This window comes from Dama dama, chromosome 15 (assembly GCF_033118175.1).
Source record: "Dama dama isolate Ldn47 chromosome 15, ASM3311817v1, whole genome shotgun sequence".
Lineage (NCBI taxonomy): Eukaryota > Metazoa > Chordata > Mammalia > Artiodactyla > Cervidae > Dama > Dama dama.
Genome location: NC_083695.1, coordinates 95321195 through 95609552, shown reverse-complemented (window position 1 = coordinate 95609552; position 288358 = coordinate 95321195). Strand labels below are relative to the sequence as shown.

The following is a 288358-nucleotide window of genomic DNA, read 5'->3' as shown; positions in this document are numbered from 1 at the left end:
TGTGTCTTTTCTCTAAGCCCCGTTCCCTCACGTCCACTGTGCAGAGGGTGCACTCAGGCAGAGGCCACACGGACAGGGGAGGGCAGAGCCCAGCTCAGGCTCAGATACCTGGGTCCCAGAGCCTGCTCCCCTCCGCCCGGGCCAGCCCCGAGCAGTGAGCCCAGGGCTGTCTGCAAGGCGCCCAGCTCTGCAGGAGTGCCCACTGCTCAGCGGCCCCTCCCGCCTCCCCCATCTGACTGCCAGTCACCCGGGCTCCCAGCTGCAGGGCCCCTGCCTTCCTGCCACCCTTTCTCTCTCCAGCCTGGGGTGCTGCCCCCACTCCCTCTGTAGACCACCCGCGGGCGAAGCCCTCGGGTCTGCAGAGGGGAATGGCCCGCTGCTCGGGACTGCCTGCTCTCAGATGCCCAGAGCGGCTGCACCGAGGCCCGCCTCCTCCGGCGGGGCCCATGGCGGCCGGCCTGGGAGAAAGGTAAGAAGGAAAGTGACGCCAAGTGTCACACAGTGTTTTAAGTGAGACAGAAGCATGGGACCTTGGCGAGTCGTTTGATGGAGAAACGTGCTCCCTTCTCCACGAGGACCTGCCCACGCAGTCCCGGCATCAGCTGTGGCCACTGACTCAGGCCGCTGTCCTCTTCCTCACGAGGTGTCAGCCGTCAAGGTCAGAGTCTCTGTGTCATGGCCAACACGCCGCCCTCTGTGAAAATGAGGGTGCCAGTCGCTCAGTCGTGTCTGACTCTGTGACCCCACGGACTGGAGCCCACCAGGCTCCCCTGTCCATGGGATTCTCCAGGTGAGAATCCTGGAGTGAGCAGCCATCTCCTTCTCCAGAGGATCTTCCTGACCCAGGGATGGAAGCCAGGTGTCCCGTAGTGCAGGCAGATTCTTCCCCGTCTGAGCCTCCAGGGAAGCCCCTGGTGGCGTCTGTGAGGTGCAGTCAACCAGTTCCTGTTCTACCTGCAGGGGGCGCTTCAGGCTGGGGCTTCGTGAGGGTCTGAGGCCAGCTATGGACGCCAGGTCTGATTTCACACACACACGCACACACACGCACACACACACACACACACACACACACACACACACACACGGAAACAGTCGAGATGTTCACAAAACACTGCCAGCTCAATTGAGCCCCCTGTGGGTGCCATCTGCCCCAACTTGAGAGTCAAAGTCATAAACCACAAGGGTCCTTCTCCCGGCAGCTCCGCTGAGCTCGCTGGACAGAGTTAACGTTTCTCATGGAAAATCGCAAACATTCCAGTCCGACTTTTCAGCGTGTGAGGGAGGACCGGTGCCCGTTTGGCGATATTTCTGCTCAGGAGAAGAGTAATCTCCCAGCCTACCCAGGTGCCGGGGCAGGGGCACAGCCCGGGAGAGGAAACAAATTGGGGGCGATTTGCTGGGCAGAACCCCATGTACGGTGTCTGGACGTCTTCCACCAACGCTCCATCTGAGCCCACACCCTGGGGTATATTGTCTGCCATGGTCTTGGTGTTAAAATTGCAAAATAAAATTCAAGGTTGTCTTTGCCATCTCCAGATTCATGAAAACACCAAAGAATTAAAGTGAGGGTCAGAAGGGGAATGATCTCCTCCCCAGAGAGAGAAGGTGGCATCATGGGCGCGGTTCTGCTGATGCTCAGACCCTCTGGTCAGAAGCTGAGGCCGTTGAGTTCCGCCCGCTCCGGGAGCCCAAAAAATCCCCCAGTCCACAGGGTCTGGCGAGGGTAGAGTGCTCCCTGCAGACTGAGCCGGGTCCCCTGGCTGCAGGCATCTCCACTGCCAGATACTCTGTTCATCGAACTCTGCATGCCAGGCTGTCTGGAAGCAAGTCCAGCCCACACTCTGGTTCAGAGACATAAGCCAACAGGGTGGGGAAGAGATATGCCCCCTCCTTGGGGAGGGATCCACATAGATTACTAAGAATTCTTCCCGAATGCTTCCATTTTTATCTCTTCTCTCCTGTTTATTTATCCAGTCTTTTTATATGATCACAGACTCACGCATGTTCACTTCATTCTTTGGATTTTGATCCAATACATCTGTGTGCAATTCCTCCTTTCTTCCCAGACCTGGCTTCTAGGGGCTCTCTCTCGGTTGTCTGCTGTGTCCCCTTGACTTAACCTCTTCAGAGTGTGTGTGCGTGTGCATGCGTGCATACACGTGTGTGCATATGTGTGCACACACGTGTGTGCATGTGCGCGTGTGTGCATGTGCGCATGTGTGCACACGCATGTGTATGTATGCGTGTGAGCATGTGCGTGTGCGTGTGTGCATGTGAGAGCATGTGTGTGCATATGTGTGCATGTGCATACGTGTGTATGTACATGTGTGCATGTGTGTGCGTGTGTGCGCACGTGTGTGGTGGAAGAAGTCACCATATCCTTACTTCCTGACCCTGCAGGCCCTCCAGCACATCTTGTATGCTTCCCTCAGTGCCAGGAGCAGCGGCTTCTCTGAGAGTCTGGTCCCTTTATTGGAGAATTGTGTTAGAAACCGAGATCTGAGAGCTGCGTGCTCCTGCCGAAAGCACAGAGCATCTTTCCAATGGGTTAGAGTAAGGGCAGTCCCATCGCCAAAAATGTGTTTTAAATTAAAATACCCCGTAACTGTTTTCAGAGCCTGAAGTACAAGGATCCCTGCCTCGGCGATGGCAGAGGCAGGAATACAGGTTATGGCGGCAGAAGGTTTCACGGTCCCAAAGGTGCCTTTAGCTGCAGGGTCATCGTTCCCAACACTGAGTTCTGCATCGCCTCTGGGGGTGTGAGGAGAGCACGCTGCTGACCAGGGCGCACGGTGCCCGTCTGGGGGCAGCCTCTCCAGCCTCGACCCGAGATCCTCACCGCCCCACCCCGCCCCCACCCCGGCCACTTACCCGGGAGCACGTCCACCACCAGCTCTGGGCTGGGCGGGCACAGCGTGGGGACAGCCTGGTGAAGGGACGCAGCCCTGGCCTCTGGAGGCATAGCCCAGCGCGCAGGCACACACAGGTGCCATCCCCGCACGCGCTGAGGCTTCAGCGTGCAAGTGCTCACCGCGGAGGCTGCGGGGCAGCGCGGGGGCTCAGCGGGCCGGGAAGGCCTCTCTGAGGGAGGAGAGGACCGTGGGAAGGAGGGTTTCCTGGAGGAGAGATGCAGACAGAGTGGCGCGTGCAAAGAGGGGACGGGGAGGGAGGCTGGTGGGTTGGAGCCCAAGAGCCAGCTGGAGCTGGTGTGAGAGGATGCTGGGGGTCAGGGGAGGGCTGCCCGTGTAGCTGTGCTGAGTCACTTCAGTCCTGTCAGACTCTGTGTGACCCACGGGGCCCCTCTGTCCATGGGATTCTCTAGACAAGAAGACTGCAGTGGGTTGCCATGCCCTCTTCCAGGGCATCTTCCCCAACCAGGCATCGAACCCGCATCTCTTATGTCTCCTGCATTGTCAGGCGGGTTCTTTACTACTGAACCACCAGGAAGTATAAAACCATGGCCACATCTCTCCATCTAGATTTTTAAATAAATAACTTGCACTTAAAGTCAGGTCATCAACAGAAATTTTGAAGTCAACCATAGTTTTAAAAGGACTTTTGTTTTGCCTTCATATGCAATGATCTTGGTTCTCAGAGTTTAATCAAAATGTAGAGGAATTCAGTTATTTAAAAACCTCTGCATTTTGGGCTGCTCAGGGGATAGAAAATCTCATTTAAAATATCTAGCCTTAATAATATAAAATAAGACCATGCCAGTAATTACAAAAATCATATTTAGCAACTGGTTTAGTATATTTAATTTTTTTGTGAAGAAACATTTTCTCCATTTATTGCACTTTGGGGAAATGCTTGTCAGAGGCTAACAAAAAGACATTTCACTTCAAGACTGTTGCTGCCCTGATTCTGCAGATTGCGTTTCACTCAAAGAAAATAGTCTGTGAATCAGAGGGTCCCCTTTTTGGAAACTGGGGTCTGCTTGCTATCTGAGTGTTGGGAGACAGTTTTCAAGACAGGGCAATGAGGAAAGCTTGCTGAGTAGAGCATCACACACACACACACTTACACACACAGATACACACATAGCAGGCACATACATGTACATAAACACACACACACATAGCAGACACACACACACACACACACGGCGGGTACACACACTTACACACAGAGATACATACATAGCAGGCACATACATGTACATAAACACACATATACACACATAGCAGGCACACACACATAAACACACACACATACACACATGCATACACATACACACACACAGCGGGTACACACACACACAGATACACACATATCAGGCACATACATGTACCACACATATACACACCTAGCAGGTACACACACACATAAACACACACATACACTCATACACACATATACAAACATACACACACACACACACACATGGTCTCTAACTCTTCGCCAATATGAGAGTAATATTTAAAGTGGTACAGAAAAAATACATTTATATACGCTCATTTCTTTCAAACTTAAAAGGCTTAAGAGATTTGGATTCTGAACTTCGTAGAGTGGAGACAACCCGAGCCCAAGACCCAGAAATCCAGCCGGAGCCCCTGCTGTTCCTCCAGCCCACATGTGCGTGTGCCCCGCTCCGCGCCCCCCACCCCCACGCTGACTCGGGAGGCGCTGACCGGGTGGAGTCCGTCTTTAAGGCCGCTGGATCAAGGCCATCCCAGAGGCACACACAGGCCGGCAGGGCCCCGGCCCTTCACTGAGGACAGAGGACGCAGCGAGGGGGATTTCCCTGGGGGAGAGGGGTTCTTGGCCGCGTCAGCCCAACAGCACCGTCCGGGAAGACGGGAAAACCTGGTGCTCGGTCACATCTGGGCCGGCGGCTCAGAATCTCTGGGAAGGGACTCGGGCAGCGGCGTTTCGGGGCTCCCGACACGACCCTGCTAGTGGAGCCGAGGCTGGAGCTGAGCTGCCGGGGGAGGGGGTCGGGTGGACAGCGGCGGGTGGCGGCGCGCTGAGAGGGAGACGCAGGGAGCAGGGAGGGGGCGGGGCGGGGGCCCTGGAGGCCGCGGGGCCTCCCAGGAGGGCGGGGCCAGGAGCCCGCAGCCTCCCTGTGGGCGAGGGCTGCAGGAGTCCCGGGGGCCCCAGGCCCACTGCTCCTGGGCTCGGGCAGCGACCTGCCCTCGGGAGAAGCCCTCTCCCTGGAGCCCCTGCACGTGGTGGCGTCAGTCGCGGCCGCTGTCCCGAGCCCCGCGTCCAGACCTCGGGGCCCCTCACTGGCCCACGCAGCCCAGCTCCCTGGCATCCCCCTTGGGCCGGGACAAGCTCAGCTCCCGGACGGCCCTGGCAGGCCCTGCTGCACACGGATGCTTGCGCCTCTGAGGTCTCTCGGCAGTCTTACTGTGCTGAGGAGCCTGAGATAAGGGTTCCGCCACGCTTGGTGAAAACTCGGGTGGGTCAGCCACCTGGGTCAGCTGACGCAGAGCCAGAGGATGAAAGTCCTGGAGCAGAGAGAGAGCGTGCTGAAAACAGCGGGCACGCAGTGCCTGCTCCGTGGGGGGCAAGGCCCTTGCAGAGGGGCATCGGTGCTGCCCCCCGAGATCCCCTCGACCGTCATCCCAGCCCCTCTGGGAGGCGCCACGATTGTCGAGGGGCTGAAGTGAAAAGGTGTCTGGTGCGGGGACTAGAGGGGCTAGACGACTGCAAAGACACCCACAAACGTCCAGGCAGAGGGACGGGGCGTCTTTGGTTCCCAGCCGTGGGCCGAAATGCGCGGGGTTAGGAGGACCTGCCGAGGGTGTGGGGACCTGGGGACCCCGCTCCCGCGCTGCATCAGTAAAGTTCACTCTTCCACCCCGACAACCACGTGCACTTTCCCCAGGAGGGCCTGACAGCAAGTCCAGGGGCAAGGATAGATGCTGCGTGCTGCTGAAGTTTTGGAAACTGTGTGTTAAAAAATAAATCTGTAGTTTTCTTTGTGGCAAAACGTTCTACAGCTAATAGGCATTTTAGATTCCTAAGAGGGAAATCCTATAAAGAACCTCCTGGATTTAGATGTCTACCATCCACAAACCTCTGTTTTTTATTTTTTTTTCCTTCAAGTCATCTCTTGGGATCAGTTTGTAGAAAACACATTTTGGAAAACACAGCTACATACCAATTTTAGCTCCAATGCAAAAAAAAAAAAAAAAAAAGTAGGCAATATTACTTTCAAAGAATGGGAATTTATAAAGATGAATTAAATAGAAATGTTAGGACTGAAAAAGTATTAACTGAAATGAAGGATTTGTTGGGTGGGCGTAACGGCGATTTCAAAGTGCAGAAGAATGCATTTGGAAACCAGAAGCCAGGTCAACAGGGCATACTTAAACTGAAGCACAGTGACAAAGATTCAGAGAAAATATAGCAAAATTCAACACGCTGTAAAGCTCTCAGGTATCTACAACTGGAGCCCCAGGATGAGAAGATAGCAGACATAGGAAGAGACAAAATGCAGTGAGTGATGGATAAGACTTTTCTGAGACAGGAAAAGGGATCCTGGAGACTGAGGTGGCTGGAATTCACAGGGCAGAGCCCTCCTGGGAGAGCATTTCTTTCTGGATAGAGAGCTCCAGAATGTGCTCTGGGGTCCCCTTGAGTCTTTGCCTGACCATTAAACTCGGGGTGTACAAAGTCTGGTCTCTGAGGGCCCATGTGGAACAGATCCTAAGCTCACAAGGCATCTCGCCTCCAACTATAGGACCCAAAAGGCTACACTGAACACTCACTGGTCTCATTAGAGACCAAGAAGAGCTATCCATCAGAAGTAACTACAGTAACTATAGCATAAAGTCAAACAAATTACAGAAGAACTGATGCATCGCTCACTCTTTCCTCATTGCCTACACAAACCATAGCTTGAAACAGAACAGACCAAAGGGTAAAAGGCAAAGGTATAAAATTCATAGAAGAATAGAGGAGAAAGCCTTGAATTAGACAAAGATTTCTTATTCATACTTAATCATAAGTGAAAGGAATTCATCAGTTGGTTTTGGGAAAAAAAAACAACAACAAAACTTCTACCCTTTGTCTAATACTATGAAAACAAGAAAAAGGAAGCCACAGATTAGAAGAGAATGCTTACCATACACGTACTTGGGGGAAAAGCTTGTTTTCAGCACATAGCAAGGGGCATCAGGAGATGAGGGCAGGGACTGACATCCCAGCTGGCTCAGGCTGCGGTAACAACGGCACAGTGGGGCGGCTTAGACAACACACACCTGTTCCCCGCGGGCTGGAGTCTGAAGGACAGGTCGGGTGCCAGCGGGTCTGGTTTCGGGAGAAGGGCATCTTCCTGGTTTACAGGTGGCACGGCCCCCTCCACGCTGGCCTCACAGGTGCAGAGAGAACTCCTGTCCTTCTGCCACTTATGAGGGCCCCATTCTGTCCCTGAGGCTCCCCTCCACACACTGTCACCCTGGGATTTAGACTTCCACATGCTAAGGGGAGGTGGGGGGACAAATACTCAGTCCATAGCAACCTAACTAAAAACAGGCAGATGCAGGTATTTCCAAGCAGAAGGTGTTTGGAGGACGAATCAACCCAGAGAAGACATAACATCAGAAATGAGAGTCACCAGAAATGAGAAATTAAAACACAGCAAGCACTTTCCATGAAATTTTTGCTGCGAATCTAAAACTGCTCTTTAGAAGTCCACCCAAAACAAAACCCACAGTGAACTACCATTATCCACTACTGAAAAAGCTAAAACATGTTATTAATGATGACACTCAGTAAAGTAAACCTGGAAGAACAAGAAATCCATCCTTGGGAGTTTGGGAGCATAAGTCCCGACAGCCTGGTTGGAAAACACTTTAGCAATTTCTGTATGAAGTTAAACACACATTCACCATATTACCCAGCAATTCCTCTCCTGTGCATCTACTTAAGAGAAGAGAAAATCTGAGCTCAGGTAAGGTGTGTTCACTAATGTCCACGTCAGCTTCGCTCCAAATAGTGTAAAACCAGAAATGGCCTCAAGGTTCCCAATAGAACACAACAGTTAAACATTTTTTTGTAATATTCATAACACAATGGAGTGATACTCAGCAATAGAAATGAATAAAGTATCAGTTCACATGACAACATGAATGAATAGCAAAAATATGCTTCTCAACCAAAAGAAGCCAGAAACAAAACAGCACATACTGCATAATTGCTCTTATTTGAATATGAAATTCTAGAACAGTGAAACCAAGCTATAGAGAGAGATGAGTCAGTCAGCAGTTGCCTCAACATAGGGGTGTGAAACTTGACCAGAGGAAGTGTCATGGTCTTTTAAAGGTGATGAAAATGTGTATTTGTCAAAACTCATCCAACTATTCACTTAGAAAAAGTATATTTTATAACATGTAAATTATACTTCGATAAACTTAAGATACAGCATTGTACCACTATACACGCAATAAAATTGCTAAAATTGAAACAGTAGATAATATTGAGTGAGGAAACCTCGAGTTGCTCTAGCAACTGGAACTCTTATATGCTGCTAGGAGGAAGGGAAATCGTAACCACTGTTTTAGAAATTTGTGTGGTAGTTCTACGACACTGGAAACCCCATATAACTGAGCGATTCCCTCCCCAGGAAAGGATCCGACAGAAATTCGTACACGGGTTCAACAAAGGGCATGGGCTGTAATATTCATGATGGTATTACTGGCTTCAGCACCAAACGGAAAGCAGTCCAGATGCCCATCCACAGTGATGAGCATCACAACAGGGCACCACGCGGCACTTAACACAGAGGGACTGGGCCACATGGGTGGCGTGAGCAAGCACCAGAAACCCTCCTTACGGCTGCAAGATAAACACACACACAGTGTGAGTCCAGGGGTTCAGAGCCTCACACTTGGCGGGCGGGCTCTGCTGTCGCGGTCAGTACTGGGTTCTCCTGGGGGAGGCGAGTGTGGGACAGGAAGTGGACTCTGGGCTGCAGGGTAGCAGCAGGGGCTTCTGTAAGTGTGGCAATGACTGTCCCCTGATCTGGCTGAGGTTAAACAAACTGTCCGTTTTGTGAACGCTCCTCACTCCATACTTTTATGATGTGTGAATTGTTCTGAATGCTTAATATATTTAATGACATTTATGTAGAATGTCACCAAAAATCCTATGAAAATATATAAATGTACCAATAGAATAATGGTCAGACTATTTTACTGGAATTCAAGAAATGCATATGGGACTGAAAACAGATCAGCCTCGCTGAATGGGGAGAGAGCGCTGTGGGTCATAGGATCCTGGGGATGTGACGGGAACTGCAGAAACGCCTGCGATCCTGATGGGCCCTTGATGGATCTGATCATCGGCGCTTTTTTTTTTTTGGTAGAACAATCTGGCATGCTTGTTTGCATGTGTGCTCTTGTATATGAAAAAAAAAGTCATGATTGATACTGAAAGCTTTGTAAGTATTTCCAAGACCCTGTGTGGGGAGAGACACCTTTTATTGTTTTATCCAGTGCATATTAGGTATTAGCAGCTGTTTTATCTATTCATTTATAATAAACTAAATAAGTTTAGCAAAGGGAATGGACATGTCACCCCCCAAAATCAGCAGCTCACCGTTCGGTCACTTAGAGAAAGCGGTAGAAACTCAGGGCCTGAACATACTAAGGATCAGTCTCTGCAGACGTGGGCTGGGAGGGCAGCAGACAGTGAGCGGAAGGCTGGGGGAGGGGCCGCCTCGCCTGCTCACTGGGCCGGCAGTGGCTCAACATTTCCATCTGTTACATTACTTGATAGAATGTGCTCTGTAAGCTTATTCTATGCCTCACAAAGTGATGGGCTTTTCAAGTTTTTTTTCAGAAAGTTTATTTGCAAATAGCCCATGAAGAAAACAGATGATCTGGCACGCCACTTGTCCCTTTTTGCTACAGAATACCATTTATTCCAAATTAGTGATGTTGAATACTCTTAAAGAGAAGGAAGCACAGCCCTGTCAACAGCGAGAGAGACATGGGCTTGGAAACCCAAACGCCTGACAAGATTGTGCTGCGAAGGGAGGGCCCCGGGGGCGGGGGCACGCTCACAGCCAGCAGGCCGCATGGCAGGGAAGGGGGCTGCGGCCAGCACCCTGGACAGAGCTCTCTGCCTCCGCCTCAGGCTTCTGTTCGCGGCAATTAAACGCCTGAGAGAGGAGACAGGGCGTCTGTCTTTAATCCTGTGACAACTCTTTTTATTGACGTATAGTTGGTTTAAAATGTTGTATTAACTTCTGCTGTGCAACTGAGTGATTTAATTATCTATATATGTTTGTATACATACATATATACATACATGTATATTTTTAAAATAATATTCCTTTTCATTACAGTTTATCCCAGGATATTGAATACAGTTCCCTGTGCTATAAAGCAGGACCTTGTTCTTTATCTGCTGTGTGCAGAGGAGTTTGTATATTTGCTAACCCCGCACTCCCAGTCCTTCCCCCCCGCCTCTCCCCCTTGGAGGACACAAGATCAGTCTCTGTGTCTGTGAGTCTCTTTCTGTTCTATGGAACGGTGCTTGTGCATCACATTTCAGATTCCACGTGTAAGTGACATCATACGGTGTTTGTCCTTTTCTTACTTATTTCACTTAGCATGATAATGTCTAGGTCCATCCATGTTGGTGCAAATGGCTTTATTTTGTTCTTTTTTATGTCTGAGTAACAGTCCATTGTATATATGTACCCCATTTTTTTTATCCATTCATCTGTCCATGGACGTAGTGGTTGCTTCCGTTTCTTAGCTACTGTGAGCACTGTTGCTATGAATATAGGGGTACTTGTATGTTCTTGAATTATAGTTTTGCCTATGGCAATGTTTTAAATGAAGAGATTGGAGCTCACTCAATTAAGTCACTCAGTTATGTGAAGCAGCTTAGTTCAGACATCACTAACTCTAACTTCAAATGCTCAAGCTCCGTGTTTCTGCCTCTGCTAAACTGCTAAGTTGCTTCAGTCATGTCTGGCTCTCTGTGACCCCTTAGAGAGTAGCCTGCCAAGTTCCTCTGCCCATGGGGTTTTCCAGGCAAAAATACTCGAGTGGGTTGCCATTTCCTTCTCCAGGGATCTTCCCAATCCAGGGATCGAACCCGGGTCTCTTAAATCTCCTGCATTGGCAGGCGGTTCCTTACCACTAGTGCCAACTGGGAAGTTCCTGGGGAGTTTCTGCCTCTACTTCACGCTGTTTTTTTTTTTTTTTTTTTAAAGACTTTCCATTTTTATTTGTCAAATGTTACAATTACCTGGCAAAGCAGAAGACCCAATTTTCTTACTTAATTAAATGTTTGGCTTTTGTTAAGGTTGCTAAGTGTTTGATGGTAGCCTAGTTACACTGCAACTTCCCTATTTCACACTAAAGAGAAGGCTCTAGAACCTTCTCATCGCAGATGTCAGGAGGGGTGCTCTTCACTTAGCACCCCCCCAAACACACACACACACACACACACACACACACGGCCATCCCAGCTGAGTGACGGAAGCCCTCGATGTCCAGTTCTAAGTTATGCAACACAGCACGACACACAGCTGATTGCCTGGGAGGGGGAGAAATCCCGTAGTTAATGAGGCAGCTCACTTTGGAAAAATGATCATTCCAATCATGAAGGAGTAAAACGTGAAAGACGTTTAGAACTCTTGTGTAGAACTAACTTTCACACAGCACTCGCTTTGCGAACCACACACAGGAAATTATCCGGAGCAGGAGCGATAATTTAACTTACACGTCAGAAACGCAGCCAAGAAAACACAGAACAGCTTGAGAATGTGCTGCTGCCACGTAGCAGGACTCAGAGATTCATTCCAACTCTGGAAAGAAAATATTTCCCCTCCCCGTCCTGCAGGGCCCAGAAGGAAAGCCTCGGGATGCCCGTGGGCTGTGGGGGAGCGACAGTCAGCACGGGGTCCCTGACTTGCCCTCGGAAGGTGCAGGGGGCGGCGGTGCTGGGCTGTGGAGCGCCCTGGCGGCTGTGGTCCAGAGAGGGAGGGACCCCAGGAGGGCCACAGCTGCGTCCAGGGGGCAAGTGTCATCTGCCGCCTGGGCTCCAAAGCTGCGGGAACACTCTGCTTCCTCCACCAACAGAGCCAGCGAGGCAGCCCCGCTGCTCAGAAAGCAGAGTCTGGCTCACAGACTGTGCACCTGGAAAAGTCATTTCTCAGGAGCAGGGCCATGCCTGGATCACCTTCAGGTCCCTGGCACCTAATAGGTGCTGACTGATGTCTCTCAGCTAAACACAGCTAATGATGCTGCTCACAGCAACAGGACAAGAGCGTCCACCATGCATGCATGCACGTTAGAGGGATGCTCGGTTATTCTGAGAAGCATCAGGGGTGTTGACTGCTCCTGTCTGGAGTGTTCAGACAGACACCACTAGAAAGGTGCATCTGACCTGGATCTTGAAGGAGGAATCAGACAGTGCATGACAGAGAAAGGGTGCTGGCTGGCCACAGAGAGGGGCTCCCTGCGGGGACTCAGTACAGGGCAGGTGGTGGGGGAGGGCCAGGGAGGGCCCCAGAGGGGCATCCGGACAGGGGGTGGGCGCACGGGCGACGTCGAAGGTGCTGGGGAGGCATCAGACCCTGCTGAGCTGTGACGTGACTTCACACGTGAGGTGCTGTCTGGATAGAAATGACTCTAGTTTAGAGGTCATGCAGAAGGGGATGTGCAGAGAGAGGCCCACAACAGGGAGCCCTGGGAGAATCTGATTGCTGTCTCTAGCTTGGACTTAGAGGCAGCCAGATGGAAGCGGTGGGTGAGACACTGATGGATGGTTCAGGATCCAGGGGTGAATTAGATGGACGAGAGGTGGGTGGCTTGGGCCACGTGTGCAGACGTGATGGTGTTGAAATGTCTGAGGGGGCATTTGGGAGGCTCTGGGGTCATGATCAAAGTAGGAATTCAGGAGGAAACACGTTTAGGGGTCTGGAAAGAAGATAATGGCTCTGGGCATGGTCTGCAGGTGTCGGCTATGCAGCGGGGGCCCAGCAGAGCCTGGGGGGCTGAGAGGGTTGGGAGGTCAGAGCTGTTTTGGGGATGATGTAAGCGAGGTCACTCGGGAAAAGATACATCATGGAGAAAGGTGGATGGATTTGAGAACCATCCACTGGGAAAGGTCAGGCTGGGAGAGACCATGTAGCCTGTCCTGAGGTTTGAGAAGATTCTGGAAACTTGGGACCCCAGGAGAGGAGAGGATCCAGGGAGAGGGAACTTGGTGAGGCAGACAGAGAGGCAAAGTGAGCAGGTAGAGAAAAGCCATCAGCTGTCCTCACGCTGGGGACAGAGTTTGCCAGGACCCCACCAGACAAGGCAGATGCCTGAGATGCAAAATGTAGAATGTTCCTTCATGTCTTCCTGTCTGGAATCAGAGATTAGAGGCTCAAAACATTTTGAAAGAGTGAATACAAGAATGAACCTCACTTTCCTGTAAGACCGAGAAGCCGAAGAATCTGTCAAAGGGCTTAAAATGAAGCCCAGTACAAATCAGTACCCATTTGAATGATATTTTGTTGTTTCATTTGTCAAAAAAGTAATCTAGAACAAATAGCACCATTAAAACTCCCAAGACCACTACCCCAGAGCTTTAACCATTTGAGAATCAGAAAAGCCAGGGACTCCCTACACGATGGCACCCCAGCCAGTGAACATCACGGGTCCAGTTGATCTTGAGTCTGGGGCTCTGGAACCCCATCATTCCTTGGGCCCTGAATGTAGTGATCATGTTTCTCGATGGATGGCACCCCCTCTTCAGCTACAACTGTTTAGGGCTCCACAGACAGGATAGCCGCCCTCCCCTGGAAAGTAGGAACTCAACAGTAACCATGGCTTTGAGTCCAAAGCTGATTTACCTGATGGACGGCTTGGCCGCAAAGGGTCTCTGTTCAGAACAGAGGCGGTGCTCAGGGGTGGAGCTCGCCCTCCTTCACGTGTGGGAGCTTGGAGGTGGGACTGTGAGGAGTGGCGATCCCGAAATCTCTCTCTTCACAGGTAATTGTCTTTTGGCAACAGAGCCTCCTCCAAGCACCCTCTTCCTCACCCACAGGATTGTCTTTGAATCTGAACCAGATTTCCATGAACCACTTCTTGTCTATTACTGAACAGATAAAAATTGAGGTGGAAGAAGCCAGAATACTTCCTACATAAAATTGGCATGTTTTTTTCCTTTCAAATGTTGATGAGCCTCAATGTCAGCAAGAGATACCTCCCATCAGCCTCCAGAGCTGAGCACTGGTCAAGTCTCCCTGGGCACAGTGGGACCGTTTAGGCTGGTCCTGTTCTAATCATGGACTAGGGGTCCTTGACGTGGCAAGCCAGAGCTCCTCGGAAGTGCTGAGTCATCAGCCTCACAAACAGCCGTGTCTCCCCACCACAAACTCGTCACCCACTCGTAGGTCCTGGGCTCTGTATGGTGGTTTTGTGCCTCTGTGTTTCCTGCTATGATAGACATTCCTGCTCTTCACCAATGCCCAGTCCTCCTCCATAACAAATGCTAGGCGCATCTTTCCAGTTCAGGTCAGTCGTGTCTGACTCTTTACGACCCCATGGACTGCAGCACTCCAGGTTTCCCTGTCCATCACCATCTCCCGGAGTTTTCTCAAACTCATGTCCATCGAGTTGGTGATGCCATCCAACCATCTCATCCTCTGTCGTCTGCTTCTCCTCCTGACTTTAATCTTTCCCAGCCTCAGGGTCTTTTCCAATGAGTCAATTCTTTGCATCAGGTGGTCAAAGCATTGGGGTTTCAGCTTTAGCATCAGTCTTCCCAATGGACATTCAGGACTGATCTCCTCCCAGGACTGCTCAAATTAGGTGGGAGCAGAATTGTTACGCATCACCCCCAGGCGTTCACCTTCACCGTGAGACATGCTAACAGAGTGTTCAGCATGCAGCTTCTGGGTCTGGCCTTTATCTCTGATTGCTGAGTCTCAGCTTGAAGGAAAGTTGCCCTGGACAGTTCCCAGAACTACATCAGACTTTGCATGGGCAAGAAATCCAACTTTGCTTGCAAACGCCTGAGGTGTGGGCGATATTCATTACTGCAGCATAACCTCACCCACGCTGACAAATACACCTGCCTTGAACACTTAGCGCTTCCTCTTCTGAGTACCACCCAGCATCTGTGCTTCTGTGAAGTGCTCATTTCCTCCACCCCCACCTTGCTGATCTTCCCCCGAGCCTCCGGCCTCCTGCTGTCACTGTGGGTCCGAAGCCACATTCACTGTTGCACTCTCACGGGGCACTTGGTCACACTCTATCACAACTGCCTGTTTGCACGTCTGCCCCTCGCTCTCTGGCACAGGCTCCTGAAGGACAGGCGTTGTGTCTGTCTTATTTATTGTTTTAGCCCCAGTGTGTGTTTAGGAATGTTTGCTAAACAAATGAATAAATGAAGGCTTCACGAAGACAAGAAAAATTGTGTGATGCAGACACCTGCTCTCTCATTTGTTGTTTATGTGAATCAGGAGTATTTTTATGCTGGGTTTGTTTTAAATGGGACACACATATTTTACTGGTGCAGGAACTTAGTTTTAATTAAGCAGACACTTCTGCCAAAGTTGCTTTTGGTTGAATCCTTCAGTGTCTCCCATTGTTCATGCACAGTTCTGCCTGTTACTTTCTTCCCAGCAGTGTGGGAGACTGGAAGGTGGCTTGACTTTCATGAACAGATCTCAGATTTTGATTCAAAATGTAGTTAGCTCAGATGTGAGTGGGCACCTTCCTAAGTGGCTCCTGAGGGTGCTGGTGAAGGTTCTCTTTCCAGGGTGTTGGATGGGCTGGGGGCTGGAGCTACAGTGGAGAGCGGTGTCTCTCTCCAGATGAAAGGATGAGAGACTGCGGTGCGGGGTCTTGTCTGGTTCTAGTAACTGCTCTCTCATCCACACATTCACCCATTTACTCACTTCTTAACTCACTGGGGACAGCATTCGCGGTCCACGGTGAACAAGGCCCAGCTCTTGTCATCAAGGTGCCTGGGAGCTCTCTCTCTGGTCCTCCATATGCTCAGAGCATCGACACACAGCCTTTCCCCCCAGAACACGTGCACACACTCATGCATATACATGCACACGCATACACACGTGTGCAGGCACACATGTACACATAGGCACACGGGCACACCTATAAGGAACACATGCGTGCATGCATATAAGGGCACACTTGCACACAGCTACCTGCAGGCATGAACACACATGCACGCACAAGCACGCACACACACACACGTGCACCCCTCTGCAGACTCAGCCCGGTGGGTGTGGACCCACGTTGGGGTCCCCGCGGCCGCCCTGCTCAGGGCAGCTCATCCTGCGAGCTCCCCACCAGCGCCTCCCTAGCAGCCTCGTGTGCCATGGGGGAGTCTTCAGCCAGACAGCAGCCCTGCCATCACTGTGACGTTGACACTCCCTCTAAGCACCGATACTGCAATCATGACTTAGCCGAAGGGACATTATCTGCTTGTGGAATTTTTGCCAAGTGCTTTTTCTTCTCAACCTCAACAGAAAATCCAGTCGGGCTGCAGACCATGTGAGGCGATAATCAACTGCCTTCAAGAGGGAAAGCCGCGAAGACGTGGCGACTCGTGCGGAGAGCAGACAGGGACAGCTGCCCCGGCCAGCCTCCGGCGGGCCGCCCTCTGCTCCCAGGGGTCTCTCTGGTTCAGAGAGGGCTAACAACTGAGGGGTACCTGGTCACACTCCTGCAGTCAGGGAGGGTGCCTCTCATCTCATTCTTTTGAAATTTTCCAGTGGGAACTGACTCTATTAGGAGTCCAGTTGGAATTAGGACTCCAGTGGGAAATGGCTCTATTAGGAGACTTCAAATCACAATTTTTGGAAAGGAAAATGCAAAACGATGAGAGAACCCTCAAATGTGGAGCCCCCTTGTGGTACCTATGAGGGTGTGCTGCGTGTTTTGCTCTCTTCCCGCAGGGGACCACGGTCTTCCCTGGTCAAATCCTCACTTTGGGCAGGAAGGCGTGACGCTGGTGCAGGGGGTGACAGGCTGGGTGGTGGAGAGGCACTATTCATTCCTGCAGCCTCAAGCAACTGATGACCAGGCAAGGGACCCACACTAACCGGGGCGTGGGCACGGCTGCCGCGATCTCCTCTGGGCCTTCTTTGTTCTGACCCTTCGCCGACATCCACAGCGTTTGAACATTTTTATGCTGTTGAAACAAAGTGATTGCCTGGGAGGCAAAGCTTGTGATCCAGAGGACAGAATCTGAGCTCCAAGTGCAAGGGGGGGAAACATTCTACCAACCTTTCCCTCTGGGGGCAAACAAGACATCCCTCAGACCCGAGCATGCAGAGCCAGAAGTCAGCAGGCTATTCCTTGTTAATGTGGAAGATGAACACAATTATGCTGAGTAGACACATTTATTGATTTTTAGAGCTTCTGCAGAGAAGGCAGCTTTCCCATTCTTTTCTCTGTTGTTATACCATGGTTTCCTGCAAGCACATTTCTGATCCCATCCCCTTGTCTCTCTCTGCAATAACTAATAATTTTGTCTGATTCTTTAGAATATACCTTCGCATTTCTTCACCTGAACTTTCATTTGTAACTACAGGGCCTGCCTGAGCAGAGCTGGAAATTAAAGATCAGAGACTATCTTTGCAAAATGACAGAGCCATGATGTGAATGCTTGACTGATTCTCAAGTGCCTGACAAACAATTAGTAAAGAGGAGAGGTTCTGCTTACTCAATATTTCTTGGCAAAGTAAAATACATTCCATCTCCTGAACCTGTGACAGTCATTTGGAAACCCAAATGTGGAACAACATGACTGGCCTCAAGAGGTGTTAGGATGCCACGTTAAACTGTGATTATAATGAGCTGCACGCACAACTCAGGGTAACTCCGGGGCATTCCCTGATCAAGATGTGAGCATAGCGGTTTGTCTAAAATTCTGTGTGTGTGACAGCATCTTGAGAGGGCTGTCATCCGTGCTAATCACCATTTGCTCTGGGTCTGGCACCAGGCCGACAGCGAGGGCAGGGCCAGGATAACTGAGGTCCACATGGGGCTTAGTGAGGGCTGTATACCTCACTCGGAGCGTCAAGCTGAAAGAGAGTTGATAACAAGTCAGGGTGCAGACAACAGTCTATAAACACAGAGATGCAAGCACGTAAGAGCAGTGTTTTTGCCAGTGGGAAAATGCCAGATGTCAGCCATGCGTTTGATTGAACTTTATGTTTTCAGAAATTATCCCCACTGCAGGAACATAAAACCTGTGTCATGTTAATCCACTCTGAGTTTAAATTTTTTAATGGTGCCCAGTCCATTCAGCCATGCAGGGTTTGCGAGGTTAGTTTTCAGCCTTTAGGATCTGGTTGACCAGTGTCCCTGGAACCTGTGTGCCCTGGGATGGCTCTTCTGGGCTGACCTTTGTCAAATTCCTGCTCGCCAAAATCTCAGTGTTTGGAAAACAGTTCAACAACAGTTCAGAGAGGGACTGTCTAATGCTGGGGCTCAATGACACAGCACATTTTCCATTTTAAAAAGTATAAACCCACTTTTATTACATTTTTGCTTTCTTTTTTATTGAAATAGAATGGATTTACAATGTGGTGTCAATTTCTGTTGTACAGCAAAGTGATTCAGTTTTATATCTCTCTGTGTGTGTGTGTGTGTGTGTGTATACATTCTTTTAAACATTCTTTTCCATTATGATTTATCACAGGATATTAATCACAGCTCCTCATGCCTCACAGTAGGACCTTGTTATTTATCCATTCCATATATAGCACTTTGCCTCTGCTAACCCCAAACTCCCAGTTTTGAGCTAGTCATTTTGAGGTTAAGAATACTGAAAAGCAGAGTGAAGAAATGTCTGGCCCATGGTCCCAGAGCAAACCTGAACAGTCTGAATGGAATGGAGAAGGGATTTCTGGTGATGTGCCTTGTGTGGGAGCTTGAGTTCAGGGGGGAAGCCCATCTATGAAGCCAAGTGTCTCTTTCTGGCCTGTGGCCCCACATTTCACTACTACAGAGAGATCAGGGCAGGGTGGGGAGAGGCGCAGTTAGGGCATTTTCTGGCTGTCATCCTCAATTCTATGCTGAAACACTTCCAAGGGAAGAGTTCTCGCCCTGACGCTGAGCTATAAGCTGCCATGGACTGAGATAAGCCTGTTTGGAAGGAGGACAGTTATCCCCCTACATGGCAAAGGGGAGAAGAGAAACTATTGGCTCAGGCTGGAAAAAAAGCCTCAATAAATGGGAAGCTTGCCGTGTTTGGCATTGCTTCAAAGCACTTTCAGATTCTATTTTAATAAGGTGACATTGAAAATAACCGCAAATTTCTTTTTAAACTCAGAAAGTCAAAAATCTCTTCAGATATTCTCTACCATAAAAATGTGCCCAAATGTTAGGTGAAGAGGTTCTAAACAATAATCTAGATGGCTCTCTAGTTGCCCTGTGACTTTCGGCCTCAAATCGGCGCAGTGACCATGATTATCTTCGGCCAAGCACGGAGGAAGAGCAGACGAGTGAGGCTCTGGCGCTGCAGGTCCCTTGGACTTCTGTCAGCAAGGGACGAGATGGCAGAGGAGGCTGCTGCCCAAAGTTCAGACAGGATGCAAAAGTGGGCTGCAGCAAAAAGAAAACCCACGCGGCGGCGGGTGGACCTGAGCCAGGCCTCCTTCATTAACAAGGGTGCTAGGCAAGCAGCTGCTGGTGCCGGCGCTGTCCGAGGTGCTGACAGTACAACCTGGAAGGAAAGGCAATATAAACCCTTGTCTTCCAGGAGGGTCCCGAATGGATGCAACCAGAAGACTGGCCCAGGTCTCAGACCCATTCACCAACCTATACAACTCTTGCGAAATCATAAATACATAACGTGTTAAGACAAAAGTAATCCAACAACAACAAAGTGTTTCCTCCTAGAACTTGCAGCTGACATCTCCATGCATAAAAGCAGACAAGAACAGAAAATACACAAAGGCTGTGATACAGTCAATGGTAAGTGCTATGGGGAAGACCAAGCAGATGTGGAGGAGAGAGACAAGGGCGTACGTGTGCAGGGCCAGGGCGTGGCTCCAGGTGAGTGGGTGCTTGGCAACACAGAGGACCAGCGAGGAGGCCATGCGGAAGGGGGCGTGGAGAGGGATGGGGAGGGACGGGGGAGCATGGGAGGCCCCTGACCAAGCGGTGCTGTGACCTGGCTGTGGCCAATGGGAAGACCCGCTAGTGAGAGTGAAGGAAGCAGCAGAAGGAAGCTGGGGGTGCAGGAAGGAGGTCAGAGCTGCAGGGGGAGCCAGTGAGCTGGACCCAGCCGTCCTTGCAGGGGACACAGAGACTGTGAGTGAAAGTCGCTCAGTCCTGTCTGACTCTGCGACCGCATGGACTATACAGTCCATGGAATTCTCCAGGCCGGAATACTGGAGTGAGCAGCCTTTCCCTTCTCCAGGGGATCTTCCAAACCCAGGGATGGAACCCAGGTCTCCCGCATTGCAGGCGGATTCTTTACCAGCTCAGCCACCAGGGAGGCCCCGCAGGAGAGAGCGCGCTACGGAAGTGGACAGCGGCTGGAGGGCAGGAGCGGAGCCCAGTGCCCCTGGGGCTGCAGCCTGCATTTCGAAGGGCGGGGAGAACGAGACAGTGGGTGTAGGGTGGTTCCTGGTCGGCGGTCAGGCCACGTGAGGGCTGGGTCCTGGATCCGAAGCAAGAGCATCCCGCCGGGCGTGGTGTCCCCTCAGCCACACTCAGGAACAGGGGCAGCAAGCGGTGGACCTGGGTTGGGGTGAATCCAGGGGGCAGTTTGGCCCAAAAGAGGGCAGATGTGGGAGGGCTCATGCGGAGGAGTGACTAGAGGTGATGCGGGAGACGGCAGCTTGGAGGGTGCGGGGAGGATGTGGATGGAGGGGAAGAGACGCTGCAGTACTCGTGTGGGCGGGGAGGGGGTGTCGGAAGGGTGGGCTGGAAGGAGCCAGTGGTGGCCTCAGTGATGACAAGGCCAAACGTGCGAGGGTGGAAGGGGCGGCCACAGTGGGACAGGAGAGGGGTTCTGGGGGCAGGAAGCCCGGGAAGTCCACGCGCTGGGCGGCTCACTTAGGTGGAAGCTGAAGTGACCACAGACTCAGACGGGGTCACGGGAGAGAGCAGCAGTGAGCCATGAGTGACCTTTGTCAAGTGCTGAAGGTGGGTGTGGGGCTGCCAGACTAGACCTTGGCACGGCTGCTCTGGAGGGTGGACACGCTGACCGCCGGTCCTCGGAGCTCAGGCACCTTTGGGCTCCCGTGGATAAGGGAAGGGCTGGTGCTCCCCAGCCCAGGGTGAACCCGGAAGCCTTGGCCGGTGGGCCGTGGATGCTGCGTGGACCAACTCCAGGGGCTGCATCAGAAGCAGTCGCTGTGCAGGGACCACCTTCCGCACGCCCACCACCTGCGGCCTCGCTGACCCCCAGCAGAGGTGGGAGCGTGGTGGGCAGAAGCCCCAGCTATGGGGTGATGTGGGGGGGGGGAGGAGAGGGTCCCACCATCAGATACCATTACACTGCTGGGGGTAGAATCCACAGCAGATCAATGCGCCTTACGTGTCCTCACCTGCCTGGCAGGTCGGCTGGCACTGTTGATTATGGGTTTAAGTAAAGAAACCGATGCTAAGAGAATCTGCATTACCCCCAGGGCGCCAGCTCAGCGGGGCTGGGACACAGACCTGGGTCTTCTCTGCTGCCTCTCGGGTTATTTCCGTGACACTAGTGGGAAACATCCTGAGAAGTGGCCGTGAGTCCCGGACTGGGCCTGGCCGACCTGGGTGAAGGCAGGCGGGTCAGGAGGAGACAGTGGCCCACCCCGGTCCCGGGACCTGCTCTGGTCATGCTCTGGGGGTAAGCCCTCTGGGGGTAAGTCGCACCTGCCACCTGGCTCCGCCCTCCGCCTATTGTGAGGGCCGCGCTCTGTGGGCCCCAGGGTCCCTCTCTCTGGCCCATCCCCTTCCTCTGCCAGTGTCTCCTCTCTGGCTGCAGGGCCACCCCAGAGGGAATGACTTCTGCTGTCTGCCTAACGGGGGTCTGGCGGATGCCCTCTGTCTGGCTCTGAGAATAGCTGGCGGTCTCTGGGCTGAGCCTGGGGCTCCGGATGCACGGCCCTGGGCGGTCCCTCCTGCTCCACGTGCCTCTGGATGGGTCCCATCGCTGCAGGGAGACCTCCAGCCTGTTTCTAACTCTGGAAAGAAGAGAACTCAGCTCTCACGGTGGGCCCTAAACCCTCAAGGAGGGTGACTGTCTGTCAGGAGTGCCCCTGGCCAGGCGTTCCTTCGCTGACTCTAAGTAAGCAGATCATCTTCCATAGCATGTGTGGGCCTCATCCAGTCAGGTGCAGGCCTTAGAACAAAGGCTGAGGCTTTGCTGAGAAGGAATCTGCATCAAGCCTGCAGCACCAGCTCCTGCCTGAGTCTCCAGTGCATAAGAGATTTAGGACTCGCTGGTCCCCCGGCACCTTAATTCCCTAAACAATCCATCTATAGCACCTCTTTCTATAACATATCATCCTTAACTACATCCCCTATATCTATATTTCTCTCTGTGCCTATACCTATATCACTCTCTGCATCTACACACACAGAGACACACACACACGCACACACACACAGACATGCACACACACACAGACACACAGACACACACACACAGACACAAACACAGACACACACAGACACACACACACAGACACACATGCACACACAGAGACACACACACACAGACACACACAGACATACACACACAGACACGCACGCACACACACACAGAGACACACACACAGAGACACACACACACACAGACACACACGCACGCACACAGACACACACACAGATACACACAGACACACACACTCACATACACACAGACACATGCACGCACACACAGACACACACACTCACAGACACACACACTCACACAGACACAGACACAGACAGACACAGACAGACAGACACACACACAGATACACACAGACACACACACAGACACACACAGACAGACACACACACATACACTGACAGACACACACACACACACAGACACACACACATACACACACACAGACACACGCACACACACAGACACACACTCACAGACACACACACTCACACACACACAGACACAGACAGACACAGACACACACGCACACAAACACACACACAGACATACACACAAACACACACACTCACACACACACACAGACACACACACACACTCGGTTCTGGTGGTTTCTCAGAACCCCTGCCAGATACAATTAGTCATAACAAGACATATAAACGCACATGCACTTGCTCTTACTTTCCCCTGGCAAATATCAGAGGAACCTTAACCTTTCCCCTCAGACACCTGCCCAGATGTCAGACAAAATGGATCTAATCGGGGCCGTGGGCGAAGGGAACTTGAGACATCTGTCACCTGCTTCAGAAAGGACCACATCACCCTGAGTTGCTTCCCCATGTGGGAGAATTTTCTGTGAAATTAACAACTCTGAAAGTGAAATTATAAATAGATTTTTTGAATGTTCTTGAGTCCAAGTCACTCACCAGTTAATTTATTCCCCAGAAGCTGACATGTCATATCAGAAATTGAAGACTCAGTATCTGATGCACTGATACACCCCACGTCTGACAAATGAGCCAAGAAAGAAAGGAAAGATGAAGCAACAATGGCGATCATGTAATTCTTATGTTATTTGTCACAGGAGCTTATTTGGTTTGCTCTCTCAAATTCAGGAGCAGATCAACACCAAGGATAGTGATCCAGTTTAAAATTAAGGTGATAGTCAGAAGTGAAGATGAGCCAGGGACGGCTGTCTTGAGCCCCAGATCAGCCAAGGTGCTTATTTCAGGGCCCGCGGGTGAGGTCAGGGATGGAGCCTTAGGAGAGGTAGGACTGAGCGTCTTCAGGGTCAGGCTGGCGCCGGGGACAAGGCGGCCGTGACTGAGTGGGCCCTGTCTGTGCCCCTGGGCTGGAGGAAGCCACCCCGGTGATGCCGGCTCCTGACAGTCGCCTGCCCGTGAGGGGCGCCCTCTCCTCTGAGGTGTACCCTGCTGATTCCCCCAGGGGGGCTCCTCTGACCCACCCTGCTCTGAGGCACCCTCTAACCTCCCCTTCACAGCGTCCTCCTGAGCCTTGCACCACACTCCCCGTGGACTCCGGCTCCTCACGGCCAGCAGCCTGCAGGGTCCAATGCCCGATGGACCGCCAGGCTCCAGGAGCAGCCTTGTCCTCGGGGAGGTCTCCCCTGATGGGACAGGAAATTGGTCTCGAACTAGACCATCCCCATCTGATGCCAAGCTTCCTGTCTGTTCAGCAAGGTTATTTCTTCAGAAAGCTGGTTTCCACGAGGCTGGATTCACCCTCCTGCTGTGTGAAGAGTGACATTTAGGGATGGATTTTGAGGTCCTTGGTGAACTAAACTCACAGGGCACCAAGGTGAGCCACATGCAAGCCCAGAACTGCCATCCTGACTTCACGCAGTTTCCTTGGCAAGTTTGGAGACTGTAGGGTGTAGGGTAAAAATCACAGACTCTGAGCCTGGTTTTCAACCCCATTTCTGTTTCTTCCTAGCTGTGTGACCTTATACAGCTTACCTGACCTCTCTGGGCCTCAGGCTCCTGGCAGATCTGCTGTGAGGATAGACGGAGTCATGTCTGCAAAGACGTCAGAACACTGTCTGGCACCGTGAGCACCATGTCTGCTATCATTTGAGATCCCACGGCCTCACTTCCAATCAGCCTTGTTCTTCAGAGGGCTCTCCGAAGTATCTGGAAACTACGGTGAAGATGGGCCTGTAGCTCAGGTCTTGGGGGAGTGCGGAGCCACGTCTCGGGCTGCGGAGGGAGGGACCAGCCCTCCTGAAAAGGCCACGGGGCTGCATATGGGGTCCGCTTTCAATCACATGTCTCCATCCCAGGAAAGGACCCACATTGATGAAAACAGAAAGAAGTTCCGGTATTTCAGGTGCTTTCCTCCTCAGATGATGAGGACAGGGCGGGAGAGGAGGGGAGGGTGTGGAGACGATCCACACACCCTGAGCTCTCAGCCGCAGCGTCTGTCTCCGGTACGCGCGGGGCCCACCGCCGATAACTCAGTGCTGAGCGGTAAGGAGCCCTCGGCGGTTCTTATCAGGGCCAGAGAGAAAGAAAGGAGGATTTGGGTGAGGGAGGGCCTCGAAAGGCAGGGCTGAGTCAGGCAGGTCCCTGGCCTGCTGGGACAGAGACAGGGCTGGTGGCAAGTCAGTGGCTCCTCCCAGGGCCATCGGCCTCACCAGAACCGACATTGGTCCTGGCGGGGGCTGCTACTCGTCCAGGGCCTGGAGGCTTCCTCCTGCCCCCGCCCCGTGGAGGCGGGAGGCAGAGGGGCAGCCCTGCCCGCCCCCTCCATGACTCCCAGGGTTCCCCGCCCCCACCTGCTCCTGGGCGATGCGGGGGACCCTAGAGGCAGCCCTTCCAGGCTCCTGGTCCTGCCCCGGTGTCTCCTCCACTCCTGGGAGCAGCAGTCTCTTCTGAGACTACAGGATTTCATCAAGGGATTATTTCCTCCCAACAAGGACAACCGCAGTTTGGCTGTTCAGGATTTATGGACAATAAAAAAGCCTGCCCCATAAAGAAACACTCCTGGCAGCCACATGACGTGTCCAGCAGTGGAATGCAGAGCAGAAGGAACGTCTCCGGGAGGGCGTTCTGTTATCCCTCTACCTTTTAACCTCTGGGTGTATTGTTTGCGTTGATGGTGAGGAATGCAAATGTACCATGATTCAGCGGGTCTCAGGAGCTGGAGGACAGTCAGAGGGCTCTGCAGAGGAATGGGCTTGACAAAACAATAGCCCAGAGTCCTCGGATAAATATCACAGCAAACAGCTAACCTCCGGAGTGCAATTGATCCCTGGGTAATAAAGACTGAGCACAAAGGTTTCCCTCAAAGGTGACCTGCATAACTCATCCTTAAAGTTTGACTGAATTCCCCTCTGCAAACCACCACCAGATGAGGAGCCCGGCCCGATGCCCCTGTATTTGCACGTGTCTGACCCAAGGTGAGAGGATGCTGAGAGTTAAAGCAAGTCAAACCTCTCCTGGCCACTATAGGCTGAGTCCCAATGGCTCTGTTGTCCTAAGTGCATTCTTCCTTCCCCTCCAGTTTGGTAGGAGGGGAGTGGGATGTTTTGAAAAGGAAATAAGAACCCAGAGCACTTCCGCTCAGGTGGTAACACGCATGGCAGCTGCCCAGGGAGCTCGGGTAGCCTGGGACAGGAACCAGGAACCTACAGTCGAATGAACGACCAGGTCGGTGAATCAGACGTGAAAACGCTGCCTTGGAGGAGGCAGGTGGCAGGGGAGCCTCCTTTGTCTGCTCTTCCAGGAGCCTAAGCTCTGCCTCCTAGAGAGGACCGAAGCCAAGGGGCCTGGCGTTCAAGCACTGGAAGGACCAGAGGGGCAGCTGAAAGCCGAAGATGATTTGATGAGGGCAGCTCCTCCAGGCTGACCAGAAACTTGTGTCCATCAAGTTGGTGATGCCATCCAACCACCTCATCCTCTGTCGTCCCCTTCTCCTGCCCTCAATCTTTCCCAGCATCAGGGTCTTTTCCAATGAGTTGGTTCTTCACATCAGGTGGCCAAAGAATTGGAGTTTCAGCTTCAACATCAGACCTTCCAATGAATATTTAGGACTGACCTCCTTTAGGATGGACTGGTTGGATCTCCCTGCAGTCCAAGGGACTCTCAAGAATCTTCTCCAATGCCGCAGTTCAGAAGCATCAGTTCTTCAGCACTCAGCTTTCTTTGTGGTCCGGCTCTCACGTCCATACATGACTACTGGGAAAATGGGGTTGCTGGTAATAATTCCTTAGAGCGAGTGCAGCTGTGGCCAGCGGGTGGGGAGTCTGGTGTTCTGCCACCAGCAGAGCCCGTGTGGGGAAGAACGCCAGGGTGACGGCGCCACCCCAAGCAGCGGCCTCGTGGATGAGGTCCAGCTGCAGCTGGACGGGGCAGCTCGGACACCACTCTAGGTCCCTCCAGAGGCCTTGCTTGCTCTCGGAGGAGGAGCTGTATCCAGGGCGGGCGGCAGTCGGGTGATGCGGTCTGGGTGGGTCAGAGGCCTAGGCTGTGTCCAGCTGCTGCTTGCTTTTCTCGGAACCACTTGACGACTTGGCACGAGGGGCCTGACAGTGCACGGGAGCTCTGTCTGGGAAGTTTACGCTGCCTTCTCATCCCTTGGACAGAGCTGGCCTCAGAGGACATCTGAACATCGTTTTCCTGAGACCTGGAGGGTCTCTGCCAGGGTCCCTGGTAGAATGGCTCCACCCAGGTGGTCAGAGCAGCCAGCCAGGACCGACGTGCCTCCTCCTGACTGTCCCATCACCCGAGGGTGCTGCTGAGGGCTCTCTGTTGATGACCATGCCCTGGCCAGAGGCACTCAGTCCCAAGTCTGTGTAAGAGGGCTGCTCAGGTGGGGAGTTGCAGGTGAGCCTCTGTGGAGGTGCACGCAGCAGAGGCCTCCTAAGCCATCCATCACCTGCTCCTCTTTGCTTCAGCAGCTTGGGGTCGTGGGCATCGTGGGGCTCCCAGTCTGCAGGGGGCTGATCTCTTGAAGACCCCTGGGCTTGCTTTCCTGCTGAGAAATACTGGAGGCTTGTGGACAAGAGCTGCAGGAAGACAGGGTTTGCTACAAATTTTGTCTACCTTGATGCAAAGCATGTGATCACATGAGAAAGCCAGCCAGCCCATCAGGCTAACACCTGCACTAGTAATTCCTCCGAGTTATTACTGCACCTGTGCTTTTCAGATTCTTCAATGAAAGCACTTTCATTTTTAGACCCTTGTGCATTCTGACCAGCTAAAGTGATCAGAAAATTTTCTATCATGTAGTATCTGCTTTATACGTGGTAACTGATTTTAAGTAAAAGAAAAGAAAGTTATTTTTTTTTCCAGTTGCATCATGAACATCTGCCTGCTTGGTTGTCTTCACTGTGTGTGACTCCTGAATGGAGAACGAGTCAGCTGGAATCTGGGCTGCAGGCCTTGGAAAAGGAAGAAGGAAGAAGGTGAAAAGGGGGGGAAAGGGGGGAAAAGGAGGGGAAGGAAACAAAAGGGAAAAAGGAAGGAAGAGGAAGGAAGGAGGGAGAGAGAGGGGGAGGGGGGAGGGAGGTGGGGGAGGGAGGGAAAAGCAGAGGAAGGCAGGAGAGGGAGGAGGAGGAGGGAGGGAAGAGAAGAGGCAGAGAGACGTGCGGAGGTTGCTGTCTGCGGTCACGTCCACCATCGGTGGGTTCTTCAAAGCCGCCTGGTAGATCTCCACGCTCTAAGACTCTAACCCCTGTGACGCTGGCCCAGTGGAGTTTAATGAAGGTCTGTTGTTGAACAAACAAGTTGGATTGTTCAGCAAGTACTTAACAGGTTTTTCTCCACTTAGCTCTGTGCCAGCTGCTGGCTGTGATGTGAACACAACTGCCTTGTCTGATTGACCTGGTACCCGAGTCGTCCACCCCAGGATCCCTTCAATACAAGAAGACCCCTTCAGAATTGCCTGGTTTAAGTAGAACAAGCACTCATGGTGAGGCTGATGCTCAGACACATGTGTCTTTCCTTTGAGTGGGTATTTTTCTTTTTTTTTTTTCATTTATTTTTATTAGTTGGAGGCTAATTACTTTACAACATTGTAGTGATTTTTGCCGTACATTGACATGAATCAGCCATGGATTTACATGTGTTCCCCATCCCGATCCTCCCTCCTGCCTCCCTCTCCATCCCATCCCTCTGGGTCTTCCCAGTGCACCAGCCCCGAGCACTTGTCTCATGCATCCAACCTGGGCTGGTGATCTGTTTCACCCTTGATAGTATACTTGTTTCAATGCTGTTCTCTCAGAACATCCCACCCTCGCCTTCTCCCACAGAGTCTAAAAGTCTGTTCTGTACATCTGTGTCTCGTTTTCTGTTTTGCATATAGGGTTATCGTTACCATCTTTTTAAATCCCATATATATGCGTTAGTATACTGTATTGGTCTTTATCTTTCTGGCTTACTTCACTCTGTATAATGGGCTCCAGTTTCATCCATCTCATTAGAACTGATTCAAATGAATTCTTTTTAACGGCTGAGTAATATTCCATGGTGTGTATATGTACCACAGCTTCCTTATCCATTCGTCTGCTGATGGGCATCTAGGTTGCTTCCATGTCCTGGCTATTATAAACAGTGCTGCGATGAACATTGGGGTGCATGTGTCTCTTTCAGCTCTGGTTTCCTTGGTGTGTATGCCCAGAAGTGGGATTGCTGGGTCATATGGCAGTTCTATTTCCAGTTTTTTCAACTGCCTTGTCTGATTGACCTGGTACCCGAGTCGTCCACCCCAGGATCCCTTCAATACAAGAAGACCCCAGCTTTGCAGGCAGAGCCTCTGTCATCCCAGACCAAAGCCTGGTGGGGCCCCGGTGATGTTCTGATGTTCCTTCAGAATTGCCTGGTTTAAGTAGAACGAGCACTCATGGTGAGGCTGATGCTCAGACACATGTGTCTTCCCTCTGAGCGGGTATTTTTCCTTGGATCCTCTCTGGTCCCCATGCTATTGAGCAACAGTAACATAGAGGAAACACAAAGACAATCCCAAATCCAGGAAACATGTTAATTCCCTGCGACTTGAAGATGCTGTGATTTTGAAAGTTAGCAAACGTGATTGATGTTCTATTTGCTTTCTGCCAAATATATCTGTATATGTATGTGTCTGTACACACACACACACACACAGTATCTGTCATTCACAATGATCCTGAAAAGAAGGACTTATCTGCCAGCTTGGACATGGAGCGAAAGAGCCACAGACCTTCCTTCAGAACTTAAGACCACAAAGCCAGTATTCCAGGAGCCAGAGTGCAAGGTGAGCAGCTGTTGGATCCGGAAGGAACTTTTCTTCACCATGACAGGAGCTGTGTTGCTGGGTACATTGGGGTTTTCAAAGGATGGACCCCTGAGCCCTTATCCCCAGAGCCCTGCTGGGGGAGAGGGGCCCTCACCAGGCAAGTGAGGGTCCATCTTTGCCATCTCACTGGTGGTCCTACTTTTCAGGCTCATTGTGAGAGGCAGAGATTATGTGTGTGTGTGTGTGTGTGTGTGTGTGTGCGTGTACAGACACACACATACAGATATATTTGGCAGAGAGAAATAGAATAGCAATCACCTGTTAGGTGGCTTTCAAAATTGCAGTATCCTCAAGTGAAGCCAAGGGGAAGGGTCCTTCCTCTGATTCCTGTCCTGCGGCAGAGGGTCAGTCTCAGGCCCAGCAGCGGGCACCCCAGGCTTGACTTCGCTGTCTGAGAAGCCCCGGCCTGTTCCACAGCTCCATCTCGCGGCCCCCATCCCCACTCTCCCCGGGGGTCTCCTGCTTGCACGACCCCTCAGGGCTGATGACTGAAGTGTGGTGACAGCCGGGGCCAAAGGCCCACCGGGCCGGCTGTGGAGGGAAAGCACAGATACTCTGGTCCACAGACGCCATCAGAGTCCCAGGGCCCTGTGTAAAGTGGGCCCTTCCCTCAGCTCGACCCTGAGGTCGCGAGACCAAGCCCGCCCTGCGATGGGGAGGCTGCGGTCAGGATGGAGCCCACCACCTGTTGGCCAGAAGTGGGTCCCGCTGTGACGGATCTCTGTCGTCCGCCCCTGGTGGCGCTTCCCCGGCTGACACCAGACCCCAGACCCAGAGCGGATGTGCGTGGTAACAGACTGTCAGCCAGCATGCTGCCAGCAGAGCCTAGAGAGCTGTGTTTCCCAGCCTTCCTTCCCCTCTGCCTTTTCTACATTCCCGCTGCTTCTGGAGGTGCCGGAGGGTGAGGTGTGGATGGAAAGCAGGTCCCTCGGAGGTCTTTGACACCATCATAGACCCACTGTGCCCCCCAAATTCCAGCCACAGTGTCCGATCAGTCGGCCTACCCATCATTCAGGGGTTAAATATGCATTTATTGCTTTCCACTGCTGAGTGTGGGGGATCTTTGGTACGCAGGAGGCCTGTGGCAGGAGATAACTGGTACACCTGCACTTCTGCACTGGCAGCTGAGATCCACGCCCTGGGTGCCTCTCCCAGGGGAGCCGGTGTTGGCCTAGGCCAGAGGAGCCGGGCTGGGAGACGCCTGCCTAGGGGGGCACCTGAGGCCTCTCCCCGCCTCGGACAGATCTCAGAGAGCACTGCTTGTTCCAGAAGGAGGCAGGGGCTGCCTGCATAGCCGTCTGTTCCAGGTTTCCTGGCGATGACTCGAGAACTGCTCTTTCCCTTTTTGTGGTTTGAAGGATCACACCAAGTACTTTATGGGGAAAGAACAGCCAAAGGCGGGACGTGCCTCCTCTCATGAAACGAGAGTGGGAGCAAACTGTACTAGCAGGGAAAGAATGAATCACAGTCATGAACACAGCGAAGGCAGAGCCTGGTTTTTCTTTCTGAAGTGGAGTGTCTAATCTCACCATAAATGCAGCCGCATGATTTGACAAGCTTTTCCAGCATGGTGATATAATAATCAATACTAAAAAGATAAAATGATGCATTTGGACAGTGATGAACCAAAGCAGGACAGGATTGGTGGAATTAAATTAAACAAAAATCTGAAGCAGAAGCAGACACTAACTTCCCATTATTCGAGCTATAGAAAAATTCATTTCTGTAAACATTTTTAAAAAAGATTTCATCCTGTTTTTTCAGGATCTCTATTACTCTTGAAAATGAGACAAGTCAGCAATTTAAAACAGCTTTCTTTTAACTATTCGGTGCCAACGGAAAACATAAAACTGACTCTATTTTAATGAGGCAGATTTACATAAACGATTGACCTTGTGTGAAATCTCCCGTTAGGTGGAGCATGCGCTCCCCACGTCATCCAGTGTTCACTCTTCCTTTCATTCAGTTGACAGGCAAGAGGATTTCTCAGAATTAAGAAAAATATCACAGTAATCTTGCTTTTTCATAATCGACATAAAGGGATGGAGAGAAAGTGCAAATGAACATTTCTCATGGACACGGAGGCACAAGACTGGAATCCCATAGAGACAGCACCCCAGGGCATTCGGCTCCTTCAGGAGATGCGTCAGGGGAAGAGAGGGGAGCCCCACTGAACTTGAGATGAAGTTTCAGGGTGTCTGAATTCTCAGGGAGAACCTGGGCCCTGCTTCCTTGCAAGCATACTCTTAGGCAGGCCTGTGAACGGAGCTCCGTGGGCCCCAGGCTGCAGCGCCTGCCCCAGACACGGCGTCTGCAGGGCCAGGACGGCCGGAGGGATGGTGAGAGTCTCACTGTGGACGCTTCTCCGCCCCCGAGCCCACCCGACTGCACTTGGCTGAGGCTGCTGATGGAGCCCTGAGGTCTTCTGGCTGAACCTGACAACAGCCAGGGTCAGCTGTCCAGTGCCCCTTGGATCTGAGATTCTTTGGGTCCCGATTTTTGCCTCCATCCTTGCCTAAGGCCAGCCTTCCCGTTTTGTCTCAAATCTGCTGTGGGAGAACAGTGGCCAGTGTCCTCAGCATCTCTCCAGATGAAGAGCCAGGTATTCCTGCCCCTGCCCTGGACCTGTGAGCACTGAGTCGGGAGCTGCGGTCCCACCAGGCAAGAGGCTCAGACTCACACATTCATTTCTTCATTCCTTCATCCAGGCAGCATCTCCTGAGGACCTGCTGTGTGCAGGCAGATGAGATAGGACTTCTGTCCTCAGGCATAAGAGAGCGTATGCAGCTGTGTAATCAAGACACGCAACGAGCTGTGGGAGGTGTGAGCATGGGGTGAGAAACGCCACGGAGGTGATAGAATGCCTCACAGGTGAGGATGCCTGACTTAGGCCTTGAAAAAAACAGTGTGGCAGCTTTCTCAGGCCGAGTTCACATGAGGAGAAGACATTCGTCCTATGGAAAAATGACCAAGGGCCAATAATTCACAGCAGGAGATATACATATGGACACTAGTGAATAAACATCTTTTAAAAAATGCTTCAGCAGGAATCCAATATATGCAAATTAAAACTACAAAAAGAGATGTCATGTTGCCAGCCAGAGTCTAAGCATTTCGAAATGATAACATTCCACGAGAGCCTGAGATGAACTGACCACATGCCTACACCACGAGTTCGCAACACGTATCATAAATTTTAACAGAGTGTGTACCCTTGGCATCTATAATCTGAAGATAATGACTTATGCACACGGGCAGTCGTGCGGTATGGTACACATCGGAAAAATTGGGAAGCCCTAAATATTCAACCACAGGAATATGGAAGACTCATAACATGGATTATTAGGAGGCTGTTTAAAATCATGTTTGTAAGAAATGTTTAGTGACATGGAAAAATAATGATGGCATAAATAAAACTCACGTTACAAAATTACATAATGAATGTTATCATAGCCCCGTGAAGTATGTATATCAGGTGTATGCTTTCAGATGCAAGTAACAGTATGTGACTTAGAGTGTCTTACACAGCAAGCTTATTATCATCCACAGTAAGACATGTGGACGTAGATGGCCCCAGGATTAGTGAGCTGCACTTTTCAGCCCTTGCCACTCCCATCTTTCCAACCTGTCAATCTTACTGTCTTGGTCCCATCCTCAGGTTGGTCCCTCCTGCCGCCCACAAGATGACTGCAAGTGACACAAACTCACAAACTCACAGAGCTGTATCAAGGGAGGCCGAAACGGCAGTCATCGCTTTCTCTCCATTCCTCTCTCTCTCTCTCAATATTTTACATATCTGTAAAATATGAAATGCTTATTTTCTTTTTTTAACTCTGCTCTTTTAACCAAGTCCCCATAAGACCAGCCCTTACAACCTTACATTTTATTGACCGTGGTTCAAAGTGTCCATGCTGAAACTTATTTCTGGCAATGGGAATGGACAAAACAAATCTAACATTCCCTTTCTGATGTGGAGAGGAGTCGTGTTTCCTGAGCATATTACCACCTAATATCTGAACAGGGTCAAGGCTTTGCCAGCAAAGACCGGGGGCAGAGGAGTAATGGTGATTGTATAGACAGCCAGCAACTTCCCACAATACACTTGGAGTAAAATGAGTAATAATAACCCCAATTTAACAGCAATTATCTCTAGGTTATTGTGGGATTAGAGTTGAATTTCATTTTCTTCTTTATGTGTCTGAATGCTTACAAATTCTTTCCATCAGCATGTATTTATTTTAAAGACAGAGAACAAGTAAAAGATAATTTTAAAAGAAGTATTTGTTTGAAGAAGTTTGAGTGCAATGTGAGATTTGGGTTGATTGTAACGAGTAATAGCTGGAACACATATATTCACTGAAAATGGGTATTTCAGCAGCTGTGAGTAGATAAGGTGTATATCTGTTACATATCATAAATACTTAAGACAAAACTTACCTTGTCTTACTCCTTAAGAATGTCCATAGAATGGCAGAATGAGAAGAGATGGTGAGGGCTGTGGATGTCAAGACTAGTTGCTTAAAAACACGAGCACAGAGAACCAGGATTTAGAGAAATTTTTTTTTGAAAAAAGGCAAGATTATATAAGTAAAACTTATATAACAAGTGGAGGTCTAAGATTTTTAAAGTTGAATATATATAACGATTAGGAATACTATTAGATAATTGTAAATATAAATGCATTTAAATGAAACTAGAATGTGGTAAAGAAAAGCATAAATTAATATGATCGCTATTCTACTTCCATCCATGACAGATTAGCTTATACGGCCTCACCTTCACTCCATTAACTAGAAAACTTGACAAAATATATAAAATAAGGTTTTGGAGCCTGTCACTAGCCGGCAGCCTGAGACTGCAGCCCCTGAGAGACGGTGAGCAGAGCAGTGAGCCCTGTGCCCCCCTCCCCTTCTCCCTGGACTCATTTCCAGACTATGACGCAGACTGGAAACCCACGTGGTGCGTGAAGACCTTGCTCAGCTGAGGACGCAGATCAGACTTGAGCAGGGCTGTCGTGGCCGGGGTTCATGGAGCCGTTCACCACACAGGAAGGAGCTGTACGGAGGAGCTCCGGAAATTTCCATGGGATCCCAACCGCATATTTGACTGAATATCAAGCTCTACAGACAGTGCAGAGCTCTGCAAAGTTAGAGGAAGGGAAATTGCCGCATGGCTGTGAGATGAACGATTCCCACAGCTCACACACAGTGGGGCGGTATTTGACTGGCCAGTCAAAGGAGGGTGGCCTTATTTAGCACCAGATCATTTATCAGAGACACAGGCAAAAACAACAGTATATGGTGGAGTTCATTACATGTAATGGAGTAAAATGAATGAAGACAACAGAAAGGGTAAAAGTGAAGATCGAAAAATACCCATCTAGGTTTCTTACTTAAACGTGACATTACAGATTAGTGAAGACTGGCTGTCATATTTAATTATGCATATTTGCTACAGCTCCTACTGAAAAACAATCAAGGAGGTTTTGCCAGTGGGAGAGAAAAAATAAACCCCAAAATTTCTCAGTCAATCCTAAAGAATGGTGAAAAAAAAGCAAAATGGAAAAACACTAAAGAGAAACAGATAGAACAAATAGAAAATAAATAGCAAAATGGTTGCCTTAAACCTAACTATATAAATAAGGACAGTAAATGTAAATGGTCTAAATTAAAATGAGAAGGCAGAGATCATGAGACCAGAAATAGATGCAACACAATTATATGATGTCTTCATGTAATGTACTTTAAATGTAAAAAGGAAGCAACATTAAAAAATAGAAAGATGATAAATTCTGCTACATTAATATTATAGATACTGAGTCATTAAGTAGTTTCATAAGTCACAAAGTGGCAATGTAGTTACTAGACAAAATTTTCAGAAAGAGGGTATATTGTAGGAGAAAAATAACAAATTTTACAATGTTAAATGGATTAATTCATCAAGAATACTTACTAGTTCTAAATGTGCATGCACCCAATAGTAAAACCCCAAAGAATAAACACTAAGAATTTAGTGGAGAAATAAATAAATCAATAGTTATTTTTACATACCTCTTAGCTCCTCTCTAAGTTATCTGAAAACAAGCAGGCATAAAATCAGTAAGGACATAGAAGTCTTGAACAATTCTTTCAGTCAAATAAATCTTGTATTAATTGAACACTTCACCCAAAATTTCTTTTCAAGTATACATGAAATATCAAGATTAAATATGGGGTCAAAACAAATCAAAATGCATTTGAAAGGATTGAAATCACACAAGTTGTCTTCTCTGAGTAAACTAGAATTAAATTAGAAATAAATAATCTGGGAAATATCTAAGTATTTGATAAATTGAAAATGTTCAATATAAAAAACATGACTTAAAATTTGTGGGTTGTTGGTAGAGCTGATATGGAGATTTAAATGCTTATATCAGAGAAGAATTTTTTTAATTAATAAAAAACTACATTAAGAAGCTGAGAAAAATAAGGATATTAATAACCTAAAGTATGTAGAAGAAAGGGTATAATAAAAGAAAAATCAATGGAATTTTTAAAATGGACAGAAAAGACAAAAATAAGTAGAAAGTGATAGAATATGAATAAAATTGATGACTCTACTTAGATTTATTTTTTAAAACCAGAAGAAATACAAGCTATTGATATCAGGAGTGAAAGCAGTGATTTCACCTTAGATCCTATAGCTATTAATAGGATAATAAGGGGTTAGTAGGAACAACTGTATTTCAATAAACATGAAAATATAAATGAAATGGCAAATTCCTTTAAAAGCAATATTGTACCAAGAATGATACAAAATAAATATCTTTTACCTAGTAATGTAATTGAATTTATGTTTGAAATCTACTCACAGAGAGAACTGCAAACCAGATGGCATTAATGGTGAATTTTCTCATGTTTAGGAAAGAGGTAATGCCAATATTATATCAGCTCCCTCAGAAAATAAAGCAGGGGGACACTTCCCAAGTCATTTATGAAAAAAATTACAAGAAAAGGAAGCTACAAACCAATATTCCTCATGAATATAGATGTAAAAATCCTTAGCCAAATATTAGCAATTCAAATTAAGCAACATATAAAAGAATAATATATTATTATCAAGTGGCGATTATTCTCAGAATGCAAGAGAGATTTTACATTAAAAATCAATCAATTTAATTCACCATATTATAGGAATAATAAAAACGACCTCAATATATGTGAAAAATGCATTTGACAGAACTCAGCATTCATCCCAGGGGAACGAGAAATAAATTCACAACAAACCGTGAATAGAAGGGAATTTCCTCACCTGCTCGAGGGCTTCTCAAATAAACTGTTGACCTTGTGTACTCTGGCCTTGCTACATTCATTTATAAGTTCTCTGATTTGGTTTCCTTTTGAAATTATTTTGGCTCTTCTGTTTATTTTTAATTGTCATGTGACCATACCATCTAATTCTGAGATCCCGTGTGTGTATGTGCGTGTTCAGTGACTCAGTCGTGTCCAACTCTTTGCGACCCCATGGGCTGCAGCCCACCAGGCTCCTCTCTCCATGGGGTTTCCCAGGCAAGGATACTGGAGTGAGTTGCCATTTCCTTCTCCAGGGGCCCCTTCTGATCCAGGGATGGAACCGGCATCTTCAGCGTCTCCTGCCTTGCAGGTGGATTCTTTGCTGTTGAGTCATCGTGTGCTAGGTCTTAATCATCAATGGTGCGGTTTGCATGAGGATGGGTCAATGTGGCAACTGAACAGAGTATAAGGTCAAGGTGACTCAGTGGATAGGAGACCTTTCAGAAACTGCTTCCAGGGTAGGCAGGTCCTCTGGGAATCCGCTACTCCATGCGGGTAGGAAGAACACTGAAGAACCATCGACACCAATTCTTTTCAGGGCTTTGTAAATGAACCATAGCTTGCAACAGTCTAAGGAGCATTTATTCAAGAAAAATGGCTGAATCTTAGACCCATATCCTGAACATAAATAACTCATACAACTCAATAAGAAGAAGATAAACACTCCAATAAAAAAAAATGGGAGGAAGATTTGGATACTTCAACAACAAAGCATTGTTATACATATTGAACTATACACTTTAAATGAGTGCACTTTATTCTATGTAAGTTAAATCTCAGTGGAATTGATTTCAAATTTTATATTAAAAGCTCAGCAAAGCCAGTGCCCTGGGACAACCCAGAGGGATAAGGTGGGGGATTCAGAATGTGGGGGACACATGTCCTATGGCCCCCATACCTGTGGTCGATTCATGTTGATGTATGGCAAAAACCATCACAATATCGTAAAGTAATTATCCACCAATTAAAACAGATAAATTAACTTTTAAAAGCTCAGCAAAATATTTCAGAGGACGTTTGACAAAGCAATATATATAAATGATCAATAGGCACCTGAGAAGACGCTCAACATCGTTAGTAAAGACCAAAGGCAAAGTGAATCTCCAGTGGGAGAGGACTGCACACACAGTTGGCGTGGATAAAATTTAAACACAATAATTTTAGGAGAAAACAAGTGAAAGAAAAGTGAAAGTCGCTCAGTCGTGTCCGACTCTTTGTGACCTCATGGACTGTACAGTCCGTGGAACTTTCCAGGCCAGAATACTGGAGTTGGTAGCCTTTCCCTTCTCCAGGGGATCTTCCTGACCCAGGAATTGAACCGTGGTCTCTTGCATTGTAGGCGGATTCTTTACCAACTCAGCTATGAGGGAAGCCCCCAAGAGAAAACAAGAAGCAACTAAAGCTTCCTATATTTCTGGGGAGATGGAATATGGTAGAACCGCTTTGGAAAAATTTGGCAGTTCATTATAATTAAACATACACTTTCACATAACCCAGAAATTCCACTCATATATTACTGAAGAGGAATGAACACACACCATACAATGACTATACCCAAAGGTTTAGAGCAATTTTACTCATTAAACTCCAAACCAGAAACAGCCAAAATCCATCTACAGGTGAGTTGAGAATGGAATCTGGGTACATATTTTTTTAAAAAGTACCAATCCTCACCCCCCTCCAAAAAAAAAAAAAACTGTGCATGAATCCTAAAAGATTGCGCTACGCAAAAAATTGAAGTGTAGTTAATTTACAATGTTGTGATAGTTTCAGGTGTAGAGCAAGATGATTCTGTTGAATATATATATATTTATTTCATATTATTTTCCATATCCCTGTGCTATACAGAAAGTCCTTCTCATCTATCTATTTTATATACAGTAGTGTGCGTCAACTCAGTAGACATGAATTTAAGCAAACTCGGGAGACAGTAGAGGACAGGGGGACCTGGCATGCTGCAGCCCGTGGGGTTACAGAGTCAAACATGACTTAGCGATGAACAGCAGCAACGATTAATCCCAAACTCCTAATTTATCGGTCTTCCACCCTCCTTACAATTTGCAACCATAAGTTTGTTTTCTATATCTGTGCCTGCTTCTGTCTCATAAATATGTTCATTTGTGTCATATTTTAGATTCCATATATAAGTGATATCATACGGTATTTGTCTTTATCTGACTTACTTCAATTAGTATGATCATCTCTGGGTCCATCCATGTGGTTGCAAATGGCATTAATTCATCTTACTTATCTTGAGATAGCCAACCAACCAAAGCCCCGGGTGTTGGAGCTTCTACTGTCCCCCTGCCCCCAGCACAAAGCAAGGAGTTCCCCCTGTCAGCCCGTGTGCAAGACCAGCAAGGTGGTCTTCTCCATGGCAGTTTCATCTGGTGCACGAGACAAAGATATGGCCCCAGTGGCGGTGTGTTTCTCACTCTGGATGTGACTGCCTGCAATGCGCCAGGCCCAGAGACCAAGGACATTGCTCAAGGTCACAGAGCAGATGCCTCAGGATGCAGACCTTGGCAATCAACCATGAAATGTAAAGTGTGATATCTCCCAAAGGGACATTCTCATGTCTCCTGTCGTCCGTCCTATGTGTGTGATTGTCCACATGAGTCTGCTCTGCAGCCGTGAACACAGCTGACTGTAGGCTTGTGTTTTTGCAAAGTGTAAATTCCCATACAATGTTCTCCAAGGCTAAGATTATCAGTTGTTATCTAAAACCGCTCTTCAATTCCTGCAGAGTAAGCTGGGAAAGATTGAGGGCAGGAGGAGAAGCAGACGACAGAGGATGAGATGGTTGGATGGCATCACCGACTCAATGGACATGGGTTTGGGTGGACTCTGGGAGTTGGTGATGGACAGGGAGGCCTGGCCTGCTGTGGTTCATGGGGTCGCAAAGAGCCAGACATGATTGAGCGACTGAACTGAACTGAACTGAACTGAACTGAGCTGAACAGGTTTTTAGCTGAGAAGCCCTCCCCTCAAGTCTAAACATTGACTTTCCCAGAATCCCTTTGCGGCAGACAGCTACGGCAAAGTAACTGAATACTAAGCACCGACTCTCAGTGGATCCGCAGTGTGCATGTGTTGACTGGTCTCCTGCCCTTTCTCACGCTGCTTGTCTTCTAGCTGGAGCTCTCTCCGGAGTCGTCTGGGCCAAAGCAGGAGGACTCGTTCCCAGCCTGGCCCTGACAGCTGCACACCGCACTTCTACGTGTACGAAGGCCAGCCCCCAACACCAGCGCTTAAACAAAACAGATGGGCAATCGGACAGACGTTTGTTTTTCTACTAGTTTGCTGAACCGTTGGTAGAAAAGTACATGCGATTTTATTTCTTAGGATTATCTTAACCATGAAATAGTTCTATCAGGTGCATTTACAGAGAAAATCACCTATTTCTTTTCTTCTGTGGCCCCACCTGTGTATAAATGGACGGGGCCAGAGAGGGAAAGAAAGGAGACCCTACGGCATTGCACGCTGTCACGCAGGGCAGGGCAAGGAGCCCCTGTTGCCCAGAGTTCACTGAACACCGCGCGTCCGTGCGGCCCCGGGGACCATAAAGGCCCAGCCTCTGTGCTCCTGGAAGTGGGGTTCAAAGGCCTCTGCCCAGAGGGAAAGCTTATCCTGGCTTTGCATCGTCCTTACAACGCTCTAAGGTAAATGTTGGGATGTCTGTTCTGCTTCCCAGAGAAGATGGGGTTGCAGGCGCTTACTAACTTGGTTGGTGTCACTCCGAAAGCCTCTAAACTAAGATTTTAACCCTGAGAGTCAGACTGCAAAGCACAGGCTGTCCAGAAAGCCCGAGGGCTCCAGGACTCCCCAGCTCACTGAGGCTGGAGGAGAGACCAGCAGAGCAGAGAGAGCTGTGGGGTTGCAAAAAGGAAGGGAGGCTGACACAGAAGAAAAACAGATGAACCTACCACATTGAAACAATCATTTATGCATCAAAGGACAGACTCAATAGGGCAGAAGGGCAGCCAGAGAATGGGAGAAAACACTTGCAAATCAGGTGCTGTTAAAGGGGTTAGTATCCAGAATACATAAGGAGCTCCTACCATTCAACAACAGAAAACAAACAACCTAGTTAAAAAAATGAACAGAGGACTTGAATGAACATTTCTCCAAAGAAGATAACACAAACGGCCAGAAAGCACATGAAAAGATGTTAAACATCAGTAATCATTAGGGCAACACAAACTACAATGAGATATCATTTCCCATGCTCTAGGCTAGCTACTGTGAAAAAGTGAAACAAAATAGAAGATAGGAAATGTTGGTGCAGATGTGAAGAAACTGGAATCCTTGTGCACTGTTGGGAATGTAAAACTGTGCAGCCACAGTGGAAAACAATGATGATTCCTCAAAAAAATTAAATTTTTAAATTTAATTAAAAATTAAAATAATTCCACTTCTGGGTGTATCGTCCAAAGAATTGAAAAGCAGGGTCTCATATATCTATGTTCATAGAAACATTATTCACAATTAGCCCAAAGTGGAAGCAATTCAAGTTTGACCATGCATGATGGACAAATAAAGTGTAGTCTTTACATACATAGAACATCATTTAGTGTTAAAAACAGCAGAGATTCTGAAACATACTGCAGTATGGACTGACCTTGAAGGCGTTACAGTAAGAGGAGTAAGCTGGCCACAAAAGGACACACGCTGTAGGATTCTTCTATGAGAGCCCCAGAGAACTCCGATTCAGAGACAGGAAGTAGATGGTGGTTTCCTGGGGTTGGGGGATGGGAAACGGGATTTGTCCTTTAAGAGGCAGAGAGTTTCAGTTCTGCAGACTGAAAAGAGTTCTAGACGGAGTGTTGGTGACGATTGCATAACAATGTGAGTGCACTAAATGCCACCAAAATTCACACTTAAATATTTGAGATGATAAGGGGCTATGTTTTGTGTATTTTGCCATAGTTTTTAAATATTAAAATGAAAGATCAAAAGAACATAAGTGGAAGTAAATGTATGCAGCGGACTGGGCATCTTCCCCTATGGAAAGCTGAAGGAAGGAAAGAGAAGAAGCTGGTTCAGACACGGAAGCATGAATGAGGGCCGCAGGGTGTTGCTTTGGAAGCACTGAAGCTGGTGTGCATTTTGCCAAAGCGGAGACGGTCACTGGGTGGACGGAAGTAACTGTGAAACGATGTGGAAAGTAGGTACACTTAACATTTTTCAGCGTCTGCCTCCCACCTCCCGCCCCCCTAGAATATTCTAAATAACTTCTAACGATCCGCTTACCAAATGTCCTCTGAGCCTGAGGTTTCGCACGGCAACCCCTTCTTGGCAATTTGAGAGAAATGATGAAATAGTGTGTGGGCTGATGGTAATTAATGCCTCAGAAAAAGTCTGTCCTTGGCATGAAATATGATTCCCTCCCCACAAGCGGAGGGAGTGTGGGCTTGGCTCCTTGCGGGCGATGAAGCTGGGTGGTGGGTCTCTGATCCTTCCAGCCTTCCCACCTGACACCCAGAGCAACCCTTTTGGTTTTGAAATTGCCTGTCTGGATCCTTGATATTATTGCTGCAACAAAGTCAGCTTATGTATGCCAGGAAGGGTTTTGTGCGTAGACTGACAGATAAGAAGAGGAACAGTGCTGTTTTATTTGCTCGTTGAAGGTATTTATTCATTCTTTTGAAGAGATTTTGCATTTTCTTGTTTGTTTATTTATATGTAACAATGTTTGGAGGTGGCAAGGATGTGCACTTAACAAGTTGATTGCATCCCTACTCATGTATTCCATAGACTGTGCGGGCAGCATAAAATCATCTCATTCATTCATTCTCATGTCCACCCATTAATCCATAAGGCGTTGGTGGAACTGCTTGCTGTACATGCAGCTCTGCACTGGTCTCGGGGCTGGAAGTCCTTCCCATCTGGGAGGGATGGTCAACATCACAACGTTCCATGACTACTTTGCTAATGCTACGTGAGTATGGAGAAGACAGGGACTAGTCCTGCCTCGATGTGCTAGGCCCCCACAGACGGGATTTCGAGGTGGACTCGCAGAGAGGGGAGTGTCCACACGGAGGGGATAGCACATCCCAGGAGCGGAGAGCCTGGCCAGGTGGACTGGGTGGGACTTGCCCTTTGGGATTCTGTGGGGCTGCCCAGGCTTCACCCCATTTCTCCTCCCCTTCTCTTCTGAGTTTTGGGCCAGATCGCCCTCCTTGGTCAAGACTTGTCCTCTGCTTGCCTGTCATGTAGGTTCCTGGCTTCACTGATGCAGCAGTGCATGCTTCTGGGGAGAAAGTCGGGTCCCAGGGAAGAAGTCTTTGGAAGAGGAGCAGAAGGAGAAACTCTGGCCCCAGAAATCTCAGTGAAGCGCATCAGTCAGTCAGTCAGTTCAGTCACTCAGTTGTGTCCAACTCTTTGTGACCCCATGGACCGCAGCACGCCAGGCCTCCTTGTCCATCACCAACTCCCACAGCTTACTCAAACTCATGTCCATTGAGTCGGTGATGCCATCCAATCGTCTCTGTCATTCCCTTCTCCTCCTGCCCTCAATATTTCCCAGCGTCAGGGGCTTTTCCAGTGATTCATTTCTTCGAATGAGGTGGCCAAAGCACTGGAGCTTCAGCTTCAGCATCAGTCCTTCCAATGAACACCCAGGACTGATCTCCTTCAGGATGGACTGGTTGGACCTCCTTGCAGTCCAAGGGACTCTCAGGAGTCTTCTCCAACACCACAGTTCAAAAACATCAATTCTTTGGGGCTCGGGTTTCTTTATGGTGCAACTCTCACACCCAAACATGACTACTGGAAAAACCACAGCTTTGACTAGGCTGGCTTCAAACCCATTCTTCCTCTCTGACTCCCGAGGCAGGTTTGTCCCCTTGTGACCACACCACGTGCTCTGCACTGAGACCCCCACAGAACGGCGCCATCCTTCTTAGGAGGCTCCGTCCTGCTGCTCCCTGGGCCCAGTCCTCCAGGGAGAATCTGCGGGACACCCCATGCCCATCAGGAGGACTTGGCCATGAAGCAAGCGTCCTTTCACAGCAAGAGGCTGCTCTGGCCATCTTCAGGGCGATGGACAGCCCTCTGGGTGGAGCAGGTGGATGGCTGCACGCACGCTCCCTGGGTGAGGCCCCAGCTCCTCACCCATGCCCCCAGCTTCTGCCAAGCACAAAGCGGAGGGCCTGCTTTTGCATCTTTTATTCATGGGCCCTTCATGAAGTAGGCTCCCTGGGGGACGTCCACAACAGCATGAGTGATGTTATTTAAAACCATCTTGCCACTGGATAGTAAAAGTGGAATTATTCTTATAGTGCAACTCATCAATCTCTAAGCATGACTTTGCAATGCTTGTTCCTAAGGAAGGTCAAGTTCGAATGAAATAACAGCAGTGGCATCCTCGGTGGACTGTTGAAGCCTCACGCTCTTCCTTAAGGTATCTGAACGAGGACGTCTCCTTTCTGGATGCCATTCAAGGGAGGGCCCTTCCTCTGCAGCAGGAAGGCGGCCGGATGGTCCCTGAGACTGAAGATGTTCTGTGAATGAACAGGATGGAAGAGGACAAGGCTGGAGCCTCCTTCAGAGCAGGGCGCTGAGTCAGTCGGGGGAGGGTCTTCACCACGGTGAACGGAGAACCACAGCCCGGGTCGTCCTGGTTAAAATGAGCTGGAAAAGGTAGCCTGATGTCCCTGGGATGGCACTGACTTAGGTCAGGATGCCAGGTCATGCCCACCTTGTCATCAGAGTCAGCAACAGGAAGGTGGAGGGTCCTGTTTGCTGACCTTCACTTGCTGGGCACAGAGAGGTGGGGCTTCCGTCAGGGAGGCAGGAGCCAGATTTTAAGGGACGGTTTTTAAGATTTTAAGCCAAGTGGTCCCTGTTGCTCCAGTTACACATGTGTTGACACGTAGGAGTGTGTGATAACTCCTGGACCCGTTCTGAGTCTCCCCAGGATGGCTCTGCTATAGTCATCTTGATGGTGAGTCTATGGACACGGCTTCAAGGTTCTCCTTTTTTTTTTTTTTTTTGCTATTTTCTTATTCTGTGACTTTGGATCTTGGTGTTGGGTGGAGGGATGTTTCCTCTTAAGGGATATTTGTCAATGTCTGGGGACACTTTTTGATGACTGTGACTTGGAGGGTTGCTACTGATACCCACTGGGGAGAAGCTGGAGAGAATCCTAACCATCCTACAATGGCCAGGACAGCAACTCAGGAGAGAACAGTGTATTTCAGGACTTTTTTTTCAGTGCAGTTAACAGCTTCATTGAGATACATAAGATATCAGCCATTTGGAGTGTACATTTCAGGGCTTTTTACTATGTTCACAGATATGTGCAACTATCACTTCATCAATTTTAGAACATTTTCATCACCTTAGAGAAGACCCCCAGCTACCTAGCTACCCCTCCCGATCCTTACATCTCCTCCAGCCTTGACCAGCTGCCAGTCTACTTTCTGTCCCGATAGACTTCACTGTTTTGGACGTTTCATGAAGCTGAATCATGTCATGCGTGACCCCTCGTGACCGGCTCCCTTCACTTAGCATTCTGTCCTCACGGTCCAGCCATGAGGTAGCAGGAGTCACTGCTCCCTTCCCCTTTATGGCTGAGGTTCCATTGTACCGATATGCCACGTTTTGTTTATTCATTCTTCAACTGATGGACATTCAACTTGTTTCTGCTTGCCTAGCTAATTTTTGACAAAGGTACAAAAGTGACTCACGGAAGGCAAGATATCCTTTTCCATAAATGGTGCAGGAGCAGTTGAAATAATACAAGCAAAACAAATAAACATAAACCTTGATTGAAATCTCAAAGTTTATTCAAGCATTAATCCAAAGTGAATCATGGACTTAACACAAAATAATAACTATGAAACTTTAAAAAAGAAAAAAAAAGCACATGAGGGCTAGGCACGGAATGCCAAACTTGACACAAAAAATATGACACAGAAGAGGGAAAAAAATAATAAAAGTGGACTTAACAAAATTGGAATATTTTGCTCTATGAAAGATCTTATTTAGAGGATGAAAAGACAAGGTAAACACTGAAAGAAAATGCTTGCTAATTTCAACTGTCCAACAAAAGATTGTTACATAAACCATATAGAGAATACGCATAACACACTCTTTAAAAATCCCATTAGAAAATGCGCGAAGATATGAGGAGACGTTTGATGAAAGAGGACATACTACAGCAAGCCAGCGAGTGAAAGAAATTCAACAGCATTATCATCTCAGAACATGAAAATTAAAACCACAAATTACACATCAATCAGATGGGCAATTCTGTTTTTAAAGTACTGGCACCAAATGCTGGTGGGGGTGAAGAGAAATCTGATTTCTCCCACAGGAATATAAAAAACGGTATAGGCACTATGGAAAACAACTTGATAGTTTCTTAAAAAGTTAAACTATTATATCACCCAGAAATTGAATTTCTGGATATTTATCTCAGGGAAATGCAAACATGTTTACACAAAAACATGTGCATGGATGTTTACAGATGCTTTATGCATAATAGGCAATCCAGATGGCCTTTCAAGGATAAACGGTTAAAGAAATTGTGATGTACCCATACCATGAGATACTTATTGTTTGGCTGCTAAATCATGTCCAACTCTTTGCAACCCCATGGACTGCAGCACACCAGGCTTCCCTGTCCTTCACTGTCTCCCAGAGTTTGCTCAAGTGTCCAGTGAGTCAGTGATGCCATCCAACCGTCTTTTCCTCTGTCATCCCCTTTCCCTCCTGCCCTCAATCTTTCCCAGCATCAGAATATTTTCCAATGAATCAACTCTTTGCATCAGGTGGCCAAATTATTGGAGCTTCAGCTGCAGCATCAGTCCTTCCAATGGCTATTAAGGGTTGATGTCCCTTAGGATTGACTGGTTTGACCTCCTTGCTGTCCAAGGGACTCTCAACATCTTCTCCAGCACTATAGTTTGGAAGCATCAATTCTTTAGTGCTCAGCTTTCTTTATGGTACAACTCTCACATCTGTACATGACTACTGGAAAAACCATAGCTTTGACTAGACAGACCTTTGACTACTGGAAAAACCATAGCTTTAATAGACAGACCTCTGACTACTGGAAAAACCATAGCTTTGACTAGACAGACCTTTGTCAGCAAAATGGTGTCTCTGCTTTTTAGTAAGCTATCTGGGTTTGTCATAGCTTTTTTTCCCAAGGGGCAAGTGTCTTTCAAGTTTGTGGCTGCAGACACTGTTCACAGTGATTTTGGAGCCCAAGAAAATGGAAACTGCTACTGTTTCCACTTTTTTCCCATCTATTCGCCATGATGGGACCAGATGCCATGATCTTAGTTTTTTGAATGCTGAGTTTTAAGCTAGCTTTTCACTCTCCTCTTTTACCTTCATCAAGAGGCTCTTTAGCTCCTCTTAGCTTTCTGCCATTGATGTGGTATCATCTATGTATCTGAGGATGTTGATATTTCTCCCAGCAATCTTGATTCCAGCTTGTGCTTCATCCAGCCCTGCATTTGGCATGGTGAACTCTGCATAGAGGTTAAATAAGCAGGCTGACAATATACAGCTTTGATGTACTCCTTTCCCAATTTTGAACCAGTCCACTGTTCCATGTTTAGTTTTAACTGTTGCTTCTTGACCTGCATACAGGTTTCTCAGGTGGTAGGTAAGGTGGTCTGATATTTCTACCTCTTTCAGAATTTTCAGTTTGTTGTGATGCACACAGTCAAAGGCTTTAGTGTAGTCAATGAAGCAGAAGTAGATGTTTTTCTCCAATTCTCTGGCTTTTTCTATGATCCAGTGGATGTTGGTAATTTGATCTCTCATTCCTCTGCCTTTTTTAAATCCACCAAATACTACTTAACTGTAAAGAGGAATGAATTCCCGACACACACATCAACCTGGGCAAACCTCAAGAGAATCACACAGACAAAGAACAACCGCAAAGGCCATAGGCCACATGATTCCACTCACATAACATTCCTAAAATCATAGAAACGGAGAGTAGATTAGTGTTTGCCAGGAGTTGAAGAGGAGTGGAGTAGCTCTGAAGTGGACGTGGCTGGAAGCAGGTGACATCAGGGGTCCTTGGGATGGTGGACACGTCTCTTGTCTTGACTGTCTCTCTATCAATATCCTGGTTGTGATGAGGTTCTATCATTTTTTAAAATGATACCTTCGGAAGGATCTGGATGAAAGTACACAGAATCTCTCTGTATTATTTCTTACAATTATGTGTAAACTGACAATTATCTCAAATTAAAAGCTTAATCTTTAAAAGCATGAAACAAGTGGGTCTACCAAATATAACTTATCCTCCATAAGAGTCATTTGCTTCCATTTTTAGGAGAGAAATTTATATGGAAACACAGAGATCCTAAGTGTAAATTCTGATGAGTTTTGATGTATGTTCACACCCAGGTAACCCCACCAGCTCAAGATACAGGACACCTCCATCATCCCAGAAGACTCCTCAGGGCCTGCCCAAGTCAATCTCTATCTCCATAGCAACCTGCATCCTAATTTCTGTCACTCTACATAATTTCCCCTGTTCTTGGGATTTGTAAAAAATGGACTTAAAAGTTTGTATTCTCTTATGTCTGATTTCTTTTACTCCCATGTAACTTATTTTCTGGTATTAATCTTAGAGGTATCAAAAATACACTATCTTACCGCTGAGTTACCACTCAGCAATCCATCATCTGAAAACGCTGCCATTTGTTTTCCCATTTTTCCTGTTGATGGACATTTGAGGTGTTTCCAATTTGGGACTGTGTTATGACAAAATCTGCTAAGACAGTTTGGGCGAGCCTATTACAGACGAATGTTTCCACATAGTTCAGGTACATAGTTCAAAATAAGATTGTTGGTCACCTGGTAAATAAACTCCCAACGTGGGAATGGCTGGTAGAATTCTCCTCCATAAAGCACGAATTCTGGTTACTCCACATCTTCATGGTACTTGGTATGGTCATTCGGTCAGTTCTGTTTGTTTCTGTGTTCATTTTAGCCATCCTGGAGAGGGGTGACATGGTATCTCCCTTGGGTGTTAATCCACACTGTCTCTGATGATTAACGATATTCAGCAAATTTTCATGGCCTTAATATTTAACTTGCATCAGTCATTTGAATACCTGATTCTGTGAAATGACTAGTCTGGTCTATTAGACTTACTCTTTTGTTGTTAATGTGTATGTATAATGGATATCCTCTCTGTTCTGGATATTTTATAAAATATGTGTATTATTTATTGTTTTCCTACTTGTTTGTGGATTGTGCTTTCCTTTTTCTGATGGTGTCTTTTGAAGAGCAAAAGTTTTAAAATTTGATGGAAGCTAACCTACCCATTGTTTCTTTTCTATTTCATGCTTCCTATATTCTCTTATATGCAACTATGAGGTTGGGAATAACGTGTTTCTTTCTAAAAAGCCTAATGTTTTTGGATTTTATTTTTAGTTCTATGATACATCTTGCATCAAGTTTTATGTAATATAAGGTAGGGTTCAAATACTTGTTTTGTGGTATTGTGTTTTATATTTTTATCCAGTCGCTTCAATACCATTTGTTGAAAAGAATGTTGAAAAGTTCTCCCTATTCAAGAGTTTGTCAAGCCTTGGCTATTCTTGCCTTTTACACTTATATATGTATCTTAGAATTAGCATATCAAATATATATAAAGTGTATATTATATATATATATAAAACATATCCTCACTTTTGATTATTTTATTTGCATTAAAATTGTACATCATTTTGGGAAGAATTGAGTCTTCCTATCCATATATATGGTCTACCCACTTTTAAAGTTTTTTTTAAATAAATATCTCAAGAAAGTTATACAATTTTAGCCATAAAGAAATTATACATTTTTTGTTGGATTACTCTTGGGAACCTCATCATTTTTGTTTCTATTTTAAATATTACATATTTCTAAATTATATGTTCCACTTGCATGCATTATGAAAATGCAAATAACTTTTATATATTGATTTTTCACAACTTGCCAAACTCTATTTTTATTCTTTTAGTATTTGCTCTAGAAAGTCTAACATGCATATTTAACTTAACAAAGTTAAAATTTAATAAGTATCTCTTCTTCATCCCAGATTTACATGCTATTTTTGTGCAGCGCGTTAGTCCTAATTGAATTTTCACCTCCACCAAGTACCTGCAGGGCTGCGGGTCTGCATCCTGCCCGCACCTGCACCACCTCTCTGCTCCCTCTTCCTGCGGCCGTCCTTGACCTTCCTCCTGGCATCACGCATCTTCTTTCTCCAGACCTCATCATGACTTCCTGTAGTGAGTCTGTGGAGTAAGCACTCTCAGTTTGTATCAATTTTCACAAGTTTTGATTTTGCGCTTGTTTTCGTATTCCCTAGATGTTGGGTACTGTGTTCCATATTTATCGAAAAAGGTGAATTTTGTTATCACCTTTTAAATTTTTTCCATACACTTGCTGACTTCTATATTTGTCAAGCTGTTCTATTGGTTACTAAAAGAGGTGTGTTAAAATTTCTCAGTGGGTTTACTAATTTTGTCTACTTAAAAAAAATTCTCCTGATAAATATTTTTTGTATTTTGAGGTTATGTTATTAGGTACATATACATTCCCAGATGGCTCAGTGGTAAAGAAACTGCCTGCAATGCTGGAAACCTGGGTTTGATTCCTGGGTCGGGAAGATCCCCTGGAGAAGGGAATGGCTACCCACCCCAGTATTCTTGCCTGGAGAATTCTGTGGACAGAGAAGCCTGGCATGCTATAGTCCACGGGGTCCCAAAGAGTCAGACATAAGTGAGCGACTAGCCCTTTATCTTCCTATATCATTATATGCCACTTCCCTTTAATCCCTGATAGTGTTTCTCGTCTTAAAGCATACCTTGATATCAGCGTACCAAAATCAGCTCTCTTTTGGCTCCTGTTTATACACAGGGCTGTCCCTAGTGTTGGTGAGACCCTGGGCAAAAATTTTATGTGGGGTACTGCCTATAAAAATAATTTAAATTAAAAATATATTAGAGACACATGGTCCTCTTGAGGTATCGTGATTTATCCATCAAGATTCAGAATGGACAGAGAGGCAGGTTTATTCTCCAATCTGCATACATGAAGATGCTTGGTCACTGGGACACACCGTCTCTTTCTGCTCGGGTCCAGGAGTCTTACCTTTGTTACTTATTGCCAAGTGCACCATCCCTGGCCAATCCCTCACCTCGCAACAGGAGGGAAAGGTGGCGATGCTGCCGTGCCCTGCAGTGCATGGCCCTGGGGACCTGTGTGTCTGGGCCAGCCCGGGCCTCTTGATTCCGGGTTTACCCATGTGCACGCTGCCCTCCGCACCATCACTCCGGAAACTGCTCCATCCGTCCTGGTGCCCGAACACTGGCTTCCACGAGCCGCTCAGAGCTTGTCCCCAGACTTCCGCGATGGTGACCACACACGCCAGTCTCCTTCCGAGCACACGGGGGACGTGCTGGGGTCTGCCGCAAGTCCAGAAACTGGGGACTTCTCACTTCTGTACATTCTGCAAAGGATTTGGCAATCAGCTCTGAACATCGTCTCTCCTTTTTTCTTTTCTTCTTTCTTCACCCCCTGAAACTTCCTGGACGCACATTGGCCATTTGGCTTCCCTCTAGCTGCTTCCTCCCACTCTTACCTTGGCCGGTGACTCCCCCTGTGGTGTTTCTGGGTGACGCTTCCTCTCTCTCATTCATTTATCTCCTCAGCTCTGTCTAATCTGCTTTTCAGTCCACAAATTGTGTTTTAAACCTCAAACACTATGTTTTTCATTCTCTAAAAGGTTTATTAAATCAACTTACAAATTCACCTACTTTCCTTTTATAATCTCTTATTTTTTAGAGGCAATGTACTAAAGTACATTGCTTTAAAATATTTTTTAAAGTGTACACTAAAATATTTAAATGTCAACCACACCTATTTCATATTCCATGTCCTGAAATTCTAACACTCTCCTTCCTTTGGGGTGGGATGCTTCTATTTTAGTCTTTTTTCTGCAAACCTCCATCCCTCTCTCCTCCTGTGGGTCTTGCTTGGCAATGTCCCTTTCATCTTCTTCTATGTCATGTCTCTAGGCATTTACTATGTCTTCTTCAAGTGGGTTTGTATTCCTGACTGCCTGCGACCACCTCCCATCAGGGACTGCTTTGAATATGTTTTTCCCACGTGGGACAGTTTGTGGTTATACAAGACCCAAAGATGCATTCCCCACCAGCCAGCTGGAGTCCGTTGCTTGACCAGCAAGTTTCTGACCATCTCCTTTGCAGGAGAGTCCCCCTGGCTCCCAGCTCCGCCTGGAAGTCTCAGGCAGTCTGTTCCCCACAGCGGCTGCACAGGAAAGCAGGCGCACTTGGCTCCATGGACGGCAAGTGTCCAGTTTAATCACGTTTCCATTGAGGATTCCCTTGTCATTTTCAGCTTCTACGAATCCCTCTACCTTTTCTTTACTCCCAAATCAGCCCTGTTTTATTTTTTTAAGCTGTAATCATGTGCTGCTGCTGCTGCTAAGTCGCTTCAGTCGTGTCCGACTCTGTGCGACCCCACAGACGGCAGCCCACCAGGCTCCCCCATCCCTGGGATTCTCCAGGCAAGAACACTGGAGTGGGTTGCCATGTCCTTCTCCAATGCATGAAAATGAAAAGTGAAAGTGAAGTTGCTCAGTCGTGCCAGACTCTTCGAGACCCCATAGACTGCAGCCTACCAGGCTCCTCGGTCCATGGGTTTTTCCAGGCAAGAGTCCTGGGGTGGGGTGCCATCGCTTTCTCCGAATCGTGTGCTAGTGCTAAGTCGCTTCAGTCGTGTCCATCTCTTTGTGACCCTATGGACTGTGAACCGCCAGGCTCCTCTGTCCATGGGATTCTCCAGGCAAGAGTACTGGAGTGGGTTGCCATGCCCTCCTCCAGGGGATCTTCCTGACCCAGGGATTGAACCTGCATCTCTTATGTCTCCTGTACTGACAGGTGGGTTCTTTACCACTGGGCCCACCTGGGAAGGCCTGTACTTTTGTCTAAATGTTTCACCCTAGAAACTGTGTTGAAAGCACAAGTCACTTGACCAGTGTGCGGAAGAGTGCTGGTCTGTTACGTTCCCGCTTCCATGGACATGATGCACGCTGTTTAGAGCCGAGAGACTCTTTGGGCAGAGGGCAGGGGGTGTCCTCATGGCTATGGGCCCCCTGGAGTGCTCTGGGGCCTCCCCACCCCCAGGGAGTCTCCGTCACCAGAATCAGGAGGACGGGGGGCGGGGGGCGGTGGGCGGTCCTTGGACAGGCCCTGAGGGCCAGGGACTCAGGGGTGCCTTCCAGCACCAGGTGGAGAAGTGGGACCGGAGCCAGCGCGGTGAGGAAGACTGTGTGGGAGGAGAAACAGGGATAGGGCGGGGAGGCGGAGGGGCTTCGACGGGCAGAGAGGCAGCTGGCATCCTGGGGAGCAGGCCGCCCGGGCTCAGACCTGCTCCTAGTCTCAGAGCCTGGCGCTGAGCTGACCTGTCCCCCCAGTCAGGCTAGTACCCTCGATGGTCAGAGGAGCCCCACACCCAGGCAGCACACGACTATTGCACCCAGAGAAGGCGATCAGGCCCCGTGTGGCCCCACACCCCGGCGGGACACAACTGCACTATTACACCCAGAGAAGGTGATGTTGCTGCAGGGCTGAGGGCACTTCTGCCCGAGGGCTGGCGGACAGGACTTGTTCCCGAAGCTGGGTCTGTGTCGCGTCGCTGGCGCTGGGCGGAGGCACAGCGCTGGCCCAGGGAGATGCCCGCCCAGCCCCTCCCAGCCCTGCCCAAGCAGCCAGGCCTCCACTTCAGGTGAACATTGACTTTCACAGACTCAGATGGTCACTCCGGCCGGACAGAGAGAGAGCGGGAGCAGGGAGGGACCGTGGGAGAAGGGGCACCATGCTCAGAACCACACAGCGGGGCTGGCCCCGTGGGGCTGAGCAGGGCGGGCGCAGGGTGGGTCTGGGTCCCGCAGGACGGGGCTTTTCGGGGTGGCCGCCCTGTGGGCACCCTCTCTCCTCCCAAACCTGTCTGTCTCCCTGTAATTCGTCTGGGTCTTGCTGATAGGACAGAGCCCTGGGGTGTCCAGGGACCAGGAAGCCGGCCCTGAGTGCCGGGGGCAGTGGCGGCAGTGTCCGCAGTGGGGACACGGCTCCCGGGCTGCTGCAGCCCCGCCACTGTCCGAGTGTGGTGGGGTCTCCTCACACGGAGCCGAGGAGGCAGCAGCATCCAGATGGAGCCGGGCTCACAGCCTGCACTTGCTTCTGGAACGCATAAGCCTGTGCCCGCTGGGGCGGACGGTGCTCTCCCCGGAAGCAGAGCTTCGGGGAGGAGGTGTTTGCCCCGGCCCTCCCTCAGGATTATTTTGTCTTATCTTATAAACCTTTGCCTTTTTCTCTGTGCCAAGCAAGGTGCCGCTTCTGAGGCATCTGAGGCTGCAGAGGGGTGGCCACGGCTGGCCGGCCTGGCACCTGACCCAAGGGCCCCAGAGAGCAGGTGGGACTTCCAGAGTTCTTCAGGGGCCCAGAGTGGGGTGAGGTCTTGAGGCAGTTTCGCTGGTTGGGAGCGCAGAAAGGCTGCCATCCAATCAAGCAAGTCATGGCAGGAAGGTCCCTCGACAGTGCAAACTCCACGGGCTCTGGCACATTTTGATTTGGGAATGGAATTCAGAAACTTTTGCACACAAATGCAGGAAACACATGTGCCTCCCTAAGTCACAGGTTGAAAGCCAACCCCCAGGCAGAGGCGGGGCCTCTGGGAGATGAGCGGATGATACTCGCGGAAATGGAGATCTTGGAGGGGTCAGTGTCCTTGTCGGAGCCCCAGGGAACTTGCTTTCCTTCTGCCTTCAGCTGAGAGCACACAGCGAGAAGACGGCTGTCCGCCGGCCGGGAAGCCCTTCCCCACCAGATGTGGGATCTACCCATGTCTCCATCTTGGCTTCACCAGCTTCCTGAACTTTGGCAAGCAAAGGCTTGTTGTGCAAGCTGCAAACCTCTGACAGTCTGTCGCCACAGCTGATGGACTGTGACGTCTTTTCTCTCCTTGAGCTGCTGTGTTCCAGGCAGTGGGGACACAGGCCTGACCAGGGGCTGAAGTCAGGGACACGCTGTGGGACAGAGAAACGCGGTCAACATGGGACGTGTGTGCCTCATCCACCTTCATCAGCCTCGGTGACATCCCCCTCAGTGGGTTCTGCTGGCAACGTCCCCAGAGGGTCTCCCCCACTTTGCCTTCATCAGGTTCGTCCTAAGATGATGTGTCCTACCTCTGGTTGCCACCGGGGGATACTGAGCCTAGGAAGGTGGGTAGACTCGTCCAGAATCACATGGCCACTCAGGATACATGGGCGCAGGCTGAGCTCAGAGACCCCACACTGTGTGAAAACGCTGACTTGATTCAAGCCCCTCTTACCTGTGGACAACTGAGGTCCAAGGACGTCAGGGAGCTGGCCAGAAGTGCCAGGTGGTGGGGGAGACGGGATCCTTACGAGCTGGGCATGGGGCCCCTGCCCCCAGCACTTACAGACATCCCACGGAGTGGCTGAGTGCAGGGTGCAGGCTGCCACTTTGCCGAGCCAGCCCGCCCTGCCTGGTCTGCTCACCCCAGGAGGCTCACAGAGCAGGCTGCTGAGCAGCGTAGTGGCCCAGCTGTCCTTCCGCCAGTGTCCCCGCAGAAGCTTCACTCCCGGGACACCCTGGTTTCATGGAGGCACCTCCACCTCACTACTTAGCTCCTTAAATAGTCAAAACTCCTGCCCTGTCTGATTCTGAACAGAGAAAAATGTCAGAAGTTGGACGCCCCAGAGACTGGTCCCGACCAAGTCTATTTCACTCGATTTATTAATGAGTTGGAAGAGTCAGAGAAAAGGTTAAGTGGCAGAATTTGCTGAATTCACAGAATTATTTAAGTTAACAGTTCAGGGGAGAAAAAACACAGACCATCTTCTGTGAACTTTTTTCCCCCCTTACCCTGAGAATATTTATCAAGGTGAGAATTACAGCGAGCATTTCAAGAGTCTCCTCCTTTTTCTTGTTGGGATACAGCTCACTCTTGAGGTCAGAGAATTGGGGTTTGAAGGATGATGACCACTGTGTTCAGACTGTCACCTCTCCGGAAGACGCGCTACTTGGTAAAATCAAAGACTTTTTGGAGAATAGCTGTCTGGCCACACCCTGCCAACGGGAAGGCACGTATGAGGTCAAGGGTGCGTCATCCCGGCCTAGCCCTAGTCTGTGAAGAACCCCACATCCACCCCTCTCAGCACTCTGAGTCCTGGCACTCGGCTCCCACCACAGGCTGCGTTGGGGCGTGCTTGGCTGGCTGGCGGCAGGCCCGGCGAGCCTGCGTGGGAGGCCTGGCACCCGGGCACTGGGGTCACTGCTCACAGACGGGGAGGGGCATCGTGATGCTCAGCATCCTGGCCAGCTCTGCTGCTGGGAACGCCATGGACAGTCCTCCGCCCAGGAATCTTGCTCTTCTGGAGCCTCTAGGGAAACAGCCCTGGCTGTGTGCTGGACGCAGGCCATACTGTAGACTCAGCGCTTGTTTGACCCTGGTTGGAACTGCAAAGCAAAGCCTCACACAGAAGCGGTCGATGAGCCGGTGGAGGGAGGTGAATGCTTTCCAGACGCTAATTGCTGGAGCCTCTCACCTTCCCTGGTCCAGGCCAGTCCAGCGGGGTTTCCCCAACCTCCCGTCACCTGGTGCTCTGGATAATGGCCCCAAACAGTAAGACTGTATTACAAACACTCTTGATAATCTATATTCTTCCCCAGTTCCCACTAAGCTGCTTCTCCTCCTGAACTACTCCCAATTATTGGGGCTGCTGTAACACGTCTGCCACTCCCGGCCCCTCTTATGAGCCAGCGTGTGGCCCGGCCACTGTGTCATTGAGCTGAAGGATGGCCAGGGCTCTCCCCATGGGGGCACGGGTGATGGGAATTCCCTCCTTAAGAGAACCGGGGCGAGCGCTCAGTGTCGGACAGGTTGGAGCGGGATTAACACAGTGCCTTCGTCTGGTGCGGGGTCGGCAAGTTCTGACGGAACAAAATGAAACTATACCCGAGCACAAACGTCTGTGTCCAAATAGGTAGTCTGGGCGTTTTCTGACTGGCGAAAGGCCCACTTAGCATGTGTCATGATTGTTGTCTGGCTTCCTAGTTGTCAGGCCTGTGGAAAAAATGCGAACAATTTCATGTCTCCAGACCCTGCAAATCACACCAGGCGATGTGAGTGCCAAGAAGAGGCCGACGCATCGTGTGGCCTCTGAGACGGCACGGTGCCGACTGCTGTCGGTCCTTCCTGGTCTAAGTGTCCGTAAGTCCTGTTCTGATAGGATGAAAGCCCCGCCCCCAGCGAGGGTCGGCAGACGGCCCCGAACGTGAAGGGGCACAGGAAGGGGCCGGGGCAGCAGGACCCCCACCACTACGGGGAGCCTGCAAGCGCCCAGCTTCTTCCCCGGCCTCTGGCCGCCCTCCCTTCTCGGGTGCACCCGGGTCTAAGGAGAAGGAAGGCCGCGCTGGGGCCGGGCCTCAGGGAGGATGCTGGGACTGGCTGGGGCGGGGCCTCGGGGAGGATGCTGGGGCTGGCTGGGGTGAGGCCTCGGGGAGGATGCTGGGACTGGCTGGGGAGGGGCCTCAGGGAGGATGCTGGGACTGGCTGGGGCGGGGCCTCAGGGAGGATGCTGGGACTGGCTGGGGCGGGGCCTCAGGGAGGATGCTGGGGCCGCGCTGGGGCGGGGCCTCAGGGAGGATGCTGGGACTGGCTGGGGAGGGGCCTCGGGGAGGATGCTGGGACTGGCTGGGGCGGGGCCTCGGGGAGGATGCTGGGCCGCACTGGGGCGGGGCCTCAGGGAGGATGCTGGGACTGGCTGGGGCAAGGCCTCAGGGAGGATGCTGGGACTGGCTGGGGTGGGGCCTCAGGGAGGATGCTGGGACTGGCTGGGGCGGGGCCTCAGGGAGGATGCTGGGGCCGCGCTGGGGCGGGGCCTCAGGGAGGATGCTGGGACTGGCTGGGGAGGGGCCTCGGGGAGGATGCTGGGCCGCGCTGGGGCGGGGCCTCAGGGAGGATGCTGGGACTGGCTGGGGTGGGGCCTCGGGGAGGATGCTGGGCCGCACTGGGGCGGGGCCTCAGGGAGGATGCTGGGACTGGCTGGGGCAAGGCCTCAGGGAGGATGCTGGGACTGGCTGGGGTGGGGCCTCAGGGAGGATGCTGGGACTGGCTGGGGCAAGGCCTCAGGGAGGATGCTGGGACTGGCTGGGGTGGGGCCTCAGGGAGGATGCTGGGACTGGCTGGGGCAAGGCCTCAGGGAGGATGCTGGGACTGGCTGGGGTGGGGCCTCGGGGAGGATGCTGGGCCGCGCTGGGGCGGGGCCTCAGGGAGGATGCTGGGACTGGCTGGGGTGGGGCCTCGGGGAGGATGCTGGGCCGCACTGGGGCGGGGCCTCAGGGAGGATGCTGGGCCGCGCTGGGGCGGGGCCTCAGGGAGGATGCTGGGACTGGCTGGGGAGGGGCCTCGGGGAGGATGCTGGGACTGGCTGGGGCGGGGCCTCAGGGAGGATGCTGGGACTGGCTGGGGCGGGGCCTCGGGGAGGATGCTGGGGCCGCGCTGGGGCGGGGCCTCGGGGAGGATGCTGGGCCGCGCTGGGGCGGGGCCTCAGGGAGGATGCTGGGACTGGCTGGGGAGGGGCCTCGGGGAGGATGCTGGGCCGCGCTGGGGCGGGGCCTCGGGGAGGATGCTGGGACTGGCTGGGGCGGGGCCTCGGGGAGGATGCTGGGACTGGCTGGGGCGGGGCCTCGGGGAGGATGCTGGGCCCGCCCCTTGCCCTCTCTGGGCCGGGCACCCAGGATGAACAGGGCCCCTGTGTCGTCGTGGCTGCCGGTTTGGTGCTGCCATGTGGTCGCCACCCCATGGACTTTAAGCTTCACGGGGGCCATCTCTCTCCCTCACGGTCATTCTCTAGAGCCCGGGGCTCAGGCTGCTGCAGCCTGGATCCCTGGAAATCACCTCTCTGGGTGGACACCTCCCAGGGCCTGGCTGGCCCCTAGCCCCTCCCTGGCTGGGCGCCCTCAGGCAGGACACGACCTGCAGAGCCCTGGCCACGTGACTGTCGGCTGGACGGAACATGGTCAGATCGCTGACTTGTCTTTGCACCTGCTGGGGACTCAGCAGTGACCTGGGCTGGACTTCCCTCCAACATGAGGAATCCTTTGGTCTAGTCGCTGGAGGCCGGGAACTTCTTACTAGGGATGGTGGAGAGAGGAGAGGACAGTGCTTGGTTCCTGCTGTCCAGGCCCCACTGTGCTGACCAGGGATCAGTGTGGACCTTGAGAATGGCTCTGCAGAGGGTAGCGGCTGAGGGTATGGGAGGGCAGTGGGGGGCGGGGGGAGGTCTGCCTTGTCCTGGGCATCCTAGGACTAAAACCTCAAATATCCACTGGGGAGGTGTCTGGTTTCAAGGGCTCCACGGTGCCCCACACAGCGTCTATGCACCCCAGCATTTGGGATTGATTGGATAGGTGGGAAGTCAGGTGGGTAGATGGGCAGTTCTTTATAACTACAAAATGGACAGGCTGCTGAGTGGGGTGCACTGCTCACCCACCCCTGTCGGGACAGACTCCCCTCTCCTCCTGCTCGTCTTTGCTGGCTGTCTGCCCTGCTGTGGATAACGGGGTTCCTCTGGGGATTTTCAACAATGTGGGGAACCCCTCATGCTGTGATGCTGAGTGAAAAATAAGGCTTAAAATTATTTGTTATAAAATGCAATTTAACATAAAATGTAATAAGATACACTGTGTATAATAGACATGATCATGATAGAGATGAGTAGAAAAAAATATATACTGTGGAGGGAGGTCAACAAAGGTTCATATTCCTTTTTCCTCCTGTGGGCTTGATTCATGACGCTTTGCTATATTTTCCAGATAGTCTTCAGTACCACATTTATAATAAAAAGCAGTGATAAAAACCCTTCAACAAACGAGCATTCTGGTGCCCATCCAGGTGGCTCTATGCTCCCAGCTGCTTTCAGTCTCCCTGTGTCTCCCAGAGATCACCACCTCCATCGCTGGCCCCCTGCAGGCCTCTCCTCTCCAGCTCTGTGCTCACCTGGGGTGACCCCATCCACACATCCCGTCTCAGAGGCCGAAGACAGCCGCCCCCTCCACCCTTCTTCTAACTCAAGTTCTGTGTCTCCAGCCAAGGCTTTGTTCCTGACCCCGGCTGGAGCTTGCAAGCACGACAGATCCTGGGTGTGTCTTTCCAGGTGTCCCTCAGAGCCTCCCAAGCCGTCCTGCCTAGAGCGACCTCTCCTCTTGGATGCTCATCCCTGGGAAAGGATGCTCAAGTCAGACTCCCGAGTTGAGCAGAATGTAGGAAAAGCACTCTTCCACCAGCCCCTTCTCACCCGCGCTGAGCCAGGTATCAAACTGCCAGTCGTCCTGGAGATGCCAGCCTCTGAGATGGTGGCTCACGTTTGTGGCTTCCATCCTGGGCCTCATCACATCACAGCTGGTGAGTCTTCAGCAAGGAAGGGCCCGGCAGAATTAGCGTTTGTTTTGGAAAGATGTTCTGGCAGTGTGAGCAGGTGGGCGGGGCAGGGCGCTGCCAAGGTAACAACTCAGTCCTCCACCCCCCCTCCACCCCATCCCCCTGAGGATTATTTTTAACTCTGCAGGCCTGAAGAAAGTACCTTCATATTTCTGTTTCTCTCTCTTTTGTGAGGAGTGGGGGGCGGTCTATTATATTTTACTTAGAGAAAGTTTTTTAAAAACTTGAAGATAAATCATTCTACAAGCTGCAAAATCTTACTCCACTGATTTCTCCCTAACACTCAACATTTTTTTTTTTCCTGCAAGGTAATAAGCAATTCAGAACTTATTAGCATATGAGGCTGATTCACACGTCTCTCCTGGTGTGGATCTCCTTCCCTCAGTCTGTCACAGATTAGCTGGAAATTTCTGCTGGTTCTGCCTGAATAATACAGGCAGACTGAAGGTTGCTTTTATTGGTTAGGAGAACTTGAGACTAGACTCTGTGTAAAACCCTTTACGAGGACAGTTTCTCAGTGACTTTTACAGAGAGAAATAGGGCCTGAGCTGATGGGGTGCTGGCCCAGGGCTGACCCCCTGGGTCACTGACGGGTACGTGCATCTGCCCACTGGTTGCGCAGGCCTACCTGCATCCACCTGAGCGTCAGGGCTTCCCTGGTGCCTCAATGGTAAAGAAGCCGCCTGAGATGCAGGAGAGCCAGGTTCAGTCCCTGGATTGGGAAGATCCCCTGGAGATGGGAACAGCTATCCATTCCAGCATTCTGGCCTGGAGAATCCCATGGACAAAGGAGGCTGGTGGGTTACAGTCCATGGGGTTGCAAAGAGTCAGACACGACTGAGCAACTAGCGCTTGCACTTTCTCACTTTTCCCTGGCACGGAGCCCTCGCTCACAGACGGGGGCTGGTTTCCAGTCCTGATGGAGAACAGGGCTCTTGTAGAGTCCTCTTAAATACCCCTTGGAATGAGAGCATCTAGGAGCGGGGCTTCTCCTATCCATGAGGGTGTCTGGTTGTTCCTGGGTTGAGTGGGGTGTGTGGGGAAAACCTTGAGATGAATGTGATTGAAACAGGAGCCAGAAGTAGGGGGTAAGCCCATCTCCTGGCTCCCCTGTCATATCAATTAATTATTGAATTCGTGGAAATCGCTCTGCACCCGTGTTGTCCTCTGCTGTGTCCCCAGAACCCAGCACACAGCATGGAGGGAAAGGGGCTTGAGCGCTGTGATAAATGAATATAGTCAAGCCCATGGCAGGAAGCAGCAGAGGAGTCTGGGCTACTTTGAGGATCTTTGAGTGAACATAGTTGTGATTTCCCAGCTCTTGTTCAGAGCCGAGCAGCTGCCCAAGGCATCCTGTGCCCAGGGCACCAAAAAGCCAGGGGGGGAATAAATATCACCAGTTGACAAAAGCTGACTTTAGCAGAACCACTCCAAGGACAGGGCTGCATGGGAATGAGTGGCACTCCCCCCAGATCTGAAGCACCCCCAGATCACGGCTAACGCCTGCTTCCCGGAAGCGTGGAGTCTGTGCACATGGTTTTCCCTTTTTCTGGGAGCAGCACACAATCTGGGCACTGCCAGCCTCCAAACTGTGGAGAAGGGGTGAATATCTCCTGTTCAAACAGGACCCTTCAAGGGGTCCACATTGGCCTGCCCCAAATTGTTGGCCCCAATCCCTTAGCCTGGCTGTGGGCACCAAGATCAAGACACCTACCAGGGGCGTGCATGAATTAAAGGCTGACACTGAAGAGTAACAGGCTCCGAATCTGCAGAGCTTTCTGATGGTAGCTGAGAAAAAACAAAATCTTGCCAGCCCCTTTTCATCAAAGAAAGAGATAAACTTGATAATTGAAAAATGGTTCGCGTGGAGGAAAACATGGAGATGCCAGCTATGTAAATTAGCATATGCCCTGATGGAAAAGAAATCCTGCCGGGCCAGGAGGAAATTAAGCAAATTAGGAGAATGAGGAAACCACCCTGGAAGCAGATGGAAAGCACTCTGCACGGTCAGCTTATCTCAGGAGGGAGGTCTGGGCACCCGCCTGGAGGGGAGGACTGCTGGTGTTTGGAGAGTCTCAGGTGTGTCCGTGGGTGTACCTGGGTGGGTGCATGCGCTCCTGCTCAGGTCAGGGTAGACTCTTCATGCCAGCTCTGAAAAGCACATTTCATAAAACCTTCCTTCTTCAGGCGTCAGGAAGGCCCTTCACCAAATGCTCCTGAGAAGCACTGGGCTTGCGCTGTGGCTGAGCCGAGGTTTCTCCGGCGCCCTAAGGAGTTCGTTAGCACATGGAAGTCTCCATCCAGCTATCTGCGCGAGCTGCCCGGAGCTGGGCTGGGTCTCGGCCGGCATCTCAGGGAGAGACGGCGCGGGACCCGGGTCTGCAGCAGGACCGAGGTCAGCAGGGGCGCGCGCCGCCTGGCGGCGACTGCGTATGCCAGCGCCAAGCCAGGCTCCACAGTGCAGGCCGAGCGAGGGTCCCCGCAGGAGGGGTGGTGGTCCTTGGCCCCAGGCAGCGCAGGGCAGCACTGCGGAGGCCGCGTGCGGTGGGGAAAGGAGCCGCACAATTCTGGACCCAGTACAGCCCAGGGTCCGCTCACAACGGGCAGTCCCAGCCACCACCGGACGTCCTGTGCAAAGGCCCGGAGGCGACCTGCCCGGAGAGCAGCACCTGGGTGCTGAGGCGCGGCGTAGGGGCCGCTGGGCGGAGGGCCCGCTGGGGGCCTGGGAAAGGGTTTGGCAGATTCTCCAGAGTGAGAGGGTCATCTACCCGTCCCCGGTGGCAATTGGTGCCCGCTTGGCGTCGGAGGCTGCAGCCAGCGTCCCCTCGGGGCCCTCCGCGGTTGACCCGGATAAAGCCAGGCAGAGAGCGGTCCGCGCCAGCGCCCCCAGCCCCGCCCGGCGGCGGGACGTGCCAGGCTCCAGCGCCTCCACCTTGGCCTCCGCTCGCTGCTGCTGCTGCTGGACCCCGGCTCCGGGCCGGGCCGTGCGCGCCTTCCCCGGCGTGCGCTCCGTCCGCGAGAGCCGGAGGCCTCCTGTGACCACATCTGAGCCCGGGGCGCGATCCGCGGGATCCCGGCCAGGCGCGCCCTCAGCGCCCCGCGCCCCCGCCCGCTCCCTATCCCCCTCCCCCGCCGCCGGCCGCGGGGGCCCAGGGGCGCGCGCCGGCCGGAGCCCGGGATCTGGGGACACTGAGAGCCCGGCCCGGGGCCTGGGGGGCGGCGGCGGTGCTGGGCGGCCGCGCTCGGAGAGGAGGGCGGCGGGCGGGAGGAGGGGCTCCCCGCGCGGGGCAGGGGCGGAGCGAGCGGCCGCGCCGCGGAACCAAGTGAGTTGGCTCCGGAGCCCGCGCCGCCGCCGGCCCGCACCTCGGGCGCCCGCCGCCCCCGCCGCCGCCGCCCGCGCGGGGATGTAGGATGCTGGTGGGCGCCAGGCTCCAGCGGCGGCGGCGGCAGCTGCAGCACCAGCCCCGCCGGCGGCAGCCTCTCCTCTGGCCGATGAATGCAGACCCGCCGCCGCCGCCGCCGCCCTGGGTTTGGATGGTGCCCGGCTCGGCCGGGCTGTTCCGGCTGGGCGCGGGGGTCGCGGCCCCGCCCGTGCTGCTCGCCTCGGCGCAGCCCCCCGCCGGCCCGCTGCTCCCGGGGCTGCCCGCCTGGCAAGCTCCCGGCGAGACCCTGCTGCCGCTGCCGCCGCTGCCCTCTGCGCCAGACCACGCCGCCGCCGCCGCCGCGCACCGCTACCCCGTGCTCCACGGGCAGGTAACGCGTCCCCGGCCCCTGCCCCGGGCTCGGGGTGGCCGGCGTTCCCTTGCTCCTGGCGCCGCCCTGGCCCCGACTCCGGCGGCCCCGGCCCCGTGGCGCGCGCTCCCCCCTCCCGCGGTGGTCCTCGGGCCCCCAGCCCATCAGGGCGCAGCCTGGCAGCCATGCATGGGCAACAAAGTTCACGCTCCGACGTCCCGTTCCGCCTCTGGCAGCTTTTGCAAGTCTTTCTTCCCGGTCTCTCGCTGGGCAGTTTGGAGACCCGCGCCCCAAAACCAGAGTCGGGACTGCCCGCCCCAACTTTGGCCCCGGCCGGGGTCGCTGTCCAGAGCGCGGTGCTGAAGTCGGCGCCTCGAAAGCCCAGCGCTGCTGCTGCGGACTGTGGCCGACTTAGCGGATAGAAGTTAATACTTTTACAGCCTCTGCCAGGCTTGAAAAGCAAGCTGGGAATCAATAGCTATTTCTGATTCTGATCTAGTGGTTTTTGTTTTTTTTTTTTTTTTCATTTGAAAATAGACTCAGGACAATGTTTAAGAAAATTCAAACCAGTGGAAGCCTGCAGGAAAACCCTGGCTTTAATACTGAGAAATGCTACTGGGTGATCTCCACTCCCACCCTGGGTCTTCCCGAGTCCACTAGATTAGCTAGTGTGATATTGCACTTTAGAGGAGTTTGGCGTTGCACACCTGGAATTAAAAAGAGAAAGTGACTGTACCTTTGATTAATGGTGCAACGGAGTAGTGCAAGCTGGTTTTGGCAAGACCCATTGTGTGCCATCTAACTATGCAGATGGATTTAAATCAGGGAATAGCATGTATTTTATTCCAATGATTCCAGTCATCAATAGCATATTCAAATGAGTGGATGACAGAATACACATCATTAATTTAATTCCAATATTATATTGTAAGCCTTTCTAAAAGATGTGGTTAACTCTTCTTAAATTGGTCTTTGGATATAATGATACATCACATATGTGGTACTGGATATGGTGTTTTGATGTGTGATGCAGTTCATGTTCATATTGTATTTTTTAATTATTTTTTTTAGTAATTATTGGTAGTTTTTCCTTTTCTTTCTCTTTCTTTCCCTTTTTTTTTTTTTTTTTGCTATTTTGAAGGGGTTGTCATATCCAAGTGCTACCACTAGAGGTATATAATGTCAAGGAACTACAATTTTTTTTTTCCCGTATGGAAAACTGCATTTTTTTTTTCTTGTGTAAATTTAAAACACAAAACCTCTCCCAAACAATATTAATCTTTAAAATATTTTGTGCTGCATATTTTCTGTTAAATAACAGTATTTATCCTAGAAGAACATTTTCACATAACAGGAAATTCAAAAATGCTTTTATGATTTTAAAACAAATACATATTGAAGCATTCCATATCATTGAACAATGAACCTATTCTCCACTGATAAAGATTCAGTTAATTTAATTAGAGAGACTGTCTCCTAAACTGTCTGCCCCCTTTCAACGTTTGCTGTCTTATTCTCTGCACTGGGATTTTTAGTTATGTGATAATCTCACTTACATTTTCTTTGCTTTGGAATCTATTTGCATTTGTGGACCTTGGAAAACTTTGAATCTTAACCTCTTATTTTGAAAATATTTCTAGTCCCTATTTTTAAGGTGATGAGTATAATTAATATGAGATGTTGTATGGAAAAGGATATAATAAAATATAGCTCTCTGCTTGCTTATGAAAAGAATTCAAGAATTATAAAAGGAATACCCAGCGTTTCACCTTTCCACTGTGGTTTCTCTTGTTCTCAGGACAGAAATTCGTTTCTTACCATGTTCTCGTGATTTTGTGCTTCAGAAGTTCTTGCCTAATGTTAAAGAATGCAGCGTTGTTAATGCATTGTGATGATTCTGATACAGAAACTTTTATAAATTTTTAGAATTTTTGAATATTTGTGGGGTTTAGGGACTGGAAAGAGGAAATTTTTCTCATAGCCAAACACATGCATTTTAAAGTTCCCTTTTAAAGCAGCTACCCCAGCATCTTTTGGTATGAAGTAGAGTTGATTGATACAGGCTAATGAGCATGCCCTTCTCTTTCCTTGGGTTCCAGTGGCTGTTTGGTGGTCATTCCCCATCGATTGGACTGTCCCCCACTTCCTCTGTGGAACTGGTGCCCATTTTCCCACATGTCTGCACATCCGCTCTTGCACTTCCTGTTGGGAAAAGCTGGATAGACAAAAGGATCCCTAATTGTAAGGTAAAAATGCAAGTAGTTTGATTGGACAGATGGGCTACTCATTACTAAGTTGTTGGGTATTCCCATAACAGAAATCATGGTGTATTTCTGGTTTCTTATTGCAGTGGATCCACCATTAGGTCTAGAGAGGAACCTTTTCAGAGTAAGACTGGCCTGTTCAAAAGCACCAGTAGATGGTGATGGTGGGGGATTTTGTTTTAGCGTAAAATATTTGGATTTCATAGAAAAATAGAAAAGTTCTACTTCTGAATCAGAATCTACCTTCTGAATTTTTCAGTTTTTAAATTCTACCCATTGATCAGAATCTAGCAGTAAACGTCATATAACTCAAAAATACATTTTAAAAGCATTTTCTTGCCACTATTCCTTTGAGTAGTCATCTTTCTAATGGTTTGTCTTGACTTTTGAATTAAAATATACTGGCCACACTTTGTTTACTTGAAAACCAAGGGAAAGTGGTACAGTGACCTGTTCCCCACATGCTGCTTACTTCAGTGGGGAGACTCTCTCATCTGCTAACTGGCTGCTGGAATGAATAGCCAAGTGAATAGCTGGAGACCAGGCCTCGAAGGTGATTGATATCAGAACCCCAAGCATCTAGAGTGCTTTTCCCACCCATAGAATCTTCAGGATTCAGTATTAGACAGGATAAGTATTGTACAGTCTTCAGCTTTTATTTTGTGTGCGGTCTTACATGTTATGCTTGCTTTCTCTTTGGACAGATCTTTGTAAATAATTCCTTTGCTCTGGACTCAACGTGGGTGTATCCTGAGGAATCAAGGTTGTTTCATGGGCACCAAAAGCCTCAGCTATGGACAAACCAAGTGGCCGTGTCTCTGTCCAGACCAGCCCCTGCCTCCAGGCCTCTGCCCACAGTGGTGTTAGCGCCTCAGCCCCCACCAGGTTGGTGCCCAGATGTCAGTGACAACGTGTGATTGGTTTTCTGCTTGCTTGCTCGGTTTAGCTACAGACTAGTTCTAGGTATGAAAACTATCTTTGTCATTTTAATGACATAATTCTTCCAGTAAAATATAATCCCTTTTCTGTGGTCAGGATTCCTCTTCATAAAGAAATTGAGTTTGGGTTTGCTTATTCACTGTGCTTTTGGAGAATGGAATCTGTTTTAAGGTGAAGTGATGGTTGAAACAATTTGTACAGAATCACGTTTTTGGTGCTCTGTTTTTAGAATGGGACCAAATCCTTTGCTGATAGCTCTTAGGAGGGGCTCCAATTGATCAGGCAACTCTTTTTAAAAGTGTTTCTTAGGTAGGAAAAGGTTCACGGCTCTGTGGTCCACAGGATACAGACACATGTAAGATTTGGGTGGGGGGGCAGTAGGGGGTTGATACTGGCGAAGGTCTATGAAAGTGTGCTGCTTGGGAGATGGATTCGGTTCTATCTTTGGAGTCTAGTGACCTGAGAGAACATTTGTCCTGGAACAGACTCCCATGAAATAATCTCCGGTTGAAAGATGATATAATAAACCTATATAGTAACAAGAGAATAAAATCATCTTATGAATTTTTAAGTTGATTTTAAAAATCACCTTAACATATGATCATATTACAAAAGCAAATGTTACCCATGCCACAATTATCTTGCAACACCTTCCATTATAGGATATTTTATGACTTCAGAATTTCATTATCTTCCTTGTAATTTCCTACCTACCAAGACTGTCGCAGTGTGTAGCTCTAAAATTTAGTAATAAAGACATGTACCTGTGGATAGTTCATTGCTGGTTTGGGAGACATATTTGTTTTCCTCCCTCTTTATCTGCCTTATGAGTCTAATTTGCTCTGGGTGCTATTTATCAATAAGTCAGAAAGAACACCCAACTCCAGTAGGTCCCCTACATATGAGCAAGTTCAGTTCCGAGAGTGCATTCATAAGTCCAATTTGTTCATAAGTCCAACAAATTTAGCCTAGGTACCCAGCTAACACAATGGGCTATATAGTACTGTGCTGTAATAGGTTTATAGTATATTCACACAAATCATACATTAAAAAAACAAACAGCAAAAGTAAAGAACACATCTTTAATCTTACAGTACAGTACATCGAAAAGTACAGCAGTTCCAGTTGCCTCACCGCTGCTTTTATTGTTGCTTCTGGGCCTCCTGGGCTTGAAAGAAAGACATTGTCCTACTGCCCTGTACGCAGCGCTATGCAGTGAAGTCCACAAAAGCCCGGCCACGTGGAGAGGGTGCGTGAGTGTGACGTGTGCGCCAGACACAGGGAAGCGTGCGTGTGACGTGTGCGCCAGACACAGGAAAGCGTGCGTGTGACGTGTGCGCCAGACACAGGAAAGCGTGCGTGTGACGTGTGCGCCAGACACAGGAAAGCGTGCGTGTGACGTGTGCGCCAGACACAGGAGCTGACTCATCTGATTGGACACATGCACGCTCACATTCACATCTTTGAAAGTTCGCAGCTGAAGGGTCCTGGGTAGGGGCCTTACTGCATTTGTGTGTTTTCACAGGCTGAAGCTGTGATTCTTGACTGAAACGTGCCTCTGTCCTTGTCATCATCTGTCACTGAGTTACTAATGTCTGAGCAAGCATCATACGTGCATACATTTATTTTACACTGAGGTGGTCACATGGCCTTTCTAAGTGAATGATGACAAGAGAGGATCAGAGAGCATGTAACATACAAGTGTCCCAGGGCTTTAGATGGCCCTTTGGGGCATGGAAGTAGAATATGTTACTTTCCTAGCGCATGGTCAATGCTGTCACCAAAGGCATCAGCACGTATAGTTTAAAAAATAGTGAAATTAGCTCATTGTTCGAACAAAAGCCTTGAGTGACCTTTCCTCCTGTCGCTTCACTCCTGAATATCATACTGACATTTGCATTCTACCTGATTTTCTTAGAAAACCCATCCTGTGGGAATGCTAAATATCTACTTAGTTGAAGAAGCTTCTGGCAAATTATCATAGCTTTTCTATCATGGGTATTTTTACTTTTGCCATTTTGTGGCACATATTTCATACTTGAAGCAAAGCCGTGTAAATTTTACCTTCTGACATTCTGTGATGTGTGCTCAGTCATACAATCACGTCCGGCTCTTTGTCACCCCATGGACTTATGGTGACATGGAGTCATGTCACCCCATGTAGCCCAGCAGGCTCCTGAGCCCATGGAATTTCCCAGGCAGTAATACTGGAGTGGGTTGCCATTTCCTCCTCCAAGGGATCTTCCTGACCCAGGGATCAAACCTGCCTCTCCTGCATTGGCAGGCAGCTTCTTTACCACTAGCACTACCTGGAAGCCCTTGACTTTTTTGACTAAGCTATATTAAAGGTTGAAATAAAATAATCATTTCTTACTAACATGGTCGATTGTAGAGTAACTGTCCACCTCATCTTCCACTTGTCAGGTCCCTTCCTTGGATTCTTGGACTGTTTCTTGGAATTATGAACCATAAGACTGTAATATGGCTTACATATCTTTTGGGGAATCTGTCATCAGAGCTATTTTACTAAGTCAAAGCTTTTATTTTGAGATGGAAGTTTCTGAACTGATACAAGGAAGTTTTGATTTTTTGATACGTTTCATAATTCTTAGAAATTAGTAATCTGGAAAGTATGTGTTAAATGACCCTAAGTTCAAAGAATGTATTTCTGTCCATGGGATTCTCTAGGCAAAAATACTAGAGTGGGTTGCCATGCCCTTCTCCAGGGGCTCTTCCTGACCCAGGGATCAAACTTAGGTCCCCTGTACTGCAGGCAGATTCTTTACCATTTGAGTTACCCAGGAAGCCACAAAGAATACATTTAGGGGGTTGTTTCTATGTTACGGACTGCTTGACTGAGAACTTAGAGAGGGGAACAAGTAAAGTTGGAAGGTAGTTAAAAGATACATTGTTTCAATTTTGCTGTAATTTGTGAGAAAATTTCAGATAGACTCATTAAAACATTTTACATGTAAATTTTCAGATATGTTATTGAAAGTTACTGTTTTAAATTTTATACTTGATATAAATTGATAAATTTAAGTATTATTTTGTTCTATGTTAGATAAATTTATACATTTATAAATATCAGTTCAGTTCAGTCACTCAATCATGTCCAACTCTTTGCAACCCCATGGACTGCAGCATGCCAGGCCTCCCTGTCCATCACCAATTCCCAGAGTTTGCTCAAACTCATGTCCATCCAGTCAGTGATGACATCCAAGCATCTCATCCTCTGTTGTCCCCTTCTCCTCCCTCCTTCAATCTTTCCCAGCATCAGGGTTGTTTCCAATGAGTCAGTTCTTCACATCAGGTGGCCAAAGGATTGGAGTTTCAGCTTCAGCATCAGTCCTTCCAATGAATATTCAGGACTGATTTCCTTTAGGATGGACTCGTTGGATCTCCTTGCAGCCCAAGGGGCTTTCAAGAGTCTTCTCAACACCACAGTTCAAAAGCATGAATATTTTGGTGCACAGCTTTCTTTATAGTCCAACTCTCACATCCATACATGACTACTGGAAAAACCATAGCTTTGACTAGATGGACCTTTGTTGGCAAAGTAATGTCTCTGCTTTTTAATATGCCATCTAGGTTGGTCATAACTTTTTTTCCAAGGAGAAAGCGTCTTTTAATTTCATGACTGCAGTCACCATCTGCAGTGATTTTGTAGACCAAGAAAAGTCTCTCATTGTTTACACTGTTTCCCATCTGTTTGTGATGAAGTGATGGGACTGGATGCCATGATCTTAGTTTTCTGACTGTTGGGTTTTAACACAATTTTTTTCACTCTCCTCTTTCACTTTCATCAAGAGGCTCTTTAGTTCTTCTTCACTTTCTGCCATAAGGATGGTGTCATCTGCATATCTGAGGTGATTGATATTTCTCCTGGCAATCTTGATTCCAGCTTGTGCTTCATCCATCACAGTGTTTCACGTGATGTACTCTGCATATAAGCAGGGTGACAATATACAGCCTTGACATGCTCCTTTCCCAATTTGGAACCAGTCTGTTGTTCCATGTCTGGTTCTAACTATTGCTTCTTGACCTGCATACAGATTTCTCAGGAGGCAGGTATATCATATTATATATAGTATATTAATATGTAATTAATGTATGGATATATTATATAAGTGATACCTTAAGTTGATCTGTCTTATAAGTTATGTTCAGAGTAAATGGCCTTCAGATCATAGATATATTTTATTAATGCCCCTTAAATTCATCAAAGAAGTGCTATGAGAGCTCCAGGGAGAATCAGGAGAGAGAGTCAGAACTGCCTGTTTTAAACGGGGCTGGCAGGCCCAGTGCATTTCCCTCTCCTGGATAGATGGCACCTCTGTGTACTGATCAGTATGTACCGTGAGCTCAAATGCTATGGCACTCGGCAGTGGCTTTGTCTGAATGAGCACGTGGTTTGTTGGAGCGAGTTGGAGGCTGGGTTGGGCAGGGATGCTGTGACCTCTGAGAGCCCTGTTGATGCCACGTTCCGCTGGCCTATGGTTGGCCAAGGAGGAACCGCAGCACCACAGGGTCTTTATTAGCGCAAGTTGAATGAATTGGGGGTAAACCCTCTAAAACTGAATACGTGTTTTGAAGGAGTTCGTTTTTAGGTGTATGCTAGACTGATGTGTTGAGAATGAAGGTGGTGATTTGCTGTTAGACGCAGACCTGAAGAGAGCCTGTTGGCCCCTGAGAAGCATAGCGTGGAGGTCAGTCGTGTTCCCGTCTGCGCTCATCGGAGGCGCCTCCTCTCCCGTCGGCGATGTGGACGTGGACGCTGCAGGGCGCCCTCACAGCTCAGGGTCTCCCAGGGCCTGTGCGGTCGGTAGATGGCCACTCAGCACTGTGGTCCTGCGGGCTGTCTGCAGACGTGAGCGGAGGGTCTCAGGAGATGAGCAGGGAAGGCCTCTGCGGGAGGGGCGGGACATCGATGTGCCTGAAACACAACGAAGACCAGAGCGCTTGACCCAGAGCGCTTGACTGGGGCGGGAGAGGCAGCATCAGAGTGGGGCAGGCAGAGTCACGCAAACCCCAGGAAATGTTTCACCAGGTGACAAGCCTCGGGAGGGGAGCGGTGGCGTGGGGGCAGTCGCCCCAGCTCGGGGCCTCTTCTTTTAAGAGGAGTCCTAGTATTGGGCGGGACCTGCTGAGTCCTGGGCCCTCTCCAGGGTGTCGGGATTTTGCATCCTTCCTTGGCTCTGGAGCCGCGGGTTCTCCAGGCAAGTGTGAATCCATCTTCAGGAAGCAGGGCAAAGAGAAGGCAGCACGTCCTTACTGAAACATAAATGCCAGCGTACAAACGCACACAGCGCTCCAACTGTACCGGAAGCTAAAGGCTCCACTGAATGACTTAGTGGCTTTTTAAGGGATTATCGCTCATCACGGTGTGAACGGATGGCATTGAGAAGCGCTCTAGGCCTCAGAGGTCGATGCAGGGGGGACGAGGTTGCCCGGGGCTGGCACAGGCATGCCCTCCTCTTTGACAGTCTCTGTGCTTGTGGGGGCGGCCTCATCCCTTTGTCTCCATCTCCCTTCTCCCATGCAGCACTGGGACCCTCTTTATCCCAGGGAGGAATGGACTTGCATCGCTTCTGAGGGTGTGAGGTTTATCACAGCGGGAGATGGGAGCAGGACCAGCATGGAAATGATCCTTTCCGAGGAGTCTCTGCTCTTCACGTCTAAAAATAAGGACTTCAGAGTCTTTTGAGCCATTCAGAAATACACCAACTCAGACTCAGCGTATCAAGCCGGAGAATGATAGACTCAGCTCCTGTGCAGTAAAGACACAGGACGCGATAGTTTGCTGGAGACTGGAGTTTGTCTGCAAGTTGTCTGTACCGCATTGCCCTTCGGCTTGAGATCAAAGAGCCTGATTCTACCAATATCTTGCTGGGGAAAAAAATACTGACTGTGACTTTCAAAGAAGACTGGAGAGAGGGAGAGAAAATGGGAGATGTGGTGGAGCCCCGGAAACTACTCCGCTTCATGAAAGATGCATTTACTCAAAACATACAGAAGGAAGACAGATCTGGGAAAAGGCTGCTGCACTGGAACTTGTAAGCATTTTGTATAAATCAGTGCTTGGTTTAGCTTAATAAGAAGAAAAGAATGGTACAGCAAAGCAATAAAAGAAAAATCAGCAGGGAGCTGGCAGAGGCATGAAGTCGCATGGAAAGATGGTTTGGATTCAGGTGACAGAAGATGATATGAAAGGATTCTTCAGCACGCTTAGCTATGACAGTAAACAGAGGTGGGATCATGACAAGGTGATGTGTGAGACAGAAAGCAAACGGCACATCAATATTGATTTGAACTCCTTAAAAAATGAATATAATGCAGCAGATGTATTAATGTGGCAGAACCGTGTACCTGGCTCACAGTGTCTTGTTGAAGTCTGTGAATGGGGAGCCCCTCCATCTAGGAACACAGACGCAGACACGGCTTCAGATCAGTGTCGAGTATGCGGTGGGATCTCCTGGTGGGGAAAACCTTAGAGACTTAGGAGGGGGAAACGTTAGTGATCAAAGAAGTAAATGCCCAACAGGAAGTCATCTATACGCGTAAGCGAGAAGAGGCATCCTCGAACCACCGACGGATCGCTTTCTCTTCTAATGTTCTCGCTCAAGCTCTACGTCTCACGTTAATGTTGCTGTCATTCCACATTTACATTTTGTCTTTCTCATCAGTGTTTTCCTTATCTTTTTAATTTATTTTTTAATTGGAGGAAAGTTGCTTTTAAAATATTGTGTTTTCTGCCATACAGCCATTCGAATCAGTCGCAATTGTTTTAAGTTTAAGCCTGTTGTTTAAAGGTACAGTTTCTACTTTTGCTTTTTAAAGGTGGATACTTATATTATTCTTCAGCATACTTATATTTGACTTCCTATTTTGGTATTTTTTCTGTCATGTTATTATTCCTGTTTCTCACGGTCTTTTGTTATTCCTTTATTTTAGTCTGCTTTTATTATTTTGCTGTGCCTTGTATGTTTTGTTTGATTTTGTTTATTTGTGTTTTATATGGTGATTTGGAATCTGTTCCTACTGATTCTATTTTCTCAAGCAATTAACAGTAAGATTGAGGAAAAAAAACAGATTTAACTCTGTTTCCTCTAATTTTCAAATCATGACAACACTATCCCTTTAGAATTTTTTATAGAGTATGAAAAATTTGGGAAAACTTTATATCATAAAAATTTATTGTTTTCTCTTCGGTTTCCTCAACTGACAAATTAATCTAAAGCAGCAGCTAAAAATGGGGTGATGACAGGTTCCAGAATATCTGTAATTGTCAACAATTTTTTTCAATCATTTAGAATATATGTAAATATTTGTTAATTTAGTTAAGAAGTGAGTGGAAAATTCTGAGAAGTTTTTTCTCCCCAAACTAAAGCTGAGAAAAATAACTACAATCTGAATACATAACCTCAAATTATGTTAGTAAAATTGGGAAGAGGAGAAGTGAGAAATGTGAGGATGCAAAGTATTTCAAAATCCCTCAAATAGAATAAAAGAAGCTGAAACACTAGGAAACTCTCTGCATTGGAAGCTGATAACAAGGTTACCCAAGACTGACCCAGGCCAAGGAGTCCGGCCCCATAGCCAACCTTACAAATATCAGTAAAAGCAGCAGCCATCTACCACTGGTGCAGGGCGGGCTTGGAGAGTGGCCTTTTACCGTGGTATAGGAGAATGGGGATCGCTGAAAGTCGAGGAGGCACAAATATTAAGACTTAGACACCCCGGAACTTTCTAAGAAAAAGACATTGGTAAAGGGCCTGTGGGCATGGAAGGCAATTGTGGCCAAAAAGTTCAAACCAGGTCAACACCCGATGACCCTGACCCACCTCGTTCACTAACACCTCGGCAGAAGGAAAGGCATGCTCATTTCCAGGAGTAAATCCTATTCACTTCATTCTCTGCTGTTCTTTTCATGACATCTGCATGCTAATTCACTCAGTCATGTCCAATTCTTCATGACCCCATGGACTATGGCCCGCCAGGCTTCACTGTCCATGGGATTCTCCAGGCAAGAATACTGGAGTGGGTTCCCATGCCCTCCTCCAGGGGATCTTTCCAATCCAGGGATCAAACCCGCGTCTCTCCTGCATTGCTGGTAGATTCTTTACCACTAGCGCCACCTGTGAAAATATGTGACGTCTGGCTTTGAACAAAAAACTTATAAGACACACAACGCAGAAAATGAAAATAATGGTCAACAGACAAGATAATCAGTACAACCAGATCCTAAGACGACATATTTTAAAACTATCAGTCAGGAAGTTTGAAATAACTATGATTCATCTATTTATGAGTCTAATGGAAAAGGATGGCAACATGGATGAAAAATAGAGAATCTCATCATAGTAATGGAAAATATATAAAAAAAAAAACAAAATTAAAATACTTGACAAAATAAAACATGGTATCATAAATGAAGAATTATTTTGGTGGAGTCATGAGCAGAGAATAGCAAGAAGAGATGAGAAGGCTTCTTAAGTGGACAATGCAAGGAAATAGAAAAAAAAAAAAACCCACAATAGAATGGGAAACACCAGAGATCTCTTCAAGAAAATTGGAGGTACTAAGGGAACATTTCATGCAAAGATGGGCACAATAAAGGACAGAAATGGTATGGACCTAACAGAAGCAGAAGAGATTAAGACGAGCAGGCAAAAACACACAGAAGAAGTGTATAGACAGTCTTAAGGACCTGGGGAAACATTGTGCCCACTTTGTGTCTTAATATTTGTGGCCCCTCAACTTTCAGTGATGGTCACTGACCTAGAGCCAGACATCCTGAAGTGTGAAGTCAAGTGGGCCTTAGGAAACATTACTACAATTCTAGCTCAGCTATTTCAAATCCTAAATGTTGATGCTGTCAAAGTGCTGCACTCAATATGCCAACAAACTTGGAAAACTCAGCAGGGGCCACAAGACTGGAAAAGATCAGTTTTCATTCCAATCCCAAAGAAAGGCAATGCCAAAGAATGTTCAAATTACCATACAATTGCATTCATTTCACATGCTAGCAAAATTATGCTCACAATCCTGCAAGTAAGACTTTAACAGTTTGTGAAGCAAGAACTTCCAGATGTTCAAGCTGGATTTAGAAGAGGCGGAGAAACCAGAGATCAAATTGCCAACATCCATTGGATCATAGAAAAAGCAAGGGAATTTCAGAAAATAATATCTATTTCTGCTTCATTGACTATGCTACAGCCTTTGACTGTTTGGATCACAGCAAACAGTGGAAAATTCTTAAAGAGATGGGAATACCAGACCACATTATCTGCCTCCTGAGAAACATGTATGCAGGTCAAGAAGCAACAGTAAGAACTGGACACGGAACAATGGACTGGTTCAAAATTGGGAAAGGAATATGTCAAGGTTGCATATTGTCACCCTGCTTATTTAACTTAAATGCAGAGTACATCATGCGAAATGTTGGGCTGGATAACTCACAAACTGGAATCAAGGTTACTGGGAGAAATATCAACAACCTCAGATATGCAGATGACACCACCCTTATGGCAGAAAGCAAAGAGGAACTAAAGAGCCTCTTGATGAAGGTAAAAGAAGAGTGTGAAACGTTGGCTTAAAACTCAACATTCAAAAAACTATTCAAGTTATGGCGTCTGGTCCCACCAATTCAGGGCAAATACATGGGGAAAACGTGGAAACAGTGACAGATCATTTTCTTGGTCTCCAAAATCACTGAGGATGGTGACTGCAGCCACAATATTAAAGAGCACTTGCTGCTTGGAAGAAAAGCTAAGACAAACCTAGACAGCATATTAAAAAGCAGAGACATTACTTTGCCAACAGAGGTCCATCTAGTCAAAGCTATGGTTTTTCCAGTAATCACATACAGACGTGAGAGTTGGACCATAAAGAAGGTTGAGTGCCCAGAAATTGATATTTTTGAACTGTGGTTCGGGAGAAGACTCTTGAGAATCTCTTTGGCAACAAGGAGATCAAACCAGTCCATCCTAAAAGAAATCAGTCCTGAATATTCATTGGAAGGACAGATGCTGAAGTTGAAACTCTAATACTTTGGCCACCTGATGTGAAGAATTGACTCATCAGAAAAGACCCTGATGCTGGGAAAGATTGAAGGCAGGAGGAGAAGGGGACAGCAGAAGATGAGATGGTTGGATGGCATCACTGACTAGACGGACATGAGTTTGAGCAAGCTCCGGGAGTTGGTGATACGGGGGTCCTGGCATGCGGCAGTCCACGGGGTCACAGAGAATCAGACATGACTGAGCGACTGAATTAAGAAGAGGAAAAGACCATACTCCAAAAGCTGTAAGATGCTGATGAAAGAAACTGAAGATGACACAAGCAGGTGGAAAGGTATGCCGTGCTCTTGGTTGGAAGAATCAATATTGTTCAGATGACCATCCTACCCGTGGAAATCTACAGATTCAGTGCAATCTCTGCCAAATCACCAGTGGCATTTTTCACAGAGCTAAAACAAGAAATTTTAAAATTTGTACAGAAACGCAGAAGACTCCACATAGCCAAAACAATCTTGAGAAAGAACAGAGCCTCCTTAGGCAGCTTTATTCCGAGGTATGTTATTCTTTTTGTTGCACTGGTAAGTGGGATTGTTTCCTTGATTTCTCTTTCTGATTTAATATTTAAATGTAAGGTTGGACACTCTAAAATCCTTAGTTTAAAACATAGACAGAACTCTTGAACACAAATCACAGCAACATCTTTTCTGATACCCTTCCTAGAGTAATGAAAATAAAAACAAATCTAAACAAATGGAATCTAATTAAACTTAAGAACTTTTGCACAGCAAAGGAAACCATAAATTAAGCAAAAAGACAACCCTCAGAATGGGAGCAAATATTTGCAAACAAAACAGCTGACATGGGATTAGTCTCCAAAATATACCAATAGGTCATGCACTTCAATATAAAAAATAAGCCAATCAAAACCTGGCAGAAGATCTAAATAAACATTTTTCTAAAGAAGACCTACAGATGGCTAAAAAGCACATGAAAAGATGCTAAACATCACTAATTTTTAGAGAAATGCAAATCAAAACTACATTGAGGTATCACCTCACACTGGTCAAAATCTATAAACAAGGCATGTGGAGAAGAGGGAACCTTCCTACACTGTTGGGTGGGAAGGTAAAGGTCCAGCTTCTATGGAGAACAGAAGGGAGGGTCCTTAAAGAACTAAAAAGAGAACTACCTCTGACCCAACAATCCCACTCCTGGACATAAATCCAGAGCAAACCATAATTCAAACAGAAACATGCACCCCAATGTTCATTGCAGTATTATTTACAGTAGCCAGGACATGGAAGAAACCTAAATGTCCATCAACAGAGGAATGCAAAGAAAAGATACAGTGCATAAATACAGTGAACTATCACTCAGCCATTAAAAGAAACAAAATAATACCATTTGCAGCAACATGGGTAGACCTAGAGACTGTTTCACTGAGTGAAGTATGCCGGCACAGAGAGACAGATATCATACGATGTTGCTTACATGCAGAGTCTAAGAAAAGGGTACAGATTAACTTCTTTACAAAGCAGATGTGGAGTCAGAGACATGGAATGCAAACTTATGGTTACCAGGGGATAAATGGGGCGGGGGGAGATAAATTGGGAGACTGGGATCAACATACGCACACTCCTAAAGATAAAATAAATAGTGAGGACCTGTTGCTTAGTTCAGGGGCTTCCCAGCTGGCGCTAGAGGTCAAGAACCCACTTGCCAATGCAGGAGACATAAGAGACGTGGGTTCAATCCCTGGGTTGAAAGATCCCTTGGAGGATGGCATGGCAACCCACTTCAGTATTCTCGCCTGGACAATCCCATGGACAGAGGAGCCTGGTAGGCTACAGTCCACGGGGTCACAAAGAGTCACGGCTGAAGCAACTTAGCACACACACTCGCATGTACGCGTAGCACAGGGAACTCTGTTCAACACTTTATAACGACCTATTTGGGAAAAGAATCTGAAAGAGCGGATATTGTTGCTGTTTAGTCGCTAAATTGTGTCCGACTCTTTTGTGACCCCATGGATTGTAGTCCTCCAGGCTCCTCTGTCCGTGGGATTTCCCAGGCAAGAATTCTGGATGTGAAACTCAGTCATGTCCGACTCTTTGTGACCCCATGGACTATACAAACTGTGGAATTCTCCAGGCCAGAATTCTGGAATGAGTTGTATTTCCCTTCTCCATGGAATCTTCCCAACCCAGGGATTGAGCCCATGTCTCCTGCTTAGCAGGCAGATTCTTTACCACTGAGCAACCTGGGAAGCCCAGAATAGATCCGTGTGTGTCTATAACTGATTCACTTTACTGTATGTGCATACTGAGTCACTTCAGTCGTGTCCAACACTCTGTGACCCTATGGACTGCAGCCCGCCAGGCTCCTCTATTCATGGGATTCTCCAGGCAAGAATACTGGAGTGAGTTGCCATGTCCTCCTCCAGGGGATCTTCCTGAATGCACCTGAAACTAACACAGCATTGTAAATCAGCTGTACTCCAAGAAAGTTTTTTTTAACTAATATAATTTCACTCAGTGATTCTCCTACGGCAAGTTAAATAAAGAACAAATATGTAGTCACAGTGATTCAGCACCTCATAATTTATAACAACAAAAGGAAAAAAAAACCACAACTGTCCATGACTAAATAACTGGTTAAGTCAATTACCATGTATCAATAAAAGTGGGCATTCTTCAACTATTAGTAGAAGTGCTTTAGAAGACTAATCAGACAAAAGAAGTTTTCGTTTTGTTTTAGTAATTTTTAGAAGTGGATTGCAACCTCTATGAGCCAGATGATGCCGGTTTGAGAGTGCTGCTCACACATACTCATTCACACACACACTGATAAAAGATGGAAGGAAGCATCAGAAAATGTAATGGTTATTTCTGGATGTTGGGATGAGGGGCCACTTTATTTCCAGTGATGTAGTTTCTTTCATTTCCCATTTGCAGTGAGCATGTATTACTTATGTAATACAGAATGCCATAAAATGCATGAAAAAGCTCCTTTCTTCTTTGTGCTGTTGAAAACGAGAATATTGCATGCTGCTTGAGCCTCCCATTGGCTGCATCACTCTGATGGAACCATAATGGAGTCACATCCATCTGTTCCACAAAGAAAGAGCCCCATATCAACACAAAGCTTGATTGGTTTTTAACCACTCATTATTTCTGGGGACCCTGATGCTGGAAAAGAGTGACGGGAAAAGGAGAAAGGGCCGACAGAGGATGAGATGGTTGGATGGCATCACCGACTCAACAGACACGAGTTTGAGCAAACTCCGGAAGATGGTGGAGGACAGGGAAGCCAGGTGGGCTGCAGTCCACGGGGTTGCCAAGAGCCGGACACAGCTGAGCGACTGAGCAGCAACAACGAGTCTGGGAAGGAGGAGTTCTCCACCTTGTAGCTGCAGGATCAGACGTCTGGAAGAACCTCAGGAAGAGGTCTTTCGTTTCTTCCTTGGAGCTGCCCCGAGGAGCCTCAGGGTCCAGCGCAGGCGAGCACTGACCGTCCGTGACCACTGGTGTCCACACAGAGCAGCCATCCTGGACCGTCTGGTCTGCCTTCACCCAAGACTGTGCGTCCGGATGGAGGTGATGGGGTGGGCGTGGAGGGGTAAACGGAAACAGCCTGGCCGCGCCTAGTCGAGAATCAGCGCGACTTACTAGGAGATCAAACCGTGGCATCACCGCTGTCTCTCTGCCTCAGCTCTCAAACTGGGGGCCCGAGCCCAGTGATTTCTGGAGGAAAGGGGATAAGCAGATCATCTTTCAGGCTCCCAATTTTACTTAGAAAGTTGGGGGAGACACACTGCTTTCCTATCATGGACATCAGATATTTCGGTAGAAGATAAAAAGGCATTTGACTCTTAGAGGGAAGAGGATACGCTCACGGACACCTCAGGCCTGCACTGCCCAGCTTGGGATCTGTCCTCCAGCCAGCTAATGTAGTCACACCTTCCTCTGGCTGCTGAGAAATTGATGGGAGAGAATGCAAAAGTATGGTAGATTATGCCATCTGGGAGAAATCAGAAGAACACTTGCATGTGAGAATCATTAATCCAAAGCCATCTTCTAATGAGTCCTTTTGTTGTTTTATTTAGTCACTCAGTCGTGTCTGACTCTTTGCAACCCCATGGATTGCAGCCCGCCAGGCTCCTCTGTCCATGGGATTCTCCAGGCAATAATACTCAAGTGGGTTGCCATGGCCTTCTCCACTGTTCTTGCCTGGAAGCACTCCCCAGCGGTGTGGCTTTCGGAGGTTTATTGAGTCTCTCTGTGCCTCAGCCTTCTCACCTGTAAAGTGCAGTTATTTCAAGAGTTCGCTGCATTATCGTTGGGATGTTAGTGATCCACACAAATGGCTGACGTCCTCAGCGCATCTCTGATGCCAGCTCCATCCTCAGTGCTCTGCAGAGACGTGCCCTGCATGATGCGTCTCCAGAGGGGATGGAGGCAGGTGCCTTCTTGGCAGTAATCAAGCGTGGTCACTTTATCTTTTCTAGACTTTACTTCAAGGCCCCACTGGTATGAAAATTGGCTGTGCCCCCAGATCAAGTGGTAAATTATTCAGACATCAACTGAAATTGAGAGATGGCCAAGATAATGAAAAAACTAAATGAGATTTGTGCTTATCAATGTGACTCATATCATTTTAAAGAACTAGGAATTTATGTCCTGGTGATCATTTTTTCCCTTGAATTTATGGGTGACATTTCATAAAGTCAGTTTGTTGAAACACGAGAGTGTAAGTAACAGATATGATACTGAATCATGGTATCAGTGCTGAGATGCCATTAACAAATAACGAAGGGAGGGCCAGGTTGTATGTTAACTGTGTGTTTCTAAATGAAGCATGATTATTACCTTACTTTCCTGTCACTGGAAGCTGCTAGATGCCAGTACCCATTCTAAAGCAGTCTTCTCCATTGGAAATGCAGTAAGAATCACAGATGGGAACTAAAAATTTCTGATACTCATATTTTTAAAAGTATCATTTCAGTTCAGTTTGGTCACTCAGTCATGTCCACTGACTCTTTGTGACTCCATGGATTGCAGCACGCCAGGCTTCTCTATCTATCACCAACTTCTGGGGCCTACTCAAACTCATGTCCATAGAGTCAGTGATGCCTTCCAACCATCTCATCCTCTGTTGTCCCCTTCCCCTCCCACCTTCAATCTTTCCCAGCATCAGGGTCATTTCCAATGAATCAGTTCTTTGCATCAGGTGGCCGAAGTATTGGAGTTTCAGCATCAGTCCTTCCAAAGAATATTCAGGACTGATTTCCTTTAGGATTGACTGGTTGGATCTCCTTGCAGTCCAAGGGACTCTCAAGAGTCTTCTCCAACAACACAGTTCAAAAGCAGCAGTTCTTCAGTGCTCACTTTTCTTTAAAAAGTATAACAAGATGTAAAATTCACTCAGTTCAGTTCAGTCGCTCAGTTGTATCCAACTCTTTGCGACGCCATGGACTACAGCATGCCAGGCCTCCCTGTCCATCACCAACTCCCACAGCTTGCTCACACTCGTGTCCATAGAGTCAGTGATGCCATCCAACCATCTGATCCTCTGTCATCCCCTTTTCCTCCTGCCTTCAATCTTCCCCAGCATCAGGGTCTTTTCCAAGAAGTCAGTTCTTTGCATCCGGTGGCCAAAGTATTGGAGTTTCAGCTTCAGCATCAGTCCTTCCAATGAATATTCAGGACTGATTTCCTTTAGGAATGACTGGTTGGATCTCCTTGCAGTCCAAGGGACTCTCAAGAGTCTTCTCCAACACCACAGTTCAAAACCATCAATTGTTTGACACTCAGCTTTCTTTATAGTCCAACTCTCACATCCATACATGGCTATTGGAAAACCATAGCTTTGACTAGATGGACCTTTGTTGGCAAAGTAATGTCTCTGCTTTTTAATATGCTGTCTAGGTTTGTCATAGCTTTTCTTCCAAGGAGCAAGTGTCCTTTAATATTGTGGCTGCAGTCACCACCCTCAGTTATTTTGTAGCCCAAGAAAATGGAATCTGTTGCTGTTTTCACTTTTTCCCCATGTATTTGCGATGAAGTGGTGGGGCCAGATGCCATGACTTTAGTTTTTTGAATGTTGAGTTTTAGCCAATGTTTTCACTCTCTTCTTTCACCTTCATCAAGAGGCTCTTTAGTTCCTCTTTGCTTTCTGCCATAAGGGTGGTGTCATCTGCATATCTGAGGTTGTTGATACTTCTCCCAGCAATCTTGGTTCCAGCTTGTGAGTCATCAAGCCCTGCATTTCACATGATGTACTCTGCATTTAAGTTAAATAAGCAGGGTGACAATATGCAAACTTGACGTACTCCTTTCCCAGTTTTGAACCAGTCTGTTGTTCCATGTCCACTTCTAACTGTTGCTTCTTGGCCTGCATACATATTTCTCAAGAGGCAGGTCAGGTGGTCTGGTATTCCCATCTCTTTCAGAATTTTGTTGTGATCCACACAGTCAAAGCCTTTGGCATAGTCAATAAAGCACAAATAGATGTTTTTCTAGAACTCTCTTGTTTTTTTGATGACCTGATGGATGTTGGCAATTTGATCTCTGGTTCCTCTGCCTTTTCCAAATCCAGCTTGAACATCTGGAAGTTCACGGTTCACATACTGTTGAAGCTTTGCTTGGAGAATTTTGAGCATTACTTTACTAGCATGTGAGATGAGTGCAATTGTGTGCTAATTTAAGCATTCTTTGGCATTGCCTTTCTTTGGGAAAACTGATCTTTTCCAGTTCTCTGGTCACTGCTGAGTTTTCCAAATTTGCAGGCATATTGAGTGCAGCACTTTCACAGCATCATCTTTCAGGATTTGAAATAGCTCAGCTGGAATTCCATCACCTCCACTACCTTTGTTTGTAGTGATGCTTCCTAAGGCCCACTTGACTTCAGATTCCAGGATGTCTGGCTCTAGGTGAGTGATCACACCATCGTGGTTATCTGGGTCGTGAAGATCTTTTTTGTATAGTTCTTCTGTGTATTGTTGCCACCTCTTCTTCATATCTTCTGCTTCTGTTAGGTCCATAACATTTCTGTCCTTTATTGAGCCCATCTTTGCATGATATGTATCCTTGATATCTCTAATTTTCTTTAAGAGATCTCTCATCTTTCCCATCCTACTGCTTTCCTTTATTTCTTTGCATGGGTCACTGAGGAAGGCTTTCTTATCTCTTCTTGCTGTTCTTTGAAACTGCATTTAAGTGGGTATAGCTTTCCTTTTCTCCTTTGACTTTCATTTCTCTTCACAGCTATTTGTAAGGCCTCCTCAAACAACCATTTTGCCTTTTTGCATTCCTTTTTCTTGGGGATGGTCTTGATCCCTGCCTCCTGTACAATGTCACGAACCTCCTTCCATAGTTCATCAGGCTCTCTGTCTATCAGATCTAATCCCTTGAATCTACTGCTCACTTATACTGTATAATTGTAAGAGATTTGATTTAGGTCATACCTGAATGGTCTAGTGGTTTTCCCTACTTTCTTCAATTTAAGTCTGAATTTGGCAATAAGGAGTTCATGACTTGAGCCACAGTCAGCTCTTGGTCTTGTTTTTGCTGACTGTATGGAGCTTTTCCATCTTATGCTGCAAAGAATATAATCAGTCTGATTTCAGTGTTGGCCATTTGGTGATGTCAATGTGTAGAGTCTTCTCTTGTGTTGTTGGAAGAGGGTGTTTTCTATGACCAATGCGTTCTCTTGGCAAAACTCTATTAGCCTTTGCCCTGCTTCATTCCGTACTCCAAGGCCAAATTTGCCTGTTATTCCAGGTGTTTCTTGACTTCCTACTTTTGCATTCCTGTCCCCTATAATGAAAATGACATCTTTTTTGGGTGTTAGTTCTAAAAGGTCTTGTAGGTCTTCATAGAACCATGAGTTTCAGCTTATTCAGCATTACTGGTTGGGGCATAGACTTGGATTACTGTGATACTGAACGGTTTTCCTTGGAAACAAACAGATCATTCTCTCTTTTTTGAAATTACATCCAAGTACTGCATTTTAGACTCTCTTGTTGACTATGATGGCTACTCCATTTCTTCTAAGGGATTCCTGCTCACAGTAGTAGATACAATGGTCATCCGAGTTAAATTCACCCATTCCAGTCTATTTTAGTTCGCTGATTCCTAATATGTTGATGTTCACTCTTGCCATCTCCTGTTTGACCACTTCCAATTTGCCTTGATTCGTGGACCTAAGATTCCCATTTCCTATGCAATATTACTCTTTATAGCATCAGACTTTACTTCCATCACCAGTCACATCCACAACTGGATGTTGTTTTTGCTTTGGCTCATTCTCTTCATTCTTTCTGGAGTTATTTCTCCACTGATCTCCAGTAGCATATGTAAAATGTAAAATTGATTTTAGCAATTTATTTTATCTATCCCAGTATATTTAGAACACTATCATTTCAACATGTAATCGATGATCAGTATAAAAGTATTAATGAGATGGTCACATTAATTTGTTTCTTATTGTCTTTGACATCGAGTGCGTCTTTTACATTCAGCCCATCTCAAATGCTCAGTTTCTGTGTAATTGGAGTCCCCGAGTGGGACAGGGCAGCGTGGGAAGGTTTATTTACTTATTTATTATTTGTTTGTGACAATCTTGAAGATCTCTTTGTGAGTATATTTTAGCATGACCGCTTAATAAGGTGTCAAGGTATTATTTCAAAGAAATTTAATTAATGCTCATGAATCTGTGACCTTATAAAAATAGTCAAAGCATCCATTTTTCCGATAACTAAAATATTTAAAAGGTGGGAACATATGGTGTTTATATGCAAAAGTGGCCTATTTTTAATACATTCCATTTTCCCCAGCTTAAGAATGCTTCATATTTGTTAGGTGTAAAAAAATTGGAAACTATCAAAATATAGACGGAAGAAAAAAGTCATCCTCAGCTCCAGTTCATATATGCTTGCGGACATTGCTAATGTATTGATGTGTTGCCATACTTGATACACTATTGTAACATGGTTTTGTGTTCTCCTGTGACAATCTTTTAATACAGATTTCTTCATCATAGTATAAACTAGCAACTGTCATCTTTAATGAATATTTAAAAATCTGAATGATGAGTCAGAGTTTACTTAACGTAAATACGCCAAAGGAAACTCTTTTCAAGTTTTCACTGTCCATGAATACTCCATAGGCAATTGAGCATCATTTCTTCATCATAATTTCTGAGACTTCGTATAGATGTCTTAATCTAAGTCATCAAAGTTTCTCACTTGCTTTAAAGGATGCAAGACTGCCTTGCAGAACTGCAGACGTGTTGATCAGGAAAAGGATCTGTTTCTCCCTTTCCATCCCCGAGTGCATTAATTTTGCTTTTAAAATTCTCTCTCACCTTCATGGCCTTGAACTTTGGGTGCAACACCTAATGGAGGAGTGGTCGCAGGCACTCTCGCTTCCCATCCCCGCGGACGCTCCTAACCCCTCCCCTCTAACGCTGACAGGGATGGTGGCGTCTGCTAGCTGTCCATCAAAGGGCTTAGAAAAGCACGTTCCATTCGCAGTTTGCTAGTGGGGATGGTTTGTTAGCATGATTTAGAGGTGCCTGGGAAGACTGGTCAGCTCACTGGCCCAGAACCACTTATCTCTAGAGCTGTATGATAAGAAATGCCTGTTAGAAGACACGTTGTTTTCTCAGATTACATACGCTTGCGGTCTGAAAGCCAAGAAAAGAACTAGACCTTACCTGTTTCCTGAGAAATCTGTGTGCAGGTCAAGAGGCAACAGTTGGAATCAGACATGGAACAATGGACTGGTTCAAAATTGGGGAAGGAGTACGTCAAGGCTGTATATTGTCAACCTGCTTGTTTAACTTATATGCAGAGTACATCATGAGAAACGCTGGGCTGGATGAATCACAAGTTGGAATCAAGATTGCCGGGAAAGATAGCCACAACCTAAGATAAGCAGATGATACCACTCTAATTACAGAAAGCAAAGAGAAACTAAAGAGCCTCTCAATGAGGGTGAAAGAGGAGAGTGAAAAAGCTGGCTTAAAGCTCAACATTCAAAAAACTAAGGTCATGGCACCTTGTCCCATCACTTCATATCAAATAGATGGGGAGAAAGTAGAAACAGTAACTGATTTTATTTTGGGGGGGGGGGGTGGCTCCAAAATCACTGTGGACAGTGACGGCAGCCATGAAATTAAAAGATATCTGCTCCTTGGGAGGAAAGCTGTGACAAACAAAGATAGCATATTAGAAAGCAGAGACATCACTTTGCCAACAAAAGTCCATCTAGTCAAAGCTAAGATTTTTCCGATAGTCATGTATGGATGTGAGAGTTGGATCATAAAGACAGCTGAGCATGGAGGAAGTGATGCTTTTGAACTGTGCTGCTGGAGAGAACTCTTGAGAGTCCCTTGGACTGCAAGGAGATCAAACTAGTCCATCCCAAAGGAAATCAACCCTGAATATTCATTGGAAGGACTGATGTTGCAGCTGAAGCTCCAATACTTTGGCCACCTAAGCAAAGAGCCATCTCATTGGAAAGGATTCCCTGATGCTGGGAACGATTGAGTGCAGGAGGATGAGAGGTGACAGAGGATGAGATGGTTGTTTGGCGTCACCAATTCAATGGACATGAGTTTGCACAAACTCCAAGAAACAGTGAAGGACAGGGAAACTTGGCTTGCTGCCATCCATGGGACGCAAACAGACATGACTTAGCGACTGAACAACAACATCTTCAAAAAAACTGCATCAGGAATCTCAAAATATTGTGTGGGTCTCTAAAACTCCCTGTAGTTTGTGGCCACATTTTTTACAATTATATTTGTTGAATCCATGTAAATGTGCTTCCAGTTAGAATTCTGAGAAACTTAAAAGCTTAAGGTCTGAATACCTAGTTATTAGGTGCAGTTTAGGAGATGTAGATTTGGGTAAAATCTTTCTAAGTGGCTTTGAAAAGGATGGTTTTTCATTCTTTTTTCTTGGCAACATTTACCTTTCAGTATTGAAGGTGGTAAGCAGGGGCAGACCAGGTGTTTTGGACTGTGAAATTTATACAAACTTAGTCTGCACTTTAAGGAAAAGAATACAAAGTCACCGGTAGGAATTAGGGCTGGAGCCTTGGGAGAGTTTGTTGAACGAAGGCCCTGGAGCTCTAGCCTCATCAGCCCAGGCAGCCCTGCCATCAGGAAGAAGAGAAATATGAGTGCTTTCCTGAGAATCAAATCTTGAATTTTTCCTTGTGATAATAACCTGCTGGTCTTGAGTTTTACTTGCAGCTTCCTTGTTCCTCTGGCATCAACACAAACGCCTTTTATAGAGATAATATATTATTCACTCTTTTAAGGAAAATAAGTATTCATTTCAGGCCGCATTATCCTCAGTAGAGGGGATTTTTTTTTTTTAATTGGAAATGAACGTTGACTCTCTCCTGATCTAATTGGTCTATTTGCATTCATTCCCCATGATAGACAAACCTGCTCGTAGATTTCCCGTGCTGTGTGGGCAACTTGGGGGAATGCATCAGGGACGTTGCTGCAAGACCTCGCCCATGATGGACACTCAGAAAGGTCCCCTGATTCCGGAAAAGGAAGGCTGGATGCACCGTGGGAAGCGGAGATGGGGTTCTACCATTTATCTCAGAAGGAGGAAGGCAGGTGACTGTAGGCAGAGTGTCGCCCTTGAGATCCCGAGACAGAGGCACGTGGATATTGACGGATGAGAGAGAAGGCGTCCTCGGAGGAGCACTCCACCCTGTAGCTGCCGTGTTGTGTTGGACGCCGAAGGTCAGGACGTGGATGTCGAGACAGGAGGGGAGGGGCAGGGCCACAGCATCCGTGTGGATTCCATGGATGACGGACTGTCTTTTATGGACGGGAGCCCTGACCAGGCTGCCTCTGGCGGCAGAGCATCCGGTGACAAGTCCCAGCACTGCTGTCCTGGGCTGGTCACAGGTGCCTCCGCAAGGCTACGCAGGTGGACGTGTGGTTGTGTCCACACAACGAGAACGGGTGTGTGTGTGTGTGGGTGTGCCCGTTCACCTTGCCGCGGGCATGGTGTTATGCGTAGCTTAGAGTTTAAGGCTGCAAGCTGCCTTTGTTCCACCCGGGGACCAAGGGAGGCTGTCTTATCTGGGGATTCCCAGTGGAAACTCCTGATAGAAGGAGGAGCTGCCCCCTAAGAGACCAGCTTCCCCAGGTGATGAACGGTGGAGGAGTGATTGGAAGTGGGTTTGCACGCCTTTGCTTTGAGGGTCATGGCTACTGAGACCCGCAGCCCTGAATGTAGCCATGTTTGATGGCTTCAGACCAGGTAAGGCCGGCTTCCCTCACGCAGTCGGGTGGGTCTGTTGAAGCCTGACCATCCTTGGGGACACAGGATGAACTGCCTTCCTCTTGGGTCCATCCTGACTTTCCGTATGCTTTGTTTGGAGTTTTCGTGGATTCCAGGCTCATGCAGCCGTGGTCTTCTCTTTGCATCGGGCACAGTCTCACCAAGTGTCCCTTCTCCCAGGGACCCTTCACTTCGCTCTTGGCGCTGATGGTACAGGTCTTCTCTGGCCTTTCCTGGGGCTGCTGTAGCCCATGAGCAGTCTGGGCGAGGCGACAGGCCTCCAGGAACTCCCTGGCAGGAATGACGGTTCCGGGTGAATATCCTGCACCAAGCATCCTATGCTCCTGCCCCCTGCCCCCCGCCTCCTTCCTTTCTTCCCTCCCTTCTCCCTCTGCCCCTTTGTAAAGCCAGCACCTGTGCAGATGCCTTAAAATTGTGAGGAAGCTGATGATCTCTTACTTGAGCATGAACTATATGCAGACACCTTATCAGGGCCTTGCCGTGGATGGGCCTGAGCCCCCCGAACCCTCACGGCCTCTGTGACTCAGGAACAGCATCTTCACCGCCCTGGGGGTCAGTTGTTTCCCGGGGAGGCTGGGCTGGTTTCCAGGAGGCAGTGTTGAACCAGATCATGTGGGCTTCTGGGCTCCCTGGACTGGTCTGCCTGTGAGAGAAGAACTGCTCCCCACTGTTCCTGCTTCAGCCCCCCAACCCCGATGGACACCTTGATTCTGCAGACTCACGTTTTCATCTCACCAGGGTATCGGTTCTACAAGCACAGGCAGGAGTGCCCCCTATTGGCTGAACCGTGGATTCCGCGCAGCTCATTTCAGCAGCAGCTGCATATGACGAGAATATGTCTGTGACAGTTCCTGTCTCAGAGGCTCCCGTCCTCAAACACCGTGCATCTTCACTGGGGGTATGGATGGAGCCCTGGTCCGGAGGCTGTCTCCTGGGAGTGCTGGGGTTCTGAGCAGTGGTGCGATCAGTGTGGATACAACCCATGAAAGCCCCGTCCAGCGAGGGTCCATGAGACCCGCCGACCAGCCCTGTGATGGCCGCGCATTATCCCCCGGGGACTCAGGAGAGTGCCCACTGCTGGCCAGCGCCGAAGGGAAAGGTGTGTTGGTGTCTCCGTTACAAGGCAGTCAATCATCCTAATTTTATAACGGAGAGACACACGAGCCAGCAGGAAAACCCCTGAAAACCATCAGCTTGTTGATGGTGTCGCTATCGAAATGCGTCTCTGTAGAGAGAAACGGGGCTGGGCATCATTCCTGGGCTTCACAGCTGCTGTGGGAGGTGACAAGACCCATGAGCGGTGCCTGCAAGTCCTGCATGCTGAACATAATGAAGCGGCTAGAAGCAGCTGCCTGGTGATGGGCAGGTCGTGTCGGTAAACGTCTCACCGAAGCCCTCCCCACGCCTGTTGTTGTGCAGACACGCAGCCTGCGTCCTTTTCAAGGTCACCAAAAGCTCGGGCTGCCTGGGAGGAATGGGATCCACCTGCTGTGACTTTCACAGGGAAACGCCTTTGTTTCCAGGCAAAAGATGTGTTTTTGCCACTGCCACTGTGTTCCGTAGAAAATGACAGTCTTTTCAGGGACAGCTGCGTGCACCCTGGGAGCTCCATGGGGCAGGCGTGGCCTGCTCCCCGCAGCTGACCCCTGTAGGAATGAACTTGGGTTGGAGAATCTGCTTGGACCCACTGAGATCACTCAACCGCTTCTGGAATGAATCCTTCAGGAGATGAAGGCTGCCTGCGATCCTCTGGGTTGATGTGCATTTATTCAGTGCCCGCTGTATCCACCATACCTGGACATGTGCTGCGAACACCGTCCTGCCCTCAAGGAGGTTGTTAATGTGCATGGTCTCGAGTGTTTCCACGGAAAGTGACGCTGGTGGGGGGGCGTTGTTCTGCTCAGCCTGCCCTGCGGTCCAGCTCGGCCGGGGGCGTGGACATGTCACAGTCCCTCCCCTCGCCGCACACCCCACGCCTTCCCCGAGGGGGCTGGGAGTCGGAGGGGTGGAGGGGGAGGCTGGGCTGTCGGGCCCCTTAGGTGTTACTGTCCAGTGGTGCATTGTTTGCTAATGAAGACGGTTGTTGCCGCTTCTCCCCACCTTTTCTTCATTGCCTCTGTTCATTATGTCAGGATGTTTAGATCACCCAGTATTAGCAGCAATTTGTTCTTTGGGGTCCTGTAATTAATCTCGGACTTTAGTAGTGAATATTCAAACTTGCACACCAAGTTACATGAAATCACAAAAACAGCAATAAATTAGGATGTCTACGCCGATGCACAGAGGTAGACCTTGCCCCCATTAGCATGAGCTGCCTCATATGTGCTCGCCTGTACCGCCTGTGGTGGGGACGGGGGGCTGGTCACCCCGCTCCCACCCCAGGCTGTGACGCGGCTCCAAGGGTGACTCTGCCCAGATGCGTGGGCTTGTGCCCAGGCGGGCAGGTGCTGGTTCACCAACCAGCTGGGCCCAGGGCACCACCGGAGCGTGTGTCCTCAGTGTCCCCGACAGAGACACATGTCAAAGCCACACCTGCTCCTGTCCGTGTGGGAGGGGACTCAGCTGGGAGGGCCCCCAAGGCTGGGAGGGGAAGGGGCTGGACTACTCCTGGCTGGGACTCGGTGCCAGGGTCAGCGCGGGGAGCACCTGTCATCCCCCGGTCAGGGATGAGGAGCTGGAGGGGTCCTCAGTCTCCCCGGGGCAGGGCATCTCTGACACCGCTGCGGGGTCTTCAGGGCCTGTGCCCACAGCCTGCATGTATCAGGGGCCAGTGGGGCATCCCCGTGCTGGGGCGCGAGTGCAAATGTGCACAGACGTGCAGACGATGGTGGAGTCAGACGCGTCAGGCGGCGGCAGGGCCTCCTTGGGAAGGGCTGGTTCCTGAAGTTTTAAGTGAGACGAGCTGATTGCAATCTGCCTTTGCAAAGCAGGTCTGCACCAGACATGCCCGCCAAGAGTGGGTTCTGTGCTAGAGCGAGGAGATTTGATGGGAAAGTCATCTTCTGAGTGTCTGAAATGAGGGGAGGCAGAGAGGCAAACAGCTGAGAAGGGTTTAGCAGAAGTGAACACGTGCACTTGGGAGCCAGGCTTGTGCTACAGAATTAAGTCAGATGGACCCCTAACCCAGCAGAGACCCTCTGCTCCAGGGAAAAATGTTCTTTTCCCTTTTGGGTTCATGTAGCCAAATAACAAAACTGAAACTGAAATCTCTGCAGCGCCCAGCTTCCCAGGTAGTGTTAGCGGTAAAGAACCTGCCTGCCAATACAGAGGACATAAGAGACATGGGTTCAATCCCTGGGTCAGGAAGACCCCCTTGAGAGGGAAACAGCAACCCACTCCAGCATTCTTGCCTAGAGAATCCCATGGACAGAGGAGCCTGGTGGGCCACAGTCCATGGGGTCACAGAGTTGGACACGGCTGAGCGACTGAGCACACACTTGCGTAGTGTTAGCTTTATTCAGTGGCAAAGAATGGAGAAGCAGGGACTTGGTTCATAGATGGATTTCTCACCCACATGGTGAGGGATTTTATTTTAAGGTAAAGACGGGGACGGGGTGTGAGGCTAATGATGGGGAGGGGATGCAGTGGTCTCCTGGGAAAGGCCGGGGTTCCCAGGGAGCGGGGAACCGTCCCTTCTCATCTGTTTTTCGCTCTGTGATTTCCAGTCAAGGCCACTGGCACCTGTCACTGAGTTGTTAATGTAGTAACGTCTGCGGAGAATGAGCTCAGGTTCATTCCCACCTTGGTTCCACCTGGTTTTTTATTTTCTCTCCGAAAGAGAAGCTTCCTTTCTTGGTCTCTAGACTGGACCTAAAGGTTCACCTTGGTTCCTACTGGGGGGCAGGAGGGGAGGGTCCTGACGGAGGATCCAGGGTCAGCTATGGCAGCACTGGTGCGCCCGCACGAGCAGACATCACCCTGCTCTGTGGGACCAGAGGCTGGACTCCGCACTGAGCGTCCTTTTAGGAACCGAATGATCCTTTAGAATATGGAGACGTAGGTCCTTCCAGACATGCCGGTTCCCAGTCCTCCCTTTCCAGGACCCCGAGGCTGGTGCACTGGCAGCCCAGCAGGGCAATGAGGGGACGAGACTCAGAGGTTTGTCACTCCTGTGTGACCCGCCCAGACAGCATGCTGCTGTCCTCGACTCCAGACAGTAGGAAAGGGGAGATTTGAATGGAGAGTTTCCCTTCTCCTGGTGCGTTCCTCACAGCTAGGAGCCCTCTGACCGCTGACTGTTGCCTGGGGGCAAATCCTGACATTGTTTTCTTCTTTCTTGGAAAGATGGAGAAGAGAGCTTTCTGAGAACCTCCCCGTCTTGTGGCCCCTCCCATCGTGGCTGGGCTGGACCTGGGCACTGCAGGTCTCTGGGACCCCTGGGGAGGCAGACACACACATCAGCGGTTGTGTCAAAAGGGGCACAGAAGTGGGTGCTTGGGTCGAGGGCAGTGTCAGAGCCCCGCTCCGCGGCAGGAGGTGGTGTGTGTGAGACCCTGTTCCTTGTGGGTCTGCATGTAACCGGGGGCTGCAGGCAGCCGGGAAGAGCTACCGGGGGAAGGGGTGATGCTCGCCCATGGTGGTGGGCGGTCGGCAGTCCCAACAAGGGGAGCAGAGTCCCCTCTGCACTCAGGTCACGAGGACGCCTGGGCCACAGTCTGGAGGAGGGAGCAGGGTGATGTCAGTGGCCGGACTGCAGGGTCACCCTCTCACCACCCACGTGGGATTCCAGCAGACTCCGTCATCACAGGGGTGCTGGCCGGGTGCCGAGCGGCAGAGAAGACAAATGCGGGCGTCCTGGGCCGCTCACACCCAGCCAGAGCTGGTCCGGAGACAGGCACTTTGGGGGCAGCATGAGAGCATCCTGGGAGATTGGTAACCAGCCAGCCCAGCTCCTGGATTTGCTTCTTTAGCACGTGGAAAACTTGACCAAATCCAGGAATCGGACGTCTCCTTCAGAAAACCTCCAGAATGGCAAACACCAAGAAAGGCAAACAAGATCAAACACATGGGCAGGAGCCGGGCGCTGGCCTGTCCCGTAGACGCCAAGACCCATCGCTGCTCTTCCTGAAAGCAGCCGGGTAAATGCTGACGGACTTCCTTGTTCCCCGCAGCTAGAGGTCAGGGCGCAGGGACACACGCCCTCGGTGGACAGGGCAGGAAGGAGGAGCCTGAGTTCTGACTCTGTCCCCTTGTCCTTCCCTCTGCTCGCGTGTCAAAGCCACAGTGTCACCGAAGACCCCAGACCCGCCTTCCGTGTGTGAACACAGGCGAAGCCCTGCATGTGGACAGCCGTGTGAAGTCGCCTCCTGACCACACACTTGTGTTTGCGGAAATAATTACCAGTTGGCACATACCTCGCCTGGAGGATTCCACCGCAGCTGAATCACATGCTAAACAAAGAAAGAAACTGATGACTGTCTGTTCTTCGGGGACGTGGCCGAGCGGAGAGCAGGGCATCTCCTGTGTATCAGGCGAGCGTCCTCTTCATCAGAAGACCCGCCCCATCCTGCTGTTTCTGCCGCACCCTCTGCAGCCCGAGATGAGGGTCTTCCTCTCCACGGTGTCTTCAGCATCTGATGCTCCAGGCAAGGCCTTCACCCTGCTCTTCTGGACAGATATGGGAGTGAGATCTCTAGCGTCTTACATACCCTGCAGCCCGCTGGTGGTCAAAATTCCGGGGACCCTCCAGTGCCAGGGCAAGACCTCCACAGCAGGGACATGGCGGGGGTCTTCTCCAGCACTGCCACTCCCCTCTCCCCCCACCGAACACGGCCACTGACGGAGACCCCGGGGCTGAGAGTCCAAGGCAGGCCTGAGAGGAAGAGAAAACCCAGGAGACCGGAACAGACTGGGCCACCCAGCCCGCATGGACACCCCTGAATGTGCCAGGCGCCTGACGGGCAGCTCAGCCAGGATGGTTCTAGAGCCCCTGCGTGTCCCACCATCCCGGACCACCGGCCTTTCTCTTGATTTTTTTTTCTCTGTTCATCCTGGGAAAAGCAGAGTCTAGCTGCCGCTGGGCTCTGGGTTTGGAGGCCGGTGAGGGGAGAGGCCAGTGGTCAGTGCGCCCGTGAGCACAGAGCCTGCGCCCCGTCTCCCGCGAGGCCCCTTTAGCGTGTCGGTGGCCCGAGGCCCCTGTGTGGACCGCAGGGTGGGCTCTGGTGGCTCAAAGGAGACCCCCCTCCAGACGCTGCAGCCCACCCAGGGGGAGGGAGGGGCGCGTGTTCAGCCAGAGGGGCCCCAGCGCCCGCCCTGCCCGGGGCAGACACGCCTGGCCTGAGGGTCAGTGCGGACTTTGTCCGGGGTCCCTGTGAGTCCCCTGAATCTCGGTGAGTCCCACACTCTGGTTGCAAACAAGGGCCGTGGAGGTTCTCCTTCATGTGGCTCCCTGGGGTTACTTGGAGCAGAAAGCAAGCAGTGCTTCTTTGCACGTTTGGCCATCGGAGGAGGAGCTAGGGGGTGGCGGCCGTGATGGAAGCGGCAGAACGAGCTCGTGAACCCTACCCGTGAACCCGCGGCTGCCAGCCGCCTCCAAGGGAAGCACACGGTTAATTACTGTTTTGCTTAAAACATTGATTTTTGTAAGTATTCCTTACGGGAGAGCATTTCTGGCTTATCTCTTAGCTGGCTTAGCAGTTTTTTTTTTTTCTTATTTTTTTGGCTGGACCTCTTATCTCAGTTTATTTACTCAACTAAAGGATTCTCTGCAGTCCTTTGGGGAAAGCAAGTTATGATAATAACTTATCAGTCGACGCAATTTATTGAGTGCCTGCTCGTCTTCCAAGGCTCGGCCCAGAGGTCTCTCCCGGGGAGCAGCTGGCTTCCCAGGGCCCGTCCGCCCCGCGCCTCCCGGCTGGTGTCCACGGACTGTGTGTCCCTGCGGGCGATTATCTTTTGCATCAGTGCCTCCCGTGGCCTCATCTTTCCTGCCCCAGGCTGCGTGCAGTCTGACAGGTGGAGACGCTCCATAAACACCCGACCTGGGGGCCCGGGGGATGGAGAGGGGAGGGACGCTGCCAGTGGCTCCCGCCCGCACTGGCCTCCAGGCGGGGGTCGCTGGGGGCGCCTGAGCCGCCCCCTCCCATCGCGTGCTGCCTCTCCCACCTGCCCGCCGGGGTTGGGCTCACCTGTGCTCCGGGCCTTGGAGGTCGGGAACCACACCCAGTACCTGGCTCTAGCGTCGACAGACGATGCGCCTGAGCAAGGCTGCAGCTGGTGGGAGCCTGGCGGTGACAAGACCCCTGCTTTCCATCTCATCTCGTCCACCAATTATGACAGTATTTTGTCAACATCGATTATTAACTTTCTACTTCCACGATATTACGCAGTCGATTTTGGGATCTAACTAGTGAGTAGTGCATTTTTATATGTACCCGAATGGATGCAAAGCAGGTTAAAAGCTATCTTTCTGAGGTTTTTTTTTTCAAGAAGCAGGTAAGGTTTGCTTTTCTCTTTTTCTCCTTTGGTTGAATCATAATCTTTGACAGCAAATCACGCGAAGATAAAACTCTACCCACATACCCATCTGTAAAATGCTCTTGCCTTGGCAACTGTTTACATCACTGTTAGTTACTTTCTCATCCTTTGCTTCAAGACCGTCTTTGTTTTGAACAAAATATAAAGTTATTCAACAGATTTGAGAGGAGCCTACCACCAAGGTCTCTGACCGAGGCCTCGAGAATCGCAGTTCTTTGAAGCCCTGTGTCACAGCAGCAGGCCTGATGCTGAGCAGGGCCAAGGAGTTAAATTCCAGCGACAGCCCCGGTGGTAAAATAACAGACAGGAGTCCCGGAGGAGGGAAGTTGAATTTACAAAGAAATATTTGTGTGAAGCCTCAGTGTGTGGGCTTTTACAGAATTACCTTATTAAACGGACCCTGCACACCCCAAAATGCTCACCCCGCTTTGGCCCTGCATATAGGCGCTAGATGCAGACATTAACTTTTTTACGCAGTTGTATAAGTCATGCTTATTTATACTGTGTGCTTAGTCATTCAGTCACGTCTGACTCTGTGCGACCCTTTGGACTAGCCCACTGGGCTCCTCTGTCCATAGGTTTTTTCAGGTAAGAATACTGGAGTCAGTTGCCATTTCCTTCTGCAGAGGATCTCTGACCCAGGGATCGAACTAGTGTCTCCTGTGTCTCCAGCATTGTCGGTGGAATCTTTACCCACTGAGCTATTGACCACGCAACACCTGCAGTGATGGTGGCTGGTTAAGTAAACAGGCAAATGTGTGTGCTGGGTCCTTTGCTGGGAATACTAAGCTCTGGTTAATAACTGGCCTTGGGAAGCCCCTTTAATGACAGGGGACGTGTTTATTCTAATGCCTCGTGGAAGAGCAGTATGTGCAGTGTCCTGGCGGTCCAGACCTTGCCTCTGGAAACTTCTGGTTGGCTGCGTGGCAGAAGGTCCACAGTGTTCAGCTGGGGGGACTGACCGATGGTTTTAGACACTTATTTTCTCCATTGTATACCTTTTTATGATGTGTTTTTATTAAGTAAGACAATCTATATTGAATAGTGGGTTTTCCCTGACTTTAAATCTGTGTGTGAAAATGAGACCCCACTACGCCCCTGCTGAAACGTCTGAAATCCAGAGCACTGACGCCAAGTGCAGGCGAGGGTGTGGGGCAACATGAACTCTTCTTCCCAGCTGGTGGGGATGCAAAAGGGCGCAGCCGCTTTGCAAGACAGTCTGGCAGTTTCTTATAAAGCAAAGGGTAATCTGACTGTGTGACCCAGCAGTCACACTCCTTGGTATTTACCCAAATGAGTTGAGAACTCACGTCCAAACAAAAACAGGCACACAAATGTTTGCAACAATTTTATTCATAATTGTAAATACTTGAAAACAACCAGGAAAGCATTCAGTAGGTGAATGGGTGAACTGTGGTACATCCATACAATGGAATATTACTCAGTAATGAAAAGAAATGAGCTATCTAGCCATGAAAGGACACAGGGGACTTTAAATACAAACAGACACACTTGGGAGATTTAGCAGGTTTGGTTCCAGACCACTGCAATAAAGTAAATATGGTAATAAAGCAATTTTTTGGCTTCCAAGTGCATATAAACATTATCCTTGCATTATCCTACCTTCTATTAAGTGTGCAATAGTATTATGTGTAAAACAGCATACATTCCTTAATTAAAAAATACTTTATTGCTAATAAATGCTAACCATCATCTGAGCCTCCAGCAGGTTGTGATCTTTTTATTGGAGGATCTTACATGATGCTGACGGCCATTGACTGATCAGGGTGATGTTGCTAAAGCTTGGGGTGGCTGCAGCAATTTATTAAAATAATACAGCAATGAATTTGCCACATAAGTTTATTTCTTCTCAAGAATGATTTCTGTTTTCCCTGCAGTGTCATTTGATAGCATTTTATGCAGAGCAGACCTTTCAAAACTTGAGTCAGTCCTCTCAAACCTTGTCACTGCTTTCTCAACTAAGTTTATGTAATAGTCAACCTACTTTGTTATCATTTCAGTAGTCTTTATAGCACCTTCACCGGGTGTAGGTTCCATCTCAAAGAACTGCTTTCTTTGCTCATCCTTAAGAGGCAACTCCTTGCTTATCTGTTAAAATTTTAGCATGAACTTGCAGCAGTTAATTCTTCCCCACTGCCCTCAAAGTCATCCATGAAGCTTGGAACCAGCTTTACCCAAACTCCTGTGAAGGCTGGTGTTTTGATCTCTTTCCATGAATCTCAGATGTTCTTAATGACGTTTTGAATGGTGAATCTTTTCCAGAAGGCTTTCAATTGACTTTGCCCAGATCCACCAGAGAAATCATCATCTATGGCAGCTATAGCCTTATGAGGGGCTTTCCAGGTGGCTCAGTGGTAAATGATTGACCTCTCAATGTAGAAGACAGGTTCAGTCCCTGGGTCGGCAAGATCTTCTGGAGGAAGAAATGGCACCCACTCGAGTATTCTTGCCCGGGAAATCCCAGTGTAGCGGAGCCTGGGGGCTACAGTCCATGGGGTCGCAAAGAATCAGACACAACTGAGCATGCAGCAGCAGCTTTATGAAATGTAACTCCTAAATAATAAGACTTAAAAGTCGAAGTGACTCCTGTATCAATGGGCTGTAGAACAGATGCTGCGTTGGCAGGCATGAAAACATTAATGTCTTGTCTGTCTCCTGGGTGACCAGGTACATTGTCAATGAGCAGTAATATTTTGAAATAAATCCACTTTTATTTTTCTGAGAGGTAGGTCTCAGCAGTGGGCTTCAAATGTTCAGCAAACCTGTTTAAAGAGATGTGCTATTGTTTTATCTTGTTTATAGAGCACAGGAGGGTAGATTTAGCATAATGCTTAAGGGCCCTAGGATTTTTGGAAACGTGAATGCATTGGCTTTAATTTAAAGTCACCAACTGCATTAGCCCCTAATAAGAAAGTCAGCCTGCCCTTTGACGTTTTGAAGCATTGACTTCTCCTCTCTAGCTATGAAAGTCCTAGATGGCATTTTCTTCCAACAGAAGGCTGTTTTGTCTACATTGAAAATACATTATTTAGTGTAGTCACCTTCATGAGTTATCTTAGCTAGCTCTTCCGAGTAACTTGCTGCAGCTTCTGCAGCAGCACTTTTAATTGTGTTCAAGAACGTTTCCTCTGCCTTCACACCTTGACTAATGGTGCAAGAGGCCTTGCGTTCAGCCCATCTCAGCTTCTGACATGTCTTCCTCACTGTGTTCAGTCATTTCTAGCTTGTGGAGATGAACAGGCAGAGCACACAGGGTTTTTAGTTCTGCATTTGACAAAACTCATAGATGGTACAACACAAATGGTGAACCGAAATGTAAACTATGGACTTTTGGGTCATAATAATGTATCAGTGTTTGTTCATGAATGTAGCACCCAATCCAAGTGGGTGATAAGAGGAAGTATGTGGGAATTCTTTGTACTTTCTGCTCGAGTTGCCTGTAACTATAAACCTGGTCTATAAAAAATTAAATGTAAAAATCTGTGAATGCCATCATAGTGCATTTGGAAAATACGGAAAGACAGAAATGAAGAGAAACTCAGGAATCTGGCACCGAGTGTGCCCTTTGGTATTTAAAGTGTGAGACGTGCAGCTCTGGGCCTGAGACCAAGAACACACTTGGCATCTAATCAGCCAAATGAAGACTGGCTGACCTGGTGACTGTAGAGACATGGGAACGACCGTGTAAGAGGCTTTGTCACCGCGCCTCGTCCTGGGAGCCGCAGCAGTGCCTTCTCTCTGAGGCAGGCTTGTCCTCTGGCGGCTGTGACCCTGTGACGGCAGACAGCTCTGTGCAGAGGTGACGTTTGAGGGGGTTGAGAGCTCATCACACTTATTTCCGGGACAGTGGCCCAGGGCATGGCCTTCCAAGAAGGGGGTCCCCACACTCTTCTTTTCTTGGTGCTCCGATGCACTGTCTGCAGTGGACGCTGGGCACCCCTGCTGACCTCCCTGTCCCCCTCTGCAGGTGGCTCTCACAGCAGCCTTAAGCCCGTGGGCAGTGGCCCCACCGTGGCCATCGCAGCCGCCACCGCAGCCGTGGTCTCCGTGGACCCCGAGGGGCTCGGGGGCCCGCCCCCCTCCAGGACGCAGCCCTGCCACTTCCTGACCCTGGCGCCCATCAGGATCCCCTTGCGGACCGCACCCTTCCCCGGTGAGTACCCAGCCCGTCTCTCAGAGCCGTGGGCTGGCGCGAGCCCACAGCATGGCAGCCCAGGCGGGGGCCTGCTGGCCTCCAGGTCCACGGCTTCCTGGGTTCAGGTGCGGGGAGCGCTGGGGAGGGATTCCCGGGTGTGCTCACCTGCAGACCACACTCGTGGACCTCCGTCCCACTGCCCGAGGCCGTGAGGGTCAGGGGGCCAACCTGGGCATTTTCTGCCGTGAAACAAAGTGCAAAGTTTCTATTTGAAGAAACGAGGCACGTCTTTCCTTACTCTTCACAGGGAGTGATGCACATAGAGAAATATCTAATTGTCTGAGGCAGAGCTTGGAAGAAAGCATAGGCAATGTGCTGGAAAAGAATTATGCATCTGAGTTAATGAAACAAAAAGTGCACAGCGCAGACTCGCCCGGGGCTCTCACTGGGCCGTCCCTCCTGGGCGGGCCCAGGCCTGTTTTGAGCACATGGGGTGGGTCCCCCCATCACGGCAGGACCTGTGCAGAGGCCCACCAAAGCCCGCGGCTGAGCGGCAAGGGGGCCACCAAGGCACTGAGTTCCTCCATGTAGTCAGCGTGCTGTTCTGAGTCCTCGGGGCAGAGGCGGGGCTGGCGGACACTCTGGTGTTGTGAGCTGAGGTGCGGGACGAGGGTTTCAGGAAGGACTGGGAAGGCCTGGTCCTGGACTGGTTGTCCTCAGCTTGCACACATGTGCCTGCTCACTGTCACCAGCAGGCCTGTCCCCGGCCGTCCTGGCGAGTGCATGTTTGGGTCTGTCCTTAAATGTCACAAAAGCAGGGTTGATTTGGAATGACATTTAGTAAGTGCTGGAGTCTTGTGAGCTAGTGCTATTTATTAGAGTTCTAGTTTTTCACATGATACAGTAAGACTTGGATAGAAATTCTGTGGGGTTATTAGTTCTATACCAGAGTCAGTCCTAGAATTGCATGCTAGTATCGGGTCATTGTTTGTCTGATCGCTGTCGTGTCCAGCTCTTGGCGACCTCATGGACTGCAGCCCACCAGGCTTTTCTCTCTGTGGGATTTCCTAGGCAAGAGTACTGGGGTGGGTTGCTATTTCCTTCTCCAGGGTTACATCATCGATGGCTCTGTTATCAGTGACAGAGACACCACTGGATGGTGGTACACACACACATACACACACATAAATGCACCTTTGAGGTAGAAATGGAGATAACCCGGTCTCATTACTGTCCAGACTGGGGGGTGTCACTGGTTTTCTGGTCTTGTTTCTAGTGTGAGCGTTCTGGTCTTCTCAACACTGGGCCTGGGCGTGCGTGTTTCGGTGTTAACTTGGTAGATTAGTTGGTCAATAGAAAGTTGTATTCTCAAGAACAGACTCTTATTTCTATTTCAGCGTGTCAGTGAACATGCACTTAGGGTGTGACGGGGGAAATAAATAAAACACATGGATACTCTCTTGTGTGGAACATAATTTACAGCTGTGTCAAGATTTTGGTTAAAATCCATCAGTCCACTGGCATTTATTAAGGATGACTTACTATTTTCTGAGCAAATTAATCTTAGAAAGAACCCAGAACCAAACCCCGTGTACCCCAGGGTTGGCTTCACTCTTCACGTCTCATATGATTTATAAAGCAACATAATCATCAGGCGTCTTTCCGTGTTGATATTGTATAAGGCTCTACAATCAAATTTGCCATCATGTGCGTCCAGTTAGACAAAGGCAGCATCCATGGATCTATCTTGTGGAAGACTGCCAAAGCGGCTGTCAGAGGGGGAAGGGGCCGCACTCAACAGGTGGCTGCTGAAATAGCCTCTGTGGTGAAGATCTATCGGTCCCTCTCTCCTGGAAGCCCTGATCATCGCAGGGCTGGAACCGGGGCTTGTCTGGGCCGATGACCGCAGCCTGATGGGCGTCCTCTGGGCTACTTGGCCAGTCCCAGGCATCAGTGGTGCACGCGGTTCTGGCAGGGCTGCCCCTGGAAGTGGTTCTTGGGGAGGCAGGGCCACCTGCCCTCCTAGTCCGGTTGCCCCGGCTCGCCCCTCTTGACATCAGTAGAAGGCATTTGAGAGGCACTGCCTGTGCCCACTTCAGTATTCTTGCCTTGAGAACCTCATGATCAGTATGAAAAGGCAAAATGATAGGATAATAAAAGAGGAACTCCCCAGGTCAGTAGGTGCCCAATATGCTACTGGAGATCAGTGGAGAAATAACTCCAGAAAGAATGAAGGTGTGGAGCCAAAGCAAAAACAATACCCAGTTGTGGATGTGGCTGGTGATAGAAGCAAGGTCAGATGCTGTAAAGAGCAATATTGCATAGGAACCTGGAATGTTAGGTCCACGAATCAAGGCAAAATGGAAGTGGTCAAACAGGAGATGGCAAGAGTTAAGGTCAACATTCTAGGAATTAGCAAATTAAAATGGACAGGAATGGGTGAATTTAGCTCAGATGACCATTACATCTACTACTGTGGGCAGGAATCCCTCAGAAGAAATGGAGTAGCCATCATAGTCAACAGAAGAGTCCGAAATGCAGTACTTGGATGCAATCTCAAAAACGACAGAATGATCTCTATTCGTTTCCAAGGCAAACCATTCAATATTATGGTAATCCAAGCCTATGCCCAACTGGTAATGCTGAAGAAGCTGAAGTTGAACGGTTCTATGAAGACCTACAAGACCTTTTAGAACTGCCACCCCAAAAAGATGTCATTTTCATTAAAGGGGACTGGAATGCAAAAGTAGGAAGTCAAGAAACACCTGGAATAACAGGCAAACTTGGCCTTGGAGTATGGAATGAAGCAAGGCAAAGGCTAATAGAGTTTTGCCAAGAGAACACACTGGTCATAGCAAACACCCTCTTCCAACAACACAAGAGAAGACTCTACACATGGACATCACCAGATGGTCAATATTGAAATCAGATTGATTATATCCTTTGCAGCCAAAGATGGAGAAGCTCTATGCAGTCAGCAAAAACAAGACCGGGAGCTGACTGTGGCTCAGATCATGAACTCCTTATTGCCAAATTCAGACTTAAACTGAAGAAAGTAGGGAAAACCACTAGACCATTCAGGTATGACCTAAATCAAATCCCTTATGATTATACAGTGTAAGTGAGGAATAGATTTAAGGGACTAGATCTGATAGAGTGCCTGATGAACTATGAATGGAGGTTCGTGACATTGTACAGGAGACAGGGACCAAGACCATCCCCATGGAAAAGAAATGCAAAGAAGCAAAATGGCTGTCTGAGGAGGCCTTACAAATAGCTGTAAAATGAAGAGAAGCGAAAAGCAAAGGAGAAAAGGAAAGATATTCCCATTTGAATGCAGAGTTCCAAAGAATAGCAAGGAGAGATAAGAAAGCCTTTCTCAGAGATCACTGCAAAGAAATAGAGGAAAACAACAGAATGGGAAAGACTAGAGATCTCTTCAAGAAAATTAGAGATACCAAGGGAACATTTCATACAAAGAGGGGTTCGATAAAAGACAGAAATGGTATGGACCTAACAGAAGCAGAAGATATTAAGAAGAGGTGGCAAGAATACACAGAAGAACTGTACAAAAAAGATCTTCACAACCCAGATAATCACGATGGTGTGATCACTCACCTAGAGCCAGACATCCTGGAATGTGAAGTCAAGTGGGCCTTAGAAAGCATCACTACAAACAAAGCTAGTGGATGTGATGGAATTCCAGTTGAGCTCTTTCAAATCCTGAAAGATGATGCTGTGAAAGTTCTGCACTCAATATGCCAGCAAATCTGAAAAACTCAGCAGTGGCCACAGGACTGGAAAAGGTCAGTTTTCACTCCAATCCCAAAGAAAGGAAATCTCAAAGAAATCTCAAACTACCACACAATTGCACTCATCTCAGATGCTAGTAAAATAATGCTCAAAATTCTCCAAGCCAGGCTTCAGTAATATGTGAACCGTGAACTTCCAGATGTTCAAGCTGGTTTTAGAAAAGCCAGAGGAACCAGAGATCAAATTGCCAACATCTTCTGGATCACTGAAAAAGCAGGAGAGTTCCAGAAAAACATCTATTTCTGCTTTATTGACTACTTCAAAGCCTTTGACTGTGTGGATCACAATAAACTGTGGAAAATTCTGAAAGAGATGGGAATACCAGACCACCTGACCTGCCTGCTGAGAAATCTGTATGCAGGTCAGGAAGCAACAGTTAGAACTGGACATGGAACAACAGACTGGTTCCCAATAGGAAAAGGAGTACGTCAAGGCTGTATATTGTCACTCTGCTTATTTAACTTATATGCAGAGTACATCATGAGAAACACTGGGCTGGAAGAGGCACAAGCTGGAATCAAGATTGCCGGGAGAAATATCAATAACCTCAGATATGCAGATGACACCACCCTTATGGCAGAAAGCAAAGAGGAACTAAAGAGCCTCTTGATGAAAGTGAAAGAAGAGAGTGAAAAAGTTGGGTTAAAGCTCAACATTCAGAAAACTAAGATCATGGTATCTGGTCCCATCACTTCATGGGAAATAGATGGGGAAACAGTGGAAACAGTGTCAGACTTTATTTTTTGGGCTCCAAAATCACTGCAGATGGCAATTGCAGCCATGAAATTAAAAGATGCTTACCCCTTGGAAGGAAAGTTATGACCAACCTAGACAGCATATTAAAAAGCAGAGACATTACTTTGTCAAGAAAGGTCCGTCTAGTCAAGGCTGTGGTTTTTCCAGTGGTCATGTATGGATGTGAGAGTTGGACAGTGAAGAAAGCTGAGCATGGAAGAGTTAATGCTTTTGAACTGTGGTGTTGGAGAAGACTCTTGAGAGTCCCTTGGACTGCAAGGAGATCCAACCAGTCCATCCTAAAGCAGATCAGTCCTGGGTGTTCATTGGAAGGACTGATGCTGAAGCTGAAACTCCAATCCTTTGGCCACCTGATGTGAAGAGTTGACTCATTGGAAAAGACCCTGATGCTGGGAGGGATTGGGGACAGGAGGAGAAGGGGACGACAGAGGATGAGATGGCTGGATGGCATCACCGACTCAATGGACATGAGTTTGGGCAAACTCTTGGAGTTGGTGATGGACAGGGAGGCCTGGCATGCTACAGTCCTTGGGGTTGCAATGGGTCAGACACGACTGAGCGACTGAACTGGACTGAACTGGGCTGTCTAGTTGTGTCTCTTGGGCTCCCAAGCATAGGGGCTCAGTACTTGCAGTGAGGCGGCTTGGTTCCTCTACATCATGTGAGATCTTAGTTCCCCGACCAGGGGTCAATCCCATGTTCCCTACGCTAGAAGGTGGATTCGTAACCACTGGACCACAAGGGACGTCGCAAAAGCGTGTAAATTTCAATGTATCTACAGTTGAATAATCCTGTTTTTATCCAGAAGTTAGTCCCTTTTTAGATAAATGATTTAGACTATTTTATTTATGCCCTTGGCTTGGTACTAAAAGCCCGATAGCCTCAGGAGCCCTGTGTTTAGCTGTATGATTCTCAATGGTGGGAAGCTTACTCCCAGGGACACTCACCCACGGCCAGAGGTACTCGTTGGTTGTCGAGATCTGGTGGCTGTTGCTGGTGTAGAGACCAGGGATTCAGCTACACACGTGACAGCCCGAGATAGCCCCCATGGGAAGGCTAATCTGGCCCCAGATGTTAGAGGTGCCTCCATGGAGAAGCCCTAGTTCATGGTCTAGACGTCCACCTACATGGTGGAGACCAGGATCAGTGTGTGAAGGAGCTTCATGGAGAGTTCTGATCCAGCAACTGAAGTACCCAAAAGAAGGCTTGGTGCTGGAGAGAAGATCAGCCATGAGAACAGCTGAATTATATGTTTTTATCGTGATTTAGGATTTCAAATAAGACACCCTATTTAAACAACCCCTTGCCCAATTCCACATTCAGTTCAAAAGTGGGTTTTCTCTCCCAGAGCGTTGCTGGCACGTGCAGCCCCATTAGTCCTTGGCACGGCTCTTCTGGACGACCCCGCGCGCCCCGGGTCTCCCGCTGGCTCATGTCGTCTGCGCAGTCGCTGCCCCCGCCCAGCCTGTGTGTCGCCTGCTGGCAGGATGGACGTGCTGTCCCGTCCCTGACCGGCCTGAAGCACCACCCAAGACTAACCCTCCAGCAATTGCCCGGACCTCAGCGTCCGTTCTCCTTTGGATGAATACAGACTCTTCCACTTGTTCACGTGATTGCTGTAATTTCTGATGCCGTTTATCTCATGCTTGCTCCCGGATCAGGGGCGAGGTCCGGGGAAGGGTGGGCAGAGGGCTCACCTGGAGAGACCTCATTGGAGGGCACTCAGACGTGGGCGGGCAGCTTGTTGAAGAGGGTCAGCAGACGGTGAGGGCCGCCCTTCTTTTCGTTTCCTTCCAGCGGGTCTCAGCTAACGCGTTTTGCCTTATTCCCAACTATCCCTGAAGCCTTGGAATTTTCAGGTTAAGGAAGGAACGTGTTCAGGGGAAAAGCATACCTTGCATCCTATTTTTTAGTTTTAAGGAGAAGGTGGAGTTTATCAGGGGAGAACTGAAGCCATGCTGAAGGATCTGCCAGAAGGACCTGCCTTCTGGCCCTCTCCAGGGGGGACCTTCTCCAAGGGGGGCCCTCGGACCTGCACCCCCTCGGCAGACCCCTAGATGTTACAGCGGAGTGTGTGGGGGCACCCACCTTCGGGAGGGTAAAAGCACCACGCAACACCAGCGTCTGCTCCTGTCTGATGAAACAAACAAAGTGATCCTTTTTAAGAATGACGGTAGCTATTTTTAAAACTTCACCCCCCATTTCATAAGCGTTCAAGTGAAAACGGCAGAGTGTGAGTGACCGCCATGGTCTGCGGTTCAGCAAGTGACTGGTGAACACAGCCGTTAAAAGTGCCATCTGCCTTGGAAGCCATTTACCACCTGTTCTTTTGCTTCCAGAGCCATTTCACGGTCTACATTTAACATTGTGTCCTGCCACAGAGCAGCTGGGAGGTGACTCTTCTTTTCTCTGTCAGGACCTTACCAGCCAGGCTGTACGAAAAGGCAGCAGAGTCGCCAAGGCAGCCGGTCCCCGTGGCCTCTGCGGAGCCGTCCGCCGGTCCTGGCAGCGGGCTCCGCGGCTGCCGAGCCAGGCTGTGCAACCACAGTAACCCAGCTGTCCAGGCGCGCAGCGTCTTCTCTTGCTACCCGGGAGTTCTTTCCTCCTCCACTCTAATCAAACATGTCATAACACATATTAACATTTTAGAGGTTTGTAGAGACAGAAATACTGCTGCAGCATAATCGCTCACACCCCAGAGTGCCAGAGACTCAGCTGGCTTCCATGAGAAAGACATATGTGTTCCTAATGGGGAGAATGAGCCGCTTTTGGTAGAAAACTTATTGGATTTACACAGACAAGAGAGGACTTTGTCTAGTTTGTTATCCACAAGTGAACTCATGTTATGGATGCAAGATAAAACTCGTCAAGCAGGTGTTGGGACGTTTGGGCCACGTTGAGTGCAGAATTTTCTCAGTGGAGATCCAGCTGTGAACCCTTCCTGTCAACAAGCCGGCCTGTTTTAGGTCGTCCGTCTAGAAAACTCCCCTGGGGCCTACCTGGCGCCACCTTCCCCGAGGAACTCCCATCACTCGAGATGCATTTGCCATCCGCACTGTTAGCTCCAGTTCACTCTTCCTTTGAAAAGAATTGGCAATCTAGCCTGCACACAAAAACACGTCTATGTTTATGCCACGAATAAAGAACGCTGATGGAATAGACCCCCAGTACCTCCCTCTGAGCCCGAGAAATAGCAGTTTCCGTCCCCAGCTCTCCTGGGAGCTGTGACCCTCCCTAGGAATAATTATCTCCTGAATAGGTGCCAGTCGTAGCTGTGCTGTTTTTCAGAAGCATGTTTACATAGAAGCATTATTTCTAAACAATGTATTTCAGGGTTTAGGCGCTTTCTGAATTTTACATAAATGTAATCATAGTCTGTGCATTCTTCCGTGATTGCCTTTTTTGCTCAAAATGATGTGGTGTTTTGTTGTTGTTTTCTTGTCTTTTTTTCTGTAAAGTCCCTGCTGGTGCTGGCAGCTGTAATGCAGTCACGCTCACTGTGGTGTCGTGAATCCACACGGATTCTTTCTGCTGTGGGAGGTGTCGGGCACAGCTGCCCCCTTTCCTGTGGAAGCCTTTACCTCTCCTCCTGAGAGTCCTTCTGGGTTGGGAGGGGCGTCTTTGCACAGATCTGTAGAGCCCGGGAGTGCAGGGCCCTTGCTCTCTGCCTTGTCCCAAGTGCGCTTATCCTGTTGTCCAGCTGCTAAGTCATGCCCGACCCTGCGACCCCACGGACTGCAGCAGGCCAAGCTCCTCTGTCCTTCACTGTCTCCAGGAGTTTGCTCAGACTCATGACCACTGAATCAGTCACACTATCCAGCCATCTCATCCTCTGTCTTCCCCTTCTCCTCCCGCCTTCAATCTTTCCCAACATCAGGGCCTTTTCCAGTGAGTCAGTTCTTCACGTCAGGTGGTCAAAGTATTGGAGCTTCAGCTTCAGCATCAGTCCTCCCAATGAAGACCCAGGACTGATCTCCTTTAGGATGGACTGGTTGGATCTCCTTGCAGTCCAAGGGACTCTCAAGAGTCTTCTCCAACACCACAGTTCAAAAGCATCAATTCTTCAGTGCTCAGCTTTCTTTATGGTCCAACTGTCACATCCACACATGACCACTGGGAAAACCATAGCTTTGACTCTACAGACCTTTGTAGGCAAAGTGACGTCTCTGCTTTTTAATACGCTGTCTGCTCTACTAGTGCTCCCTAATCCATCAATTCCACCCCACCTGCCCAGTTTGTGTGCCCTGTGCCCCAGAGTCACCCTTGGTCCTCCTTCTGCCTGAAACCTCACGTTCGTCCGCTGGCACTGTAGTCCCTCCCAACCTGCTCCCCAAGTCTGACTTCCTCGTCCAAGCCAACACGATCTCCCAGCTGAGCCTGCTGCCCCAATCTCTCTGCTTCTACACGTCCCTGTCAGACACTCTCCCCACAGGAGCCAGCATTCAGGTCTCACAGTGTGCATGAGACCACGCCTTCCCCTGCTCAGGACCCCAGTGGCTGTCCCCCATGGAGCTCAGGACAGGCTGCAGGCGTCTCCCCGGAGTCTCTGGGGCCCCCCTTGTGACCACAGCCTGTGCTTTTGCTGCCGCTCCTCCCAACCTCTGCTTTCCTGCTGAGCCTCAGACACCTCAAGCCTGGCTGCCTCGGAGCCTCTGCACCCGCCGTGGCCCTGCCCGAGGCTCTGCTCCATCATTCAGGCTCAGCTGAGATGCGCTCCTGCCCTCTCATTGAAGGACCCTCAGGAATCAACTCCTTGTTTCACCTGTTTACTTCCCCCATAGTATTTCTCATTGTCTGGAATTAGCTCTGTCTCTGTTTCTGGCTTGTTTCTCTCTGCTGCCCTCCACTCACTGGATGTGAGACTCAGGACAACAGACGAGTGAGCTAGCACTCAGCCCCCTTTCCAAGGGTCTGCCCTTTCTTTTGTAAGCATCACCACCCGTGAGTCCCGCCACTGGCCCCTCCCTCCTGCCACAGTTCACATTCAGCCATAGAGCCATGGAGCTGGAACGCATGGCCTGATGACCAGGGCTGTGGCCAGGCTACTGGTGCTGCAGGGACGTTGACCAGTCCAGGCAGAGAGGGCAGTGCTCACACGCGTGATGCCTGTTGTCCGATTCCTGGGGCAGAGAGGGGGTAGGTGAGCTCTTCGGGGTCGGGGGGAGATCATTTTTAGAAGACAGCCCAGAAGGACTAAGAAGGTTAGGTTGGTCTGCAGAAGGAGGAAGGAGCCCAGCGGTTGTGGCTTTAATGGAGAGCATCCTTAAGAGGCTTGGTTGCTGTGTTAGGTCCTGTTGCCACAGTCACAGACAAGACAAGAGCCTTGTCTTGGCAAGTTTGCTGTAACAAGAGCAGCAGCCCCCTCCCGGGCTGGGCCGTCTCTTCTGACCTGTGATGAGAGCGCCTAGGAAACAGTATCCGAGCAGGTGGTGGTGGATGCGGGAGGGGCCGCGGTGGCTGGATGTGCACTCACTGGAGACCGTGGTCCAGGAAGCCCCTGGGAGCGTCTTCAGGCCCAAACAGACCCCTCTGTTGTGTCAGCAAGATGAAGGCCATGCGGAGACTGTGCTGATCCTCTGGCTCGAGTCAGGCAGGGAGCTGGCCTTCTGCCCCTTGTGCTGAAACTTCTGCAGCCTGTGGGGAGGTGGTTGAACAAGTGTCCTCAAGGCGCCCAGCCCTCTGGCAGCTCCAGTTGTGGAGAAGAACTCAGGAAGAGCAAGGACACCTCACAGGCCAGCGTCCACACAGCCTGAGAGCCTGGGTCACATGAACAAGAAGTGAGCCTAGAGGAAAACATAGGCAAAACACTCTCTGACGTCAATCACAGCAGCATCCTCTATGACTCACCTCCATGAGTAATGGAAATGAAAGCAAAAATAAACAAATGGGACCTAATTAAACTTAAAAGCTTTTGCACAATGAAGGAAACTATAAGCAAGGTGAAAAGACAGCCTTCAGAATGGGAGAAAATAATAGCAAACAAAGCAACTGACAAAGAATTAATCTAAAAAATACAAGCAGCTCATGCAGCTCAATACCAGAAAAATAAATGACCCAATCAAAAAATGGGCCAGAGAACTAAACAGACATTTCTCCAAAGAAGACGTACAGATGGCTAACAAACACATGAAAGATGCTCAACATCACTTATTATCAGAGAAGTGCAAATCAAAACCACAATGAGGTACCATCTCATGCCACTGAGAATGCCTGCTATTAAAAAGTCTACAAACAATAAATGCTGGAGAGGGTGCAGAGAAAAGGGAACCCTCTTATACTGTTGTGGGAATGCAAACTAGTACAGCCACTGTAGATCTGATAGACAGAGTGCCTGAAGAACTATGGATGAAGTTTCCTGACATTGTACAGGAGACAAGGATCAAGACCATCCCCAAGAAAAAGAAATGCAAAAAAGCAAAATGGTTGTCTGAGGAGGACTTACAAATAGCTGAGAAAAGAAGAGAAGTGATAAGCAAAAGAGAAAAGGAAAGATATACCCATTCAAATGCAGAGTTCCAAAGAACAGCAAGAACAGATAAGAAAGCCTTCCTCAGAGATCAGTGCAAAGAAACAGAGAAAAACAACAGAATGGGAAAGGCTAGAGATCTCTTCAAGAAAATTGGAGATACCAAGGGAACATTTCATGCAAAGATGGACTCAATAAAGGACAGAAGTGCTATGAACCTAACAGAAGCAGAAGATATTAAGAAGAGGTGGCAAGAATACACAGAAGAACTGTACAGAAAAGATCTTCACAACCCAGATAATTATGATGGTGTGATCACTCACCTAGAGCCAGACATCCTGGAATGTGAAATCAAGTGGACTTTAGGAAGCATCACTATGAACAAAGCTAGTGGAGGTGATGGAATTCCAGTTGAGTTATTTCAAGTCCTAAAAGATGATGCTGTGAAAGTTCTGCACTCAATATGCCAGCAAATTAACTCAGCACTGGAAAAGGTCAGTTTTCATTCCAATCCCAAAGAAAGGCAATGCCAAAGAATGCTCAAACTACCACACAATTGCACTCATCTCACACGCTGGTAAAGTAATGTTCAAAATTCTCCAAGCCAGGCTTCAGCAATACGTGAACTGTGAACTTCCAGATGTTCAAGCTGGTTTTAGAAAAGCCAGAGGAACCAGAGATCAAATTGCCAACATCTGCTGGATCATTGTAAGAGCAAGAGTGTTCCAGAAAAACATCTCTTTCTGCTTTATTGACTATGCCAAATAGTCAATATTGACTTTGACTGTGTGGATCACAATAAACTGTGGAAAATTCTGAAAGAGATGGGAATACCAGACCACCTGACCTGCCTGCTGAGAAATCTGTATGCAGGTCAAGAAGCAACAGTTAGATCTGGACATGGAACAACAGACTGGTTCCAAATAGGAAAAGGAGTATGTCAAGGCTGTATATTGTCACCCTGCTTATTTAACTTATATGCAGAGTACATCATGAGAAACGCTGGGCTGGAAGAAGCACAAGCTGGAATCAAGATTGCCAGGAGAAATATTAATCACCTCAGATATGCAGATGACACCACCCTTATGGCAGAAAGTGAAGAACTAAAAAGCCTCTTGATGAAAGTGAAGGAGAGTGAAAAAGTTGGCTTAAAGCTCAACATTCGGAAAACTAAGATCATGGCATCTGATCCCATCACTTCATGGGAAATAGATGGGGAGACAGTGGAAACAGTGTCAGACTTTATTTTTCTGGGCTCCAAAATCACTGCAGATGGTGATTGCAGCCATGAAATTAATAGACGCTTACTCCTTGGAAGAAAAGATATGACCAACCTAGATAGCGTATTAAAAAGCAGAGACATTACTTTGCCAACAAAAGTCTGTCTAGTCAAGGCTATGGTTTTTCCAGTAGTCATATATGAATATGAGAATTGGACTATAAAGAAAGCTGAGCGCCAAGGAATTGATGCTTTTGAACTGTGGTGTTGGAGAAGACTCTTGAGAGTCCCTTGGACTGCAGAGAGATCCAAGCAGTCAGTCCTGAAGGAAATCAACCCTGAATGTTAATTGGAAGGACTGATGCTGAAGCTGAAACTCCAATCCTTTGGCCACCTGATGCGAAGAGCTGACTCATTGGAAAAGACCCTGATTCTGGGAAAGATTGAGGGCAGGAGGAGAAGGGGACAACAGAGGATGAGATGGTTGGATGGCATCACTGACTCAATGGACATGAGTTTGGGTAAATTATGGGAGTTGGTGATGGACAGGAAGGCCTGGCAACCTGCGATTCATGGGGTCGCAAAGAGTCAGACACGACTGAGTGACTGAACTGAACTGAACAGCCTCTATGGAGAAAAGTGTGGAGATTCCTTAAAAAACTGGAACTAGAACTGCCGTACCACCCTGTAATCCCACTGCTGCGCATCCACCCTGAGGAAACCAGAAAGAGACACGTATACTCCAGTGTTCATTGCAGCACTGTTTATAATAGCTAGGACATGGAAGCAACCTGGATGTCCATTGGCAGATGAATGGATAAGAAAGCTGTGCTGCATATATGCAATGGAATATTACTCAGCTATTGAAAAGAATGCATTTGAATCAGTGCTAATGAGGTGGATGAAACTGGAGCCTATTATACAGTGAAGTGAGTTAGAAAGAAAAATACCAATATAGTTTATTAATGCATATATATGGAATTTAGAAAAATGGTAATTGTGACTCTATATGTGAGACAGCAAAAGAGACACAGATGTAAAGAATAGAGTTTTGAACTCTGTGGGAGACGGCAAGGGTGGGATGATTTGAGAGATAGCAGTGAAACATGTATATTACCAAATGTGAACTAGATCGCCAGTCCAGGTTCGATGCATGAGCCACGGTGCTCAGGGCCAGGGCACTGGGATGACCCTGAGGGATGGGATGGGGAGGGAGGTGGGAGGGGGGTTCGGGACAGGGACACATGTACATCCATGGCTGGTTCATGTGAATGTATGGCAAAAACCACCGCAGTATTGTAAAGTAATTAGCCTCCAATTAAAATAAATCAATTAAAAAAATAAAAAGTTTAATAAACTGAAAAAAAAAAGAAGTCTGCACTTAAGGAGCCTTTAGCCACGGGAGGTGTGGACTGCTGAAACGTCCCATTGGTAGCTTGCAACTTATGGGTGCTGGTGTTGAGGGCCACCGTCCTTAGCGAGCAGCACGTGAGCGCCTCATTTCCTTGGGGGGTCAGCTCACAGCTGAGCCGTCGGCCACTGGTCGGAGCACGAGGGGCGGGCGCCGCTGAGAAGCAGACCCGGGCAGTGCAGCTTCTGCCGCTGGCCTTCCGTCCCCCGAGGTGCCTGGGAATGGCTGAGCTGGAACCTGGGTCACAAGTCGCGTCTGAGATGCGATTCACCACCCTGGTGTCTCCTGGGATCTTGAGATGAGATGCGCAGGGCATCTTTCCACTGGGGGGCGGGGGGCAACTGGTGGGGGCCGGGCCAGCAGCAGCTCGGAGCCCCCACTCTGTGCCGGGGTCCGGGCTCCCCGGGCGCCCTGCCTCGGTGCAGGCTAGGCCCACCCAGGGGAGGGCCGGAGGGCTACCTTCATGAGACGAGGGAGGGTGCTCAGAAAGGAGAGGGGCAGGATGCCAGAACCGCCTCCTGCAGCCTCCCTGCTGGGCTCCCGCAGCCTGTCCCACGGCCTCTCCTCTCCTCTAGACCTCACTGGGAGCTGTGCGGACAGCTGACCTTGTCCACGGCGCCCACTCTGACCGCCGGTCCTCCACAGCTGGTCCAGCCTTCACAGTCCTGTCCTATTCTTCCTCACCCATCGCTTAACTGGCTGTGAGCAGGCAGTTTATGGTTTGTCTCCCCAGGCCGAGCACCCACAGGGCTGTCTGCTTCCCCAGTCGGCACTTAGGCGGCCCCGAGGGTGTTTCCTGAAGAGGAGGCTCGGCAGCCAGAGGACAGGTGGGGATGTCCATTGGTCAGGTGAGGCCGGATGGTTAAGATTAAATCACTCTGTAGAATTGCCTCCTCCCTTGTCTATATAGCGTGCAGAGAATAGTCTTTTCCTGTCCTCCCAGATGTAAATACAGTCCTACTGACAGAAGAGAGGAGTGGTCCTCCTGGGTTCACTTCCTCCTGAAGCTGTTGTTCTGTCTCCAGGGCCCAGCTGCTCAGCTCACTCGGGGGACGTGGGTGCTTGTGATCCCACCTCCAGCCACAGAAGGTGGCATCGGCTGCGTCCCGCTTGTTTTCTGCTGGAGACAAAGCAACTCTTTGAGTTGCTCTTGGATACTCAGATGCTCTTGGAGTTCAACATCACACAGCATCAGAGGCACAGGGCGTGACAAGGACCAAACCTGGGGGCTTACTTACCTTGAGGGGGGCTGGGAGGTCACCCCGGATCACCTATCACCACGCACCCAGGCATGGGCTGGGGAGGAGCCTGGACCAGCCAGGTGCCAGGAGTTAACCTCCCACTCGCCCCACGGGGCTGAGGGATTCAGGGCGGGCTGGGTGGGAGAGGTGGGGGCTGAGACGAGGGATGCGAGGAGGTGAGGGGAAGGGAAGCCCCTCACTTCAGGATGGAGAAACACTTTCTGATCATCTGGAAAAGAGCCGACGAAATGGCCCAGACCTCGCGTGGCCCTGCCCAGCCCGCCCAGCCCGCCCAGCCTGGAAAAGCGTCCTGCTCTCCACTCTGGCCAGGTCGGCGGGCAACCCTCGTGGTCAAGCACGAGGCTAAACCACAGGCCCAGGGGCGGGGCTTGTGCGCAGGGTCCAGTCCAGGGGCTTGGGCAGGTGTGAGCTGCTTTCTGCAGGCAAAGCTCTCCTGAGGAGGAGGGCCATGTCTGAATTAGGAGCGGCCAGACAGGACTGCCCTGCACCCGGGTTCCCAGCTGCTGGCCTGACGGCCCATGCTGTCCTGCAAAGACCAGAAAGGGAGGAGCAGGGTGTGGCTTTTGTAGCCGCCTAGACCAGCCGCTGGTGCATGCAGGCAGGCGGTGGGGGCCGGGGTTGGGGACACCGGGGCAGCCAACAAGGACTCACGCTTCCACGTTCTGACAGGGGATTGGGTATGTACTAGATTAATTAGAAAAGACCCTGATGCTGGGAAAGATTGAGGGCAGGAGGAGAAGGTGACGACAGAGGATGAGGTGATTGGGTGGCATCACCGACTCAATGGACATGGGTTTGAGCAAGCTCCAGGGGTTGGTGATGGACAGGGAGGCCTGGCGTGCTGCAGTCCACGGGGTCGCAGAGAGTCAAAAAATGACTGAGCCACTGAACAAAGGCAATAGTTTACTCATGTACACACATGGAAGGAACACTTACGTACATCTGAGGCTTTTCAAGAAAGAACTGAAATGGTGATGGTAACCAGCTGGATAGAGGATGCTTCTTCTGACAAGGACCTTAGTGTTCGCCTTCCCTGGAGAGGATGACTCTTGTCTGGGACTCACAGATGCTGGGCTTTAAACAACCCTGCGGAGCTGGCTCTCAGCATCGCTGACATTTAAATGCTGCATGGGTCTGGAGGATGGCTTTTCCCAGCCAGCTGTCTTCCTTTGTTTTTCTGTTTTTTAATTGGGATGTTACATTTGCTAAGGTGACACGGATGACCCACTCAGATCTACTCATGGTAATGGGCTCTGCAGGGGTGAAGCATGTAGGGAACATCTGAATTTTCTTTTTTTAAAAAACATTTTATTGGGATATAATTGATGTACGATGCTGTGCTAGCTCCAGGTGTAGAGCAAAGTGAGTCGGTTGCAACATAGACATGTTTCCACTCTTACAGATTCTTTTCCTACAGAGGTCGGGCCATTGCAGAGTGTTGAGTAGCTCTCCCTGGGCTGTGCAATAGGTCCTTGTTGCTTATCTATTTTATATACAGTACTACGTATATGTTAACGTCAGTCTCCCAGTTTATCCATCCCCCCTTCACCCCTCGTGGCCATAAGCATATTTTCTATATTCGTGACTGTTTCTATTTTGTAGATAAGTTCATTTGAACCCCTTGTTTGGAGTCTACATGTAGGTGATGTCATCTGACAGCTGCCTTTCTCTGTCTGACTTACTCCACTTGGTATGACCGTCTCTAGGCCCATCCACGTTGCTGCAAGCAGCCCTATTTCTCTCTTCCTCTTTTCTTTTGTGCTCAATCCAAGTGGATGTTGCTTCTCCACTCTGCTGGATTTGCTCTTATTGAGGTCACAACCTGGACTTTCCTAAATCCAAGTGTGTGTTTCCCATCCTCCGATTACTGACCTTTTGATGGCATTTGACAGTTAATCATCTTCACCTCCTGGCAGGTCCTTGTTCCATTTGCCTCCTTGTCACCCGGAGCCTGGTTGCCCTGCCTTCCTGGTGCCACCCTGCCCCGTGCCCACGCTGTGTGCCTCTGGGCACCCCCAGCCCCCAAGGGCTCTGTCTGCCCTGGGCCTCCCTTCTCAGTCTACACTGGGTTCCTCCAACGTACTCGGCTGCGCTGATGGCTACAACTTCCAATAAACCCACCTGCTCTTGTGGCTAAATTGCCACCTCCACAGTGCTACCCCCATTTTCTGCCTTTCACATTCTCCCCACTCCAGGCTTGTTGGTCCAGCTGTCTACAGGAGGAGGGGCTGGGGTCTCCTGGGTGCAGTGGTGGGGGAGGCGAGAGGACTCGGGGCAGTGGGCATCAGGCCTCTTGGCGGGCAGAGGGTGCCGGCCTTGTAGGCAGTGCCTGCTCCCCTGCAGGGAAGACCAGGAGGGGCTGTGGCTGGGCCTCTCAGGCCCTTCCCCTGGAATAAGTCATCACCTGTCACAGGTGAGGCGGAGAGTGCTGCTGAGGGGACCCAAAACCAGAGCGTCTGTATCCAGACCAGACGTGCATGCCCCGTCCACATGCGCGAGTCCTCAGGTGCGTTTAAGTAACTGGTAAACCTGTGACTCTGCACACACGTGAACCTGGGGATTCTTTGGGCCCAGGCTCCTGGGCGGTGGGTCTCGAGGGTGTCGGGAAGGGGCTCTGCATGCACGTTTGGACATGGAGTGCTGGCGATCCTGTCCCTGGAGCCTGTAACTCTGGGTGCCAGCCCGTGGCTCCCCATCCGCACTGCTCAGAGCAGGACGAAGCCTGAGCAGGTCTCCTCCCTGCAGACAGCCTGCCTGTGGGGCAGAAGGTGACCCTGGACTTCCTCTCTGGACCGAGTCCCTTCCCTCTGCTCAAGCTCTGCCAAGCCCCTGGGAGCTCTGGCACACTCCGGTGGTCTCTGGGTTCTGCACAGGTGGGCACAGGCAGCCTGTAGGAGGAGCGCTCTGCAGGGAGACAGCGGAGGAGGGTGAGGAGGGGTTTCATGGACCCCCAGCTTTCCCTCTGCCAAGTCCTGGGCTCCCGTTGCCCAGCTGGCCCACTCCTCCCACGGCCAGGCACAGACTGCAGCCTATAGCACTGCCCCATGCCATATGGTCCCCACCCCACACTCCCCCCACCCCCAGGCTCCAGCATCAGATCCTAGCCAGGCATGCGCACCTCTCCCCAGGGGCCTCTGCATCCGCCTCCAGCCTGCCCACCGCACCCACCTTCCCTGCCTCTCTTGGGACGCCCAGGCTTCTCTGCACGGTGGTCCTGGCCGACACCTGCTCATCCTTGAACACTCGGATGGCGTCACCCCCAGAAAGCCCCCGAGTGCACGTGGGGGAACGTGTGTCCTGCTCAGGGACTGCCCACTGTCACTGGACTGTGAGCCCGCTGTGTGACCCTCCTCCTGCCCGGCCCAGCCCGGCACCCGGGGCGGTCAACAGCACTGTGGCCGGAATGACCCTCCCGCACGTGCTCGCAGCGCCCCTCCCAGCAGTGACCCTGGGGGCGAAGGCTTCAGAGCCTGGAGGTGTGTGACGCTCGTGGGGATGCTGACGGCCAGTGTCCTCTGCCTGCTCACCAGAGCCCCATGGACACCTCTGCCGCTAGGCTGGCTTTCTAGTCCAGCCTTCCGCTGTCCCTCGCCGGCCCCTGGCACACGGCTCCCTTAGCAGATGGAAGCCTTCAGTACACGTGTGTGCAGCGCCCGCTGCATCCCCAGCACCGGTGCAGACCTTGGACCAGCTCTGTGTTAGGACGTGGTACTATCAACCAGGATTCATCACCCCGGCCGCATTGGGCGGCCCCACCTCTGGTGCGGACACTGGAGAACCGGGTCGCAGAGGGTCTTGGTGTTCTGGGAGGCTCGTGAGCGCTGACTTCATGTGCCCACAGCTCCTGCCCTGGGAGACCCGTGTCTTCGTGGGGAGAGGATGCAGACAGAGAAACCTCCTTGGACAGAAGGGCACGCACTTTACAAGCAGAGTTACTGCAGGCACTTCGGAAGCTAAAGCCGATGTAAACCTCTCACAGTTTTTTAAAAAATTTATTATTTTAAACCTATTAGCAAGCTATGATGTTGGCTCTTATTTCCAAAAAGAATTAATCATAGACAAACTCAAAGAATCCCAAAGAGGTTAAGTTGGCAGCACTGCCTAATGGATTAAATGCTGTTAATTAATATCGCTCCCGCAGTCTCCTTTCACTTGCCTCTGTAATTATGTCTCACTGACACTTTTTCCAGTGTGTGCTGGGTCACGGCCCCCTGCTCCGCACACCAGTGGCAGAAGCACCAGGGAGGCCCCTTCGACAAAACGGGAGGTCTTGCCGCTCTTTCATCAGGGCAGATCCATCACCGAGGAATTCCGATTTCTCTGACGGGGCGGGTGGGGCTGAAGTCAGGCTCATTTCTGGAGCTGGCCTGGGCTCCGGGTGTGGGGGATGCTGCCAGTGTGTCTCTGTCTCTGGGACTGAAGCCTGACTTTCTCCAGATGCCTCCGCAACAGCCCCTAGTGGGGTCTCTTTACCCTGGGTCCCCTGCAGGACTTGCCCTTCCCGTAACTACCACGGGTCCCCTTGTCCCCAGCCTGCTGTCCCAAGGCCAGGTGTCCTGGGCAGGAAGACACCGCACCTCGACTGTGCTCACGAGACTGGAGATGCTTCAGGTTTTTCCTGGTTCCCCTTCCCGCCTGGAGAGCAGCACTGATATTCTAGGAGCAGCTGAGCAGGACTAGGGGACCAGGGCCCTTTAGTCTACGTGCTGTTGAGGTCACGCAGATGACTCTGTCCGGAGAGAAAGCACATTCAGGTGAGCTGTCGGAAGCCCTCCTCAACTGGTCATCTTGATCAGAGCCTATCGAGGCCATCCCCCCAGACTGGGACACCCCGACTCTGAAGTCCTGGTGGGGCTGGCAGGGGCACAGAGTCCTGAGTGAGCTGGCTGCTGGCTGCTCTCCAGCCAAACATCAATTTCAGTTGTAGCGCCTGGCCCCGCGCTGTAAATCTCGATGGTACTACATTATCATGTTTCACCCATCACCGCCTAAATAATCCTTGCAGGCTGCCTCCCTCAGGTACCCCAACCACCCCCAACTTCACGTGGTTCACTCGTGGGGCTCCCTTCCTCCTGGACGTGCACCCTGACCCCAGATAAAGCCCGCTACACATCACGGTGCATCCAGCACTTCCGACCTGCGGCGGTTCCCAGGGCTCTCGTTCCGCGGGTTTTCTCCTGTTTTCACGCACGCGTCTGTGCGCATGGGGACAGAGGACCAAGATGAAGAATGAGGGTTTCCTGCCCCATGGCCTGGTATCCCCACTCCAGAGGCGGTTTCTTTCCATGACGCTGCTTTTCAGTTCTATGTTTCTGTTGGTTAACTCTTCCATTGTAACCAGACTGTTGATATTTTATTTCTTGATCTATTTTAGAAAATGACTATTCACATCAAATGGAAGGTGAAGAATTTTGTTAGCTGCATAATGGAGAAGTGATGTTTTGCTGGCTAACCGACCAGTCCATGTAGCGACTCACAAGAATGACTAGTTCTTTAACTCATGATGTCGCAGGTCAGCCATTTGGACTAGGTCCAGGCAGGTTGTCCTTCTGCTGGTACAACATTCTTAAAAGTCTTGTGAGTTTTCTATGTGTCAGACTCCACAAAAGCTACAGCCACATGTACTGTTGAGATAGGCCTGTCAGTGATTACAGGGTTGGGGTTCTGTGGGATTGCACCTCTGAGGTTTCTTGGAAGCCTCTTTATCTAGCTGCTAGACACCACCCTGGGTTTCTGCAGTGGCTCAAGGGTGAAGAGTCTGCCTGCAAGGTAGGAGACGTGCAGGAGATGAGGCTTAGATCTCTGGGTCAGGAAGCCACATGGAGTCGGAAATGGCAACCCACTCCAGTATTCTTGCCAGGAGGAGCCCATGGACAGAGGAGCCCGGTGGGCTACAGTCCATGGGGTTGTAAACAAGTCGGCCCCGGCTGAGTGAGCAAACACGAGAACCAGGCACCCCATAAATGGTTCAGGAGTCTAACTGCCGAGGTGTTTTACAGTCCCGTCTTTCATTTGGTCCTTGGTGGAGCTTCCACTTCACTTTGAGGCTGACTCGCCAGCAGGTGCCCTGGAAGTGAGCCACAGTGCTTCTTCCAGCTCAGCCGGCCTCGGTCCGTCTCAATCCCACTCGCAGACCCTGCACAGTTCTCCCCTCAGCTTGCCCTGCTCTTCTCACATCTCGCCGCCAGCAGACACGGGGCTGATTGACAGTCCCAGCCTTTTGCCTGGAGATCATCTTCCGAGGTCAGTGACTCGGGTCGCCGAGTGTATTTCCCATCTTCCGAGTGACCACAGGCCGTGGCCTTGCTGATTGTTTTGATATAGCTGTTTGCTATATAAGGGGCTCCGGCATCCGCTTTCCAGCCAGCCCTCATGGAAGTGCCGCGCGCTTCAGGTTTTTGCTTTGGCAGCTCTTTCTGTAACTGTCACCCACTGCTGCATAACCCACCACCCTGACACTCAGCGACTGCAAGCAGCTACCGTTTGTCTAGCTTGCGGTGCCCCGGGCCTGTAGCTGGGCCCGTGCTCAGCTGGGCGGCTCTTCTGCTCCTGCCGGCTGGTGCCTCGGCGTCACCGTCAGCTGCCAGTCTGCCCCGTGGTGGCTGACCCAGGGTGGTGTCCCCCACGCACCGGTCTGTTGGCTTAAGCAGGGAGGAGGGGGACGGGCCCCATGCCCCTCCTGATGAGGCCACGTACTCGGCATGGAGGCTGAACGAGGCTAGGGCAGGGGAGAGGGCAGACCTCACCCGCAGGCGGTTTTCAAGCCTCTGCTTGTGACACACTGGCTCCTGTGCCACTGGGGACGCAGGGCTAGAGGTCAAGGCCAGGGCTGGTGCGGGCGGGTGTCCAAGGGGCTTGGACACGGGGGCGATGAGCAAACAGGGGTCTACTGTTGGCAGCCACTACCTTCTCCGAGTTCACATACACCGTCCCACACAGGATGTTTATATTGTCTCAGGCATTCCAAGCTAAACACTCTTTCAGTGAATTACAGGGAAATGAAACACTCAGACTTGACTGATTCTTCTTCTGTAAGATGGCGCGTTTCTTCCCTAATGTGATGACTCTCTTTTTTTTTTTTTTTTTTTTTGTACAACACGAGGGTCTCAGCCTCTCCGTCTCCTTGTCGACCTCCCCAGTGCTAACCTGGGCAGCTACACTTTCACACAGTCAAGGGCACTCGTGGTCATATTCCACGGGCACCATGGAGGTTTTCTGTATCATTCATAGACTGGTTCTACAAACTAATAAGTAAGCAGGTGAATGAACAGATTTTCCATGTTACGATTTAGTAGATGCTGTTTAGAGAGAGTTCCCCCACCCCACTCAGGACTACATGTTGCCAACACAGCCAGACAGAGATGAGACGCCTCTCTAATTGCCTAAAGTCCTTCCAGATGAGGCAGTGGCTTATCTGGTGCCTTTGGTTGATTGTCCTGCCATTGCTCTGTTTCTCCCTCACACGTTGCCAGGATCTTTCTCACATCCCTCACTGTACTCTTCTGTTCTGTCCCTCCTCTTTCTCCTGGAAACTCTCCCATCCTCGGATCATCCATCTTTCTGACTCACACCCTCCCTCCAGGCTAGGATGCTGCAGCTCCATGTCGCTGCTCAGCTGGCCCCGACCACCATCTCTCGAATGTAAAGCCCTCTCCTCTTCTCGTCCATGGCCATACTTTACTGGAGAACACCCTGAAATTATGTCCCAAAAGACTTCAGGTGTCTTTGATGCTTAAAATTCTCATTTGCCTTCAACACTTGACTGATAGGTTGTCATGTGAAGTAACATTTGCCTGGATTGTTTTTCCCTCAAAATTTTAAAGATGCTGCTATCACATCACCTGAAATCTGAACTCTCAGAGGAAAAGGTGCAATCCAGATGGTGTTACTTTATGGGTGTCTTGTGTTTTCTTTGTGGAAAGATACTGTGGGGACAGTGTCACATTTATCTTTAAGGTGCAGTAAATTTCTAATTTTAAAAACATCACATTTTAAAAATGTTAATTTTGTGGATAATTCTATGAGCTTGTCCAATACAAAGATTCATGTTCTTCTTTACCTTTGGGAAGTTCTCTCCGGTTTACACAAACAAATACATGTGCTGTGAATATATATTAAATGTTATATCCTCACGCTGTAATTGTAGCTTCTATAACACAGTGTATAATATGGGCTTCCCTGGTGGCTCAGATGGTAAAGAATTTGCCTGCAATGCAGGACACCTGGGTTTGATCCCTGGGTCAGGAGGATCCCCCTGGACAAGGGAATGGCTACCCACTCAGGTATTCTTGCCTGGAGGATTTCACGGGGAGAGGAGCCTGGCAGGCTATAGTCCATGGGGTTGCAAAGAGGTGGACATGACTGAGTGAATTTCATTCACTCCCTTTTAGTATAATATAGTACATTGTATGATATAAGGTGGCGATGGCCTTTCGTTGCTGAGTTGTGTCATGACTATAGCCCACTAGGCTCCTCTGTCCATAGAATTTTCCAGGCATGAATAGTGGAGTGGGTTGTCATTTCCTTCTCCAGGGGATCTTCCCAACCCAGGGATGGAACCCATGTCTCCTGCTTGGTGGTCGGATTCCTTACCACGAAGCCACCTGGAAAGCCAGTATGACATATAGTGTAATATATAGTGTAATATACACACCACAGGATATCACATGCAGCGTAACAGGAACGATCCATCCTGTGTAATCCCCCCTCCATGTTCTTTGCTTCTGAGTCCCCGTCGCTGAGTTGCCAGGCTCTCCCTCCAGTCTTCTTTTCTCCCATGTTTTCTGCTGCTTTGACTTCTTTCCCACATTTTGGGAGACTTACTCCTCTTTCTTTTCCAAGTCTATGGATTTTTTAAAACTTGTGTTTGCACGTCAGAGCACGCTTTTACATCCTCTGGGCACGTCTTCCTGTCCCGTTGGCTCAAGCGGCGTCTTCCCCACCCTCCTTGGAGATGGTCACGCGTCCGGTCTCGCTGTCAGCTCAGCTCAGCTCCCTGCCTCATCTGCGCCTCCACCCTGGGTGACGCCTTCTCCCTGAGCGTCTTAGTCCATCTTTTTCTTGCTGCTGGCTCTCTCCACGTGTCCCCCTCTTGCTCCACTATTCTTTCCTAGTCGAGGCTGCAGGTCTCCTCTGTGTTGGAGTAGCCGTGGCCGGAGCCTCTCCAGTTTCAGCCACATGACCCGATGCTGTAGCCCCTCCCGGGGTCTGCAGGCTCCCTCTGCTCCTCACCTCCCTGAAACCGTGGACTCTCCCTGGTGGGGACCCCCCGACCCCCCTCCTCTTGTGCCGTCGTCCTCGTGGTGCTTCTGCATCTGTATCTTGAGAGGGACGGGCGGCAGCACAGGCAGCTTCTCCGTAAACACGCGGCATCAGGTGAGCGGTGGTCCTTGAGACATTTGATTCACGTCCTCCCACGAGCCCAGCTCCATCCGGGTGGGGGCTGTGTCTGTGTCATTGTCACCTGACTGCACCTGGCCCCAGGGATAGACCTTCATCATTCATTCATTAATTCATTCAGCAGTCACTCCTCGAGTTCTCACTGCGCCCAGTTCAGTTCCTCCAGTCGCTCAGTCGTGTCCGACTCTTTGCAACCCCATGAACCGCAGCACGCCAGGCCTCCCTGTCCATCACCAACTCCTGGAGCTTGCTCAAACTCATGTCCAGCACGTCGGTGATGCCATCCAACCATCTCATCCTCTGTCGTCCCCTTCTACTCCTGCCTTCAATCTTTCCCAGCATCAGGGTCTTTTCCAAGGAGTCAGTTCTTTGCATCAGGTGGCCAAAGTATTGGAATTTCAGCTTCAGCATCAGTCCTTCCAATGAATATTCAGGACTGATTTTCTTTAGGATGGACTTGTTGGATCTCCTTGAAGTCCTAGAGACTCTCAAGAGTATTCTCCAACACCACAGTTCAAAAGCATCAATTCTTCACTGCTCAGCTTTCTTTATGGTCCAACTCTCACATCCATACATGACTACTGGAAAAACTATAGCTTTGACTAGACAGACCTTTGTTGTCAGAGTAATGTCTCTGCATTTTAATATGCTGTCTATGTTGGACATAGCTTTTCTTCCAAGGAGCAAGCATCTTTTAATTTCATGGCTGCAATCACCATCTGCAGTCATTTTGGAGCCCCTCAAAATAAAGTCTCTCACTGTTTCCATTGTTTCTCCATCTCTTTGCCATGCAGTGATTGGATCAGATGCCATGATCTTAGTTTTCTGAATGCTGAGCTTTAAACCAACTTTTCCACTCTTTTCTTTGACCTTCATCAAGAGGCTCTTTAGTTCTTCACTTTCTGCCATAAGCATGGTGTTATCTCCTTATCCAAGGTTATTGATATTTCTCCTGGCAATCTTGATTCCAGCTTGTGCTTCATCCAGCCCAGCGTTTCTCATGATGTACTCTGCATATAAGTTAAATAAGCAGGGTGACAATATACAGCCTTGATGTACTCCTTTTCCTGTTTGGAACCAGTGTGTTGTTCCATGTCCAGTTCTAACTGTTGCTTCTTGACCTGTGTACAGATTTCTCAGGAGGCAGGTCAGGTAGTCTGGTATTCCCATATCTTAAAGAATTTTCCAATTTGTTGTGATCCACACAGTCAAAGGCTTTGGCATAGTCAATAAAGCAGAAGTAGATGTTTTCCTGGAACTCTCTTATTTTTTCTATGATCCAACAGATATTGGATCTCTGGTTCCTCTGGCTTTTCTAAATCCAGCTTGAACATCTGGAAGTTCACGGTTCACATACTGTGACATCTGGCTTGGAGAATTTTGAGCATTACTTTGTTACAGTGTGAAATGAGTGCAATTGTGCGATAGTTTGAGCACTCTTTTGCATTGCCTTTCTTTGGGATTGGAATAAAAATATCTTTTCCAGTCCTGTGGTCACTGCTAAGTTTTCCAAATTTTCTGACATATTGAGTGCAGAACTTTCACAGCATCATCTTTTAGGATTTGAAATAGCTCAACTGGAATTCCATCACCTCCACTAGCTTTGTTCATAGTGATGCTTCCTAAGGCCCTCTCAACTTCACATCCAGAATGTCTGGCTCTAGGTAAGTGATCACACCATCATGGTTATTTGAGTCATTGTCTTTTTTTGTACAGTTCTCTGCTTAATATCTTCTTCTTCTGTTAGGTCCATAGCATTTCTGTCCTTTATTGAGCCCTTCTTTGCATGCAGTGTTCCCTTGGTATTTCTAATTTTCTTGAAGAGATCTCTAGTCTTCCCCATTCTTTCATTTTCCTCTATTTACGTTGATCACTGAGGAAGGCTTTCCTATCTCTCCTTGCTATTCTTTGGAGCTCTGCATTCAAATGTGTATATCTTTCCTTTTCTCCCTTGCCTTTAGCTTCTCTTCTTTTCTCAGCTATTTTCAAGACCTCCTCAGACAACCATTTTTTCATTTTGCTTTTCTTTTTCTTGGGGATGGTCTTGATCACTGCCTCCTGTACAACGTCATGAATCTATGTCCATAGTTCTTCAGACACTCTCTCTATCAGATCTAATCCCTTGAATCTATTTGTCACTTCCACTGTATAATCGTAAGGGACTTTATTTAGGTCATATCTGAATGGCCTAGTGGTTCTCCCTACTTTTTTCAAGTTAAGTCTGAATTTGGCAATAAAGAGGTCATGATCTGAGCCACAGTCAGCTCCCAGTCTTGTTTTTGCTGACTGTTTAGAGCTTCTCCATCGTTGACTGCAAAGAATATAATCAGTCTGATTTTGATGTTGACCATCTAGTGATGTCCATGTGTAGAGTCTTCTCTTGTGTTGTTGGAAGAGGGTGTTTGCTATGACCAGTGCGTTCTTTTGGCAAATTCTGTTAGTCTTTTCCCTGTTTCATTTTGTACTCAAAGACCAAATTTGCCTGTTACTACCAGTATTTCTTTACTTCCTACTTTTGCATTCCAGTCCCCTATAATGAAAAGGACATCTTTTTTGGGGTGTTAGTTCTAGAAGGTCTTGTAGGTCTTCATAGAACCGTTCAACTTCAGCTTCTTCAGCATTACAAGTTGAGGCATAGATTTGGATTACCGTGATATTGAATGGTTTGCCTTGGAAACGAACAGAGATCATTCTTTCATTTTTGAGATTGCACCCAAGTACTGCATTTTGGACTCTTTTGTTTAGGGATTCTGAGGGATTCTTGCCCATAGTAGTAGATATAATGGTCATCTGAGTTAAATTCATCCATTCCTGTCCATTTTAGTTCTTTTATTCCTAAAATGTCAATGTTCAGTCTTGCCATCTCCTGTTTGACCACTTCCAAGTTGCCTTGATTCATGGCCCTAAAATTCCAGGTTCTTATGCAATATTGCTCTTTACAGCATCAGCCCTTAGTTCCATCACCAGTCACATCCACAACTGTGCATTCTTTTTGCCTCCTTTGGCTCTATCCCTTCATTCTTTCTGGAGCTATTTCTCTACTGATCTCCAGTAGCATATTGGGCACCTAGTGACCTGGGAAGTTCATCTTTCAGTGTCCTGTCTTTTTGCCTCTTCATACTGTTCATGGGGTTCTCAGGGCAGGAATACTGAAGTGGTTTGCCATTCCCTTCTCCAGTGGGCCACTATTTGTCAGAACCCTCTGCCATGACCCATCTGTCTTGGGTGGCCCCACATGGCATGGCTCATAGTTTCATTGAGCTAGGCAAGGCTGTGGTCCATGTGATCAGCTTGGTTAGTTTTCTGTGATTTTAGTTTTCATTCTGTCTGCCCTCTGAGGCATAAGGATAAGAGGCTTATGGAAGCTTCCTAAGGGAGAGACTGACTGGGGGGAAACTGGATCTTGTTCTGACGGGCAGGGCCATGCTCAATAAGTCTTTAATCTAGTTTTCTGTTGATGGGTAGAGCTGTTTTCCCTCCCTGTTGTTTGACCTAAGACCAAACTATGGTGGAGGTAATGAAGATAATGGCAACCTCCTTCAAAATGTCCTGTGCCCCTGGCCCTGCAGCAGGCCACCGTCAACCCACGCCTCTGCCAGAGACTCCTGGTCACTCACAGGCAAGTCTGGGTCTGCACCCAAGGATGATGCCGATGTATGAGGTTGCTGGTTTATGAAAAAGGCAAAAACTCTGCTCTCAGGAAGCTTCCAGGTTAGGAAGAGGAGGTGGAGAGAAAACAATAAACCAGCCCCTAAATGTGTTCAGTAAATGAATGAAGGTGGACAGTGTGGTGGTGGGGAGACATTCCTAGCTCCTGTGCAGATCACAAGGAGGCCCCGCAGGCAGAGGGCAGGTGCAGGTGGGAGCCACATGGCAAGCGCCTGCCCACCCTGGCTCCCTGCACGCTCTGAGTCAGAACTGCCCGAACAAGGCCATGTCTCTGCACAGAATTAAAGTCGAGGTGGAGGAGAGTAACGTGGTGTTGCCGGGCTCTTAGCGGGACCACGTTCTAAGGCTGTGGGTCACCTCCCATCACAGGGACAGACAGCGGGACTACGGCAGGGGTCCCTGCAGATTAGGAGGTGGCCACAACCCTGTTTAGGCAGGCTCCTGGGAGAAAGTCAAGCAGCAGAATTTCTGCAGCACAGGAGGCAATTTTTTGCCGGCGTGCATGGCGTTGAGGGCCCCGAGGTCAATCCCATAAACAGCCCCATGCTCCTGCCACTCTGCTGACCTCTCATTACTCTGGCTCGGCAGCTGGGCTCTGAGCAGCGGGGGTGTCTGGCAGTCTCTGCAAACAGAAACTGTTGACTGCGGTGTTTGAGAAAGATGTCTGATTATTAACAAAGTTGTTTCCACTGTTTGACCACTTGTCAAAATCTGCAAAAAGCTTTCTTTCTAGGTAATAAACAAACAGATAACCAGGGAACATGTTCTTTGCTCGACGTGGCTTTACTTTGAAGAGATAAGACGTGTGTTGGCATTTAATTCTCGTTTTTATTGTGGCTGCCCCTTACATGTCTTCTGTGGCCATCCCTCTGTCTGTCCGCCTATCTCTGGTTCCCCTATCAGCAAACAGTTCAGGGACAGTTATTTATTTTTTATGTCTGATAAAGGCTGCATTCCAGTGAAGGTGTGGGACTGCATTTCAGTAGGGGGACTGCAGATATGGCTTGTGTCTCTGGAGAGAGTGTAAGTCCGTCCCCACTCCACTCTGAGCTACACTGTGTTCCAGCCATGGGTCCCCCCAGGGACTGCCCTTTGGGCACAGGTCTATGTTTGCCCCACAGCAGACAGAGGGGCAGATGCTCCTCGGGGCCTTTGCTTTTATGTTCTCAGAGCTCATGTGTGCGGTGGGTGAGGGCACCAGGACGGCAGGCACGTGTGTTGGTGTGCGGTGCTGGCCAGGGGCGCCCTCGTGACCAGGAAAGACAGCTCACCCCCCGAGCCACCACCCCGGAGTGCAGTGTCTGTGGGCAGAGGGGCTCTGGGCCTGCAGTGCTGGACCCAGGCTGAAACCTGCCCTCCTGCCTTTCTGCTCAGCCCCGTGATGACGAGAGGGCTGGACCATCCGGGGCCTGTTTCCAGCCCAAGGCCCCAGCTTTTCTGGAGCAGCCTCCATCAGACTCCTGGGTGTGAGCTTCTGGTCCAGCTCTGGTTCTCACTGCTCGAGCCGATGCTGCAGCTTCCAAGTGCAGCATCCTTTCCTGTTTCCCGTGGAGTCTTGGGACCCTCGAGCCAACAGCCGTGATGAACACGGAGCAAGGCTTGGCGTGGACACATATGCACCTTCCGGGAAGCCTCTCCCTGAATGTGGCTCCTTCCCAACGTTTCCTGGGGGCCCTGCTCACTGGCCTTGGACTCCCACCCCCGGCAGTGATCCCACCCTCTTGGTGAGTTTCGGCACGTGCTGGTTTCGGGCAGTGTTGGAGGAGGGCCCCCTCCGCCACAGAGAGCTGACTTGCTCCAATAGACCTTCTTTTGGGGGATGAAAGCTTGTACCTTTTGCAGAAATGTTTCAAAATACCAGATCCAGGGAACAGCCAGTTCAAGCTGGACTGAACGTGGAGCTGCATACCTGGGTCCCAGCATGGGCAGTGCTGGACTGAGGGGTGAGGCTAACCCAGGCCTGGGTAGGGGTGGGTGGACTGAGGGGCGAGGCTGACCCAGTTCAGGGTGGGGGTGACTGTCGTGGCAAAGTTGGAAGGGTGGCAGGATGGGCAAACTCTAATTTCACTAATGGTTCCATGATTTTCCAAAACACAAAGATGTATTTTGATGAAGATAAACTCATTTATTTCACCATACTTGAGTTAAGAATGCTCTGAAATAGGACTTCGGGGGTGGGGGTGCGATACCTAATACTCTGAATCAAAAATGGATAAAGTACCCAATCAAAGAAAATATGAATATAAGCAAATACAACTCCTCACTACATGTGATGAAAGAGCCCTGGAACGTGCAAAGCGCTGGTGTCACGGGGTGCAGCCCCGTCCCACCTGCAGGAGAATATGCAGGAGAGAAGCAATTGGGCCGGTGGGACCGTGGGGTAGACGTTCTCCTGCTGTGCTGACCCCTTGACCAGCTGCTCAAGCAGAGAGCGTGGGCAGCTCTCCAGTTGCTGCGGGCGCGGGCACAGGTCAGGCCATTAGGAATCCGCCACACTCTCCAGACGGAAGTCTGCGGACGCTGGCTTGCTTCTGTGTCTCGGAGTAAACCGTGAAACTGCCCGACCTGTGGTCTGTGTTGGGAGCCCTACAGGCTCCCCTAGAGTGTGGGCTCAGCCACGCAAGAAGAGGTCACGCTTTCAATCCTCTGCTCATTCAGCAGAGATTTATTTACTGCTCATCTGCCCCAAGTCAGTACAGAGGACGTGGAGTGAAGTGCTGTGGTCTCTGGCCTTGCCAAGATCACAGTTCTGCAAATGACGACCAGTGCCCACCCACACACCACCAGAGGCGCCCGCTTCGGGTACACCTGGGAGATGTGACTGTTTCTTTTGGAAAATAGCACCCTCCTAAAGCACTCGGGAGATGGTGGGATTTTATGTGTGCACCTCAGAGGGTCTATCTGCACTTTTACCTCACCGGGTATAATGCAACTAGATACTAAATTAGTGGATGCATTAACTTATCCTCCTGTATTTATTCACTCACTCACTTCAATAAATACTCATGAAGCACCTCGCTATGCACAGGACTGTTTTTGGTGTCTAGAAAAGGGTCAGGAAGATCCCTTGGAAAAGGAAATGGCAACCCACTCCAGTATTCTTACTTGGAAAATTTTAAGGACAGAGAATCCTGGCAGGTTACAGTCCATGGGGTCACAAGAGCTGGCCATGACTTGGCGACTAAACCACCACCAAACCTTGAGAAACAAAATTAAAAGCTCTGCCCTGGAGAGGTGTAACTGCAGCCGGTGAGGCAAACGACAAACAAAAGACCAGGTGTGATGGGGGTTATCTGGAACGTTGGAAAGTGACCCCTTCGTAGAAAACAAGCTGGCAGATGAGAAGAAATGCAGGTGCAGAGGGGCCATCCCAGTGAAATGGGGGGCAAGTGGGTTTCCCGAAAAGGTGAGCTTTTGGGCAAAGCTGGAAGGAGGTGAGGGGTTCAGCTGTGTGACCCTCTGGGGGAAGACCATTCCAGCAGAGGGGACGGCCATAGGGAGACCTAAGTCGGGAGTGAGTGAGTCTGATGCACTCAAGGACCAGCAAGGAGGCTAAGAGAGGTGAGGTGGGAGATGGGGCTGGGCAGATGGCAGGGAGCTGGGCCATGGAGGGGTTTTGATAGTTTTATTGAATTCAAACTTGTACTGCTCCCTGTACAAGGGGCCAACAAATCGAGAGACAAGTTGTGGGGGCTGTGAATAGTGACTTTGTTCCAAAAGCCGGCAGACGGAGAAGATAATGGACTAATGTCCCTGAGAACCATGTTCCCCAAGTGAGAACTCCGGCTGCGTTTATACTAAGGAGGAGCGGGTGTGGCTGGCTGTGGTCAATTTCTCGGTGTTGGAATCCCTTGTTCTTGCAGCTCTTCAGGAAGGTCAGGTCACAGTGTTCTTGTAAACCCTCAACAAGACACATGTTTTTCTCTGTTCAGCAACTTTTACCTCTGTATGAGTGGGAAAGTGTTACACCTTTAAAGGTCAGAGCCTTGAGAATGTCTGTTTCAGGCTGTCAGCAATATTCTTAATTTGCAGCAAAAGCAACAGAACACAAAGGTTAAAGTAAAAGAAACAGATTCAACATGCAGCCGGATTTATCTTCCCTGTTACATGTTCAAGGCTTCCCACGCAGCACAGGGGTAAAGAATCTGCCAGTCAATGCAGAAGTTGCAGGTTCAATTCCTGGGTTAGGAAGATCCCCTGGAGAAGGAAATGGCAACCCACTCCTGTATCCATGCCTGGAAAATTCTATGGACAGAGGAGCCTGGCGGGCTACAGTCCATGGAGTTGCAAAGAACTGGACGTGACTGAGCGTGTACATACATGCTGCGTTTTTGAGGCTGACTTCTACTGCAAGTGAAGGGTGCCTCCGCCAGGCTGGGACAAAGGGCCTGCCACCACACTTCATAGTTAGGAAGCGTCACTTTGGCTGCTAAGAATAGGCAGCGTGGGGTCAAAGGGCAAGGCACATGTTCACCAGATAAAATGTCTTAGAACAGTGGACTGCCTGTTCACACCACACTGTTGATGCGTGGAAAACAAGAGGGGCGGCTGGAGGTTCTGTCTGAACCAAGCTGTAGGGTCCTAGAGACGCTCCCACTCGCCTGCTCTAGTGCCTTTCTTCTCGGAGTCGGCTCCTGATTGATTCTCCTCACAGACACGGTTGCTTCCATGCAGTGTCCTTACCCTGGGTCATCCACCGCTGGGATCCAATACAGGGAGAGAGCTGATTAAAAGATTCACAGCTCTTCTACCCAGTGGGAGTGGCCGTGATTGAATAGATGTCACTTTTAAGCTACAAACATGCTAAAAGCTATGCTGCTGTGATAGGAGGGTGCAAACATCAGCCTCAGAGATGGTTCCTGGGGTTAATAGCTAACCCCTGATCCCCTTCAGCCCTGTCTACAAGCCAGGAAGCCCTTGTTTCCTCAAAACTTCCGCATTAGAGGCTGCAATGATTTTGCTCCATAGGCTTCATATTTCATTCCACAATTTTAGCAATTCGGTGTGCTTAACAGCTAGTGATAAATTGCAAAAATATTATTTATCATCGCAGTCATTCATGAAATTACATTAGTGAAATTAGCTTATTTTACTATGAAATGTATTTCCAACAGTGAACTTGCAAGGTACATTGGATCTTTGGGATTCAGTGGATTAGGATTGATTGGAGCAGGAAATAATCAAAATAAAAATACCTGATGATCTGCTTCCAAGAATTTTTAAAGAATTAAAATAATCTCATATAAGTTTAATGGAAAGTACAGATTCTTCTTTTATTGCAATATATATGTATTTGATAGTTTCACATTTTATGTTTTAAAGTACTATTAAAAATGGATATAAACGACATAGAAAAATAGTGCTAACTAGGGAAAATATCTGGAGAGAAAAGGATTTAGTAAAGTGTAGAAATGAGAGAGGAAAGTCACAAAAAGCCAGAAAAACTTGAATGCTTAATCTAAATTTTGTATGTATGTGTATATAAACAACCCTCCTGTCAATGCAAGAGATATGAGAGATGAGGGTTTGATCCCTGGGTCAGGAAGATCCCTTGGAGGAGGAAATGGCAACCCGCTCCAGTATTCTCACCTGGAAAATCCCATGGACAGAGGAGCCTGGTGGGCGACAGTCCACAGGGCCGCAAAGAGTTGGACATGACTGAAGTGACTTAGCACTCACATAAATAGTATCTCTTATTGATAAAAAATACAGTGTTATGAATAAAGGGATCAAAAGTTGAAATGCATAAGTTAATAAAAATATAGAATAATCAAAAATAATAATCAAGTAATAAAAAATAATCTAATAATCAAAAAATGGAAAATTTTAAATGAGATCTCAATATTTTACTCCGAGACTCCTGCCTTCCCTTCTGTATTGTATCACCTACTGCAGGAGAAGGTGGTGGAAACAGAGGCTGCTGTTAGCAGCGTAAAGTACCTTCCTGAAAACATTTTGGGGAATTTTATCATTTCCTTAAAAGACATTGGTATCCTGTGACCAACACTTTCCCGTGGGGGAGTTAGTAGTCTCGGGACATAGGAAATTGATTCTCAGCAGAGCTGTGATTTCTGTGAGTTTTAAATCTGGCAGTAATTTATATCTCCGATAGTTTTGTCTATATATTATTCTTTGAAATAATTCTTTCATGTAACCTTTTGTGAAAGCTACCTACCAGTACTGCAGGAGTGACCCAGAATGCCAAGCACACACAGTGCTTTTCAGACGCAGAGACTGGAGGCTGGTGGGGAATTTCGTGAAGCCAGTCCCCATCCCAGGGCTCCTGCCTTTGAGCTGGAGGCAGCCACTTGTGTGATGGAGCTGAGACGGGAGGGTTTCCAGGCAGCCTTGATTGAGCAGCTCCCGGCAGACGGCGTTCTCTGCACATGCTCCTGGAGGAGTCGGCTCTGTTAGAACACGGCGACTCTTCGTTGGCAGTTTTCTGCACGCTAAAATTTAAAAGAGAAAGAACAGAAATATTTTAAAACTTTTTTTCAGGATTCATCAAGCAAAATGAGCTGTGGACCAAAGCACAGGAGATGGATTCAGTTCCATAGGCTTTCTCAAAGCCTCCTCTGGGAGGTGCATATATGCTTGTGCTGATTTTAGGTATGTGAGGTGTATCAGTTAGCTGACCTCCCAGTGATACTGTGTAACAAATAGCAAAATCCCAGTGTTGGGCAGCAGTGAATGTCAGCTGGGCATCTGCTCAGCAAGTTGAGAGGTTGCCTGGCAGTCACAGGACCAGGGGGGTCCTAGTAGGATGACAGGTGCTCCCCATCTTGAGGATGCAGACGCATGAGCGGGAGAAAACCTGCTGGCAGGGCCCCAGCCCTGACACCGGTGCTTCAAGCCTAACTTGTTCATTTTCCAGCCATGGTTGTATTATCACAGAAGGGGACCCCCAGGGGGGCAGCTGGGTGACCTGGTCACTTTCTACTGTGGGAGAGGCTTAGCGTCACACACCCCAAAATCAAGGCTGCCTTTCCCAGGCCTGCTGTGGCATCCACGGTGACTCTGGTGGAGGGCCACCTCCCCTCGGGATGCACGTGGTGGCCGATCCTCCTGGCCTGGCAGAAGTCCAGCTCCAGATCCAAGGGTCACGCTGACCGTGGTCCCCTGGACACGACCATGGACTGGCAACACCTGCTGACTCTGTTTTCTTGCTTTTGGTGGTGGCTCTTAGGGTCTGTTTCCTGCACCCCAGGCAGATGCAAGTGCTGGATTTTAACCCAGACCTCGCCTCCCCCCGCCAGCGTCCCCTCTGCGCTGACGTGGGGCACACTGTTCCCCTCACACAGACCACCACGTGCCAGACCTTCCCGGGGCTGCAAGCCAGGCCTGTCTCTGTGGTCAGGGAGCCCGGCCCTGACGGCTCCGGGGGGCCTGTGAGCTGCCCCCGCAGGCCTGGGAGCAGCTGCCGTCCAGCAGGCCTGCTGACGACCCGTCCAGCCTGGGCTCTGCAGCCCGCGGAGCCGAATGGCTTTGCTGAGCCAAGACCCAGTGTGCCCCCGACTGCAGTGGGGACCACCCGTCCCACCAGCTGGCAGAAGCGTGGTGTCTTTTGCAAAACGGTTGTTTTACTCGGTGCCTCGCCTCCTGCTCGGGATTTGCTGCAGGTGAAAACTGCCCAGACTGCTTCAGCCGGTCCCCTCTGCGGAGCCAGCGTGGGGCTGGTGGCCCGGGAGGAGGCGGGCGCAGTGGCTGTCAGGACCAAGGACAGAAGTCACGCGTACTTGGGCGGTAGTCCAAACGACCGAGCAGCCTGCACGGTGCATGAAGACGCGTGCGTCCTGTCTGACCTCACTCCCGGGGAACACGGCCGGCCCTGGTGGAAGTGTGGCGGGCAGCCGTCTGCGCTTCCCTGTAAACACACATGGGCACACACGTGCCCCCCGTCTCACACACGTCTTTCTGTTGGTTCAAACCCGAGAACCTGCTTTTAGTGCGTTTGGGGTCAGTGGCTCATGGAGGTGATCAGCTCCATCTCTAATCTCCTATGATTCCCTCGGGGCTCTAACGAGCAGGTTTGTTACTGGTTATCGCTGTGTTACCTGTTCACTGGTGTTCCGGGTAGTAGGTCTTGGAGGAATCCAAGGCCAAGGTCTGAACGCAGCCTGGCTGGGCTGCGGGTGCGTTTGAGAGGGTGGTCCTGGGGGACAGGGGACAGTGAGAGGGTGAGGATGTGCTCCTGGGGAGCCTCAGACCCTGCCAGCTGCAGGCAGGAGCCTGCTGGGCCCCAGCAAGGACCTGAGGAGTGGGGGTGAGGTGGAGTGGGGGTGCGGCAGGGTGGGGGCTGCGAACGTCCTGCCGGCTGAGCCCCGGTTTGGAGTTTTCTCAGGTCGAAGAGAAGGTTCTCAATTCGACTTTGAAGATGCTGGTGCTTAGATGAATACTCCAGTGCTAGACAGACACCACGAGCAGTTTCCCTTTCCTGTGAAAAAGTGAGGAATAAGGAACGTTATTCATGAGTGATCAATGTTTCAGCGATCATAAGTGATCAATGTTTCAGCGATCATAAGTGATCATGTTTCAGCGAGTGTGGCTGTAATCTTTTTGCAATAATCACATTGCGCCTCCTAGGCCATGCGCTCATGTCTGTAATGCACCCATCTATTCAGTCCTAAATGGCCAATTCAGAGACAGTCAGCCTGATGGATTCTTACGCGTTGGCCAGGCTGGTTGGTTGGCTGAGCAGAGAGAGCAGTTCAGAAAACCCCAGGTTATCTGTGATCGTGGACGTGCTCGTCCTCGGAAGTGTCACCCCTTCAGGTCTGGGTCAGGTGCGTGTGGAGGTGGGGTGGGCACCCCTCCAGTCCCAGCCCTGACACCGGGGGCCACAGCCCACCTGGGGGGGGCATAACCTGAGACTGCACGCGGGGTCAGCTCCGCCCACCTCTGCCCACACCTCATGACCCCAAGTGCATTCTGCCTGTCGGTTTCCCAGTTCTGAGCCCCGGCGGGGAGGATGAGACATGGGGGTGGTCTTTCCTAGACTGTTCTGTCTGGGGCACAGAGGTGGGTGCCCCCCCCAAGGGGACAGGGCCCCATTTCTACCCCAGGTGGTGACTCTTGGTTGAAGGAAAGCTCCCTCCCCGAGACCCGTGGCCACATCCATGGAAAGTTCTGGACAGCAGTCCTTAGAGGTGGTTGACTCTCTCCTGGGGCCTCCAGCCTGTCCGTGGTGAGGAGGCCAAAGGCAGAGGACCCACGTGGGGAAGCAGGTGAGCCCCCGGGAGGGGAAGGGCACTTCCTCCCTGCCGGAGCCCTCCTGGGAGCTGACAGAGGCCAGCAGGGGTACGAACGCCCACATTCCGGCCTTTGTTCGGTCACTGTGCTTTTATTTTGAAGCAGGAAATTGCAATTCCTTCTAAATTTTGCACAAACATTAAAACACAGCATTTTCTCTGTCCATATGCCCCTAGGCAAGAACAGGATTCCTCTTTGTTCAAAATGAACTGAGTTTTCACTGCCTGGGCTTTTAAACTTATAAACTATAATTATTTTTGATTACATGTATTTACTATGTGGCTAATTTACCTTGAATGCCTTGAAATTGAATTTGTGGATGTATTTTTCTCTTTCACAGCAGCTGTTGCATTGATTATTTCTCACTTCCTCTAGTTGTCTGCTTAATAAGACCACGCTTCAGTTCCTTAGCTGAGGAGTAGAAAACCTGTTCCTTCTGAATGCAAATTTCCGTGGCTGTACACTTAATTTTTATGGTCCTGAAGGAAAACTTGAAAACGTGATCCTTTTCTGCATTCTTCACTGTTCTTTGAAAGGTGGTCACCTGTCTCTGGGACCAACTAGAATTCTGCTGAGTAGAAAAGTATCAGGCAAGTTAGGTGTTTAAAGGACATTTGTATTTGGGGTCTAGAGTATGTGATTCTGAGGTGTGTATCTTTCAAGTCATTTTGTCTCATTGTTGTCGTTCAGTCGTGCTCACTTGTGTCTGACTCTTTGCGACCCCATGGACTGTAGCATCCCAGGCATCCCTGCCCATCACCAACTCCCGGAGCTTGCTCAAACTCATGTCCATTGAGTCTGTCTCATCAAGATGATCTAAACCAAAGTCATTGATCTTGAATTTGCACCGGTGAGGGAGAGAACACTAATTTTCTCTAACTTTGGGTGTCGTTACACACACATTGATCATAGCATTACCCACGTGAGGGGTGGTGGGGGATGTCCAGGGTTGTGCAGTGATGGGGGTCCTTATTCCGGTTTGTTGAAGGAGTCACTTCTGTACTTAGGGGCTTCCCTGGTGGCTCAGATGGTGAAGAATCTGCCTGCATTGCGGGAGACCCGGATTCGATCCCTGGGTCAGGAAGACACCCTGGAGAAGGGAATGGCAGCCCACTCCAGTATTCGTGCCTGGAGAATCCCCGGGACAGAGGCGCTTCTGTACAAGCAGTGAGATTTTAGGGTTTCCTTCCGATGTGTTGCTTTGGTTGTCAGCATTAAATGGTGGGTAGGTCTTGAAATTAATCAAAAGATGCCCTTGTCTGGAATAAAAACAAATGTGAGTGTCAAGAAGGCCGTGCTCTGAACTGGGGTCCTTGGAGCCATGACGCGAAGAACACGAGGGAAATGAGGATGGCTTATGTTCTCCCCCCACCCTGTTCTGACTGTACCTGTGTGGGTGTATGTGGGGTCTCCTGTGTCCCCCACCCTGTTCTGACTGCACTTTTGTAGGCAGACGTGGGGTCTCCTGTATTCTCCCCCCACCCCATTCCGACTGTACCTGTGTGGGTGTATGTGGGGTCTCCTGTGTCCCCTGCCCCATTCTGACTGTACCTGTGTGGGTAGACACGCGGTCTCCTGTGTTCTCCCCCCCATTCTGACTGTACCTGTGTGGGTAGACACGGGTCTCCTGTGTTCCCCCCTCCCCGTTCTGACTGTACCTTTGTGGGTAGATGCAGGGTCTCCTGTATTCTCCCCCCACCCCATTCCGACTGTACCTGTGTGGGTAGACGCGGGGTCTCCTGTGTTCTCCCCACCACCCCCCCCATTCTGAATGTACCTGGGAGGATAGACGTGGGGTCTCCTGTGTTCCCCCCTCCCCGTTCCGACTGTACCAGTGTGGGTAGGTGCAGGGTCTCCTGTGTCCCCTATCCTGTTCTGACTGTATCTGTGTGGGTAGATGCAGGGTCTCATGTGTTCTCCCCCCTCCACCCTGTTCTGAATGTGCCTGTGTGGGTAGACGCAGGGTCTCCAGGGTGCCAGTCCTCTTGACCTTTGCTGCTGGACCTTCGTGTCTGGGGCACGTGGCCCCGCACCCAGAAGCTCCATCCCCCAGTATCAGTTCTGCTGTCCCCGCGGTCCTTGTCCTCGGATAAGATATTAGTAATAAATAAGATGCATCAGGCAGAAGGAAGCCTGAGCTCTGGCGTCCGAGGGGGCGAGCGGGAATCCTGGTGCTACCAGCTTTGGCGCCGAGCAGGGGCTGTGCCCCCAGCGCCTCTGTGTATCCATCTGTGAAATGGGATCCCAGTTCCCCCTCGGTGACACAACGATGGCTTTAATGAGCAACAGGGCTCGGCGTGTCAGACTGCAGAGTGGGGTGGGTCAGTGTTAGACCGTGTTGGCATCTCTCCCTGTCAGGATTACTGTCTCCAGCAGTCGTAAAGCACATTGTGTCAGAATTCCTAAAGTGGAGGCGCCCTGATTAGGGAGGAAACTGTGATTTTATCAAGACTGGAACTTGCCAGACTTGCTTTTTTTTTTAGTCATTTGCACAGATTTGTAGTGTTTTCTTACTTTTTATCTGGGAGAGTTGGGGGAGGGACTCGGGACAGGGTGGCCAGGAGGAAGTTCCCCGTTTGGTTTCCCGCCTGACTCGGTACACGGTCGAGCTCCGGGTTTGGGTTGTTGCAGGTTGTGGATTACTCCCAGGTTTTGAGGGGACGGGTGTCTTTCCGTGCCCTCTGAGGACTAGGACCTGGGAGCCTGCGAGGGCACAGGTGGCAGTGAGCATCCATGCCCGAGGTCAGGCCGCCACCCTGCAGGTTGGGGGCCCAGGGGATGGGGTGGCCGCATAGAGTCTCCTGCGGGGCAGGGCGAGCCTTCTGCAGAGGGACCCCCGCTGCCTCCCAGAGGAGGTGAAGGCCGCAGGTGAGCGGCCACGCAGCCTCCTGTCTGGGGTGACGCGTCCTGGGGTCTGCGTGGAGTGTCTGCCCGAGGACATGGTCAGCTGTGGAAAAATGGTGCATTTTGTAAAGAGCTTGAATCTGTTTTTAATGGATGATGATAGCACATGTAAGTTTTAGCCTGTTTGGGAAATTTTACGAGTTTATTGCTTGTGGATGCCGCGTGTATGTTATACACCGTTTAGAAATCTCCTGCTTGGGAACGTGGCCGGAAGACCCCTCTTTCTCAGCCTGCCTTCTGCTGTGCAGGGGGGTTTCTGGGGACCCTGTTCCTTCTTCCTGGGCAGGGTCTCTCTCTGCGGCCTTTCCTGCCCTCTCCCTGGAGGATTGCTCCCCAGGGTACCCCTTGGAGGTCTCTGCGGAGGATGACATTGAGAGAAGAGCCCCGCAGTTCTGAGTCCTGATGTTATCATCTCGGAACTCAATCTCCTTGCCACCCATCTCCTCCTTAACCAGCAACGGCTTCTCAGAATAGAAAATGCCTTTGTATGTACACAACTAGACTGGTGTGACATCAAAGGAGAAACATGGTGAAATTCTTTAATTCACAGAAAATATGTCCTTTGGGAGTCCTTATAAATGCATAAAAATATAAAGTTGGCCTAACCAATTCAATCTGCTGCTAAAAAAGAGATGATTTCCTTGATAAAATTTTAAGATGCATTCTGCTCAAAATGCCTCTGAAAAGCATAAGTTTGAAAATTCTGATTGTGTGCTTTCTCGGAAATCAGTTGTTGAATGTTGGAATGATCATTACCTTGGGCTGAATGCTTTCTAGAGGATTGGGAGGGATGCCGGGTCTCAGTCACAGGGAGAAAATCATGGTTTGATTCACTCTCTTCTTCCTGGGAGACCACCTGCTACCTGGAGACGGAAGCTGCTGCTCTGCACCTGGGGTGACCTGCCCACCACCCTTGGGTTCTGGGGTCAGTTTTCTGATGTCTGCAGAGAGGAGGCTGTCGATCAACTGTCCTCTGTGTTCATGCTCTGATCATCCAGGCCCACGGGGAACAGCCTCCCTGTTCGGTTCGACCAGGGCAGGGAAGCCTCCCTGGTTGGTTCACGCTTGGGCAGTTGATCAAGTCTAGGCAGCAGCCAGTGCTAGGGTCCCGGTTACAGAGCGCTTATTCAGCACTCACTTCGCTGAGTGTTCATTCAGCACATCTTAAGCACTTTGTGACGTGTACTCTTTATACGTCTGGCCTCCTGTGGCCTCAGAACAAGCACAGGGAAAGGCACTGGTCTTATCTCCAGTTTATAGAAGATGAAGCCGTAACCCAGGTAGCTTCTGGAGGATGCCCAGGGGACGAGTCCAGCCCTGAAATCCAGGGTGCGCGGGTCTGTACCCCTGACCATGAGGCAGAACACACAGAGTGGGCCTGGGGAGCCGGGGGCTGAGAGCGGAAAGGATGGGGTGGTGGCTCTGAGGGGGTCGTCAGCGTCACCGGCTTCTGCTCTGTGTATGTCTGTGTTTTCTCAGTGTCTCAGTGGAGTGAGAACCCGGCGCGTTTCCCAGGTCACAGAGGCAGGGTGGCAGCATCCAGACTGTGTGTGTGTGTGTGTCTGTGTGTGTGTGAGGGTGTCAGGGTGTGAGGATGTGTCCAGTGTTCTGCTCTGCGTTGGGCAGCCAGGACCTGCCCAGCAGGCAGAGCTCCACCAGGCTGGGGTTCAGTCCACCCCCCCAGGAGGGTCCCAGGGTGGCAGACGGTGGTCTTTCAACCACAGCATGAAGGTAACTATTGGCTTTAATTTTGCCTTCCAGTTGTGACGTGGCACCGTCTTATGGTGACAAGTCTATTTTAAATTGCTTCAGTTCAGTTCAGTTCTGTTCAGTCACTCAGTCATGTCCGACTCTTTGTGACCCCCATAGACTGCAGCATGCAAGGCCTCCCTGTCCATCACCAACTCATGAGTTTGAGTTTGCTCAAACTCATGTCCATCGAGTTGGTGATGCCATCCAGCCATCTCATCCTCTGTCGTCCCCTTCTCCTCCTACCCCCAAGCCCTCCCAGCATCAGGGTCTTTTCCAATGAGTCAACTCTTCGCATGAGGTGGCCAAAGTTTTGGAGTTTCAGCTTCAGCATCAGTCCTTCCAATGAATACCCAGGACTGATCTCCTTTAGGATGGACTGGTTGGATCTCCTTGCAGTCCAAGGGCCTCTCAAGAGTCTTCTCCAACACAAAACACTTCAAAAGCATCAATTCTTCAGCACTCAGCTTTCTTTATAGTCCAACTCTCGCATCCATACATGACCACTGGAAAAACCATAGCCTTGACTAGATGGACCTTTGTTGACAAAGTAATTTCTCTGCTTTTTAATATGCTGTCTAGGTTGGTCATAACTTTCCTTCCAAGGAGTGCCTTTTAATATCATGGCTGCAATCACTATCTGCAGTGATTTTGGAGCCCAGAAAAATAAAGTCAGACACTGCTTCCATTGTTTCCCCATCTATTTCCCATGAAGTGATGGGACCGGATGCCATGATCTTAGTTTTCTGAATGTTAAGCTTTAAGCCAACTTTTTCACTCTCCCCTTCCACTTTCATCAAGAGGCTCTTTAGTTCCGCTTCAGTTTCTGCCATAAGGGTGGTGCTATCTGCATATCTGAGCTTATTATTTCTCCCAGCAATCTTGATTCCAGCTTGTGCTTCTTCTAGCCCAGCGTTTCTCATGATGTACTCTGCATATAAGTTAAATAAGCAGGGTGACAATATACAGCCTTGACATACTCCTTTTCCTATTTGGAACAAGTCTGTTGTTCCTGGGGCCACTCAATCATCTCATTTATAAACTGTAGCAACTAGAATGTTTCTCCAGGAGCTGCTGTGGTGTGCATGGAGTCTCCACGATGCTTGGAGTGGAACTGGTGCTCCAGTATGCAGGTGATGGCAAGGTGGCAGATGGCCCTACTAGAGGCATAGACAAACGGGCTCCAGGTTTTACAGGGTTCATTCGACAGGTTTAAAAGGAGAGTCCCATCGTGACGAGCAGGATAGCTAAGAGATAGACCTTCTTGGAATCTACCTGAGAAAATTCACTGGCGTTTGTAGACCATTGTAAAGAAATAGAAGCAACACGATGGAAGATATGCCCATATTGATAAGTGGATTGAATGATAAGCTTCGTCCCTTGAGTCAAAATTCTTGGAAACTGTCCTACAGCTCTGTCCACCCAGGATTGGGGTGCTTCTCCCAAAAATCCTGTGCTTAGGAAGCAACACGAGAAGCAGGAGCTTCCCTGTGAACTGGGGTCTCGTTTTCCTGACTGTGGACCCTCCTGACCTGAGCCGTCAGGGGTGGGGGACACAGTAGGTCGGTGGCTGGTTGCAGACTCAGGTACATTGTGGGGGCCACGTGAGTGTGGGGTCTCTCCCGGGGGGCTGTCTTCGAGCCAGCAGCCCTCACAACCTCCCCAACCTCTCCCTTCCCACCTTGTTTGATGGCGGCTGGTCTTTGTGCTTTTGCAATGGGCTTCCAGACAAGAAGTGGTCCAGGTGATGGGCTGGCTCATTTCTTAACCACTGATGCTTCAACTTCCTACATTCAGTTCACGAAATCAACAGGTTGAAATGGGTGGTTTCCTCATGAAGAGAGGAGACAGTTTCAAAAGAGGGTTAAAGTTTAGCCGGGTCTGAGCTTTCTAGAGTTCTCATATGAGAACTTTGTCAACATGAAGTGTTGTGACAACTCCCAAGCCAGAAACTGCCAGGGTCACTGCAGAGGGAGTGACTGTCAGCTTTACTCCCAGTGTGACAGCGGACAGCCAACAGGGGGACCGGCTCTTCCCCTGGGTGTGTAGAAACAGCATCTCTAGCAATTTCATTTCTCTTAGATGTATTGAAAGTCAAAGCGAAAGTCACTCAGTCGTGTCCGACTCTTTGCGACCCCATGGACTACGCATTCCATGGAATTCTCCAGGCCAGAATACTGGAGTGGGTAGCCTTTCCCTTCTTCAGGGGATCTTCCCAATCCAGGGATCGAACCCAGGTCTCCCGCATTGCGGGTGGATTCTTTACCAGCTGAGCCACCAGGGAAGCACTTTCTAATGTGGCACTCCCAGAACTTCCCGGAGAGAATCAACAAGAGGCATGCACAGTTACAGCGATGCCGGTCAGCGGGCCAGGGAACGTGCTCAGGGGACAGGAAGGCTGAGAGCCGGGAGGATGACACGTGGGGAAGAGTCTAATCCTGTTTGTCCCAGCATCGAGGCCACCGGCTCTGCCTGCAGCTCATGCCCTGGGGACAGGCTGTTTCATCCTTGATTAAGAAGCCAGCACCACCTGGGGTCAGAGCAGACCTGTCCCCTTCCCTCCCAGCTTCGCCACGTGGCCACCTGCCTGGCTTCTAGGCGCACTAGCACCCTCACTGTCTGCAGGAAGATTACACGCGGGGACACTCTGCAGGCACCAGGGCACCAGCCGGGTCTGTGTCAGATCCAGACCTGCTTCGGTCTTGCCCCCCTTCCCCCTCCCCCGTCTCCTTTGCCATCAGCCAGGGTCTCTGGACAACAGCGTCTTCTTCTTGCAGTCGCAGGCAAAGGCACGTCCCTTCTAGGACAATGCATGTGGCACACCTCCCACGGCCGGCTCGAGGTTGGCACGAAATGTGTCTTTTCATAGACGCTGCCAGTAGGTATTGCCCGTCATGGTCAGTGGAGGTGGAATCTCCTGCCCTAGGCTGACTGGCAGTTTGTTTTCTTAGGAATGTTTTCTATTGTTCTTCGTGCGTCTGCTCTCTCAGTTCAGTTCAGTTCAGTCGCTCAGTTGTGTCCGACTCTTTGCGACCCCACGGACTGCAGCAGGCCAGGCTTCCCTGTCCATCACCAACTCCCGGAGTTTCCTCAAACTCATGTCCATCGAGTCGGTGATGCCATCCAACCATCTCATCCTCTATCGTCCCCTTCTCCTCCTGCCCTTAATCTTTCCCAGCATCAGGGTCTTTTCCAATGAATCAGTTCTTCGCATCAGGTGGCCAAAGTATTAGAGTTTCAGCTTCAGCCTTAGTCCTCCCAATGAATATTCAGGACTGATTTCCTTTAGGATGGACTGGTTGGATCTCCTTGCAGTCCAGGGGAGTTTGCTCTCTGAGCCCCCGCAAAATAGAAGAGAAAGTGAGAGTCAGAGAAGCCAGCTCTCTGCCTGGAGGAGACTCTGTTTCCTTCTTTGTGATCCATGAGAAGGACATGATAAACCTACCTGAGAGTTTCCCAAAAAGGCTCGTGCCCGTTTTATCCCAGCATTCTCAAAGGAAACCTTTGGAAGAGGCAAAATGCTGTCCAGACTGAGGCCCTTACCCTGTGACAAGAGCAGGCAGCTTGGTCTGTGACGAGCGGCGGTGCAGAGCCTCCGAAGGCTCGAGGCTTGGTGCTGCCGTGGGGGCGCCTGCAGCCTCCGGGAGCCCCGCTCTGCCCCAGTCTTGTGCCTCCCTCGTCTGGCACCTGACGGCCTCCGACACCATGCATCCTTTGGGCTTTGTTTGCACGGTTGGGATGGGTTTTCTGTTTCTGCCCCTTAGGTCAAGGGCAGGGGGCCGGGGACTGACTCAGTGATGACTGTTGACTGGATCCTGCCAACGTGGAACTGATCTTACTTAAAACGGAGCGATTCCGTTCCAGCCCAGCTCTGCCTTCAAGGCTGGTGCCGGCACAGAGCCGGCAGCCTGGCCCCCGCGGTGACCGGAGGTTTGCTCGGCTCCAGGCCTCGCACGAGCAGCAGACAGGCCTCCTCCCTGCGCTTCGCTGGTCCCTGTTCTCCTGGGTCGTGGTGTTGTGGGAAACAGCACATCCATGCTCTGTACAACACACTTTGTCCCTTCCTCTGCAGAAGTTCTGGTTTCTGATCTTACCTTGGGCTTTGCAGAGTTGGGACGGTTTTTCTGTCTCTGCCTCTTGGCCAGGAACGGCTCACCACAGAGGCCCGCTCTCCCAGGTCTCAGACACTTCCTCTGAAGCCCTGGGTGGCCCGCCTCCTCCCCTCCCCCTCCGCCCTCTGCCTGGCTGTGGCCAGCACCCTGCGCTCTCTCAGGGCTGGACTGGCACCCTCAGGCCCTGCGTCTCCATCCCGCGCTCCTCACGGAGGCCCTCGCCCCGGCCAGGGTCTGCTCTCCCCCGCGGGGCCCAGCGTCCCTCCCGGCTACACCCCTCGTCTCCTCAGTTAACGGTCTCTGCAGAGCCAAAAGCTTGGGCTTTCACCGGTTGTGTCTATTCCATTTCAATCAGACTGGACTGGAATTAAGATGTCCATTTATCTGTAAATATACATTTTTAAGGTAATTTTCGCTCAGCAGTTAGTAAGTTTATCTAGCAGCAACTTAAAAATAATCTGATGAGCTCTTCGGTTCTGGCTCGAGGGGTGATGTGGACCCCACGTGGGGGTCGTGGGACGGCTCAGGGCCTGGAGGTCTCCCCATGCCCATCAGTGGGCCCGCAGCAGTGCTGTTTCCAAGCAGCTGGGCAGGTCCCCTCCCTGTGAGGCCGGGTCACACCCAGGAGGACCCGGGAGGAGCTGGGGGCGCGGCCTGGCTGAGCCAAGCCCCCGAACCTGCTCCACCTCATCTGGAGAAGCTGTCGGACCCCCTCCGAGCCCCGCTTCCACATGAGCGTGCCCCCCGCCAGGGCTGCTGCGGAAATTCAGTGAGATTTTTCTCAGGGCTCGGGGAGTGCAGGGCGCCGAAGGGGCACCCCCTTGCTGTCTTCAGGCCGCCTCGGTGTTGGAGTCCTTCCTTAGCTGGACGCAACGCCCCTGCCAGCCCCCACCCCTGAAACTAGTGCCGGGCGCTCCCGGGGCGGCGGCGGCAGAGCTGGGCTTGTGGGAACTGGCGTCTCCGCCCGCCTGACACTCAGCGTCCAGCGAAGATGGAAAGTGTGGACCATCAGCGCAGCCCTGTACGAAACATCTCCATTCGGGCTCCATCCGCATCCAGACTGTTGACGTGTCCGTTTCCTGAAAGAGGCCCTAGTCTGGGAGGAGGGCTCGCTGCCCCAGCCGTAGGCAGAGACCCGGGCAAAGGTGCTGGAGACTCGCCCTGGGAGGGGGCAGGGAGGACGGAGGGGAGCCGTGAGCCTTGGGCCCTGGAGGCCTCCTGGGGCACTGGGCTGACGGCACCCTGGGCTTGGGCGGGGGAGTGTCTGAAGACAGGAAGGGTCCCTGGGCCTGAGGAGCTGGCTCCGTGAGGGAAGCTCAGGACCAGCCAAGCTGTGTCATCTGTGAGCCTGGCCCTGGGACCCCGCCTCTCACTTGGCAGGGCCTTGGAGCCACATTCAGGGAAGACCACAAAACCTGTCTGTTTCTGAAAAAAAAAAAAAAAAAAAAAGTCTGGCAATGCACACCACAAAATCTCACTTCTGCAGTCAATAGGGTCTCTGGTTTTGGTTTAGTTAGTTTTGCATTAAAGAACGTGCCATCCTTACACAGGGAACCTCTGCTGGGTTGGAGGTTCACAGCATCCTCGCTGCAGGACAGACCGGTACCCGGGAGGGCTTCTCAGGACCCAGGAAACTGGTCCTCCTGTGCATCCTGGCCTCTCATGGGACAGGCGTCCTGTTTTCCTCCCTTTCATCTCTGGAGCTCAGCATGCAGCAGCCCTAAGCTTCTGCTGACGTAAGTCCTCATGTTCTTGTGTAAATCGCTCCTTGAATCAGGCATTTGTTCAGCAAACAGAGCAGAAAGCAGGATACAGTGATCGCGTTTGTTCAGGGCTTACCTGGAGCCAGGTGCCCTTCCAAGTGCTTTGCTTAAGTGAGTTCATCGAACCTTCCCAGATGCCCTGGACACGGCTCTGGGGTTTGTCAAGATCTGCAGGAAGGGACCAGATGCAGCCCAGCCGGACGGACAGAGGGCGGCTGAGCCAAAGTCTGACTGAGGCTGCAGAGCTCCTGGAGTCTGAGCTCTTAGCTGCTCTCTGATATTTCACTAGGAATTTGAGGAACAGAATCATAGGTGATTCCTGTTCACTCACTCAGTCGTGTCTCACTTTGTGACCCCATGGACTGCAGCATGCCAGGCCTCCCTGTCCATCACCAACATCCGGAGCTTGCTCAAACTCATGTCCATTAGGTTAGTGATGCCATCCAAACATCTCATCCTTTGTCGTCCCCTTCTCCTCCTGCCTTCAATCTTTCCCAGCATCAGGGTCTTTTCCAATGAGTCAGCTCTTCGCATCAGGTGGCCTAAGTATTGGAGTTTCAGCTTCAGCATCAGTCCTTCCAACAAATATTCAGGACTGATTTCCTTTAAGATGGACTGGTTTAATCTGTTTAAGTACCTTATAATGTTAGTTCTTCAGTTGTGTTCCACTCTTTGCAACCCCATGGACTCTAGCCCATCAGGCTTCTCTGTCCATGGGGTTCTCTAGGCAAGAATACTGGAGTGGGTAGCCATTCCCTTCTCCGGGGGATCTTCCTAGACCCAGGGATCAAACCTGGGTCTCCCACATTGCAGGAAAATTTTTTACTACCTGAGTCACCAGGGAAGCCCAAACACCTTATAGAATGGATGCAAATGGCTGGTCCCAGTGGAGAGTTATTTTATAACATGAGCTATATAACTCCGATTATATTTGCTGTGGTGTTTGGGTTTCTGTAGAAACGTCCAGATCTCCAGCCTCCCAGAGCCTCAGGATGGTCTACGTGCCGGTACTGATTCTGCAGAGTCTGGGTGAGCCTTCTTCCCACCATGAAACCTGACACATTTCAGGTGTCAGGGCTGTGCTGGCCACAGGCGGGTGGTCCCACCTGGCCTCTGGGAGGGAGGGCTGCAGCCACTCCTCGGCAGCCCCAGTGCCGATACCACTTCTGATGGAGGCTGATTAGGAAACCGTTTTCTGGGCTGCCCATCTCAAAGGAGTACAGGGGAGCATTGGGGGCCCATCAGTGACTAAAATGGACTTCCCAGGTGGCTGAGTGGTGACGAATCTGCCTGCCATGCAGGAGATAAGGCTTTGATCCCTGGGCCAGAAAGATCCCCTGGAGGAAAAAATGTCAGCCCACTCCAGTGTTCTTGCCTGGAGAATATCCCATGGACAGAGGAGCCTGGTGGGCTGGAGTCCGTGGGGCTGCAAAAGTCAGACATGTCTGCAGCAACCGAGCACACAGGCATGCAGTGACTAAAGTCTGCAAATGCATCGAGAGCCGAAGGTCGACCAGTGGGTGCAGGGAGGATGGACGGGGACCTTTCTGGAAAGGGCGCTCCAGGGGCGTGGCCCCACGTGGGGCACCTTCGTCACTTGTCATGGCACGTGTCACCCAGGCTTGCACCAACCGCCTCCTCTTAAACCATCCTAACCAGTCACGTCTTAGCAATGTTCACCCTATTGTAAAATGAGCTTTTATTTGCATCTGTGGTTACTCACAGCCTTCACAAGTTAATTAGTTGTTTTATTAGCCATCAGTAAACAACAGGCCTAATTTAGTAGTTTCAGGTATAATTAAGAGTCTTGAAATAGCAGACTTGTGTGTGTGCAAATTAGAGGGACCCAGAGACCCTTCAAAGAATTCTCTGTAATATACACTTCTTAAATTTGGAAACTTGCCTCTTTTATTTTCCATTCCTTTTTGAAGGCTAAATTTAATTATGGGTTTATTTGGTGAGGTCTAATAATTTTCATGTTACAGGTGGCATTTCTAAATGAATGAAAGTTCCCATCATGCATTTGGCTGGATGAATGAGTTTCCCATCATGCATCTGAGATATTCCTAATGTCAGGTTGTGAATGTGGACACTGAGAAGGATTTTCAAGATCTTTTCTTTAAGACCTTGCAAGATAAACAGTGCTATGTGTCTGAGAGCAATGCGGAGAGGGGACGGCTTTCTTGCCCAGTCTCCGCCTGAGTTAAGATGCTGTCAGCAGGCAGAGAGAGGGAAGCAGGAAGCAGATGCAACTTGGCTGACCTTGCTTGCACCTCAGTGCATCACCCGGGGGTGAGACAATCTCTTGTCCACCTGAGAGATGAGGATGGCGTGACCACACTGCAGCTTGAGCCTCAAAGCCTTTGTGCATCGTATTTTTGAGTTTTGCTAGACTTGAGGCCCAAACCAAGAATTAAATTCAGCTGAGAGATTTTCAGCAGTAGGTGGAAATGTAAGCTTCCAGTCTGGAAACATAATTCTCTGTAAGCCAACTCTGGGTGCTACTGTGCTTCCTAAAATAATCTAGGCTTCCCTGGGGAAGCCCTGTGACAATCCCACAAGAATGATCATCACAGTGGCAGCATTTATCTCGCTTGCCTGCGGGAGGGCGTTGGCAGTTGTCACTGTGGTTGCCCTCCCGGATGAAGACGCCGAGGCACAGAGAGGCTGTGCCTCTCCCCCGGGGCCACACAGCCAGAGGGGCAGAGCTGTCTCTCTCTGGCGTCCCCTCCCTGTGCTTCCCCAGGCAGCCCTGGCCCCACAGAGAGAGCGCACACCCCTAAGTGTGTTTGTGTGTGTGTCCGCACAGTGCCTTGCGTTGCATGTGTCTTCTCATCTGTCATGGTTTCATAACCTGGGAAAGAAACAAGGTCTCTGAGTGGTCATATACAGCACAGAGCACAAAGATGGCTTTGCCCGGGACTAATGCCACGGACATTTCGGTCTGTTTGATGACAGATGTTTTATAGTTCTGGCATAATCCTTTCAGTCAGAGAAATGGGTGCTGCAAGACACTGGGTGTCCAGGCAGAAGCAGCAGTTGCGTGGCCAGGTGGCCTGGCACTTCCTAAAGCCGAGCCCACTCTCAGGCCTGAGTCCACGTCCAGAGGCATCTTCCTCAGACTGTGTAATTCCTGCCTTGTGGCTGAGCAGTTGGAAGCTCTGAGTGTTATAACATAGGCTGCGTGCATGAAAGAAGTCATTATTCACCTTTCTTGCAGGCTTCCTCCGTTGGCTGAAACTTGGGCTGCAGCCTGGCATGCCTTCCCTGGGTCAGGGAGGCAGAGGAAGGTGTCATTGTGTCTCAAGGTGTAACACGTCATGGCAATTTGTGAGGCTCTAGCAAGTCTAGGCCCCAAGTCCTGGGCCCTGCCACATTCCACGCCCGGGGGTCTCCCATCATGCTGAACTTGTCCACACTGTGGGTCTTTGTCTTAAAGGGTTTTGCCTGCAAAATAAACTGCATCAAAATCCTAGCTCCTTTTCCAGTTTAAATTAGGCACTAAAGGTTGTGATCTGAACCAGCATCTTTCTACCTGCCTGTTGGCCATCTCTGTGTCTTCTTTGGAAAAATGTTTATTCAGGTCTTCTGTTCATTTTTTAACCAAGTTGTTCTTTTTTTGATGTTGAGCTGTTACATATATTTTGAATATTAAGCCCTTCTCAGTCAAATATTTTCTCCCAGCCCATAGATTGTCTTCTTGTTTATTGGTGGTTCCTTTTGCTGTGCAAGCTTTTGAGTTTAATTAGGTCCAATTTGTTTATTTTTGCTACTGTTTCCTTTAACTTAGGCGACAGATTCAAAACAACTATTGCTGCATTTTATGTCAGTGTTCTGCAAATGTTTTCCTCTCCGAGTTTCATAGTAGTAAGATTTACATTTAGGTCTTTAATCCATTTTGAGTTTATTTTTGTACATAGTGTTAAGAATATTCTAATCTCATTCTTTTACATATAGCTGTTCAATTTTCCCAGCACCACTTATTGAAGACTGTATTTTCTTGATAGATCAGCTGTTATCCTTATGGGAATCCATTTGTGTGTTATTTGTTGTTTCTCCCTTGCTGCTTTTAATATTTGTTCTTTGTGTTTGATCTTTGTTAATTTGATTAATATGTGTCTTGGGGTGTTTCGCCTTGGGTTTATCCTGTTTGGGACTCTCTGGGTTTCTTGGACCTGTGTAATTATTTCCTTCCCCATTTTAGGGAAGTTTTCAGCTATTATCTCCTCGAGTATTTTCTCATGGCCTTTCTTTTTGTCTTCTTCTTCTGGGACTCCTATGATTCGAATGTTGGGGCGTTTCACATTGTTCCAGAGGTCCCTGAGGTTGTCCTCATTTCTTTTGATTCTTTTTTCTTTTTTCCTCTCTGCTTCATTTATTTCCACCATTTTATCTTCTACCTCACTTATCCTATCTTCTGTCTCAGTTATTCTACTGTTGGTTCCCTCCATAGTGTTTTTGATCTCATTTATTGCATTATTCATTTTTAACTGACTCTTTTTTATTTCTTCTAGGTCCTTATTAAACATTTCTTGCATCTTCTCAATCTTTGTCCTCAGACTATTTATCTGTAACTCCATTTTGTTTTCAAGATTTTGGATCATTTTTATTATCATTATTCTAAATTCTTTTTCAGGCAGATTCCCTATCTCCTCTTTTGTTTGACTTGGTGGGCATTTTTCATGTTCCTTTACCTGTTGGGTATTTCTCTGCCTTTTCATCTTGTTTAGGTTGCTGTGTCTGGAGTGGGCTTTCTGTATTCTGGAGGTCTGTGGTTCCTTTTTATTGTGGAGGTTTCACCCAGTGGGTGGGGCTGGATGATTGGCTTGTCAAGGTTTCCTGGTTAGGGGAGCTTGCGTTGGTGTTCTGGTGCGTGGAACTGGATTTCTTCTCTCTGGAGTGCAATGGAGTGTTCAGTAATGAGTTTTGAGATGGGTCTATGTGTTAAGTGTGACTTTGGGCAGCCTGTATATTGACACTCAGGGCTATGTTCCTGCGTTTCTGGAGAATTTGCGTGGTATGTCTTGCTCTGAAACTTATTGGCTCTTGGGTGGTGGTTGGTTTCAGTGTAGGTATGGAGGCTTTTGGATGGTCTCTTATTACTTAATGTTCCCTATAGTCAGGAGTTCTCTGGTGTTCTCAGGTTTTGGGCTTAAGACTGTATTTTCCCCATTATATATTCTTGCCTCCTTTGTTTTAGACCAATTGATCAAAAGTGTGTGAGTTTATTTCTGGGCTCTCTATCATGTTCCATTGATTTCTGTCTGTTTTTGTGCTAGTACCACGCTGTTTTGATTAGTGTGGCTTTGCAGTCTGAGGTCAGTCTGGAATCCGTCTGTAGCCTGAAATGGTCTGAAACCAGGAAGCTTGATTCCCACAGCTCTGTTCTTTCTTCAAGTTGTCTGAGCTATTCGGGGTCTTCTGTGTTTCCATACAAATTTTATTTTTTATTTATTTATTTTTCCATACAAATTTTAAAGTTATTTGTTCTTGTTCTTGAAAAATTGGTATTTTGACAGGGAGTGCATTCAATATATAGATGTTCTTGGGTTGTTATGATCATTTCCTTTCTTCCAATCAGAGGACATGGGGTATCTTTTGCGTTTGTGCTGTGTGCAGTTCCTTTCGTCCGCCTTACAGCTTTCTGAGTACAGGTTTTCACCTCGTGGCTCAGGGCTCAGTCGGTCACGTCCAGCTCCTTATGACCCTGTGGACTGTAGCCCGCCAGGTTCTGCTGCCCGTGGGGTTCTTCAGGCAAGGATACTGGAGTGGGTTGCCGTTTCCTCCTCCATTACCTCACTTGGGTAGGCTTATTCTTAGGTGTTTTATTCTCTTTGATGTGATTGAAATGGGACTGTTTCCTTAATTTCTCTTTGTGGGAATTCACCACCGTCACTTCCCTGAGCTGCTTCATTTCACCTCAACACGGTCACCCCAAGATCTTTCTGGGTGAGGGTCATGCTCTCTGAAACATGGAAGATGGTCCGTGGAGCCCTCCCCTCCCCTCCAGACCTGGAGAGCCCCTGCCCTCCAGTCTAACTTCAGAGTCCGGGAGGACTCAGTAGGCCCTGAGCGGAAAGGGGAGGGGGCTTTCCCAGAACACCTGGGGCTGTTGGGTTGAGGGACGCTTGGAACGCGGTAAGCAAGTCGGCTGTCCTCCGAGTGGACTTTAACTCATCCACATGTCAACAGTGGACTGTGGTTCCATGTCAGTTTGCATGCAGGCCAATTTCCTTATAAATGTCTCATCTTGCTGATGGACTGTGGCAGGCTGGGGTGGGGGTGACTGTCTCCCAGACTTCTGCCCTTCTTCTATGTGTGTGGGTTCGTAGATGAGCAGCCGGGGCAGGGAGAGAGAGAGGCCGGCTGGGTGTGGGGGTGGCTCCGCCGGAACCTGTCTTGCGGGCCCATCGGGGCTCTTCTCCCGGGATCCCCTTCCCTGTGGGCCTTGGTGGGGAGGGAGCTCTCTCCTCTGGGCGCCCTGCCTCCCCGGTGCGTGTCTGCCTGTGTCAGCATCCCAGGCCCCCCCTTCTTGCTCCCTGATCCCTCCCTGACCCTGAGACTCTGTGCTGAGTCTCTGGTCATGGGTCCCTCCCCGGAAACCGTGTTGAGTGATAGTCAAATGTGCATGGCAGCGCTCAGGGGGACTCAGGAGGCTCCAAGGAGGAGAGGCACGAGGTCAAGCAGGTGTTTAGAACTGGTTCTGCTGATTCCACTCTCCCTGCAGCGAAGCCGACCACTGTCCAGAGGACCAGAACACGTCTAGCTCAGTTCCAGGACACAGCAACATGAGCAAGAGTTGAGGGATGCCCAAGAGAGGGACCTGGCTGGGAGTCCAGGCCATGGGCCAAAGGGGAGCCAAGAGTGGCCTTCTAGCCTTCCTGGCAATCATGGTCTGGTGCTAGAGAAGAGACATCAGGCCGAGACGAGAATGGAAATGGTTAGTGCGGGACAGTGTCAGGGCCCTACCGAGCAGTTTAGGGGTTAGACACCATGGCCCTAGAATCAGAGGTCTGGGTCTCAGTATTAAGCTTTACCATGGAAAAGTTGTATGATCTTATGAAGGTGTCTTTAACTCTCTCTTCTTCGGTTTCTTTACTATAAAATGTGGATATTTATAGTGCAGAGGGTAGAAGAAAGAATTAAATGCTCTCTGTGAGGATAATTAATGCAGGGCCTTGTACACAGTAGGACTTCAAAATTGTTAGGAGTTATAGTGAAGATGGAAAAGGCAGCTGCCATGGTGGTGATGGTGATGGTGATGGTGGTGATGGTGGTGATGGTGATGATGGTGATGATGGTGATGGTGGTGATAGTGATGATGGTGGTGATGGTGGTGGTGATGGTGGTGGTGATGGTGGTGATGGTGATGGTGGTGATGGTGATAGTGATGATGGTGGTGGTGATGGTGGTAGTGATGATGGTGGTGGTGATGGTGATGATGGTGGTGATGGTGATGATGGTGATGGCGGTGGTGATGGTGATAGTGATGATGGTGGTGGTGATGGTGATGATGGTGGTGATGGTGATGATGGTGATGATGGTGATGGTGGTGATAGTGATGATGGTGGTGATGGTGGTGGTGATGGTGGTGGTGATGGTGGTGATGGTGATGGTGGTGATGGTGATAGTGATGATGGTGGTGGTGATGGTGGTAGTGATGATGGTGGTGGTGATGGTGATGATGGTGGTGATGGTGATGATGGTGATGGCGGTGGTGATGGTGATAGTGATGATGGTGGTGGTGATGGTGATGATGGTGGTGATGGTGATGATGGTGATGATGGTGGTGATGATGGTGGTGATGATGGTGGTGGTTGGTGATGGTGATGATGGTGATGGTGATGGGGATGGTGGTTATGGTGATGGTGTTGATGATGGTGATGGTGATGATGGTGGTGGTGATGATGGTGGTGGTAATGATGGTGGTGGTGATGGTGATGGTGGTGGACGTGATGGAGGTGGAGCTGATAGCAAAGGTGTTGATGAATGATGGGTGTCAGTGTAGCTAAAAGTGTTGTGTTTAAGAGCAGGATCCCCATAACAGTTTGGGTCCGGAACACCAGGAAGGGAATTGCAGCAGGAAGCCCTCCATCACCCCCTGGGGCCTGATGGCATGTTAAGACAGAGCTGTGGGTACCTGCAGGTCAGGTGACTGGACTCTCCTGATGTGGGGCAGCTGGTCTAATGCTAGTCCTACCTACGAGAGCCCTGAGGGCCCATGATGGCCCAGAATGGCCCTTGGCCCTGCCAGGCCAGCTTAGTTCTTTTACTTGCAGCTGGAGGGCTGTGGTGCCTTTGGCATCGAGCACTGAGCCACGCTGGTCTGACAGCCCACACTGCCCACTCAGTGTCCCTGGGGGCCATGCTGGCCTGACTGCATTGCCCTGACCACAGAGTATCCCTTGCCAGTCTCCCCTGCCCCGCTGTGGACCCTTTGCTGGCGTCCTCAGAGCACGGATGCGAACCCTGCATGCAGAGTCCAAAAACAAGCATCAGAGGGTCCCCAAGTGGGACTGAATCAGAAGAGGAGATTGAACGCAATGTCTCCAGACATTTTATTTTGATTAAAACATTAAAGTGCATGGCAGCTCTTCATGGAAATTGTAAATCTTTACTGGAGGAAAATGAGAAAACAGGAAGGATGTGGAATAATGGCTTGGGGTTGCCCAGGCTTTGACGCCTACTTGATTTTACTTGGGGAGCTGGGTATTGCTGCTCCCAAATTAATTTTTGGAAAATGAATTATTGACTACAGATTTAATTTGTTACTAATAAGCGAAATATGTGTGTAACCTAGGCCTGACAGAGGGGTTAGCAAAGCCAGAAGAAGGACTAAGAAGTGGATGTGTTGAGGGGGCCCTCACAGGAGAGGAGTCAGAGACCCCAGCCCCAGGACAGATCTGCTGGGCTCCTCCTGACCCGGAATCTCATCCTGTGATGTTCCCAGGGCTAAGCGTGATCTTGGTGACCTCAGTGTCAGAGTCGGCAGGTTTAAATGACTCGGCGAAGTTGGGACGCCCGCTGCCTGGCTTCTCTTTCTGTTGTGTCCCCCTTGGCTTTGACCATTTTGCTGTCTCTGTGCTGGAGGGCGCTTAGCAGGGAGGGTCCTTCCAGAGGTGGTCCTGGTGATGGTAGGGACTAAAGCGAGGTTAGCAGGTTCTCCGCTCTGCTGAGGGGTGGGGTCGGGCTTGGGGCAGTGAAGGAGCCAGGGGGCACTGGTGTGGACACTCCCCGCAAAGCCAGAGCCCCGGGGGGAGCACATCCCTCAGCATCAGTGTCCACATCTGCAGAATGGGCACAAGAAGAGCTCCCAGTGTCCTGGAAGCAATGGCCAAAAGGAGTCAGAGGGTGTCAGGATGCCTGGGAGTGTGTAACACTGAATTTCAGGTCAGGCCTTTTATTTTTCTCCTGCTAATCTTTATCCCATCGATGCTCCTTACAAAAATACATGTCTGATATCTCGGAAAAGAAAAATATCTAGATTTCAAAATTCTCCCTTTTGTTAGTCTGGCCAGCCCAGTGAAATCATGGCAGTTTCATCATACAGCCTGACCCATGAATGCTGAATTCCCAGGCACACAATGTATTTGGGATACAGCTATCTGAGGTGTTGTATTGCTAAGACTGTGATATATCACACAACGGTGTCTATAAAGCATGCATCTGAAAATTAATATTAAAACATAAAATATTCTTTCAGCTTAAAATGAATTCAATACTTATATTCATTTAGATTAATTTATGTAGATTAAAATATTTTATTTCACAACTTTTTAAAATAAATATTCAAATAATGATAGCATACAATAATGATTGTAATGCCATCCACAGTGCCAGTCATTGTGATGGGGAGACAGATGGGGGTGACTGGCTGCCAGAACCTGCAGAATTTGAGTGATTATTCAGAGAAGGTTGGCAGGCCTTGCAAGTGGTAGGGATTATTTATTTTTCTAAGTACATTTATCTAGAACACTTTACATCTGTGATAATAGAATTGTTTTATTCATCATGCCGTGTGCATGTAAAAATGTCTGTTTCTCCAAGTCCTAATGGTGATTTCTTAATGATTTTTAAACAAAACTCCTGCTTTGGAATATAATTAGAGTATGCAGGTATGCACTTTCCCATACTGCTGCACTAGAAATTATCAGTAAATTTGGTTTTCATTTGTGTGTGAATGGTCCGTGGCTTCCCAGGTTTCCTCATATTTGGTAAGAATGGGTTGAGACAGTGGGTTTGCTGCCAGAGTGTCTTCCCTCCTCCCAAGCAGCGGTCGGGCAGGACAGGTGGCCCAGCACCCAGATGTCAGTGCTGTTTTTGTTTTGACCCCGAGGACGGAGCTCTGTCTGCTGAGACGGCACCTCCGCAGAGGTCGGCTCAGAGCTGGGGCCGGAGCCCATGGTCTCTGCTGAGCTGGTGGATGTGGACCCGGCCGGAACCGGGGGGCCTCGCTGGGGCACGCCAGCCCCGCCGACCCTCACAGGTGTGGGGCCCGGGCGACTCAGGTGACGGCGCTGTTACAGCCCGGCTCGGGCAGGGAGCTTCGCCAATTGCAGTAACCTGGGGGTCCCCCTGCAGGAGGGGCACTGGTTTAGGGGGTCCCTCGTGGAGGACTGGTGTTGGGCAGCGCCTCAGAGGAGGGCGGTGGAGGAAGGCCAGGCTTGCTGACCCTTGGGGCACGGGGTGACTCAGATGATGGGGCTCAGGGCGGCTGATGCAGTCCAACCCCGCCCTCTCATAGCCCCCAGGGTCCTGGGGGCTTAGGTGAGGCTGGTCCAGGTCTTACTTCGTAGAGGTGACTCGTGACCACATGGGGAGACCAGTGCCACTGGAGGACTTGTTGTCAAGTCCAGCGCCTTCGTGGTGGCCCCTGTGAGAGAGCGGGCGGGCCAAGGAGATGGACTTGCGGGTTGACTGGTCCTGGCGGGCTTGGGTGAGGGTGGTCCCCACCGCCTGGCCCCGGCCCTGGGGTGATGACAACAGGGGAGACAGGGTCCCTGGAGGCAGACAGGGAGGTGGTTGTGGGGTTTAGACTCCGGATCGGCTGTACACACAGAAAGGCGTGGTCCAGACCCAGCGACTCCGGCAGGTTGCTCCGTGTCTGCTCGGTGATCCAGGGATTCGGATCGTGTGGAGCCTGAGGGAACGGGGCGGGGCAGCGCAGGTTGGGGGTGGGAGTGGGGGGTGGGGGCAGGCCTGCAGGGGGTCAGGCCCCGACGGCAGTCACAGCGCCTCTCCCCCCCAACCTCCCAGCCCCGAAGCTGCCTGGCCGGGCGGGCGTTTGGAGGTGGAGGCTGCCCCCAGCTGATGCCGGTGCCTCTTTCTTCCTTCCATCTGGGGCTCCCTGCCGAGACCCGCTCAGGGGTTCTGGACGCCTTGGTTGTTCACAGCTGACCCGCTGCTGGGCCTGCAGAGTCCATGTCAGAGGATGGTCACAGGGAACCTCCCCCGCGACCCCCAGAGGCAGGGGCAGGGCCCGCCTCCCGGACAGGATGCCCTGCCCCACTCCACGTGACCCTCTTCTGTGTCTTTAGTTCTCGCCCGTCCGTGTCCTTAAACCCCCAGCAGCCAGGACAGGGCAGAGCGGATGCCCCAGAGGGGAGAGACAGCTGCAGCCCAAGCAGATGGGACCTCTGTGATCGGGTCCGGGTGGAGGAACCGTGCTGAACCTGGGTCCAGGGCCCTGCACCGCCCTCCCCGCCCCGAGGGGCCCCTCCGTGAGCAACACACTTGCGGATTCAAGCTGGTTTGGGATGCTCAGGGGATGTCACTCCACCGGGGAAGCTGGCACCGCTGCCTGGAGCAGAATTCGAAGGGGATCCCCACATGTTGGGTTCAGAGGGTGGGAACCTCCCCACGAATGACCGAGTGGCACTTTCCGGGCTCTGCTGACAGCCAGCCAGGGTGGAGCGCCCGTTGCTACGGTCACACACCAGGATGGTGCATCCCTTGGAAGGTCTTGGACCAGCTCTGGAGACGGGCACTGAGGAAGCTGCCAGCCACGGGTGCCACCCAGAGCTCTCCGGAGTTGGGAGCAGGAGAGGGTTGGGGAGACCGTCTGCTTCCCGCCCTTTCCTGGCCCCCGGGGGTTGAAGAGATGTCCCAGACCCTGCCGTGCACCTCCTCCCTGAAGCCACCCATCCTCTCCCCACATTCCTAGTCCTCTGTGTGGTGAAGCTGGGCCCTGAGCTGCATCTGGAGAGGTCTGTGGCCGGGGCTGCCCCAGGCTCCCCTCCGCCCCTCGTTGCTCTCAGCCCCGCTGCCAGGCCCCGCGAGCAGCAGGCACTTTCCCACGATGCCCCGGTCCCCACTGCGGCAACTGGTTGGGGGTACAGCGGCCTCCCCACACCTGGCCACTGGCCGTGATCTCAGGGCCCCTCTCCATGTGGACTGAGCTCCCCAGCGCCTGGTTCACAGCCCGTCTGCCAGATCCTGGTACCTGCCCAAAGGGTCGCTGTTCTGCCGTTTGCCCCGATCCCCTGCCAGGGCCTGCCTGTCCCGGGTTGGCAGAGGGCCCAGCAGGCCGGGTCCGAGCGCCCCAAGGCTGTGGTCGGCCACCACCTCTGTGTCTGTTCACCGGGGGACTGCGCTGCTCCTCGTCACCTCAGTCCGCTGGGCTACCGCTCCTGGCCCCCAGACCAGCAGTTCTGCTGGGGACCCCTCAGCCTTCCCAGTGAGGACCCTCTCTCGGGGTTGGTGCCCAAGGCACTGTTTAAGCGCTGTCTGTGCTTTTTTTTTCTAGAATGCAGAGCCACCAGCTGGTTCCCCAGACTGGGAATCTTGAGGCTCGGTTCAGGGCTCTGCAGCACAGCCCCCAGCTACGTGTCTGCAGAGATCCCCAGGGCCCTGCAGCCCCCCAGAGGCTCGGGGTGGGGGGTGGAGGTGGGAAGAGATCCGACGCCGGGGCCCTGGCCAGAGCCGCGTGCTGCCCGCCGCCGTGGACCTGGCTCTGCCTCCGGTCCGCCCGCGCGCTGTGCGTCAGGGGAGCCAGGCTGGGCCTGCGGGGTCCGCGTCCCCGGGAAGGACCCTGGGGGGGGGGGGTGCCGCATTCCCAGGAAGCAGCCTCCCCTGCAGCTGAGGCCACTGACGAGGAGTCTTCATTTTTTTTCCAAATGGAAGTTTAACCTTTGAAAGCGTCTCAGTGTATGAGGGGCGGGGAGGAGGCCATTCCGCAGAGAAAGGCGTCTCAGGCAGTAACTCACATCTGATGTAGTTTCGGGGCGGACGCCGTTCCCGAGCCTCTCTCCTTCTCCTTTTCTCTCCCTTTTTGATTTTATTGCCATTTTTTGACATTAGGAGAAATTGAAAACCTGTTTAGATTTCCTAGCTCCACATCTGAGAGGTAAGTGACACAGCCGGTCGCCAGGATGGGTTTAATTTACGCCGCACGAGGAGACCTTCCTTCTCTTTCTAATTACGCTGCTTCCCACGAAAGAGATCTGCGAGGATGAAAGGATGAAGTGCTAAGAGGAACGTTTTCTTTCCCTTTTTAAGGGAACCACTTATCAGGCACAGAAGGCAATCAAACCAGGTGTGATGAGATTGGATGGAGGGAGGAGGGGTCTGGTTATGAAACGAGTCAGTGGATTGACTCGACTGGTTCTCGGAGCAGCCGCAGGAGGAGCAAAGGTGCGGGGCTGGGGGGTCAGTCCCTCTCCCAGAGGGAGAGACCGGGTCCTGAATGTGGACAGGCCGAGCCCTGGGCTCGCGGACCTGAGCCTGGAATCCGGAAGATCCAGCCTTGAGGAGAACCCCTTCCTGCACCTGCAGATGGAACCAGGAGGTGGGCAGCTTTAGGCCCCAGGTTCCTTCTCAGTTCAGAGGACCAGGCAGTGGGTACACCTTTGACTGTCTCCATGTTTTCATTCCTGACCGTTCTCCTGTGCAAACCCCTTGATGGTTTCAGCTTGTACCGAATCAGAAGCAGGAACCCTCCTTGTAGCCTCTTCTAAGAAGAAGTCTTTTTTTTTCAGCAGGACTGTGGGGGTGAGTGTTATTGTTGTTGTCGCTCAGTTGTGTTGGACAGTGACCCCGTGGACTGCAGCAGCCAGGCTTCCCTGGCCTTCACTATCTCCCAGAGTTTACCCACACTCATGTGCATCGAGTCAGTGATGCCATCCAACCATCTCATCCTCTGTCGTCCCCTTCTCCTCCCGCCTTCAATCTTTCCCAGCATCAGGGTCTTTTCCAGTGAGTCAGCTCTTCACATCAGGTGGCCAAATTACTGGAGCCTCAGCTTCAGTATCAGTCCTTACAATGAATATTCAGAGTTGATTTCCTTTAGGATGGACTGGTTGTATCTCCTTGCAGTCCAAGGACTCTCAGGAGTCTTCTCCAACACCACAATTCAAAGGCATCAATTCTTTGGCACTCAGCCTTCTTTATAGTCCAAATCTCACATCCACACATGACTTCTAGAACCCTCTGGACTATATAAAAGGATGGAAGTGAATAGTGTCCCCCCCAAATTCTTGTCTACCAGGAACCTCAGAATGTGACTTAATTTGGAAAGCAGGTTTTTGTAGATATCATCAGCTCAGGATTTTGAAATGGAATCATCTTGGATTTAGGATGAACTGTAAGCCCAATGACTGGTGTCCTTATGAGAGAAGGAGGGATGCAGAGAAACCTAGGGAACAAGGCCCAGTGAAGACAGAGGCAGAGGCTGGAGTGATGCAGCCACAAGCCAAGGATGCCTGGAGCCGCCAAGAGCTGGAAGAGGCAGGAAGGACTGCGCCCTAGAACCTCAGCAAGGGTTCGGCTGACACCTTGACTTTGGACTTCTGGCCTTCAGACTGTGAGATACTGAATTTCTGGTGCTTAAACCAGTTCACGACAAACCTAGATAAAGTATTAAAAAGCAAAGACATCACTTTGCCGACAAAGGTCCATACAGTCAAAGCTATGGTCTTTCCTGTGGTCATGTACAGACGTGAGAGATGGAACATAGAGAAGACATAGCTCTTGAGAGTCCCTGGGACAACAAGGAGATCCAACCAGTCAATCCTAAAGGAAATCAACCCTGAGTATTCATTGGGAGGACTGATGCTGAAGCTGAAGCTCCAATACTTTGGCCACCTGATGTGAAGAGCTGACTCATTGGAAAAGACCCTGATGCTGGGAAAGATTGAAGGTGGGAGGAGAAGGGGACGATAGAGGATGAGATGTTTGGATGGCATCACCAATTCAATGACATAAACTGGCAAATTCCAGGAGATGGTGAGGGACAGGGAGGCCTGGCGTGTGGCAATCCATGGGGTTGCAAAGAGTTGGACACGACTTGGAGACTGAACAATAACAAATAAGCTCATGGTAATTAATCTTAGCAGCCCCCAAACACTAAAATGTCAACAATGTGACTTCTTTTTTTTGTAAAAATGGAGAGGATATGATGCCTGTGACACAGCATAGACATCGTGGCCACCCCCTCCTTAGACGTCTGCCCCCTCCCGCCCATTCCTGCCACCTCACCCTTGCTGTACCGCTCTATCTATTTAGGGATTCTTTGAGTCCAAGCTGTCACCTCTCTGGTCCCCAGTCCACGCACTGACCCTGCAGGCCAGTTGAGAAAGGCAGATGCAAAGCATCCCCCACCAGGAGGGGCCTCTGCTCTGAAAACAGAATTCCCCTTGCCACCCTTCAGGTCTATGGGTTTTCTGTAGCCTCCAGAGGAAGAATGTTCCAGCAATGTCTTTCAGCTTGAGGACATAGGCATTTGGTTTACACCATGCCCCAGCCCAGAGCTAAAGGGATGGTCAGCTCTGAGCTCTGCTGGCAGTGTGGACCAGCTGGCATTTGACAGACAGGACTCCCCACTTTAGAAAGGGCTGGATGGGTGCTTGCTAGTGTGTGTGGAGGGTCTGACCCTCTTCGCCCATTTCTCACCCATGCATATGAAGGTTAAGAGGACAAGTCGCTTGACTGGGATTTCAGAGCCTGCTGGCTGTGGCTCTGGGTCATGATCAATATTCCCTTCTGGAATGCTACCTTGGCCACCCACTTCACGTCCATCCAGGACACGTTCAAGTTTGCAGAGGCCTCAGACAAGAGAGAGCTTGTCATCAGTGCTCAGGAACAGGCCCCTGGAGGCAGGCTGACCCTGCTCCCCCAGCCAGGGCCCAGTGGCACCTTCTTACTGCATAGATGTTGGTGCACACTCTGCAGACCAAGTGACTTCTGTCGTCAGAAGCTTGGCAACAGCATCAATAGCCCGTGATGGTGCCATGTCATTGGAAGTAAATGAAATTTAACAGAGAAGCCCAGTAAGGCTGGACATCCTTAGCTACATGCCCACGGCCAACTTCATCAAAATATCCCACTTATTTCTACAACAGACTGGAATCCACTTTGGGTGTATCACACCCAAAAGTCAAATGACCCAATTAAAATGACAGTGAAAAAAAAAAATAAAACAAAAGTGATTAGAGCAAACTTTATCATCTCCTACAAAATACGTGAACTGTGAACTTCCAGATGTTCAAGCTGGATTTAGAAAAGAAACCAGAGATCAAATGATTCTGTTGGATCATCAAAAAAGCAAGAGAATTCCAGAAAAGCATCTATTTCTGCTTTATTGACTATGCCAAAGCCTTTGACTGTGTGGATCATTACAAACTGTGGAAAATTCTTGAAGAGATGGGAATACCAGACCACCTGTCCTGCCTCCTGAGAAACCTACATGCAGGTCAGGAAGCAACAGTTAGATCTGGACATGGAACAATGGACTGATTCCAAATAGGAAAAGGAGTACGTCAAGGCTGTATATTGTCACCCTGCTTATTTAACTTACATGCAGAGTACATCATGAGAAACGCTGGGCTGGATGAAGCACAAGCTGCAATCAAGGTTGCCGGGAGAAATATCAATAACCTTAGATATGCAGATGACACCACCCTTATGGCAGAAAGTCAAGAACTAAAGATCCTCCTAATGAAAGTGGAAGAGGAGAGTGAAAAAGTTGGCTTAAAGCTCAACATTCAGAAAACTAAGATCATGTCATCTGGTCCCATCACTTCATGGCAAATAGATGGGGGAAACAATGGAAGCAGTGAGAGACTTTATTTTTTTGGGTTCCAAAATCACTTCAGATGGTGACCATCTGCAGCCATGAAATTAAAAGATGCTTGCTCTTTGGAAGAAAAGCTATGACCAAACTAGACAGGATATTAAAAAGCAGAGACATTGCTCTGCCAACAAAGGTCCATCTAGTCAAGGCTATGGTTTTTCCTGTAGTCATGTATGGTTGTGAGAGTTGGACTATAAAGAAAGCTGAGCGCTGAAGAATTGATGCTTTTGAACTGTCGTTCAGAATTGGAGAAGACTCTTGAGAATCCCTTGGACTGCAAGGAGATCCAACCAGTCCATCCTAAAGGAAATCAGTCCTGGGTGTTCATTGGAAAGACTGATGCTGAAACTGAAACTCCAGTACTTAGACCACCTGATATGAAGAGCTAACACATTGGAAAAGACCCTGATGCTGGGAAAGATTGAAGGTGAGAGAAGTGGATGACAGAGGATGAGATGGTTGGTTGGCATTGCTGACTCCATAGACATGAGTTTGAGCAAGCTCTGGGAGTTGGTGATGGACAGGGAAGCCTGGCATGCTGCAGTCCATGGGGTCACAAAGAGTCAGACTTGACAGAGCAACTGAACCGAACTGAACAAAAGTAGCCACTGTATCCCTAAGCCAGCATTCCAGGGCTGTGAACTTGCAAGCTGCATCGCCCTGAAGCCACTGGGTGAGCTGAGGGCATGGTGTTGATGCCCAGGGCCCTCGTCCTGGATATTCACAGGGAGGACCCGAATGGGGGGAGCCCCAAAGGGCTATGAGAGATGCTGAGGCTTAGGAGCCCCGATGACCTGTGGACACTGTGCAGGTGGGCTGGTGATGCCAGCCCCCTTCTTGGTCTGAGACCTAACGTGCCCCCACCTCGACCTTGAATGTGCTGTGTGGACACAGTAGCTGTCCACTCAAGGTTGCTGCCACCCCCTGCCAGGGCAGAGTTGTAGCTGGATCATGGCTTCTGGCCCAGGACTGTGTTTCCCTGCTGTCCTGAGTCAAGGGGGCCAGCAGTGGTCCGCAGGCCAGTTCTGACCAGCCGACTGGCAGAGCAGTGAGGTCAGCTCCCTGGCACAGTGATCAAGCAGAGGACCCGCCTTCTCCGCTCTCACGCCCACCTACCTGTCGCTCTGACTCCCCTGAGACGCTGCAGACTGCGGGGAGGGCTGCGTCCCTGAGTCAGTGGTTCTTTTTTTTTTTTTAATTTATTATTTTTTTTATTATTAGTTGGAGGCTAATTACTTCACAACATTTCAGTGGGTTTTGTCATACATTGATATGAATCAGCCATGGATTTACACGTCTTCCCCATCCCGATCCCCCCTCCCACCTCCCTCTCCACCCGATTCCTCTGGGTCTTCCCAGTGCACCAGGCCCGAGCACTTGTCTCATGCATCCCACCTGGGCTGGTGATCTGTTTCACCATAGATAGCATACATGCTGTTCTTTTGAAACATCCCACCCTCACCTTCTCCCACAGAGTTCAAAAGTCTGTTCTGTATTTCTGTGTCTCTTTTTCTGTTTTGCATATAGGGTTATCGTTACCATCTTTCTAAATTCCATATATATGTGTTAGTATGCTGTAATGTTCTTTATCTTTCTGGCTTACTTCACTCTGTATAATGGGCTCCAGTTTCATCCATCTCATTAGGACTGATTCAAATGAATTCTTTTTAATGGCTGAGTAATATTCCATGGTGTGTATGTACCACAGCTTCCTTATCCATTCATCTGCTGATGGGCATCTAGGTTGCTTCCATGTCCTGGCTATTATAAACAGTGCTGCGATGAACATTGGGGTGCACGTGTCTCTTTCAGATCTGGTTTCCTCAGTGTGTATGCTCAGAAGTGGGATTGCTGGGTCATATGGCAGTTCTATTTCCAGTTTTTTAAGAAATCTCCACACTGTTTTCCATAGTGGCTGTACTAGTTTGCATTCCCACCAACAGTGTAAGAGGGTTCCCTTTTCTCCACACCCTCTCCAGCATTTATTGCTTGTAGACTTTTGGATAGCAGCCATCCTCACTGGCGTGTACTGGTACCTCATCGTGGTTTTGATTTGCATTTCTCTAATAATGAGTGATGTTGAGCATCTTTTTGTGTGTTTGTTAGCCATCTGTATGTCTTCTTTGGAGAAATGTCTGTTTAGTTCTTTGACCCATTTTTTGATTGGGTCATTTATTTTTCTGGAATTGAGCTGCAGGAGTTGCTTGTATATTTTTGAGATTAATCCTTTGTCTGTTTCTTCATTTGCTATTATTTTCTCCCAATCTGAGGGCTGTCTTTTCACCTTACTTATAGTTTCCTTTGTAGTGCAAAAGCTTTTAAGTTACTTACTCAAACTCTTCCAGAAAACTGCAGATGAAGGTAAGCTTCCAAACTCATTCTATGAGGCCAACATCACCCTAATTCCAAAACCAGACAAAGATGCCACAAAAAAAGAAAACTACAGGCCAATATCACTGATGAACATAGATGCAAAAATCCTTAACAAAATTCTAGCAAACAGAATCCAACAACATATTAAAAAAATCATACACCATGACCAAGTGGGCTTTATCCCAGGAATGCAAGGATTCTTTAATATCCGCAAATCAATTAATGTAATACACCACATTAACAAATTGAAAGATAAAAACCATATGATTATCTCAATAGATGCAGAGAAAGCCTTTGACAAAATTCAACACTCATTTATGATTAAAACTCTCCAAAAAGCAGGAATAGAAGGAACATACCTCAACATAATAAAAGCTATATATGACAAACCCACAGCAAGCATCACCCTCAATGGTGAAAAATTGAAAGCATTTCCCCTGAAATCAGGAACGAGTCAGTGGTTCTTACACGGGGTGACTCATCTCCAGCCCGAGTGGGCGGACACCAGGGGTGTGTTCATGGCAGAGTTCACAAGGCCTTTTCTTAAGGTGGAAACACCTTCGTGTGCGTGGGGTCAGCTGGGGTATTCCACTGGAAACACTGTCATGTGACAAAAGAGCAGTCTTGGGGACTTCTGAGTCGTCAGCCTCATCAAACACGCCATCCTTCACGGAGATGAGCCAGTCTGCAGTGCTGAGACGCCCGGGGCCATCACCGGGGAATACACCTAGAGTCTGAAGCAGACCCCCTCCCACACGGCTGCTCCGGGAGGGGGCGGGGAACCGAGTGCGGGCGTCTCTGAGGCTGGAGGTGAGGCTCGAGCTTCAGTCATAGATGCGGCTCCGGCTCCTTGAGAGGATGCCACAGTCATTCACACTCTTCGAGGGCTGTTCACGGGGGTTCTTGAGGTGAGGAGCGAAGCTCCCAGCGGCGTCGGGATAAACCAGGCAGACGCACGTCCGCGTGGTCTTTGCCCCCTCCCCACATCGGCAGGGAACCAGAAGAACCTCTCCACCCCAAACTGGCGCTGAGGAGGGTGGTTAATTGATTAATACAAGTTGTCAGACAATCTTAAGCAGAGCTGTGTGTCTCCGTAGACTAGAAACTTAATTATTTAAATGCTTACTTTTTTCCCCCTAATTAAAGAGTAGATCTAATCAGATTCTATTTGTGAATAGATTCCATTTAAAAAACAGAAGCAATTTAGAAGTGTACGGATCCTGCTCCTCTCAGCCTTCCTCTTTTCCTGAAGGAGACTTCTATTAGCAGTTTGGTGTGATAATCACATGCTTCCTACTCCTTTTGGCATTCACGTGTTTTCATAAAAATGTGAAGGCTGTTTTAAAACTAGCATGGGGTCGTGTAGTGCAAGTATCTCTGACTTTTTACTTAGCAATGTACCTTGAAGATCAAAATACGGTGACATAGGAAGAATTTCCAGTCTTCGCTGCTCCTGTAGAGGGTACCCCGTGGTTTGTGCATAAACATGTTTACTTGTTGGACATTAGGCTGTTTCTAATGTGGGACCGTTACCAACAGCTCTTCCTGAGTGTTTTCTACACACTTCTTCATACAGATGGCAAAGCAGCATGTGTAGTTGGTGACAATGTAATTTGCTACAATGTTTCTGAAAAGAAAAGGAGGTTGCTAAAAAATTGAGACTCAGTATTTCCAAACCAGTGAGCCCGCGGTTCCAGTCCTGGGACTCTGTCATCAGACACCCGTCAGCAGCTGCGCCCTGTGGGAGCGGGGTGGGCCCGCCAGCCCTGCATCGCCGTGGGGCTCGGGAGGGACCTTGGCTGCTTTCTTCGTCTGGAAAGAAGGCTGTTGTGGCTCTGCAGCCGAGGCCACCCCAGGCCAGGGGTGAGCGAGGGCGAGGCTCCTCAGCAAGCCGAGCGGCAGATCCCAAGGGTGGGTGTGCGCTTAGTCACTCAGTCTTGTCCGACTCTTTGCGCCCCCATGGACTGTAGCCCGCCAGGCTCCTCTGTCCATGGGGTTCTCTGGGCAAGAATACTGGAGTGGGCTGCCATGCCCTCCTCCAGGGGATCTTCCCGACCCAGGGATCGAACCAGGGTCTCCCACATTGCAGGCAGATTCTTTACTGTCTGAGTCACCGGTTAAGCATCATCCAGGCCCCCAGCAAAGGGTGCAGCAGGACACCCACAGAATACGGCTGCCAGCAGGGGACTTAAGAATGGAGCCTCAGTGCTTAGCAGTGGGGGCTGAGAACACAGCTGTCTGCCTCTCTGCCGAAAGAAGAAGCAGCCTTTAAAGCCACGCTCGCCAGGAGCTCTGGGCAGCAGGGAGAACACGTGTGACAACATGCTAAGTAGAGCAGGCACCTCTGAGGTTTCTGTGACGGTTTGCAGAGACAAGAAGGAAGCTGGAGCTCTAGGGTCCCCCCTCTCCAGGAGCTCTCCAAGGCCCCGGAAGCTCCTCCGCGTGACCATGTGTTCTTCATGTGGAATCTGCCAAGGAGTCGGATTCTGCCCTCCCGGGCTGCGGTCTGTCCCTCTCTCCCCTCCCCACCGCCGCCCATCCCTCCTACAGGGAAGGAGCTTGGGGCTCACTTAGTCCCCGAGCGCAGGAGGCGGTTTCTGAGCATCTCTGCCCACTTCCAGCAAAGCGGTGCCAGCTGCACCCGGTGGGCACGACTCCAGGGGATCCGCTGCGTCTTGCCCCCCTCAGCCTGTGTCACGAAATGAGGATACAGGACCAGGGAATGTCTGATGGCGACTGGTGCCGCCAGGACACGTGAGGACCAGGTTGGACGTGTGCGGAGCTGGTCAGGGGAAATGCGTCCAGTCATTGCGTGTGTAAAACGGTGAGATAAGAATTCATTTCTCAAAAACAACTAGTCAAATACGAGTCCTCCCTGGTCCGATTATGTTTTATAACACAGCATGTGAATGCAATGACGGTAATCCCACAAAGCAGAATTGACCTGAACGCTTGTGCCCCTGGGCAGGGGCCAGCCTGGCTGCAGGCGCAGAAACAGCTTCAGGTGTGGTGGCTATTATCAATGATATTACAGCAAAATGCATTTACATTTCTATTTTTCTACCGAGTAATGCAATGATGTTACAAAATTATCATACAAAGAAGTGTCTGAGAAGGATACAGCTCAAAAATGTAGGAGCGAAGACAATTTTAGAAGTATGAAAGGCTGTCGATATAAATATCATGTAATTTTTTCTTGATTTGGTGAAATATACGTACATATATTTTTAAATTTTCAAAATGTGTTTTCTTACCTCATCTGAAGTAAAGGTTCATCTTTGTATCTAATTGGTTTTTGTAATTTTGTGCTATTTTTCCTAGAGGGTCTGGCACTCTGCACAGGCTTGCTACCCTTGATCATCTCTCCTGGGTAGATGTGTCCATCAGTAAAGATTAGAAAGTAAACAAAACACTCACAATGGTTTATTGTTTTCTAACACTGGATGATGCATGCTTTTATTTTTTGCTTTATTTTTCATTTTGTTCCTTGACAAACTTTCTGCTATTTGTGTCAGAAAAAATGTGTGTGGGGAGAAGGGAACCCCTGTGTGATGCTCAGGAAGAGGGAACCGAGTGGGTGCCCACGGGAAGCTGTGATAAGACTTCCGTTCCCTGATGCTGAAGGACCACGAGGGACGTGCAGCGTGCAGAGAGGCAGGAGGTGGGGGGCGGGCGGTGCCCCCATCGGCAGCTTCTCACAGCATCTCTGCTTCTCAGGAGCAGCCCCCGCTCTTTTACTGCCCTGCTGCCCAGCTCCTTCATTCTCCCTCTCTTCTGGGGGCCGGTCAGGGCTCTGCCTGCGTACCTCCTTCCCTAAAAATTTCCTCCTCTTCTCTTAGTGTCCTTGGGATCAACAATCCAAATTTCCCCGCTTTTACTAAGAGGTGAATGGCTGCTACTTGATGGTAGTAGAGATGCTTGGTGTTTGTCTTTAGTTCTGATGAATTGCTTGGTGGCGGTGCCCCAGCAAAGCGAATCTGTTCAGGCTGCAGGAAAGCTGAGACTCTGGGTGGTGACCCTGAGGTGTGAGGAGGTGGGCTCCTGCTCCCACCACCCTCCTGCTCTGTCTCGGAGTCTGCACTTGGTGGGGGGGCGGGGGCGGGGATCAGGCTGTGTTCACAGACTTTCAGGATGGTGGAGGCTGGACCTTCCGAGCCGGGAGAGAGGAGGCGTCCCAGACATACCCAGGCCGTCTGCGGAAAATGCTGCAGCCTCGGGCATGAGTGCACCAACCACAGTGACGCCCTTGACCCAGACCCCAGCATCCTGCCTCTTCTTCCTCTCAGGGCAGGGTTGGGGCGGGGGGTGGCGCATGTCAGTCTCCGCAGACAAGGGAGGTGCCTGCCCAGAGGCCACGTGTGTATGCCCCCGTCTTGGGTTCAAGGAGGTCAGTGATCATTGAGCTTTAAAGAGTGGTGCCCAAGGGCATTCTCACCAGATATTCAGATGGCTGTGAGCCTGCAGACGCCCCATCTCCAGGGCAGAGGTCACAGCTCCAATTGTCACAGCAGATGGAGGCTCACTATACAGGGAGGGGAAGTTACTTCTTCTCTAAGACAGAGCATCCTCTTCCCACTGCTGCTGGAGAGAGAGGTTATCCCTAAACTTGAGCATCCAGTGGGTGGTGATCGGGAGGCTGCAGCCCTTATACTCGGGGTCCACCCAGGGCCTGGTAACGGGCTTGCTCTATTGATTTATACTGTATTCTGAACATCTTTTCCCTTTCATTTATCCATTAACTTCTTATCCATTAATTTTCCCATGGTATTTTGTCCCCTACGGTGTGAGTTTCATGAATGTTGGACTCTTTATCCCCTGGCACACCAGTGGGGCTAGCAGAAGTGGGCGCCCACCTGTGATTGGGGTGGTTGACCTTCCTCCTCCTAGTTTAGCATGTCCACTGCGTACCAGCCCTGGGCCAGGCCCTGAGGATGTACCCCTGTGACATGGCTTTCAAGGACCGCCTCCCCGCTCAGTCTAGTTGAGACTAGGTTACAGTTGACTGTGCTCAACCCCTTGGCACTGCCAGAGGGGAGAGAGAGATGTCCACAGACAGAGCTGACCACCCCGGTGTTCGGGGCTCTGCAGAAGGAGGTGCTTGAGCCAGCATCCCACCCAGGGTGCATCCACAGGACAGGACAGGCTGGGGAGAGGGGCGAACCACCCCAGGCCAGGGGAGGAGCTGGGCCCACAAGGACGGCCACTCAGAGGACCACCTCCCACTGCTGAGGGGAGCTTCAGGCACCCAGGGTGGGCGAGGCTCTGTCTTGTTCTGTGGGCCCCTCCCCAGGTGCTCTTGGGATGGGGAGAGGGGAGGACCGTCCAGGAGAGACTGTCCATGGATAAGGCAGCCTTCCTTTGGCCCATTTCAGAGAGGGATTCCCAATGCTAATAACCCTGCAATTTGGGGAGTTCCTTGTTTCCATTTCAGCTTGATTCCATCAGCTGGTCTGGTTAAAGTCACCGTGTTCTAAGCCTGAGGTGCCCTTTGGTCGGTCCATCTGGTCTCTCGTTTCTGGGTGAGCTGTGCACCCCCGCCAGCCAGAGGAGGACAGACAAGCTGCGATTTGGGCGCGTTGATCACAGCTCCAGGCTCCGGGCTGGGCTGCTAATCACCACGTCAGCCCTGTGCCCCATGCCTGTCAGAGCAAGTCCCAAGCCCTTGACCCTGAAACACAGCCTGGGCTGTCGTGTCAAAGGCAGATTTTCCGCAGACGCTGGAAGGACTGGCTCTCCGGGGCTGTCTGCCTCTGTCAGGGACCTCAGGAAACAGAACAGAGAAAATGTTGGTGGGTTGGATTTACTAACACATGTATCATCAGATAAATTTTTCCATCTTAAAATAACATGGTATGTGCCTATGTGTGTGAGCAAAAATACACGATCAATCCAGGCTCACCTCAGAGATACTGCGAGTTTGGTTCTAGACCATCGCAATAAAGCAAACGCCACAATAAAGCCAGTCACAGGAGTGTTTTGGCTTCTCAGTGCATATAAAAGTTATGTTTACACTACTCTGCGGCTTACTAAGTGTGCAATTGTAGTATGTCTAAAAAAATCAATGGATATACCTTAATTTAAAGATACTTCATTGGTAAAAATATAACTATTGTCTTGACAGTGCAAAGTTGCCACAAACCCTCAATTTGTAAAAAAATGCAAACATTTTCAAAGCACCATAAAGCAAAGTGCAATAAAAAGAGGTCTGCTCATATCTATTAACAAATAGGTGCATGTCGGCCCAGGGATGGACTCGGATTCCCACGGGCACTCAGGGTCCGACAGGAAAGCATTTCAGATCAAAGGGCGACATGGATCGTCTGGGTGATGGTGTTGAGGGAGCAGAGAAGCCACCTGGTGAATTACACAGATGTGTCCACATCTCACACCTTTGCCTGATTAAAGTCCACTTGGAGCCAGCCATGGCATGCAAAATGAAACTGTGAAACTCCTAGGGAAAATCATGGGAGAATTATGACCAGGTTTTGGAGTAAGAAAAGTCTTTCAAGACAACAAGAACCCAGGAGCTCTAAAAGAAGAGAACAGTGGATCTGACCCCTTAAAGCCTGGGGCATAGAAACCATTACTGTTGTTGTTTGTTGTTTAGTCACCAAGCCATGCCTGGCTCTTTTCAGTCCCATGGACTGTAGCGTCCCAGGCTTCTCTGTCCTTTACTATCTCCCAGAGTTTGCTCAGATTCATGTCCACGGAGTCAATGATGCCATCCAACCATCTTATCCTCTATAGCCCCCTTCTCCTTCTGTCCTTAATCTTTCCCAGGATCAGGATCTTTTCTTTTCCAGTGAGTCAGCTCTTTGCCTCAGGTGGCCAAATTATTGGAGCTTCAGCTTCAGCATCAGTCTTTCCAATGAATATTTAGAGTCGATTTTCTTTAGAATTAACTGGAATGATCTCCGTGCAGTCCAAGGGACTCTCAAGAGTCTTCTCTAGTGCCACAGTTCAAAAGCATCAATTCTTTGGCATTCATAGACTTCTTTATGGCCCAACTCCCACATTCATACATGACTACTGGAAAAACTACAGCTTTGACTCTGTGGACCTCTGTCTGCAAACTGACGTCTCTGCTTTTAGATATGCTGCCTGGGTTTGTCACAGAGACCACAGTCACAAGGAAAGTCAGAAGGAAAACAGTCTTTCACCATCCTTATCCTAGACACACACACACATCTTAGACAGAGGGCCCTTACTCTATAAGATGACTGAGCCACAACCCCAAAGGGGAGAGAGCAGCCCCCATGGATACATAGTTTACCCAGAGGAAGCTCAGCTCAGCAACTGCGTCAACCTGCGCTGATGTTCAGACATGACCCTCACGACCCCCTGTCCCTAGTCTTCAGGAGATAAGCTCCACGGGGCAGGGGACTTCACGTTTCATTCTATCCTGTGCTCCTCTGGGCCGGGATGGTGCCGGGGACATAGGAAGTTCTCAAACAATATTTGTGGAACAGAGGAGTGAAAATTAGGTGAGTCTCTATGAAGACCTGTGTTTTCACTTCTCAGATTGGCATGGGTCTCACAGGCCCCATCATGAGGCCAGGGCTCCCTCCGGGTGGGACACTCAGCCATGCACTACAATGCAAGATGAGGTGGTCTATTTGGCAACAATATCAAAATCACAAAACCACGTGGCCTCTGACCCAGCAGCTCTCCCATGGGGACTGACCCTCAGTAAACCCCCCACGTGCCAGCCAGGTGGTTGCAGGACTGCGTGTGACAGCAAGACCTGTTGTAGCCACAGACGAGGTGGAACGAACGCTGGAACAGCCACGCAGGGGACATCGTGTGCAGCTGAAAAGGTCCATGTAATCTTCACTCACCTGGGTCCCAGATATCGTATTACCTCTGTGACAATTTACATTGATTTAAAAAGATATGTTAGGGTCCCATTTGGACATGCACAAAAATCCAAAGTCAAACTATTGAAACATTCGTGTGAGACATCCTTTGAAGTTTTCTATAGTAATTGTCCTGAATTCATGCTAATTATGCATCCATTACTGAATATAGGAGTAATTGAAATGTAAAAACTCAGCTCTGTTTTTGCAATACTAATTAGATGTTGGGGCTGCCTACCAGTAAAATTGTTTTCATATACATTTGCCTCTTATTTCAGAGGTTCAATTCTCCCCAACTGTGGCCTATGTATTTCCAAAGTGGATAGAGTAATTGTGCAGGCAAGAGGGCGCTTTTATCTCCATGTAAAAACTTTGAAGCCCATTTTCTGGGTGCTCTGCATGGAAACCAGGAGAGCCTACTCATTTTTATTGTGTTCTCTTGTATCAGGCGTGGTGCTGTGGTTCTCACTCTTTCAGCTCATAAACCTGGCCATCAATGGAACTAATTGCATCAGAAACAGCCAGGGAGCGTCACAAGCATTCCAAACACATAAATAACACCCCCAATTAACCGCCAGGACAGCCAGGCCCTCCATCTTCTTGTCAAAAGCCGCGTGCTCCTGGCTCTCACTGCGCTGAGGCGGGCGGTGGAGGGGCTCCCAGGGCGGGGCGTGCTGGGGACTGGCACGGGCTGCCAGTCTGGAGGGCAGGGCAGAGGCTGTCATTAGGAGGGGAGAAGCATCTGGGATACAGGGACGGTGTTTAACTCACCGCCGAGTCGACGCCCTGCCGTCCATCAGGCAGGAGGCTGGCTGGGGCCGTGTGGACCGCGTGGGCGGTGTAAGTAGGGCACGCCTTTTGCGACAGATGGTGTGGTCTGTCCCTTGTTTTGACCTGCACTACACACCCCGAGTCCTCCAGAGCGTGGGACAGTGGGCTGCAGAGGCCCCTGTGGCCCAAACACCAGCATTTAGGGGAGTTTTGTGAGTGAGAGATAGTGACAGGGCAGCGGAAAGTCGGGAATTTAAAGACCGCAGGGAGGCCGTGGAGACCCCGGCTACGGGAGCACACACCTCAGCCTCCGGTTTTCCATTTCAACCTAAGGAGGCAGCACAGGGCGGACCAGCCCCTCCCTGGGGACCCAGCCTCCTTAGGAGCACAGGAAGGGATGGGAGGGATGTGGGGGGCGGGTCAGTCCTGCGACCATCAGCAGAGCGGAGCGCTGGGTGGGATGCTCCGTGCTGGGAGTCCTGGATCCGTCATCACATCCCAGATGACAGCAGGGTCCGGGACAGCTGTGGGGTGGTGTGGACCCTGGCTCTGACATCACACAGCCCTCGCAAACACCTCTGCTCTGTGTGAGTCACACCTTCCTTCAGCAGACCCTCCTGCCTGCAGCTGGGGCGGCGGTGATGGTAGACTCCACCCAGGTGCTCTGCGTCACCAAGGCCACCAACTTGGGTATCTCAAGACTCTGTCCCTCATCCAGCCTTCAGCTGTGCTTTTCCATCACCCTTGGCCAAGTCTAGTGGACTTGCCTCTGGTCACAAGGGCCAGAGCCGTGTGCTAGAGGGGATGAGGAGGGTGCTGGGAGGGAAGGGACCTGCGTGGGGTGAAGGACCACTGACCTATGGCTGGCGGTCTGGATTAGGGATCAGAGATCCAGTGATGGCTCCCCCAGATACCTCTCTAGTCCCCAGATTCTTACTCTTCAAAGCTTTTGCATAAATATTTTCTTGCATTAGGCTGGCTACTGTTTTTGGGGTAAACAGAGCATTATCTTTATCTCAGTGAGACTGGAATATTAACATATACATATATTTGTATATATGCCATGTGAAGTCACTTAGTCGTGTCCAACTCTTTGTGACCTCATGAACTGTAGCCAACCAGGCTCCTCCGTCCATGGGATTTTCCAGGCAAGAGTACTGGAGTGGGTTGCTATTTCCTTCTCCAGGAGATCTTCCCATCCCAGGGTTTGAACCCAGGTCTCCCGCATTGTAGGCAGACTCTTTACCGTGTGAGCCACCAGGGAAGTCATAATATATGTCGTAGATTAATATAAATATATTTGGTAAACATAAGTACATATAGGTATTGTTGTTCACTCACTAAATCATGTCCAATTCTTTGTGACTCCATGGACTGTAGCACACCAGGCTTCCCTGTCCTTCACTGTCTCCTGGAGTTTGCTCAAACTCATCTCCATTGAGTCAGTGATGTCATTCAGCCATCTCATCCTCCGTTGACCCCTTTGCCTACTGCCCTCAATCTTTCCCAGCATCAAGGTCTTTTTCAGAGTTGGCTCTTCACATCAGGTAACCAAGTATTGGAGAGTCAGCTTCATCATCAATCCTTCCAATGAAGATTCAGAATTGATTTCCTTTAAAATTGACTGGTTTGATCTCCAAGGCTTCCTGGTAGAAGAATCCAACCTGGGTTCAATCCCTGGGTCGGGAAGATCCCCTGGAGGAGGGCATGGCAACCCACTCCAGTATTCTTGCCTGGAGAATCCCAAGGACAGAGGAGACTGGCAGGCTATAATGCATGGGGTAACAGAGTCAAATACGACTGAAGCACACACGGTTGGATCTCCTTGCAGTTCAAGACTCTAAAGAGTCTTCCCCAACACCACAGCTCGAAAGCATCAGTCCCTTGGCACTCAGCCTTCTCTATGGTCCAACTCTCACGGCAACTCTCCAACTCTTCATGGCAAGAGAGTCATTAAAAATGCAAGGCCGTACATGACTACTAGAAAAACCATAGCTTTAATTAGACAGACCTCTGTTGGCAAAGGATGTCTCTGCTTTTAACATGCTGTCTAGGTTTGTCATAGCTTTTCTTCCAAGAAGCATGTGTCTTTTAGATAGGATAATATATACATATATAGATTATATGATATCTATAGGTCCCTAGAGCTTATTTATGTTTTCTGTTAATTTTTGATAGCATACCGTTCTTGCATCATGAATGAAGTACCTCCTTCAGTCCCTTTAAGGACACCATATGAACATGAACAGGCCCTAGAGGGGATGTCTTGCCTTTTCCCTCCCCGCTCCATGAGATCCACTGTCGCTCTTTGTCTTGTGTCCACAGTCGACCTTGTTTGTCCGCGCTGCAGACTGGCTCAGGTGTCCGCGATCCTGGGCTACCCGCTCACACTGTAGAATCGGCCAGTGGAACAGTGAGTCCTGGCTGTGAAGGCTTGTTTTCCTGCACAGACCCTGCTTTCACTTGAGGTTGAGTGTAGCTGCCCCAGGAGCTCCCCTGTGGCCGGGGGCTCCTTGAATGACTGCTGTGGAGGACTTTGCTCTGGGGTGGAAACCCCCATGGCAGTTGCCTCAGCTCTTGCCAAATATAATGTCAACTTCCTTATTTATCTGCTGATTTGCTGCTCTGCCCATGGAAGGGGACAGATTGACAAACCCACTTACCTCCTCCCACGGATAGTTGTTCATTCATCTGTGTGGACATTTAGTCAGCCGTTCAACATTTATTAAGTGTCTATTTTTTGTGCCAATCACACAGTTGGTTGAAAGTAGGTTTAAAGATTAAAAGGCGTGGCTTCTGTTTTCAGGGAGCTCACAGCTATGAAATGAGTCATTTAAAAGTGGCGTGCAGGGATAGAAATATGCATCCTGTATTTTAAAACCAGGAGGACGTGAGGTCTTTCCTCTGGGTGGCCCTCTGCGTGCAGGCTTGGCAGAAGGGAGCAGTCATGCTCACCTCTGTGGAGGAGGGAAGAGCTTTTTCAGGCAGAGAGGGACACGGGTTCCAGCAAACAGAAGCCTTCACTGCAGAGGCTCAAGCACAAGGGACATGGTGAGCTGCAGAAGCCCATAGCCAAGCCAGGAGCAGACAGAAGGGGCAGTCCAAGTGGGGAGGTGACTGGGACCAAAGGAGTCAGGTGATGCCCACTGAACACCAGCCTACATGTGGGTATGTGGCTCTTACCTCACGGGGTTCACCTGCCAAGAAGGGGAGAGGCGTTGGCCAATGATTTTAGTAAAGAGACTGGGAATGGACAGAGCACAGGGCAGAGCAGGGATGCCCCGCTCGACGTGGAGAGTCACGGACAGCACTTGGGAGGACGTGCCCTGAGCCCCCGCGTCGGAGGGCTGGGAGTCCTCGCGGACACCGCAGAGATGTGGACGCGGAGAGTCACGGACAGCACTGGGGAGGACGTGCCCCGAGCCCCCGCGCCGGAGGGCTGGGAGTCCTCGCGGACACCGCAGAGATGTGGACGCGGAGAGTCACGGACAGCACTGGGGAGGACGCACCCCGAGCCCCCGCGCCGGAGGGCTGGGAGTCCTCGCAGACACCGCAGAGATGTGGACGCGGAGAGTCACGGACAGCACTGGGGAGGATGCGCCCCGAGCCCCCGCGCCGGAGGGCTGGGGAGTCCTCGCGGACACCGCAGAGATGTGGGACTGCATCCTTTATTCATTCGGGCAGGAGGAATCCTGGAGAACAAGACGTGACCAGGGAGGAATGGACTGGATTCTGTCCGGCGGAGGAGAGGGTGACGAGGGCGTGGGTGTCCAAGCTCAGATTTACAGCAGAAATGCTGGCTTCTGGACCAGTAATTCTGATTCTCACTGATCAGGTTACCACTCAGGTGGTAACCAGCCCCTTAGATCTGGGGAACGGTAAACCTAAGATAAGAATCCTCTGTTTGAGTGTTTCTGAAACCAAGGGTCTCTTCCTGGCAGATGCTTCATGGCAAGTGTAGGATTAACTGCTTTTTATTTTCTTAATTTTTAATACCTTTCTGAGAGAGAGTCATTAAAAATGCAAGGCCCTTGGAAAACGTCTACCCTGCCCCCAGCCTGAGTCAGCCCTGTCTCCGGTGGTACCCAGCAGAATAGGCAGGGCACGGTTGTGATGGACCTCCTCCTCACCGTCTTTCCATGCACCTGCCCTTGTCATGAAAATATGTTTGTGTGCAGGGATGGGCCGGCTTTTTGATGGCCTCGGCAGAGGAATTTCTCTTTAGGTGGTGGGTGGTTTTCTCTGATGCTGAACCAAATCGGATTGTACAGCTTCCCTGACAAATCAACCCGTGAGCACGGCGCTGTTTTTTCCTCCAGTAGCACACAGACCAGCGGTCCCCAGCCTGTATTTTTGTTAAAGGTTATGTTTGCCTTAAACTAATTAAACCCATTTGTATCAAATGACTGGAATAACTTCCCTTTTGAAAATAAAGGAAATAACTGAAAGGAGTTGGTTCCAAAAAAATAAAAAAGTCCGAGTTAATTTCATCCACTGACATAGCACCGCACTATTAATTTTATTACCTCTAAATGTGAAAATAAATCAGCTGGTGAGGATGGCATGCTCATGTCGATTCATCTGCAGAAGTCAGGCCGCCTCACCAGGAAGCTCCTCGGAGACTAGCCGGCCCACACATGCTGGCGCGGCGGGCGTGTAAATCCGAGGCGACCGCAGTCAGACTGTGCAGTCTGCACTGAGCTCTCAAAACCCACTTTGGCTTTAGTCCTGCAGAGTGATCAGAAACGTAAGGGCACTTCTGTGTGTTGGGCATGCATCTCGTAAATATCTGTTTGTTTAGCTCAAGCCAGTGGGTTAGGTTAGGATGGATTTATCACACGTCATGATTTATGTCTAAGAGAATTTTTTAAAATAGATGTCAATTCCTTTTAAGTGATACACTTAATGAGGCGCTCCTGGTGCCAGGCCTCCAGCTCGATGCAGGGGACAGAAGCCACTCAGCAAGGCTCTGAACTCCTCACTGTCCTTACGTTGACAGACCCTCATGGGTGCTTCCCTCGCTTCTGTGCAAGGACAGTGAAAGGTGAACTTTTTAAAGAGGTGTTTGGCAGTTCTTCAGGCCTTTTTTCCTGTGTCCACTCGCCCTGGAGACTCAGGGACCTATGAAAGGGTCTAGAATGTTCAGCAGCATGACTTGGTTTAAAGCCTAGAAATGTGCACACACACACACACACACACACACACACACACACACACACACACAGATGCACTTAGATTCACTGCTGCATCAGAACAGTTTTGGCATCTGCATCCTGATTCGCAGCTCACATCTTAATGTGAGCTATGACGCTTGGGGAGGAATGAACGGTCTTTCCTGTTGCATTTGCAAAGGGCTGGCAAGTGTTTCCCTTACAAGGTTCATGATAGAATAATTTCTACAATTTTTCAAAGATTCAGCAAGAAGAACAGGCATTTCGCATGTAAGACACTTGGACCTGGGGCTGAGTTTGCACATGTGGGAAGCAGGGACGCAGGGAGACCCCTGCTCTTGACTCGTGGGGTCCTTCCCGGTCTCCGTCTGGGCTGGGGTCCTCTCTTCTTGCTCAGTGGCAGGCAGACCCTGTGCAGTAGAGGAGGCTGGTTTAGGAGGATTTTGCCCCCGTAATCACTCGGATCCTGTTGCATGAGCACCTGCTTTGCAGACGCTGTGCTCAGCATATTCAGTGTCTCTGCCCACAGCCAGAAGTTTGCATGGGGTGCAGCTATGGACTGGATGTTCCTACCCCCCGCTTCCCAAATTCATATGCTGAAGCCCTAACCCTCAGTGTGGTCAGACCTGGAGGTGGAGCCTTTGGGAGGTCATTGGATTTAGATGAGGTCACGTGGGTGAGGCCCTGATGGTGAGGTTAGTGCCCTGAGAGAGGCACAGAGCAGTCTCTCTGCCATAGAAGGACGCTTGAGAAGGCAGCATCTACGGGCCGGAAGGAGACCGCTCATTAAAACCCCACAGTGCCACCGGACCCTGGGCTTCCCGCCTCCAGAGCGGCGTCTGTGCGTTTTATTATGGCAGCCTGAGCTGACTAAGATGTTAGTTTTCCCCTTCTGCTGGAAAAGTTGAGACTCGAAGGAGGTGAGAGATTGTCCCCATATTTCAGGCCTGGTGCGTGGCTCAGCTCGGTTTCTATCCCCAGGCCGGTCTGACGCCTGTCCCCGCCCCTGCGCTGAGCCCAGCACCGGCCTGGCCCCCAGGACGCGGTGGCTGATGCCCCTCCTCTCTGACCCCTGAGCGCCCCAGAACAGGAGAAAGGGGAGGGTGCTCCCTGCCTGAGCCCCCTGCAGCTGCCTCCTCCCAGGTCGGGGCCCCATTTTCAGGGGAGGGCCCAGCCCTGGCCAGAAACCCAGAGGGCACGTCCTGACCACACAGACCAGGGAGATTCCCGGGAAGAGAAGGCTGGTTCAGGTCCACGGTGGCCGTGGGCTGGGGGAGGCCATGCCCCTCCTCTCCTGAGCCCCGCAATTCCCCACAGTGAGCATCCCCACAACAGCTGTGTCAGCCCGGAGGTCCAGACACACACCCTCTCTTACAGGACAGACGTCGCCAACAGTAGCATCATAAATCCTATTCCAGAAATGGGGCTCTCGCAAATCTCCCTTTTATATTACAATTGCTTTAATATTGAATTTTTATATAAATGTTCCTATTTGATACAAGTGAATGATGTCATTTAGAATATGAATATATTTAATCATGCGTTTCTCTTCCACGTATAACTAAAGGTTATATAAAAGGTACTTTGAGAATGGTTTAAAATATGAAGCCATGAATACTCATGTCAGGATAACCAAGGTGTTAAATACGGTATTTGAACTCTAAGACTCTTAACTTTTAATTTTACCACTGTCAAAGTGCTCTTAAGAAAACTATGGGTCTCTCTTGAGTTCTTTTTCTATGAAATAATAGTAGCAGGGGCTAGTCGCCTTGGAAAAAACTTCACTGTGAAAATAAAATGTAACCATTTTGCTACATGTATAAAGCACTCTATAATATACCATACATAATGCAGTATATATAACATTATCTACCTGACAGTTCCATGTGTCGCTGTCCTCACATGTTCAGCACTAACTGCTCCCTCTCTTGACCACCCCGGGGGCAGCTGGTCTCACGCTGGCCTGAGTGGCCTCACCCCGCCTCGGGCCCTGCCTCTGGTCACCTGCCCTGGCACCTGGGCCCGTGTCGGGTCCTGGATGTGGCTGTCTCAGCTCAGGGACCTGCTCTCCATCATCTCCATCAGCTGATCCCGCCCCCTGCCCCCCTGCATCCACCTCTGGACCCGTTCTCACCTGTGGAGTCATCTGCCAGCCCCGGGGGGGCCTGTCCTGTCCTGTCCTCGCCCAGGCAGCCCGGCCGCCCGCCGCTCGCCTGGCTTCGCCTGCCATTCTTTCCCCTCTGACCACCTCCTGCCTCCTGCTACCTTGCAGCAGGACCTTGCTTGCCACGTGCTTTGGGCCAAAAAATGAAGAAACAGTTGTGAGCCCTGGGGAGCTCTGCGGTCACCGGGTGCAGAAGTGAGAATGTGGGGACTTCTGAACCGCCGTCCGTCACCTCTCTGCGGTCAGAACAGAACCGTCTGCTGGGGAATCGGGGTTTCCAGGCGTCCTCCATGGAAGGATCCTCCCTGATCAATAGTGTGACGACCCCACCGCCACGTGAGAACTGTTCCCATTGCCGGGAGGTGCTAGTGAGGTTCTACTCAGCGGCTGTGTGTTAGCGATCAGCAACCTTTCCATTAACCCCAAACCCCAATCAAGCCAAAATCTGTGCTCCTTGTTGAATGACCCCGGATTGGAAGACATTGCAGGGAGGCCCCGCCTCCTAGCCCTCCATGGCGGTCCTGTTGGGGGCGGGGGGGGGGGGCGGCGCTTTGCTCGAACCTCCCAGGATCCCGGGGCTGGGCTCGCTCGGACTCCTGGCTGCTGTGAGGTTGGAGGGTGTCACCGGGCTGGGGGGGGGGGGGCACCTGGGGGACAGTGGCCGTGGGGCAGGGCAGAATGAGGGCCTCCCCGGTCACTCTGGACAGCAGAGTCTGAATGGGCATTGGAGTCCCATCTCTTGATTCTGCTCTTTAACTTGACAGAAGAAAGAATGAGCGAGTGTGGAAACCAGACAGTCCACAGCGTTTGCACGAGGCGGATGCTGGTCCCCAGGGGGCAGGGAGGCTGCCCGAGCCATGTCCTTCCCCGGAGCCCCTGGTGGCGGAGACCGCAGGTCTGGGGGGTGTCCACCCCCAGGTTCTCAATCAAGGCCAGTCCCCCAACGGCAAGGGGTCCTGTCCCCCAGGGTGGGGGAGCCCCACCTGGAATCACACTCAGCCCTGAGGGGCCCTTTAGAGGAGCCCTCGGGAGTCCTGAGACACTCCTCAAACTGTCTGTCGATGTTCAGCTGACAGAATGAGAGCCAGTCACCCTCGGACCTCGTCATTCTTGTCTGAGACCACGCTGAGGGCCTCGGCCACGGGGCCTTCTCGTTTCCTGCACCTGCATGGGAGACTCTCCCTAAGCTCCTGGGAACATCACCTGGGCCATTGCCTTGTCTGAAATTCATCCTCCCATTGCAACAGGGAGGCTCAGTGTGCAGAGGCAGGAGGCAGCGTTCTCAGGGGCCCAGAGATGACCGAGGTCTACACCTGCCGGGGTGGCTGGGGGGCTTCCCGTTCGGCCATTTTGACTCCACTAAGTTGGACCCCTTCCCCTGTGACCTCAGGCCCCCGTGCGAGCCGCGGTTGTTAAAGCTCATGGAACACACGAGGCAGCTAGAAAAAGCCTCAGGACGAAAGAGTGGAAAGAGATTTAATAACTGCCCGGGAAGGTAGGGGCTGCTTAGATAAAAAACGGCAGCATGCCAGGTCGTGTTGTTGGAGGCAGAGATAAGTGGAAACAGACTGTAAACTGCAGCAGAGGGGCTCAGAGGCCGCATGGCTACGGGCCGGGCGTGCAGGCCTCGTTAGAAACGCGAAGGACTGCAGTGTGCCTCGGGAAGGGTCAGACCTCAGCGGAGACGGGAGGTGTTCCGGAGGGGCCGTACAGGGGCGTCGTGGGGAGTGCTGTCCTGGGACCCCTCCCTCCCGCCTTTCACCTGCCCACCCGCTGACCCCAGGCCCAAGCCCACTGCTCGGTGCCTGCCCCAGAGTGGCTGCTAGCGGCGGCCTCGGGAGGCTTGCTGAATGCAGGGCACCGCACACCCCTGCCCCTGACGTGGCTACAGCTGCCAGCGCCCAAGCAGGAGATGGTGCAGTGTCCTCGGAGTCAGAAGAGCGGAAATGATACACCTTAGGATGGTTTTCAAAGATGCAGCCACGTTTTTCTTTTTAATTAATTAATTTATTTTAATTGGAGGCTAATTGCTTTACAATATTGTGGCGGTTTCTGAAAGCGATGCATAGGATGAACAGTTTTTATAGCACAGATAACTTATTTTTTATGTCAGCTTTAGAAAAAGTCATGCCACTTTCTGCACATGTGTTGTTGTTTTTTTTTTTTCCCATTCCTTCCTGGCATGTGTAGACCAGACAGTAAGCTAACTAAGAGGGTTTCTGTGTAATGAGTTTAACTTCTGTGACGGCTGAAAGATCATCCAAGCCGTCGTCTTGTGTGCGCGCGTGCGCCTGTGTGCGCGCTGGGGGCGCACTGCGGCCTCTCGGGCGGATGGCGCCTGAGCCCTGTACCGGCTCGAGTCCCGGGGTGCCCGCAGGGACAGCCCCCCTGTGAGGCCCGGGACGCCCGCGCGGGGGGCGCACTCACTGCCGGGCGAGGTGCAGGGGTGGGCGGGTGCTTTCCTCCGTCTTTCAGCGTCTGTAATTCCCCTGCTGCCTTGAAAGGTGGGCGTTGCTGAAGCAACTCAGGCTGGAACAGGGAAATGGATTTACGCTTTTCGGAAAAGGTTGAATGCTGCGCTTCTGCCACACGCCCTACCAGGGCCGGAGAGACAGAGATGTGTTCTGAGGGACGGTTTGCAGCCTGCAGGGGCGTCTCTCTCTTCTCCCCCCGCCACGCCCCCTCCCGCCCCTCCTCCATCTCGACCCAGCCGTCTCCTCCTCTCCCGGGCGGTGTCTGCGGGGAGGTCCTAGCTGGCTCACCACATGTCTGACGAAGTGCACAGAAGATTTTTCATCTCTTACAGAAATCGTCTCATTTCATGCGTCTCTTTTGCCTCTGATATCCCCACTTAGGAATGATGATCAGAACTTTGAGCACGTGTTTGAAACTGCACCTGTCCTTGGAGTCCCTGCAGCTCCTTCATCCATTCATCCACTGAACACACGTTTACTGACCTCAGCGGGGTGGACTGGGTGGCTGGCCCTCTAAAGCATCCCTGGACCACACTGTCCCAGGTGCCAGCTTCCTCTGGGCCTGCTCCCTGGGGTCTGCGCTGCCCGGGGACCTTGGGAGCAGCTCTCTGGGCTGGCACAGCGTGGAGGCCAGTCTCCATCCCAGCCCTGACGTTCCCCCTGAGCCGGGAAACCCACGTCCAGGTGAGGTAGGTGCTGAGCCCTTAAATGGGGCAGGAGTGCTCTGACCATCAGCGTCCAAAAGCTCACTGAGCCGCGGGCAGTTTCCCTCATCCCCGTTCTGACGTGGCTCAGTCAGTCGGTCAGTTCACTTGCTCGGCCGTGTCCAACTCCTTGTGACCCCATGGACTGCAGCACGCCAGGCCTCCCTGTCCATCACCAACTCCCGAAGCTTGCTCACTCACATCCATCGAGTTGGCGATGCCATCATGTAACCTGGCTGCCCATGGTATAAAGCGGGCTGCCTTCACGAGAGCGCCGGGATGCCTCAGGCTCTAGGAGTCCGGTGAGGACGACCCGTCCTGTCCACATCCTTCTGTCCAGTGGTGAGATCAGACACCTGTTAAATCAGCCAGGCCAGCGGCAGGATCCAGAAGCTCTGGGCTGGGGTCGGGGCTCCATGTGGTCGCTTTGTGGGAGAGGAAGCAGTCGGGTTCCAGGGGTGGGGCCACGTGGCAGTGTTGTGACCCTTTCTGTGGAGGAAGCTAAGTTCTCCTGAGAGTGTTTTAAAACCCTTTGTTCCTGCAAAGGGAAACCCAGGGTGTCACTAACGGGTTAGAAAATGAATTCTCTCTGCAGCTTGTCAACTCTGAGAAATCACCGCCTATGAAAAATGCAGGAGGACTCAGAAATGATTTGCCACTTACCTGAAAATGATCTTCAGTTACAGCAGAGGTGGGGAGGCCTTGGCCAGCCTTTGCTGCGGGGCGGAGCGTCTGTGAGCATGAAGTGGCTTCCCACAGCCGCAGGCTGCATCCACTGACTTTGGGGGCCTCGGCTGTCTCCAGCGCCTGGGGTCCTGGCCTCAGGCTGCCCTGCTGGTCCCTGAGTGGTCTTGAGAGCATCACTCAGGGGCGCCTCTGCTGGCCTGTGTCTGCCCTTTACCCCCAGTTTTCTCCGGGCCGTCAGACAAAACTGACAAACCGTAGCCCCTGCCAGGACCTGTGTCCCAGGTACATGGCTAGCGGTTTGCGCAGTGGCTGTGTCCTCAGGGAGGTGGTGAGATGCCTTCCTGTCTGCTGACCATATTGGCGATGGGCGTCCCCAGCAGCGTCCACATGCCCAGCAGCTATGCTCCCAGGGGCCCCGGGATCTGACTCGCAGCCTCAGGTCTCCAGCTGTGTCAGCCTCTCTGTGGTGACCCCAATATGTGGGCCTGAGGAAAGGAACAGGAGGATGGGCTCCCCGGGACTCTGGCCTTGGCCAGGTCTGCTCCCGGCCATGCTGACCGGCAGCCCGGAAGTCTGCCCTGGAAGACGGGGTCCCAGGAGTTCAGCCTCCGCCTCCTCCTTCCAGGGCCCGAGCCAGGAAAGCCTTGGGGCTCCCAAGGGGGCAGCTTGGAGAGACAAGGGGGCTGGAGGAAGGTGCTGCCTCTGCCCGCCTGCAGCCCCCCGCCCTCGCACAGGCCAGCCCAGCACCCTGTGCACCCCTACGATGCTCCTGCCGGCCAGCTCTCAGTCTCTGCGTGTCTCTCCTGCCTCTGTAGGTTCCCCAGGGCCTGCAGCTCTTGCTAAGGTGCCACCTGGGCAGCAGTAAAGCTGGACTCCGGCCAGGTTCCCGGGGGCCGTGGTTTTTAGGGAGGAGGAGATCTGAGAGTCAGTGCCCCCGCCAGCCTCTCTGAGAACCACACACAGCAGACCTGAGTGCGTCCCTTTTAGCTTCTTCCACATGAGTCACATCTCTTCCTTTATTTTACTATCACATTTTTCAAAGGAGTGCAATGCCTCTAAAATTGGCAAATAATTTTGGCCCTCCCCAGTGGTTTATTTTGCAACCTAGAAAACGGCTTCCCTTGTCTGAGTTACTTTGGTATAAAATGAGGTGATTGTTTCCACTTTGCTCAAGCATCACAGAAATTATTTTAAGACGATGGTTACAGGGAGACAGGATTCAAGATTAGAACACCATTCATTATTCTTCTTAAGACATTTCCCTGAGCGGGTGATGCACTGTTGATTCTCGGAGGTGAGAACACTCGTGTAGAGAAGTGGGTTCTCTAGATTGTGGCAAACAAAAGCTGTGACACCAGGACTGCCGTCTGGTACCCCACATCCTACAGAGGCTTCTCCAGGGGTGGTGGTCACCTCTGTCTCCGAGCACAGCCCCCGCTGCAGGGACCAGTCTGTTGCTTCCAACCTCTGCAGGCAGAGGCCCGCGTGCACGTGGGGTTTAGTGGTGGGGACAGGCTCTGTCACCCTGCCCACCAAGGCCCGAGTCTGCAACAGCCAGGGAACTCAAGCCATCCTGGTGCCCCCTGCAACTTCACGGGCACCCCCAGGAAGTCACTGCAGGCCATCTGTAGATCAGGGGCCCCTCTGCCTAAGGGAGACTCCCCACTGATTGCACATGGGTCAGAGGAGGCTGGTTCCCAGGGAACAACTGTCAGAAGTCACTCTTGGTTTTCAGGACAAAGAAGGTCAATTGTCTCCTTCGTTCTCCTCCTTGGGGTTAATCCACTTCCCTTCTCCCCAACAGGAAACCGAGTTCCCAGTTGGCATCTTCTGTTTCTTGTGGCATTCCACAGACAGCTCCAGATGTCCTGTTGACTTTCAGAATCCCAGAATCTGCCAGCAATGCAGGAGACCGGGGTTCCATCCCTGGGTCAGGAAGACTCCCTGGAGGAGGAAATGGCAACCCACTCCAGTATTCTTGCCTGGAGAATCCCATGGACAGAGGAGCCTGGTGGGCTACAGTCCATGGGGTCGCAAAGAGTCGGAGATAACTGAGTGATTCACACACACACACATTTGAGGAAATTGAGACCAAGAGAGGACAAAGTGTATTTGGATTAAAATGAGATTCAGGTTCAGAATCACCTTTCAAATTAGAAGACGTTGACATAGTTTCATATATTTTTGATAAGTTAGACAGTTTTGACGTGTCTGCAGTGTTTCTTCATTTTAGTAATTAAGAAAGCAGTCTTTAAATGTTTAAAAGAATCCTCGTGCTTTATCCAGTAGAAGCAGCCTTGGCTGAAGTTCCAGCTACAGTCGCTGTCCGTTGCTGATATCTATCCGCCGTCTTTAGCCTGAGACCTGATGCTAGGTTATGGCGGACACCTCTGAGTCCTTACGTCTCTGGTCCTCTAAGGGAACAGGTGGCTTCGAGGGGACTGCTGAGCAACAGGGGACGTGCTGGTGACCCCCGAGCTCAGGTGAGGGCACCGGGAGCCCGCCTGGCTCTTCCTTCAGGGAGGCGAGGTTGACCAATTGCTGAGCTGTCTTGCCCACGAGAAGGAGCGGATAAGCTACCGCCACTGTCCACCATCCCAGGGCTATTGTGTATCCCCTGCCATCACCCTCACCAACTCCCACAGCATTTTTTTTTCTTTATATTTCATTCTTTTTTAAAAAGGTCTTTTTTTCTGATCTTTGGGCCTAGCCATGTGGCATGTAAGACCTTAGGTCCCCAGGCAGGGATCACACTGGGTCCCCTGCGTTGGAAAACAGAGTCTCAGCCACTGGACCGCCAGGGAGGTCCCCCTGCAGCGCGCTGAGGGCAGTCTCACTTCTCACCTTCTCGCCCCACTTGTCCCCGCCTGCAGCCAGGGCTGTGCTGGGCTCTGGACAAGGACTGACTGGGTGTGTCATGCGTCTCGTGCTGGTTCTCACACAGGTGCCCTTTCTCCTTCCCGGCTTCCACGCAACCTGCCCAGGCCTTCTTGTTGCCCAGCCCTGCCGGGAGGAAAAGCGAACTGCAGGCCGTCTGAGAGCTCTTCCAACCCCAGAGCTGGGCTGGATCAGTAGACCAACTGCCCCGAAGATAGGACCACCCTGCCTCCCTCACAGCGTGGAAATGTATCGTGGGCGCCCCTAAGCTGGTCATGGTCTTATGACTTGCTGATTTCCCTCCATAAACTAGTTCTTTTTGACACCCTATGGGGTGTTTGATGGCGACACCATGGGGTTTGTGCCGAGGTCAAAGCACGGCGGGGTGAGGCAGGTCAGAGGGAGCGGGGGTGGCCCTCGCGGAGCCGTTGCACCAGCCCTTCCAGGATGAACGGGGAGATGCAGGCTTTACAGGGGGCTCTGGGCCCCGGCCCAGCCATGCAGTGAGGGGGCTTTGGAGTGATGATCAGGACCATCTTCTCGAAGAAGCTGTCCTGTGACCAACGTCAGGCATGCAGCCCAAACGCTGGACTTGAGGAACCAGTTTCTTTATAGGAATCAAGTGTTCTCAGTTCGGTCGCTCAGTCATGTCTGACCCTTTGCGACCCCATGAATCGCAGCACGCCAGGCCTCCCTGTCCATCACCAACTCCTGGAGTTTACTCAAATGCATGTCCATCGAGTCAGTGATGCCATCCAGCCATCTCATCCTCTGTCGTCCCCTTCTCCTCCTGCCCCCAATCCCTCCCAGCATCAGGGTCTTTTCCAATGAGTCAGCTCTTCGCATCAGGTGGCCAAAGTACTGGAGTTTCAGCCTTAGCATCAGTCCTTCCAATGAACACCCAGGACTGATCTCCTTTAGGATGGACTGGTTGGATCTCCTTGCAGTCCAAGGGACTCTAAAGAGTCTTCTCCAACACCACAGTTCAAAAGCATCAAGTGTTTTCAATAAATAAAAAAGAATGTTTTCTCAGGTAATGAGGGAACACACGTAAGCAAGACTGCTGTCATTGAGAATAACGTGACGAGCGCAGATGCTGCTATCAGCTTCCTCGCACGTTTTTTTACAGCGTGTATTATTGGCCCGAGATGAGAAGCTGCTCCTCATATTTCAGGGATACCTGATCGCTTTGTTTTCTGTCTGGAGTCCCCCCAGCCCCCCTCCCCCCCTGCTGTCTGGGAAGAAACCTAGACCACATGCTTAGGGGTGAACAGCCATCTGCTCATTACTGCACATGCCTCAGGCCCCGGTCCAGCAATTAGAAGTCGGAGCCCAGGCTCATAACCAGACCATTCTACCTCCTTGCAAGTTCAAGCTCTCCTCTTCCTTCCTGGGGCCTTGCTTGGGGTGGGGGGCTTGGGGGGCATTCAGCTTCTTCCTGTTCTCTGACCTCCTTCACAGAGCAGGAGTCGAGGGTCCCAGGTCCTTCAGGAGGCTCTGGGGAGGTTCTGCAGCCAAGATCTCCAGGGCAAGGCAGGGTGCCGTGTTCTCGCCTCCTTTTCTCAGGAGAGCTGCTCTGATGGGGTCTCCAGATGCTGCTTTCCACTGCCGTCTCCTTGGTGGTCCCCCTGGCACAGGCCCTTGCATGTTTCTGCCTGGTGTAGATACCTTTCCAAAGTCACCCGCATCCAGACGTCATTGCAACCCCCGTCCACCCACCCTGGGCTCCAGCTCCCCACTCTGTTCCTTATCTGCAGCAGTGAGAACCGCTGGGTTCCAGGGCTGACCCCAGATACCTCCTGCAAACCCACCCCCGTCCTGCACAGAGCTGGTAGCCGGCGGGATCAGGGCCTGAGCTGAAGCTGCCGGGGTTCCCTGACTCTCAACTGCATTATCTGTCAGCGTCTGCGGGAGGCGTGGGGCCAGGGCACTGAGAATCTACTGTTGACCCAGTGGAACTTTATGTCTCTTTCCACCAGCAGAGGAACACCTTGTTGCTGGGAGCTGCCGGGGGGTAGCGGTCTGGGGTCTGCAGCCCTGAAGGGTCCCCAAGAGAAGGAGATGAGCAAGCAGGCATGGGAGGCAGTATGGGCCCGGTGGCCCTGCCGTGGGCATTGATGAGGCCTACATTAACTCGGGCACGTGGTCCCACACACAGCATAACACATGGGGGACACAGCCGTGGGACTTTACAAAGAAACCCTCCCTCTTGGGAGGTCTGTTCTCTGAGCCACTCTCGTCTCTTCCTCTGATTTTCCAAGCAGAGCTTCATTGTCACCCAGTTAGTGACCATCTTGTTATATCACCCCCTCTATCGGCTCCTCTGTCTTTTGCGGGCGGCGTGATCTGTTTCGCAGACACAGGAAGTGGGTGGGTCAGGACCGTCCCATCTGGAGCCAGCTTCCTGGCCCACACAGCCTTTCGCATCTCGACCAGAAGACGCCTTTGGCAGAGGGGCTCATTCTCACAGGTTCTGGAAGCTGCCCAGGAGCTCTGCTCATCACTGTGACGGGTGATAGAGTAAAGCCCCACAGCCCTCCGGGGCGGAGCATGGTGTTAAATGTGGTCTGTTGACTCAGATTGTGTTTATGGTTCAGCGAAGAGCTGGGAGCTCCTTCCCCGAGTCTGGGGATGAAATGGCCCCGTAGGTGGTGTTTCCAGGCCCAAGGCAGGCCTCTGGGTGGTGGTCCCTGTGGCCTGGGAGGCGAGTGGTCGGCATTGGCCACCCTTGTGTGAATGGAGTGTGTGGTCTAGACTCCAGACACACTCGGTGTGGAGACGCGAGGGCAGCAGGAGGCCCACGAGGTCCGGGGGCCACGCTTGGTCTGTTTGCCCCCAGCCTGAGCTCAGGGCTCTCAAGCAGCCAGGACCAGCCAGCTGGCCCTGGGGCAGAGCCTGCAGGCCCAGGCACCCTTCAGAGCGACATCGCTGACAAGGGGCCTGGCTGTACCCAGGGCCGCCTCTGTCCATCCGGCCCTGCCTGTGACAGACGGAGGCCAGGCCTCGAGGCTGGCTCCCGCCTGCTTTTGCCTTGTCCAGACGAAGCTCCTCTGTGCGGACTGGATATTTGGTCCTGGTCCAGAGCTGACCTGAGGGCCCCGAGGCACCTCTGAGATCAGCTGTTAGTGGAGTGTCTGCAGGGAGATGCTTCCACTCCCAGGGCTCTGGAGAGGCTGCCCCAGAGCCTGGACCCAGCTCTGCAGCCACTAGGGGGCGGGCATCAATGCCCACTGTGGTCACCACTGCTGGGCTCCACGCGGGAGCCAAGCCCAAGCATGCTCATGCATGCACGTACACACACATATACACACATGCACATACACGTGCACACACACATGCACACATACACACGTGTGCATGCACACACATGCATACATGCGCGCGCGCGCACACACACACACACACACACACACACTGATCCGCTATGTGCTTCCTTCCTCCGTCTTACTGGGCAGGAACCACCCCGGGACCTCCCCAGACGTGTTGCACAGACGGAGCTCCAGGTCAAGCAACCCTTTCCCGACCCTTCCCGGGTCTCCTCGGTGGATGTATCTGTTTGTGAGGCTGGTTTGTGGTTGGGTGGCTTGGAGTTTCCCCTCATCCTTGGTCCTAACTGTGTGATTAACCTTGCCGCCCGTCACTGCCTACAGACTTCTGAGGCTACGCGGCATGTTAGAATATGATGAAGCCGACCTGTTTTCATATCCAGCCTCAGGCTTTTGCCACGTTCCATCAGGCAGTCACTGTCTGCACAGCGGAAGCACTGAGAAGGCTGCCCGTGGAACCAGAGCCTGGTCAGTGAGCAACGAACGATGGCAGCGAGGGTGTGACCCGCGTGGACCCCACTCCTGCTCGGGATCGGGGACCAGGGTGGCCCATCATAGCCGCTGATAGAGCCTGCTGGCTCTGCTGCCCACACTGGCCCCTGGTCCTTGTCGGAGCGGCCCGAGTCCCGTCCCTCGTGGCCCACACGGCCTGGCCCAGCGTGGTCAGTCACTGCATGGCCAGTGCTGCTGGGGTCGCCAGGCTGGACACGAAGCCCTGGCGGAGGCTCGGTCAGCACCGTGTGGTCAGACAGCGAGGCTGGCACGGGCTGCCGCGGGACACACTGTACGCGCCGGCACTTAGAATTCCCGAGGCTGCTCTTTGTCCGTCTTCGGTTTTACAAACTGATGTGTCAGATGGATGCTAACGATGGTTGTTTTGGTCCCACAGACAAAAGCAGAGAGCGCAGCCGGGCGCCCTGCCCCCCAGCCCTGGTGCTACACGCAGAGAGGAAGAGCCCAGCGGGGGATGGAGAGGACAAGGTTGGTGGCTGTGAGATGCACAACCCCCACCCGGGGGCCCTGGGGGCCCACACACCCTTCCCCCCATTTCCCACCTGACTCTCAGTAGTGATGCTTTGCAGTTCCCTCTGTGGTACCGGACCACTGCCAGGGGGACCGCTGCAGAACCCAGCAGAAGGGAGGGGCGTCTGGGAGCCAAGCAGGAGCAGCCTGGCCTTCCCGTCTGTATCCAGTCCAGAGCCCACTGGCAGGCTCTGCTCAGAGGGGCTTGGGTGGTGACCCTGGATTCTCACGTGTGCTGTCCCCCTGTCTCAGAAGGCGTGTGCACACAGCAGCCAGGCTGTGCAGTTGGACACCCCTTGGGCGAAGCTGTGATCTGCATTTGGTTTCACTGTTACAGGAAAACCAGTGCATGCTTGTGTTTTCTGAACACAGAATCTCAGGTCCTTCCCTATAAAGCAGCATTTTATAGATTGACTGAGAATATGTTGAGTGCATTTCCTTTCCCATGAATAACCAAGAAATCAACTTTTACTGCTGCCTTTGAAAGTCATAAATGGCACATAACATGCTCTGATCCATTAAATACACTGGTGGCCTCTGGTCTGATCCGTCAGACACCCTGGTGGCCTCTGGTCTGCCCCAGTGCTGTGTGAACATTCTCTCTTCCTATGCTGTTATCAGCCTTATCTCTACCTCGGCCTGCTAGGTCCCCGTTCCTGTGGTTGTCTTGCCTGTTCCCCATCAGCAACATCCCTGGGCACCCTCACCTGTGGTCCCCACCATCCTCTCCCTCATTAGTGCTGGGGCTAGATGGTGTCAGTGAATCACGAACGATAGTGCAAATTAGTCTCTTGCTTCCCGATGAAGGATTTCTCTCTTTGAGATGAACATCCATGCCAGAATTGCATCTTTATTAAACAGATCGTCTTTCTTCTGCTTTAACAACTTTCTTTATCTCTGCGCTCTGTGCGTCTAATTCACTTTTATTACTTCAGTGCGGAGGGGAGTTTTATGCCGTGATTAGCCATTTTTATCACCAACAGGAAATCATAGCCAGCGCGCCACACCAGAAGACGACCTTGGTAATTAGCAGTGGAGAATCCCAGCATCGCCAAATTTAAGTGTTAGTCTCTCTATCACAAATCATGTCCCATCGTATTTCCCTGAAAAAATTATCGGGGGAAATCTACTACTCACAGAGGCCCCTCATTGGGTTTCATTGTTCAATTAGCTTCATAATGAAAATCTCCCCTCGTTTTCCTGATTGGATTAGTAATATAAACTCTGGTCTTAACATACCCGTGTATTTTTAACACAACTGTTTCTAAATACACTTTGTTATGTTCATTATTTATCCTGAACTTATTTTCCCATAGGAAACTAAGACTTTATACTATCCCAAAATTCCAGAAAAAACAATTGTTCGTGAACTTATGAATTAGGAATAATCATATAAATTGCAAATCGTTTATTCCATGTAATTACCTGTCACAATGAAAGAAGGGCACTGGGCAGACCCCAGTAAGATACCAGGATGGTCGAGTGTGAAAGAGACCACCCCTCCAGTACTGGACCTCACATGTCTAACCTTTAATGATTGGGGTTCCCAGCAGCCACGGTGGACCTGGTCCGCTGACCTTTGTATCCCAGGCCTCCCTGCTCATCCTCTGGCCGGCTCTGCTGACACTGGCTGTTCACTCCTGGTGACGAGGGTCCTGCTAGGGCGTGAGCAGGAGGAGGTCTCACTTCATTGTCTGCGATTTTACTGTAGCTTCAAGTGACTTCTTTGGGGTTTATCTCACCCGTATAGATAGACCCTGGTGATCTTTTAACTTTATATTTGAATCTTTCCTCTTGGTGCTCTCAGAACCCAGCCCTTTCCTCGCTAACAACTCTGTTTGAAAGGAAGCTGGGAGGTGAGAATGAGCTGTGGTCCCAGTGTGGCCCTCGGGGGGCCCCTGGACAAGCGTCTGGGCTTTTGGTGCAATGGCCCTGTCCTTGCGTGGCCGCCCACCAGCGGCACCCCACAGGGCATGGGGTGTGGGCGTCCTGGTGTTTGATCATCCCACAGCCGGCTAACCCTGTCCTTACCTACACTGCCTCATGAAGCGCTGACACTGATGGTGGTAGAAAAAGATTCTCAGCTTTTAGGATGACATTTAACTTTTTCTAAATGAATCTAGAGCTTTAATTGCCCAACAGACATGTATTTGGGTGGACTCTGGGAACTGGTGATGGACAGGGAGGCCTGGTGTGCTGCGGTTCATGGGGTGGCAGAGTCGGACACGACTGAGCGACTGGACTGAACTGAACTTAACGTTCTCAGCTCAGAACCTGGTTGCTGTTTGGAATAATGTACTAGGATTTTGTAATCTTACTGATTTTTCGAGAGAAAGGAAACGAGGTCCTTATTATATTCTAAATTTGAGATTAAAATAATGAAAACAGGCGGTAGAAAGAAAGACATGTTTCCTTGCCACTAGAGTTTATTGTGCTCACTGTGGTTTCAGTTTTCTCTTAGAGCTGCTCAAGGTTTGAGATAGCACTGACTTCTTAAAAAATTTTCTCATGGTAATTTTTCATTTCCACCTTAGAAGTTTGGTTCTGTTTCCTTTTGCTTAAGGGCTTCCCTGGTGGCTCAGATGGTAAATAATCTGCCTGCAATGTGGGGGACCCGGGTTCAATCCATGGGTGGGGTAGATCCCCTGGAGAAGGGAATGACTACCTGCTCCAGTATTCTTGCCTGAAGAGTCCCATGGACAGAGGAGCCTGGCGGGCTACAGTCCACGGGGTCACAAAGAGCTGAACACAACTGAGCAACTAACAATTTCACTTTTCACTTTCCCTTGTTTAACAAAATTCAGTGTCTCTTGTATATCCTCACGTCTAGGTAAGTCAGTCTGACTCTTGGGTTCACGTTTATGTTGGTGTTATAATTGTCTATGGTTTTTAATCTCAGAAAAGCTTTTATTTCTGTCCAGATTCTATCCATAATAAGCAACGGTCAGGTGTCCTAGCTTCCTAGCTGTAGTTTTTTTTTTTTTTTAGCTTTAGGAAATCTTCATTTTCTTCTAGGGGATATCATGCTCAGACATTCTTATTTTCTACATGAAGACAGAGTCGGTGCTTTTCAGACCCAACTGTGTATCACAGTCAGCTACACCATGTGAAACAGGCCATGAACTCTGCCCCCAGGTGGATACTCCAGAAATGGGGGGGCGGGGGGCGTCCTTGGAGTGACAGGACACTGCAAGGACACGGGCTTGTCCCTTTCCCCGCCTGCCAGGGCCGGGCTGGGCAGGGCCAGCCCCGCCTCCCGGGGCCGCTGGAGGCTGGGCTCGCTGACACCGTGAGTCCAGCCCCTCGGTCAGCCTGTTTCCAGAGACGAGTCCAGGGGGTTTCTGCCCTGGGCGCCGGGCCGTTCAGAAGCGCTCTCTCAGCTGCTCTGCCCGTGTCTGTCTCCGCAGAAGCAGGCAGCCAAGCCAGTTCGGGATAATTACAGGGAGGCCCTCGTCTACACGTCAGTTGTGCCATGAATTCTTAAAGTCCCACGTGACCCCCCCAGGCCCGCGCCCTGGCTCTGCTGAGCCGGTCATTACCTAAGAACCGCTGTGGGCAGGTCTGTCTGCAGGAGACTAGTTAGTCTTTACTTGGTTGCCTCTAATTGGAGAGGAGTGTTTCAATTTGTTTTAAAGTGCTTTCCTGCTCTCTCTACTCACAGGAGCCTCCGTCGATCCTGGTGACCAGCGAGGACAGCACGCCCAAAGGCACAAGGCCCGTGGCATCCACCCCGGTGCCGGGATCCCCCTGGTAAGACACCCCGAGCCTGGGGGCCGGGGAGACAGCCCTCTGACCCAGCGCTGGTCTCCCCCAGAGAGAAATGCATGCCCTGTGGGTAATGCTGTTTTACACAAAGCAATTTGCAGCTCCTGGCAGGTGGAGTTCCACACCATTGTCACCATCTGCCAAAAGAAAAATAGCACTTAAGTGATAAGTTATCCTGCTCCAATATATTTGCAAATATGCAGTAAAGTAGGAATGCCGTGGCGTATTGATCCGTGTCTGGAGAGACAGCAGCACGCCTTGCACTTCAAAGGCCTTTCCGTGGACTCCAGGAGAAGCGTAACCGAGGAGCTGTTAATTAAAGACGTGCCCGCTCTCTGTGGCTGCCCTGTGAGGATTCCCGTTCTCTGAGCCTCTGCACTCAAAGCACCCTCCACGAGGGAGCCTCCGACTCTGATTTTCAAAAATGTCCTTTTATAATGGAGTAATTTAGAAGCAGAAAAAAAAGGTTATTATAGTAAAATTAGTTTTAAAGCCTGCAGATTAGACTGCAGGATATGGTTGGGAGGAACAGCTAATTTAGAGAAAAGGAACAGAGACACTTAACGTGCCATCGAGGTAGGAACGGCAGCCGACCGCGGTCTGCAGGTGTGGCGTCTGCCCTGTCTGATGTCCTGAGTGGATCCCAGCATCTGTCCTGCCCTGGCCCCCCGCGTACCGCGGGAAACCCTGCTCTCCGCTGGACAGACGGGGCCCCGCCCCTTCTCTGCTCAGCGGTCGGTGTCACGGGCACCCAAGGGCCTCCCACCCTTCAGCTCCAGTGCTTGGTGAGCCGGGGATGCCCCACAGGTCCGGGGCCCCCGAAGGTGACGCCTAACGACGCAGTGTTTCCAGTGCCGAGAGAGTCCTGCCGTTCAAGTCGGGTCTGACGCCAGCTCCTGGGTTAGCGCAGACCCCACGGGCCGAGGCCCGAGTCCCAGCCCCCTGCGCCTGTACGTCTCCCCGGCTGATTGCAAGTTCTGGGTTCCCACAACCTCCCGTCGGGTTTGAAACTTTGCTAGGGCGACTCACAGGACTTAGGAGAGCAATTCACTTGTGATGAATTCTGTCTTACACAGAGCACAGTCCAGGGACAGCCAGATGGCAGAGAGGCATGCGCGGGCTGCGGGGCAGGGGTCTCTGGGCCCCACACCCTCCTGGGGCTGCCACCCCCCAGGACATCAGCGAGGGCAGCACACTGCAGCCCTCTGAACCCAGAGGAAGCTCCCCGAATGCTTTGTTACTAGGCCTGTCCTCCCCGCTCCTGGAGGGTGGGCGTGGGGCCAGAAAGCGAGCCCTCTGATCATGGGGCCGGTCTTTCTGGGACCAGCCCCCACCCTCCATGGTCACGCATGGAGGCGCATCAGTCACCCTGTCGTCAGCCTGAACTCACGTGAGGTCGGGATGCTCCTTATGAGTAAGAAAGATGCCCCCGTCACTCAGCTGATTCCAAGGGTTTTAGGAGCTTGGTGCCAGGAACTGAATGGGGGAAGGAACCGATTCAAACTATTACTTTGTTTGTGATGCCACAGACGCTGTCCGGGGTCTTCTAGAACCAAACTCTCTCGTGTGTGTTTCTAAGGCACACGCACTTGACTGAAAATCATATGAGCGGTTGCGGTCAATTCAGCGAGGTGTGTGACCCTGTCCCTGAGTACTCGATGCTGCCCCAGGGGTTATAATTGTGTAGGAGACCTGGCCTTGAGCCCTAGAGACATCTAACTGTGGAGGCTGCAGTTTCAACGTCTCGGTAATGCCATGTTCCAGGGCAGAATGCTCCGTGGGATCCTGGGGTCACGGCGTCCTCAGGGGCCGCTCCCGCATGCCACGGGTCCTCGGTCGGGAGGAATCGCTGATCAGCCCTCCAGCCCGAGTGGCGGCCGTGCGGGGCACTGTCCTCTCTCGGGGAAGGGGGCGGCGGGGCTGCAGGAGGCACCGCGCCTGCAGCTTTCCGAGGGGGCAGCTGAACCTGGGCGTTTTTCTCACTTCTGATCCCCTCTTTCCGAGCTTCCCTGACCCAGTGCCACCTGAGCGAGGCTGCCTGGCCTCCCCGAGCATTCTGGGGTGAAGCGTACCGGCGTTCAAACACCCCCATGCCTGGGAGATTGGGTCTGCATGCTCCCTGAAAAGTGCAGAAGGGACCAGGAGCTTGTGGGGTGGGGGTCCGGGGCGCGGGGGCAGTGCCAGCCTTGGCTTCTTCTGTGGCCTCCCCCTTCCCAACGGGAGCGGCTGCATGCGGCGTGGTCTGATGTGTGCTTAACCTGGGTGTGGCACCCATGGAAACTCGGGGACAGCACACCCCGGGATGATGGCGGTCCGCCTCCAGGAAGGGCTCCTCTGGCCTGGGGGCCACGCCTGCTGCACCCAGTGAGCTCAGACCACCCACCGCCCCCTGTCCCCGGGCTGGGCCAGTCATCAGCCCAAGCCCCGGGGCACCCAGGTTCTCAGGAAGCAAAGAGGTCCTCCAGGGGTGAGGGAGACCAGGACGCCAGTCCCTCCTTGTGCGTCCCCGCCGGCCACTCTCCCACAGGCCAGGACGCTCACGGTTCCCCACGCGTGTGAGAGCTCACCCAGACGAAAAACGCGCGGGCGCCTGCTGCAGTCAGCCCTCAGAGAAGCAGGAACCCGCGGCCAGGTGTCCTCCTGGCATGAGGCAGGGAGACGGGGGCAGGGGACTGGGTCTGTGAGACGTGAGCCCAAGGCCCCCGCAGGCCCCCGGGTGCTGTCGGAAGCTGGGGTGACCCGAGGCGCGGGCAGGGCTGCCCAGGAGCCGTGATGCGTGCGCCGCGTCAGTGTCCGCTTGCCACGGCCGCGTGCTGAGCACCTCTCACGTCTCAGATCTGCCTGTTCTCCCCTGGACGGGCGGCCTCTCCGCGGAGGCCCCCGCTGGCCCAGCCCCAGGCCTGCTCCTGCAGGGCCCTCCGCCCTGGCCCTCATTAGGCCGGGCAGGGGGAGCCGGAGCTCGGGGGTCCCTGTGGTGAGAAGCCCCTGCCGTGCAGAAGCTGGACTCTGATGGATGTGACCGCGGAGTAGGTGGCACCGTGACTGTCTGAGAAGGAAAGTGCCCCTGGACGGCCCGGCCCGTAGTCCAGATGGAGTTGCCCTGAAGGTGTTTGCTTCACTTCCTGCCCACGGGAGGCTTGCTCTCACATCAGAGGTCACCGGGAACCCCAGGAGCTCCGTGAAGAATGAGGCCACAACCAGATGAGAATGAGGCCACAACCAGATACGCATTTCTGAGCATAAACCACCATGTCCCAGGAGGAGGAGGGGAGAGCTGTTTCCACCCTCCTTCCCCTGAATCTTCGTGTCTGCGAGCCCCATTGCCTCACCCGACCTGCCCCGTGGAGCTGGAGCTGCTCAGACCTCCCAGGTCAGCCCCTTCCCAGGGACAAAGGTGGGCAGGAGGGGGAAGGGGGCAGAGAACAGAGGACATAGAGGTGCTGCCTTCTGGGTTCAGAGGCCTCAGCCCTGCAGCTGTGACCCGGGGCACACGGGGTCCACCCTGCAGGCGGGACTCTGCTCCTGGGACAGCGCTCTCGTGGACAAGGGACCCGGGTGTGTCTTCCTGTGTGCGGAAGGGGGCAGAGGCACGGAGCCCTCCCTTGCTGGGCTGAGCTAGACGCTTGGAGAGAGAAGTGGAAATATCTTCCCTACTGCAGAGCCGTGAACGCTGGAGTGTGCTGTATGAAGGCGATGGGGGGATTATTTTGTACAGCAAGCCAGCAGTCCCCGTTTCCACTTGCTAAAACGGGTCTTCACGCACTAGGGCTGCTAAATGTGGATGTTTTGTACCAGACTTAACTAACTCTGGCACACTAATTGTACCCTCTGGGATTTGGGGACAGTTAAAGAGGAGAGGGAACATGGCAGCCGTCCAGAAATTATACATTGTGATTAAGCTAGAGGAATGTATACGTATTGTTTTAAGTGTGCATAAATGATACATGAAATTAATTCTGCATCGTGCAGCTGGCTCTGTCCGGTGGAGACCAAGCGTGACCAGTGGACAGATTTCTCCCAGGGAGTCACGTTTGTTTACCTGCTGCCAGCTCGTCCCTTCAGTCCCACGGGCGTCCCTGCGGCACGGGAAGGGGGCTCTTTGCATTCTGGATGTGGGCGTGTGCGTGTGACTACTTGTCACTCCTGTCTCCGGGGTAATAATCCCCCATTAAGTCTCTAATTGGCTCCGCTCGCCCGTCACTGGAGAGGCTGCCTGGTGGTGGCTGTGGGGGTTGGGGCTGCTCCCCGCACGGCGGTCCAGGCACTGGGTCTCTCCGAGAGGAGGGTGTGGCGTGACGATCCATCTACGCAGTTCCCGGTGCTGAGGGAATCAGCGCGTCCTGCGGGCAGCCCACCTACAGCATGGACCCGTCCCGCATCTGGGGAGAACCAAGTCAATTCCGGTCAACGTGAAGCTTCTTTCTTAACAGCCGGGCTTGGAGCCAGAGCGGAAGGAGCCCAGGTGCTCAGTGGGATGATGACCTGAATCTGACTGGGGCCTCCCATCAGGGGGACCGTTTGGAGTCCATGTGTCTTTGCGTCTGAGTGTATCCCCTTCTCAGGAAGGATAGCCATGCAGGTGTGTGGTCTGCCCTCAGCCAGCATCCAGGGAGGTGACGGCTGTCAGCAGCTACCAGGGCTGGAGGCTGAAACCCCTCCACTCTTTGCCCACCAGGAGCACGGCTCAGGGCCCCCCCACCCCACCAGGGGCTGCAACAGCTTCACTCACCTGCTTCCAGCTGCTTCTTATTCCCCAGGTGCCCCCGCTCACATGTCAACCAGAACCTTCTCAGGCCCTGCAGACCCCCGGCTCTGGGACCCCAGGACACCTCCCAGAGCAGTGGGAAGGCTGGGGTTGGCTGAGGCTAGCCTCACACAGCATTTGAGGTGCTGGCTGGGGGCTACCTCTGCACCCCTTCTGCGCCAAAGGGTGCATGGCCCCCTCCCTGCCTCTGTGACCAAGGCTGCTGGCTCCTCGGTAATTCTGGCTGAAGTGTCCCATCCCCTGGGTGTGGATGCACAAGCCCCAGACTTTCCCATGTGGGCAGATCCTTGTTGACCCGCTTTCTCAGGGAACTCATCACTTGCTGTTAGAAACTCTTGTAAGTTTAGACTCTACTCTGTCTTTCCTCCCCTTTAGGGTCTGTTCTAGTCAGGGTCCCCAGAAGCACACTTTGGACAGCGTTCCCAGTGCCTGGAGTTACTGAGGAGTGGTTTCAGGGCAGAGGAAGGCAGGGTGGGGAGGGGAAGGGGGAGTAGCGCTGTGCTAAGAGGATGTGGTCTCAGCAGGAGGCCAATCACCTCACCGTGGATTTGCCCCACGCCCTGACCCCAGCGGGCTGCTAGGGGAGGCGATCCCAGGTCGGCGTGATCTCCAGGTGCAGTAGTGACCTGCTGAGCACAGCTACCCAGTGCCCAGGACGGACTAGCTCAGGGCCCGGGGATGGTGTGCCTGCCCATAAGGTGACCTACATGGAAGGACGTTGACATGACTATGCCTGGGGTCCTGGACCAAACTGGAAAATTAACAGAAAAGAACAGAAGATAGAATAAAAGTTAGAAGGGACTTAAGAAATCATCTGGGGCTAGACCTGCGTTCACCAATCTGCTTTTATAAATGAGGACGCTGAGTCCAGAGCAGTGAGTCCATTGCTTGAGGTGCTGAGACGCACAGAGGCAGAGCCATCCTGGAAGGCAGGGTTCCAAGGCCCTGGTCTCCTAAGTGCCCCCAGTGACTCTAGAGGAGGGAACAGACCAGTCAGCCATGGGGCTGAGGCCACTGGGGGTGGGGCCGCGATGCCCAGATCACTGGTGTGCATGTGTGTGTGCACACACATGTGTGCGTGTGTGTGTGAATGCACAAGTGTATATGCGTGTGTGTGAATGCATATGTGCAGGTGTGTGTGCATGCGTGTTTATGCACAAGTGTGTATGCATGTGTGAATGTGTGTGTGCATGCACAAGTGTGTATGCATGTGTGTGAATGTATGTGTGTGCACACAAGAGTGTATGCATGTGTGTAAATGCATGTGTGTGTGCACACGTGAGTGTGTGCACGTGCATTTATGCACAAGTGTGTATGTATGTGTGCACATGCACAAGTGTGTATGCATGTGTGTGAATGCATGTGTGTGTGCACACAAGTGCATTCATGTGTGCAAACGTGTGTGTGCACACCTGAGTGTGTGCATGTGCATTTATGCACAAGTGTGTATGTGTGTGTGTGAATGCATGTGTGTGCTCACACAAGTGTATATGCATGTGTGTGAATGCATGTGTGCAAGTGTGTGTGCATGTGCATTTATGCACAAGTGTGCGTGCATGTGTGTGAATGTATGTGTGCACACACAAGAGTGTATGCATGTGCATACATGCATGCGTGTGCGTGTGCATTTATGCACAAGTGTGTATGTATGTGTGCATGTGAATGTATGTGTGTGCACGCACAAGTGTATATGCATGTGTGTAAATGCATGTGTGTGCACACAAGTGTATGCATGTGTGCAAATGCATTTGTGTGCACACATGTGAGTATGCATGTGCATTTATGCACAAGTGTGTATGTGTGTGTGCACACAAAGGATGTATGCATGTGTGTGGATGTATGTGTATACATACAGGTGTATACAGGTGTGCATGCACAAGTGTATATGCATGTGTGTCAATGCATGTGTGTGCATGTACACATGTGAGTGTGTGCATATGCATTTATGCACAAGTGTGTATGCATGTCTGTGAATGTATGTGTATATATCTGTGCACACACAGGTGTGTATGCATGTGTGTGTGTGAATGCATGTGTGTGTGTGCACACATGTGCGAGTGTGTGTGCATGTGTGGGTGGAGGGGTGCTGGGCACAGGATGACTTTCTGCCAGAAGAGCCACACCTGTCAGGTGTGTCCGCCATAGAGGTTCATTGTCCTGCAGGTGTGGTCAGGGGTCCCAGGGGTCACACAGCAGCTCTTAAATTTTTAAGTAGATAGGGATTCAGGGAATCAAAGATACATCTAGACTTTCCCACTCAGGCCAAGTGCAGTAAAACATAGGGAAAAGATATCATCCAGACTGTCACAAACCGACTTACTTGCTGCCAGGAGCTTTGGTCTTGGAGCTATTTTTCCAGCTGCAGCCTGGCCAAAGAAGGCTTTGGAAGCTTGTGTGTTGGCAGGTGACCAGCCGTCTGCATGCTCCAGACAAGCCTGATGGATTCCCTCCATGTGGGAGGGTGCCCAGGACTGGTCTTCACCCTCTACGCTGTTGCGGGTCTGCTGGCTTCTTACTTGACATCACCTGCATTCTGATTTAGCTGAAGCTGCAAACAGCCTGCATTCACACCAGGCAAACCTCCCCCCCCTCACCCTGTGGTCCCCAGATAACCCAGGTGGGCTACTTGTGGTGCTAAGAACATGTGCTGAGTGTTGCCGGAAGCACAGCCCCCAGACCCAGCAGGAGGGACTTCGTCACCCTCCAGAGCATCTGAGAGGGAAGGGGCTGTGCTCCCTGCAGGGTTTATGGTCCCTGCTGGCCCAGAATTCTGTGCAAGAACTTACGCAGTGGCAGAATTGTACATAATGTACAGAATAGCATAATTACCTGCAGCTTTGTACACAGTAAAAGCTTCTTAAGCCAGACGACTTCTGCACCAGCAGGCAGGCAGCTTCCTCCAGGCTGCGAGAGGTCGCCTGTCCCCTGTCCAGGCCCTCTTGGGGGCAGCGGGCAGACCCGTCCATCGGGCAGGGACCTTGTCCAGCTTGCCAGTCCTGCCCCTCAGGTCTAGCCCTTGTTTGCCTAGATGATGGTCTATCCCGTCATCTAGTCTCTAGTAAAGGCTGATCCTCATGTTTGCCTCAATTTTCCCACAGTAATGGACATGTTAGAATAACACAAATGTCCATTGCAGGCCCCACCTCACAGATGATGGAATGGAAATCACTGAGGGTGAGGGCAGCTCTCAAGGTCACCTGAAGGTCAAGGGCATGCCTAGAGCTGGAGGGTGCATCCACTGAGAAGGCAGGTCATGGCCTTCTACCTGGATGACCAGGCCAGCAGGGGCCAATACAGTGTGGGGGTCTAGGTCACTGCTGGCCGGATGCAGACCCTGATGCTGGCAGCCAGGATGGGGAGGGGTCAAGGGTGAGGTCTACTGGTCATCAACCTGTGGAAACTCACATATCATAGCTCTGGAGGTCAGAATCCAACCCGTGTCCCACGGGGCTGAATCCAGGTGGGGAGGAGGCGACTGGTTCCCTCCCGAGGCTCAGGGGAGACTCTGCTCAAGACTCTCCAGCTTCTAGAGGCATCGGCATCCGCAGCCCCTTCCTCCAACATCAAGGCCAGAGTGGAGTATGGTCTGTCTCCACCCACTGCCCCCCGTGTGTGTCTGTCTGTCTGTCTTCTGCTTCCATCCTCCCATCCCCTTCTCTGACTCTGACTCCCCAGCCTCCCTCTTCCTCTTATGAGGACCCTTCTGATGACACTGAATCTGCCTGGACAGTCCAGCCTCCTCCCTCCATCTCAAGACAGGAACTTAATCACACCTGAAAGGTCCCTTTTGCCCTGTAAGGTAACATTGATAGGTTCTTGGGAGTGGGATGTAGACCTCTTTGGGGTCGTTATTTGGCTCACCACTCCCATGAACCTGGCCTGGCTGTGGAGTAAATCAGACAGACCATCTAAAGGTCATTTCTACGAAGGGACCTGGTCTGCACAGAGTTTCAGAGCAGGAGGCTCAGCCCCTGAGCCGAGCCTTCTGTCTGGCCCATGGGAAGTGGTGGCTGGTCTGAGCACAGAGGCTCAAGGGTGGGAGTGATTTTCTCTGTGGGAAGCAGACTGGTATGTGCTGCCTGGATCCAGAGAAAGGACAGGTGACCAGGTGTGTCTGATTGTAAGGTAGGAGCTGGTGGTTGGGAGGCCAGGCAGTGCCCAGGAGTGTCCCCAATCCCTTAAGAAATCAATGACCAGAGGGTTTCAGTCCACGAGAATTAGTCCTGCTCATTCCTGCAGCTTCTGAGGGGCCTGGGGAGAGTCCTGGTGCTTCCAGAGCCCTCAGAAGTCACTGTAGGAAGCTGAGATCCCAGAAGGGGAGAGGCCTAGCCGAAGAGGAACCTTCTGGAAGGCCCAAACCAGAGGCAGGACCGAGCTCATTTCTCTGCACCATCACGAAACTGGTCACAGGACACAGCCTGAGGCCACTCTGGTGACCTTGACTGGCCATGTTGTTGGGACACACTGAGGCCAGGTCTGAATTCCTGTGTGCGTTCCCACATTGCAGACTCACTCCGTGGGAAGGGAGCTCTTCTTTTCCTTTGTTTTTCTTTTCTTCACTATTTTTCCTTTGCAATCTTTCCTTCTCTTTGATAACCTTTCACAGAGATGAGGTCTTAAAATTGCATATTATTCCTTTTGGAGACTTTAGTTTCCTACATGTGAAAATGCAAAGCTAATTCTTTGCTCTTCTGAGAACAAAGCAGGACGCCAGGGCTGAGGTTGCTAATTCCAGCAGCCGGTTTGCTGGCTCTCAGCTGGGCAGGGATGGGCTGTGGCCTCCGTGTGGCTCCATGGACCCAGCTGCTAAGTCAGTGTCCAATCGGGGAAGTTTACCGGGAACCAAGGTCTGTGTTACCTGGTCCTTGGACCCAGAGCCAGAGTGAGAATCCAACTGAAAGGAGAGCTGGCCTTCGGCAAGAGCTCAGACCTCCTGGGACCCAGTTAAGCCGCTCACTTCTCTGAACTTTGCTGTCCTTACCAGTGAGAGGAAGGTCAGGCTGCTGTCTGCCTGTGAATCAAATGAGAGAATGTATGAGAAACATCTGAGAATTACCCTGAAAAGCCAGACATTGCTATTATTATTCATACTTTGTGAAAATATTACTTTTGTGGATGTGTGGATTTCAGCCCCAAAGGGCTTTTTGGGTTTGTATGCACGCCTACACTAACCTGTCTGCAAACGCAGGAAGCACGAGGCTCGGGTTTGATCCCTGGGTCAGGAAATCCCCCTGGAGGCGGGCATGGCGACCCACTCCTCTTCTTGCCTGGAGAACTCCATGGACAGAGGAGGCTGGCGGGCTACAGGCCACGGGATCGCAGAGAATCAGACACGACTGATCGACTTAGGACACACACTATGGTCTTTTGATGCTTGCCTTTGAGGGAGACTAAGAGAGGTTTCTCGATTTGCACAGGTGTGTGGTCTGGACGGGAGATGACCGAGTTTTCTTCTTCAACCCGACGATGCAGTTGTCTGTCTGGGAGAAGCCGATGGACTTGAGGAACCGCGGGGACCTCAACAGGATCATCGAAGACCCTCCCCACAAGCGCAAGCTGGAGGCAGCAGCAAGTAACTAAGAGATGGGGGGCCCTGGGCACCCACTTTTAGGGGAGTCTAGGCTATACATTCCCTGAGCGTGAGAGGAAAGCACAATTCTCCTGGTTATGCTGGCAGTTGATTTCGAAGGACCTGTGTTCCCTGTTTCAGAATTTAGTCATTAAGTTTTTATGGCACTTTCTACAGAAACATTGATCCTTCCACGGGATCGGCTCTGGCTTTTTCTTTGCATCACACAAAGTTACGAACCCAGAGAAGGTTATCCTTCAGCCACTGGGAGCTTCCTTTCCAGTTCAGATATTGGCCTGCATTTAACCTTTTCTCTTACTTTTAAAAAGTTGTTTTCTATTACAAATTAATGGGTATTGGTTAAGCATTTTAGAAAATGCAAAGCAGTCTCACCATGTAAACTAATCCGTGGTTATCACTTTGATGTACTAGTTTTGTTGCTGGCCAAAATCTTGGCCTTCTCTGCCCACCGAAGCCAAATGAAAAATACAGAGAGAGAGAGAGTTTGGAGGAAATACAAAGGTGGCTTTAATTCTCAACTGGCTGAGAGGGGAAAACAGCACGCTCACACCTCTAGAACTGTTTCCCGCTCCAGGGGGAATCTTGTTGTTCAATCTCTCAGTTGTGTCCAATTCTTTGTGACCCCATGGAATGTAGCATTCCAGGCTTCGCTGTCTTTCAATATCTCCTGAAGTTTGCTCAAACTCATGTCCACTGAGTTGATGATGCCATCACCCATCTCATCCTCTGTTGTCCCCTTCTCCTCCTGCTCTCAATCTTTCCCAGCATCAGTCTTTTCCAATGAGTCAGTCCTTTGCATCATGAGGAGTCTAGGGCCTTATATAAGATGAGGGCTCACAGTCAGGAGTCAGTGATGAGGAACAAAGCTGTTAGGATCTTGATTTCTTCCTCGTGCATTGTTTCAAAGAGAGTCACAGGCTGGTGTCAGCAACCCAGCAATTGAGTCTGTCAGTTCCCTGGCTCTGCAGCCTGCTTTCTGATATGTAACTACAAGGGGAAGGGTGTTGTGAAGGCAAACCCCAGATACAGGATGTATTTAGCCTAGAGTCAAAGGAAATAGGTGTGAAGTGTAGCTCCTGCAGGGTTAAGGGGCAGAAAAGCAAACTTAGTTATAGACTTGCAGAGTTAAATGCAGTTAAAGTAAAAAAACAAAAAACAAAAAAACTAGGGATGTTCTGGCCTACTCACTTTTCTCTTTATCTTCTTTATTCTCAGGAAAAGTCAAAGTCTTTAAGTCCTGTCCCAACTCTTTGAAACCCCATGGACTGTGGCCTGTCAGGCTCCTCTATCCATGAAATTCTCCAGGCCAGAATTCTGGAATAGGTAGCCATTCTCTTCTCCAGGGGACCTTCCCGACCCAAGGTCGAGCCCAGGTCTCCCACATTGCAGCTGGATTCTTTAGTCTGAGTCACAAGGGAAGTTAAAGAAAAAAAAAAAAAAAAACTCATTCCCTTTTTTTTTAACTTTTTACTACAACAGTTTCTTTGCTTTTTTCCCCCATCATTTCATTTTTGCTCCAGATGTTGTATGAATGCCCCTTGAGACTACATGTCATAATTGGTAACACGTAACCTTCTCCATCATGCACCCATTCCAGATCTTTGTAGGAAGTCCATCCACTCTGTTTGAAGGGTGCTTGAATTCACCTGAAGTGCATGTGGAGAAGGGAAAAGATCCTTCCCAGCTGCAGAGGAATCCAATGCGTGACAGAGAGATAGCTGTTCACAAGTTGCCCCAGCAAATCTCGTTTTCCCGAGTCAGAGCAGAACACTTTCATGCGTTCAGAAAGGATCCCTCCAATTAGGTCTTATACATTTTTTATCAGCTGTGTTGGGAAAGGTGCAGTCCCTGAGCATGTGGGTTGAAATAGTCTTGGCTTCACTGAGATCTTGAGATCAGGGTTTTCCCTGATTGACCCACAGAGCTTGGTTGAAAGGCCAGGAAATGGAATCTTGACCCTTGGAATGAGTGTTTGCTTTAGCTTTGGAGTGGTTTACTAGGCTTGCAGTATTTTTGAGTCCATCTCAAGTGATGCTAACACAGATAACAGAGATCAGCCTATACTTTTAGCTGGATCCAAAAGCATTTGAATGGAACTTTAGGAGAAAGAGTCTTAAAAGCTTCCTCAACATTTTGATCAGTGCTAAGGTAAGGGACATGGACAGATTGCTCTTGCAAAGCTGGTAGCAGTCTGCTAAGATGGAGTGATTGATGCCGATAACACTGGCAACTGAAAAAGTACCCCCCACCTAAAAGTTGAGAGTTAAGTCTTATTCAGCAGAAATTTTTAGGACTTCAAGCCGAGGAGACAGCATCTCAAGTGACCTTGAGAGGAGTGTTCTGAGCAGGCCAGGGAGGAGCCAGGTTATATAGATGTTTTACAGCAAAGGTCAGGTAGTCTGAACACCTAAAGAGTGTTGTTAACTGCTCCTCAGCTTGTCTGGGGTTTTCACACCCTGAGTCCCCCTGGGGCTTACTGTGGGGAGCGGCTGTAGGCTGACGGCTGCTACATCCTGGGTGTTCTCGTGGGTACTCTCCTTCCCGAGTGCCCTTGGGCTCCCCGGCTCACACTGGAGGGCTGCCGTCACTGGTGACTGTGGCATCCGTGTTTACTGGTGTGGCAGGGAGTGTTCTCACTACATTCCCCTCCCTCCAGAGCATCAGCTCGAGTCACCTGATTCTGAGAAAGGAATGTTCTAGGTGCACACCTCAGTTTGTAACACCAAGCTGTTCTCAGGGACAGTGAGAACTGGGCGCGTGATTTTGCTTCCTCCTTTGACTGAGGCATCCATTATCTAAAAAGATGCTGAATGAAGGCTTGAACCAAAACCCCTCACACACAGACACCCGGCTTCCAACATCCTCACTCTGGAACAGGAGAGACCGTCACCTCCTGTGGGGTGGTGTCCCGAGAGCTGCCAACCCCTGGAGGACATTCAGGTGCAGTTTGTCACAATGAAACTTATTTGCAAACATGTAGAAGCAAACAATATAGGCAGTCTCCTCGCTCCTTTCTGCTGCTTGCATTCTCAGAGATAATTGGGTGCTGTTTCTTTTATTTCTCCCAAGGCCTGGCAGGGATGAGAAAGGATGGAGCTCATTAGCAGTCAGGACACAGTTGTTCACCTGTTTTTCTGCTCTGGACCAAGTCGAGCCAGGGCTACGAGAGCAGAGAAGGGTGAGCAGGGTCCTCCCCCACCCGGAGCCCTCTGCCCTTTGCAGGCTTCTGAGGTGGAGGACAGTGTTAGAAGATTAACAAGCATGTTAGAAAAGTGAAGAGTTTACTTGAGCAAAAATCGATTCTGATCCCGAAGCCCCAAACCGGAAGAGGCTGGAGCCTGGGAAGGCTGGCCTGGTGCAGGCGCAGAGGCAGAGGAGGGGAATCAGCTACCAGGCTCCAGGGAGGCCCACCTCCTCCCCAGCTGGTCCAGCTCAGCGTCCCCACTGACCAGTAACCCTGAGGCTTTTACTGGCTCAGACGTCTGTCCAATGGCCTCCTTGTATAATTAATTACAACAAGGACCTGAATTATCTGGGTCATAGATCAGGGCTCCATTTCACTCTGCTGGCCTGAATCTCATTTTGCACTTAAAAAGGTGGAGAATGGAGCCTTAAATCTAACAAACACAACGGGAATACCGATCCTTATAGACTTAACACATCAAGGCATTTTGTCTGCCACCATTGTAATGGTGGCCCCTGAACCACTCTATCCAGATAGATGTGTGATTATAAACTTACAAGCAGCTACAAAATGAGCTTTAACCTTACTTACTCTTATTAAAAGAGGAAGAGCTGCCTTAAGCAGTCTTAAAGTCTTTAACCTGAATCTTAAAGATATGCAAATAACCTCAGTTCTCAACTTCCGGTTGCAGAGCAAGAATTGACATTTAAATGGATAGCTTCTAATTTCCTAAGATCCACTCACTGAAATTATTCTGTTTGCAGCAAAACAGGACAGGGAGTATTTCTGGAAGACTAATTAGTAATGAGCAGACAGAGTTGATGACCTCAGGCCACGAGCAAGGTGAATTTTTCCCTGGCTGGTCACTTGTCATGACTCATCTAACGTTCTGACCCTAATTATTTTAAGAATCAGCTCTCGGGAAGATTGTTCTTGGTATAGAATTTTGTTTTTCACATTGTGTTGGAGTATGAGTCATTATAGATTTGAATATGTAAAACCTGTTTCTTGTCTGAAATTGAACCATTAAGCATTCTGATTGATATTCATTATTTTTCAAGAGGCAAATAGAATTTGACAAAATATCTGCCACATTTAGGGTGTCCCTGGTGGTTCAACTGGTGAAGAATCCACCTGCAATGCGGGAGACCTGGGTTCGATCCCTGGTTGGGAAGATCCCCTGGAGAAGGGAACGGCTACCCACTCCAGTATTCTGGCCTGGAGAATTCCATGGACTGTATAGTCCACGGGATCACAAAGATTCAGACATGACTGAGTGACTTTCACTTTCACACCTTCACTTTCTGCCACATTTAACTGCAGTGGGTTTGGAGGGGTGTGTGTGTGTGTGTGTGTGTGTGTGTGTGTATTTTGTGTGTGTACTAGGAATATCAGCATGGAAGGAGGAGTCAATATTGTCAGGCAACTATGGGAAAAGTGTGCAGAACTGCCAGAAGGGCTAAGCCCTTCAACAGATAAAGAAAGGGTCCCCTTTTCTCCATTCTGTTTTCCTTGCTGAGAGGTTTAGCTGAAGGCCTGAATTATTTCCTAATCATCCTATAGTGCATCCAGACTTTTATGTTTCTAGCAGACAGGCTGTTAGTTGGGAATAATGCCTGTTGAACTGTGAAGTGAGAAGCAGAAGCCTTCACCCCACGTCCACTCCGTGTCCTGACATTTGGGGCTGCTACAGGCTCTTCCTGGGTGAGGAGGCCCCACTCACATTTGTTTCCCCACCAGCTTCAGCATTTCTCAAATCTCTTAGAGGCTCAGTTCTGCCAACTGTGTTTACCTGCAGCACCGAAGACCTCTCTTCAGGGCAATGGGGAGTGCAGACTGAAGTGAAATGAAAAGTCGTGAGTTACGTTTTATTTGGGGACCTCACTGAGGACTGCAGCCAGGGAGAGAGCCTCTCAGATCACTCTGAGGAGCTGCTCCGAAAGGTGTTGACTTTAAAAAAAAAAAAAAGTGCAATGTGAGAGTTGTGAGTCAAGTGTTATTTGAGGTGAAATGAAGACTGCAGCCTGGGAGACAGCATCTTGGGCAGCTCTGAGAGACAGCTCCGAAAAGTCAGGGGGCAGGTCAGTGTAAACGTGGTTTTGGTGAAGGGGGAGTGCATGCAAATCAAGCACATATTTTTGCAGAGATTTCTACTAGCCTCATGAGGGTTACTGCTAGTCCCAAGGAGCAGTCATCACCATGAAGGATTTAGTGCTTTTATAGGTATGAGGAGATACAAGAACCGGGCTCATAAAATCAGCCCCTGAAAATATCTAACTCCCTGAAAACCTGTCCTGCCAGTTTCTCCGAAGCATGAGGGCCTTGCTCCTGCTCTTCACGCTGAGCTCCTTCCGGGGCGTGTTGAAGGTCGGCAGCTCCAGCAGCACCTGATTTAATCCTTGGAGAGGCGGACAGCAGGTGCCAGTCTGTGGGTGGCCGAGGTAAGGGAGGAGCCCGGGTATACAGGGGTTTTTGCTGAGAAAAAAATTTTAATTGAATCCAAAAGATTACAGCTAATCTCAAAAAAACAGACATCTCAAGTAAACGGTGTTAGTGCTTTTCTGTGTGCGGGAAGGTGCTGGGGTCAGACCCACTGACATCACTCCTGAGATGTGCACCTTCACGGTCTAGGGCCGGTGTCCTGCTTTTCTCCTTCCTGAAGTCCCCTCAAGGCTCAGCATCAGGGCTGTGACTGATGGCTTGTTAGCAGGCAGCGTTCTTTGTTCACTGAAATGGCAGGTGACCTCTTTAGGTTCACAGTAGAAATGTTCTGGCCTTCTGGCCCCTGCTGCCTCATCACCGACCCCATTCAGGATGGGATCCTGTCCCTTCTGCTGGGAGCTTGGTGCAGGCTGGGAGGATGTACCAGAGGGTGGTCAGATAAGATTTCTGTGAGTCTGTCCTTTAGGGTGGGGAGGCAGACAGGGCGGAGGACGACCTCTCAGCCTCTCTCCCCTGCCTTCTATCTCCTGTGGGCACCTCCCAGTGGCTAAGTAGGACAGGATGCTGGTGTGGGGTGGGGCGGGGCGCCTGCCTAGGCCGAAGGGGAAGAGCGCCCTGGGGGGACGGGACTTCTTTGTTCCTCCAAGCCTGCCACCGCCCCAGGAGCTGGGCACCATCCATATTGGCCCCCTCTTGCTGCTGTAACAGACGATCACAAGTTTGGTAGATAAACCAACACGAACTTGCTGCTTTCCAGTCCTGGAGGTCAGAAGCTCAACTGAAGTCTCACTGGTGGGTCTGAGCTGTTTCTTTCTGGGGGATCTAGGGCAGAACTCACTTCCTGTGTCTTCCAACTCCAAGAATCATCTGGTTTCTGCGGCCCCGGGGCTGGTTAGGAGCCTTCATCCCTGCCATGCAACCTAAGACATTCACAGTGGCTCAGCTGGTGAAGAACCCATCTGCAATGTGGGAGACCTGGGTTTGATCCCTGAGTTGTGAAGATCTGCTGGAGAAGGGATAGGCTACCCACTGCAGTATTCTTGGGCTTCCCTTGTGACTCAGCTGGTAAAGAATCCACCTGCTATGTGAGAGACCTGGGTTTGATCCCTGGGGTGGGAAGATCCCCTGGAGAAGGGAAAGGCTACCCACTCCAGTACTGTGGCCTGCAGAATCCTGTGGAATGTATGGTCACAAAGAGTTGTACACGACTGAGCGACTTTCACTTTCACTTTCTTTTCCAGGGTTTGGGTGTGGACATCTTTGGAGGCCATTGGTTTGCAATCCTCTGTCTTTATACCTATTTTGACAGTAGAGGGAATTAAAGAAAGCAGATCAATTGGCCTGCTCAAGGTCACATTTCTATTGAGTGGGGGACCAGGGATTTGCACCCTGGAGGCTCTGACTCCAGATCCAAGGAGGGCCAGCATGGCCAGATGTCTAATGCGCCTTAGATAAAAAGGGGCTTCTGGAAAGCATTTTGCTTCCTGCTTGACACAGAAAAGTTGCGTGCGGGGAACCAGGCACTTCCACCCTACTTTGTCCCGACCCATGATAGACCTGGCAGGATGTCACTTGGCTTCAATTGCTCGGTAAACATTTCAGCCGTTTATATTCAAGGCAGATGTACACTGATGATGACTTTCATTTCACAAAGAAGGGCATGAAACCATGCCTGTGAGTAAACACAGCTGTGACCTGTGAAAGGGTCGCTTTCCTGAGTGCTGTTTGCTCAGCAACAATGCATTGCTCTCACGTCACAGGGGGCCAGGTGGCCGCTGCTCGGCAAGACCTGGGACCGCTGACAATGCAGATGCTGGGTGTTCCCCAGAGTCAAGGAAGAGCATCACCGCTCATCCATAAGGACTCTGGTGGGCGAGAAGGGCTCGTCCCATGCAGGTCACCTGGCCCCTCTTTGGGAGGAACCCCGGCCATCACCTGCCCCATGCTCCATCCACACCCTGGCACAAACTGGTGGCCCCGCCCGTGCCTTCTCTGTGCAAAGAATGAGCCAAACTTCTTGTTTGGTTAACACCAAACAGGATTGTCAGATTGGCACCCGCTCTGATCAGTCCTTGTAGCAGGACCTGGCGTAAAGCAGGTAAGTGTAGACAGGTCATCCCTGCAGAGAATCCCTCACTGACAGAATTTACCAGGTACCCTGTGATGCAAAGATGCGCACAATAAAGGACAGAAATGGTGTGGACCTGACAGAAGCAGAAGATGTTAAGAAGAGGTGGCAAGAATACACAGAAGAACTGTACAAAAATGATCCTCACGACTCAGATAATAACGATGGTGTGATCACTCACCTAGAGCCAGACATCCTGGAGTTCGAAGTCAAGTGGGCCTTAGGAAGCAACACTATGAACAAAGCTAGTGGAGGTGATGGAATTCCAGCTGAGCTCTTTCAAATCCTAAAAGATGATGCTGTGGAAGTACTGCACTCAATACACCAGTAAATTTGGAAAACTCAGCAGTGGCCACAGGACTGGAAAAGGTCCGTTTTCATTTCAATCCCAAAGAAAGGCAATGCCAAAGAATGTCCAAACTACCACACAATTGTACTCATCTCACACGCTAGCAAAGTAATGCTCAAAATTCTCCAAGCCAGGCTTCAATAGTACGTGAACCATGAACTTCCAGTTGTTCAAGCTGGATCTAGAAAAGGTAGAGGAACCAGAGACCAAATTGCCAACGTTGGTTGGATCATTGAAAAAGCAAAGGAGTTTCAGAAAAGCATCTACTTCTGCTTTATTGACTATGCCAAAGCTTTTGACTGTATGGATCACAACAAACTGTGGAAAGTTCTGAAAGAGATGGAAATACCAGACCACCTGACCTGCCTCCTGAGAAATCTGTATTTCTCAGTTAGAACTGGACATGGAACAACAGACTGGTTCCAAATCAGGAAAGGAGTACGTCAAGACTGTATATTGTCACCCTGCTTATTTAACTCATATGCAGAGTACATCATGAGAAATGCTGGGCTGGATGAAGCACAAGCTGGAATCAAGATTGCTGGGAGAAATATCAATAACCTCAGATATGCAGATGACACCATCCTTATGGCAGGAATGAAGAAGAACTAAAGAGCCTCTTGATGAAAGCTAACGAGAAAAGTGAAAAAGTTGGCTTAAAACTCAACATTCAGAAAACTAAGATCACAGCGTCTGATCCCATTACTTCATGGCAAATAGATGGGGAAACAATGGAAACAGTGACAGACTTTATTTTCTTGGGCTCCAAAATCACTACAGATAGTGATTGCAGCCATGAAATTAAAAGACGCTTGCTCCTTGGAAGAAAAGTTGTGACCAATGTAGGCAGCAGAAACATTACTTTGCCAACAAAGGTCCATCTACTCAAAGCTATGGTTTTTCTAGTAGTCATGTATGGATGGAGAGAAGGCAATGGCAACCCACTCCAGTGCTCTTGCCTGGAAACTCCCATGGATGGAGGAACCTGGTGGGCTGCAGTCCATGGGGTCATTAAGAGTCAGACACGACTGAGCAACTTCACTTTCATTTTTCACTTTCATGCACTGGAGAAGGAAATGGCAACCCACTCCAGTGTTCTTGCCTGGAGAACCCTAAGGATGGGGGAGCCTGGTGGGCTACTGTCTATTGGGTCGCACAAAGTCAGACATGACTGAAGCGACTTAGCAGCAGCAGCAACAGCATGTGTGGTTGTGAGAGTTGGACTGTAAAGAAAGCTGAGTGTCGAAGCACTGGTGCTTTTGAACTGTGGTGTTGGAGAAGACTCTTGAGAGTCCCTTGGACTGAAAGGAGATCCAACCAGTTCACCCTAAAGGAAATCAGTCCTGAATATTCACTGGAAGGACTGATGCTGAAGCTGAAACTCTAATACTTTGGCCACCTGATGCGAAGAGCTGACTCATTGGAAAAGACCCTGATGCTGGGGAAGATTGAAGGTGGGAGGAGAAGGGGACGACAGAGGATGAGATGGTTGGATGGCATCACCAACTCGATGGACATGAGTTTGAGTAAACTCCGGGAATTGGTGATGGACAGGGAGGCCTGGGGTGCTGCAGTCCATGGGGTTTCAAAGAGTCGGACATGACTGAGCGACTGAACTGAACTGAACTGTGATGGGAAGGAAGGTTCCGGAGCCCGCGTGCAGCCACCACATCTGTAATGACGCTGTGTAAGCTCCCACCTTCAGTTTGCTGGGTGAGCAGGGCCAAGGCTTGTTCAGGTTTCTAGATGCCCCTGAATCAGTACCGATAAAGGGGTCATGTCCTATCTCTGCCTTCGAGGCCCAGGACATAGGAGAGACCAGAATAGCACTTTTCAAAGCAGTTTCCCTCAGAAACTAGTGCTTCCCACTTCCCTGCCCACCTGGGCCTGCATGAGGGCAGCCGTTGTAAGGGGATGGAAGACATGCTTCTCGCAGCCTGAGAAGACCTCTGACTACCTGCCTCAACTTCCCTGTACACTCAGCACCTTTTCAAAAATGGACGTGCCCTTCCTTGTCCGTTAAATGCACAAGGCAATGTATTGTGAAGGCAGGTAGATCTTTGTGGGTATGCATATTTTTAATAGAACGGCTGAGGAGTTGACCTACTGCACTTTCCGCTTCTCATCACTATGGGTATCTTTTTGGCAACCCTTCATATTCTGAGGGCTTCCCAGGTGGCACCAGTGGTAAAGAATCCTCCTGCAATGGAAGAGAGCCACGTTCACTCCCTGGGTTGAGAAGATCCCTGGAGGAGGGCATGGCAACCCACTCCAGTACCCTTGCCTGGAGAATCCAACGGACAGAGGAGCCTGGTGGGCTGCAGCCCCTGGGGTTGCAGAGTCAGACACAAGTGAAGCCACTTAGCACGTGTGCACACACGTGTTCTGAGCCCCTCCCTTCGCATCCCTCCCCACCTTGACTAGACTCTGACATCTCCACCAGGTCTTTCCAGCTGGTGGACTTCCAGGTCATTGGTTTTTCATGCCCACACAGGATACTGATAAGAATACCTTCGTTCACATATATTTATCTCAGGAGCATTTATGAGTACTTTCATTGCATAAATTCATATTATTGGAATTACCAGATCGAAAGGTACATGCATTTTACATTGTGACAGATATTGCTAAATCTTCCTCCAAAAAGATGGACCAGTTCACACGCCCGCTAATAGATTCTGCTACTCTCATGAGCACTGTGGATCATCCAACCTTAAGCTTTTAAAACCATTCATTGTGTCCATTGGCATTTCTGTAATTATGAGAGAAATTGAACATTTCGACTGGTTGATTGGCCATTTGTTTTGTTGTGTATTCTTATGAAGTGTGTGTTGTCTCTCTCATTGAATTATGTGATGGGGGGGGAGGACACAGAGGTGTGTGTGGGGAGAGAGTGTGGGTGAGACGGAGCGAGCCCCTCCCCTCCTGTTAGCTTTGCTCTCACGAGGGTCTTTCTCTAGACTACTGGTTCTCAACAGGGCTGGGGAATGGGGCGCTCTGTCCCCTGGAGGACTTTGGGTGATTTCTGGAGACTTGTGGTTGTCAGTACTGGCAGGGGTACCAGGCATCCAGGGATAGAGACCAGGGATGCCACTCAGCCCCTAAGGTGCGCAGGACGCCCTGTCCTCCAGCCCACGTGTCCCTGGTGTCAGGGCCTGGGGGGCCCTGCTCTGGGCTCGGGGTCCCGCCGAGGGAGTCTCCTGGGTCCCCTGACTGTGCTGCGCTGGGCAGCGCAGGGTCTGGCATGGACAGGCTGTTGGTGGGAAGAGGCCACCAGAACCCAGAGGCTGGGTGGACCGGGCTCGCTGGGCACCTCTAGGGCGTGACTCACATCTCTTCTCATCTTGCCTCAGCCCCGCACCATGCCCTGAGAGCCAGCCGGAGAATGGACGGGGCTGGAGCTGGAGGCATTGTTGGGGTTGCAGACAGTGCGCATGGACACCTGTTGGGTTTTATGAAAAGAAAAGCAGTGGAGGGCTTCTCCGCCAAGGATATTCATACTTTCCCCATAAACGTCACGTTCATTATGAGCTCGTTACAGAGCCTCCCCAGGAAGGACGTGGGTTCGAGCCTCACGGTGCGGGCGGCGGTGGCCCAGCCCTGCCCCTGGGCCCGCTGGGGACGTGCTTCCGAGAAAGTGGCTTCCAGGGACGACAGACACAGAATGAAAAGCAGGCGAGCAGGCAGTTGTGATGCCAGGAGCGTCTGGGCATCGTTCAGCCTGTCAGGACCGAAATAATAACACTCTGGAACCATCTTTATACTCATTTTTCCTCTTTCCTTTTGGAGACAAATATGAAACACCCAAGCACCTTTTTACTTTTTCATTCCGAAAGCTCATCAAACATTTACAGGGCCAGCCTCTTCAGGGTGTAAGGAAGGGACCTGACTTCAAAATCAATCTGGCTCTTAGAAAGGAGACACGTAGGCAGCAGCGGTCTGCGGCCGTGTGCAGAGAACCCGGGTCCTTCACTGCAGGAGTCAAAGGGGGAGCCTGGGTCTGTGGTTCAAGCACAGGGGCACGGAGGCAGCTTGGACAGAAGGGCTGGTCCAGGCCCGCGTCCTGCGAGGGGTGGGGTCAACTGGACACACCCCCTCACCCACCCTTCTGGAGGGTCTGGCAGTCTCTCCACGGCCATCAGCTAGAGATGACTTTTCTGTGCACAAAAGCAGCACAGATTTCTCTCCTGCTGAAATATAGAAGGAGTACACCCGCTAGTATAGTTATAGGACAGAGGTCCCTCTTTAAGGGAAACCCGCTAGTATAGTTATTATAGTTATAGGATGGAGGTCCCTCTTTAAGGGAAACCCACTAGTATAGTTATATAGTTATAGGACGGAGGTCCATCTTTAAGGGAAACCCGCTAGTATAGTTATTATAGTTATAGGATGGAGGTCCCTCTTTAAGGGAAACCCACTAGTATAGTTATATAGTTATAGGACGGAGGTCCATCTTTAAGGGAAACCCGCTAGTATAGTTATATAGTTATAGGACAAAGGTCCATTTTTAAGAGAAACCCGCTAGTATAGTCATTATAGTTATAGGACGGAGGTCCCTCTTTAAGGGAAACCTGCTAGTATAGTTACAGGATTGAGTTCCAGCTTTAAGAGAAACCCACTAGTATAGTTAGAAGACTGAGGTCCATCATTAAGGGAAATCTGTTTTCCTAATTTCAAGCTGAGTCTGCTGGAAGTGGTGCCTCCGGTGGCTTGCCAAAGCCATGAGCTCCGTATTGACCGTGCGAACCTGACTTTCTTTCAGCCGAGCCCAGCGATGGATCGAGTTCTGAAGATGGCAGGGAAGACCCAGATGTGAAAACCAAGAGGAATCGGTAGGTGGCCACATCCTTCCCTGTGCGTCTTTCCTTGAGAAAGGAAAGGATCATTTTGACTCTGTTGACTGAGCCAGGAATGGGTCCAACCCCAAACAAGAGGGTGGGGGTCCCAGCCACTCTGGAGGCCCCACATCTGCAGTGAACGGTGCCTCCTTCCCCACCCTCCCTGGGGCCATGCTCAGCCCTGGCCTTGCTTCCAGGGCCCTGAGGAGTGGACGGAGCCATCAAGGTCCTGCGTGGGGCTGGGTGAGGGGTGGGCTGGGGGTCCTGCAGCTCTGGGTCAGAGGTCCGGCTCTGTGGCTGGCTGGCATCGTGACTTTGGGCAAAGTAACTCCACCAGGTCTCCATTCAGTAACGCCATTCAGGTTGATTCTCAACTCAAATCAGACGTGTCATCAGTGAGGCAGCTGACACCTGGGTGAGGACGGATGGCTTGCAGTGGCTGCCGGAGAACATGTTCTCCACCCAAGTTTTCCTGTTACGACCTGTTGCAGGCACAGCACAGAAGGGAGGAAGTCAGCCTCCCTTCAAGCCAGGGGCAGCTGTTCCCGCTTTGGCCATCCTGGAAGACCGGTCTATGGCCCTTCCCTACTCACTTCCAGGCAAAGGAGTAAAATTCGAGGTCTATGAGTCTGAGTTCCTGGAAAGGCAGGTGGATGAAAGGCACGGGGCAGGGAGGATGAGGGGTGTTGAAAGGGACCCGCAAGACCACTTCCTGAGCAGACGTGGTGCCGATGACCGCAGAATGGCCCGCGTCCCACCCAGTGGCACACCCAGTCCTGTTCCGGGGGTCCAGGCACCCGCTCCCATCAGGGGACACCCCAGGCCAGCGGCAGGAGTCCCAGAGCAGCTGTCAGGGAGCTTGACTATGTGTATCTTCTCTTTTAAAACGTGCCCTGGATGAGGTCAGGCTTTTGCAACAACATATGTGTTCAGCAGTGAAGGGAAACGCAGTCTCGACCTGGAAGCGGTGCCGGTTCTCTCCTCTTCTGTCCTTGCCCTGTGGCTTCCTGGGGAAGGACAGTGGGAGAGGGAGGCAGAGAGGACGCCCCCGTCGGGGAGGAGGGCTGGCAGCAGGGTTCAGGGGTCAGGGGTCAGGGCTGGACTCTCTGATGGCTGCCACAAACCTATGCAACCAGGGCTTCCCTGGCGACTCAGTGGAGAGAAACTGTCACGCAGAGACAGACATGGGTTCAATCCCTGGATTGGGAAGATCCCCTGGAGAAGGAAGTGGCAACCTGCCCCAGTATTCTTGCCTGGAGAATCCCCCTGGACAGAGGAGCCTTGTGGGCTACAGTCCATGGGGTCGCAGCGTTGGACACGACTGGGTGGCTAAATAACAAAGGGCCCCTGTCCCTTTTGTTGCACTGTCTTTGGCCTTCCCCACTAGCACCCCTCACAAATGATTTTGCTGACCAGGTGCAGGCTAATGTCACTTTAACCGATGCCAAGCAGATGCCACAGCAGTTTCTGAGAACAGTCCAGGGCAGGGTAAGCAGTGTCCTCCCCCAGTCCTGGGGGCAGTCTGGGTGGGAGGCAGGGCCTCCTTCTCCAGCTGATGGAAATCGGGGGCTGCAGCTTGGCCAGTCTCTCTGTGGCGCTGGGGCAAGTCTGACCCCACCCACCCCACAGGCCTCTGTGTTCTTGGGCCCCCAAATCCTGTCCTTACACAGTCACTTTTGGGGTGACAGAGGCCACAGAGGATGGACACCAAGCACCTTTGCTGGCGTCAAGGGCTCCAGGGACAGGAAGCAAGCTGTGATCACTTTATTGTTGTGCTTAGACCCTGCAGCAGCTGCGTCCATCTCTGCGATCTTGAATAAATGTGTATAATTTTAAAAACAAGACAAGCTTACTGAGGCACAAGAGAAATAGCAATCTAGCCATTATGGGATGTTTTTAAACTTTTGCAGGAGGGAGGACTCACTGAGCTCCAGGGAACTGGGCAGTCCTCCTACATTGTCCAGTTCACTTCATTTGTCTATGGGACTGCCCCCAAATTCTGCACACTTGGCTTTTAAGTAACGTCAAAGCGTTCATCTCAGTTTTCATCAGTGACTTCTTCCATGAGTGAGCACTGACTCTGAAGCCATCAACAGGGGTTTTCATGGAGTTTTGGCCACCGTGGGTCTTCAGGCCCTCTTGGCCCACAGGTTCCATGTGTGAGGGCAGCGCCCAGACACCTGCTCCCGCCACAGTTCAGGGCTCACTCCCAGGTCACTCTGCTCTGTTCTGCCTCTGAGATTTGGGAGGGAAAGCCTTCAGTGGATGTGCTGGGTTGGTTTCAGGATCTGAAATGTTCTGGGAGTCCCGATCCTTCACTTCTGGGCCACTTTACAAAAACTGTGCTCACTCTGGGGGAAGTTTCGCCCTTGTGGGGCTTTTTCTGAAGCTCCCTCCCCACCGGGCCTGCTCCGTGGCTCAGAGCTCATCACCCTCGGGGGCTGACACCAGCATCATCTTGGCCTCTTTGTCTCTTTGGGGAAGGTCATTGCCAGTAAGCCCAAGGACTCCTCAAGCGTCTGTCTGCTTTTGTGCATTTTTATTTAGTAGATGCTGGCCTAACCAGTAAGAGCCCAGGCTCCAGAGAACCTGCCGGAATCAGCCCATTTGCCCTCCCCTGTTGTACGTGTGACGTAATTTCTCTCATCAAAATGTTCCTGCCAAGTATGACTCCAGCTGCCATATCCTGGCCTCTAAAGGATGAGGCAGGGTTTGAAGGCTGCTCCGTGCTCCATGCATCCTGGCCCCATTCATATACATTTCGGACATTCTTATGCAAATGGGATTAAATCAGCTGTGTCTATAATTCAGATCCAAATGATAGTTTTCCTAACATTCCCTGGGAAGAGAAATACGTCACAGTGACAAGCTTTCAAATTACCCCAATATTTTCAGCTACCGGTGAGTGCCGTTTCAGACGGCTTGTTATTTACTGTTTAATGGGATGTGTTTGTGATGCACAATTGTGCGCCTTCCCTGGGACCGGAAAATTGATTGTTTGCATCTCCCCATTGTGTGCAGTGCCCAGGGGTTCTGCTGGTTTCCCACGTGAAAGTTTTTTTATCGTTCAGACCTGTTTTTCAAATGCACTATTTAAAGAACTTAGAATTTATTTCAAATAATTATTATTTGAAGGATTCAGCCAAAGTATGTCGTTTGGTTTAAAAACTAGAGTGAGATTATCCACAAAACATGTTAGAAAAGAAATTGCCAGTGGTATGCAGGTCTTCCAGCCCCTTCTCCATGTGCCGGGTTTTGCCAGTTGCTGAGCCAAGGGACTCCTGCTAAATTAATGGCTTTCCATAGCAGGACAGGGTGAAATTGCTCTTCTGAGTTTTCAAATATCGTTGGCCCCACAGCTTTGGAAATTTATTTATGTTTTTATGCCATTTGGTATAGAAATCTTTTATTATAAGTGACCAAAAGAAATCTCTTGGCTTGAAACATTGTTTTTTTTTTTTTTTCTTTTTTTAAAATATTTATCTATTTATGTGTCGTTGGCTGTGCTGGATCTTTACGGCTGCACACGGCTTTTTCTGCTTGCAGCTAGTAGGGCTCCTCTCCAGCTGCGATGCGGGCTTTTCATTGCAGGGCTGCTCGTCTTGTGGAGCGCAGGCTCTAGGCACACGGGCTGCAGAAGTTGCAGCTCCCAGACTCTAGAGCAAGGTTCTGGAACTGGTGCGCAGGCTTAGCTGTTCCTCTGCATGAGAGATCTTCCCAGACCAGGGATTGAACCCGAGCCTTCTGCACTTTCAGACAAATTCTTAACCTCTGGACCACCTGGGAATCCCAGAACATTGTTTATTGCAGTAGTTTGTAAACTTTGAGGACACAGAGTTGATGGCCATGGAGGTAAGAAGCAAAGTTGACCTTGTAGAGTAAAACCTTAACATCAAACAGGCGCTTCCGTGGGGTCATCTACAGCCGTACCTGGAGACTGAGGAGTGAGAAATTAGCAAGAAGTGCTCTTGGGGTCATTTTTCTCTGTTCCCCAAATATACCCTCCATTATGCTCCTCTTCACAAACCAAGATGGTCAAGGCACATCCAAAGCATGTACCCTGGACCGAGCTGTGATTCTGCATCCTATCCTGGGTCAGAGAGCCTCCGTCTAGGATGAAAGAAGCAAGACCATCACCCAAAAGACAGGACAAGACAAAATGATTTAGTGTCTGGAGGGTTCACAGCCACTACCCCTGAGTCTGTCCCCAAATCAAGTCCACACCTAGGGAGAGTCAACTGCACGAGAGAAAAGGAAATACTCTTTTTACACTCAACAGCTGCCCCTGCTCCACCCCAGTGCAAGGGTGACGGTCAGCGAGTGTGGGCAGGGAGGAGGAGCCAGCGTGCTGAACCGTGTCTTTGTACGAACCATGAGTTGAGCCCTTTCACTTCCATATACATGGGTTTCCAGAATCCCAGAAAAATTAGCTACTGAGAACGTGCAACCTTGGCTTCTCTGCAGTGCTATAAGGTAGTGCTAGAAAATACGTAACTCCAAATTAAGATTGCTATAAAATTATATCTTTAAAGAATCCAAGAAAATAAGAGAATGAGCTACACTCCAATGCGAGTGTGGAGTCTGGTTTTCTTCAGAAGATGGGATACTGTGCATCTCTTTGTGGCCTCAGACATGCACAGGAAACGAATTCATATCCACTTACCTACCCTGACCTACCTGTAATGCAGGAGACCCAGGCTTGACCCGTGGGTCTGGAAGATCCCCTGGAGAAGGGCATGGATACCCACTCCAGTATTCTTGCCTGAAGAATCCTAATGGCAGAGGAGCCTGGCGGGCTGCAGTCCATGGGGTCACAGAGTCGGACACAACTGAGCACACGCGCATCTCAAGCTCCTACTTTGTACACAGTTCATGAGTTTAGTCGACCAGTTGCTTCTCAATAGACCCCTGCAGTTTTGTGACTAGTCTGTGCCCTGTGTCTTTAGGGCCTCCTACCTGGGCTGAGGACATTCCACGGATGCCTGGCTATGAGAAGATTGTGTGCACATAGGTCATTTGTCACGAGATTTTAGTTTGTCCTTTCAGATTGAAGCATCAATATTCCCTGGCATTTATTTTCTCCCCAAAAAGGATTATGAAACTTGTGGATTTCTGAGAGGGAGACCAGATGCCAGCATAAATCCTGAGACCAATCCATCACCCTCTCACTTACTACAGCAGGTGTCGTTTCTTGGAGCTTGAGTGAATGGGTCAAGTTCTCCTCCCAGTCTCTATAAAGCTTTTCACCCACATGGGGGTAAAACTGAAATCTGACCACCAGGAGACCACTCTGGAATCAGTCCTAATGGATCCCTTGACCTTGGGGCTTCTTCACTGGTCCTTTATCAGATCTCTCAGCCTGCCTCTCACTCCCTTTGACCCTGGTGTTCAGTAAGCACTTGTCCTTCAGTGCTTGTCACGAATTCCCCTGTAGCAGACACGACGAGAGCGGCAGGATGTTTTCAGGGCCCTTGCTTGCTGGCAGCAGACGCGTGGCTCTGAGATGAAGTCAGGGTCTGTCTTTGCTTGTGTGGGTGGGGGAGAGGGGGGGTTGGCTGTTGTAGAATCTTCTTCTTCGGGGGCTCCATTCAGCAGTCGAGAGCACGCCCACATGGTCTTGGAGGAGAAACTGTACAGTCATCTAGGAGAGTCTTTCTTCTTGTCTCCCACGAGGAAGAATGTACTTCCCCTCTTTATGGCAATTCATAGTTTGAAAGAAAAGAAAGTGAAGTCGCACAGTCATGTCCAACTCTTTGCGACCCCATGTTCTGTAGCTCTCCAGGCTCCTCTGTCCATGGGATTCTCCAGGCAAGAGTACTGAGTGGATTGCCATTTCCTTCTCCAGGAGATCGTCCCGACCCAGGGATCGAACCCAGTTCTCCCGCATTGTAGGCAGACACTTTACCATCTGAGCCACCAAGGAAGTCACTTAAATTATAAATTCATCGTTTAGTTCTGTCCAAGCTTGTGATGCCTCCTACTGGAACATGTGCTCAGCCTCACAAGGCAAGGTAGAGGTGGGGATGGCCTTTGCTGCTGCAGTGATAGGAAGGAGGCAGGGTGTCTGGACCTGAAGAGGCTGGGGCACACGGGAGACGTGCTGTCAGTGCCGGGAGGGGCTGGAGAGACACGGGAGCGGAGGGGAAAGGCAACCTGCGCAGTCAGGAGGCCCGGCTGCCACGATTCCTACTAAAGCAAACATCCTGAGATCATGGGAGGGGCTGGTCCGTGGCCCTGAGTCCATCCAGCTGTCAGACACGTGCTGGGAAAGGCCCAACACAGAGCAAGTGGCCCCAAACACCCAATGAAGAAGACAGTTTATTTGCCCATTTTTAACTTTTTTACTATGGAAAAGTTCTTCATAACAAATAGAACAGTATATTTAACTCTCCCATATACATACTTCCCAGTTTCAACAACTATATCAAGGTCAGTGTTGTTCATCTTTAGTTCTCCTTACCCCTCAACTCGGAATATTTTGAAGCAAACCCCAGCTATCGTATAAATTTTATTTGTAAATATATCAGGACACGTGACTAAACTATAAGGACTTTTTAAAGGCAATCATAGTCACTCACACCTAAAAAATAAATGACAAATATCACCAAACAACTTACTGTGGTCAAATAGCTTCTCAGGTATTGTTCAGATTTCCTTCCCTGTTTTATTTTAAAACTTTATTTTCTAAGTCAAGGCAAAGTTGTTTGTACCCAGCCCTCCATGACTGTCTCCTAAGTTTATTTTAGTCTGTAGGTTTGTTCCCTTTGGCTCCAGCTTTTTTTCTTTTTTCCCATTTGTTTTTAAAGACATCAGAATTTCTTCTTAACTGTGGAATCTCCCATAGTCTGGACCTTGGCTCATGGATATCACTGGATCTCCAAGATGAGCTTTAACTGGTTCTTCTGACCTGGTAGTTTCCGTGACTCTATAGCAGATCTGGAGGCTGTATCAGTTCGAGTTTGGATTAGTATTTGGGCAAGAATCCTTCATGGTAGTATTGAGTTCCTTCTGTCAAGAGGCATCTGATGTCTGATCCTCTGTCTTCTGTGATGTGAGCAGGTGACTTGCCCTCATCCTTTCTCTCTAAAAGGACTTTTTCATGCTAATGTCTCAATTATATTATCTCATTTGCATTTAGCACCTTGCCTACTTTTATAAAGAAAAACATAACTTTATAAACCATTTGGTTCCCTTGAGGTGTACTTCAAATAGAAAACCCAAAGTAAATTCTTGATTCCTTCCCTTTAATTTTTGGAGAACAAAATGGCAAGCCGCTCCAGCATTCTTGCCTGGAGAATCCCGTGGACAGAGGAGCCTGACGGGCAACAGTCCATGGGATTGCAGAGTCAGACACGACTGAGCCACTTTCACTCATCACTCACTCCCTTTAATACTGATTCTCAAAATACTGTGTTGTTTCTCTAGCACCATCCTCCAATGATGACAGATTTATTATCAATTCCTAGATCTACACATAGCTGGTATGTTTCAATCCATTTTTGTTTTTAATTTTAGCCTTTAAGAGACAGAGTATGTCTCTCTCTTGGTGATTCTTAGGTAATTATCCCAGGTAGGATGTATACCTTTTCAAAATGTAGGTGTGCATCTTTTCTACATAAAGGTATTTTTCTTGAATTATTTTTTAACGTTCGTTCTATTTCATTGCTTTGAGTTTCCATATTGGTGACACCAAGTACACTGCTTGGCTCTCAAAGTGTTTTTTCCCCTTTTATTTCCAATTTCTTGGGTCTCTGGGATGTCTTTCCTATCTTTCTTTGGTCCAGTATCCCTTTTCCCACTGAATTTGTCTGTTCTGATATGTGCTGCTATTTCATAGCATCCATCATCTTCTTTGAAAACTTTAGCGCCTGTTCAAAGAATCAGTAAACATTTCATTGGAGTGTGGGGCTGTCTTCCGGCTCCTTCTGCCTATGTGCATGTCTAGGGTGTGTTTCACTCATGGTTCTCTCGCTGACCTGATGTGGGGCAAGACAGTGACTGTTGCTGTAGCTCCAAGTGAACTGGGATGGTTGCAGCAGGATGGTGACCCGGGACAGCCTTGCTGGCTCTGGGCCCTGGGACGGGCCTCGGGCTCCTCCCCGCTTCCCTATGCAGCTGTGGATGCCCTGAGGGTCCTTGGCACCATGGTCTGGCATCGCCTGCTCACAGTGTAAGTTTTGGGGACCCCTCACCCCATAATTTGCGAGGACACAGTCTGCAGGCTTCTTGTTTTGACAGCTCTGCCTACTTTTGTGTGAGGACTCGGATAGATTAAAAAGCATCCTTCGCTGTATTTCACATCATGAGGTCTGTTTGGTCTTAAGCCTCAGGACAGGAACCCCTTAGCATCCTGTGTCATATGACGGATTCAATCGGGCCATCACGTGTCCTCCAGGGCCCCCAAAGGTGACTCTGGCTGCAGCCAGTGGGGGCAGGAGGGTGGTCTGGGTTTCGCTGTTGTTGTGACAGAAGTTATGAAGCTGCGTCTGTGAGATGCACGGCAAACCCTCAGCCGGAGGGCACCCTGGCCGGTTCTCAGGGCTGAGAGTGTGGTGACCTCACGGATGCAGCGAAAGGCGCGGTGGGACCTGCACGCTGCTGGGGCCTGGCGTTGTCTCTTGTCACCTGTTGGGTGACATTGCTGGTGCTCTGAGGCTGCCAGTGTGAGTCCCCAGATGAGGGGGGCGGCCACACAGGGTCCAGGACATGCCTGAGGACCTGTAATCGCCAGGAGGTCCTCTCAGCTTTAGCCGACGAACCCTGAAGACGGCCATGTAGCATCCGCAGTCAGGCTGGGGGCAGACCTGGGGGCAGGGCCTTCTCCAGCAGCCCCATCACCTGTCTCTGGACCCTGGGGCACCTGCCCATGGTGCTCACAGGGTCTCCTCCCCACCCCAGAGGGGCCACCTGCCCGCACAGAGACACGCTTTCCAGGCGGCCTCCCCAGGAAGGAACCCTGGCCTCCGAGACCAAGCGCACCTGCAGCTGGCACCCCCCTCCATCCTTCCAAAGGCCCGCGCTGACTGGGCTTCGGTGAGGTGGGGGCCGGGGGTGGTCTGCTCATTCCCTCATCCCCTCCCCTCCACCCGCGTGACTCCTGGTTCCCAGGGCTCTGAGCACGTGGACAGAAGGCTGGGTGAGTGTGGTCACCCCTGTGGAAGGGCTGCTTGGCCTCAGGAGAGTGGACAGCAGCTCCATGACCCCCAGAGCCCCTCCCGGGCAGGAGTCACCGCCTCGGGGGTCAGGGGGTGGGGCGAGGGCCGGATGAGCAGGGCTGAGGGGAGCAGGGCAGGGCCGGGCAGGAGGGGGTTGGCCAGGTGGTCAGCAGTCAGCAGTCAGACAGAGCAGGGGGCAGTGAGCCCCGGCTGGAGAAGGAGTACTGAGTTCTGAAACAGCCCAGGCTGCAGCCGGGAAGCCTCAGCCTACTCCTCCAGGGGGTCTGTGTCCCTACCCACATCAGGGCCCCGTCCCTGCCCATCTTAGAGCCCCATCTCTGCCCATGTCAGGGCCTCATCCCTGCCCATCTTAGAGCCCCATCCCTGCCCATCTTAGAGCACCATCTCTGCCCACATCAGGGCCCTGTTCCTGCCCACCTTAGAGCACCGTCTCTGCCCGTCCTAGAGCCTCGTCCCTGCTCGTCTTAGAGCCCCGTCCCTGCCCATCTTAGAGCCTCATTCCTGCTCATCTTAGAGCCCCATCTCTGCCCATGTCAGCGCCCCATCCCTGCCCATCTTAGAGCCTTGTCCCTGTTCATCTTAGAGCCCCATCTCTGCCCATGTCAGGGCCTCATCTCTGCCCATCTTAGAGCCCCATCCCTGCCCATCTTAGAGTCCCATCTCTGCCCATCTTGGAGCCCTGTCCCTGCCCATCTTAGAGCACCATCTCTGCCCATCTTGGAGCCTCATCTCTGCCCACCTTAGAGCCCTGTCCCTGTCCATCTTAGAGCCCTGTCCCTGTCCATCTTAGAGCCCCGTTCCTGCCCACCTTAGAGCGCCATCTCTGCCCACATCAGAGCCCCATCTCTGCACACTGGGTGCCAGGGCTGCTCCATCAGGCCAGGGACAGCAGTTCCTGCCCAGCTCCCATGGCTCCCTGACTGGGGCGAGAGCCTGGGTGAGCCCCTGGCCAAGACTTCATCCTGGGGAGGTGTCCTCCTTGATGCCACTGTTGGCTTTAAGTCTGGACCTCCACATAGACGAGCAGTGCCAGCTAAGCTGGTGCCCTGCACCCCAGCCCAGCCGAGGGCCTGGAGACCACCTGACTGATGGCCCGGTCTTCTGACAGTGTCAAAGACACCCTGCCACGCTACAACGGCAAGGCTAAAAATGAGAGAACACAGATCTTTCCAAGTTGGCCTCATCCGAAGACCATTTGTTACAAGCCACATGACAGAGTGTCTGAGGCCCCACAAGGCAGAGATTCACAGAAACTTTGATTCCTGCAGAATTTTATATCATGTCTCACACCAGAGTTACAGCCTGGCAGCATTTTGATGATAAATTCCTAGCCCTCTTTGCCAGAGGAAAGAACAGATTCTCCCCATCGATTAAATTAAATAAAAGATGAGATGTCATCCGGCTGAACAGAAGGCTGGAACCCAGCCTGGGGAAGGGTTGGTGTGGATCATCAGAAGCACCAAAGACAATGAAGGTGAAGTATCACCACTACTGTCATCGCCATTATTGTCACTGTCGAGTCACTGTTGTGTCAGCATCATCACCATGATCACCACTGTGTCACCACCATCCTCACCATCACTGCCACCATCACCACCATCATCACTGCCACCACCAGCATCATCACCACCATCATCACCATCACCATCATCATCACCATCATGACCATCATCACCATCACCATCACCACCATCACCACCATCACCACCAGTGACACATCACCATCATCACCATCACTACCATCATCCTCACGTCATCATCACATTACCATCAACATCATCAACTCCATCACCACCATCACCACAATCAAAACCATCACCATCACCACCATCACCACCACCACCACCATCACCACCATCACCACCACCATCACCACCATCACCGCCACCACCAGCATCATCACCACCATCACCATCATCACCACCATCACCATCATCACCACCATCACCACCATCACCACCACCATCACCACCATCACCGCCACCACCAGCATCATCACCACCATCACCATCACCATCATCACCACCATCACCATCATCACCACCATCACCACCACCATCACCACCATCACCGCCACCACCAGCATCATCACCACCATCACCATCACCATCATCACCACCATCACCACCACCACCATCATCACCACCATCACCGCCACCATCACCACCATCACCGCCACCACCAGCATCATCACCACCATCACCATCACCATCATCACCACCACCATCACCACCATCACCACCATCACCATCATCATCACCATCACCACCATCACCACCATCACCATCACCACAATCAACACCATCACCATCGTCACCATCATCACCATCACCATCGTCACCATCAGCGTCACCATCACTATTTTCAGACCTGTCATGTGCTGAGGAATTCACATGCCTCTTCTGAGTTCTCCCAGCTGTAAAATGAGCCTCCTAGGGTTGTGAGAAGGATTAAATGAGGTGATGCAAGTAAAGTGGGAGGAGAGGGTCAGACTGTGTTTTCAGCAAATATCAGGCATCCTCTGATGGGGCCTCAGGGTCTCTGTGCCACGCTGTGCTCCTTATCTCCGACCTTTGCTTCAGGCGGCATCTGGCATCTGGCGCCCCACCTGGAATAATGAATAATCATAAAAAGTATGACAAGGAAATAAGCATTCAGGAGTTGTTTTATGTCCAGGAATCATTTAGGAAGTCATGAGCCTGTGGATCTCAGTTCCTTGGGATCTTGAGGATAAATAACCACATGTCCCACTTCTGTGCCCTGGCAGGGAACTCATGTCAGCTGCCAGGGACCCGGACCCCACCCTGGCGGACCTGCTGGCCAGGCAGGGGTAGGGGCAGAGGAGCGAGTCAGGGATTTGGGCAGCAGGATCCACAGGACACACCACCCTTAACTCTTTGGGTCCTGGAGCAACAAACCCCAGATGATGGCTGTGGAAGGAGTAGACACAGATTCTGCCGGCCAGGGCTTTCCAGACCTCTTGGTGGGCGCGGTGGCCATCCTGCCCCCGCTCATCAGCAGCAGGAAAGCGAGGTTGTCCCTGTAGGGAGAGGCTGGTGCTCGTGGGACCCGCCAGAGTTATCAGATTTTGGCATTTCCTGCTGCACATTTTTATGAACAAATTGGACAGAGATGCAGGAGGCCGGCTTATCACATCTATGGGGACTGCAAGATTGGGAGAAAGAGCTAATAAACTGATGGCAGAATGGAGATGTTTAAATATTTCAACAGGACTGAAAAACAGGCTCACATCAGCATCACAGATGGAGGCGTGTCAGGATCTTCCTGTTCAAACTGTTTTTCCAGAGATGCAGTCCAGCGTGCTCCCATCATCTGCCCTGGTGCAGCAGCAAGTGCCCATGCTTGAGTCAGTGGGCGGGGCCTTAGGCCTGGAGAAAGGCACCCCTCCACTGCACGCTTGCTGCGAAGACCATGCCGCATTCTGAGTCAGCCTCTCCCACCCTCTCTCCTCCTCTCCTTCCTTCCCTCCCTCTTTCTTTCCTTCCTTTTCTCTCTCCTCTCTCTCCTCACCTCCCCTTGTAGACTAGACAGTAAGGAAAAAAACACAACACTTTCCTTTGAACTGTAACAGGCAGCTGGTCCGTGGCCATAATTTCTTGGCCAGGGTGACCATGCCGACTCCAGGATGGCAGCACTGAACCATTCAGGAGGCAGAAGAGGCAAGCCTGTGGGTCCAAGAACTGGCCTCCAGGCAGGGACAGAAGTGCCAAGGCCAGTGGCCCGAGTCCCTCAGCCCCAGATAAACACAGGAAAGTCCATCGTCTGCAAAAGAATCTTCTACCTGTAGCATCTAGCTGTACTGCGTCTGCTCTCGAGCATTTGCTGGAATAATGTGCTGCCCTGGGCTCACGGGCAGGGTCAGGAAGCCCTGGCACACGTCTTATGAGCGGTTCAGCTGCTCCGGCTCTGTGGCGGTTCTGGGGGAGGGGAGGGAGGGGAGCGGGAGGGGGCAGAGCTCAGGGCGGGGCTTGGCTCCCCTGATGTCTCCCAGGGGGGTGCAGGAGGCAGGGGCCATGCCCCTCCCCTTGCAGTGAGGAGACCCCAGCCCTGCAGTGGTCCCCACCCCCACAGCCACTCCAGGGCTCGGGTACCCAGCGGGGCCCCCGGGGACAACGCCTCTCACCCTCCGTATGATGTTGACTTTACTCTATTTTTCAGTATTAGGATTTACTTTTAGTACCAAGTTTTTCAGACTTAGGATGTAAAAAATATTTTTAGCAAGTTTGCCTTTGCTTTTGATTGACTCTAATTGAACCAATTGCTTTGCAGTCTGGAAGGCGTCCAGTGGTTCTGAACAAAATATTTTGTGGAAAAAGCTGTAATCCATGATCATCACATGTTCCTATTAATCTTGTTTCGAGTTACAACAATGCAAGACTTGTTTCCACACTTCTATTTTTAACTAATGAAAATTTATTACAAAGAAATCCTAATTATACCCTTTGGAGTGTGATACAATGGCAAATCCACTGGCAATTTTCTTTTTTCAAAATTCCACATAATGGCATAAGAAGCAAAGAATGTAAGTTCTCTTGAAATCGTTGGTCTATAAATAAGATTCCCTAATGGGCTGAGCAAGCAAGTTGTTTTTCTTTGCACATTCTGTGTGAGGTTGGATTAATCCATATTATAACCCTGATGTGTGGCAACCCCTGTTAGATGTAGCACATGGTATATATATCCCACGTCCCTGGCATGTCCCAAGCTGTTAACCTGCGTGTCTTCACGGCACCCTGGTCAGAGCTGGAGAAGCTGCAGGCTTGGTGGGCGTCAGGAGCTGAGACTTCCCCGGTGACACCAGTGGGAAGGAAGCCACCTGCCAATGCAGGATATGTAAGAGACTCGAGTTCGATTCCTGGGTCGGCAAGATCCCCTGAAGGAGGGCATGGCCACCCATTCCAGTATTCTTGCCTGGAGAATCCCACAGACTGAGGAGCCTGCTGGGCTATGGTCCATAGTGTCCACAAAGAGTTGGGCATGACTGAAGTGACTTAGCAAGCAGCACCCATGACCTGGATGGTTGTCTCCTCCTCCCCACATGCGGGGATAGAGATATGCCCAGAACATCCTGCGCATTGCCCTGGCCTCTGTTCCTACATGCTGGGAGCACCTTCCGAGCGGTGACAACCACAAATGTCTGCAGACGCTGCCACAGGTCCCCCGGTAACAGATCGCCTGGGGAGCCCTGATCGTAGCCTACATCAGGAAACCCAGACATGCATGGTGTGAGTGCCTTTAACCCTGCAATTCCTGAGGAGCAGCAGGCTTTGAAATGCTCGTGCCCTGGTGTTCCAGACCTGTGAGTGCCCAGGACGCTGTCCGTGTGTGGGGGGTGGGAAGTCAGCAGACTCCTCCTAAGGACTGCCAGGAAAGGTGGCCTCCGACCAGGCTTGCACCGGCCTGTTGAGGTCACTGCCTGCAGTCCTGGGCCTGGAGGGTGGGGGAGTATTGGTGGTGTTGTTCAGTCACTAAGCCGTCCAACTCTGGACTGCAGCACACCAGGCCTCCCTGTCCATCACCATCTCCCGGAGCTTGCTCAAACCCATGTCCATTGAGTCGGTGATGCCATCCAACCATCTCATCCTCTGTCATCCCCTTCTCCTCCTGCCTTCAATCTTTCCCAGCATCTGAGTCTTTTCTAATGAGTCAGCTCTTTGCATCAGGTGGCCAAAGTGTTGGAGCTTCAGCTTCAGCATCAGTCCTTCCAATGAATATTCAGGACTGATGTCCTTTAGTGTGGACTGGTTGGATCTCCTTGCAGCCCAAGGGACTCTCAAGAGTCTTCTCCAACACCACAATTCGAAAGCATCAATTCTTCGGCATTCAGCATTTTCTATGGTCCACCTCTCACATTCATTCATGACTACTAGAAAAACCATATCTTTGAGTATGCAGACTATGACTTTGACTTTGTTGACTTTGTCAGCAAAGTGATGACTCTGCTCTTTAATATGCTGTCTAGGTTTGTCATAGATTATCTTGCAAGGAGCGTCTTTTAATTTTGTGGCTGCACCCACAGAGGGATCTGGGTGTCAGAGCAAGGATGCCTTCTGGGCAGCAGGGGTCCAGTAGGCACCTCACGGGTGAGAAGAGGCAGAGAGGGAGGAGATGGGGAGAGGTTGGGGGCGAGGTGCTGGGTAGACCACTCCCCGCAGGGCCTCGTCAGGGAGCAGGAAGGGTGAAGGTGGGAGTAGCAGTGTCTATCTGGCCAGATGCTTTCTTCCAGCAGCGGGCGTCAAGGTGCGGTGGAGGGAGGTTTCCAGGTGCTTCCAGCCTGAGAAGTAGAACCTCGAGGACCTCCATCAGATGGGCAGTTGGACAAATGATGCGAGTGGCCGGGTCGCTGCTTCGTGAGGGGGCTCTCTCCTTCCTCTCGGCCGCCCCGCCTGGCCCCTCCCCGTGCCCACACTGGGCCTGGCTTCCTCCCTGCCCTTGTGTCCGGGCCTGGGCTGCGGCCACCCCTGGGCTCACGGTCACCTAGCTCTCCCTGTCCTTAGCAGACCCCCCAGGGTGAGGTCCTGTCTCACTGCCGTCACTAAATCCTCCCTTTTGGGCTAAACCCCCAGATAACGCTTTCTGCCCTCTGGCTGTGGACAGAATAACTTCCTCATAACTGTCTTCCATGCCTCTGTCCAAAGTCAAGTCTAAAAGCCAAAGTGGAACCAGGTTCAAGATGCAGTGACTCGTTCAAGTGACAGATTCGCTCCGTTCGCTCAGGTGACAGCAGCCTCTGGCAGGGAAGCTTCAGGGCTACTCGGCCTCCTTCCCAGGCTGTTCTGAGTGCTCTCAACCCTCAGGCCCACTGAGGTCTCCCTCCGGCTTCTGTTCCACTTTCCGCCCCAAACGCAGCGAAGCTGTTTGCATCCCAAGGGCCGAGCCTCGTCTGAGCTGGGTTTTGCAAAGTGTTCAAAGACTCTGCTCCTTCCAGGGGCCAGAAGGGCTTTGAAAGGTTGCAGTGAGAATCACGTGGGTCTCCAAGGCCCTGGTTGACTCTCTGTATCTTGTTCCCTGAAGGACGGAAGGCCACGTGAGTCCCAGGCCCCAGGAGGCAGAGAGACAGGACGCGGGCGCCAAGACACCCCCGCCCCAGATCCTTCTGCCGCTGGAGGAGCGAGCGACCCACTTCCGAGACATGCTTCTGGAGAGAGGGGTAAGGGGCCCACGGTGTCCGCCTCAGTGGGGGTGGGGGCGAGCCGGCCACCGCCCCCCCGGGACCACTTCCCCTTCCTCACCGAGCTGCGTGCAGGCTACATGCAGGACTTTCAGGGGCCAAGAGACACGCAAAGGGACCAGTCCTAGGAGGGAGCAAGGCTTTGGAGGGTGTGATGCGTCGCGGGCGGTTCTTGCCCCCTGTCCGCGGATGCGGCTGTGCGGTGAGCAGGTACAGGTCTCCCGGAAGGGACGGTCCCCAGGACGCAGCGCTGGTTTGTGTCCATGGCCCTCCTGCAGGCGCCCGGCCGGCTTCTGACATCCAAGCCTCAACGAGACGTGCCCTGCGGTGATCTCACTCGGGGAGAGGCTCGCACCCCTCTGGGTCAGCTCAATGGGTTTTGAACAGTTGGGATGTCCTAACGGTTGTTGACTCCTGAATCTCATTTGACTTGAAGGGGGACAAGCATTTTAATAATTGAATCCCAGTCCAATGACTTTTATTTCCTGTTTTGGCTTTTGGGTATAAAATGAGCCTGATACAGTAGCTCAGCCCAGTTGGATTTCTTCGTAAGATGAGCCTGAACGCAAAAGGCAGTGCTAGGAGCTGGTGTGTAATGATAATTACAATGAACACTGTAAGTGGCCTTGGGAATGCAAAAGCAAATTCCCTCTGCACCCAGGACAGGCTGCCTCCTGCGAGGCCCCTCCCAGAGCAGGTACAGCCACGAACCAAGGGGAGGGCAGTCTGCGGAGACCCCGACTGCCCCCGGGAGAGCCTGAGCAGGGCTGGCACCTGGGCGGGCGGGGCCCGAGGCTCCCGGAGCTGAGCCGGTGTGCGCTCTTGAAGAATTAGGAGTGAGAAGGAGATTATCTCAGCCACCCTCCGAGGGGCCCCTCGTCTCCTCCGCACCATGAATTTTAATGCACGCGTCGCTTTATCTGTCTGGAGACACTCAAAAGTAAAATACAGCCCTCGGCGCGAGGACCTGGAGAAGTAGGCTTGTGAGCTCAGAGTGGCGATGCCATATGTTCAGTGTGAATTCACGGGGACGCCTAGGGACATGTGAACTCACACGCACACAGGACTCGTCCCCAGTGTGGACAGAGGGCAGGTTGTTTTAAAAAACATGATTTTAAGAGTTATATTTACTAGGCTAAAATGCTGTTTTAAAAAAGAATCCCTCCCCATGCAACTTTCTTCTTTCTTTTAAGACGTAGAGGTGATTTCATCAGAAAATCCTGTAGGATGGGATGGTCTTGGGAGCAGCTGATGCTCTTGTGAAGGGCGTGTGTGTGTGTGTGTGTGTGTGTGTGTGCGCTGTGTGTAGAGGTGTATGTGTGTGTGTGCTGTGAGTGTACACAGGTGTGTCTGTGTGTCTCTTTGTGCGTGGTGTGAGTGTTTACACGTGTGTCTATGTACCATGAGTGTATACATGTGTGTGTCTGTGTACCATGAGTGTATACACGTGTGTCTGTGTGCCATGAGTGTATGTGTATGTCTCTCTTGTGTGTTCTCTGAGTGTATATCTGTGTGCTATGAATGTATACATGTGTGTGTGCTGTGAGTGTATACACATATGTGTCTGTGTGCTGTGAGTGTGTATATGTGTGTGTCTGTGTGCCATGAGTGTGTGTGTGTGTCGTGAGTTTATATGTATGTGTGTCTGTGTGTCATGAGTGTATATGTGTGTGTGTCTGTGTGTGTGCTGTGAGTTTATATGTGTGTGTCTGTGTGCCGTGAGTGTATATATGCATCTCTCTGTGCATTCTGTGAGAGTATATGCGTGTGTGTCTCTGTGTGTGTGCTGTGTGTACACGTGTGTGTCTGTGTGTGTGCTGTGAGTTTATATGTGTGTGTGTGTGTGTGCACTGTGAGTGTATATGTGCGTCTCTCTGTGTGTTCTGTGAGTGTGTGTATGTGTGTCTCTCTTTGTGTTCTGTGAGTGTATATGCGTGTGTGTCTCTGTGTGTGTGCTGTGTGTACACGTGTGTGTCTGTGTGTGTGCTGTGTGTACACACGTGTGTCTGTGTGCCGTGAGTGTATATGTGTGTGTGTGCCGTGAGTGTATATGTGCGTCTCTCTGTGTGTTCTGTGAGTGTGTATATGTGTGTCTCTCTTTGTGTTCTGTGAGTGTATATGCGTGTGTGTCTCTGTGTGTGTGCTGTGTGTACACGTGTGTGTCTGTGTGTGGTGTGTGCTCCCTACCGGGCCCACCGCAGACCCCACGTGGCCGATGGGCAGGGCTCCCCCGCACCCTCCCCTCACTCCGGCTCGGCCCTCACTGCCCCGTTCTCAGACTCCCCACGTCAACAGTCAAGACGTGACCTCTCCCCCTGGCTAAGGAGAGGAGGCCAGGGCCAGAGTGCCAGGCCCTGGCCGCCCCAGCCCGCTGCTCCCACGCTGGAGAAGTGGGTTGGCCGACGAGCCCCAGGTGCCCCGGGAGGATGGAGCCGGCTGGATTGAGACGCCGCCACTGCCACCCGAAGGGGCTGCCTGCTCCGTGACCATCGGGCCCGCCTCGGGGTCCTGAGGGCTGGTGCCCAGCGTCCCCGCCGGGCTGGGCCCTGAGCAGTCTCCCTCGCCCTGCCCTCCTCGCACTCTTGGCACGAGGTCCCTTTCCTGGGAGGCCCCCCGAGCCCCGCCCGCCAGCTCCCTGGCAGACGCGTGGTGCCCCACGGCCGCCCTGCGTGCCTTCCTTGTGGTGGAGTCGTTGTGCTGGGTCCCGGAGGCAGGGGCCTCTGCGGCCCCACTGGGCTCCTCGAGCCTGGCTCCAGGCACTGGCTCCCAGGGGCGCTCAGCAACCTCCCGGGATTCCCTTCACCTCCAGGCCCCGGTCTTCTGCATGTGCCCTGGGCCGGCCCAGCGCTGACCAGAGAGGGGGCCCATGGTGCCTGGATGAGGGGGTTTATCTCCTGGAGCAGCTGTTCTTCCCGTTTCCTGCTCCTCCGCTCGTGCGGCCCCAAAACATTTACAGGATAAGACATCACTCACGATAAAGCGGGCTCCTCTCCCCACAAAGTCGCCAAGAGGAGGATTCTTCTCTGCAGACCACAGCGGTGGAAGCACCTGAGTCTTGCCCCCAGGCCTCTTCTGATGGCAAGGACAGTGCAGGAGTAGTCGCAGTTCTGAGGCCTGAGAGGACCCCGCCAGCCTGTCCCGGTGGGATTAACAGAGAATTCCCTGAGAAGCAATGCCACCGTGAGCGTTTGAGAAACATTCATCTCGTCAGCGTCCAGGTTCCCACCTCTTTGTTTTGGAAACCAACCAAGTCCACCTTACCCACACAGCATGATATTAAGCCACTTGGGGGGTGAGGGCTGCTGGAGACCCCACCCCGCCCTCTCAAGGACACGGAGTCTACGTGATCTCCGATGCATCCCAGAGACCTCAGCTGAGCGATTTTACTAAGCGGGTATTCAGTGCACGCTTGCCTCATGAGGTGAGTCCCCCCAGCCTTGGCTCTTAGACGTATTCACATAGGAGAATCAGCAAAAACAATGTGGAAATGGGAGGCACCAGCTCCAGTATTCTGGGTATTCCCAAGAGATAGAGATGGGGGTGAAGCTGAGACCCTCATCTTACAAGGATTTCAGAAGAAGCCCACGTACCCCTCATGAATAGAGAAGACCAACCTGAATGTACTGCTGATGTCATAAAGCAATGCCCGCGTTTATGACTCTTGATTTTATAAAGTATGTCGGCAGATTTTATGAGTTACTCATGCTCAAGAGGCTTTCATGGCTAAGCCCATCAGATTTCTAGTTGCTTAAAAATGAGGCTGAAAAAGGTCACCTTTTTCATAGACTGAGTGATTAATAAGATTTTTTATTGCATTTGTTCAATGCTTCAGCTCAGAGATTCATGTGCTTATAGAAAGAGGGAGCTAGGTGTATGATTTCTGGTAGTTTAAAAAGGGCATGGTTTGGGGTATGCCATGGGGATTTTGGCTTGGGGAATGCCATGGGGGTTTTGGCTTGGGGAAAGGCTTTCATTTTTGTGGTTTTGTAATATGTAAATGGAAGACTTTGTTTTTATAGTCTTTCACTAGTATAAACCACAATAGAGCTCTCTTTAAACTTCAGTCTATAAAGGGCAGGATTAATTGAGTAGCAGCTGATTAATTTAATGCTGTCTATTTAGATAAATGCATTAGAGACAATTTATCAAGGGTCTCTTCCTTCTGCAAAATAGCCCTTGGGAAGTGGCTTTCCCAGAGGCCAGGAAAGAAAGACTGTTCCATAATCTTGAATCTTGATTCAGACACTCCCGGGTCCCTCTGCAGGGGAACCCCCGGCCAGCTTCGCAGCTGCAGGCAGCCTTGGGGAGACTGGCACAGTGGCCAGCTCTGCAGCTGAGACCCCTGGACTTAGGATCTGAGCCTGTGTAGGAAAGAGGAATTCACAATCCACACACCCGCCCCAGCGGGCCACAGGGCTCTCTCTCTGTGCTAAGGAGTTGTTGGTGCAAAGGCCATCCAGATGAAGGAGAGACTCTTCCCCTGGTGCCGTCCTGCCATCACGGTGCGTGCCTTCTCCCTTCTCCCGGGTGGGGGCAGGAGCACCGCCCCCCGTGGCTGGCGTCTAGTGCCCCTTTGCCCAGATGCGTAGGTGGCGTTGCCTGCAGCTGTAGTGGCCGCTGGGCCAGATGCATTTGGGAAGGGCTCAGTCACGTGCAGGTATGCATTGGGGTTGAGATGGCCCTGGAGGCCAAGTGCCTGAGTCGTGGCTCTGGAGTCCTGGAGACTAGCAGGAACTTCTCCATGAGACATATCCTTGCTCCTTAGGAAGCTTATCTGCTTCATGTTTCTATGGCAACTCTTCAAAGTCTCACCAGGCACAAGCCACTAATAAAACAAGATCGAGCCATCGAAGGAGTGCATGCTCTTTATAAGAAAGATGCAAAATTCAAAGAACAGGAATAAAAATCACCCGAAGTCCTAAGACGCAATTGTTGCCATCAATGGATACCTTTCCTTCTAGTCTTTTTATCCTAAAAACAGATGTTAAAGCACTAGCAAAATTAAACACTCGTATTATGTAGCATAATACATATCATACAGTATAGTTATATAGTATTACCAGGATTGAACCGTAGTTAAATGTGGCTGAACCAATTTTTTATTTTATTTGTCCGTTAACTTGGGCTGTGCTGGGTGATCACCGCTGCCTGCTGGCTCTCTCAAGTTGTGGGGAGCGGGGGCTCCTCTCCAGTTGCGGTGCGAGGCTCCTTATCGTGGTGGCTCCTCTCGTTGCAGAGCACAGGCTCTCGAGGGCCGTGGGCCTCAGTGGTTGTGGTTTGAGGGCTCTAGAGCTCAGGCTGAGTAGTTGTGGCAACGTGGAGCTTCGCTGATCCTCAGCATGTTGCATCGTCCTGGACCAGGGATCAAAGCCGTGTCCCCTGCATTGGCAGGCAGATTCTTAACCACTGGACCACCTGGGAAGTCTCATTTAAAAAATATATATATATATAGGTAATTTGATAAGGTAATTTATACATTTGTATACTATTTTCTCCTTTGAAGCAGTTTTAAAATATTATTATAAACCTTTGGAAACATTTTTGATGAGGGTATAACTGTTCATTGTCCATTCAAAGCGCCCTCATTTTCATTCATTTAGTCTATTGCTCCATTTTGCTAGTTTAAATAATACTCCGATGACTGTACTGATGCATGAATATTAGTTTCTGTGTGTGTGGGATTGCTTCCTGCATGCCGTCAACATCTGACCTGTATTATCAAATTGTTTTGGAAAAAGTTGTTTTCACACAATGTATTCTCCCAGCAGTATTTGAAAGTTCCTGAAAATTTGTTCTCTCAGCACGCTCCACCACCACTGAATAGTAAGAAGTATAGATATTTACTATTTATTATTTTTTGAATCTCATGGTTCCTTCCCTTTGATTTGTGTTTTCCCTCGGCTTCTGTGCTGTGGTTCTTCCTTACTGAATTAACGGCCACAGCTTTTGGTGATTCCACTCTGCAGATATGACTGTGGTCACCTCTTTTAGTGAGTAGACCACGGTCTAACAAGAAGATGACCTGGGGGGCGGGGCACATGGATCACCCACTGTAAGCTTAAGACGGGAGTATAACTAACCCTAGTGTGAAAGCTAAGTTAGGTGAGATATTGTGGAATAACAGTGCAAGATTTTATTTACTGATCAAAATACAAAAAAAATAAAAAGGACAAAAAGTAGTAACACACTCTGAGCACTGGGAGATGGGGCAGAAGCTAGCAAGTCCCAGAGTCCTGGTGGGGGGCACCCAACCCCTCTGCCATTTCGGGGTCACCTGGGGGTCACCTGGGCTCAGGGGACCTCTTCACATGCTAACCAGTCCCTCTAAATTTAAGGTTGGAGCATCGCCAGGGGCAACACTGCACCAGGAAGGGGTGGGGCCAGGAGGAAACCCTCCACTTCCTGACCTGTGATTGGATGAATCGCAGATGGGTTCCAGCAGGTTCTACCTGCGTCCTCCACAGTCCCCCTGAGGGGTGGCACCCTGGGGGGAGCCTGCTCTCACCCTGAGCCCTTCTCCTTCCCCACGTCGGTGGCCGGTATGCCTGGAATTCCCTCCCAAACGTCAAGACGACCCTGCGTCCCAGGCAGGCTGAGCCCAGGAGCGGCCTGCTTGCTGCATCCTGTGCTGCGCCCGCCTGGAGCCGCCTTGAACAGTCAGGAACTCCAGAGCCAGAAATAGAAGACACAGCTGTGCGTTCCAGGAAAGTGGATAAAGAGGGTAATGGCGTGAGAGCTAATTGCAAGGAACACGCCGTCTGTCATCCGCAGAGCCGCAGGCAGCGAGGAGGACAGAGCGGAGGCCCAGAGGGAGGAAGGGGGCGGGCGGGGCACGTGTTCACACCCGACCTTCAGAGTCAGGGCTGGAGGCTGTGTGGGGGAGAGGGGGGCAGCCCTGCAGGGAGGCGAGGCAGGGAGGGCGCCGCTGACGGAGGGGGTGGTGTTGGGACCAGGCTGGGGGCTGGAGGTGCAGAGCCAGGAGGGGACCCCTGCTGGCCAGGCAGGCGGTGGCCCCGACCCCGATGGGGTGGACCCTGTTCCATGATGTGGCAGCAACAGTCTTAGCTTGGGGACTGCGCCCCGGCCAGGGTCCACGCGGCTGCTCCTTCCTTGTGCCTGTTTGAATGGCAAGCTCTGCTGTCAGCCCTTGTCGAAATGGCAGGGAGCGCAGTTCAGACCCCAGGGATGAGTCGGGGCGGGGGGTGGGGGGGGTGGGGGTGGTGTCTGCCGCAGAAGGCTGGGAGGAAGGAAGGGCCTGGCCCCCAGCACAGCCCAGGGGACCCACTGCCTGAGCTCTCCTGGTTCCCAAACGATGGCGATACTCCAGGATGGGGCTCCAGGGGGAGGTCAAATAAAGATGTGTGTGAGCGCTCGCCAGAGCCCTAACCTGCTGGCGTGGGCTGTGTCCACATGCACTCGCATCATGACGGAGCGCCGACCTTCGCCCGTGGCAGGGTGCCACTCTGTGTCAGTACCCACTTGGTTCCGATGCTTCTGGGAATATGTTGCCGACTCTCAGGAGATGACATGAAGATCACAGAACATAGGCCAGGATGGGAGACGGAAACACCTCAGACCCAGCCAGGCTTCAGGGAAGGACTGGATTTCTGCAGGAAAGGGTCTAAAACGGGCTGATGAATCCCACTACCCAGGACCAAAGCACATGTAAAATCCCAGAGTATCAAAGGAAGGTCTGTTATGCAGTGACGGATGAAGATTAAGGTTGAGAATGAAGGCCACGTTGGAGGCAAGAGGGTGCATTCGTCGCAGGGACCTGCTGCGGGGGCACATCCCGACAGTGGTCCCAGGACTCCGACCCCAGGACGCCCATCCTGAATGACCCCCTCGCTTGAAGGGGGGCTGGCCTGCAGATAGGATGGAGGCGTTCCCCTGTGATGGTGTGATAGTATGTAAGATGGGGCCTCATATGTAGAGGTTCTCCCACCGGTTTTGAAGAAGCCATCCTACTGCAGAGGGGGCCACAACAGGGAATTCGGGGACCTCTGGGAGTGGAGAACAGCTCCCCACTGGCCTCTAGCAAGAAAGGGGAGGCCTTGGCCCTGCCCCACAGAATGAGCCTACCAGGACATGACTGCAGGGATGCAGGCCTGGGGAGGCTGGTCTTCCATCAGGAGCGAGTCTCACAGTTGAGGCAGCAACAGTCATCAGGGTCCTTTGGGAAGAGTCGATCCGGTGGACAAGGCCGTGTCCCCCTGCAGGCACTGTCAGACCCTGTTTCACACTTGACTCCAGGCCCCTGTCGGCTCCAGCCTCGGTCACGGGCCCCACGGCTGGGCTGCCCCTCCGCCCAGCACTGCACCCTCCTCCGCACGTCAAGAGCACGTGTTGGCCTGGCTGTCAGGTTATGTGGTGACGTCTGTCTGACCATCACAAGCTACAGTCACTGTGGAAATGACTCTTCCTGCCTCGTACGTTGCTCAGTTGCTCACTCATATCTGACCAAGTCGTGTCCGACTCTGTGACCCCATGGACCGCAGCACGCCAGGCCTCCCTGTCCCTCACTCTCTCCCAGGGTTTGCCCAAGTTTGTGTCCTTTGAGTCTGTGATGCCGTCCAAGCATCTCATCCACTGTTGCCCCCTTCTCCTTCTGCCCTCAATCTTCCCCAGCATCAGGGTCTTTTCCAAGGAGTTGGTTCTTCGCATCAGGTGGCCAAAGTATTGGAGCTTCAGCTTCAGCATCAGTCCCTCCAATGAACACCCAGGACTGATCTCCTTTAGGATGGACTGGTTGGATCTCCTTGCCTTGTATACACATTGTAATTTCCTTTGGAGCCAAGGATGATATGCTATTTTTTTTTCTAATTTAGTTTGTTATACATCTAGAACTCCTAAAATTCTCATCACACGGGTGGAATCAGATATGTGACCCCGGTTCTTACTAATCGCCTGCCTTTCGTACAGAGCTGGGAACTTGCAGGGCTTTTCAGGGCTCTACGTGATGGACCGATGCCCATCTGATTGGGCTGAGCTGAAGCTGACCATCCCTTCTCTCCAGGTCCACCCCAAAGCTCAGGTGGTCAGGCATCAGCTCTGGCCGAACAGAGGGACCGTTCTGCCCTGAGGTTCTTCCAGAATCCTCCCCACCCCCACCCCTCCATGATGTGTCAACACCTCACCATGCTCTTAATCAATTGAGAAAGATCCCCGGGTGGAGCTTGGCTCACCCTGCCCCATAAAAGAGCTCATGAGTTTTAAAAAGAATTTTGATTTTTATTACTGAATACAGAAACGGTCAATGTAGAAAATCCTTATAATGTTCCAAGCAAGTGAAAGTTGCTCAGCCATGTCCGACTCTGCGACCCCATGGGTATACAGTCCATGGACTTCTCCAGGCCAGAATACTGAAGTGGGTAGACTTTCCCTTCTCCAGGGGACCTTCCCAACCCAAGGATCAAACCCATGTCTCCCGCATTGCAGGCAGATTCTTTAGTAGCTAGGGCACAAGGAAGCCCAAGAATACTGGAGTGGGTAGCCTATCCCTTCTCCAGGAGATCTTCCCAACCCAGGAATCAAACTGGAGTCTCCCACATTGTAGGCAGATTCTGTACCAGCTGAGCCTCAAGGGAAGCCCGTTCCAAGCAAAGCCCATGTCTATGGAAGTAGTATCTCTACCAGCCATGCTGTAACCTGTTCAGAACTAGGAGCGGGTGGGCCTTGTTGATGGAACCTGCCCATCAGCTACCTGCCCATCAGCTTCTCCTCCCCACTGCGCTGAGTCCGTCCCCCGCCCGGGCCCCTGGGCACACATCGCATCTGGCTCTTCCTGTTGCTCTCAGGACAAGCCTCTGGTTCCTGAGGCCGCCGAGTGTCCCCACATCTGCTCAGGCCGTCTCTCCTGCTTCTTCCCAGCTCTGCACAGTCCTACGGCCCCCTGTGGCCCCCACGTTCCCCCAGTTCCCGGAGCCTGGCCTCCACGCCACGGACAGTCCCCGCTGAACACCCTCTCAGGCCCCTCCATGGGACAGGTCCCGCCCTGGAGACATGGGACCATCCGCCCTGGAGACAGTTTCCCGCCCCCCCAGGCAGATGGGGGCCGTTCTCCTTTGCACCTGGGCACATCTCTGGAAGGACACTCATGCCCCTGGAAGATCCTGAATTCACTTTCTGTCTCACCTCCCACCAAGCTGTCAAGGTCAGTGGCCTTGATTTATCTTCTCTGAACCCACAGCACCCAGCAAGGGGCCTAAGACATAGCCAATATTTAGCCAGTGTTTTTAAGTGAAAAAATTATTTTTGGATGACTTTAAGGTTTCACTGCCCCATCAGCTGAGAGTCTGGAAGTGGCAACCTCCCAGCAGCAAGGAGCTCATCTGGATCTCAGGTCCCAACATCTTCTCCGATAAGAGGGACCAGGGCTTCTCAGAGAATGCTGATTCTCGGGCCACCACAGGAGAGATAGGAGATGATCCTGGAGCATCTTCAAGAGCCCAGAAAACAGAAGAATGGGGATACATCCCCGGGACACAGGAGGCAACCACAACAGCCAAACCTGGAGCAATTTGAACACAAATCAGCAGTCATGTTAGATTACAACCCAAAGTATGAAATAAATATCTATGAGTTTATACTGACATAAACAGTTGATTGAACTAATAAGTAAATGTGGGAGAACAGACAAATACCCCATCCAGAAGGATTCCAAGGAACTTACACAGATTCTTCCATATCAGGAGGTGGAGCAGACCCCTCGAGTGGCATCATCAACTCAATGGACACGAGTTTAAGCAAACTCTGGGAAATAGGGAAGGACAGGGTCGCCTGGCGTGCTGCAGTCCACGGGGTCACAAAGAGTCAGACACGACTGAGCAACTAAAGAAAAACAGAACAAGCACATAGAGACTTCTCTCCACAGAGGACAGCACAATGTAGGGAAAAAGCATAAATGCAGAGAAGAAAGACCTCGGCCAGGTGATCAAGGTCAGCATCAGCTGTGATACGTCACATTGACAGTACGGACCTTGATAGGAAAGACATGTTACTCTGGGGTCTTCCTCCCCAAACCCACAGCCCCAGTGGAACTGGGGAAAAACTGGGACAAAACCCAGCACAGGGACATCTCATGGAACACCTGACCAGCTCTCCTCAGAGCTGTCAAGGTCATCCCGGCCAAGGAGAGTGAGGAGCTGTATCAGCCCTGAGAGCCGGAAGAGATGTGAGATTACACGTGGTGTTTGTCCTGGGTGGAATCCCAGGACAGAAAAAAAATTAGGCAAAGACTAAAGTAACTGAGTAACGTGTAGACTCTTGTTAATAGTAGTGCGGATCCATCTAGCACACCAGCATTAAGATGTTAGCAATATGGGAGACCGCGTGTGGGCTAGATGGTAACTTCACAGTATTCTTGCAAGTTTTGTGTAAATCTAAACTATTATAAAATAAGGTAGTTTGGTTAAAAAGTTACCTACCTGAAAAAGGTTTAAGTGTTGATTAAAAATCAATTAAAATTGTGCCAAATTCTGACTAATTGCAAGACGGTGCCCTCTGTTAAGGCCTGTGCCATCCTGAAAATTCTTACAAATATAATTTCTCCTCTCAAGATAGGACATTTGAGAATGTCTCAGCCTCACAGATACAATCAGGGCTTTAGATCAGGGCACTTGGCCCTGGAAGATATCCAGGGTAGGCATAGTGTCATGAGTCTAGAAATTAAATTTTCTTATGCTTGAAAAATTGATTTTCTTAAAAGTTTGACAAGTCAAACACTTTTAAATGCCACTGCATCCCCAAACCCGTGGTTCCTCAGGGCTGTTTCTCACCATCGACCAGTTCAGCGTGACTCGGGCTCAGCATTAGATGTTAAAAGCAACTCTACTGAATATCTTTCTTCAGGTGTCAGCGTTTTCTACCTGGGAGAAAGAATTACATAAAATCGTGTTTGATCCACGCTATCTCCTGCTGAACTCGGAGGAGCGGAAACAGGTAAGGAGGTGGGAGGCACGCTGACAGACTCAAGAGACGTGGCGTTATAAAGTGATGCTCCGTCCAGAGGTTTATGAGGACACATGGGTGCCTGGTGTCTTCGCCGTGTCTGTGGAGAAGCCGTGAGGTTGAGTGCTTGCCTGTGGGCTGTGAGGGGAAAGTGCCCTGAGGGCGGAGGGGGTTACCCTGGTTCCTGCTCTTGGTGAACTGTCTGGTCACGACCCCCAAAGACAATACTCATATTCGAAGGTGAAAACTCAATCTGGGGGAGCATGAACCATGTCCTCAATGACTATTAAAAAGACTTAAGGTCCTGTATAAGAACAGTGACATAGGAGAGGTCCAGGGATCATAGGAGCAGAAGTAAAGGATGGACGTTTCTAGAAATCAGATCCCCAGAAAGGCAAGAATGGGTTGCAGGCCTAGAGGTCATTTTAAATGGATACCTGGTAGAAGTCTACCCTGGCATGTTGACCAGTCCCATCAGTGAGCCAGAACCACTTCCAGGATTAGACAGACAGACAGACAGCTGTGTGGACAGGTAGGGAGGCCTGGGTTCTCACAGCCCCGCTGATGTCTGTGGCTCCCGGAGCACTCCCAAGAAGGGCCCTGAGAGAAGTTCCAGAAGGATTCCAGTTCTGCTTCTCTGATTCCATCCCAACCGGGCTTCTCCCCCCACCTTCCGAGAGCAGAGGGGATGCGTGTGGAGAGTGGGTGACCGGGAGCCACCCCTGGGAGCAGAAGCCCCTCGAAGGTCATCTCAGGGGAGGGCGCTGGCGTCATGGGCCTGGAAGCGTCCGTCTGATTTCAGACGGTGGGATCCTGGAAAGCCGGAGCCTCAAGGACAGAAAGTGCGGCTTTATTTTCAATTCTGTCGTCAGCCCATGAAGTTCCCTTAGGGTGCAGACCAGGGGCTCAAACAAGGCACTCGGGCAGGGCCTTACTTGGAGTCTGGACGTTTTATGTCTATTTTCCCCTCAAGCTGAGGAAACGGGGCGACTTTAATCGTTGGCAACATCGCACCCTTTTGTTGCAGTATTAAAAATCAGAAAGTTCACTCTGTAACTATGACCACACACGGTGAGAAGCTTGTTTATTTTGGTGGCAGGATCACTTTAAACCATAAGGGATAACGCTCAGGGCAGCTGCCAATTCTGTCACACTGACCGTCGAGGTCAGCGCTGTTGCCTCTAGTCCATGGATGTTTTCAGAGGCCGTCAGCCCCTTAAAGGAAGCTGAAGAAGTAAGCCTCTCCTCCGCTGATGGTGTGATGTTTAGGCCCCGTCTCTCAGAAGGCAGGGCGCTCAGGGCCCGTTTGCTTGCTGGACAGACTGGGCTCCCGGGCCGAGTGGGGACTCTTGCCTGCTGTCTTGAGTCTGGAGGGTGGTCACGATCCGAGAAGCACCCTCAGGATCAGCAGGGCCGCTGACCTCTGCAGCCCCTGTCAGAGAGGCAGGCTCTGACGGGAGGGGCTGGGGTGCCAGGATGCACCCGGGGCAGACAGATCAGACCAGATGGACGGTCAGCTCACACCGAGTCCACCCTTTGTGGGGAGCTCACAAGCATCTTTGTGAAATCACCAGAGGACACGTCAGGCCCTCCGACGTTCACACTGCACACAGGCGGTGCTCACCCCGCATTGTGGTCCCCGAGCCTCACGAGGAGGAGGAGGAAGTCCTTCAGCACCAGAGAGCCTCAGAGGGAACCTGGCATCGCCAGAGAAACCCCGCCTCCCGGCAAAGCGGCAATGTTGTCATTTCTCAGAGGCGCAGAGCTGAAGCTGAGCTGATGAAGGAGACAGTGTCTGGGCCCCATTCAGAAAGCATGGTCCTATTTATGAATGGGTCTGGCTGGCACGCGGCCGTCATGGACTCTGGGGGGGACCCAGGATCACTTAGTGTTTGGTGGGAAAAGCCAAGGCTCGCGGTGTGTTCACTGCGTCCATTCCTCTGCGGGGGGCTGCATGGGAGTGGTGAATGGGCCTGAACCGAGCGCAGGGGTCTGGGGAGCGTGCGTCAGAACTGTTTCTATGGCAACAAATGGCAATCCATCTTATTTCACTGAAACACGCCATGACAAGATAATGGCTAGTGGTCTGTCTTTTAAAAAGTCATGCCCCGTTTTGAATAAGACTGGTGTAATTTGTTAAACAGGAGGAAAAAAAACCTGTTACATTAAATTATAGCGGCATAAATAAAGCGCCAGAGCAAAGGCAGTGGAGAGAGCAGAATCTGATTAGAGGGATAAATGGTTCCAGGCAGGCAGAGAAGCAGGTCTTTCTCACAGCTCTGACCCCACTGCCAGCCAGGGTTTCTATCCAGATTTAAAATTAATAGAGCAAAACTCTGACTAATGATGGAGCCCCACGCTTTTATTTGGATAATAACCCTGCATTCACCTTTTTTATTGGCTGAAATTATCAGAGAACTGGAGAGCTTATGTTACCATTTGCCTTGAAGGTGAAATAAGCCAATCATATTCTTAGTTAAATATATATATGCTCGCTCTCTGTCTAAGTCCTGTTCGTGAATATTTGATTTCGCTGGCGATTCTTCTGGAGGTGAGAAGCATTTTGGATTTATAGTCCCACAGAGGCTACCAGGACTGAAATGGAATCTGAAACCATCAGACAGAGCCAAGGAGACCCACTCTGCCCGGGGAGCGACGGGGGCTGTGACCCACCGCGTGGCCGCTTCCAGCTCTGTGTCCTCAGGAGGATCCTTGGGAGGAGCACAGGAGACTCCCTGAACTTTTGGTTCAAATTCCAGGGTCTGAAAGGCCGCTGATTGGGCTGGCACAGAATTGCTCTTTATTGGCCTAATAGGACCCAATGTGGGCTTTCACTGACCTTTTTTATTGATGTCCACATACACATCTAAATTTGCCATGAAGTGATGGGACCTGGTGCCATATCTTCGTTTTCTGAATGTTGAGTTTTAAGCCAGCTTTTTCATTCTCCTCTTTCACTTTCATCAAGAGGCTCTTTAGTCCTTCTTCACTTTCTGCCATAAGGGTGGTGTCATCTGCATATCTGAGGTTATTGGTATTTCTCCTGGCAATCTTGATTCTAGCTTGTGCTTCATCCAGCCTGATATTTCGCATGATGTACTCTGCGTGTAAGTTAAATAAGTAGGGTGACAATATGCAACCCTGACGTACTCCTTTTCCTATTTGGAACCAGTCTGTTGTTCCATGTCCAGTTCTAACTATTGCTTCTTGACCTGCATACAGATTTCTCAGGAGACAGGTCAGGTGGTCTGGTACTCTTTAAGAATTTTCCACAGTTTGTTGTGATCCACACAGTCAAACAATTTCACGTGGTCAATAAAACAAAAGTAGATGCTTTTTTCTGGAACTCTCTTGCTTTTTTGATGATCCAAAGGATATTGGCAATTTGATCTCTGGTTCAAATGCCATGGTTTCTGTCCATGGCCTTTTCTAAATCCAGTTTGAACATCTGGAAGTTCATGGCAAATAGATGGGGAAACAATGGAAAGAGTGAGAGACTTTATTTTGGGGGGCTCCAAAATCACTGCAGATGGTGACTTCAGCCATGAAATTAAAAGATGCTTACTCCTTGGAAGAAAAGCTATGACCAACCTAGATAGCATATTCAAAAGCAGAGACCTTAGTTTGCCAATAAAGTCCATCTAGTCAAAGCTATGGCTTTTCCAGTAGTCATGTATGGACATGAGAGTTGGACTAATAAGAAAGCAGAGCGCTGAAGAATTGGTGCTTTTGAACTGTGGTGTTGGAGAAGACTCTTGAGAGTCCCTTGGACTGCAAGGAGATCCAACCAGTCCATCCTAAAAGAGATGAGTCCTGAATATTCACTGGAAGAACTGATGCTAAAGCTGAAACTCCAATACTTTGGCCACCTGATGCGAAGAGCTGAGTCATTGGAAAAGACCCTGATGCTGGGAAAGATTGAAGGCAGGAGGAGAAGGGGATGACAGAGGATGAGATGGTTGGATGGCATCACTGACTCAATGGACATGAGTTTGAGTAAACCCCGGGAGTTGGTGATAGACAGGGAGGTCTGGCGTGCTGCAGTCCATGGGTTTGCAAAGAGTTGGACACAACTGAGCAACTGAACTGAACTGAACAACTCATCTAAATGACCTCTAATGTAGTCTCCTTTTAATGATCTTGAAGCTTGGAGACCACCGGGAATGGCACAGCTGTCTCCACCTCCTTTGGCCCTCATCTGCAACTGACAATTTTCTGATATTACAGCAGGGAGCGGTCTTAATCCAAGCAAGCGAGGTTCACTCTAGGCACTGCTGCAAAGAGGGATTCCCTGGTGGTGGTGTGTTATGTCCGCTGCTGGTTCTTGAGGGAAACCTCCCCCAGGTCGTGGATGGATTTGCCTACCAGATAATGTCCATGGCCTTTAGGTGAAGGGGCAGGTTTCCTTGTCAAGGGAGCCTTCAGGCCCACTTCTCATCAAGCTGGGGGTGGGAGTGCAGTGCCCGAGGGTCAGGTCTCCTCACTGGGCGTTTCCATGACACCCAGGAGAGGCTCACCTCATCTGCAGGAGTCCTGGGGAACCAGACCCTCGTTCATAAGCGGCTTCTGGGAGCCTCGAGTTGGGGAAGGGAGAGATGCTGGGTTGACCTTCTTTTCACAAGTTCAAAGTCATTTTGGAGACTCAAATGCCAGTTACGTTGCCGTGGGGATTGGTAGAACAAATTGCATACTCTCGTGTGTCATGGCACTGCTGGCCAGGATGCGAGAGTCAGTGAGAAACTTCACATGGTAAGGGAAGCTCCAGGCATTCCAAAGAGAAATACCGAGGCCCTGAGGTTGGGTTTCCAAACTGTCCTCTGCCCCCACTGCCTCTAGAGAGCACCCCTCATTCATTCCAGGGATTTCTCAGCAAGCTGATTCAGTGTTTGACCCCAGATCACACCTGTAGCTGGCGTGCACTGGTGTCTTGGGAGAGCAAGTGTAACTGTGTAGACACTCGGTGTCATGGAGAAACCATGATGGAAGGCTCTGGCTTGTAGCTGCAGCAGCTGTGGAAAAGACAGGCTTATCTCAGATTCTCGCTGTTTTCCTGTTGTGTGCGAAGCATGAGATTTCATTTCTGATATGCACTCTTGTAATAGTTCTCTTTTGTGTGTGTCTTAAGATATTTGAACAGTTTGTCAAGACAAGAATAAAAGAAGAATACAAGGAGAAGAAAAGCAAATTGCTGCTAGCCAAAGAAGAATTCAAAAAGCTTCTAGAGGAATCTAAACTGTCACCCAGGTATGGAGAGAGTAAACATCAGGCAGTTTCTGGGGCTGGAAATTTGCCACGTTTTGTAAGAGGATTTTTTAAAATCAGTGTGGGTTACACCAGGTGGCCTATGTTGCATCGAGCATGTGATTTTGGAGAAGGAAGGCCTTCTCCCTGTGCTGTCCACGAATGCACCTCCCAGCCCTCTTCCCCATCCCCCCGGCAACGGGGGTGTTCTCTGCCGACCAAGGGCACCCTGGCCATTGTGTCCACCCTACATGATGGTTTTCAACCTGTCAGCAGCCCTGACTCCAAGGCCAAAATAACTCATCAATAGGTCAGCCCTCATTAGATTGGTCTAAGTCCTGATCAAACGATATGAGAGTGAAAATCCAAAACAACACGCAACAGCAAAATAAACGCCACCAGCAGCCTGGGTTTCGCACGCCTGGGCAGCCGTCCAGAGTATAATACGAACGTGCTCCCACACGGCGAAAGGGAAGAGTGAACCTGGCCATCAAATTCACCTAAGATAATCAGGCATTATGCCCGAGAAATACAAGCTGATATGAAAATGATGCTAGAAATAAAAGAATGCATAAGCTTAACTCTTCTCAAAATTAAATTTAATTGACTGACATTTAAAAATTAATGTGCATGTACTACTTTTAATTATAAAACTATAAATTTTATGAGTGAAAATGATAATTTTTATGTATTTTTGTTTTCAATTAGGATGCTAGTTTTAAATGGACATTTGTGCATTTTTATTTTTAATAATAATGCTGACAGAGTGCCTTTTTAATAATAGTGCTTAAGTAGATCATATTTAGTTGGGCATTAATTGACGTTTGCTTTCTGTGCAGATGTAGGCATCTATATTTTGATCAGTAATTGGTTAACTCACTTGGTCAATAATTGGATGATGTAATTTTGTATTGGTTATGTAGTCCTTCCCTGGTACCTCAGATGGTAAAGAATCTGCCTGCAATGCAGGAGACCCGGGTTCGATCCCTGGGTCGGGAAGATCCGCTGGAGGAGGAACAGGCTACCCACTCTAGTATTCTTGCCTGAAGAATCCCATGGACAGAGGAACCTTGTGGGCTTCAGTCCATGGGGTCACAAAGAGTCAGACACAACCGAGTGACTAACATTTTCACTTCACTATGGGTCCTCAGAAAACTTCTCCAACCATTTAGAGGATAGGTACTTCCTGAACGGGAAGAAAATTTGCCTGAATTAGCGCCACTGCCAATGCTAACCTCGAAAAGTAAATGTGGGTCTAATGATTTGTAAATTGTGGTTTCCTATGGGAACGCTGGGTTCCGGCCATGGATTTGCTCCATCACCCCAGTCAGTGACCCTGGGTTGGGGGCTGGTTCTGGAGCCCCTGCATCAGTGCAGAGCAGCCTTGCCCATCCTTGGCCCTGGCTCTGGGGTCAGGCCCTGGACCTCCTCAGCTCGGCTGTCTCCATCTGAGGGCTGTAGTTGCCCTGCTTCACCGGCCTCTAGCAGGACGGCGTGTGGGGAGACAAGACAAGACGTGCGGTGTCCAGCCGGTCCTGAAGAGTCTCATCCTCACCACTGCGCTGGCCTCAAGGACAGTTAGCTCATGATCTCAGTCCATCCACTGCTAAAATGTTAACCGTAAGCCAGCGTATCCCCCACTCCCATGAACATATCATGAATGCAAAAGAGAAACATTCAGACTGTATTCGACAATTAGGAAGAAGTTTACACACAGACAGAAGGAAAATCAGTGGTATAAATGAATATACTCTTCATTGAAATTAGATCTAATTGCCTGCCACTTTTTAGAAGTGTACTCTGGGCATATAATACTTTCGTAATTACAAAGCTGGCTTGTGTTTCAAAGGCAGCCAATTCCAGGATGTTTCAAATCCTTTCCAGATCCTCTTCACGTTCTCTTCCTGCCATTCGCAGGTTTCCTAGTGAGAGCGGGCAGTTCTCACTGCTGCCCCCTGGCCCAGCGCAGGCGTCCTGAGGACCCTCAGCAACACCCCGCATCATCCTGGCTCCATCCTGACCACAGGGATAGTCCAGGGCCCACTCCCAGCCCTGCTGAGCTCTCAGGGCCTGGGGGCAGAGGGAGAGGGGCCTTGGGGGAACCTCCCCGTGGACTGTGGGACCAGCACTCTGGCCGGATCAGCCACCTCCTTCAATTGTGGGCAGCCACGTCCCTGGGGAAAGGAGGCCGCAGTGCCAGTTACTCAGAGACCTTCCCCAGGCTCTCTGGACGGTCCGCCAGGGTCGGCAGTAAGGCAGGCTGCCCCCTTGAGACGGCTAACAGGTCACAGAGTTTTGATTCTTTTCTCTTTTCGGGGATGCTTCTTTTCAGAGGTGCCCGGAATAGGATCTCTCTAGAAGGGTCTCTGCCCAGCCCCCTATGGAAAATGCTCAGACTCCCTCTAACACCCTCAAGATGACGAGCCCCCCATGACTCAGCACCTCACTTTTCTCACGCAGACGGGTGAAGGAAGTGCAAATAAGTGTGTGTTAGTCCCGCACAAGGCGGTTGTGAGATCATGGAAGGGATGGAGGGAGAGAGGGAGGGAGGGAAAGAAAGAGGGGAGAATGTTGGCAACCAGAGAGAGGTGCTTTCTATCTACGAAGCCTGGGAGCAAGCGGGGTTCCGGAGCACGCCTGGACAAGAGTAGTGCTTGAGGAAGGTGTGAGACACCTTGTTTAGTGATAGCACAGTTATAGTTGTTGCCGCTTAGTCGTGTCTGACCCTTTGCCTCCCCATGGGATGTAGCCCATCTCTGTCCAAGGGATTTCTGAGGCAAGAACACTGGAGTGGGTTGCCATTTCCTTCTCTAGGGCATTTTCCTGACCCGCGCCTCCTGTGTCTCCTACATTGCAGGCAGAATTTTTAGCCCCTGAGCCATCGGGGAAGCCAACAAGGGTCTACTAATTATTGGTCTTGCCTCCTAACAGCCATGTCAATAAAATCTTGTTATTCATGTATTAAAGGTAAAAAATCTGCCTGCAATGTGGAAGACCTGGGTTCGAATCCTGGGTTGAGAAGATCCCCTGAAGGAGGGTGTGGTAACCCATTCCAGTATTCTTGCCTGGAGAATCCCCATGAACAGAGGAGACTGGTGGGCTACACAGTCCAAGGGGTCACAAAACGCTGACATGACTGGTAGACTAAGCACAGCACATTAAGTTATAATGAGTGAGTGAGTGAAGTCACTCAGTCGTGTCCTACTCTTTGCGATCCCATGGACTGTAGCCCACCAGGCTCCTCCGTCTATGGGACTTTCCAGGCAAGAATACTGGAGTGGGTTGCCATTTCCTTCTCCAATAATTCAATGCAAAAATGAAATGTCTGCAACAAAAAATAAAATTGTCCGCAAAGAGAAACTGGAGGAAGAGGTCTCCCCGGGCACAGGGTGCGTGGGTTTCTCACACACTCTGGGCCCCTCCTGCAGCTCCGGCTACAGGTCTTGCAGGAGCCCCAGGCAGGAGACAGGTGGGAAGTGTCCAGGCACCCGGCTCCCCAGGACCCCTGCCCCCTGGAGCTGTCACAGCCCTTCACTTCCATCTCGCAGCTGGGAGGAGAGGTGGCTCTGGGGAGCAGGTCCTGGCCGAGGTTCCACTTGTCCCTGCAAGGCTGCACCCACCCCTGCCCTGCGAGCTGCCCTGCCCCCTCAGGCCTGGCCTGGCTGGCATCTCTGAGCTCCTTACGGCGCCTCCCTGGCCTGGCGATCACGGGTTCAGTGAGTCAGTACTTGGGTGGTAAGCACATGCCGCTGGGCTTAGACTGTCAAGAGGTTCCGTAGGAACAAGGCAGGTAACGTGCTTCCACGGGAGCAGGGAGAGGCGAGTTGTGGTGCATGACTGAGGCTCTTCGAGATGACATCCGTGGTGAGGGCCGTGAGAGGGTGCGGTGAAAGGGAAGATGCGAGAGTCTGGGCTCCCGGAAGCCATTCCTTTGATCTGCACCTCGGCTGTCTGGGGCCAGGGTCCTGTGTTTCCACATCCTGAGCTTCCAGGGCTCACCGTGGGGAGTGGCTGCAGCCTGATGGCTGCCAGCTGGCGGGGGCTTGTTCCCTCCTGAGCTCACTCTCCGGGGTGGCTGCAGCCGCTGGCGACTGTCACATCCTTGGTTTACTGGGATGGCAGGAAATGTTCTGCTTCTCACTTCTAGTGGGGAGGGAGCTCTAAAGGATGAGTGGGGAAGGGAGGGAAGGGTGTGTCAGGCAGAGGGAACAGCATATGCGAAGCCCAAGGCAAGAAGGAGCTCAGTGAGAGCACGGGGAGCAAGAAGACCTGTGTGGCCGGAGCAGTGACGGTGGGCCCTGGGGGCTGGGAGTGAGACGAGGCCCAGGAGGCAGGTGAGGCCAGGCTCGTGTCCAGAGGGTGGCTGGATGCAGAGACAGGCAGCTGGCTCAGGCATAGTCTGGGCCCTTGGGAAGTGATGCCCAGTACAGGGAGCAGGCAGCTGGCGTTGGAGGCCCAGTAGCCATTCCCTCTGCCCATCCACCACCGAGGGTCCTGCTCCTGAGACCCTGGGCTCAGGGAGGAGGTGCTCAGAGCCCCAGGAGCTGCTCTCCTCCAGGAAGGCCCTCAGGATGCCTTTTGTCTTCCAGGACCACATTTAAGGAGTTTGCTGAGAAGTACGGCCGGGATCAGAGGTTTCGACTCGTCCAAAAGCGGAAGGACCAGGAACATTTTTTCAACCAGTTCATCCTTATTCTCAAGAAGCGGGACAAGGAAAACAGACTCAGGCTCCGGAAGATGAGATGAGAGTGTGAGGATGCGATCAGGCTGAGCGTCCGAGCATCCGGGGCAGAGGTGGAGGCGGCTTGGGGGTGGCCCCGCCCAGCTGGGTTGGGAGCCCACGGGCCATGGGCTTCGGTCTCCCAGGATTACTGTTTCATATTGAAGCTCCCTTTGGTACAGCCTTCCAAGTTTGATGCATTTCTTATTGCCATATGTCGCTCCCTTAATTGTTTTACTTACGCAGATTACTTGTAATATAGACAAATTCTAAGTCTGCCGCAGGTTTGCACCTCAGCGGAAAGAGGCACCAACTCTGACCCCCTCAAGGCGTTTTCATCATTCGAGCCAATTATCCGAAACTTTTCTGGAAACCTTTGTGAGTTCCTTCCATCCCTCAGGAGTTCCATGGTGTTGGGGCGTCCCGACTCGGGTCCCGGGTATCGGTCTAGTTTCCTGAGTAGTAGCATAGGTTGTTCATCATTGCAGTGACACCTGTGACCATCAGACACATGGACCACGGACCACCTACAGGTCGAAGGGTGACCGCCCACCCTCTCCCCCAGGGAGTGTTGGGCCTGGAGAAGGGGGCTGCACTGTCTGTGGGAGGTCCTCCTTAAAAAAGAATTATTTTGTACAAAATCATCTTATGGATATTTGAGTTATTTTTCTTGTATGCCCAGAGTTTGCATGAGATTTTTCTCACCATCTTTGTATAAAAAAATTTTAAATTTTTTTGAATTAATAAATATTTTAAACCAGTGTATTTTTGTGGCTTAGACTTTCAATCTTAAGCAACAAAAATTGTGGCTTCCCTGGTAGCTCAGATGGTAGAAAACCCACCTACAATGCAGGATACCCAGGTTCGATCCCTGGGTCAGGAAGATCTGGAGAAGGAAATAGCAACCCACTCCAGTATTCTTGCCTGGAGAATCCCATGGACAGAGGAGCCTGGTGGGCTACAGTCCATGGGGTCACAAAGAATCAGACACGACTGAGCGACTAACACTTTTACTTAAAGATACTCTATTTCAAAAGATTCATAAAAGCATCTGTGATTGCCTGTAAGGGCTATGAAAGTACTACTCAAAAGGAAGTCTTGCTTTTCAAGCTACCAGTCCCGGGTGGAATCATATTTGATAAAACCTGCTAATTAATCACATTCTGTGAATTATTGAACATCTGTTTATTGATCCCAGGTTTATGAAGTGTCTATTCAGATATCCCATCTTTGTCCCCAGCACAACCCTGGCAATGTCTCCCACGTAACTTCTTTCTCATTAGACAATTCCTGAGAAAGAATACTTTGCCAAACGTGTTAGGAGGGAACTGGGAAAGGTGGGCCATAGGAGCTCCTGGGGAACCCCTGGGATTTCCAGGAAGCCAGAGCCCTCTCCTGCCATCAGCAGCAAGGATCCATCGGCCAAACCAGCTGCTTGCTTCTGGCTCTGGGGAGGGGCTGGGGGCAACCACCTGAGCACCAGCCCCCGATAGCTGGGCAGCCAGAGCGTCCCCAACACGACATCTCTGGGTGGGTTTGAGCAGAGTGCATCTCAGGAGACATGGCCACAGGGACCACCCGGCACCCTAGAGGGTGGCTGTCCAGCCGCTCCCGTTAGCTTCTCTGGCGTTTGCTCAGCCAGCTGGGTCTGGATCTCTGCACTCATGAGAGGCACGTCCCAAAGATGCTTCTCTGAGCCTGGGGTGTGAGGTGTTGGGGATGGCTGCTCCCTACCCCTGCTGTTTCCATGATCCTCACACAAATATCTGCAGCTGATTACCCTCTGTAAACTGCCGTCTGATCCCCCAGTACGACACTCGATGTGCCTGGCAGTGTTTGATGTGAAATGGACGATGCAGCCTAGCCGGGGCCTGAGCCGGTCTGGAGGTGGGAGGGAACCCACGCCTTGATCCTCTCTGCCTACAGTCTGCCTCTCACTGCCCTGCTCACCACCTAGGAGGTGCAGCTACTGGATCCAGACATGAGCAGCCCTTGGCCCATCACAGCCCAGGTCAGGAGAGACCCCCGAAAGCCCCAGAGGAGGGAGGGTCTCTCTGTGGGGGAGCTTGAGGCTGCTCAGACGACAGTTCTAGAACCTGTCATTCCAGCCCAAGGCAGGAAACAGGCCACTCTGCGGGCTGGGGTTGACACAGTGCCAGCGGCGGGCGTGACGGGTGATAGTTCACCAAAGAGCCTGCGGGCACTGATGCCCCGTGAGCCTCACAAAGAGCTTCCAACCCCAGGCGGGCCTGCGGCCGTCAGCCCTGTCCTTCCCCGGATCCTCGCTCAGTGGTCCCGCCTGCAGAGAGCCCGTGATGCCGGGGTGGGACTCGTGTGCATTTAGCAACATGCGGGTCACCGTGGTGTAGCTGCTGCCCTGAGAGGTGGCTCTGTCCCCACTGCAGCGCCTTTCCAGGCTGATCATGATCCCCTCCATTACTGGGGCTGCACTTTCTCCTCTTGAATAAATGAGTCCCTCAGATATCAATCCCCCTGCCTGTCCAAAGCACCTCCACCATCATCATAGTCCATGTGCTCACAGAAGGACTTGTCGTCCTGGCTTCCCATAGAACCTCCTCTTGACCAAGGAACGCTTTTACCGGGAAAGTAGTTGTAGCAATGGGTTCATACCCACCAGATTCCCTGGAGGATCCAGGAGCCTTATACCCCGGGAGCAGCTGTCTTGATGAAGCGCTGCACAGCTCTGACGTGGTGCCACCAGAGGCACAGAGTCCTGAGAGGCTGGGCTTCTTAGGCTGACTCTCCCCATCACCATGAAGGGGACGTGAGGGGGCCCCTCGTTACTACCCTCAGTGGCCCACCCAGGGAATCCTTACTCCCATCCCCCCAGCTTCTGAGTCTGGACAGCCTGGTCCCCAAGGACAGGATCCAGCATCTTGGTTCTGCTTTTTTGCATATTCTATTGACTTTGCTACAAGTTAATCACTAAAGGGATATTGACTAAAAGCTTAAATTATACATAACTTAGTGCTTAGAAAGACACACATTCCCCAACACCCTGCAGAAAAATCTCTAGACATTTTTGCTTTTCACCCAAGAATTTGGGAACTTACCTTGTAGTTCACGTAATCGTGATTTTGAATCTAAGAAAATTAAATGATTTATAGTTGAAGATGGATAGATAATCTCTGATTATATCTACATCTAGATTCACATCTGTCACTCATCAATCAGTTTGTCATAGGAGGGGCAAGGCACCCACCGTCTAATCGGACAAGGCCTCAGGAGAAAGACAAGTTTGAGAAAAGCTGGTTTATCTTTGTGCATGGACTGCATTTCAAATGCTTTCCCCTTTTCCCAGCTGCTGAAACAATCAATAATTTTTAGATGTCTGCATAGCATATATGGATGCTGTAAAAATATAATAGACTAAGATTTCTTTTAAACGATAGCTTCCTTTAATTTTTGCGCATTTCACTTTCGTTTTAAATGCCACTAGCATAGCTGAGGTTAACTCAGTGTGACTTCTAAGCTGCGAAACATTAGCAGGAAACTGACCACCAAATGGCGGTTGCCAGAGGCAGGCGGTGGAGGTGGGAGAAATGGGTGAAGAGTAGAGGAAAAACAGTAAACCTCACCTGCATCTTCTCTTAGAAAAATTCACCTGGGAACTGCGAGCATGTCACTCAGTCAAAGGACATAGAGGAGTGGAGAAAGGGGGGGCTCTTTCTGTCCCTGGTCCTTCGATTAAACCCCTTCGCATGTCCCTGAGCTTCAGGGCTCTGGTCCTGGTCCCCATCACCCCACACCCCTCCTTTCTTTTCCCCCCATGTGTCACCCAGACAAGAACCCGTCCTCCGGACCCCGCTCCCCCACGCCCCTGCTGCATGGCACCTGCAAGTGGGTGCTTCCCGTGACCTCTGGGCCATCAGGGACCCTTCTTCTTCTCCACCTGGGTCTTCAGGTCCTTCTTGGTGATGCCATGGCCCCTGTTTCCTCAGCCTCTTGGAGCCTCTCGCCCAGGGCAGACGTCCCCTGGAGAACTCTGCCCCTTTGATCTCCCTCCTTGGGCCCCCCGGCTCTGCAGGCGGGTCCTCGGAAGACAGGCGGGGGCCTGGACCCCGGAGCAGTGAGACGGAGCAGAGCTTTGGACCGCCTGCTGACATGAGCCACGATGACAGACCCGAGGGGCTTCGCTCCCGGTTGCTCTTGAATCAACAGTGATGACAGACTTCTTGTCCCGGATCTGCTGAGTCTTCAGTTTCTTACTAAATGTTTTGTCTTAACTGATGCTTCATTTGGATGATCTGCTTCAAACAGTTCATCAACAATAGTGAGAGAAAATCGTTCACGTGTCTTTTCTTTGCCAAATATGTAAACTTTGTTTATATTTTCCTGATAAAGTTTTTGAAGTATCAACCAGGTTAAAGTTCCCTGATGATTCATGAAATGTCTGCCAAGACAATGAAGTGATGATTTCGAAGGGGGTCATTGCTGTGAAGGGCTTCCCAGGTGGTTCAAATGGTAAAGAATCCGCCTGCAGTGCAGGAGACGCAGGTTCGATCCCTGGGTCAGGAAGACTCCCTGGAGGAGAGCATGGCAACCCACTGCAGTATTTTTGCCTGGAGAATCCCATGGACAGAGGAACCTGGCGGGCTACAGTCCATGGGGTCACAAAGAGTCGGATACCACTAAAGTGACTTAGCACGCAGGCACATAGGAGTTTTTATAACAAATGACTAGGTATTTGGAGCTTTGAAAGACTGACACTAATTCAAGAGATGTAAAGTTTTCTATGTATGGGAAGATGGGAGAGTCTGAGCTCACTGAAACCGTTCCTCTGACCCTGCCTGGGCTCTCTGGGGCCGGCACCCTGTGTTTCCTGCCCTGAGTGTCCTCAGGGTGCCCGGGGGTGGAGGCGGGTGGGTGGCTGCAGGGGCTGATGGTTTGGTGGCGGGCATCCTGCTCTGTCCTGAGTTCCCACCGGGCTCCCCGTCCGGGCGGTGGTGCTGCAGTGGCTACCAGCACCCTTTGCTCACTGGTGTGGTGAGGCAGGTTTAGTCCCCTCTCTTTACTCTGGTGCGCTTTTGTGGCAAATCATGTTTCCTAAAAATGACCCCCCACACTCACACCCCCGTGCTCACCTTACCTGACACTCTGCACCAGGAGGGGGGTTTGGGCAGGGGTCTGCGCCCACCTCCAGCAGCAGAGTGTGACGGACTCCGTGCTGTGACTGGCCAGGGGGTGGGGCCTCTCATGGCTCCTTCAGGCTTGGAACTGGGAGCCACTGGGCTGTTTGGAAGCTCTGGCCTTGTGGAAAAGCCGGGTGCAGGCGTCCCAGTCCTGGGCCCCACCAGTCTTGTGGAGGCAGCAGCCAACCCCCAAGGAGAGCAGACCCCAGCCAGCCCACATCGCAATCTATGAGCAGAACGGGAAGTGCGCTTGTTCCGAGCTGCCGCGGTTCAGAGTGACTCTGTACCCGGGACAGGCTCCTCAGCCCAAGTGACCAGGGCACTTGATGGGCAGATAGTGGACACGCCGATCCTGGTGGCTGATGCCACAAATGCCACTGCCTGCCGGGGGCCAGCGGGGGCCTCATGGGACCTCTCGACACCCGCTGGGCTGGGTTCTGCTACCATCCTCCGTTCCCTGGCGAACCTTGGCTCTGGAGGGGTGAGCAAACTGCCCAAAGGTGCCCAGACTGATGCAGGCGGGACTTGCCCAGATGTCCATCTGACTCTGGAACCTGTGCTCCAAACCAACCCCTCCCTGGCCCCCAGCCCCCAGGGCATGTAGAATCTGGCTACCATGGCCGAAAGCAGTCATGCCTTGCTTCACTCATGGACTTTTGCCATCTTCTCTGTGTCTTCAGACTGGGCCCTGTGGGAAGAAAACTCCAGCAGCAGCTCTCGGGTCAGTAGGAGGGTCATCCCAGGATGGAGCAGTTAATGCAGAGCTAGGAGCTGCAGGCGAGGGGGAGGGGGAGTGGGGGGAGGGGGAGTGGGGGAGGGGGAGGGGTGGGGAGGAGGGAGAGGGTTGGGGGAGGAGTGGGAAGAGGGAAGGGGAGGGGTGGGGAGGAGGGAACAGCTTAGCAGAGGCTCAGAGGGCAGGGATGGGGAGCGAGGTTGGCCTGGGTAACTGCCCGCAGCATCCCACCCCAGCATCAGTGGTCCTCGAGGGTATGTCTGATACATCGGGACTGGGCCTCACCTCAGACACATGGGGCACAAACAAACTGAACGCCTGAATCATTGAGTGGACCCAGGAGGCTCCTCCAAAGTCTGTTTCGTGTGAGTCCCTGGAGAGTCAGGCCACGTGGTCAGATGGTCTCATTCATTCATTTGACCACAGATCTCTGTGCACGTCTCAGAGGTTCCAGGCAGGAAACAGAGGGACATGGCCCCGCCCTCTGGGAGCCTGACCCTGGAGCAGAGAAGGCAGAGGCCTTGAAAGGGACAAGGAATGACCTGGTCAGTGTGTGGGGTCACAGAGCGGGCAGGGCTGGGACAGAGGTCCAGGAGGGTGCGCCCATGAGAACAGGGAGCGGTGGGGGTGGGCAGGCACGGGTAGGGCAGATCCGGGAGCAAGGGCTCGGTGGAGCCAGCACCCCATGGTGGCTGGAGGTGGGGGACCCGCAGGGCCGAGGTTCCTGAGGGGATGACAAGGCAGGACTGGGGGCAGCCGTGGGGGCAGAGCCACATGTTCACTCTGAGAGGGGGTAGCCTCCTCCAGGTGCATGGTCCTTGAGGTCATCCGGCCCAGCCTCCACCCTGGATGGCAGCTGAATCAGCGTTGTCAGCATTCCCCCCATTTTCTCCCAGGTCCTCCCATCCTCACACCCCCTTGTTTAGGAGCATGAAGCTCTCCATCCAGTTGGAGTCAGATCTCATTGGTCACTGGCCAGGCTCCTGTCTCATCTCTGAGCTGTTACTGAGTCCAGCTCACGTCTGACACAGGTCCAGCCATGGGGAACATTCTCATCAGGTCTGGACCTGCCTCCCATCCTGCAGGCTCAGGCCCAGACGGCTAGGACGTCAATGACTTCTTAGCCCAGGACAGGGAAGGGGCAACTTGAAATGGACTGAGTTCCTGGCCTGGGAGACGCCAGCTGGCAGCTACTCAGTCCCCTCTGCCTCCCCATGTGTCATTAGGGAAACTTGAAGCCAATTAGCTGTGCATCTTTCCCTGTTCACTCAGCACACAGGCTCCGGGTTTTCCGATGTGGTTTGTGTCTGCTAGGTGTGAATTTGCGTGCTAGCCGGGTTGTCCAGAGATGATCGATTCCTTCCAGCCCAGACACCTTGCCCAGATGCTCTCAACCTGGAGACCTCAGCCTGCAAACCACAGATGAAGCCACTCCCCTGCTCCAAGACACCTTCCGCAACACAGACAAGTTCACAATCAGACGACTCCTGCTCGTCAACGCCCAGCACAGGCATTTTGCTCTGGGCACAGAGAGGATAGCCCAAAACCCGGGCGCGTGCAGAAACGGAGCTCTCTGGGAATGATGGCTCCTTCTTCATCACGCCCAGGGCTTCAGGACGCAACCCGAACACCAGAGGTGAGTGACCCTCCCAGGAGCCGCTCTCAAACCAGAGCCATGCTTTTAGAAATGGCCCAAATCATCGGAGAGAGTGGGGATGAGGGGGTGACGTAGGGACACCTGCGTTAACAGATGAGTCTAACCCAGAGGGGCCTTATTTTCCCATTTTGCCCCTGTCCTTAGGATCCTGGTTTTACTCCAGGGTGGTGTGATCTGGGAAATCCTTGTCGCCCCAAGAACGTCAGAGGGCCTCATACGCAGGTTAGCTCTGGTAGGTACCACTCTCCTGGCCACCTCAGCGGCCTTCTGGCCGAGTTCCTGCTTGTAAAGAATTTACTGCTTGTAAAGAATTTTCGTGGGGGCGGCCATCGCCTTGTTCCAAACTCCCTCCTCCAAGTGCTCAGGAACACTGCCCATAGCAGGGAAGGCCTCACGCCGGCGGTGCTGGGCCCACACTGAAGTCGTCAGCCAGGTGTGTGTCCACCTTGCAGGCCGGTCCTCGGCCCGCCCTGCCCTGCCCCTGGACAGCCTTTGGGGAACTCCTCGTGGGGACATGGTCAGTCCTCTGGGAGTTCTGGATGCTCAGGTCAGAGACCCCTGTGCACCTGTTGGGGGCCAGGCAGACGCCGGCCCCAGTGGGACAAAGGTGGTGGAATGGCTCTGGGTATTGACTGCTGACAGCTGCCCTGGTCAGAGTCAGCCCCACAGTAGCTCATGTTCACTGCCACTAAATTTTGGCTAAATCACAGGACCAGGGCCATAATGAAAAGACATAAAAGAGGCCCACAAAACACTCAGGATATTTAGGTTTTATTTAGGATATAAAAGGAATATTTATGACAGTTGTGCACATAATAAATATTTCTTGCCACATGCATCATCACTTGGCAACTTACACCCTACTTTAGAAATGGGAATGGCCCATAAAGAGGCCTGTGAGGCCTCTGTGATTGCATACGCATCGCCCAGGGTCCAGGAGGCAGAGGGACCTGTGCTGCTCACAGTGAAGTGTTCCTGGGGCTGATTCCTGAGACCTTGAACCCTGGTGGCTGAGGCAGTTCTTGAGAGGTCAGGACAGCGACCCCAGGGTTACCGGCTTGGGAGAGCCTTGCCCAGGGGCCTCTGGCTGCCCAGATCTGCCACCTCCCTCGTCTCTAGCTGTGGACGGTGGAAAACTGGGTCCCACGCGTAATTTGGCAAAGAAGACGCTGCATCCCTGTCAAGTGCCAGGGCCTGTTACATTCTGGGGATGATGGGGAAGGGCCAGCCCTGTGTCCAGGACTCACAGTGGGCGCAAGGCAGGAGTGAGACAGGGGCCCGGCTGACAGAGCACGTCAGGGTTCAGGGGGTCAAGTGACGAATGCAGCAATGACCGTGGGTGTCCTCAGCCAGGACCCCCGCCCCAGGCGTCTCTCTGCTTCACATGGGGGACTCGTGTGAGCCTCACATGCACCAGGAGCCATCACAGTTATCGCCCCCTTTTATAGACAGACTGAGTCAGAGAGAGGGCGCTAGGGCAGGGACTGGAGCACAGCCTCTGCCTTTAGGACCTGGGCATTCAGCCACATTTCCACACAGCCCCCACGGTCAGGACGGGAGTGACTGCCGGGGGGAGAGAGCTTCCTGTGACCACACTGGGCCCGGAGCCCTATGCTCATGTGTCCCAGGCCCTTCCCCTGAACCTCCCTCTCTACGCCCCCTCCTCCTTCCCCCTCCCACACTGGGCAGCCCACAAGGCTCTCAGAATCCCCTCTTACACCTTCTGAGGCTCAGAGAGAAGGCACTTGCCCAGGGTCGCAGACCCAGGCCACCTCCAACCTCACGGGCCCCCCAGACTTCGCTGATGCTTGGACTTGTTTGAAACAGAGCTGCAGGCCAGAGATGGCTGGTGGGCAGCCGGCAAGCTGGGGCTGGCCCCTAAACTCTTGGGAGGCCTGAGTCAATTCTTTTGCCACCTCATCTCAGTTCCCATCTCCCAGGGGGGCTGCCGGGTGAGGGGGTCACGTGTGCAGAGAGCAGGCCGATGCCACACACACGAGGTCTTGTGACCCCAAGAAGGCCTTCTCACAGGACATGGACTCTGCAGTCTGGGCTGTGCTGGGCCTGGCCGGGACCCAGGGCCTCTGCAGGTGGAGGACAAGAGCGATGCATCACGCTCGCTGCGTTTAATCGCCCCTGCAGAGGTATTATTATAATCCCATTTTCTTATTATTCAGGCAAAGTTAGGCTAGAGAATATATAACCTGATTATGCACCATATAATGTATGAAGCCAGGAAGGTCTTAAAATTAAAACATTTAAAAAGAACTGTCTGGGGAGGTAGTTAAGATCCATTTAAATCCTTATCAAATAATGAAAATATCTCCAGAAAAAAAAAAAAAAAAAACAGCCTCTCAGCTATGTGTTCACTTCCATGATCATTTGAGTTTTTAGTATTAAGTCTAGAGACAAATTCACATGAAAATATTTGGGATTTAAATGTTCCTTTCAGTCACAGGCTGAGAAAACCAGCCAGGAGCAGGCGGGCTTTTTAAAGGGTCTCTGATGGTGTGGGGTTGGTGGCAGCAGGGAAGTGGGTGTCCCTGCTGGTCCTCCGCCCTGTACGCCCTGCAGCACTGCCTTCTCCGGCCAGCTTGGCCTGGTGGGCAGCGGCAGGCAGCACCAGCCGGTCAGTCTTACCTCCTCTGTGGGTCTCTGATTCTCCACCCGCGGGTGAGGGTTCGGATTCTGTCATTTTCTCGCCTCCTTCTCCGGAGGCCATGCTGCTCCCAGCCTCTGGCAGAACCCCCAGGGTGTGAACGCGGTGGCTGCAGAGGCCTTGTTTAATGCTCTGAGCCTGGCGTAACCTCTTGGCACCTTGACACATATTTCAAGGATCAATCACCTTCTCAGCAGTCCTGGCGCTGAACAGAGAGCCGCTGTTTGGGAGCAAAGGCGGCAGGACAGGGGTCTTGACCAGACCGGGTCATGCTGATGACCATGGGGCTCGGGCCTGGACTGAACTGCATTTACCATGGGCTCTGGCCCAGATCTGGCCACATCGGTGTTGTCCAGCCTAGAAGCTGATGGAGCCAGGGAAGGAGCCAGGCGGTGGCCACACGGTGAGCAGCACGCAGCCCCCTGGCAGCAGGGATGGGCTGATGGACCCTGGAGGGATGGCTGGGGACCCAGATGGGGAGCCTCAGGTCCCGGGAGGGGGCGGGGAATGACTCCCCAACAGAAGAAGCAACTCGTCCTCACTTTTATCCTTCCTTGTTGTTTTATTCCTTCCTTGTTGCTGAGCAACGAAGCCTAAATGAGCTTCGGTGAGATGGTGCCCTGGAATGAATTAGGTCTTTAAAATATGTGAAGATGGACATTTTCAAACATGTAGAAGACTGGACTCAAAAGAACAAGCCCCAAGCACCCAAGCCTCATGTCAGGAGCCCTAGACACTACAGCGGGTCCCTTGGGTGCCCCCTCCCTCTCCAGACCAGACTTCAGGCCGCCCATGAGTTAGCACCAAGGGTCAGGAGGTGACCCGGGAGGCTCCCGGGCACAAGCCGGGCCCCAGCTCCCGCTCAGCCTGGCCCAGAGCAGGGACGCCCTGCCCTGTGATTGTGACATAAAGGAAGGGATGCCCACCAAGCCCCCGCCCTGGCTTCCTGCAGCTGCGCGATGGCCAGCCCGAGTCCGCCCCCATCCACGCTCATCTCCTCTGCAGGCCGGCGGGAAGCCAGCAGCTCCGCCCGCTGGGCCCTCTGGCGGGTTCCGTGTTACTCTTCATCTTGCTGTGCCTCTCTGCTTGGGCTGCGTGGCGCTGTGTCAGCGTGGTGGCGACAGCTGGCTGTGGCCCTGACCTGGTTCAGCCTAGTTCTTGTCTCTGGGATGACACGCTTCAGAAGGGGCAGAAACTGCTTGTATCCACGTGCGTCCAGCCTCCTGGGTCCAGCCGGGTCCCCTCGGTCATCAAGGGCCTAGCCCCCCACTACCACTCAAGGTCAGCCAACCGTCCTGCTGTTTCTTTAGCTCAGAATCAGTTGCTCACCGTATACATTTGTGATGAAGGCCCAATAATGAGATCAGGACACAATTTACATCTTCAGAAGTTTATTGATAGTCTCAGCAGAGCTGTGGGACAAAACATTGATTAGCTGGAAGATTTTTTTTTTTTATGAGAAGCATTGAGAACTTCCTTGTTCAGACTCAAGACAGAAACGCAGGACAAGCACGTGGCCCCAAACCAGGGCCTAAGATCCTGTGCTCTGAGGGTGGGGGGCAGGCCCTCTGCAGCCGGCGCCTGCCAGCTTCCCCAGGGTGACCCGGCCCTGCTCGGGGCACAGGCCGACGGCCGGCGCTCGGTGCCCGGGTCCAGCCTGGGGCTGGAGGGACGGCTGCCGGGGGTGCGCGGCTCTGGCTCCAGGGGCCTTCGTGGAGGTGACTCGAGGGCGCCCTCTCTGTGACGAGGGACGCGGTGAGGAAGTGCTGGGGTACCCCAGGGTCAGTGGGACCGACGTCGGTTGCAGAAACCTGAGGAGGGGCACTGGAGTCAGCTCGAGCAGGCCGTGACGCCCAGGTGGGCAGGGGAGTGACCTGAAGGTGGGGTTCCCGTGCAGGAGCGAGCCCGGGCCCCCAACGCTGCAGAGCCGCCTGGGTCTGTATTTCTGGGCTCTTCCCGCCTGTGTTGATGGCCTGGAGCTGGCCCTGGGGAGGGATAGCAGCCCCTTTGATAGGGACACCTCCATGCCCTGCCCGCCCCCAGGGTCCCTGGGGGCTGAGACCACAGCCAAGTGTGCGTCCAGCAGGGCCTAAGGCGGGCCCTCCCCTGGAATGTCATGCCCAGGGTCTCTCCTGCGGGCCAGGGCCACTCCTGGCCTGGCTGGCTTGTCACTCTCAGGGACTCGTGCCTCTGGCCATGAACCCCACCCCACTGATTTTACTCCGCTTCTCTCAGTTACCTGGACCACAGTTTCCCAGGTGTGGCCTCAAGAGGAGGGCAGCCGTGGAGACCAGACCAGGGTGGGCGGAGGGGTGCTCGGAGAAGGGGCAGCAAGAGCTGTGTGGGCCCCCGCCGGCCATGGAGACCACTGCCCCCAGGACTGTGGGGCTGGGCTGGGGTGCGCTGAAGTCACACGCCCTGGAAGCATGGATGGTGCAAGGATGATGCATGGTCTGAATTACGTGGGCTAAACATGCAACATAAGGGGAAGAGCACTCTGAGCAAGGACTCACGTGTGTGCGTGGAAAGGGGAGGAGAGATGTGCCATGCGCTGGGCCTTCCTTGCACCCCTGGACTGCGGGATAGGACTGCCGTCGGCACCACGGCAATGTCTGTGTTCTCCGGACAACGGGGGTGGGGGAGGACAGAGCCCCAGACGTGGGTTCACACGACACGAGTCCCAGTGCACCTGTGTCCACACACCCACACATGATGGGAAACGCAAGTGTGAGGCAATTTGGGCACAGACATTATTAAAGGCATTGCTTCCTTTTGATATATGAGTTTTATTTTGCTATAAAAACATTTTGTAATGAGCACATAAACATGGGACTTCGTGTAGCTGTTGTATAAGTGCAATCGTGGGCTTGCAGATTTCGAGCTGAACAATTTTACAAGCCTGATTTTAGAGGATACAGCTTAGGGAAGGGCACTGCTTTTGAGGAATCGCTGGACATTGAAGACAAATCACACAGGCAGGATGGGGCGGGAGGGGACCAGGAAGCTCTGCCCAGGACTGGAGGAGGACACGGCCGGCCGGCCACCTCATGCCCAGAGCCCCTCTGACATCAGCTCCCCAAGGGCCCGGGAGCAGTTCCAGTCCCTGTCTGGTCATGGGCTGAGACACTTGCTTTTCTGAGAGATCCCTTCTTTTCCAACCAGAATCAGTTCTGACTCACCTTTCATATTGGTCACTAAAGAAATCATCTAGCTTTGTGCATGTAGAATTATTCTGTTACCCAACTTCTATTTTAAAATTTTGAAACCTTGAAAAAAAGTTAAAAAAAACTGTAAAATAAACACTCTAACATTTTTCAAATTCATACGTTTTAGCAGCTTGTCATATCTGTGCTCTCTCTATATGCACATACATTCATGTACACATCTATACACACACTTTTTTTTCTATTAATAAATTATGTAAAAGTGAGTCTGAGACATCCTAACATTTTACCAGTAAGTTCTTCAGCATGAGTCTCCAAAGAGTAAGGACTCTTGCCCACCTAACCAAAACACCACTGTCACACCTATAGCTCTTTGACATTAACTCAACAATAGCTCACAGTTGTCAGCTCATGTCCATATTTGAGTTTCTTCTATTTATAAAAATGTGTTACATGTTTTCTCCCCCAGGATACAATCTGTTTCACTCACTAGTTCGGTCGGGTCCCTCTGGACATTTAGAAATCCGGGGCTGCCCTCCGTCCACTTCCACACGTTGCCTTTGTTTTCCAGGGCCGTGGTTCACTGGGAGCCCAGCGCCACACTTGGGGTCACAGGGCTGCACCGTACGGCTCACTGTGGGATGGCGTTTCCGCCCAGGACTCTGCCGAGGTGTCTTCCCACTGCTTCCCGGCAGCAGGCCCACGGTGGCCCCTGCTCCCTCACTGGCCCCCGGGTGTGCGGTGTCTGTGAAAGCGTGCTCGGTGCTGCTGAGTCAGTGTGGGCACCTGGCTCCACCCTCCATGGTCACGACCCTTCCCTTAGGGACCATCACACCACCAGTGGCAAAATAACAGGACGTGTGTGCTCCACCGGTAAAGAAAAATGTTCCTTTCTGCTCCTTCCTCTCTCCCATGCATCTGCACAGACAGGTTTTTCAAAGACTTGTCCCCACTGTCTCCAGTGTGGGATGCTCACATGACCTCTCCTGTGGCCATTCCTGGAGGTGGGCGTCTGAGTCCTTCTGCTGTGGAGTCTTTGCCTTTGTGTTCTGCCTTATTTCTATGACACTGAGATGTCCTGGGTTCATGAACCACTCTGCTTCCACCAGACTCCAAAGACACTGATTCCTTTTACTGAGTGGATACAGAAAATTACATATACATGCACATATCTGCACATACATCACACATATATGCACACAATTACATTATAGGTGCATGGAATTTTATTTTTACATTTTAAATTAAAGAATGTATAACTTTAAGATCAAGGGTTTATGCTGACATGACTCTTTCAAAACCAGCATCACAGTTTTCTCCTATACTCTCTGCTGTTTTGCATTTTACTTTCCCTTCTCCAATGGTGAGAACCCTCCTTCCCAGCATCCTTAACCAAATACTTATTCATCCACTTTCTCCTCCAACACACACGTCATTTAGTGATTACTACCTCATTGCCACTGTCAACAATAAGCCTAACTAAAATTCAAAACATTTTTTATTGTTCTCAAAATATATCCCACAAAGTATAGACAGGGTGCACTATTTAAAAGATCTTTGAATTATTTTTCTGGGAGCTAGTTGTTATAAATTTGATGTGTGCTTGAGACCATATAGCTCTGTTTGAATTCATTATTACTTCCTCTTTCTTAATTAATTTCATTTTTTAATATAGAAAATATTTACATGGTTCAAAATTAAAATCATAAAACAGATTAATTAGAGGAACCTCAGGCTCAGTCCTGCCCCTTCACCATATTTCCATCCACATCATACAGTTCATCTTCTTGGGCTTCTTTTTGTAACAAAATAAGTGATTGTATACTCTTTTTTGCACTTCTTTTTTACTTACAGTCCCAGAAAACAAACATGGTTACCAGAGAGGAAAGGGATGGTGGGGGGGAGGAGTGAAGTAGGAGCTTGGGATTAACATATACATACTACTATATATAATAGATCCCTGGTGCCTCAGTGTAAAGAATCCACCTGCCAATGCAGGAGATGCAGGTTTGATCCCTGGGTTGGGACGATCCCCTGGAGAAGGAAATGGCAACCCATTCCAATATTCTTGCTTGGAAAATCCCATGGACAAAGAAGTCTGGCGGGCTACAGTCCATGGGGTTGCAAAGAGTCAGACACGAATTAGCAACTAAACAACAACAGCAGCAATATGTAAAATAACCAACGAGGACCTACGGTAACCACAGGGAAATATACTCAGTATTTAGTTTTTTGTAATAACCTATAACAGAAAAGAATCTGGAAAAGAATGTGTGTGTGTGTGTGTGTGTGTGTGTATGCATATATATCTTAATCACTGTTCTATACACCTAGAACTGACACAACAGTGTAAATCAGCTATAGGCTGTGTGTGCATGCTCAGTCGTGTCCAACTCTTTATGACCCCATGGACTGTAGCCCACAAGTCTCTATCCATGGGATTTCCGAGACAAGGATACCAGAGTGGGTTGCCATTTCCTCCTCCAGGGGATCTTCCTGACCCAGGGATTGAACCCAAGACTCTTAAGTCTGCATTATCAGGCAGGTTCTTTACCACTAGCACCACCTAATCAGCTATACTTCAATTTGAAGGAGGTATAAGTAAAACAGGTCCTATCCTCTATGACAGAGGGGCCCCCGGTCATTTCTCCTGTTTCCTGACTGCCCACCAGCAGGAGCACTGCGGTCCACAGAGGGACCAACGCTGCCCAGTAAATGTGGGCAAAGGTGGGGTTCATCTTTGAGGGCACTCCTTGAAGTGCACCTTGAGGCCAGAGCATGTGGTTACACATTTTCTTAGACATGTAGTTTAGCTCTCCTTCACAGGGAGGTAGCTTTTGGTACTTGGACTAGCATGGGGGAAGGGGTCTTCCTCTCCCTACCTGCGAACGGAAGTCTTTCCAAGTTCATGTATTTGTGCTAACTGGAGAGGTGAGGAATGGCATCAACACATTGCTTTAACATATTATTCTTCATGAGTGAAACTGTAAATACATTCTCACAGTTTTCTACTCATCTTGAATTCACTTGGGAGGATTTGTACCGTATAATTTAAAAAGCATGCCTTCATGTTTATCAGTCTTTCATTGTGTTGCTTCTAAATTTTGAGTTCCAAATTGAAAACTTTTTTCTCACCTCCGGGTTAAAAAGAAGTTCAGCCCTGCTCTCTCCTAATATTTGCATATATCTGTTTTTATCTTCAGATCTATCTGAGCTGTGTTATGACGAACACTGAGCAGGACTGCCTAACTCTCCCAGTGACAGTCAAGTCCGTAACACCACTAACCAACATTTACCTTCTTCCTAAAGATCTGAGAGATAGTTTCTTTAAAACATGCTCAGTTTCCACATATAATTGGGTTTATTTATGGGTTTCTATTTTCTTCTGCTGTATGTCGATTCATTTCCCAATATTATTCTATTTTAGTCAGAGACATTATCATACTTTTAATATCTAATACGTTTCCTTTCATTGTTTTTCTTTTAATTTTTTTGTAAGGTCTTTTGCATTACCTTCCATATGAAATTTGGAATCTACATGTTTGATTTCAGCAAAATAAACTTACTAGCATTTTTACTGGCATCTCAGGAAATGTATACATTAACCCAAGAGGCCTGGCCTCTCCAGAACTGCCAGAACTTCCAGAGGACTGGGGAAACAGACTCTGGGAGGGCACAAAGAGAACCTTGTGCACACCAGAACCCAGGAGAAAGGAGCAGCAATCTCACAAGAGACTGACCCAGACTTGCCCGTGCACGTCCAGGAGTCTCTGGCAGAGGCGTGGGTTGAGGGTGGCCTGCTGCAGGGTTGGGGACACTGTAGCAGTGACTGCATAGAGCCTTTTGAAGGAGGTGACATTATCTCCATCACCTCCACCATAGTTTGGCCTCAGGTCAAATACAGGGAGGGAACACAGCCTCGCCCATCAACAGAAAATTGGATTAAAGATTTACTGAGCATGGCCCCGCCCATCAGAACAAGACCCAGTTTCTCCCTCAGTCATTCTCTTCCATCAGGAAGCTTCCATAAGCCTCTTATCCTTCTCCATCAGAGGGCAGACAGACTGAAAGCCACAATCACAGAAAACTAGCCAATCTGATCACATGGACCACAGCCTTGTTTGACTCAATGAAACTATGAGCCATGCCATGTAGGGTCATCCAAGACCAACCAGTCATGGCGGAGAGTTCTGACAAAATGTGATCCACTGGAGAAGGGAATGGCAACCACTTCAGTATTCTTGCCTTGAGAATCCCATGAACAGTATGAAAGGCAAAAAGATATGACATTGAAAGATTAATTCCCCAGGTCGGTAGATGCCCAATATGCTACTGGAGATCAGTGGAGAACTAACTCCAAAATGAATGAAGAGATGGAGCCAAAGCAAAAACAACACCCAGTTGTAGATGTGACAGGTGATGGAAATAAAGTCTGATGCTGTAAAGAGCAATACTATAGGAATCTGGAATGCTAGGTCCAAGAATCGAGGCGAATTGGAAGTGGTCAAACAGGAGATGGCAAGAGTTAACATCAACATTTTAGGAATCAGCAAACTAAAATTGATTAGAATGGGTGAATTTAACTCAGATGACCATTATATCTACTGCTGTGGGCAAGAATCCCTTAGAAGAAAAGGAGAAGCCATCATAGTCAACAAAAGAGTTTAAAATGCAGTACTTGGATGCAATCTCACAAAAGACAGAATGATCTGTTCATTTCCAAGGGAAACCATTCTAAGTCTATGCCCTGACCAGTAATGCTAAAGAAGCTGAAGCTCATGGTTCTATGAAGACCTACAAGACCTTCTAGAACTAACACCCCAAAAAGATGTCTTTTTCATTATAAGGGACTGGATGAAAAAGTAGGAAGTCAAGAAATACCTGGAGGAACAGGCAAATTTGGTCTTGGGGTACAGAATGAAGCAGGGACAAGGTTAACAGAGTTTTGCCAAGAGAACAAACTGGTCATAGCAAACACCCTCTTCCAACAACACAAGATACAACTCTACACATGGACATCACTGCTGATGCTACTGCTAAGTCACTTCAGTCGTGTCCAAATCTGTGCGACCCCGTCCCTGGGATTCTCCAGGCAAGAACACTGGAGTGGGTTGCCATTTCCTTCTCCAATGCATAAAAGTGAAAAGTGAAAGTTAAGTCGCTCAGTCATGTCTGACTCTTCGCGACCCCAAGGACTGCAGCCTACCAGGCTCCTCTGTCCATGGGATTTTCCAGGCAAGAGTACTGGAGTGGGGTGCCATTGCCTTCTCCGATGGACATCACTAGATGGTCAATATTGAAATCAGATTGATTATATCCTTTGCAGCCAAAGATGGAGAAGCTCTATACAGTCAGCAAAAACAAGACTGGGAGCTGACCATGACTCAGATCATGAATTCCTTATTGCCAAATTCAGACTTAAATTGAAGAAAGTAGGGAAAACCCCTAGACCATTCAGGTATGACCTAAATCAAATCCCTTACAATTATACAATGGAAGTGACAAAGAGATTCAAGGGATTAGATCTGATAGACAGAGTGCCTGAAAAACTATGGACGGAGGTTTGTGACATTGTACAGGAGGCAGTGATTAAGACCATCCCCAAGAAAAAGAAATGCAAAAAGGCAAAATGGTTGTCTGAGGAGGCCTTACAAATATCTGAGAAAAGAAGAGAAGCTAAAGGCAAAGGAGAAAATGAAAGATATACCCATTTGAATGCAGAGTTCCAAAGAATAGCAAGGAGAGATAAGAAAGCCTTCCTCAGAAATGAATGCAAAGAAACAGAGGAAAACAATAGAATGGGAAAGACTAGAGATCTTGTCAGGAAAATTAGAGATACCAAGGGAACATTTCATGCAAAGATGGACACAATAAAGGACAGAAATGGTAGGGACCTAACAGAAGCAGAAGATATTAAGAAGAGGTGGCAAGAATACACAGAAGAACTATACAGAAAAGATCTTAATGATCCAGATAATCATGATCACTCACCTAGAGCCAGACATCCTGGAATGAAGTCAAGTGGACCTTAGGAAGCATCACTATGAACAAAGCTACTTGAGGTGATGGAATTTCAGCTGAGCTATTTCAAATCCTAAAAGATGATGCTGTGAAAGTGCTGTACTCAATATACCAGCAAATTTGGAAAGATCAGCAGTGGTCGCAGGACTGGAAAAGGTCAATTTCCATTCCAATCCCAAAGACAGGCAATGTCAATGAATGTTCAAACTACCACACAATTGTACTCAACTCACACACTAGCAAAGTAATGCTCAGAATTCTCCAAGCCAGGTGTCAACAGTGGGTGAACTGTGAACTTCCAGATGGTCAAGCTGGATTTAGAAAAGGTAGAGGAGTCAGAGGTCAAATTGCCAACATCCACTGGCTCATCGGAAAAACGTTAGAGTTCCGGAAAAACATCTACTTCTGCTTTATTGACTATATCAAAGCCTTTGATTATGTGTACCACAAAAAATTGTGGAAAGTTCTTCAAGAGAGGGGAATACCAGACCACCTGACCTGCCTCCTGAGAAATCTGTATGCAGGTCAAGAAGCAATAGTTAGAACCAGAACAGTTCTAATGGAACAATAGATGGTTCTAAATCGGGAAAAGAGTACGTCAAAACTGTATATTGTCACCCTGCTTATTTAACTTATATGCAAAGTACATCATGTGAAATGTGGGACTGGATGAAGCACAAACTGGAATTAAGATTGTCGGGAGAAATATCAATAACCTCAGATATGTAGATGACACCACCCTTATAGCAGAAAACAAAGGAGAACTAAAGAGCCTCTTGATAAAAGAGAAGAGTGAAAAAGCTGGCATGAAATTCAGCATTCAGAAAACTAAGATCCCATACTTCATGGCAAATAGATGGGGAAACAATGGAAACAGTGAGAGACTATTTTTGGAGGCTCCAAAATCACAGCAGATGGTGACTGCAGCCATGAAATTAAAAGACACTTGCTCCTTGGAAGAAAAGCTATGATCAACCTAGACAGCATACTAAAAAGCAGAGACATTACTTTGCCAACAAATGTCCATCTAATCAAAGCTATGGTTTTTCCAGTAGTCATGTATGGAAGTGAGAGTTGGACTATAAAGAAAGTTGTGTGCGGAAGAATTGATGCTTTTGAACTGTGGTGTTGGAGAAGACTCTTGAGAGTCCCTTGGACTGCAAGGAGATCCAACCAGTCCATCCTAAAGGAAATCAGTCCTGAATATTCACTGGAAGGACTGATGCTGAAGCTGAAACTCCAATACTTTGGCTACCTGATGCGAAGAACTGATTCATTGGAAAAGACCCTGATGCTGGGAAGGATGGAGGGTGGGAAGAGAAGGGGATGACAGAGGATGAGATGGTTGGATGGCATCACCGACTAAATGGACATGAGTTTGAGTAAACTCTGGGAGTTGGTGATAGACAGGGAGGCCTGGCATGCTGCAGTTCATGGGGTCACAAAGAGTTGGACACGACTTGAGCGAATGAATGAACTGAATTGAAAAGAGAGCATGACTTTCTATTCAGGCAAGTCTAGTTTTATTTCTGAAGGGTATTTGAAAGATTTCTTCATATGAGTTCACAGTTTTGTTAAGTTTATTCTTTGTAATCTCGTCTTTTTATTCTGTTTAAATGGTGTTCGCTAATCCACCATCCCTTCTAAGTGGTCATTGTTTGCACACACACAAAGCTGCTTGTTATTATGTTAATTTTGTACCCTGATATTCAATGAATTAGCCTTGCTTTTGTACATGCAGGTTTGCTTTAGTAACTTTAGCTTTGTCCTTGGTTCTCCTGGACGCGCTGTGGATGCACTTAGCCACAAACAGGAGGCTCCTGTCCCTGCACTGTTTTCTGCTGCCTGATCGCTTTGGCTCCTGATGCCGGGAGACACAGAGAGGGTGGGCCTGGTGTCTCACGGTGTTTCTTTTCAGGAACCAGCTTGGCTTTGAGACTGAGGGACATTGTATCACGTCAAGCCTGTTAGCATTGATTCCCACCTACCTGAGCATCGTTGCTGCTGCTGCTTTAATCAGGAACTGGCCTTGGGATTTGTAGAAGTCACACATCAAGCATGAAGGTTCATGCACGGCTGTCTCCAAACAGGGTGTCCTTGGAAACACAGGGTGAAATCCAGGGAGAATCCTCGTATCTGCTTCACCTGCTCTGCAGCCCCTGAGACGTGGGCCTCTAGTGGATCAGGAGCTGAGCGTTCGGGACTTGGGCTGACTGGCAGAAAGGAAGAAGAGGTTGCAGGAGCGGAGACCGCACGTGCAGAGCGGGCCCTGGCCGAGGCAGCCAGACTCACTAGTGGGAGAGGCCCAGTTGCCGTGGGAACTTCTCGCGAGAGGAGGGAGCCGTGTGTGCTGAGCCCTCAGCGCTGAGCGAACCAGGCCTGAGCCCAGCACCTGTGTGCCCGGTGAGCCTGGGCGCCAACTGGTGGCACCGATGGCCCAGGGTTACGCTCCTTTAAAAGCTGCGAAAAACCAGAGCGACCACAAGGACCTGATGAAAGGCACAAGAGCCTACACTCAGTACTTTGTGACAACCTGTGTGGGGAAGGAGTCTGAAAAAGGACAGACACACACACACACACACATATGCGGCTAATTCATTTTGCTATAAGACTAGCATAACATTGTACATCAACTCTACTTCAATAAAAAAATACAGAAGAAATGAATAAGCAACGAGGATGAATTATACCTCCCAGGTAATATAGTTAACATTTTATAATACCTGTAAATGGGATATAACCTTTAAAAATTCCATTGTACACCTGAAACTTCTATAATATCATACACCAAGTATACCTTAATCTAAAGAATGTGCATATATATATAAGTCCAATGGAACAAAAGCTGTACTGATTTCTTGGTTTGGTGAATATGCTGGTTTTTATCTCGCGGCTGGCAGCTCCTTCGGGAGCCAGTGTTCTGGAAGCAGTGCTGGTGTGTGAGTGGGAGGTGCCTGAGAGCTGACCCCCAGGGCACTCAGCCCGTGCTGCTGATCTGGGACCCGAGCTTCTAGGAGAACCTTCAGGAAGCACCATCCTATGTCTGACCACTGTTTCCATCCACCCAAAACCTGGGGGAAGCTCCTCCTCAGAGCAGACCTTGGCCCTGCAGTTGTAGCAGAGCCCCCAGCACTTGGGATCTGCCTGGGAAAGGGGCAGGACCCACAGCGGCCACCTGTCAGGGGCTCGCTTCGACAAGGGTGGCTCTGAGGCGCCACAGATTCCAAGCTAGAATTCCAGACCCTGTAAGGGGCCACCACTCCACAGAGCCACCTGTCAGCCCAGTCTCCCACTGACCGCATGTCCCAGCAAAGAGATCTTCCCACAATCCCCTGTGCCTTGTCTGTGGGGAGGATGCTGGAAAGCCAGGCCTGCCACCCCAAGTGTTCCTGGGGCTAGAGGTCGTCGCGGAGCTGGGACGGGCTCCTGCCTCATAAGAGTGAAACAGCCCCCTACTCCCCACTGGAGACGCCAAGTCAGCAGATGGGAGAGTCCTGTCAATGGCAAGCTGAAGGCTGCTATGACAGCGGCTTCTTACCCATTCAGCAATATTTATCAAGCACATCATCTGCGCCTGACTAGCTGAAGCTGAAACTCCAATACTTTGGCTGCCTGATGCCAAGAGCCAACTCACTGGAAAAGACCCTGATGCTGGGAAAGATTGAAGGCAGGAGGAGAAGGGGACGACAGAGGATGAGAATGTTGGATGGCGTTGCTGACTCGATGGACATGAGTGTGAGCAAACTTCAGGAGACAGTGGAGGTCAGGGAAGCCTGGAGTCCTGCAGTCCCTGGGGTCACAGAGAGTCAGACATGACTTAGCAATTGAACAACAACAGCAAAGTCGGTGTCTGGAACTGGTGACAGCAGGCTGAAGGGAAGCCACAGCCCTTGTCCCGTGGAGTTGAAAGTCGAATCCTCTGTTATTTTCAGTTGTTCACACACAATGGCAAAGAAGCCCTCTTATTTCTGTGTTCCTCTCAGAATGTCAGCTTGTAAAGCTTTCAAGAAAGATTGTTCGTGGAATAATCACTGGTCAACCCTGAATCTTCATTTTGTGAACTGCTTTTAAAATGTATGCAGGATATAGTCTCTTTTCCTCTTTTTTTTTTTTTTTAACAAGCAGCTTTGTTCTCTTTTCAGTAGTCAGAGTCTTTTCACATTATTGCTGGAAGACGCACGCAGATGAAGTGTGCTTTTCACTCTGGCTTTTTAAGAGTGCCCGCAGGGTTCCCTGATGAAAACACATACTTCTAGGATCCTTAGAGGTTACTATTGCCTCAAATGTCTTCACCTGCTTACAGTCATTCCTGTTACCTTCTGTATCAGAAATGACATTTCCCCAGCCCAGCTTCCTTATCTGGACTTACACAATGCACTGTCTGAATAAAGAAAGATGCTAAAACTATGGTCTGGTCCTTAGAAGGCATCACTTCAGGACACATCATCCTTAGCAGATAGATCCAAGGAGCGAAAGTGGTCTTAGAGTGTCTGCATCCTGAGAGGCCCTGCCCTGGAAACTGTGTTTCCCAGAGACTCTGGACTGTCCTCATGCAGGCGGTGGTGACTTGCTCCCTGTGGCCCTGAAGGGCTCAGGTCTTTGTGGGGAGAAGTCCCTGCGAGTCTCCAGGGCCAGGGCAGGGGGCAGGCAGCAACGCCAGAGTCCTCACTGGAGTGGGGAATACTTTAGGAACTGGACTAGGTGGCCCCCAGGCCTCTTTGCTCTAGTATTCCACCTCATGGAATTGCAGGTGGACTGTAAAAATGCAAATCCTGTGAGGGGAGGGGCAGCATGCTGGTTTCTTAGCTGCCCGCCCACCTCATAGTGGCTTTCACTCTGTTATTCAGAGAAATGCCTTTGAATAATGAGCAGGTTAGAACAGCTGGGGCCATTTTGGAGCATTCAGATGCTGTAATCCTGTAGAAAGTGGAAAAGCACGATGCGTTTGGAAGAAGGCAGAGATCAGAGAAACAGGAAGGACTTCCCACAGATGGACCCGACTGGCTTTGAGGACTTCCTATTTAATCAGGGAACTACTGCTGATCAGTCAGGGAGAGAAGGCAGGTCTGTGTGATCTACCAAGGCAGTTCTTATTTTGAAAAATAAAGAGTGGGGGAGGGGGGCTCTGGGTGTTTACAGTACAGGATTACACTAAAAATAAATGCAGGAACGCAGTGTGGAGGAGGGGGCAAAAGGAGGAAATTATTACCTGATTATCTGAAAGAGTGGAAATTTCTTGTTTGATGTTTCTTTTTTTCTTTGAAGCATGTAAACATTAAGAGAAATTGCAAGATGATTTTCTTCTGGATATGACTAAATAAATATTCAAAACATTATTTGAAAAACATAAGAGTGGATTTATAACGGACGGGCAGGAGTTAGGGAAGAGGATGTCTACAAATAAGCCAGACAAAGAGTTAATTTCCTAAGTGACAAAAACTCTAGAGAAATTAATAGTCTTTCTTTTGTTTTCCTTAATTGAAAAGTGGTTGAAGGAAATGAGCAGATTATTTACAAGGAGATTATTGATAAGGCGACTTAAAAATTATTCAAATTCGCTGGTGATTAGGGAGAGACAGTTTATCACAGTGGTGAGATATTTGTTACTCACTAAATTAGAAAAGTTTAAAAATAGTGATAGTATCCAAAAGTCTGTTCTGTACTTCAGTGTCTCTTTTGCTGTTTTGCATATAGGGTTATCATTACCATCTTTCTAAATTCCATATATATGTGTTAGTATACTGTATTGGTCTTTATCTTTCTGGCTTACTTCACTCTGTATAATGTTTCGAGAGAACAGCATCGAAACATGCATGTTATCTAGGGTGAAACAGATCACCAGCCCAGGTTGGATGCATGAGACAAGTGCTCAGGCCTGGTGCACTGGGAAGACCCAGAGGGATGGGGTGGGGAGGGAGGTGGGAGGGGGGATCGGGATGGGGAATACATATAAATCCATGGCTGATTCAAGTCATAATTTGACTTGGTGATTCCTTTCCTTAGCATTTGTTTCTAAGAAATAGTCACCAAATTGACCACCAAAGGCTTCCTCATAAATGTACTCAACTTAAAATTATCTATAATAGTGAAAAAATGCAAAAATCTTATGTCCAGCCATAGGGAATAATTATATTGCACTAGGGATGGGAATACCAGACCACCTGACCTGCCTCCTGAGAAATCTGTATGCAGGTCAGGAAGCAACAGTTAAGACTGGACATGGAACAACAAACTGGTTCCAACGTGGGAAAGGAGTAAGTCAAGGCTGTATATTGTCACCCTGCTTATTTAACTTATATGCAAAGTACATCATGAGAAACGCTGAGATGGAAGAAGCACAAGCTGGAATCAAGATTGCTTGGAGAAATATCAATAACCTTATATGCAGATGACACCACCCTTATGGCAGAAAGTGAAGAAGAACTAAAGAGCTTCTTGATGAAAGTGAAACAGGAGAGTGAAAAAGCTGGCTTAAAGCTCAACATTCAGAAAACTAAGGTCATGGCATCTGGTCCCAACAATTCATGGCAAATAGATGGGGAAACAGTGTAAACAGTGAGAGACTTTATTTTTGGGGACTTCAAAATCACTGCAGATAGTGACTGCAGTCATGAAATTAAAAGACGCTTACTCCTTGGAAGAAAAGCTATGACCAACCTAGACAATATATTCAAAAGCAGAGACATTACTTTCCCAACAAAGCTATGGTTTTCCAGTAGTCATGTATGGATGTGAGAGTTGGACTATAAAGAAAGCTGATCACCGAAGAACTGATGCTTTTGAACTGTGGTGTTGGAGAAGACTCTTGAGAGTCCTTTGGACTGCAAGGAGATCCAACCAGTCCATCCTAAAGGAGACCAGTCCTGGGTGTTCATTGGAAGGACTGATGCTGAAGCGGTAACTCCAATACTTTGGCCACCTGATGTAAAGAACTGAGTCATTTGAAAAGACCCTGATGCTGGGAAAGATTGAAGGTGGGAGGAGAAGAGGATAACAGAGGATGAGATGGTTGGATGGCATCACCAGCTCAATAGACTTGAGTTTGAGTAAGCTTCAGGAGTTAGTGATGGACAGGGAAGCCTGGCATGCTGCAGTCCATGGGGTCACAAAGAGTCGTACACAACTGAGCAACTGAACTGAAGTGAGATCACACAACAGATAATTATACCATCATGAAAATGCTTCTTGAAAATTGTCAACAACATGTAAAAAATTTTACTGCACAATATGAAGTGGAAAAAAATCAGGATATAAAATTGCACATGCAGTATAATTTTAATTATGTAAATCTATGTGCATAAGCCCAGCAGAAAATGCAGATGAACTTAACAGTGCTTACCCTTGGGTTACGGCATTACAGGTCTTTAAAATATATTTCTTTAAAATATGCCTTTTCTTTATATTTTCTTACATGTGTGCATTACTTTCTAAAAATGATAGTAATGACAGAAGCAGAGTCCTTTCCATAAAGAGCTGAATCTGCCACTAGCAGCTGAGCTAGGCAGCTTGAGTTTCCAAACCACAGAGTTACCACGGAAATCCTCTCCTCCGGGCTCAGACTCCTCAGCCTCCTGCAACGTCCCAGCAGTCTGTTCTGCTCTCTATTGACTAAAGAGGCTTCTCATCGTACATCATTGCGCATTTATAGATCTTAATTTTCCAGTCTGCTTTTTTTCCTTTCTTGGTTTATTGTTGTTCATTTTATTTTATGTTTATGATCGAAATACAATTTTGGTTTCTTTATT

The 288358-nt window shown here is 50.6% G+C and overlaps 1 protein-coding gene across 1 annotated transcript; it reads left to right on the top strand.

The window, feature by feature from the left end:
- Positions 1 to 64106: 64106 nt before the first annotated feature.
- Positions 64107 to 261252, top strand: TCERG1L (transcription elongation regulator 1 like). The gene is made up of 12 exons (XM_061163193.1): positions 64107 to 64448; positions 66527 to 66673; positions 67396 to 67576; positions 101454 to 101639; positions 195754 to 195845; positions 199549 to 199637; positions 209835 to 209989; positions 222873 to 222942; positions 239160 to 239295; positions 251167 to 251256; positions 256391 to 256509; positions 261096 to 261252. Exons 1-12 carry the CDS (start codon positions 64107 to 64109, stop codon positions 261250 to 261252), a joined length of 1764 nt encoding a protein of 587 aa, XP_061019176.1.
- The last annotated feature ends 27106 nt before the right edge of the window (positions 261253 to 288358 follow it).

Excerpts from the sequence above, each read along its gene's own strand:
- TCERG1L (XM_061163193.1), top strand. The coding sequence starts at position 64,107 with ATGCTGGTGGGCGCCAGGCTCCAGCGGCGGCGGCGGCAGCTGCAGCAC. Across the intron at positions 67,577-101,453 it reads AGCGCCTCAGCCCCCACCAG|GTGGCTCTCACAGCAGCCTT; the intron begins GTTGGTGCCCAG and ends CCCCCTCTGCAG. Across the intron at positions 195,846-199,548 it reads CGGGGGATGGAGAGGACAAG|GAGCCTCCGTCGATCCTGGT; the intron begins GTTGGTGGCTGT and ends CTCTACTCACAG.